At 38.2% G+C, this 284,935-nt stretch overlaps 14 protein-coding genes and 3 long non-coding RNA genes across 21 annotated transcripts; 11 read left to right on the forward strand and 6 right to left on the reverse strand.

Moving 5' to 3' along the window:
* Positions 1-3,359: 3,359 nt before the first annotated feature.
* bud13 (BUD13 homolog) lies at positions 3,360-11,832 on the reverse strand. Its single transcript, XM_079834814.1, has 11 exons — positions 11,668-11,832; positions 11,410-11,506; positions 11,152-11,233; positions 9,935-9,983; positions 9,578-9,858; positions 9,189-9,478; positions 4,694-4,802; positions 4,459-4,597; positions 4,173-4,363; positions 3,891-3,972; positions 3,360-3,795 (listed from the first exon to the last, which is right to left on the reverse strand). Exons 1-11 carry the CDS (start codon positions 11,808-11,810, stop codon positions 3,702-3,704), a joined length of 1,557 nt encoding a protein of 518 aa, XP_079690940.1. The 5' UTR covers positions 11,811-11,832; the 3' UTR covers positions 3,360-3,701.
* Positions 11,833-15,807: 3,975 nt separating this feature from the next.
* On the forward strand, positions 15,808-17,987 carry LOC307137257 (uncharacterized protein). 2 transcript variants are annotated; one of them, XM_079834816.1, is made up of 4 exons: positions 15,839-15,860; positions 16,312-16,382; positions 16,517-16,578; positions 16,737-17,987. In XM_079834816.1, the coding sequence occupies exon 4, from the start codon at positions 16,745-16,747 to the stop codon at positions 17,576-17,578; it is 834 nt and encodes a 277-aa protein (XP_079690942.1). In that variant the 5' UTR covers positions 15,839-15,860; positions 16,312-16,382; positions 16,517-16,578; positions 16,737-16,744; the 3' UTR covers positions 17,579-17,987. The 2 variants fall into 2 exon arrangements, with proteins under 2 accessions (XP_079690941.1, XP_079690942.1); XM_079834815.1 differs by lacking the exon at positions 16,312-16,382 and having other exon boundaries at positions 15,808-15,860.
* A 311-nt stretch (positions 17,988-18,298) lies between these two features.
* Positions 18,299-32,185, forward strand: LOC307137262. The gene is made up of 3 exons (XR_013817897.1): positions 18,299-18,607; positions 31,156-31,227; positions 31,393-32,185. It is a non-coding gene; the product is annotated as an uncharacterized lncRNA (long non-coding RNA).
* A 352-nt stretch (positions 32,186-32,537) lies between these two features.
* Positions 32,538-34,983, forward strand: LOC307137263. The gene is made up of 3 exons (XR_013817898.1): positions 32,538-32,787; positions 32,933-33,000; positions 33,165-34,983. It is a non-coding gene; the product is annotated as an uncharacterized lncRNA (long non-coding RNA).
* Positions 34,984-60,200: 25,217 nt separating this feature from the next.
* Positions 60,201-62,330, forward strand: LOC307137264. Its single transcript, XR_013817899.1, has 4 exons — positions 60,201-60,226; positions 60,533-60,620; positions 60,920-61,003; positions 61,138-62,330. It is a non-coding gene; the product is annotated as an uncharacterized lncRNA (long non-coding RNA).
* A 1,099-nt stretch (positions 62,331-63,429) lies between these two features.
* Positions 63,430-64,181, forward strand: LOC307137261 (uncharacterized protein). Its single transcript, XM_079834820.1, has 2 exons — positions 63,430-63,445; positions 63,526-64,181. Exon 2 carries the CDS (start codon positions 63,534-63,536, stop codon positions 63,984-63,986), a length of 453 nt encoding a protein of 150 aa, XP_079690946.1. The 5' UTR covers positions 63,430-63,445; positions 63,526-63,533; the 3' UTR covers positions 63,987-64,181.
* Positions 64,182-66,468: 2,287 nt separating this feature from the next.
* LOC307137662 (uncharacterized protein) lies at positions 66,469-67,742 on the reverse strand. Of its 2 annotated transcripts, none has more exons than XM_079835474.1 (2): positions 67,614-67,742; positions 66,469-67,290 (listed from the first exon to the last, which is right to left on the reverse strand). In XM_079835474.1, the coding sequence occupies exon 2, from the start codon at positions 67,221-67,223 to the stop codon at positions 66,588-66,590; it is 636 nt and encodes a 211-aa protein (XP_079691600.1). In that variant the 5' UTR covers positions 67,224-67,290; positions 67,614-67,742; the 3' UTR covers positions 66,469-66,587. The 2 variants fall into 2 exon arrangements, with proteins under 2 accessions (XP_079691600.1, XP_079691601.1); XM_079835475.1 differs by having other exon boundaries at positions 67,546-67,624.
* A 776-nt stretch (positions 67,743-68,518) lies between these two features.
* Positions 68,519-74,867, reverse strand: LOC307136914 (thy-1 membrane glycoprotein). Of its 2 annotated transcripts, none has more exons than XM_079834276.1 (5): positions 74,343-74,867; positions 72,225-72,306; positions 71,256-71,308; positions 69,264-69,596; positions 68,519-69,184 (listed from the first exon to the last, which is right to left on the reverse strand). In XM_079834276.1, the coding sequence occupies exons 3-5, from the start codon at positions 71,299-71,301 to the stop codon at positions 69,093-69,095; spliced, it is 471 nt and encodes a 156-aa protein (XP_079690402.1). In that variant the 5' UTR covers positions 71,302-71,308; positions 72,225-72,306; positions 74,343-74,867; the 3' UTR covers positions 68,519-69,092. The 2 variants fall into 2 exon arrangements, with proteins under 2 accessions (XP_079690402.1, XP_079690401.1); XM_079834275.1 differs by having other exon boundaries at positions 74,043-74,420.
* Positions 73,960-100,829, forward strand: nectin1a (nectin cell adhesion molecule 1a). 2 transcript variants are annotated; one of them, XM_079834273.1, is made up of 8 exons: positions 73,960-74,749; positions 88,243-88,614; positions 89,992-90,291; positions 91,577-91,694; positions 92,225-92,376; positions 99,128-99,275; positions 99,968-100,034; positions 100,504-100,829. In XM_079834273.1, exons 1-8 carry the CDS (start codon positions 74,701-74,703, stop codon positions 100,735-100,737), a joined length of 1,440 nt encoding a protein of 479 aa, XP_079690399.1. In that variant the 5' UTR covers positions 73,960-74,700; the 3' UTR covers positions 100,738-100,829. The 2 variants fall into 2 exon arrangements, with proteins under 2 accessions (XP_079690399.1, XP_079690398.1); XM_079834272.1 differs by lacking the exons at positions 99,128-99,275; positions 99,968-100,034; positions 100,504-100,829 and adding an exon at positions 94,814-97,597 and having other exon boundaries at positions 74,116-74,749.
* Positions 100,830-104,997: 4,168 nt separating this feature from the next.
* vsig10l2 (V-set and immunoglobulin domain containing 10 like 2) lies at positions 104,998-110,576 on the forward strand (the record flags this gene model as incomplete). The annotated part of the gene is made up of 12 exons (XM_079834270.1): positions 104,998-105,067; positions 105,298-105,651; positions 106,074-106,352; positions 106,465-106,740; positions 107,468-107,725; positions 107,809-108,069; positions 108,162-108,452; positions 108,618-108,926; positions 109,456-109,578; positions 109,661-109,685; positions 109,771-109,877; positions 109,984-110,576. The coding sequence occupies 12 exons, from the start codon at positions 104,998-105,000 to the stop codon at positions 110,079-110,081; spliced, it is 2,451 nt and encodes an 816-aa protein (XP_079690396.1). The 3' UTR covers positions 110,082-110,576.
* On the reverse strand, positions 110,235-115,156 carry chek1 (checkpoint kinase 1). The gene is made up of 13 exons (XM_079834274.1): positions 115,001-115,156; positions 114,675-114,747; positions 114,368-114,591; positions 114,162-114,226; positions 114,001-114,070; positions 112,592-112,780; positions 112,412-112,516; positions 112,177-112,272; positions 112,018-112,090; positions 111,722-111,884; positions 111,330-111,461; positions 111,111-111,212; positions 110,235-110,923 (listed from the first exon to the last, which is right to left on the reverse strand). The coding sequence occupies exons 2-13, from the start codon at positions 114,737-114,739 to the stop codon at positions 110,831-110,833; spliced, it is 1,377 nt and encodes a 458-aa protein (XP_079690400.1). The 5' UTR covers positions 114,740-114,747; positions 115,001-115,156; the 3' UTR covers positions 110,235-110,830.
* A 559-nt stretch (positions 115,157-115,715) lies between these two features.
* cfap53 (cilia and flagella associated protein 53) lies at positions 115,716-119,398 on the forward strand. The gene is made up of 8 exons (XM_079834271.1): positions 115,716-115,866; positions 116,371-116,600; positions 116,685-116,858; positions 116,940-117,243; positions 117,662-117,880; positions 117,973-118,189; positions 118,661-118,763; positions 118,855-119,398. The coding sequence occupies exons 1-8, from the start codon at positions 115,804-115,806 to the stop codon at positions 119,096-119,098; spliced, it is 1,554 nt and encodes a 517-aa protein (XP_079690397.1). The 5' UTR covers positions 115,716-115,803; the 3' UTR covers positions 119,099-119,398.
* Positions 119,399-121,230: 1,832 nt separating this feature from the next.
* Positions 121,231-184,962, forward strand: myo5b (myosin VB). The gene is made up of 40 exons (XM_079834269.1): positions 121,231-121,710; positions 144,786-144,896; positions 145,980-146,151; positions 148,871-149,015; positions 156,054-156,210; positions 156,874-157,017; positions 157,102-157,183; positions 158,045-158,152; positions 158,267-158,376; positions 158,702-158,967; positions 159,338-159,419; positions 160,293-160,433; positions 161,103-161,225; positions 161,660-161,743; positions 163,602-163,742; positions 163,831-163,928; positions 164,812-164,898; positions 165,084-165,195; positions 166,193-166,404; positions 166,495-166,651; positions 166,741-166,980; positions 167,067-167,303; positions 168,622-168,706; positions 171,517-171,662; positions 171,742-171,861; positions 171,956-172,090; positions 172,674-172,742; positions 174,005-174,244; positions 174,813-174,895; positions 177,432-177,630; positions 178,572-178,665; positions 178,749-178,880; positions 178,959-179,110; positions 179,382-179,471; positions 180,436-180,586; positions 180,677-180,971; positions 181,071-181,245; positions 181,342-181,422; positions 183,411-183,557; positions 184,169-184,962. Exons 1-40 carry the CDS (start codon positions 121,684-121,686, stop codon positions 184,178-184,180), a joined length of 5,442 nt encoding a protein of 1,813 aa, XP_079690395.1. The 5' UTR covers positions 121,231-121,683; the 3' UTR covers positions 184,181-184,962.
* A 14,985-nt stretch (positions 184,963-199,947) lies between these two features.
* Positions 199,948-203,291, forward strand: il7r (interleukin 7 receptor). Its single transcript, XM_079834875.1, has 8 exons — positions 199,948-200,365; positions 200,700-200,811; positions 200,986-201,131; positions 201,205-201,347; positions 201,459-201,612; positions 201,900-201,993; positions 202,082-202,154; positions 202,242-203,291. Exons 1-8 carry the CDS (start codon positions 200,296-200,298, stop codon positions 202,578-202,580), a joined length of 1,131 nt encoding a protein of 376 aa, XP_079691001.1. The 5' UTR covers positions 199,948-200,295; the 3' UTR covers positions 202,581-203,291.
* Positions 203,292-206,570: 3,279 nt separating this feature from the next.
* Positions 206,571-207,557, reverse strand: capslb (calcyphosine-like b; the record flags this gene model as incomplete). The annotated part of the gene is made up of 4 exons (XM_079834974.1): positions 206,571-206,675; positions 206,872-207,081; positions 207,172-207,349; positions 207,421-207,557. The coding sequence occupies 4 exons, from the start codon at positions 207,555-207,557 to the stop codon at positions 206,571-206,573; spliced, it is 630 nt and encodes a 209-aa protein (XP_079691100.1).
* Positions 207,558-210,645: 3,088 nt separating this feature from the next.
* Positions 210,646-222,276, reverse strand: lmbrd2b (LMBR1 domain containing 2b). Its single transcript, XM_079834681.1, has 18 exons — positions 222,186-222,276; positions 220,657-220,874; positions 220,460-220,572; positions 220,263-220,361; positions 217,131-217,298; positions 216,834-217,044; positions 216,623-216,697; positions 216,432-216,545; positions 216,177-216,360; positions 215,919-216,100; positions 213,242-213,375; positions 213,039-213,144; positions 212,834-212,931; positions 212,607-212,710; positions 211,908-211,954; positions 211,722-211,836; positions 211,479-211,605; positions 210,646-210,851 (listed from the first exon to the last, which is right to left on the reverse strand). The coding sequence occupies exons 2-18, from the start codon at positions 220,828-220,830 to the stop codon at positions 210,788-210,790; spliced, it is 2,115 nt and encodes a 704-aa protein (XP_079690807.1). The 5' UTR covers positions 220,831-220,874; positions 222,186-222,276; the 3' UTR covers positions 210,646-210,787.
* A 3,863-nt stretch (positions 222,277-226,139) lies between these two features.
* LOC307137038 (uncharacterized protein) lies at positions 226,140-233,926 on the forward strand. Its single transcript, XM_079834518.1, has 9 exons — positions 226,140-226,210; positions 226,299-226,759; positions 226,843-227,158; positions 227,664-228,429; positions 228,521-228,703; positions 229,823-230,157; positions 230,781-231,031; positions 231,141-231,341; positions 233,367-233,926. The coding sequence occupies exons 1-9, from the start codon at positions 226,166-226,168 to the stop codon at positions 233,815-233,817; spliced, it is 3,009 nt and encodes a 1,002-aa protein (XP_079690644.1). The 5' UTR covers positions 226,140-226,165; the 3' UTR covers positions 233,818-233,926.
* Positions 233,927-284,935: the final 51,009 nt, after the last annotated feature.

Raw genomic sequence — 284,935 nt, forward strand, 5'->3', positions numbered from 1 at the left:
TTCAAATGGAAAACTGTTCTTTAAAATTGTAACAGTCTTCCACTGTTTTACTGTATTTTGATCAAATACATGCAGCCTTCTTTCAAAACCTCTTAAAAAAATTATATAACAATACAAAAAACATATTTATTTATGTATGAATTTAACAAAATTTTGAGTGTCCAGAATGTTCTGAGGAATCTTAGTTCATGGTTATTTAAAAGCATTTCTAGAACTTTTTTTGATTGGATCCCAAGGAAATAATCAAATCAAACAAAAACATGAGGGGAATCATCTATCAAGCATTTGAGCAGTTTTTAAGCATAAGTATGCTGACACAGAAACCAGTTCTTTTCAATTTATTCAGGTTTGATTAAACTAAGAGTCTCATGCTGAGCACAAGCACAGCGTCACATCAGTCTACGGTATTTATTACAGAGCGCTCATTGTTCTTGAGCTGAGTCCATCACCCTTCAGGCTTTCTAAAGAATAGAGCAGCCATGGCAACAGCCGCTAACTGAACGTAACAGCACTTTCCAAACAGGCAACTGTGCTGCAAGAATATGACAAAATTCAGAAGCTACTAAACTGCTCAGAAATCAAATTTATGCAAAGAAAAAGTGTCATGCATGAGGTGAGTTTCAAATCACTACTTTTAATTGTAAGAGAACAAGGTAAAATCATTTGAAACTCTTCCAAATGTATTTAAGTCAGCCAATAACTACTTTGAATATATATATATATATAGAGAGAGAGCATATACAGTGTTTTCAAAACTGGGTGTGTAAAGTCAGATCTGTAGACTGGAAGTTTCTTACTAGAAAATATGAGTTATTTAAAGGAGTCTCTAAAAATTTTAAGTATGATTAAAATATATGAAACTAGTAATCAGCTTCATTTATTTAAAACAACAACAATATAGATTTTTTTTTTAAAAGTTATATTTTCAGTCTCAATAGTAACTCAAAGATGACCACTCATGAGAAGACAGTCAACAAGCAGCAGAGACCATCTCTTAGAATCCCGTTTGGTCGTCGGCATAGAACAGATTTATTGCTCCTCAAAAATAGTCAAATGGTGTCGAAACACCCTCAAGCCTTTCCAATGCTGGGAGAACTTCCTTCTTTGGCAGGTAACAAGTGGAACAAGAAAATTTCCATTTTATTTTATTTTTTCAGTCAGGAAATGGAACATGGCATTCACATATAGATGTTGTCACTTAGAAGAAGACAAATGCTGTCAAATCTTCCCTTCAGGCTTGCTGCTCTACCCTGATAAGCGGGAAAAGATGGTAACCACAACAGAAAGAGAATTTGGACCCAAAACTTGTCCAAAGATAGAGCCAAAGAAGATCCTACAATGCAACCTAACTCTATATGGTATGAATTGAAAATCATATAAATAATCAATTAGGCTAAGTATTGATTAAGTATTGAAACCATCAATTGTAAACTTATCCAACCGATTGTGGAGATATGAGCCAAATATTAGTTTAGATAATGTGTTTCTTGACTTATTTCACTGAACTTAAGCAGCTTTAAACAACTAATTTCCTTGGCAGAACAAATTATAGGGCTGGAAAAAATATAGAGAAGTATTATATAATAAATATTTATAAACACCATTCAAAAGTTTGGGGACAGATTAAAAAAAAAACTTTATTTATTTGTGGTTGATTCATTTAATGAATCACCCAATTTATGTTTCTAAAATAGTTCTTAATTTAATATCCCAATTAATGTTACTAACATAGTTTAAATCCTTCATTTATTGATCATATTTACATATTTCACATTTTACAAAAGATTTCTCTTCCAAATAAATGCTGTTCTTTTGACTTTTCTATTTAACAAATATCCTGAAAAAAAAACATGTATCACCGTATGTATGAACACTGTTCAACACAGATCATATTTAACTGATATTATATAATAAGATAATATTTTAAGCAGCAAATCAGCATATTAAAATTATTTCTGAAGAATTGTGACTGTAGAATTAAATGTAAATTTTAAAATATTTCAATACCCTGCGTTGCATAATCATTGAATTTCTGGAAGATATTTAATTAGCATCGATTAGAAAAGACATAAACCATCTGTTGTACACTTAAGGTTAATTCATTTCAGGCAAATTGGAACACGTTTTGCCATTGAATTAACCCCATCAAACCTATTTAGGAGCTCTATGAGCCACACATTTGTATCTCTACATAATTGCAGGGGACAGGAGCTTCAGCACAACAAACAGGGAGGATTACCCTTCTTACAACCTAGATGGCGCTCCAATTGCGTGGCAGGGAAAAGTCCCAGCAAGAGACAACAAGACCGGCCAAGCACAGAGATGCTCTCTTTACCAGAAGGACTTTCCTGCCCCAGAGAGAATCTATGTTAGGAGAAATCAGATCGTACCTCATCCTGACAACCTGGCGATCAACACTTCAATGAGGCAAGTGTACAACCACTGAACTTATATTCTGTTTTACTTGAAATATGAACGGAAAATATTGTAAAAGTAATCAAATTAAATCTCTTTTCTATAGAGCTGAATACAGAACAGTGCAGCAAGAGGCTTTCCCAGGCTGGGATGTCTCTGTTCACGCCCGTCCAGCCCCTGCCCCACTCAAAAGAACAAATGAAGGCTAGAGAAAAAAAAAAAATCATAGTGCATTTATACACTGGATGCAAAAAAACAAAAACCTTTAAATCAGGATTTTGTATTATTCAGCATAGCGTAGACTTATATATATATAGTATACACACACATATTGGAGCACATTGAATTGAATGTATTAAATTTGTCAAAAGTGACAGTAAAGAGATTTATAATGTTATAAAAGATTTTTATAAGAAATGTTTCTTGAACAGCAAATCTGCATATTAGAATGATTTCTGAAGGATCATGTGACACTGAAGACTGGAATAATGATGCTGAAAATTCAGCTTTGCCTTCAGATAAATAAATGACAATTTAAGATAATTAAGGATGATAATAAAAAAATAGAACTGTTCTTTTCAAGTCAGCTGGAAATGATGAAGTTGTAATAATCTTTGTGACGTATATCTGAGTTAAATGGCTTTGTGGACAAGAAAAGAAATGTAGGTGTGCGACGTTGTCCCATCCTCACGCCAGTAAACACTTCATCAGAGAAGAGATGTTACTGCAGGTGGGAGAATTATTTGTATTTTTTAAATTATGTGCATGGATAAATCATTTATAATAAATACTGCAATATTGCATTCCAATTTGATTTCAAAATGTAGTATTATTTTTCTGTATTTCTTATCAAATAAATGAAGCCTTGGTGAGCATTTAGAAAACCTTTAAAATAAAATCTTACTGACCCTAACCTATACACACACACACACACACACACACATAAATAAATAAAAGAACAGCATTTATTTTTATTTTTTTCAAAGGTTTGAGATATAATTAATGTGGGCTGCTTCTATAGTCTGTCTCTAAATTTGTTCTGTTCATTAACATTTTTGGCTTTAAAATGACAAAACAGATTTATTACAAAAAAGTAGCATTTAATAAGGAAAGTGGTTTCTTGTACACAGTAGGACTGATAACTGCACACAAAACATCTTGCTTTTTGATCAAAAGTCCTGGTTCATGATGGCACACAAGGAAGTTCCACTTCAAACTGTCTTAATGCCAGACAAGACAGCTTTTACATCATGAATCTCTAAACACATCCGGATCTCTGTCGATATCTACATGTCTTCCACACTCCACTTGTACGCCATCTCTTGGACAGCTTTCTTATCTGCCATCCTGGAGTACCGCTTCTGCTCAAAACCATTGGACCTAAAGGATCACAGGAAAAGTCTATTAAACCGTTGTCTTAGGTTAACGTTAAGATACTACAAACCAGCTGACATTTATCCATCTAAACCTCTTACCTGTCAACTCCATCCCAGCGATACCCTGGCATAAGGTTAAACCGATTCGGCGGTGGGGGCGGACCTTTGTAACGAGGTTTTTCTGGTGAAAACATTCAAATGTAAATTATTACGATTACAATTGTGATCTGACCGGGCTGCTTTTCAAATAAATCTCTGCAGGTTAGACTCTGCTTCTTAGAAAAATTATCAACTAAAAACAAAACAAAAACACAAAAGTAATCGTAATCATTAACAACAGGGATCACTAGCAGCAATTTGGACATTATTCCTTAGTTTTACCATTGATTCCTTTTAATTTTGCATTCTTGACTTTCTTCTTGCGAAGCATAGCCGCCATCGGGTCTCCGTCCCTTTCTTGCTCCCTCAGCATCCGATCGAGGTCTTCATCGTCAATGTGTCTCGCTAGCGGCTTCTGAGCCTCCCGCATGGCATCGGTTAAGTTCTGCTGCTGCATTTCACCCTGAGCAAGCCTGAAAAAAGACAGAGCAGATGTCAAAGCCGAAAAGAGCAAAAAGCCACACGCTGAAAAAATAGCTGCATTTGAACACCAATAAATAGACCTCACCCTTTTCCCCATTGCGCATATTTTTCATCCTTCTCTGCCTTTTCCCCAGCTTTCCTGCTAAGCTCGTCTCTCTCCAAATCCAGGTTACGTTTCTTACCCGACTTGTCTCGAAATATCGTCTCCGCATTTCTGGATGCCTCTGAGAGAGCAAAATAAATTTATGCTCATGTGACAATGAATGTTAGAAAATAAAACAACACTAATACACAACGTTATCAATGGCTTTTCATTAAACCTTCAAGAGGCTGGTTGCGTTTTTCCTTTCTGCGAATTTCTTCTTGTTCTTTCCTTAAAATGTCGACAGACACGAGCCCTGCAGCTCCTCCAGACAGCATTCGAGGGGCCTAAAAGCAAGAACAGTAAAAGTCCAAACATAAGGATCCTTAATACAACTTTAATCCAAAAGAAGAAGAAAAAACATTGTGTATATTTGCTTATTTAATCCACGAACTGAATGTTTAGCCCCGTTTCAACCGAAATTACCCGGAACAATTTGTCCCAGGAACTTTTCTCCCTCAGATCTGCAGCTGTCTGCATTTCCATAGCGGTCTAAAGTACCGTGAAGATTAGTCCGGTGACGTAGGACTGCGCACGACTTTCTAGAGCCCACTGGATTTCGTCCTCCGCAAATGCACTTAATAAAGCCTGAACCTCGTCGTCAGTCCATCAGTCATATTTTTTAAACTCCATTGTTAATTCGAATAGTAAACAACTCTTACTGCGCGCACCGCAACAGACTTTTAGGTTGAAGTCCCACCCCCGAAAGTTCCTGAACTTTGAAAAAGTACTACCTTGCGAGCAGAGCCCGGAACTTTATTTAGACCCCGGTTCCTGCGGTTGAAACACACCGAGTACCACCCCAAAGTCCCTAGTTCCTGGGGAAAGTTCCTGTGGTGGAAACGCGGCTTATCTTAAAGGCACAGCAACAGAAAAACATTACATTTAATTTAAAGGGTCAGAGACAGGGTGAAAAAGTTAAAGGAGAACTCCAGGGAATTTTTAAGTTAATCTTGATCGTTATATCTTTGTGAGTACTGTGTAAAAAAAAAAAAAATGAACCGGATTGGTGCTTGCAACACGGAGCTGTTACAGTTAATGCCCAGAGCTCCCACTCAACTAACACGGCAGTTATGGGGGCATATGCATAAAGAGTGTCTTTATGCCTCTTAACAGACACAAAATGCAATTCAAATGTCTGTCCAACATGAACAGGGCCCTTACATGACAACGAGATGCGTTTAGTAACTTAGCCATTGTTTAAATTCACCTAAATGGCGTTTTAGATGGCAAGCTGTAGTCTCGCGGGAACTCAGTTGTAGCCGGAAAAATGTAAATAGTCCAGGTGGGAGGAGCGTTGCGTGTGTGAAGAGTGATGATCGGCTCACAAGTAAAGAAGAAATGGTTCGCGTTTGTGCCGTTCCGAATTGTGGCAACAGAATGCGAAAATACAAGAATTTACATTTCTTGTAAATCAGTACTAACATTGTAACAGGATCTCAAAAGAAACAATTTAATAATTTAATGTTTTAAATTATAAAAAGGGTAATATTTTATACATTACTTGCTGAATAATCAGCATTATTTAAAGAAGTGTCCAACACAATAGTTAAAGGCCCACCATATAGGATGAATTTTTTTGCTGTAATTATGAAAAACTGCTGGTGTTTAAAGTATTTTGGTAACATAAATTGGGAAATTAATTAAATGAATAACCATTTTAGAAACATAAATTGGGTGATTAATTTAATCAACCTCAGTTAATTCTTTGATTACATTAGTTACAAGAACTGCATGTTCTTCAATAAAACATGGTTTTGAGGGGGACATTTTTAAATTCAGTTAAATAAACAAATAAACTATTTACATGAAATAAATAAATAAAATACATAATTTAATTTTAATTCATCCTGTACTAGAGGGCTGCATTGGGATTGAGTCCCGCCGGGTCCCGCGGGACCCAACGTAAATCTCGCGGGAGCGGGCGGTTTGAAATTTGCTGCGGGCGGGAATGGGCGGCTAGAAAAAATACTGCGAGAATCGGCGGGATAGGGAGGTTGCCTAACGACATGATGGAGAAGATGTCAATAGATGATGTAGAAAAGAACCTCAAACGAGGTATTTATAGCACAAAACCTAAGCAAGGAAAGTCTGACATTTGGAGAAGTTTCTCAATTGTTTTGGTAGGCAAAATCATGCGGTATAACGTTATATGTATCCACATATTGCACAGCTGGCAAATACATAGCTACTTGATCATACCTCACCAAAAACGCTCAGCACTCCCTGCAGGTCAAGTTGACTGTCTGGGGTTTTTTTTGACAAACAATACATAGAAGTTTAGTGAGTGGAGATGGATTGTTTCTAAATGTCCGTTTGCTATATTGTGTTCACATTACGTTCTGTTGAAGCATGTTTTCTCAGGTTTCCTTTCAGTCGGTCACGTTCGACGGAATTGGGATCTGTTTTTGTTTCTCAATCTGTTTTTCTGTTTTGCAAAGCAGTCTATTTTTATGTGCAAAGTTTTTGATAAAAACGAAATTATATTTGAATGTATTTGTCTTTTTTTTTTTTTTGTACATGCAGGCCAGGGAAACGAAACAAAGAACCCCATGAATCTCTTTAATAATATCAATACAAATACGTGTTCTTTTTTTTTCCTGCGGGACATGAGAAGACACAAAATCAATGCATCTCTATTATTGTGCGGGAATAAATTCTCAGAGTTTTGCGGGTGCGGGCGGGAGTGGACATACATATTGCGGGAGCGGGCGGGAGTGTAACACATACGTTGCGGGAGCGGGCGGTAATGGTCAGAAATTCGGCGGGTGCGGGCGGGAGCGGGATGAAGAAAACAGTCCCGCGCAGGGCTCTATCCTGTACCTCCTTTTAAGTAGGTTATAGCCCCCTACTAGGCCCCAGCCCCATTGCTGAGAACAAGTAATACAGGTGCAAAACTCAGTTCCTGGAGAGTTTATCTTCAAAATCAAACACACCTGATCCAGCTAATCAAGTCCTTCAGGCTTATTTTAGGGCTGGCCGAAACGGCCTAAAAAACATCCCCGCTTTTTTCACAAAAAATCAGATATACGATTTAAAATCCATCTGCAGATGACAAAGAAATTGTTCAAAACAAGTTTTAACTTTATTTTGTTTATGTAAAATATTTGCGGCTTGGTAGCATATACCCGGGGCCTGTACCATGATGGTAGTTTAACAAACTCAGCTTAGAATTAGAATTCAAATTAGATCGTGGTCATAGATATATCGATAGTAGATGCCTCATTCTACTGATCCGTGCAGGCGCTAATGAGGCATCTACGTATATATCTATGACCATGATCTAATTTGACCTCACTTTCCGGAAGTTATGGCGAGCTCAGAGACGATTGCGTTCGTCTGTTAAGAGGTAAAATAATAGCATAAATACTGCTCGGTTGTTTCGCTAGATAAGACCCTTATTCATCGTCTGGTATCGTTTAAAGCCCTGAAACTGTCATTTGGACCTTGAACCGTTTGGAAGCCATTGAAGTCCATTATATGGAGAAAAACCCTGGACTGTTTTCATCCAAAACCTTAATTTCTTTTCGACTGCAGAAAGAAAGACATGGACATCTTGGATGACATGGGGGTGAGTAAATTATCAGCAAAAGTTTATTTAAAAGTGAACTAATCCTTTAAAGAAAATCCCAAACTTCCCACTGGTATTTACGACTTCGTGGTGGCGTTCATGTAAATACGAGCTTCACGAAATGACTTGAACGCACCATTTGTGACTTCCTACTTTTCTCCATATTTTAGTGAGTGGAAATGGCTAATAAGTCAATAAGTGCTCCTCTGCTGCCATCTACTGGTTATAGTGGTAATTTCATGTCTTTTTAAACTACACATAAAAAAAAACCATTTGACTATTTCTTCCACAATACCCCTTTAAACTTTTACTTTTACAAATCATCACATTAAAAATTACATTAAAATAGGATCATATTTAGAGCTTTGAAGTGAAGCACTTTGAAGTGAACCCGGAGATGAATAATGGCAACATTAAATCATGTGGTCTTATTACAGTAAATCATGGTGAATGTTGGTGATTTGTGACTGAAACCCCTGATCTTCGCTCATGTTGTCTCAATGTTTCTCCTGGTTTCCACATCAGCGCTGTTTGATCTGATATCTGTGGTTTGAACAGAATTCTGTGCCGAATGCTTGCTTGCGATGTTATTCATTCTGTGGTGTATTTAAATGCTTTCTCACCGGATCTCCCAGCGCTGTGTAGTAACGGCACCACGTGATCAAGATCGGGCCGTGTGTGAGCTCGCGCTGTCCTCGCAGCTAAAATGAATAGCACGTTTCCGTTCAGACTTCAAACACACTTTGCAGCGGGGTATTGTTTGTTCTGCGACTGACACCGAAAAACTGAACCAATTACGAAAGACACTGTATGTTGTAAGAAGACACTGTCCTTGTTGTTTGTGTATCTCTATGGCAAACGCGCGGGGGGAGGGCTGAGCCATTACGGTAGTCCAGAGGGGAGCGTCAGTGGATGTTAAAGAAAAAAACGATTTTCATTCAAACAAGTCGACGTAAACTACACATTTGAGTTTGATCGATTTATTGCCCAGCCCTACAAAAACTACAGGTATGCATGTTGGAGCAGATAAACTATAGGGTTGTGGCCCTCAGGAACACCTGCACTAATATAAAGGATTCTGTAACATGAACCCTGAACTTACTGTAGGTGCATCAGGAGAGCGTGTCCTCCGTGGTGGAGACAGGTCCGAGTCTGATCCACGTCCTCCCTGTGGCTTTTTCCTGGGAGGAGAGAGATCTGAATCTGAACCTCTTCCACCCAGGCCTCTCTTTCTGGGTGGAGACAGACCAGAATCTGAGCCCCGTCGTCCGTGAGGACGTCTGCGAGGTGGCGACTGATCAGAGTCTGAGCCTTTGCCTGTCCGAGCTCTTCTCCTGGGCGGCGAAAGGTCACCAGAAGCAGCAGCTTTTGTCTTTTTTCTGTGCGGGGAATCTGAAGAGATTCATTTTAAGTTAAATTAAATAATAAGCTACATTTTGATGACATTCATTGTGTAAATGTTGTTTCTGATTAGTGGATGGATTTTCATACCTTTATCATGCTGCCTTTGAGTTCTGGAGGGCGAGCTTTTTTGACTCTTTCTAGGAGGTGAAGGTGACGAGGAGTCATGCCATCTGTTTTTGTTCTCTGTTCTGTCTCTCTGAGATGAAATGTCTGGCGAGTCATGACGACCTCTTCCCAGAGGTGAGAGATCCGGCGAGTCGTGCCGAATCCTCTTAGGCGAGAGGTCAGGGGAATCGTGCCGCACCCTCGGTACAGGAGAATTCTCTGGTGATTCATGTCGCACTCCACAACCTCTGTCAGTGTCCGAGCTAAACAAAGCAACACTCATTATACTCTCTATGCAGTAATGATTTTAATAAGAAGAAAAGGAGAAAGGACAGTTACCTTCTTTCTAATTTGGAGTCCTGAGTTTCTTGGAGATCTTGCTCTGTTGCTAAGACACAAATTAGAAGAATTAGGGCTGCACGATATATCAAAATAGCGCAAATGAGCTTATCACAATATGCATATCGCAACAGCATATGATATTTGATTATTCAGTTTCTGTATTGTTTCTTACTTGAAGTGTTAAATAGATCTAATATAGACCCTACCTGAAAAACTTAAAGCAATTTTTATTTTACTTTCATCTTTGTTTTATTGTATTTGTGCTATTGTTTATAGTTCTTATTTTTAATAACAAAGATACATTAAAATGAAAATAAATAAATAATTTTATTTTTGGTTTTTGGTTGAGTTTTAGGTTGATATTACTATATATTACCAAGTTGTACAAAGAGTTTTTGGTATTTAAATATTGACATGGATTTTTTGTTTTGTTTATATTGATATTAACATTACATTGCCAGATTTGTTTGTGACATTACTTTTTATGTAATGCTAAAACACTGCTGTTCACTTTCAGAAGTTGTAGTGATGCTATACACACACACACATACATACATACATACATACATACATACATACATACATACACACACATACACATACATACATATATATATATAAAACTTTCAGTTTTTAAATATAATTTAAATTGATTTTCCCCACTTAAAGTAATATCGTATCACATATTGCATTTAACAAGGCATCACATTTTTATTCAATAGCGCACAGTCCTAATATATATGTAAAGCTCTTGTAACACTTATTCTACATATCAGACACTACGTTCCGAAGTTTGGGTCAGTACGATTTTTTAAAAATAGATTAATACTTTTATTCAGCAAGGACGAATTAAATTGATCAAAAATGGCGGAAAATACATTTTTACTAAAGTTTATTATTTCAAATAAATACTGTTCTTTTGAACTATTTTTCAAAGAATCCAGAAAATAATTATCACAATTTTCTACAAAAGTATTAAGCAGCACAATTGTCGTTTCTTTCAAAGACTTCTTTCACAAACATTTAAAAAATCTTAACATCCCCAAACTTTTGAACGGTACCCCAAATAGTAAACATGCATCTGCTTTACATTGCTCTTTATACTACACCTTTGTTCCAATTAAATGGTGGTGAGCATTTCAACGGCCATTCTGTTTTCTCAGACGTATGAATCCCACACAAGCACAAAAACTCATAAAGTATGAATGTCTTACCGCCCATCACTTTCCACTTGCTGGTTTGAAATGCCTCGAGCTGCTTAATCTCATCTGGGCGTTCATCTATCATGTCTGCAATCTAAAAGGAGGATTTTGACCAAGACATTTAACACTGCTGCAAAGTCATCCATTCAATCCATGTTCCATAGTACTTTTCTGATAGTGATCACTAAAGACCAAACAACAATAAAGTGTTTAGGATGGCTATGAAGGTGTTAATAAAACTTCACATAGATAAAGCGTGCTTCTACACACCACAGGAGCCTCATCATCGTCATCTTCTTCTTTATTTTCTTCTTCGTTATTAGCAGCAAGTTGCCTCCAATCAATGTCATCATCCACAATTTTCATCCTGTAGTTTATAATGAGAATTTAGCTGCTTGAGCACTTGACAAATGATTTCCTAATCGCTGTGAATGTATCCAATTCTGTAAGCATTTGAGACTTAGCCATAATGTCATTATGTTCAGTGATTACTGTAGATACAGCGAGCTAAAATCTGATCATATTTACCCTCTCCCAGTGGGTTTCGGACGTTTCTTCTTAATCTTCTTTTCTTTAGACTTCTTACCAGCTTCATCATTTGATAAATACCGTTTAAGGTAATCTGCCTTAGTGAACGCAGCACCTTTGCTAATGCCTGTGGATGTAGCCATCTTGTTGATGTATTACGTCACTGAACGGACGCTGCTAAGGGACAAAATTGACAACGCAAAATACAAGTTTTTGGAATAAAAAATTCAGTGACAGAATGGAAAGAAGTCTGGCTTCTTCGATAAAAATCCTTCTGGCCAGCAAAGTTGTTGTTGAAGTTTCTTCAATGGTGTAGCCTATTACTTTTTATTTTAGAATTCCAAGCTCTGTAAACCCGAATAAGTTGGCAGTCGGTTACATCACATTTTTTAAGTTAAGAAATGTAAAGTTTAAGTATGCAGTACTTGCAGATTTTTATTTTGTACTCATACATTTTAATATATCTTAACTTCAAATGTTTGAGAATTCATACATTTAAATATAAAACAACTCAAAAAAATTCTAAACTAGCATAACAAAACAATAAACACTATTAAATATCCACCTTGACATTAATCTTGCATCAAAAACATTATATAACACTTAATTTTAGCATTTACTCTCCCTATTGAGTGCCATGGCAAAGCATGCTGGGAAATAGAAATCCCAGCCCAGTTTCAGATAAATTTAAGTTTGTCTAAATTAAAAGAAACTAGTTAATAAAACTCAAAACAATGAAACAATTCAGATTACTTAAAATGTGTCAGTTTTGTGAACTCAAAAGAAAACGAAAGTTCTAAATACTCATAAAAGTTAATTTGATTGAACTAATTTGTTTAATTTGAGGGGGCTCTACTCAAACAAATTAATTATTTTGAGGGTTAGGGTTTACAGTGACCCTCTTAGAATATTTTTTATTGACTTTTATTAACAGCCACACTCTGAAATTATGAATTAAAATGTTTTATTTAAGAGCAACTGTTCTCTTTATGATCATAAAGCTATTATAGTTAACTGTACAAGTGATTACAAAGTGATTTTAAAGATGTCAGTAAGATGATGACGATGAGGGGCACAAAGAAACTGTGAATTGTGAAATTCTAAACAAGATTTTGACTTCAGGTGAACATATTCTGCTGCTCTCTGGCAGCTGTTTCCGATGATAACTTTTTTCCGAAAGCAACAAAACTAAAGTTTGGGGGTTTCCAACTTGTTGAAGGTGTGGCTTCAAGATATTCTAGCAGCTTTGTGCACAGTCTGAATTTGCCATCCAAGGGGTAAGCATCATATTTCTTTAAACTTTACACCAAAAGCTATCTCTGATTTCAAAATTAAACAACAAACCTCAAAATTAAAACCTGCAACACCTCTTGCTCTTTACAACAGCGGATGAACAGTTTTGTTTGTTTTCTCTAGATTTAAACATGTGGGCAGAGAATGACTTGTGTCCAGGTGTGCCGTGTCTCGAAAGCTACACAGAGCCTGCGAATGGTAAAATATACCTCATGTATCATGGGACCTCTCGAAATGCTGCACAGCAGATCATGGGCTGCGTCTTTCTGCCATCTAAAGATGGAATGCTAGGACGTGGCGTCTACCTCAGCCGAGATCTTAACAAGGCCAGCAGATACCCGCTTAATTTGTGTGTATATGAAAGGGCTGTTATAAGAGTAAAGGTCAATGTTGGGAGAGTGAAGAAGATTGATTATCAAGGTCATCCACTGCAAAAAACCTGGCATGATAATGGATACGACACTGCCTGGTGCCCTCCAAACTGTGGCATGGTGCGAAGTGGTCTTGAAGAAGACTGTGTTTGGGATCCAAGTCGGATTCAGATCATTGATGTAATTTACCCAAAAGGGCAATGTGGTGATAACTGTTAAAAAGAATAAAACAACAACATAAAATAGATAGAAATCGCAAATGTACTGCTTCTTTTTTCATGTTTTTTAAGAATAAAATGTATTGTCAAATGAATCACTGTATTCAGAATTGCAACTTCTTATGTAGGTAGCCCTATATGTTATCTTTTTGATTATTTAGCATTTTGCATTTACATGCCAGTGTTCAAATTCAAGGCTAAAATCCAAAAATTAAGGTTGTTACTGAAGAAATGACTGGGAAATATCATTAGTTCAGTTGACGTGGTTAAAAAGGATAGGAAAAATCTGATAATTTGATTCACAAGATGCTTTTTATTCAAAGCAAGAATTGTGGTCCATAGCCAATTTCATCTCCTTATTTTGAGACACTGACACATTTCTATTCTATTTATGTCATTTTCAGAGTCCATAGTTTCACATTTATATTCTCTCACTGGGCAGTCAATAGTAAACAGTGTTTCTGAATGGTGGTATTAGTGTTGTGAACACCCTGTGTGCTTGAACTGTAAAGACATATAAAAATACATTGCATTTACTGGTCTGGAGTGAGTTTCTAACTTGTCATCACAATGTTAATCACATACATTGTTTCTTTGTTTAACTTTAAATAAAAGTGCATCAATAATTGCATGTGTTTACCTTGTCTGTTTCATTTCAGAAATTAGTCCTATTTACTGTTCATTAAACTGATTAAATGTGTGGGGATTCCAGTCCTGTAAATCAGAAATGAGAAATATAGGAAAATTGGGTAAAATCTTGGGTAAGATCTTCTTATTTTCATTGCAATATTAATTAAACATGTAATCTAAAATAAATCAATAACAAAATAAATATGAAATACTATACATTAAATGAATTCAAATCAATCAGCAGTCCCAGTATTATAGTCATGAGCACCCTATCGTGGTGCCACCTGTACCTTCCCTGAGTAAGTGCCTTTTGTTTTTTTGTTTTTTTACACCCGGCCAAGATGTGTGCCATGGAGGGGCACCATGGCACACATCTTGGCCGGGTGTAAAAAAGCACTTACTCAGGGAAGGTACAGGTGGCGCCACGATAGGGTGCTCATGACACTCGCTAACACCTTAGAGCAGGAGAGGAAAAAGAGACGCCAGCCTCTTCGGAAAACAACTTCAATCCAGTTTGTAAGGGAGGGGGAAATTCCACCAACCACAGCAACAACAAGAACCAGTCTGCTACAAAAGGCCCAATCATGGGAAATGAAGGTCGACCTGAGAGGAAGGCTGCAATTCCCCCAGTTTGTCCAGACAACCCTGAGGCCGGATGTGGTACTGTGGTCAGAAGAGGGAAAAAAGATCATCCTCATAGAACTTACAGTCCCATGGGAAGAGGGGTGTGAACAGGCCTTTGAAAGAAAGAGTACCAAATATCAAGACCTGCTGCACGACTGCAGGGGAAAAGGATGGCAGGCCTGGCTTTTCCCGGCCGAGGTCGGCTGTAGAGGATTCCCTGCTCAGTCAGTGTGGAGAATGCTCACAGCCATTGGAATAACAGGAAAGGAGAGGAAGGCAGCAGCTCGCAGGATGGGGGAGGCAGCGGAAAGAGCCTCTTGCTGGTTATGGAGCAAGAGGGAGGAGTTGAGCTGGAAGCCAGGAGGGGAAGATGGGCAGTGACTTGGCCACCACTGCCGACCCACCATCGGGAGGGTGTTGCGGATAAGGGTCAAAACACCCAATGAACGATGGGTACCGCCTGATGACATCAACCCCTCCTGGCCAAGGCTATATTCACTTAAGGTGAACGAATGGGAGAAGCATTTTCGAATGTATTTGTAATTTAAAAATTAAACATGTAATCTAAAATAAATCAATAACAAAATAAATATGAAATACTATACATTAAATGAATTCAAATCAATCAGCAGTCCCAGTTTTTTATATAAGTTAATGTTAAACTGAGATCAGTGCAGTTCCTCTTTGTTTTTAATAGAAGTTTGATAACATCATACCTAGTTTGCGTCAGAATTATCAATATATTGTATGAGAGTCTTGTGGATTTTGGATGTTGGAGAAAACAAAAAAGGCAACTTGGCAAGGGCAATAATTAGTTTCATCATTTTGTATCTTTTAATATTATAAACATAAAATAAAATAATCAATCAAATTTACAGCACTACGCTTTACAAATGTCATACATACAGTGTTGTTGCAATCCATAATAACTTAAAAATAGGAAAAAAAACCTGAAACCCAATGGAAAACTTCCCGTCATGGACACACCCTGAAAAAATTTCCATATATATGCATGCTTTCAGAAGGCAAACAATCAGCATTAGAAGCGACATCAGAGGTAAGGCCTTGGTGTTTTGGTTATTAAGCCTAAAAAAATCCCAGAATAACAAGTAAAAATGTATACTTTATACTATAAAATGTCTTCTTTTGTTTTATGAAATTAAAAATGCTTTTAAAATGCAGCAGCACTATAAATCTGCAAAATTCTTTGCCCATTTCCTTCCTGAATTTTTCTCATGCTATGTTATTTGGTCCATTTATTCCAGTTTATTCTCTTCTATTTTCTGAATTAAGATTTGTGCCTGCTAATTTGTATAATTTTGCCTGTCTCTGCAGCATTGTTTAGCCTTAGCCTTATTGGACTTGTTTGCATTCTATTGAATTTGACTTTTAATATGCATCGCCTGACTGTTCTGTCCACGCTTGAGTCATACAAACAATCTGTACCTGTACTTTGATCCTCATCTCCTATCATACAAAGACTGATAATGTTGACATACTCTTTACAGAAATGCTGTGTTGGCCGAGAAATGTTCATTTTCATTTACCCATGTGGCTCTGAGAAAGTGTGTAAATAAATGTATGGGTTTACATTTCATAGTATAAAACAATCTGCAATCTGTCAAATTAGGTGTACATATATCATCAGAGAAACAAAAAAAACAAAAATTGTACACTGTTCTCTCTTGTGATACATTTTTCCTGCCTCTCCAGTTTACTGGTTTAAGGTGTGTCCAAGACAATTGATCTCTGTTCAGACTGAATTTGTCACAGAGGTAAGTAACATACACCCTGAATGTGATTATTTAAACAAAAGTTGTAATGTAAATATACAGTGAACATGTATTCCTCCTTATCGACTTCCCTCCATCCTCTTTCTGCTGTTCTCTATCCAGACATGAAAACTGTAGATTGATTTTTTTTTTGTCTTTAGGCTTAAACATGTGGACAGAGAATGACTTGGGTCCAGGTGTGTCGTGTCTCCTAAGTAATACAGTGCCTGTGGATGATCAAATATACCGAATGTATCATGGCACTACTGAAAGAGCAGCAGAACAGATCAAAGTCTCTGGCTTTCAGCCATCTGAAGATGGAATGCTGGGACGTGGCGTCTACCTCAGCCGAGATCTTAACAAGGCCAGCAGATACCCGCTTGATAAACCAAGTGAGAGAGTTGTTATTAGAGTGAACGTCAATGTTGGGAGAGTGAAGAGGATCGACAAAAAATATCATCCACTGCAGAAAACCTGGCATGATAATGGATACAACACTGCCTGGTGCCCTCCAAATTGTGGGATGGTGACAAGTGGTCTTGAAGAAGACTGTGTTTGGAATCCTAAGCGAATCACTATTTTTGACGTGATTCCACCAAGCCTTCAAAACACTGTTAAAGCTGATCCAGTTGAGGGCAAAAACTACACAATGTTTTATGGCACATCTAAGGAGGATGCAGAAAATATCAAGGCTCATGGCGTTTGTCAGTCTAATGGCATACTTGGACGTGGAGTCTACCTCAGCCGAGATGTAGAAAAGGCCTTTAATGTCCCTGCGCATTTACCTATGCATCAGAGAAGAGTTCTGAGAGTGAAGATTAATGTTGGAAAAGTGATAAAGATTGACTATCAAGGTCATCCACTGCAGAAAACCTGGCATGATCACGGGTATGACACTGCCTGGTGCCCTCCAGAATATGGGCCGGTGCCAACTGGTCTAGAGCAAGACTGTGTTTGGGATCCAAGACAAATCAAAGTCATTGATGTAATTCGTCCAAACTAAGAAGAATGTGATGTTTGTTAGCTGAGCGATGTAAATCCTATGTATCTTATCCTAAAATATTGTTTTATAGAGAATTTGACCATTATACTCAGTGCTCTGACCATGTCTTACAACATTTATAACAAAAAATATTTTAGTTGCTTTTAAGTTTTGTGTCATATAGGCTAGATCGGGCTATAGGCCTCCCTTTTAAATTTTGACACTACCTGTTTATTCATTGCTAAAAACAAACATGTATAAGTTGAGTAATGCTTTATTTTTTGTATTTGATTTAAATAATATTGATTTTAGTAATAGTGTAGGCCTGTTATTGTAGTTATATTTCTGAAGCAATGTAAAATCAAAATGAAAAAATTTGAAAAGTATGTTAATATGCCTAGTCTAAATAAAGATATAATAAAGAAAAGGGAAAAAATTGTGTTGTTTTCTTGTTAATGATGATCCATATGTCTCTTAACCTGGAAACTATATTTAAATGCAGACTTTATGAATAATTATAAAATCTATTATAAAAAACAGAGGTTGCCTGTTCAGTTCAGAAGTCCACCAACACGACACTGAACACTTGTATTAAAGAGCAAACAAACCAAGATTGAACTGGCGCGCTATTTAATCTTCGTGGTTGTGGCCAGGTTGGCTGCAGCGGAGTGGTGACGTTGCTTGAATAGTGATGATGATTGTCGACGATTCTAGGAAAGTGAAAGTAAAAGAGAGGGGCGGGGACGCCGGGGAGAAAAAAAACACACATCAACAGCCAGAATCAGAATTTTCGCATTCATAGTACATATTTTCATTACGTTTTATATCTTAAGTTGTGTTTAAAGCCACACATATTCACGTTACGCAGTAAAGAACACTGAAAGCGCCAGCAGCATCAGTCCTTTCGCACGTGTGTATTGTTTTATAGTGTAGACGAGCTAAAACTGAAGATTTGATTGAGAAATATCCCGCCCCGCTGAAACGAAGGTTTTAAGTAGGCTAGTTCTAACCGTCTCAGTCGCTTTGGTGACCGCACCCCGTGCGTTTAAAGTGAGTTCCTTTATCCATTTCCTTTTAGAAAGTGCTAGCTAGCCTACCTTTTGAAATGTGGTAGTTTAAATAACAGCTTGGCGTATTCTTTTGTAGCTATGCTATGCCCAACGTAGGCCTACACTGATGTTGCGTAACTGCATTTATTCATGAAATAAATATAGGCTATAAGATCTAAAATAGATTATGGCAGCACTGTTTATTTTATCTCCAGTTGCTGCATGCATTACAAGTGGAAATGGGAGAAATGCCTTTGGCATAGGCCTATTGGTGGCAACAATTGAAAATGGTTTACTGGGTAATCAGTAAAAGGACACAAGAATAGTCACCCTGTTCTTAAGAACTGCTGGGAATATGAATATTCACAAGTAGCCAGTTTTGGATGGGATGCTAATAATGAGCCACAATGAATGGGAATTATGAAATTCGCCCGACAGTGGCAATATCAGCTATACCTGGTTATTCCCAATGCCATTGGTCGACCTAAGCTTGGAAAAAAATTAATGACCATCAGAGAAAGATTCCTAAATATTTGTTGGTGAAACAATATATAGATCAATAGTATAATTTGTGTACTCAAATATATACTGATGGATCATAAGATCCTGAAAAAATATTTAAAATGTGTAAAAACAACATCTAATTTCTTCTGTTTATGCATCAGAACGAATTGATATTCAGTTGACCCTTCAATGGGTGGTATATAGAGATACATTTGAGTCAAGTTGTGATTTGTTCTGATTCTTTGTCAAGCCTTACAAGTCTAAAGAATGGAAGATCTGACTCAAGACTATAGAAACTCTTCAGATACCGTTTAGAATACATCAGTCAGGAGTAAAAGTCTTCTTTTTGTGGATTCCTGCTCATGTGGGTATTTTTTGGAAATGAAATGGCAGATGAGTTGGCAAAAAAAGCTTTGAAGTATACAAGAATGAATGTCCCTCTGGGGAAAGCTGAAATGAAGGGATTAATTAAAAAGATAGTTAAAATAGATGGCAAGAGTTGTGGACACGGGAAGGAAAGGGAAGACACTTATTTGAAATAAATAAAGAAGTAGGAAATGTGTGGAAAGTTTTGTGGAAAAAGAAAGGATGATACTGTAATTTCTCGACTTCGTATTGGACACACAGCTTTGAATCGATCACTTTTTAAAATTGGTAAACATAATACAGGATTGTGCAGCAAATGTGGATTACCAGAAACAGTCGAACATGTTCTTTTAAAATGTGCTGGTTTTAATGAAGAAAGATCTCAGCTCATAGAAGATGCTAAGGTTATAGGAGAAAAAGGTTAACATTCATTAACTTGCTGAACAATAATTCAAAAGCCACCACTGCTTTATTAGAATATCTTAAAGGGATAGTTCACCCAAAAACGAAAATTTGATGTTTTTCTGCTTACCCCTAATACATCCAAGATGTGGGTGTCTTTGTTTCTTCAGTAGAACACAAATGAAGATTTTTAACTCCAACCGTTGCTGTTTGTCACTCATATAATGCTTGTCAATGGAGACTAATTCTATTAGAGTAAAAAAAACATGGACAGACAACTTCAAATTAAACCCTGCGGCTTGTGACGACACATTGATGTCTTAAGACACGAAACGATCGGTTTCTGAGAGAAACCGAACGGTATTTATGCAATTAATTTCACCTCATATCAGACGAACGCTTTAGCTCTCCAGACTGCCATCACTTCCCGTAGGTGAGGTCAAAATTCCGGCCGGGTCATAGATATATACATAGATTCATTAGTGCCTGCGTGGATCATGGCGTGGATCGCTCAAATGAGGGATCTACGTATACATATCTATGACCCGGCCGGAATTTTGACCTCACTTACGGCAAGTGATGGCAGTCTGGAGAGCTAAAGCGTTTGTCTGATATGAGGTGAAATTAGTTGCATATATACCGTTCGGTTTGTTGTGGAAATAATTCTATTCGAAAAATGAGGAGGAAGGAATACAAATTCAAACCTTTGAAAAGTCAAAGTATCAAACATGATTTTATTTCTTGCAAGAAATAGGCAGTTCACATACAGAGAATGTCTGTCATGAGAAGGGCAAAGTTAGCTCTCCTCGACATCATTATCTCACACATCCTGGGTCGGTTACACCCAATCTTTGTTTGCCTTAAAAGGAAACATCTTTATTCAAGACTCCTTGTCTGTTGTAAATTCTAACGTGTCAGCACAATATCCACTTCTGCAGAAGTTCCTGTTTTTAAGCTACATCATTTTCACACATTCTGTCTATTCCTAGTCTAATTGCAGCTACGCACATACTTGTCACACTTAAAGTACGATATGTCATCTTGACCTCTTGCACTACCCAGCTTCCTTGCAACTGAGCACTCTATCACTCAGAACAATATGTTCCCGCCAGCTAGTTTCCATTTATCACCCAGAACAATGAGTTCCTGCACTTAACGTATGTATTTCTAAAAGCTTGGTTACATTTCTTTAATAATGATTAGTACAAATACATGTTCAATGTTAATAGTTCAATGTTAACAAGTGATACACATCTAGGAATAAAAGGTTAAGGTTCACATCTAAGTAAAAACACCTCTAAGTAAAATGAACACTTCTAAGAGTTAAAACCACATCTAGATGAAATAAAAACACATCTAATAGTAAAACACATCTAAATGTAAAATTTCCTTCACAGGTTTCTCTCAGAAACCGTTCGTTTCGTGTCTTAAGACATCAATGTGTCGTCACGAGCCGCGGGGTTTAATTTGAAGTTGTCTGTCCATGTTTTTTTTACTCTAATAGAATTAGACTCCATTGACAAGCATTATATGAGTGACAAACAGCAACGGTTGGAGTTAAAAATCTTCATTTGTGTTCTACTGAAGAAACGAAGACACCTACATCTTGGATGCCTTAGGGGTAAGCAGAAAAACATCAAATTTTAGTTTTTAGGTGAACTATCCCTTTAAGAAAACACATTTGATTAGAATAATTTAATTATTATAATGTTTTTATTTTGTATTATTTTTCCTTGGCCATCAATGCTTCACACTCCACCCCAGTAGGTGGCGGAAATGCACCAACGCTGGTTTGCCAACCACTATTAAATATAGAAGAAGAAGAAACATGAAAGCTCATAGTAAAGACTACAATATTTTGTCCACTCTTTTTTTCGACAAAAATTAGATTGATAAAGTTTTTATTTTAGTCTCGTCTTTTTTTTTTATTTTTTATAAATGATATTGCATGTTCATATAGTCACGTAGTTCCCTTTTGAGTTGCAAACAAGGTCGAGAGAGATTGAGAGAAATAAATCTGGACACTCAGCGATCCACTCTGTCATGAGTCCAGCCTGTGTTTCCCTGTCTTGTGAAGACTCTTTTGTTATTTCCTGTTTTGTGCCATGTTTTGTAGTTCTTTGTAGTTTTTCATGTTGATTAGTCTCCCCCAGGTGTGACTTGTTAATTTGTTGAGCTTGTTTGCCCCTGTGTATTTAAACCCTTGTGTCTCCTATGTTCTTTGTCAGGTCTTGTCCTACATGGATGTACGTTTGGTGTGACTCATTCTGTTATCTGTTCCTTGGTTCTCTGATCGTTGTGGTTTTGTTATGTTTATTTTGTTATTAAACAATTTTGCATTTGGATTCAGCTCTCCCTCTTGGTTTTGAGTTGACCCTGCGTGACAGAGCGTTTCCCTGGTTTCATGTCTCTTGGTTTTGGATTTCTTGCCTGTTCCGTGGATTACCCGTTTGCCTGTCTCTCCTGCCTTGTTTGCCTGTTTGGACTGCTTGCCTGTGTATGACCTGTTGCCTGTTTTTGACTACGATTGTGGATTACCCCTTACAAATAAAGCTGCATTTGGATTCTCAACCTCTGTCTCGGAGCAGTACGTGACAGAAGACCTGACCCACTATGGATCCAGCAATTAATTTAATTCGGCTCTGTCACGCAGGGTCAACTCAAAACCAAGAGGGAGAGCTGAATCCAAATGCAAAATTGTTTAATAACAAAATAAACATAACAAAACCACAGCGATCAGAGAACCAAGGAACAGATAACAGAATGAGTCACACCAAACGTACATCCATGTAGGACAAGACCTGACAAAGAACATAGGAGACACAAGGGTTTAAATACACAGGGGAAAACAAGCTCAACAAATTAACAAGTCACACCTGGGGGAGACTAATCAACATGAAAAACTACAAAGAACTACAAAACATGGCACAAAACAGGAAATAACAAAAGACAGAGCGAAGGCAGATTGCAACCGAACTGTATTGTGAGTGTAACGATGGGAGATAGTTCATGGTAGCGATAACTATGGGAGGGTTTCAGATATGGAGACTAGTCAAACAAAAAAGGCAAGGAAAAAATCTTGGTCTGAAGCGAGTAGTGGAGGAGAGAGTATTCTAAGACAAGTTAACAAAAAGATTAAAGCTAAACCTAAAGGGAACAGTAGACCTAACGTAGATGATAAGTAGGAAGAGTGGAAAGTTATTATTACGCTCAGTAATGATAAAGGTCACTTTCACCCAGTTCAAGTGACCAAAGCAATTGAGAAGGATATGGGGAAAATTAAATACGCTAAACTACTGAATAATAGAAGAATTCTAATTTCAGCAGTAAATAAGAAGCAGCAGGAAATGATTTTGAAAATGAGTAATCTTGGTGGTGGAAAGATTAAAGTGCATGTACCAGGAATGGCAGCAAAACTAAGAGGAGTGATTTCAAATGTTCCTCTGGAAATGTCTATGGACGAGGTAAAGAGTGAGATCAAAGGTGGGAAAGTATTAGAGGTGAAAAGGCTCCAAAGCAATAAAAGTGGCGTTAAATCAGACAGTCTATCTGTACTGCTTGTTTTTGAAAAATCCTTACCATATGAAATTCAAATAGGATGGATCAATTACAAAGTTAGGGAGTATATTCCCCAACCGTTGAGATGCTTTAAGTGCCAGAGAATGGGACACACAGTACAACAATGTAAATGGAGACAAAGATGTGCGAAATGTGGAGGAGACCATGAATATGGTAAATGTAACAAGGATACCAAGCTAAAATGCTGCAACTGCGGAGGTGAGCATAGTGCTGCATATGCTGGATGTGTGGTTCAGAAACAAGCAAAAGAAGTACAAAGGTACAAAGTTGTGAATAAGATGTCATATGCAGAGGCTATAAAAAGCATAGGCAAATATGAAACAAAGGAAAATAGTCAAATAGAGAGTCATGACAACCTGAATGAAAGTGCAATACATGGAGTTAGCCTACCCCAGAGGTTAAACATAAAGAGATTTCAATCAGAAAAAGTAGACACAATACCCGTAACCATACAGCAACCATGTAAACATAAGTGTATAGTGGAGGAGAACACCTTGATGGTAGAAAAAAAGTGCTTTGTAGCTTTTATATGTAAAGTTGTGAACGTTGCCACACGACAAGAAAGAAAAAGTGACAGGATCAAGACGGTGGTAGAAGCTGCAGAGGAATTCTTAGGTATCAAAGATCTAAAAGCAGAAGATATACATGGCATGCTAAGCAATAATAATGATGGAGGGTCTCAGGGTATTATTTAATATTATGATGGTATTCCATATTTTACAATGGAATGCTAGGAGTCTGACTGCAAATGGACAAGAATTTAAGAAGTTTATAGTAGAGTCTGAAGTCAAACCTGATACTATTTGCATTCAAGAGACCTGGCTACGGCCCCACCTTGATTTTATTATACCTGGGTATGAGTCTGTTAGGTTTGATAGAGGTGAGAATCAGGGTGGAGGATGTGCAACATTTGTACGGAATGGGATACCATTTAGAAGAATAGAAAGTAAAACAGAAATAGACTGTGTAATTATTGAAATTTATAAATCAGATGGGCACTTAGTAGTAATCAACTTATATAACCCTTGTAAATCATTAAACCTAGAAACCTTAGAGGGAATAATAAGTAGACAAGGAAACCGGAAAGAAATATGGTGTGGAGACTTCAATGCACATAATAGTCTTTGGGGAAGTAAGAATACAGATAGCAATGGAGAAGCAGTGGAAGAACTGATGGATGTTAGGCAATTAGTTTGTTTAAATAATGGGAATGGTACAAGAATTGATATACGTTCTAATACATTTTCTTGTATTGATCTCACTCTGGTTTCTAATAATATGGCAAACTCTTGTGAATGGAAGGTTAAGGAAAGTACAAGTATTGGAAGTGATCATTTTCCAATAGTTTGCTCTATCAATATTGAAATTGATTTCCAAGAAAGGCCTAATCATAAGAAGTGGGCGTTTGAAAAAGCTGAAGAAAAATTTAAAGAAATATGTTGTATTTTAGAAGAAAAAATTACAATGCAGGGTGATATTGAGGAATGTGCATCTGAGGTTACACATTTAATAATGAATGCAGCATTAAAAAGCATACCATTTAAGTCAGTGGGGGGGAAAAGGAAAATGGTCCCGTGGTGGAATGATACATGTACAAAAGCTATTAAAGAACGAAATAGGGCAATGAGAATGCTAAGAAGTAATTTGAATCAAGATAACTTAATTGATTATCAGAGGAAAAAGGCTAAAGCACGAAGAATAATTAAGAATAGTAAACAAAATGCATGGAAAAACTATTGTTCTACTATAGGGAGGGAAGTTAAAATAGGAGAGGTGTGGTCAATGCTGAAGAAAATGAGTGGGAAAAAAGTGTATACTAAAATACCCGTATTAGAGGATGATGGAATACTGGCAATAACAGATAAAGAAAAGGCAAATGTATTGGGAAAGAAGTTTGCCAGTGTTCATAGTGGTGACCATTTAGATGATATGCATAAATTAAATAAAGAGAAGGTTCTTAAAGAAAATAGAGATGTGTTTATTAAAAAAGATAGCGAGGAATGTACTATGGATGCAGAAATAAACTTGAATGAACTAGTGATAGTATTAAATGATATTAAGAATACTGCTACAGGAGAAGATCAACTGAGTTACGTCATGTTCCAGAAATTACCTGAAACAGTATTGCAGAGAATATTACATTTATTTAATAAGATATGGGAAGAAGGTAAAATGCCAAAAAGCTGGAAGAGTGCGTTAATATTGCCATTTAATAAACCTGGGAAAGATCCTAATAATGCTGGTAATTATAGACCTATTGCCCTAACGTCACATCTCTGCAAGTGGATGGAGAAAATACTAGTCAGAAGACTTAATTACACCCTTGAACATAGAGGATTATTTGCATCATATCAAAGTGGGTTCAGGAAAGGGCGTTCCACAATGGATGCTGTTGTGAAAGTAAGCAATGAGATGGAGAAAACTCTTAAAGGGGTGGTAAACCACGATTTCACTATTCTAACTTTAGCTAGCGTGTAATGTTGCTGCTTGAGCATAAACAACATCTGCAAAGTTACAACGTTCAAAGTTTAAAGCAAAGGGAGATATTTGCTTTTAAAGAAATCAGTTTCTAAGAACTACAGCAAACGGCCAGTAGGCGACTACAGACATTCCTCCAGGGCTTGCTGACATCACCAGGCTCAATATTTACATAAACCCCTCCTCCGAGAATATTAAATAGGGGGGGGGGGGGGGGTGAGGCCATTTTGTATCGCGGCGCTGTTGTGGTTAGTAGGCTGGAGTGTTGTTGCCGCGATGCCGAGGAAACGCTGTTATATTCATCCGGATTGCAGGTCTGGGGTACTTGCTCTGTTCAGCCTTCATAGGGACGGGGGTGTGTTGCAGAGCGTTTAACATACAGCATGTTATATGCACGTGTGTTTGAGTCAGCGGGGAATCAGGCGCGCGCAGGGCTCCCTGCAGAGGAGATCTAACATCTAAGCACATCTAACAGAGGAAAACATCCACCGTCTTCGCGATTTCAATGCCAGATTTGCACAACGTCAGCTGCGTGAAAAAAACACTGCCGGTGCGTGGATGCATGACGCGCGCGCTGCACATTTCACGGAGGACAACACAAACTTCCACAAACTTCGCGAGTTCAATACAGGATATGCACAACGGCTTGTCCTGAAAGCTGGATTTACAAACAGAAGCTGTTTACGGGCCACAACCTGTAAGTCTGATTTATTTTTCATCGATGTGTTTTCCTGTAATAGGTTGTAGCAAGGAAGTAAACAGATGACAACGCTGTTCTGCAAACCAGTCTGTTAAATGCTCATTCATACTTAACGATATCCGACGAACATCTAACGTTACAAACATTAACGTTAAAATCTCAACAGCGAACCTGGCATTAGTGTAAATGATTCTTTGATTAGAGCTTTTATGTATTGTTTATCTTCAGGCATGCTAAACATGGTTCTGTGTGTGATTTGGCTAACTTACTAAAGTCAGTGCTTAGTGTTCGTTTTGGGTTAACGTTAGTTCTTGCGACAGATATTTGGCTATAATCGTTCTAAAAATGCAAAAGTTAAAGTGCCATTCAGTAGCAATCATTATAGATCCGCAGTCTTTACTCTCGAGGACTGAACAGGTTCTGCTCGATCATCTTCACTCAAATGTTCTGGGTCTGATTCGAGCTCATATGGTTTTATTGACGCCGTTGTTTCTAATACTGAACAGCCTCCGGTAAGGGGCGTGACGTTTCCGACGTGCACTGCGGTTAGCGAATCACAACACACTAGGCCAGCTAACCAATCTGAGCCCACTGCGTATTTTTGAGGGACTGGCTTCATACAACCCGGAACGCATCAGACCGTTTTACAAGGAGGGACAGAGCAGTGTAGAATAAAGGTCAAATATATGACAAATAAGGCAATTTTTTTTAAAACGAAGCATGAACACATGTTACAGTGCACCCCACAAACACAGCCAAGCCTTCAAAAGAATGTGTTTTACCACCCCTTTAAAATGAAAGAAATAATGAGTATTGTGTTCTTTGATATTGAAAAAGCTTATGATTCCATGTGGAGGGAAGGGCTGTTAATTAAAATGAACAAAATGGGAATTAGAGGTAGGTTTTATAATTGGGTATTAGACTTTCTGTCAGAAAGAAGATTTAGAGTTAGAGTGGGATCAGACGTATCTGAGGAATTTGAAATTGCAAATGGGATTCCACAAGGTAGTGTTATTAGTCCAGTTTTATTTAATGTTATGATTAATGATATTTTTATGAATCTGGACAGAAGGATTGGATCAGCTCTGTATGCAGATGATGGGGCCATCTGGGTAAGAGGACGAGATCCCATAAGGGTAAGAAATAAAATCAAGGAAGCAATAGGAAAGGTAGAACAATGGTCGTATAGCTGGGGCTTTAAGCTTTCTCCAAGTAAGTCTTGTCATATGATATTTACAAGGAAGAAAGGGATAGAAAAACAGAACTTACAGTTATATGGACACAATATGGAAACCGTAGATCATTTTAAATATCTTGGTATGTGGTTAGACCAAAAGGGAACATGGAAAATACACATTGAAAAGGTGGAATCAAAATGCAAGAAAGTCATAAATTTAATGAGAGCAGTAGTGGGGAAAGACTGGGGAGCAAATAAACAATCACTAATGTATATTTACAGGGCATTAATGAGGTCAACAATAGATTATGGATGTTATGTATATGGAGCAGCAGCTAAAACACATTTATTGAAGCTGGATAGAGTTAGTAATAAAGCATTGAGAATATGTGCGGGTGTAATGAGATCAACACCAATTAAAGCAATACAGGTTGAGTTAGGAGAAGTGCCTTCAGATCTGAGAAGAGATAAGCTTATGCTTGCATATTGGAGTCGCTTAAGGGGATGTGGATATGAAAACCATGCAAAGAGTATACTATTCAAGAATGTTGGGAGTATAGGTCTTTTAAAGGTAATGGTTTTGGCTGGGTAACAAGAACAAAATCAGAGGAATATAGAGTGAATAATATCTGGTTTAATACACCTACACCTATTAGTAATATCCCTATATGGTTATTTACTAAAATTGAGATAGACTTAAATATTTTGGAACTAAAAAATGAATGGGAAGAGAGTAGGAAAGGACACCTGGCAAGTCAATATATAAGGAACAAATACTATAGTTACTTAGAAATGTATACAGATGGATCTAAGGATGAGAAGGACAATGTAGGAATAGGAATATATATACCAGCATTGAACATAAGTATTGGGAAAAGATTACCTGATCAGGCTTCAGTGTATACGGCAGAGATGATGGCGATTATTGTAGGACTGCAGTGGGTTGAGGAAGTAAAACCAGACAGGGTGGTGTGTTGTGTTGATTCTGCAGCAGCTCTTTATAGTATTCAAAATATGAAATCAAATAGAGAAGAGTTAATGTTAGAAATCCAACAAAGTTTATTTAGATTACAGACACTACAGATAGATGTGAGATTATGTTGGGTACCTGCTCATATAGGTATAAAAGGGAATGAGGGAGCAGATAAAATAGCAAAAAAATCAACCAGGACGAATGATATTATAAATATACCCCTTGGAAAAGGAGAGGCTAAGGCAATAATTAAAAAAGGAATTATGGGAAAATGGCAGGACATGTGGGATGTGGATAAAAGTGGAAGGAAATATTATAGATTGCAAAAATCTATTAATGCACAGGGTGTGAATAGAAGTAACAGAAGAGAGGAGAGTGTGTTAACCAGGCTAAGGCTTGGTCACACAGGATTAAATAAAACATTGTTTTTAATGGGTAAAAGTCAATCAGATGAATGTATAGAATGCAGGTCCAAGGAAGATGTAGAACACGTATTATTGCATTGCAGGAAATATAGGGATGAGAGGATGAGACTAAATCAAAAGATAAATCAGGTAGGAAGAAAGTGGAATATTGAAGGTTTGTTAGGCACAACAGGAGACGGGGTAAAGGATGCACAGAAAGCAGTTGTACAATATTTGAAAAACATAGGAATATATAATAGGATATAGGTAGTTTGTATGTGTAAGTGCGTTTTTTTTATTTATTTATTTTTTTTATTTATTTTTTTTTTTTTATTTTTTTTTATTATTATTATTTTTTTTTATGATGATATAGTCATAATGATATATTCTCATGTTACATACTCCTATAAAGTAGGTGGCGGTATGCACCTTTAAAGTCATGGTTGCAATCTGCCATAAAGCGAAAAGAAGAAGAAGAAGAAATAACAAAAGAGTCTTCACAAGACAGGGAAACACAGGCTGGAATCATGACAGAAAAGTATTTGGTGTGGTCCTCGAGGGAATGGTTGCCTTGTCGGAGCCGAATTAAACTAATTGCTGGATCCATAGTGGGTCAGGTCTTCTGTCACGTACTGCTCCGAGACAGAGGTTGAGAATCCAAATGCAGCTTTATTTGTAAGGGGTAATCCACAATCGAAGTCAAAAACAGGCAACAGGTCATACACAGGCAAGCAGTCCAAACAGGCAAACAAGGCAGGAGAGACAGGCAAACGGGTAATCCACGGAACAGGCAAGAAATCCAAAACCAAGAGACATGAAACCAGGGAAACGCTCGAATGCAGTTTACAACAAAACAAGACTTCACCAGACAGGGAGACACAGGCTGGAATCATGACAGAAAACAAGCTCAACAAATTAACAAGTCACACCTGGGGGAGACTAATCAACATGAAAAACTACAAAGAACTACAAAACATGGCACAAAACAGGAAATAACAAAAGAGTCTTCACAAGACAGGGAAACACAGGCTGGAATCATGACACACTCATTGACGATCACAACGTGATTGGGTACAAGGCAGTTTGTGACGTCAGAAACACAAACGATTTCAAACTGCGTTTTTAAAGGGATAGTTCACCCAAAAATGAAAATTTGACATTTATCTGCTTACCCGGGCTTGCAAGATCTAGGTGTCTTTGTTTCTTCAGTAGAACACAAATTACGATTTTTAACTCCAACCGTTGCAGTCTCTCAGTCATAAAATGCATGTGAATGGGGTCAAATTCTATCAGAGTAAAAAAACATGCACAGACAACTTCAAATTAAACCCTGCGGCTCGTGACGACACATTGATGTCTTAAGACACGAAACGATTGGTTTGTGCGAGAAACCGAACAGTATTTATATAATTTTTTACCTCAAATACAACACTATGTCCACCAGTCTTGAACGAGCCATCACTTCCGGTGAGTGAGGTCAAATGTACAAATCAGATTCAATGATCTATGCTAAGCTATATGCTAAAAGTTCGATCATTGAACCTGATCTGATTTTGAGTGAGTTAGCGTCTCACTCAAAAAATGACCAAAGACTTGTTCCTATTTAAAACATGTCTCTTCTAGCAACTGAAAATGAAAAGTTGCGATATTCTAGGCCGATATGGCTAGGAACTATACTCTCATTAGTAATCAAGGAACTTTGCCGCCGTACCATGGGTGCAGCAGGCGCAATGATATTACGCAGCGCCTGAAAATAGTGCCCAGGACGCTCCCCGTGTAAGGAGGTTGTCACGTTGGTTATGTTGACAGAAGTTAGCCTATTTTCTATTTATAACTGTTTAACTCTAGGGGAGTTGGAAAATGAGCCTATTTAAAAAAAAAAAAAAGTGTAAATACGCATGTCATCAGAGAGAAAAAAAATACTGTACACTACTCACTTGTGATGCTTCATATTCTTTTTTTCCAGATGCCTCTCCAGCTTATTGGTTTAAGGTTTGTCCAAGACGATCTTTACTCAGACTGAATTTGTCATCATAAGGTAAGTAACATATACTCTGAATGTGATTATATACAAATGTTCTAATATCCTACAAAATATACCAAACACGAACAAGTATTCCTCTTTATTGACCTCCTTCCTTATTTCTCCTCTTCTATATCCAAACTTGTGTATGAAAACTGATTGGTTATTTTTTGTCTTTAGACTTAAACATGTGGGCTGAGAGTGACTTGTATCCCAGTGTGTTGTATCTCCAAAGCAATACAGAGCCTGTTAATGGTAAAATATACCGAATGTATCATGGCACTACTGAAAGAGCAGCAGAACAGATCAAAGTCTTTGGCTTTCAGCCATCTGAAGATGGAATGCTGGGACGTGGCGTCTACCTCAGCCGAGATTTTAAAGGTGTCAAGCTGTCAAGGTGATCCACTGCAGAAAACCTGGCATGATCATGGGTATGACACTGCCTGGTGCCCTCCACACTGTGGGATGGTACGAAGTGGTCTTGAGAAAGACTGTGTTTGGGATCCAAGACAAATTACAGTCATTGGTGTAATTCGTCCAAACTAAAGAGTATGTTATGTTTGTTAGCTGAGCGATGTAAATCCTAACCTATGTATTTTATCCTAGAAATTTTGTTTTATTGAGAATTTGATTATACTCAGTGCTCTGACCATGTCTTAAACCATTTTCTGATGCTGACGCTGGAGAAATAAAAAGAATCAAAAATATGCCTACTAGTTTTGTCATCTGCCTACATACCTTTTTTTGACACTACTTGTTCATTCATTGCTAAAAACAAACATGCCGTTTACATGCATAGTATAAATTGTGTAATGCTTAATTTTTTTGTATTTGATTTAAATAATATTTTAATAATAGTGTAGGCCTATTATTGTATTGTATATTTCTGAAGCAATGTAAAATCAAAATGCTAAATGGTTTGGGTAAAAAGTATGTTATGCCTAAATTAAGATATAATAAAGAAATAAATAGTAAAAACAATTGTGTTGTTTTCTTGTTAATGTTGATCGACATGTAGGCTATCTTACCTGAAAACTATCCTATAAATTGTGACTACGAATAGCTAATTATAAAATCTATGAATTTATATTAGAATAAAAAAACGCGGAAAGGGGAGGTTACCTGTTCTGTTCAGATGTCCACCAACACGACACTGAACCACATAGACTGTAAAAAAAAACACACAAAAAACACACCATGAGCACTGAACTTGTTTCAAAGAGCAAACAAACCTAATTTTCATCGCTTTGGCCTGATTGGCTGCAGTGGAGCGGTCACGTCGTTTGACAGTGATGATTGTCAGCGTGTATGGCTAATAGCGATTCACTAGGAAAGTGAAAGTAACGGGGGAAAAACACACATGCAACAGCCACAATCAGATTTTCTTAGTGGAATAGTAAATATTTTCATATGTTAGGCCTATAGCTTAAGTTGTGTTTAAAGCCACAAATGTTCACAAGCTGTGAATAACATTTAAAGCGCCAGCACCATCACATGTAAATATCCCCACGAAGGTTTTAATTAGCTAGTTCTGACCGTCTCAGTCGCTTGGTGACCGCACCCCGTGCGTATAAAGTGAGTTAATTTATTCATTTTTACTTTTAGAAAGTGATATACTGTCTGAAAAGTGCCGGTATTCTTGTTTATGCCCGGCTTGAACTACTGTTTGAGACTATATTGCAATGTCTATGTGCTAAACGTTTACCATTGTTCTTAAAAGAGGTCTGGTCTGGACTAGGCATTTCCCGGGAGCAAATAGTTTGTCATTAAGTTTGAATTCGAGGATTGGTAAGTGACATTTTTCTGTAGGCTAAGATAGATTATACATTACAGATAATGTTCTGTAAATTTAAGATTCTTTTCAAAATCTTTTTGTTTTAAATAAACTTTATAAATCTTATTTGTTTTGACGCATATTTTGAAGATATTGACGTTATTTATGATTTGTCCAGGTACAAACATGTGGGGTGGAAATGGTTCAATTTTCCTCCAAGGCAACACAGATCCAAGATCAGGTCAAGTCTACACAATGTATCATGGCACATCCATGGAGGCTGCAAAGAAAATTAAAAAAGAGGGATTTCGTCAGTCTGATGATGGCATGCTGGGACGTGGTGTCTACCTCAGCAGAGATCTAGAGAAGGCCTGCAGGTATCCTCTCAATCTGTGTGCATACCAGAGAGTGGTTCTGAAAGTGAAGGCCAATGTTGGGAAAGTGAAGAAGATTGACAGCCAAGGCCATCCACTACAGGATACCTGGCATGAACAGGGTTATGACACTGCCTGGTGCCCTCCAAAATGTGGCATGGTGCCAAGCGGCCTTGAAGAAGACTGTATTTGGGATCCACAGCGGATTGAGATCATAGAAATGATCTACCCATTTTTAGAAGTTGTTTTACCTTGTCTATTCTTTTTGCTGCTGATCCTAATTGACATACTAACATAAACCTTTCTGGAAGAATTTACAGGAATGTCTAGCCAAAGTGTTTTTTATTCTTCAAAGAATAATAATGCGTTATCTCTATTGTTTTTGTGTATCTTAACGCTGTATGATCAGGAGATTTGCTATTTTTTTGCTTGTTTACAGAAACGATTGTCTGCAGACATTCTTTATTTAGGGATGCATGAGAATTTAATTATTTTCTTTTCCTTAAAGAAAACTTTTTTTGAATATTCTGCAAATATCAATGAGCAGATCTGTTGTTCTTTTTTTTTTCATTGAACCAACCCATTGTTTCAGATGATGTTGACTCATAAATGGAAAAACACACAGTCTGAACATTTAACAGGTTAATCCAAATTAATTCCTTGACAAATAAGCTTTTTTCTGTAAGCAGTGTGTGATGTTTAGCATGATTGTTAAAAATGACCCTTGAGAGGTAATGTAAAAATGCTGCTACGTTATAGTCGCAATAACTGTTACTAAAAACCATCAGGTGCTTTTAACTTTTGGTTCCACTACACACATTCATATAGAACATACCTTTTTAACGGTTGCGAAGAAAGTTCAAATTCAAATGTAGTACCTACTCAGAAAGTAGGCTACACGTTTTCGTGGACTAATCACATAACAAGAAACACCTGGAGGCAATCAAACAATGAGCCAATAGCAAACCGAGCAGACAATCACATGACAAAACAAACCAATAAGAAAATAACACAATAGGCTTGTTCGACTTTAAGCGGTGCATGACTTCGAAGTAATGAGTCGTCTGCTCTCTTATCGCTCTTGTGGTACTTTGTTGTCATACACTGATCTGTGCAGTGCCGCTTCAAGTCGAACAAGCCTAACACATGAACCAAGGGAAGCACATGACGAGATCACATGAGGACAAGGGAATCACATGATAAACCAGGAAATATGACTACAAAATAAAAGGCATGAAACAAAACCAAAATTCGACATGACATGAGTGTTACGTAGTCACAAGTATTCATGTGTCTTTTGCTCTCACTGCATCCCTCATCATGAAAGATCACCCTCCTCAATGTGCTTGAAGATGAAAATAGACTTTAAAACAGGATTGGTATTTGTCTTAATTTGATTGATCAACTCAGTCAGCATCACAGTTATCATACAAGTGCTTATGCATTTATGAGAATTTTATCTGTGTAATCTCTATCTTGTTCATTATGTCACCCTTTCAGACTCCCACATTTAGGAAAACAGACTTGTAAAGTAAAAATGAAACACATTTTTCTTTTCTTCTGAATTGTTTGAATGAAACATAATATAAAACAAATAATTATTAAAATATATCATAAAATCAGTGCAGTTGTTTTGATTCCAATTCTTAAAAAGTCATTAAACCTGTAACATGCCCTGCTTGCATCATACTGCTTACTTCAGACTTGACACTATATTGGGCTTGGAGAATCATAGTATGGCTCTCTTTGCTTGTGGAGAAAACAAACAAACAACACACTTTTACAAATTGTTAAAATGCAGTCTTACCAAATCTTACTGAATTCATAACAATATATTTTACAAAATCCATATATACTACATGTAATCATTCATAAAAGAGTTTACCAAGTTAAAGAGAAACTGAAAGCTTATTCTTTTGCTTAGTATTTCCATTGTGGAAACACCCTGAATAAGCATGCGGTGTTTATAAACCTACTTTAAGAAGATCTGCATTCAGAAGCAACATCAGAGGTAAGTTATCACTTTGTTTGTGTTAAAATATACTATATAAAATATATGTACAGTTCCGGTGAAAGTTTTGGAAACATTGCTATTTTTAATATTTTTGAAAGAAGTCTCATGATATCAAGCCTGCATTTATTTGATCAAAAAGACAGGGGAAAAAAATAATTTTGTGAAATATTAATATACTTTATAATATGATTTATTTCTGTGATGCAAAGCTAAATTTTCATCAGCCATTACTCCACTCTTCAGTGTCACATGATCCTTCACAAATCATTATACTGATTTATTATCAATGTTGGAAACAGTTGTGCTGCGTAATATTATTTTATCACCAGTGATACTTTTTTCATAATTATTTGATGAATAAAAAGTAAAAAAGAAAAGAAAAGAAAGAAAGAAAGAAAGAAAGAAAGAAAGAAAGAAAGAAAGAAAGAAAGAAAGAAAGAAAGAAAGAAAGAAAGAAAGAAAGAAAGAAAGAAAGAAAGAAAAACATTTACACTACTGTTCAAAGTTTGGGGGTCAGTCTTTTTTTTAATTTTTTTTTATTTAAAGAAAATAATAATTTTATTAAGCAGGGATGTGTTAAATTGATAAAATGCTCTATTACATTTTTTTAAATATTTTATTTGATTAGGTGCAAACATGTGGGCTGAAGATGACTTGGGTCCAGCTGCTCCTCCATGTCTTGAGAGCTATACGGCTCCAGAGGAAGGCAAAGTCTTCATTATGTATCATGGCACATCAAGAGAGGCTGCTGAAAAAATCAAAGTCTATGGCTTCAAACAGTCTACTAAAGGAAAACTAATGCTTGGGCCTGGCGTCTACCTCAGCCGAGATCTAGAGAAGGCCTCCAGATACCCTCTGGAATTACCTGAGAGCCAGAGAGTTGTTCTGAGAGTTAAGGTTAATGTTGGAAAAGTGAAAAAGATTGACCGTCAATATCATCCACTGCAGAAAACCTGGCATGAACATGGGTATGACACTGCCTGGTGCCCTCCAAACTGTGGGATGGTGCCAAGTGGTCTTGAGGAAGACTGTGTTTGGGATCCAAGACGAATCACAGTCACTGGTGAAATACACCCAAAAAAGCAATGAGCGCATGGTGTTTTTTCCATGAGAATTATTGAATGTGTTTTCCCATGAAGTTTGGAATTAGCAGTTCTGAAATATTCTTTTGAAAATGATATATACAAGCTGTTGAATTTAAACAGCTCATGTGCTTTGAAATGATTATCACTGTACAATTCTCACCCTGTTGCTGGGTATGAATAAATTAAAATACAAATCTTTGAGTTAAGTTTGATTTATTATTTATTAGGCAATATATGATAACATTGACAAGAAATTCAAGCCATCATTGGCTATATTTAAAATGTTAAAAAGGCTCTGATAATTTCCCATCCCATCCTAACCTGTCAACCATGAATAACTTATGTCTGTCCTGTACAGTTATCATCTAAGTTAAATAAGTGAAAACGTTGTTGATGTATGCCAATGTCAATACCAGGATCTGCATTTGTTACAAACACCTAACAACACTACTAACAACAGAACAAGAACAAATGTCAGAAACTGTCTGTAGCTGTGTTCAGTGTTCACCGGAGTCGGACAACAGCCTAACAGAGCCAGAGAATAAATGCTGCATGGAGATAGAACGGGTATAGCTGTGTCTAATTACAGTTATAACTTATTTGTCATCTTGCTTTTATCCAGTGTTGTTAGTACAAGCCTGTTGTAGAGGACCCCGTCTGAATGATGGACAAAACTTTACTGATGAGTGTTATGAAGTTTATTGTACTTTACACAAAAATGAAACATCTGTTTTACTCCACAAAATCACTGTAAGAGCTGAATAAAAAACAGTACAGGAAGTGCGCATTAAAGTCTTGTCCATAAACACTCACTCTCCCTTGAATAATCATCAGCATACACAGCTAATTACACAAAACACTCATTACAACTAACAGTAAACAATATAGAGAGAGAACATTAGAAGAGAGGAGTTTCCGTTGGACTTCTCAAGGGTCAGAATCACAGGGCAAACAATAGCCAACAAATAAACAACAGGGCATAAAACACAGGCAGACAGGGTAATAAAAAAACAGGCACAAGAACCAAAACCATAAACACAAGAAAACCACATCAGGGGGGTATTCCAGAAAGCAGGTTATGTGACATACCCGGGTATGTTTAAGGTAGCGGATAACCTCACTTTTCGGTTCCAAAAAACGGAGGTAACTTTCAGGGTGTGTAAGTCATAGGAACTCACTCTCTGAACATAACCTGCGCCGGAGCAGGGAGGTATTCCAGAAAGCAGGTTATGTGACATACCCGGGTGTTAAAGAGTAAGTTAGCGGATAACCTCACCTTTCGGTTCCAAAAACGGAGGTAACTTTCAGGGTATGTAAGTAACCATGGCAACTCACTCTCTGAACATAACCTGCTCCATAGCAGTGTGTTTTACATAATTAATAGTTATTAATATAACCAAATTTGTTTCAGTTATATAATATACAATAGTATATATTAATTCTAAAGAATTAGAATAAAAAATAAATAAAAAATAAGTTTAAATGTAAATTTTATTTAAAAATTACAATAATTAATAAATATTTATATTATTGTCATCCATGTGTGAGCTCACACATGGATCTGCATTCAATTAATTAGCATCAAACAAACAATATATATTTTTAAAGATTACTTATTAAACGAAAAGATGATTGCACAACCACCAAATAAGTGGCGATGTGCACTAAGTAGGTTGTGTAAATCGCCATTAAACAAAAGAAGAAGAGGAAGTAGAATGGCGTGCTTTTTTTTTGTCTGTTTCCATGGTGAATCATCGATTCGTTGCTCTGTTGAGAATGTCTTGTGTGTTCACGGTTAACATACTCTGAGTCGTCTGAACTTACTCCCGGACTTGTTTTTGGAACCAGCATACCTTGAGTAAGCAAGGTTTGGGTTAATCAACCAAGAGTTCAAGGTATATGTGACAGTAAGTTAAACCTTGCTTTCTGGAATACTCCCCAGGTTATGTTCCAGGGTTAGTTTGCTTAAGAGGTATTCAGATGTGTTTTATATAATTAATATAGTTATTAATATAACCAAATCTCTTTCAGTTATATAATATACAATATTATATATTATTTCTAAAGAATTGGAATAAATAAAACATTTAAAAAAAAAGTTGAAATGTTGATTCAATTAAAACATATTTATTATTTATTTTATTGTCATCCCACATATGGATCTGCATTCAATTAATTAGCATCAAACAAACAATATAATTTTTTAAAGATAACTTATTAAACGAAAACATAGCCACCAAATAGGTGGCGATGTGCACTAAGTAGGTTAATCGCCATTAAACAAAAGAAGAAGAGGAAGTAGAATGGCGCGCTTTTTCTTATGCTGCGCCCCAATTCACCTACTTATACTACGTTCTAAAAGTATGTACTCTTTTTGTGAAGAAAAAGGACATCCTTTTGAGTGTGTAGCAGAAGAGTATGCAAGCTTTGGGACATACTACTTCGTCATCTTTAACGGACTCTGTTGCTTAGTTACGTGCGTCCCGTCACCCTTTAAACTGCCCTGTCAATCATCGTCACAGTTCAAATCCTCCACATTCAATTTAATTTCCTACCGTATCGGAGAGAAATGTAGTAGCACGTTGATCTGCCATTCGTGGGTTCATTCAGAGACTCCTCTCATGTGTTTGCAAAGTTATTGGCCAAATGTATCATTACAAAAGTTCACAATGCTGCTGCAGGTGAAATATAATGTGGCTAACATTAAATAAATATTTTTTTTGTCAGGTTAAATACTGATAATTGCTCACTCAAACCCCTTAATCTAATCCTCACTACTTAACCGTCAGACTCACGTTACCGTCATGTTTGTAGTTTTTTAACACTTTTTATCCGCGTTTGTAGTTCTAATTGAATCCTCGCATGAATCCTCGTCCATCTCGCAATGGGTTGTGGGCAATATCAGCCGTTAGAGTGTGCATCGATCTGCACTTCGAATTATGACCGGAAACAGTACACCATCCGGGAATCTTTGGAATACTCTTTTCAACATACTACGATTTGGGACATACTAATTATTTTTTCAAATACTATTTAGTACGAATAGTATGCGACATGGGACGCAGCATTAGCGTCTGTTTCCATGGTGAATCATCGATTCGTTGCTCTGTTGAGAATGTCTTGTGTGTTACCCAGGAACATACTCTGAGTTGTCTGAACTTACTTCCGGTCTCGTTTTTGGAACCAGCATACCTCGAGTAAGCAAGGTTTGGGTTAATCAACCGAGAGTTCAGGGTATATGTGACGGTAAGTTAACCTTGCTTTCTGGAATACAGCCCTGAATTGCTGTGCGACAACAAACAAGACTTTGCAAAGAATGACAAAACACACAGGGCTTATAGGCAGAGTTGACAAGGTAATAAGACACAGCTGAATGTAATCAAGCATAATGAGTCCAGGCAGTGAGTTATGGGAAATGTAGTCCATGAGAAGTGTCGGGAGGAGTCTCTCTAGTGGAGATCATGGACACTCCAGGTGGTGGATGTGACGCATACTATTAAAAACAATTTTTTAAAAATGTAATTAAATATAGACCCCTGTACAATATATGATATCTATTTTAAAAGCATTCAGGTGGTTTTGAAATCTGATTTATATATTAGGCTAATACATTTTACAGTAATATATGTCACATTGCTGTTTTCTCTTACAGTCCAGGCACGTGCAGAGGGGGGGGCTTTGGGTGCTCGAGCCCCTGCCCTTTTTCAAAAGGAATCAAAAGTGCCCCTCTCAGACAAATATCAATGATAATATCGTGGTCAATAAAACTAAATAAATGTGATTATTATAACATGAAAATGCATACAATAGTAACGGACGGCTCAAAAGTCGGACAATTTCTGTTGAGGCGTTGCCGTAACGCGTTGCTATGGGTCGCGTGCGTTTTGATTGACAGCTGATTTTCCACTGTTCGGAAACGGCTCTCGAGCCAAATATGGTCCTTTCAGAGAGTGTGTGGCCTCACGGGAAAAAAGTAAACCAATATTTTTTTTTCATCCATAATCAGAGCTAATGTGTTGATTTAATTACAAAGCTATTTATTAGCTATATATTTTAAAGTATTACACAATTCACCAATGCCCGTTTGTCATGTATAGGCTTTACACCAACCAATCGTGATCTGGCAAAGCAAGTTCAAATTCCATTGGGCGATGCGAAGCGGTAATGTCAATGGTGGAAACTGTGATACTCTTTTCAAGATTCTTTGATTAATAAAAAGTTAAAAAGAACATAATGTAATAATATTTCACAATATTAGGCTACTGTTTTTTTTCTGTATTTTTGATTAAATAAATGTAGGCTTGATGAGCATAAGGATATTTAAACATATATATATATATATATGTTATGTATAAATATTATTATATATTATATATATATAAATATTTACATATTTATATATATATTTACATATATATATATATTTACATATTGCCCCTTTTTTACATTTGAGCCCCTGCCCCTGACGAACTCTCTGCACGGCCCTGTTACAGTCTGACCCCATATGCACTTCATTTTAAAAAGCTGTCTCTTATTAGTATTACTTATTGATTAAAAAAATTAAGATAGCTTGCTTAATTCCCAAATACAATAAAATGATGACCAAAGTCTTTTGAAATGCAGAAAACTGTCCGTTATTAAATTAGGATTTTTGCGTTTTATGTTTATTGTGTAGCAATCATAACTGTACAGCTGTGTAAATCATTTCTGAGGTGGGGCGTTTACAGGAAAACAGTCCTCTACAGAAAAAATGAAACTTAGCTTTGGTTAAAATGAAAAAGAGAAGAACACACATGAATTGTTACATATGTTTTCAGGTTACTATATATCTCAATACTTTAAATTTATTATTATGTATTTATGTATTTTATAGTATTTTATCAAATTAAATAGATTAGTGCAGTTCCTTCTTGTTTTCATAAGTTTGATAAAGGTCACATCATAGCCTGCTTACTCAGAAATGCAATACATTTGTTTGTTCAATACATTCAAAACATAATAAGTTTAACAAGATGAAGTGAAGAACTTAGAAAAGAAAAGTGAAATTTATAAATCTGAACTGAACCTTTCACCATGGACACACCCAGAAATATGTGCCATATACATCCTTTCAGAAGGAAGTGATCATAGAAGCGACATAAGAGGTAAGGCACCACTTTGTCTTGGTGAAAATGTATTTGGTGCATCTTTTGGTCATTATGTTCTATTACATTTTTAAAGATTTTATTTGTTTAGGTGCAAGCATGTGGGCTGAAGATGACTTGAGTGCAGGTGCTCCACCATGTCTTGAGAGTTACATACAACCAGTTGAGGGTAAAGTCTACAGAATGTATCATGGCACATTAAGAGAGGCTGCTGAAAAAATCAAAGTCTATGGCTTCAAACAGTCTACTAAAGGAAAACTAATGCTTGGGCCTGGCGTCTACCTCAGCCGAGATCTAGAGAAGGCCTCCAGATACCCTCTGGAATTACCTGAGAGCCAGAGAGTTGTTCTGAGAGTAAGGGTCAATGTTGAGAAAGTGATAAAGATTGACCGTCAAGGTCATCGACTGCAGAAAACCTGGCATGATTATGGGTATGACACTGCCTGGTGCCTTCCAAACTGTGGGATGGTACGAAGTGGTCTTGAGGAAGACTGTGTTTGGGATCCAAGACGAATCACAGTCATTTATGAAATACACCCAAAACAGCAAGGAGCGCATAGTTTCTTCCATGAGTTTTATTAAGTGTGCTTTCCAATGAAGTTTGGAATTAGCAGTTCTGAAATAATTTAGAAATTAAAATAATAAAAAAATGTTTTATTGTACTACAAATCCTGACCCTGTTGCTGGGTGTGAATAAATTATACTTACTTGTGATGACTCACGGGCGAGTAGTACTTTATTTGTCCAGCAGGGGTCTCTGGGTAAATGTTGTGTGTGTGTTTCAGGTTGAGGGCTGTGATACAGGTGTGGAAAATTGACGGTGATTGACCATGCTGCTTATAAGAAGTTTGAGAGTTGACAAGATGGCTCTCTCTGTGTTGGGACAAGAGGCTGGGAGCGTGATCTCTGCGATCCTGGTAGCTTGGACATCCTGTTGGCTCTCTCCTCCTCTCCAGTCAAGGGCTTGATGTGTTTTGTACTTGTGTTATCTTTAATCTTTATTTGTAGTTATGTTTGTCTTTTTGATTAAATATTCAATATTTTGTAAATTGGATTCCGTGTATGGCCTCTCCATTCATGTTGCTTCTCCTCGAGTCAAGGAGTTGTAACATATGGGGGCTCGTCCGAGATTGACCTGAGTTTGGATCGGGAATTGGAGTTATATTTGGATAATTCTTTAATAGGAATTATAATTTGGGAAAATTTGTTAAGAGTATTGGTTTCAAAATTGGGTATTATTAGGAAGATAATCTTTGTCATACAAAAAGATTTTGTTTGGTTTGGACTAGTGGTCATCGACTGGAGAGGAGAGAGAAACCCGGCCGGCAGTTGCACTTAAATTGCTCAGATTGTGCGGTTTAGACTGCAATAAGCCATGAGAAACCCCGTGGTAGGCTGAAGAAACGCCTAACGTTTTTTTGTTATTTTAGTTTGTTATTTTAGTTTGTTGTTTTTGGTACGTCGAACGCGGGTAGACTGGTTAGCAGTTGAGCTGCATGTGGGCGTACTGAAGACTAGGGTTGAGGATAATTAGTTGTTTAATTATTAGTTAGGTGCGGGGTGGCTTTATAAGAGTTCTGGCAGTGGAGGTGTGACCAGTTGGTTTGGGTGAGTATAACCTTATTTGTTTAAACGTTCGGTGGATTATAGTAAAACCGGCAAAAATGGATTTGTTACAGGATTTTTTAGCTGCTCCTACGAATGAGAAATTAGGATGTTTGTCAAAAGAACAATTGTTTAAAGTAGCTGAACATTTCGATTTTGAATTAACTGTTCCAAAAAGTACAAAGGTAAAACTTCTTCGGGAGGCAGTAGAGGAAGGGTTAAAAGAGAGATTGATTTTAACTGCAGAGACCCAGTCTGAAGAGGTGATACCTGAAGGTACTTCAACCCCTCATGCGTTATTAGCACCTGTTGGATTAACATTCGAGCAACAGTTAGAACTCCTTAGTATACAAAACAAAGAACGTGAATTAGATAGACAACTCGAATTACATAAATTAAAAATGCAAGAGAGAGAACAAGAACGTAAATTTGAAACGCTTCGAATGCAAACTAAAATGGAAGAAGTGAAATTGGCACAGGATGCAGAACGTTTAAAATTAATCGGACAAGGAAAGCTCAGTAGGGATAGTGCTGGACCTTTGGACGATCAGGAACTTTCGGGGGTGAGTGGAAATCGAATGTCGGGGTTACTACAGATGATTAAACTCTTACCAAGATTCAATGATCGAGATCCAGATGTGTTCTTTTCTCTGTTCGAAAGCTTGGCAGAGGATAGAGGTTGGAATGATGCAGAGTGTACACTCCTACTACAAAGCGTTTTAGAAGGTAAAGCTCAGGAAGCATTCATCTCACTTTCCTCTGAAAATCGAAAGAATTATAAGCTCGTAAAAGAGGCGGTGTTAAGGGCATATGAACTTGTCCCTGAAGCGTATCGGCGACGGTTTAGGGGATGGAGAAAAGATGATCGAAAAACGCACGTAGAAGTGGCTAGGGAATTGACAAGTCATTTTAATAGGTGGTGTACATCACTGAGTGTTAATACTTTTGAAGGTCTTTCGAATTTGATAGTATTGGAACAGTTTAAAAACATTATCCCCGAGCGTGTCGCAATGTTTATAAATGAACATAAAGTGATGACGGCTGCGGAGGCCGCTGTTCTTGCGGACGAATATGTTTTAATTCATAAAACCGCAGGTGATTCGTTCTATAAAAAGCAAGATAGTAGCGGAAATGTTGCGAGAAATTCGAACAAATCAGAGTATGTTAGGACAGCCGATCCAGATTCGACCTGTAGGTATTGCTTGGAAAAAGGTCATTGGAAAAAGGAATGCCCTGTATTACGAAATAAGTTCAAAGCCGCTGTTCCAAAAGCTGTGGGTCTGGTGTCGACTACTGCATTGAGTTTCAAATCAGATGTAGGAGAAGAAATTGCGAGTGGAAGGGATGATCGTGATTCTTTGCAAGCAGGTTACAAACCGTTCATAACTCTAGGGACTGTGTCTTTGGATGAGTTGACGAAAGTACCGGTTAGGATATTAAGAGACACAGGGTCATCGGAATCGTTCTTATTGGATTCGAAACTGCCGTTTTCTTCGAAATCGAATACGGGTAAAAGTGTTCTAATTCAAGGAATTGGATTGGAGACATTTTCGGCTCCACTGCACCGCATTCAGTTAGATTCTGAGGTGGTGAAAGGAGAAGTCGAAATTGCATTGAGGTCAAGGTTACCTATTGACGGTGTGGATTTGATTTTGGGAAACAATTTGGCCGGGAGTAAAGTATGGGGTACGGGGGTGTTTCCCGTGGTTAATGTCACGCCGGTCTGTGGGACCGAATCGGATAAATGTGTTCAGGAACTGCCTGACGTTTTTTGTTCCTGCGCTGTAACCCGAGCGATGAGGAAGGGAAAAGGTAGGGAGGAGTATGAAGAACAAGAGGAAGTTCAGGTTGATCTTTCTAAGAATTTTTCATTGCTTTCTCCGTCGATTTCTCTGCGAGATTTGATTGTAGAACAAAAAAATGATCTGAAAATGAAACCCTTGTTTGAATCTGTTAAAACAGAATCTGAGATACAAAGTTTGGCTAGCGGATATTTTATACAGAACGGATTATTACTTCGAAAATGGACGCCGTGTGATAAAATTTTGGGCTACCCACTGTTTCAAATAGTGATACCGGAGGGATTGCGGGAGGTAGTTTTGAAAGCTGCACATGGTGACATAGCTGGTCACTTTGGAGTGAGGAAAACCTATCACAGTGTGATGCGTTATTTCTTTTGGCCTCGATTAAAGCGAGATGTGGCTGCTTTTATAAAAACTTGCCATGTCTGTCAATTGGTGGGAAAGCCAAATGAAGTGTTAGCTCCGGCTCCATTGTATCCGATTCCGGTAGTGAAAAATCCGTTTGAGCATCTCATGATTGATTGCGTGGGGCCATTACCTCCTAAGACTGGATCGACCTACATATTGACTGTGATGTGCCAAACTACTCGATATCCTGCTGCGTATCCATTGCGAAATATTACTACGAAGTCTGTCGTGAAGGCTTTGATGCAGTTTATTTCCATATTTGGAATTCCTCGTGTTATTCAGTCTGACAGGGGAACAAATTTCACGTCTCGCATGTTTGCACAAATTCTGAAACAGTTGCGTGTAGATCATCAGAAAAGTAGCGCTTATCATCCGGAGAGTCAGGGGGCCCTCGAGCGTTTCCATCAAACGCTGAAGCAGTTGTTGAGAACGTACAGTACTGAATTGATGACGGACTGGGAGGAGGGACTTCCTTGGTTGCTGCTCGCTGCTCGCGAGGTCATTCAAGAAAGTTTAGGCTTCAGTCCTAACGACTTAGTATTTGGACATAAGATCCGGGGACCGCTTGCGCTGTTGCGTGATGATCTGTTAGAAGCTGAACCACCTGTAAATCTTTTGGACTATGTAAATGGGTTCCGTTATAGGGTGTATTGTGCCGGTGCTTTGGCTCGTGAGAATCTAGGTAGGGCACAATCGAAAATGAAAACCTGGTTTGATCACAAGGCAGAAAGAAGGGAATTCCATCCGGGAGATCAGGTCTTGGTGTTACTTCCAATGACTGGTAATTCTTTCTCAGCGAGATTTTCAGGACCTTATACAGTGTTAGAGAAGTTGTCAGAACAAAACTATATGATTTCTACTCCTGATAGGAAAAAGAAGGCCCAGTTGTGCCATGTAAATTTATTGAAACCTTATGTGGTTCGTGAGGTCAGCATTAGCAGAGATGGTGAAATTAAGTCTGTTGCGACTGCTGTAGGGGGTGGAAGGGGTTCCTTGGAAGATGGGGTTGAAAAGGATATTTTGGATGACAAATTAATTCAACCTAGACTTCGGAATTCTGAGCAGTTAAATAATTGGGAGAGTATGTTTGGGCATTTATCTCCAGATAAGGGAGAGGAATTAAGACGGCTGATTACAAGTTTTCGAGTGCTTTTTTCCGACATTCCGTCCTGCACTGATATGATTCAGCATGATATCAATATCGGTGATTCAAAACCTATTCGACAACGATTTTATCGAGTGTCTCCCGAAAAACAAAATCTTTTGGAATTAGAGGTCAAGTATCTTTTGGAAAATGGACTGGCAGAACGATCTAGTTCCAGTTGGGCTTCCCCTTGTCTTTTAGTTTCGAAACCAGACGGCACATATAGGTTTTGCACTGATTATAGACGATTAAATGCAGTGACGAAGTCAGATTCTTTTCCACTTCCCCGAATTGAAGATTGCATTGATTCAGTGGGGTCAGCGAAGTTCGTTACGAAGATTGACTTACTTAAGGGATATTATCAGGTGCCCCTAACTTCTCGTGCTCAAGAAGTATGTGCTTTCACTACATCGTCAGGGTTATATACTTACAAGCGCATGAGTTTCGGTCTTCGAAACGCTCCCGCTACATTTCAGCGGTTGATGAATTCGGTAATCTCTGGGCTGGATGGATGTGCTGTTTATCTCGACGATGTGGTAGTGTACAGTCAGACATGGGAGGAACATCTTCATCAGTTATGTGCATTATTTACTCGTCTGGAAACAGCCAAATTGACGGTAAATTTAGCCAAATGTGAATTCGCCCGTGCCACTGTGGTATACTTAGGAAATGTGGTAGGACAGGGTAAAGTGTGTCCTGTTCGGGCAAAAGTCCAGGCTATCGATAAGTTCCCTGCTCCGTCCACCAAGAAAGAGTTAATGAGGTTCCTAGGAATGATAGGGTATTATCGTAAGTTCTGTGAAAATTTCTCAACAGTGGTTGCTCCTTTAACGGATTTGTTAAAGGGCAAGCAGAAATACGACTGGTCCTTACGTTGTCAAAGTGCTTTTGAAAATGCCAAATTGGTGTTGAGTTCGGCTCCCGTGTTAACTGCACCTCGTTGGGACCGACCTTTTTATTTAAAGGTGGACGCGAGTGGGTTAGGTGCAGGAGCTGCGTTATTGCAGAAGGATGACAATGGTATTGATCGACCTATTAGCTTCTTTTCTAAGAAGTTTAATTTGTGTCAAAGGAATTATTCAACTATAGAAAAGGAGTTGTTGGCATTAATTTGGGCTTTACAACATTTCGATGTGTATGTGGGGGGAGGTTTTGGACCGGTGGTAGTATTTACGGACCACAATCCTCTTACCTTCTTGCAGTCTTTGCATAGTCCAAATCAGCGACTTATTCGTTGGGCTTTATTTTTGCAGTCCTATAACTTGGACATTCGTCACATTAGAGGGGTAGATAATGTGGTGGCGGATACCTTGTCACGAGCTTTATTGCAGGAGTAATCTTATTGGTCCTTGTCTCCCGTTCTTTCGCCCCGCCTCTGTGTGTTCTCAAGGCGCCTGGGGGCATGGGTAGGTGGTGATGGAGAGGGTAAGTGAAACCAATAATGTGATTTCCAAGTCTGATTGTATCCTGTGTTTGTTTGGTGTATGATGTTAACAGAGTACCTTTTAGGGCCTCTGTCTTTTAGGAGGGAGGTGTGATGACTCACGGGCGAGTAGTACTTTATTTGTCCAGCAGGGGTCTCTGGGTAAATGTTGTGTGTGTGTTTCAGGTTGAGGGCTGTGATACAGGTGTGGAGAATTGACGGTGATTGACCATGCTGCTTATAAGAAGTTTGAGAGTTGACAAGATGGCTCTCTCTGTGTTGGGACAAGAGGCTGGGAGCGTGATCTCTGCGGTCCTGGTAGCTTGGACATCCTGTTGGCTCTCTCCTCCTCTCCAGTCAAGGGCTTGATGTGTTTTGTACTTGTGTTATCTTTAATCTTTATTTGTAGTTATGTTTGTCTTTTTGATTAAATATTAAATATTTTGTAAATTGGATTCCGTGTATGGCCTCTCCATTCATGTTGCTTCTCCTCGAGTCAAGGAGTTGTAACATTACTTCATGCACAAATCTGAGTTGTGGGGGGGGGGGGGGGGGGTTATTTTTTTTATTTTTTTTTTATAGTAAACAAATAAATATAGATAAATAAGATACTAGAAAATATAAACCGACACAGAAAAAAAGAACAAATGTCAGGAAAACCTGGCATTAATTTTCAATGTATTATTTATCCAGCAAGCAAAAGTCAGACATTTTCTTCTATTAACAAATACATACTATAAAACTTGCTTTTTAGGCAATATATGATGACATTGACACATTGAACACTGATCCTCTTCTCTTCCTCCTTTCCAAAATTGAAATCCTAAGGCTTTGATATTTTTATTCCCAGAAGAAATGCAAGCCTACATTGGCTTTATGTAAAATGGTATACCATTTCCCATCCCATCCTAACCTGTCAACCTTTAATATCTTGATCTGTACTGTACATTTTTCATCTGCAACAGAGGTGGAAGAGAAGTGTATAAATATAAGTGAAAACGTTGTTGATGAATGCCTAATGTCTATGCCAGCATCCGCATTTCTTACTTGTGTTCATATAGTAAATGGTGATGCTGGGCAGGTGCATGTTTTATACAAAAGTTATATAAACACTGTTACAAGCACAAACCAACCAGGTTACCGGGTCCCTTTTACTAAGCGGGCCACCCCCGAACCTAATTCAACCCCTGGCCATACGGGCCGAGGCCTGGCAGGCCATCCCCAGAATATCAGAATGGGTGTTGAACATGATAAAACGAGGTTACTCGCTACAGTTCGCTCGCAGACCCCCGCGCTTTCGCACCGTGGTCAAGACTTCGGTGAGAAGCAACATGAGTCACGTGCTTCGCACTGAAGTGTTGAAACTGTTAGAAAAGGGAGCGGTAGAAACTCTTCACCCAACACAAAGCGAGTCAGGGTTACAGTCGCAACTTCCTCATACCGAAAAAGGATGGCGGTCTCAGACCCATCCTAGGCCCCAGACACCTGAACAAAGCGCTCATGATGCGCTCGTTCAGGATGCTGACGATGAAACAAAACCTTGCGCACATTCCCCTGGGGGATTGGTTTTTCACAGTGGATCTGAGAGATGCTTATTTTCACATTCAGATAGCACCCCGTCACAGGCCATTCTTGAGATTCGCCTTCGAGGGGCAAGCTTATCAGTACACAGTCCTGTCTATCCCTGGCACCTGGCAACTCGCACGTTTACGAAGTGCATGGACGCAGCTCTAGCTCTAGCAGCTAAAGCGGCCACCTGGTACCAGTCAGGCAAAAGGGAAGATCTGGCATCCCCGTCCCGACTTGTGGGCCCTTCATGTATGGCCCATCAACGTATACCTGGGAACCTCCCTAAAAGGTGCTGAATACTATTTCTGAAGCTAGAGCCCCCGCAAACAGGCGGCTCTATGCGCTGAAATGGTCAGTATTTTCAAACTGGTGTACAGCACGAAACCTGGACCCACATTCGTGTGAGGTGGCAGAAGTGGCAGAGGTGCAGTCCCGCTGCTGGCTGTCGTGATGCCCTAAGCACAATAACTTTATTATGATGCCCGCGGTGGCGGCTATCATGACTTTATAGAGCTGAGCCGGGGGGTGGGAGGGGTGGTTGTGGGGGTGGTGGAGAGAGCATTTTCTTGTGGTGCCCCCCTGAGCACTTGGTGCCCTACGTGCAGTGCGTGATGCACGTGGTGGGAGCAGCGGCATTGCAGAGGTGCTCACCTTCCTTCAAGAGCTACTGGACGTGGGTCGTTCCCCCTCCACGCTCAAGGTATATGTAGCTTCACTGGGGAAAAGTGACCTCATTGTGCACTTCCTCAGAGGGGCCAGGAGGCTAAACCCGCCTCGCCCCCTCCCTCCCCCCCTCAGTTCCTATATGGGACCTTTCCACAGTCTTAGAAGCTACGAAAGGCTCCCTATTCAAACCACTTCAGTCTGTGAGCTTAAAGCACCTGTCACTCAAAGCGGCTTTTCTGCTGGAGCTAGCCTCAGTCAAGCGAGTGGGTGACCTGCATGCACTCTCTGTGAGAGCATCCTGTCTCGAGTTTGGGCCTAACGACTCCAGAGTCGTCCTCAAACCAAGACATGGTTATATACCTAAAGTGCTCTCCACTCCATTCAGAGCACAGGTCATTTCGCTATCAGCTCTGCCCTTGTCACAAAAAGAGGCAAATCTGCTTTGCCCAGTTAGGGCCCTAAGGCTTTATTTAGAGCATTCCGCAGCTTCTAGACAGTCGGAACAGCTCTTCGTTTGCTTTGGTGGCCGCATCAAAGGTAGCGCGGTCACGAAGCAGGGATTGTCACATTGGATAGTAGATGCTTTCTCGCTGGCTTATGAATCAAAAGGCCTCAACTGCCCTATAGGCATCAGAGCTCATTCCACGAGAGGCATGCCCTCATCTTGGGCTTGGTCAAGTGGCATACCACTGGAAGATACCTGTGCGGCGGTATCTCCGTCTACTTTTATCAGATTTTATAATTTAAAGGTCCCTGCTTTACAAGCTGGGATTCTTTCCATTAAATTAATGCATACTCATTTACACACCTAGGGCCAAATTCTTTCCGGTCTGGGGTTATCTCTACCCACAATAAACTATGTGTAACACAAGCATATGTTTATTATCACATAATATAAGGCCCGACTCTGTCCGGTCAAGGGTTGCATAAGATTACTCAGTCACTTTAGGCCCGATTCTATCCGACCTGACTTTATATGGGTTTTTCCCTTATATACCCTCATATGAGGCTCACTAGGGTTGGCCACCTAGGCACCCAGCAGAGATAAGTAAAGTTAACCCCAACTTTACTTATCTCTGCTGGGTGCCTAGGTTTTCACATCAGGCCTTAGTGTGTTATAGGTTTAAAGCACGCACAGCGTCTCCCCTAGCGTAGCTACGCAATACGAGTACTCTCGAAAGGGAACGACTTGGTTACTTACGTAACCTTGGTTCCCTGAGAGAGGGAACGAGTATTGCGTAACGCACCGTACTTGGCTTGCTCAGGGTGTCGCTTCAGTCGTTTTAACCTGATTCCTATGGCGAGACACTGTCTTTTATAGCTTTGCTATGCAAATTCAGACTGTCTTTTTAGGCGGGCTTTCATGTACCTACCTTATTGGTCCTACCGCTTAGCTGCCTCACCATAGGTTCCTGCAGTTGCCGCAGCACAGCCAATCAGCGCGTAGACATGCCCTGCTTGATCCGCTGTGCAGCTGCACTGCGTTTTAAATGGATAAAATTATAAGGATAAAATGTTGCTTCATATTCTCGAGGAAAGGAATATCCCCTAGCGTAGCTACGCAATACTCGTTCCCTCTCTCAGCGAACCAGTAACCGAGTCGTTATTGTTCATTAACCTGACATATTCAAACACCTTCTGTCACAGCTGTGTAAATACTTCCCGTTTAAGTAAGGGATTTCCAGCTCACTGTGAGCCATAATAAGTTAGCACAAAATAAAAACAAAAAAATTAGGCAATCAGTTACATCAAAGTAAAAAAAAAAATCTAAGTTTAAATCAGGGCTCCGAACCAGTTCAAGGAACGAAAACGAAAACCGGAAACGAACGAAATTTTAAGAGGAACAAAAACAAAAACGAAATCAAAATCAATTTGAATCGTTCTGAACAGAAAAGTTAATTTGAAATGACCATTAACCGGTTAATAACGTTATTTTATCGTTCTTTTAATATCTTAATTTGGCAGTGACCAATCATGAATATAGTAGTACAGCATGTGACGTTGACGGATCAAGCGTGAGTGAAATGCCCGCACACCATCATCTATGAATCTACCGGTACGCAAGTCAGAGCGCGCATTTTCATGCCTCAAGTACATTTCTTTCCCCGCTGAGGTCTACAATGAAAGCGCAGGTATTGGAGGACATTCTTTTCGAACGTTTAAATAAGCAGTACGGACTTTAAGCTCAAATAGACTGATTTCGGCTAGTTTATGGATTCCGTTTAAGCCTATCCAAGTAGGCTATAGCATCTATCAAACATTTTTCCTATAGTCTTTCAGATTGCCAATACAGGACAGGTCAATGTTTTCTATATAGACGGTTGATGCTTCGTATTAAATGGTATGTTATATTGCATTAAATGATCAAGCTTTATTAGCTGACTGAATTTAATTATGTGATGCAAGGACGTGTTGCGCAGTGTTTGCTTTGAAATTACCAGTTGACGGTGCATTAAAAGAGCAATGGTTATCCAGTTATTTATTCTTTATTCATGCAATTTTTAAAACAAGTCGTGTTGAAAAAAGTTATGTACAAAGAATGTTATCACTCTTCTGAAAAGAATTAGGCATAAGAGGCCACTTTCGATTGTCTAACGCTCCATTAAAACAGGTCAATATTTGTCCCGCTGTTTATGCTTTGTAATTAATGCATGTATTTCTGTTGTGGTTTTAAAAATGTTATGAAATAAATATTCAAGTTTAATTACCATGCGTTATATTATTATTGAGTGAAAATAAGTCTATTTATACATATTTGTTTAAAGTATAGGCTAAATTAAAATAACGTTATTAACCGGTATTTTTTTAAATCAAACCGTTTTCGGAACAGTAATGTTTAATGAGGAACGCAAAAACGGAAACGCTATAATATCGATTCTGCTCGGAGTGAACCGATTGATATTTTTTTCTGTTTTTAAGCCCTGGTTTAAATAAGCAGAACTGAAAATAAATAAATAAATAAAATAAATAAATAAATAAATAAATAAGCAGAACTGGCAGATTTTTATCTTGTACTCTGAATTTTAATTGTTCTTAACTTGAAATATTTGAGTGAGCTAACTCATACATTTCACTTAAAAGTATCATGTAATCTCAGTTTAAATATTTTTAAAGGTGGAAACTTTTCTAGCTTTAACTAGCTAATTCAGTAAATGCTAACTTGCTCATTGGTAACACAATGTTTTGCTAGCATTAGATTTGCATAGCAATATCTGAATGAGTAAGACAATACAGAATATTTAAAACATATCTGTTTTCAAGCTCACGCACTCATCACCATGGACCCCATATGCCATATGCCCCAGGAGCCTCTGAAAAAATTTCAGTGGGACCACCGTCCTGCCCTTGAACGTATTCAAGCAGTTCAACACTGACTGGACTCGTTCCTCTGTGAGGCGCGCAGTCCGGTTGACCGAATCCAGCTCCATGCTGAGAAAAGAGATCCTGCGTGGGACAGAGTTTGCTCTTCTCTCGGTTGACCCAAAGGCCCAACAGGCTGAGGTGACGGAGCACCAGGTCCCTGTGTTCGCACAACTGCTCTCGAGACTGGCGAGTATAAGCCAGTCGTCGAGATAGTTGAGGATGCGAACGCCGCGTTCTCAGAGTGGAACAACGGCTGCCTCCGCTACTTTCGTGAAGACGCGGGGCGACAGGGACAGCCCTAAGGGCAAGACTTTGTACTGATATGCCTTCCCCTCGAACGCAAAGCGTAGGAACGGTCTGTGTCGAGGGAGAATAGAGACATGAAAGTACGCGTCCTTCAGGTCGATCGCTGCAAACCAATCTTGGGGACGGATGCATTCGAAAATGCGTTTCTGCGTTAACATTCTGAACGGAAGCTTGTGTAGGGCCCGATTCAGAACACGCAGGTCCAAGATTGGCCGTAACCCACCGCCTTTCTTGGGTACAATGAAGTAGGGGCTGTAGAACCCCGACTTCATATCGGCTGGAGGAACCGGCTCGACCACGTCCTTCGCCAGTAGGATGCGGACACCATCTCCCTCCGAGCAGATCCTTCTGTCCCTGGGCAGCCCGTCTCAGGGCCGCTTACCCTTCCGTTTACCGGCCGTTTGCTGGGCAAAGTTCTCGATGGCGTCGCCGAAGAGGCCAGCCTGGCAGACAGGGGCGTCGAAAAACCGTACTTTGTCGGATTCGCGCATATCCACCAGGTTGAGCCACAGGTGGCGTTCCTGGACCACCAGAGTGGACATCGCCCGACCCAGGGAGCGCGCGGTGACTTTCGTCGCCCGGAGGGCGAGGTCCGTCGCCGTGCGCAGTTCCTGCACAACCCCTGGGTCGGAACTACCTTCGTGCAGATCCTTGAGCGCTTTGGCCTGGTAGACCTGCAGGAGCGCCATGGCATTCAAAGATGACGCAGCTTCTCCACAGGCTGTGTAAGCCTTGCCCGTTAGACTGGACGAGAACTTACACGCCCGGGAGGGGAGACGTGGGTTAGCCCGCCAGTCCGCAGCGGCCCTGGGACACAGTTGCATCGCCACGGACCGCTCGACTGGGGGAATCCCCATGTATCCCTTAGCCGCACCACCATCGAGGGTAGTGAGGACGAAGGAGTCACAAGATCGGTGGCGGGCGCTGTAGAGCGCTGACCACGATTTTGTAAGCTCCTGATGCACTACCGGGAAGAATGGAACCGGGGAGGGGCGCTGAGAACCAGCACGGGCCGTCCCTAGAAACCAATCATCCAACCGCGAGGGTTCGGGACTCGGTGGAGGGTCCCACTCGAGCCCGACACTCGCGGCGGCCCGGGAAAGCATAGCCGTAAGTTCTGGATCAGACTCGGGCAACGCTACCACACCCAAAGGGGGTAACGCAGCCGAATCCTCATCTCTGGAACCCATTAGTTCGTCCTCCGATGCAGCTATCGAGATCTTATCCTCAGCCGGAGCCCAAAAGGAAACGGCTGGCCCCCCATGGGAAGCGGAGGGGGGAGGGGCCCAAGTGTCTTTTTGGCCCATCGGGGAAGCCCTGACCGTCACCCTCAGATCTCCACCAAAGTAGTAGTGGGAAGTTCGGATCATTTTACTGACTCGGATCTTTGAGTCTCGTTCAACAAAATGAACTAATCTTTTTTCGAGTAATTTCGAGTAATTTCGTTCATTTCAGAAAAATATAATTAAAATGAAATGTTAAATAGCCCAACCCATCTAGTACTTATGAAAATGTTGATTACATTTGTAAAACTAAATAAAGATAAACTATAGGGTACTGCAACCAAAGCCAAATGATAAGAAACTGAAACTTTTAATTAATTGATTAGTTGTTGGGTCAGGCTATTGCAGTCTAACTCTGTTAGTTCACCTCACCTCCTGATCCGAGACATTCTTTCTTTTGCAACTTCATATTTATCACGTTTGTTCTCCGCCTCTCGTGTCTTCGAACTCCTCGAGACGTTAGTTGTCGACTCGTCTGTGTCTGACTCTGATCTGGGGCTGGGCCGGGCCATGTGACACAGGTCCGGGAACAGAATGATTAGTTCATCTTTTGAGTCTTGAGTCTCGAGTTCGGGTTTGAGTCTTTCGTTCTTCCTGTCAGTCCCATAGAGTCTATGCTGTAGCGGAAACAGAAAAGATTAGTTCTTACGAGTCTTTCGGGTTTGACGTTTGAGTCATTCGTTCTTTTGCCACGTGACTTGTCACTGTATTGAACACTAGTTCACAACCTTTTTACTAACAAGCACGTGGTTATTTTTTTTATATATATATAATTCTCAGTTAATATCAGACATAAACAAATATGGGAAATATATTGACTATTCAAGTCTAACATCACAAATTCAAGTCAATTAGACTATTACTCATTTTGAATCATATAGCACAAACACACACACACACACACACACACACACACATATATATATATATATATATATATATATATATATATATATATATATATATATATATATATATATATATATATATATATATATATATATATAGATAGATAGATATAGATATATATGTGTGTGTGTAATATGTTTTTGTATAGGTGCTATAGGCCTATAAGCTATGTTACAAAGGTTTAGGTAACATTTTTAAACTGATTTTTATTCATTAATAACACAAGGACAAAAAAATTATAATATAACTCAATAGAGAAAAATAAAATACAGTTGGTTCAAAACTGTCAGGGTTCTGTCACTTCGGTCTAGTTTATTCATGGTTTTGTGACAGAGCCCTGACACTCCTGTATTGTTTGTCTTGTCTTGTGTGAGCGCGCAGCTTTGAGCATGCTCGAGCTGCGTGCTCTTCTGTCCTTGTGTTTTGTGTGTGGGCGTGGTGTTCGGATCCCAGCACTTCGGTCTAGTTTGGGTTTCAGTTTTGTGTTGGGATTCGGACATTCATGCTCCGCGTGTTTGTTTTGTCACTCTGTCTTGTCACGTGAGCGTGTGCTCTTCTGTCTGTGTAGCACACGGTTCATGTTTACATCGGCCGTGTGCTTTCATGTTATGTTTTGTCTTATGTTGTGTAGCACGTGGTTGGTGTTTTTCACTGGCTACGTGCTACGTCATGTTGTCATGTTTTGTGTGAACATGCAGCTGATGAGTTCTCATTAGCTGCATGTTCATGTCATGTTTGGTGTGAGCTCATGTCTTGTCAAGTGTTTCTTTGTGCCATGTGCTCGTGTCTTTTGTCTAACCCCGCCCACCTTGTTTCCTGATTATTGGTTCATTTGCCCCACCTGTCTTCCCTCGTTACCCTCTTTTGTTTGTTCCCTATTTAATCTCCTTGTGTTTGCAGTCCAGTGCGGAATCGTCGTCAAATGTACCTCATGTTTTCCTGCTCCAGTCAAGTCAAGCCTAGTCAAGTCTGTTTTTCCCCCTCGGGGTAGTTTGTTTTGTCTTGTTTTTTGTTATTATCATTAAAAGCCCATTATCCTCTGCATCCTTGAGTCCTCGCTCCTTTCCCTTCACCAACCCTGACAAAAATGAGTAATAGTCTAATTGACTTGAATTTGTGATGTTAGACTTGAATAGTCAATATATTTCCCACATTTGTATATGTCTGATATTAACTGAGAATTATATATAAAAAAATAAAAATAAAAAATAAAAATAACCACGTGCTTGTTAGGGGTGCACCGATCCGATATTAGGATCGGATATCGGCCGCGATACTGACAAAATAGCTGGATCGGGGATCGGAAAAATTAACAGATCCACAAGCCGATCCAGGTGTTTTTTTCCGTCGCAGCAGAACCGACGTCATTCGTCAGCTTCACGTGTGTCGCATGCTAGAAGGGAGCGAGCCAGAGAGTCGGCTGTGTGGAGGAGATATTTCACGCTTGCCACGCCAACTAGTTCGTCGCTGTTTCGAGGGTATTACTGCAAAGTCAGGGTCTTTCCTGCATTGACATTTTTTGACGGCCAAAGCCTAATTTGATGAGTTATTGTGATTTACGAGTGATGTAGAACAGATGCTGCGCTTGTGACTGAGTGACAGAGAGACCGATCTGAGAGCTCCTCCCCCGCGCGCGCTCTCTGGGTCTTCAAAATAATCAGTGTTCGCTCTCATATTTCACATATTAATCCAAATCAAAAGCTCGGAAGACCGAAACCATGTTGCACGTGACACATTCGGACAATTTTGTCCATGAATTATCACTGGGTGTGAATTGCGCTCAAAAAACATTGACTCTTCTCTGACCAGCTGACATAAAGCATACTTTCAATAAGCGGGAGACAAATTATATCCAGTTATGAAGTGTTTTCTGTGTGTTGACATCTTTCGCGATGTTCTAACAGACGGGATTCGCACACAACGCGTCTGCTAATGTCCGATTCGTGACCTAATGACTCCTTTGAACCGAATCATTTTAACGACTGGCCAGAACAACTGATCTGTCCAACACTGAACTCATGAACTCAGTTTATTAATTTACTCAGAACGCAACTGAAATGAGAACACAAGTGTGCTTACCCAATTTAGCAAGAGTGGGTAGTAAGAATTATTTTTAATTATCAACAGTATTTCAGCTTATTTCTGTTGACAATGTGTAGTAAAATAAATAGGCCTAGCGTACAATCATTTAGACAGGAGTGAGGTGAAACCAGAACAAAGTTGTTATTAGCTAGCTGAAATTTTTTATTAAATTGCATATGGCAGAAAATTAGACTATTTGTTAATTTGTAATGCTACTTTTTAATATTGATATGATTATATACCAAAACAATTATCTGTAGTGTAAAAAATGTTTGGTAACTGTCAGATTACTATTGTATGTTTGACCAATACACTGTTTTTTGTTTCCACTGCTACATTTTATTTATTTAAAGAAGTTTGATTACATTCTATTTTAGATTTGAATGCACAATTGTTTTTTAAATAAATAAGAATTCAACACCTTACATACATCTGTTATTTTGTCTTAGTTATGTTTAGTTAGTAAAGTCTGGTGCCTTTAGTCTCTTCAAGGAAGGTATAAGGTGGAAGATATACAGTTTATTATTAATTCAACAATATATCGGATCGGTATCGGGTATCGACAGATACACAAAGCCCAGGCATCGGTATCGGTATCGGGACTGAAAAAGTCGGATCGGTGCACCCCTAGTGCTTGTTAGTAAAAAGGTTGTGAACTAGTGTTCAATACAGTGACAAGTCACGTGGCAAAAGAACAAATGACTCAAACGTCAAACCCGAAAGACTCGTAAGAACTAATCTTTTCTGTTTCCGCTACTGACAGCATAGACTCTATGGGACTGACAGGAAGAACGAAAGACTCAAACCCGAACTCGAGACTCGAAAGATGAACTAATCATTTTTGTTCTTTCCAGTACAGATTCAGCGTAATGCGCATGCGCGGTCAACACAAAATTAACGAATCACTCTCTGAGACAACTCGGTAGTCCCGAGTCATATTAAAGATTTGTTCAAAATGAACAAATCATTCATGAACGACACATCACTACACCAAAGGCATCAGCCAAAGTAGCAGCCCTCTGCTTTGCAGCGGGAGGACCACTAGATGGGGGATGCGCAATGGGACTCCACCCCGTTTGAGGTATTTGAGCCTAGATCTAAGCACTGCGATGGTCATGTTCCTGCAGTGGGAACATGAGTCATTCACGAACGCTGCCTCAGCGTGCTGAACGCCCAAACACGTGAGACAACGATCATGACCGTCAACTGGGGACACAAAACGATGGCATCCAGAAACACACGGTTTGAATGACATCTTGAAAAAGACGCAGGGTCAAACCGTGTTGCTCTTTTAGAAGAAATTTGCGCGTGTGAGCACTCAAAAGGAGGAAACACCCAGCGAACCGACACAGGATGAAGCGACCACTCGCTGAACTGCGCCGTCATGCCAGCACCAGGTAAGAGCAGCTTCTCGCAGAGACTCGTTCAGAACATTCCGTAGAAAACAGTTTCTCATAACCGTTCGGCTCCGATGTTGAAAGCAATATGCGGTATTCCACTTCCGTATTTATACCCGCGGTGCGGGGCGGTGCGTGGACCGCATGCCAATATGGATTGGCTCGTTTCTAATACACTCGAAGTAGATTGGTCTCTGAAGACAGATCCCAATTCGTCTGTCAGTTCCGACGTACGGCGAACGTGACCGACTGAAAGGGAACTTATTATTTCATATTATAATATAGGCCTATCCTAGAAATGTTTTGATTCCAATTGAATAAAAATCATTAAACCTGTAACATGGACACCACACAAATCATACTCTGTTTACTTGTCACTATATTGGGCTTGGAGAATCATAGTATGGCTCTCTTTGCTTGTGGAGAAAACAAATAACCAACACACTTTTACTAAATGGTAAAATACAGCCTTACCAAATCTTACTTAATGTATAACATTATATTTTACAAAGTCCATATATACATGTAATTATTCATAAAAGAAAAGAAAAGAAAGGTTATTCTTTTGCTTAGTATTTCCGTTGTGGAAACTCCCTGAATAAGCACGCTGTATTTATAAACCTACTTTCAGAAGATCTGCATTCAGTGTTAGAAGCAACATCAGAGGTAAGTTATCACTTTGTTTGTGTAAAAAAAAAAAAAAAAGATTTTTATAATTCAGTTTATCATTTTATCTCTCATTTTTATTTATTTACACGTGGTAATTTCCTGTTTCAACTAATATCGAAGTTATTAGTGTGTTGAAGAACAAATAAACAACACACTTTTACTAAATGGTAAAATAGGCTACAGCCTTACCAAATCTTACTGAATATATAACATTATATTTTACAAAGTCCATATATACATGTAATTATTCATAAAAGAGTTTACAAAGATAAAGAGAAACTAAAAGCTTATTCTTTTGCTTAGTATTTCCATTGTGAAAAACCCCCTGAATAAGCACGAGGTGTTTATAAACCTACTTTAAGAAGATCTGCATTCAGAAGCAACATCAGAGGTAAGTTATCACTTTGTTTGTGTAAAAATAAAAAAACAATTTATAATTCACAGTTTATAATTTTATCTCTCATTTTTATTTATTTACTCGTGGTAATTTTCTGTTTCAACTAATATCGAAGTAATTAGTGTGTTGAAGAACAAATAAACAACACACTTTTACTAAATGGTAAAATACAGCCTTACCAAATCTTACTGAATGTATAACATTATATTTTACAAAGTCCATATATACATGTAATTATTCATAAAAGAGTTTACCAAGATAAAGAGAAACTGAAAGCTTATTCTTTTGCTTAGTATTTCCGTTGTGGAAACACCCTGAATAAGCACGTGGTGTTTATAAACCTACTTTAAGAAGATCTGCATTCAGAAACATCAGAGGTAAGTTACCACTTTGTTTGTGTTTAAAAAAAATAATTCACAGTTTATCCTTTTATCTCGCATTTTTATTTATTTACTCGTGGTAATCTTCTGTTTCAACTAATATCTTATAAATACGATTATGTGGGGTTTAGGTGCAAACATGTGGGCTGAAGATGACTTGAGTCCAGCTGCTCTACCATGTCTTGAGAGCTATACGGCTCCAGAGAATGGCAACAGCTACATTATGTATCATGGCACATCCACGAAGGTTGCACAAAAAATTGCTAAGGATGGTTTCCTTCAGTCTGATAATGGCATGCTCGGACGTGGTGTCTACCTCAGCCGAGATCTACAGAAGGCCTCCAGATACCCTCTGGAATTACCTGAGAGCCAGAGAGTGGTTGTGAGAGTGAAGGTCAATGTTGGGAGAGTGAAAAAGATTGACTGTCAAGGTCATCCACTGCAGAAAACCTGGCATGATCATGGGTATGACACTGCCTGGTGCCCTCCAAAATGTGGGATGGTGCCAAGCGGTCTTGAGGAAGACTGTGTTTGGGATCCAAGACGAATCACAGTCATTGATGTAATCCGTCCAAAGGAGCAAAGTGCTTGTAAAATCCTGTTTGGTTTAATAATATTATTATTATTATTTTATGTATTTACAATGTGAGATTAGTACAAATGAATAGGCCTATTAGAAATAAAAATGGAAATATTGTAATAAAGTAAAGCCTACATGAAAAATGCACCTAGTACAGTAATGTTGTTATTGTCTACCAGTGTGCTTTAGAAATGTTTAATATTGGGCAAACCAATAGAATTGCACTTTTGTTACTGTATACGTGTTTAAGTCTTCCTAGGACTGTGATAAAAACATTTACGTTTTCTGAGACCTGTGCTTCTTCGAAAATAATTCTTTGAAGTTACTCAATCTATATACCACATGAAGCACATTTTTAGGTTAACATTTTTAACCAGCAAAAAGCAGGCTGTATAGGAATTTCCTCAGGATTAGCATCCTTTCATACAGTCCGAAGTTGTTAGTTAAGAGTTAAAAGCAGGATATTCCTATAAATGCTAAAGTCTCTGATTAAAATATTTTAATGGCCCTTTCAAAATGATGAACCAGAAAAGACATTTACGCATTTACGATTCTTATGAATATTATTTGTTGATGCTTTTTGAACATGTTTTTGTTCTGTTGTTTGGAGGATGCAAAGAACATTAGAAAAGAGGGGTTTTCTTTGGCCTTCTCAAGGGTCAGAATCACGGGGCAAACAGTACATTTAAAATATATATTTCAGTTATGAAGAATTATATTTCACATGGCATGCCTTTGTGTTTTAAGAAAAAAAAGAAGAAAAAAAAGAAAGAAAGCTGAATTATTTTCCAAATACAATACAATTATGACCAAAGCCTTTTGAAATGCAGAAAACGGTCTGTTATTAAAACTTTTAATATAGTAATATAATGATTATTGTGTAACAATCATAATACAAAACATCTAGGTTACATAAACAGTAAGTTAGCTGATATATTTTTATCTGACACATGCTGATATGAAATTAAAAAACTGTATGTCATCATCCATATTCCATATAGGCCTACTATTATAACACCATCCATCTCTTTGTTTATACCTCATGTTTATTCTATTGATATGCAATTATTCATATTCTAGGAACAAAAATGCAAATCAGTTAAATGAGAGAGTGTAAATTTATATGAAAGTTCTACAGAGTTAATTGTTAACAGTGTTAACCAGTTGTTGATCCAAAACATGTTGGATAAACTAGTTCCTTATTGTCACCCTCCACTGTGCTTGAAATATCCTGTAAAATATATTACAGGTCTGGAGAGAGTTTCTAACTTTGAAACAGTGATATTCATCTTTTTGCATTAATGTTTCTTGTTGGACAACAAATAAAAGTAAATATTTAAAAGTCATGTAAGAAAATATCTCAACCATGGGCACATCTGGAACCTACTATTTAAAATCATATGTTGATCTTATTTGAACACATCAGATCAATCGCACTTATTGTTTGTTAACCTGCGCTGTTCAGACATCTGCCACAACTGTGTAAATCATTTCTGAGGTGGGGCATTTACAGGAAGACAGTCCTCTACAGCAAAAATGAAACTAAGTTTTGTTTAAAATGAAAAAGAGAAGAACAAAAAATTTTCAAAGTTATATACAGTATGTTTTCAGTTTACACAATTAAATAGGCTAAAAAACAGTGCAGTTACTGATTGTATTGTTTGATAAAGGTCACAGCATAACCTTTTTACCCAGAAATTCAATACATAATGTATTTTTGCAATTCTTAAGTTGACCAAGATGAAGAAAAAGTGAAACTTATTTATCTGAACGTTCCGTCATGGACACACCCAGAAAAATGTGCCATTTATACATCTGCATTGAGAAGGAAGTGATCATTGTTAGAAGCGACATAAGAGGTAAGGCACCACTTTGTCTTTTTGAAAAGTTCTTTTGGTCATTATATTCTATTAAATCTTTTAAGATTTTATTTGTTTAGGTGCAAACATGTGGGCTGAAGATGACTTGGGTCCAGGTGCTCCACCATGTCTTGAGAGTTACATACAACCAGTTGAGGGTAAAGTCTACAGAATGTATCATGGCACATCAAGAGAGGCTGCTGAAAAAATCAAAGTCTCTGGCTTCAAACAGTCTACTAAAGGAAAACTAATGCTTGGGCCTGGCGTCTACCTCAGCCGAGATCTAGAGAAGGCCTCCAGATACCCTCTGAAATTACCTGAGAGCCAGAGAGTTGTTCTGAGAGTTAAGGTTAATGTTGGAAAAGTGAAAAAGATTGACTGTCAAGGTCATCCACTGCAGAAAACCTGGCATGAACATGGGTATGACACTGCCTGGTGCCCTCCAAACTGTGGGATGGTGCCAAGTGGTCTTGAGGAAGACTGTGTTTGGGATCCAAGCCGAGTCACTGTCACTGGTGAAATACGCCCAAAAAAGCAATGAGCGCATGGTGTTTTTTCCATGAGAATTATTGAATGTGCTTTCCCATGAAGTTTGGAATTAGCAGTTCTCAAAATATTCTTTTGAAAATGATATACCAGCTGTTAAATTTAAACTGCTCATGTGCTTTGAAATTATGATCACTGTACAATTCTCACCCTGTTGCTAGGTATGAATAAATTAAAATACTTCATACACAAATCTTTGAGTTAAGTTTTATTTATTATTTATCAGGCAATATATGATAACATTGACAAGAAATTCAAGCCAACATTGGCTATATTTAAAGTTTTAAAAAGGCTCTGATCATTTCCCATCCCATCCTAACCTGTCAACCATGAATAACTTCTGTCTGTCCTGTACAGTTTTAACCAAGTGAAATAAGTGAAAACGTTGTTGATGAATGCCAATGTCTATGCCAGGATTTGCATTTATTACAAACACCTAACAACACTACTAACAACAGAACAAGAACAAATGTCAGAAACTGTCTGTAGCTGTGTTCAGTGTTCACTGGAGTCAGACAACAACAAATGCTGCATGGAGATAGAACAGGTATAGCTGTGTTTAATTACAGTTATAAGCTTTGAACGTGCCCCAGTTATTTATATAGATCAGTGGTATTACTTATTAATTATGTTTGATAGCGTTGTACGCATGGTGTTGATCATGATGATTGAACATAATATTTTAAAAATGAGTATTACTAAAACATTTAAAGTAAACTTTAAACTTTAAAAATTAAGAAAGCTGACTTAATTCCCAAATACAATATATTGATGACCAAAGTCTTTTGAAATGCAGAAAACTGTCCGTTATTAAATTAGGATTTTTGTGTTTTATGTTTATTGTGTAGCAATCATAACTGTACAGCTGTGTAAAAAATTTCTGAGGTGGGGCATTTACAGGAAAACAGTCCCTTGATGTGCCATGGTACATTCTGTAGACTTCACCCTCAACTGGTTGTATGTAACTCTCAAGACATGGTGGAGCACCTGCACTCAAGTCATCTTCAGCCCACATGCTTGCACCTAAACAAATAAAATCTTAAAAAATGTAATAGAACATAATGACCAAAAGATGCACCAAATACGTTTTCACATAGACAAAGCCTTACCTCTTATGTCGCTTCTAACAATGATCACTTCCTTCTGAAAGCATGTATATAAATGGCACATCTTTCTGGGTGTGTCCATGACGAAAGGTTCCGTTCAGGGGCCAGTTGCATAAACCGTTAAGACTAGTCTTACAAGTTAGACATAAATTTTTTTATTTAACACTGTTCATAATTTTTTTTAATCAGTTACATAAAAACATAGACTGGCCTAATTTGATACGAAAAGTAAGACTGAATGCCACTTGCCTATCTGCTAGTGGCTCATACTAGATCTTAAGACACTGTCTTAACCTAATGGCTTAGTTTATGCAACTGGCCCCAGGTTTATAAGTTTCAGTTTTTCTTCATCTTTTTAAACTTGTTAAACTTATTATGTTTTGAATTTATTGAACAAACACACATATTAAATTTCTGTGCAAACAGGCTATGATGTGACCTTTATCAAACTTATAAAAACAAGAAGGAACTGCACTAATCTATCTATTATTTGATAAAATACTATACATAATGAATATAATGTATCGAGATATATGTAGTAACCTGAAAACATATGTAACAATTCATGCGTGTTCTTCTCTTTTTCATTTTAACCAAAGCTAAGTTTCATTTTTGCTGTAGAGGACTGTTTTCCTGTAAATGCCCCACCTCAGAAATGATTTACACAGCTGTACAGTTATGATTGCTACACAATAAACATAAAACACAATAATCCTAATTTAATAACGGACAGTTTTCTGCATTTCAAAAGACTTTGGTCATCATTATATTGTATTTGGGAATTAAGTCAGCTTTCTTAATTTTGAAAGTTTAAAGTTTACTTTAAATGTTTTAGTAATACTCATTTTTTAAATATTATGTTCAGTCCAACTGTTGCAATATTACCAAATATTACCAACTGTTGCAATCAAAATTGTTACAACGTTAGACCAGAATTGCAACTGCGGAACAGAAGAGAAAAATTATATATTTTAATAATGAATAGAAAGTATACCTTTATTTATTGTAATGTTTACTATTAAGTGCTCATAGATTACACCAAAATATTACAAAAGTGATACAGTGATACATTTAAACTTTCATGAGCGTGATTGTTTGGCACAATCGGTTTCAGGTGACGAGGAGTTATAATCAACTGAATTTAACAGCATTAATCTGACCACATTTCATTACATTTGTTAAATGTTAAATTTACATTTTTGGGTCACTATACAATATCAATAAAAATATATTGTTCAATATCCAATATATATATATATATATATATATATATATATATATATATATATATATATATATATATATATATATATATATATATATATATATATATAAACATTAAAATTAAACCAGTAATTTTGAATGGTCTTTGTGTAAAGTTAACCTTACTGATTGATGTACAAGTGCTTTTAACAAAGCTCAATATCACTTTACAGATTATATTTAATTAAATTAAAATCATTTAACTAAATTGGAGTACTCAGGATTGGTTACTTCCCTTTCCTTCGGCAAACATGATTCTTCATGAAGGGGCATATGGATGCTTTACAGGACCAGCATTTCTCCATTGTGTGTTTATCCTGTGTTTGCATTCCACAGCCTTTACACAGCTTCAGACCTTTCCCATTTGGGTCCTGCGATTGGTTTTTCTGTTTTATGAGACTCTCCAGAGAACTCTTAGCACTGGAGTCTGTGCAATGGGCTATTCCAATGACAGTGAGTCTCTTTGGGTCAAAAACACAGTCCTCCTCATGTCCTCCAGAAACAGAGGCAGGTAACCAGGCCGTATCATATCCATTCTGGTGCCACGAGGTCATCAGGTGCATGCTCTGACCATCAATCCTCTTCACTTTACCCACTCTTACTCGTAGCTTTAACACAACTCTGTCATTGGGAGCACATGGTGGGTAACCCATTGCTTTGTTAACGTCCCTACTACAGTAGACTCCAGGACCCAGAGTTCCCCCACCAGAGGGCCGAAACCCTGATGATATAATAGCTGGGGCATTGGTTTTGAGTGTCCCATGGTACATAGTGTAACCATGGCTCTTTTTGGGTTCTTGCCCTGGTTTAAGGTGCTTTGATTTTTCACAGTATGCCTCCCATCCACTGAATTCCACTGGCATTTTGACACTTACACAACAGTATGAGATGGCAATGATCTATGGAAGCTCCTTTTTGAGACAGCAGTTCCTACACAAAATAATAATAATAAAAAAAGGGTAAAATAACCCTGTAAAATATGTCCAGTTAGACAAGACAAGACCAATAAGTACTGTTAACATTCTGTATATTTTCATTATGTAGTTATTAAAAAGAAATATTTTGCTGACATTTCACTTGATTAACAATGTATCTCCAGCTGTTTATTTAGCAGCAACAGCAAGATTCATAATGCACAACACCTCGGAGGACGATATGGTAGCAATAAACACACCTAAGACCAACCTTTTACGAAGGCTGTGTCAGCGGATGCTACTTTATATAAAATGACGACGAAAAGGCATTTTACCAACCTTGTTTACGCTTTGCGTAGCCTTCCACAACCACTTCCTTAGATTTGCCACGTTCGTTATCTGATGCACGTACACTTTCACTTTCATTTCATGAATAGACTGCGAGTCCCTTCGTTATTGTTTTTGGATACGACCCTTTACCTGTCAATCATTTTGCGCACTCGCAGTCCATATATGGAAAGTCAGAAGCTAAGTTAAACCCGGGATAGATGAAAAAAGCGACGGGAGCGAAGAAGAAACAATAGGAAAGTAAAGCTTTTAATTTTTGCAGAGAGCTAAGAGCTTGAAACATCAAGCTGGTCGTACTAGCCTACTGCTTCACACAGGTAACATTGTAACATAAAGGAAACACTGCTAAAATTGGGTGGCAAAAATTTAGATTACCTGGAGCTTTTAGCAGCTTTTTTTCTGGACAAGAACCGCCCACTAAGAGCGGAAAAGATCGTCTGATTGACATGCAAAGTGACCAACCACAATTCCTTTAGTTTATCGAGTTCTCAGTAGTTATGATAATAAGGGATCATTCTCAAAGTCTTGAACCTGTTCTGTTATCTCCAGTTAACACTACAGGCCATTTATTAACATATTGCCATTATAGGCTAATAACCCTTACGAAAGGAAAATATATTTACCAATATATTACTTGAAATATATTATAATATATTGTTAATATATTGATGGTACATATATACAATATATGTAATATATTGCAGTATATTGCAAAATATACAAATGATTGCCGCTTTCAATATATTGCAATATATTGGAAAATATAAATATTAAATCCCATATATTGGTATATATCGCCTAATGTATTACATGATATTTTCCAATATACTGCAATATATTTTTGTTTCGTAAGGGAAAGGACAACAACTTTTATTCTATATTTGATTGTTTATTTTCACGAATGAAACGAGGGTGGTAACAGCAGTGACAGATTTACATTTTCTTAGATGGCATTGATAACATCTCAAAACAAACTGAACAAATGAAAATGATACCATACTTAAAGTAGTTTTTCTTTCACGCAAACACTACGCAATGTAAGTGAACTGAGAGGAAAATGTGCATGGGAAAACCACAATTAAGCCAAAACTTATGGGATTTATTTTTTTATCTGCACACTTATGAACTGTATATGTTGCATTATTGAATGCTTTGATAGCACTATCATTGTAACATCTACTTTTCTAAGTAGCAGTAAATTGCTTGATAACATTCAACAATGCTAATACCCCTTAATATGCAAACTTATATTGTCTTGATTTGTGTCTTGAGTTGTGCATAAAAAAGGCATAAAGTAAATAATCAGAGCTAGCAACCGGTAATTTACAGTAAAGGCAGAGCATGTAGATTGAAAATAGGTTTTTTTTTAAATACTTAAATTTGCTGAGAAATCTACAGAAATACTTTATTCCGAGTCTGAAAATACAATGCTGTTGTACACCCTGTAACTGACTGTCTTTAAAGGGCTTCCTATAGATGTATAATGCACAGAGGAACCAGGAGACTGAGCCAAGGATAACCCAGCAGAAACACGCTGATGGCAGAGCAGGGCTGGATGCTATCTAGAAGGCAAAGACAAGTTCAGATTTAGGCAAAGAAAAAAGAGTTTTACGAAGAAGAAATTTATCTCAGTTGTTGTACCTAATTCAACAAATAGAGTCTTCTGGATCTTGGTTACTTTACAAATGAAAGTTGTATTCTCAGTGATGGTGAAGCTCATAATGGTCAGCCGGAATCCGTATGGTTCAAGCTCTGTCACAAATGTGTTGTGCCTGAATTTATGTTCAGGCATGATTCCAGAGATGTTTGTGCTTATGATGGCCTCCTTTTGGCTTTTGGACATGGAGAACTCATAGTCTGTGTGGTAGTTGGGTTTGGGCTCCAGAAGGCAGTCCACTCGGAGGTCATTATCTTCCTCTTGGCATACTGTAATTACACTCTCCTCATCCTGACACAACACTGGGCTCATCAGAACTGGAGACGGGAAATCACGAGGCCCGTTATTTCGATATTTGCCATATATGCAGCATGATGCTTTGTAAAACAAATTGTAAACGAGTACATTTATTTAAATGAATAGTTCTCCCTTAGTATGCAGAATGCTCTTTTCCATTTCATGAAATTGAGTCTGTAAACCTCTTGTTTTTTTTATAATAATAATGTACAATATACACGACCAGGCATAACATTATGACTAATATTGTGTTCGTCCCCCTTTTGCTGCCAAAACAGCCTTGACCCATTGAGGCATGGACTTCACTAGACCCCTGAATGTGTGCTGTGGTATTTGGCACCAAGATGTTAGCAGCAGATCCTTTAAGTCCTGTAAGTTGTGAGGTGGGGCCTCCATGGATTGGAGTTGTTTGTTCAGCACATCCCACAGATGCTCGATTGGATTGAGATCTGGGGAATTTGTAGGTCAAGTCAACACCTCAAACTCGTTGTGCTCCTCAAACCACTTTTGCTTTGTAGCAGGGTGCATTATCCTGCTGAAAGAGACCACAGCCACCAGGGAATACCGAAAGGGTGAACATGGTCTGCAACAATGCTTAGGTAGGTGGTACGTGTCAAAGTAACATCCACATGGATGGCAGGACCCAAGGTTTCCCAGCTGAACATTGCCCAAAGCATCACACTGTCTCCACCGGCTTGCCTTCTTCCCATAGTGCATCCTGGTGCCATGTGTTCCTCAGGTAAGCGACGCATACGCACCCGGCCATCCACATAATGTAAAAGAAAACGGGATACATTAGACCAGGCCACCTTCTTCCATTGCTCCGTGGTCCAGTTCTGATGCTCACACACTCACTGTTGCTGCTTTTGGTGGTGGACAGGGGTCAGCATGGGCACCCTGACTGGTCTGCGGCTATGTAGCTCCATACGCAACAAACTGTGATGCACTGTATATTCTGACACCTTTCTATCAGAAACAGCATTAACTTCTTTAGCAATTTGAGCTACAGTAGCTCATCTGTTTGATCGGACCACACAGGCCAGCCTTCGCTCCCCACGGTTATCAATGAGGCTTGGTTCACCACTGCCCATGACCCTGTCGCCGGTTCACCACTGTTCCTTCTTTGGACCACTTTTGATAGATACTGACCTCTATCCCACCAACTAACAGGTGCCGCGATGAAGAGATAATCAGTGTTATTCACTTCACCTGTCAGTGGTCACAATGTTATGCCCGATCATTATATATATATATATATATATATATATATATAATATATATATAATATATATATATATGTGTGTGTGTGTGGTGTGTGTGTGTGTGTGTGTGTGTGTGTGTGTGTGTGTGTGTGTGTGTGTGTGTGTGTGTGTGTGTGTGTGTGTGTGTGTGTGTGTGTGTGTGTGTGTGTGTGTGTGTGTGTGTGTGTGTGTGTGTGTGTGTGTGTGTGTGTGTGTGTGTGTGTGTGTGTATATATTTATATACTTTATGTATATATATTTTGTGAAGAAAGAAAATCAAACAAGTTTGGCAAATGTTTTTGGCAAATGATTAAAATTTAGAAAGAAATTAGAGCATTTGAATATAACTTTAAAATATGAGAATAAACTGTAATATTTTAATAGTTAAATGGTTTCATATGAAAAGCAATATTAGGAAAACATCTTTAATCTTCTTACCTCCCAGAAGAAGAATCCACCCAAACATACAGTTAAATGTGTTCATTACAAAGCTTTATGTAGAAAAGAGGAGAGATGAGAGTCATAAAACAGTTACATGTTCCAGAATCAAAACATTTGAACACACACACACACACACACACACACACACACACACACACACACACACACACACACACACACACATACATATATATATATATATATATATATGTATATATATATATATATATATATATACATACACACACACTACTATCAACACTGTTGTTACATTGTTACATGTTACATAATTAGATAAATACATTCTAACGCTTGTGTTTTCCAAGAGTACATGGAGGTCTAAATAACCATCCTCTGAAAAGGGCTGATGATTAACGGTTAGCTTTGAGATGACCGTCTGTAGTGGCCATTGAATCTAGCCTGAAATCTTGAAAAAAAGGAAAGCACACTGTTAAACAAACCTGCTTTTTAAAATGTTTAGTCTTGTCAGCCACGTGGACCATCCATGAAACTGCAGAAAACAAATGTTGTGCTGTAGCTCCACCTAACTGCCTTACACAGCACTTCACCCAAAAACATGAGGCACTGCACTGCAGTGGACTGCAGCAGCCCCTCCCATCTGTGCCACACTAATGCAATGTTTTAGACCAAAAATAAAAAAAAAACGTATGAGATCTGCCTATTTCTATGATGAAATATATTCACCTACTCAAAGCAAAATACCCTGATGATAATCATTAAGTCCTTTGACAGCTTTGATGAGCCCAATGCCATTATTTAATGTAAAATATACAGTGCAAAACAGCGCAGTTTGGCATACATTGATAGGATATACCTTATCTTTCTAATCATAAAAGCTGATCTCTGTGTGATCCTCAATCACAGGACAAATATTATTAGGAAATCCAGGGACATAAATATTTTGTTGTCTGAGCAAGCATGACATCACATTTTCCAGACATTTACCTTTTAGAGACGTTATGGTTGTAATCCCAGTCTGTGATGCTTTTCCAGGTGACCCTTTCCGGTGGTTCATAAAGCTTTAGTCCTGTGGAGAGTGGAAGGAGTAGAAGGAGAGAGCTTGAGAGAGGAGAGGAGGAAAATGCTTTGTCTCCCCCTTTTGAGAGAACTAGAAAATGCTTTTTAACCAACATTTTACCAAATGTCATGCAGAGTTTCCCCCAATTTGAAATTGTTCAGTTGGACACTTGGACTTGATCTGTCAGAAAATTTCAATTATAATACAAGTAATACAATACAGGTATGTATGCATAGCAAACAAATACTGAAACATTTTGTAATAATTACACTACCATTTCAAAGTTTAATTGTTTTTAAACTAAAATTATCATAGAAACACTCCAAAATCTTGTAGGGGGGACCAACTCCACATCTATTTATTTAGAATGTTATGGCATTACAGTCCCTGTTGCTGTAACGGTCAGGTGGGAAAATGTATATAATCATATTCATCAAAATTCATATTCATTGCTTTTTTATTAAGACTTTATTTTGCATTACTAATCAAAGTAAATACACCAGATTTGTTGATCCCTGATAGCTGTCAATCATTTGGTTCTCTTGCAGTTTATTTTCAGTAAACACTGTGGGTGTGACGTTGTGTATATTTGTTTCTTGCTTTTTGCATTTAAATTAGAGGACAAATTAGCATGACAATTAGCAAATTAGCATTTCCTAAGATGAATGCAGGTATATTCGGTACTGCAAAGATTTCAGTCAATCAGAAGACTGATGCACCCCAGACAAACGCTGTTTCTAGACAGGTGAATATCACACCCGGCAGTGTTTATTGTTGCTTTACTTTCCATGGGGATGAATGATTTTTTTCAAAGAGAGTGACAGTGACACCTCCAGTGTTTCCTTAAGTGACAAGGTATGCTTTTTGAAAAGCACTGACAGCTCATTGCTGAAGTTGAGAATTAATTCCACTGCTTTATTTTGAATTGTTAATTTGCCTCGGCTGATAACAATGCTGGTGGATTGTAAGGAGGATGTTTTACATTTGAAAGGATTTCAAAATGAGCCATGACAACCTGCCCTTCACATCAAATGAGGAGATTAATTCAGCGGTACCTTACAAATGTTGCTCATTACATTTTTTTATGCTTGGAGTCCCCACAAATTAAGATGAAAATGCCTATTTAATAACCAAAATTAGACACAATAACAGAAATGAAAATAAATTTGAAGAAAAAGAAAAGGATGGACATTAGATCTATACTATTGTAAGCAATGTTTTCATGATATAACAACAAACAAATGTGTTACAAGCAAAAAAACCGTCCATTTAAGAACATTTCTATACTCAATTTTATGACTTTCTTTTAGTGTCAATACTACAATACTACAACAAGCTAGATCAGCTTCAAAATACAGCATGAATTGGCTATGCAGGGGCACACGTATTTTTGCATTAATGTAACAAATGTAATATAATCCTATATTGTAGATTTTTTGGTGTTATATTTGATTGCAGTGTTTTTGGTAATTATACACATAAAGAAAAATAGTTCTATTTTCATTGTTTGAGCATAGGACTGCAACGCAGTTCTTAAATTGCATGTTCATTAATGAGCACTAGAGGGAGGTGTAGGACCATTTACCTTTGACACGCGCCCGTACAATAAATTCCCTTTAAACATGAATCCTAAAGTACTACACAAATAAGACTTAGCACGATATCGCGTATTAAAGCTGATCAGTAATAGACCATACTGTTGAAACCGACGAACTATTCACAAGTAGCCTATAGCCTATACCTACTTCGGTTTACTTGTATGCCTGCTGCACAGTTGAACTCCGCCTGGATCCATTAATCGTATTGTCCTTAATCACCGGACGAATCAGACGAGAGGTACGAGTCGAGCGCAACTTTGAATTCTGTGCTGGTCTGCGTCATTTGACGTTTGCTAAACATACTTTAACTGGTACCAAGTTGTGCTGTTGGGTAAAGTTACGGCTAGTTTCCGCGTACGAGAGGATGCTTTTAGAGACTTTTGGCAAAGGCGCATGGATGAGGATAATCACTCCAGGACGATAGAGCAACAACTGAGCGAACAAAACCTTTTCACTGTAGTCTAGGCAGCAACTGGACGGAGACCTCAGGTTTATGTTGATACGGCCGTCCATTCTTCTTTAATCTCAGTGTAAGCTGATTTATGTTCGATCCGCTGCCCACGCGCGCAGTTCAAAGTGCGTCTTGATGCGTAATTGTTTTACAGAATCGGAGTATTGAAGGGTTCGGTTCAGCGCGTGGTGCCCAAATTCAAATTAGCAATTGGACTTCTGAACATCTTCAGTTTTCCTCTCACATCTCAATAAATGGGTAACCTGGATAATTGTTCTCTTTGGGATTGTGCTCTCTCTTAATCTCCTGCCGCATCACTTGTTTGGAATTGATTTCATCTTTAACAAGACCGTGATGTTTTTGAATTTGGTTCTTCCACTGATGTCCACCCTTTTGACAAGAGGTAAGATAGACTACCTGTCTCATGCATGACTCTTTCTTCTTGTTCTTAATGTTCTCCAATGTCTCTTTGTCACAATTTACATTGTCGATTACTTGTAGCCTATAGACATTCCACCTATACCCTACTATGACGAACTACTTAGGAAATATGCGGAGCCCCTCCCTATTATTATTATTGAAGCAATAATAGCTAAGTAATGAATTAAAACACGCATTCAATAATTAATAATAATAATAATAATAATAAAACAATAAACCATATAAACAACAACAATAATTTATAAATTCTATGTCTTTAACATTTATCTTAGGCATGTATTACAGTGGGTGCTATTCTTTAGAGACCCATTATAATGTACTTTATTATGGAACCGATATTAAAGAATCAGTATAGAACGGTGTTTTGGTTAAAAACAACATATTGTTCAAACTGATAATTGGTCAGTCTTTAATATTGTATTGTTTTTTTCTGACCAATACCAACTATTTTTTTGTGTCTGATAATCAATATCCATTTTTCATTGTTTTCTTCCTGACACAAGCTTGTGAACACCATTGTTTCCTAGAACACACAACGTGTTCTATACTGTTGTTGTTTTATATTCATGAATTGATGAAAAGTGAGCATATCAGTAAAAGCAAAATATCAGTCTGTCTCTATGTAATCTTTCATAGAGAACAGCACGAAGAGTCACAAGGTATCTCTTAAAAGTTCAGAAATATTTCACACTGTACAACTCTCTTTAAGCTTGTAGACCTGAAATGTTATTATAATTCATGTTGAGGCAAGAGTCTGGTTAAGCATGAACTGCCATAATTATAAATCCGTTCTGGCACTAAACATGCTCTGTTGTATTGAACTGGATTTACCAATGTATGTAGCAGCATCAGAATCACTGCTTGTGATGTAACAGCCAAGGTCTGCAGAGTCTGATTTTTTACAAACACAAGGGCTGATGAGATTTCCTAGATGCTACACTTAAGAAACATCTGGTCAATTGTGATTGTTTTTTTCATGTAAAAGAAGGCAATCCGATTGTGGAGGGGAAAAAATCAACAGTTCAAGCAGTCACATGTGTAGTGTGCTGGATATATATATATATATATATATATATATATATATATATATATATATATATATATATATATATATATATATATATATATATATATATATATATATATATATATATATATATATATATATATACAGTATATACAGTATATAGTGGGATTTGCAGCATTATTTTCGATGTGCTGTTTGGACACTCAGCTGTTAATGAAATGAAATATTAACCATCTCTCTCTTATTATAACATTTCTGCAAAACTAGCACATTTTTTCACGGATAACAAACTATTAAATGGTTGGTTCACCCAAAAATTCGTCATGATTTACTCACCCATCATGTCGTTCTGATCCCGTAAGACTTTTGTTCATCTTCTGAACACAAATGAAGATATTTTAATGGAATCAGAGAGATTTCTGTCCCTCCATTGAAAGTGCATGCAACTGCCACTTTGACAACATCACATCAATGCTTAAATGTGAATAAAAAATCTGTTCAACATATAAAGCAGTTGAGTCTCTTCAGACAATTTGGACTAAACCGCTCAATTCATATGGATTAGTTTTATGATCTCTTTATGAACTTTTTGAAGCGTCAAAGTGGTAGTTGCATAGACTATCAATGGAGGGACAGAAATCTCAAAGATTTCATTAAAATATCTTAATTTTTGTGCCGAAGATGAACAAAAGTCTTAGGGTTGAGTAATGAGGCGGGTGAGTATGAGTAATGAGGCCTTTAATAATTTGTTATCCGTGAGTGACCAACTATGCTAGTTTTGCAGAGATGGCATAATAGTACAAACATATGTAAAGTTGAGTGACATTTGTCATATTTGTGTATAAATCCAACAAGTTATGCATAATATTATATTGCTACACTTTGTGTAATATTGTACAACTGAGTAGTTGAGCCACAGTGTTAGTTGTGCAGGCTTAGTTGGATTGCTGATGTCTCTTTTTCCTCAAAATAGAACATCACTCAGAGTGAAACTCAAGTATGATTTCTGAACTGTTGTCATTAAGAAACACAGAAACTATTACATTTCATGTCATCCTGATAGGCTATATATAGAGGCACAGTTAAAGAAACAGCAGGATGTAAGCAGCTGGTGAACTTAATTAGCATTAACAAAAATGTCAGTTGGTTTCTATAATGATTTAAACATCAGAATTTCGTGAATGTGAATGTGGAGAGTAAAGATACTGTCGATTCAGTTTTGATTACTTGTCACTTTTCTTGTAACGCTTGAGAAATTATTCTTCTGCTTGTCAATTAACATGATGTGTGTATCATCAGGACTCACTTTCGAATGAAAAACTAAATGTAATATAAATGTGAAATGCATTGTAGAAAGTTCTGAGGAACTTTTGAATAACAAAAAGAGAAGTTACATATTTTAAATCCCTGTGAAATATGAATGCATTCCTCCATTTCCAGCTCTAATTAGAAGGAATTATTGAAGAACATTGTATATGTGTGGCCTGTCTGGTGTTAAGCGTTGTCTGGTCCTGCTGTGGCTGATTCTGACCCACTTTCCCCCCATAATATGAGCTCTTTAACTGCCACTGAGCACGCTCCCACCATCTGTTATCCCCTGGCCCGTTGCCATGGCAATACTGGGAGTCTTTTCTAAACGGGCAATGCCGTAGTCAGTGGGTAATGTAGTAAAGGGCTAAACTCTGGCAACAGGTCATTGTACTAAAACCACAGCGTTGGCATAAGCATAAGACATCTCAGTACATGTGACGCAACCCTCTGAACTTGAGTAATGATGAGCTGTGATTGAGTTGAGGGACTAATCACTAAAACGATTCAACTGTATCAACCCACCAGTCGAAAATCAGTACCATGGGGTCAAATTCATCAGAAATGCATATCAAATAAATCTGGATTTAGAGTGTTCTGTAGTGGTGGGGATTTTGATTCATCTCAGTGACTTTTGAATCCATTCACCAAAAAAGATTTGTTCAGAGTTATTCATCAGGTCATCATTCTGTTATGACAAATTAGAGTGTTTTTAATGTGTCATTGAATCATTTAGCCGTATGCCGCGTTCCAGGAAACCCGTAACCCGTGTTTTTCCAACCTTCTACCCCTGAAAGTGCACTGGAACGGCAGTCAAACCCGTGACTTCCCACCCGTGAACTCGTACTAGATCGATGTACTCCCAGTTACGAGCTCTGACGTCACATAGCCTGCGAAACAACAATGGCAGCCCCAACGGATGCGGTGAGAATATACAAATAACGTAACATAAAAGGTATAACATCTCTTGCTTTATGCGCCGTTTTTTCTCCTCCGTTTCCCTCAAATTAGCAAGGAGTAAGCACCTTTGGCGATAGAAATTATTGTAAATGAGCATAAGCCCCATACGGTCCGCCATACTTTGTTTACATCTAGCTATCACAATTCCTTGCGCTCTGGCAGTTTGGTGTGACTTTGCCTGGAACGCTACAAAGTCGTGAGTTGGGGTTTGAAGCCGTAACTTACGGGCTCAAAAACGGCATTATTCCCTGATAACAAACGGTAAAAACTAATAACACAGGCACATCTGGGTAGCTAAAGTCAGCGCTATATGCTTGCTAGGAACCTAGGAACAGGTTTTCTTCATGGAAGTTTTGCGTTTGGTGAGCTAATCAAATATTAAAACTCAAATCAATATTTTTTGTATAATTATTAAATGTTATCCAGATATCGTGGACTCGCTCTCTCTTGTTTCATATATACACAGTTGCTGCCATTTTGCAAGGACTGTTTTGTCCACTGTAATGGATTATAACAAAACAAACAGGTACGATTTTTATACAGTTTCATTTCAAATCAATATCTCTTATCCCCATAATTATTTATGTCGCGAAATGCCATGTAATAAGTGGCATATGACCGTCTAGATAGAACTTGCCGCTTGCTTGCAACTGCTTTCTTCGCAGAATCTTTACGTTGAAAGAGCTAATGAAATAAGTCAATATTTTGTGTCTAATTATTTATGTGGTAAGTAGTCGTGTAATAAGCTTCCTGATCACTCTGTCGGGGTTTATTCTGCGATAACAACTGGCTGAATGTCGTTTACTTATTGGTGTCTTTTTTCTCCTTATGCAAGTACTAAAACAACAAAAAAAACACTTGTGGGATGTTTATGCACTCCTTCTGGAGTTTCTTTGAAGCTTTATAGACACACAAATATAAATTGAGGACACCAAGACTAATGCTGCGTTCCAAGCAGGTTTTTGAGCCCATAAGTTACGACTTAAACCACGACTCACGACTTTGTAGCGTTCCATGCAAAGTCACGCCAAACTGCCAGAGCGCAAGGAATTGTGATAGCTAGTTGTAAACATAGCATGGCGGACCGTATGGGACTTATGCTCATTTAAAATCATTTCGATCGCTTACTCCTTGCTTATTTGAGGGAAAGGGAGGAGAAAAAATGGCGCATAAGGCAAGAGAAGCTGTTATAACTTTTATTTTACGTTATTTGTATATCCCCACTGCATCCGTAGGGGCTGCCATTGTTGTTTCGCAGGCTATGTGACGTCAGGGCGCGTAACTGGGAGTACATCGATCTAGTACGAGTTCACGGGTGGGAAGTCACGGGTTTGACTGCCATTCCAGTGCACTTTCACGGGTAGAAGGTTGGAAAAACACGGATTACGGGTTGCCTGGAATGCGGCATAAACATACCGCTGGATGCTATGATTGACCAATGAGAATCAAGTATTCCACAGAGCTGTGTAATAATAGCCAATAATGTGCTTATGTCATTTTAATGTGCTTATGTCATTTTAATTGTGTATGGGTTTGTGCAGACCCGCTTAGTGAATGACGGATTTGTTCAGTTGAAATTCCACCAAAAGCAGTCCTTTTTTTTTAACTGAGAGAGACTTCAGTGAGTCAAAATCATACTAAACAAGACTAGTGTTAATCTGTCACCATGTTATTTACTTGTTTTTAGCATTTCTTTTTTCCAGTTGTATTATGTTTTAATCATTATGTTCCCTTCTTCTTCTTGATTTTCGCAAGGCTAAAAAAAAAGTCTCCTCTGGCTCTCATTCTCTGTAGGTCTGAATTGACAGAGCGTGAACAAATCCAACATTTTCTCAAAACCCAGCCGAAAGAGAGATATCAAACTTAAGTGTGGTAGAGCAGTGTCATTGCATGTAATGGTAGGTCCACTGGTGAAAGTTGATAACCCTGCCTGATGGTATTATTCAAAGAGAGGGCTCTCACGGCTTACTGGCACATCATATTAAGTATGATAGCTTGCTTAAGGCAGCATACTGCTGTAGTGCTCAGCTCTGGTTAGCATCAGCCAGTACTAGTATTAAAGCTGAAGTATATAATAATTGCACCACTAAAGTCACCAAACAGAATAGCAAGAGTAATGCACAGTGTTGTCATTATATAGTCCTGCTTACAAACTCAGACCATTGGATGAGCACTGAGCCAAAGTGGGCAATCAGCCTAGCTTAACTATTGTTGTCTCAACATATCAAGCTGGATTAGAGAAATGATTTTAACATTGAATTCAAAATATGAATGCATTAAAGTATGGATGAAGCTTTGTGGATATGCTACTGTTCCTTGTTTTGTTTACTGGCATAAAGTAAATATTAAAAGATGACTTTGCTATACCTGCATGCATGACAGTATATTTTCAAACAAAAGGATGCAAGTAGCCTTTGTGTATGTAAAGAAGCATTTATCACAGAATTTCAATTGATTGCTGCTTCTGTCTCATGTTGAGTTTGAGGAGACAAAACCTTGGCTTGTCTTCAAACAGACTCGATGTTGTTTTTCTGCTATTGCAATGCCTTGTTGGTGTAATAAAGCGATTTGCAGCGCTTTTGCAGATATCGCCAGCTTTGCCTGTCTGCTTTTAGATTAACAGCCTTGTGCTTAGAGAGAGCGAGAGATAGAGAGAGAGAGAGCAAATTGTGATGAGTATCATGATGGACAGCTCTCAGGGAAAACAGCAGTGCATTGATGCTTCTGTGGTTCCGATGGTACTGTTAAAATAATAGCTGTAACAATATAGGATCGACTGGAGGCAAGTGTTGAAGAACCCAAGTGCTGTTTATTTACAAAAAAAGGACTTGACTTGAACAAACTTGACTCGAACAGACACAGAACTCACCAGGGGGGTATTCCAGAATGCAGGTTATGTGACATACCTTGGTATGTTTAAGAGTAAGTTAGCGGATAACCACAACTTTCGGTTCCAAAAACGGAGGTAACTTTCAGGGTACGTAAGTAGCCTCCGGAGCAGGTTATGTTCCAGGGTTAGTTTGCTTAAGAGGTATTCAGATTTTTTATATAATTCATATAGTTATTAATATGACCAAATCAGTTATATAATATACAATATTATATATTTATTCTAAAGAATTATAATAAAAGTATAACAAGGCAATGTTTAAATGTTAATTAAATTCAAATATATTTATTATTTATTTACTTGTTTTTTCATTTCACACATGGATCTGCATTTAAGCATTAGCATCAAATAAACAATATAATCCTTATTCTCAGTGAATAAAGATTACTTATTAAATGAAGACATTGAAAAAATGATTGCATAACCACCAAATAGGTGGCCATGTGCACTAAGTAGGTTATGTAAATCGCCATTAAACAAAAGAAGAAGAGGAAGTAGAATGGCGTGCTTTTTCTTAGCGTCTGTTTCCATGGTGAATCATCGATTCGTCGTTCTGTTGAGAATGTCTTGTGTGTTACCCGGGAACATACTCTGAGTCGTCTGAACTTACTTCCGGACTCGTTTTTGGAACCAGCATACCTCGAGTAAGCAAGTTTTGGGTTAATCAAGCGAGAGTTCAAGGTATATGTGACGGTAAGTTAACCTTGCTTTCTGGAATACCACCAAGCAGTGGTACAGGGAATACACACACACACACACACACACACACACACACACACACACAAGGACTAATGACTGAACAAGACACACCTGTGAACAATTAAACAATGAACCAATGACAAACAAAGCATAGTATCACATGACAAGACAAACCAATGAGAACACAACACATGAACCAAGGGAAGCACATCACAAGATCACATGAGGGCACAATGGAATCACATGACTAACAGGAACCATGACTGTAATAAACTTCAAAATAAAAGACATGAAGTGAAGTTCCAAACGTAATTTAGGGAGGAGCGAGCCCATCTAATATTCCAATCAACAGCCAGAGTATATAAACAGCTGCTTACCTCTCCTCAGTCCCAGATGTTCCAGAATCCCACCACCTCCCAAAACTCCACTTTTATCTTAGGTACCTTGCCCTACATAATCATTTAGCCACTATGGGGGTATATCAGAGCTTGAGTTGAAACTGCTTCATCGACCCCCTCATCAGTTGACCGCAAGCCAAATAAGCTTAACCTAAATATCTTAAGATTATATGGGCAAACAAACTCGTTAAACAAAACTAAAATACACCATGACAATGGCACACTCACAAGAAGTTAGGCAGCACAAGCTAGCTATTTTAGTCTTCATGAGCAGTTCACAGATTTGGCTTGAACTTTTTGTGTAGAAGAATGTAAAAATCCTATCAACCTATGGCTTCTCTTCCTTTATCTATGCTTGGTTTTAAGTCATTGCTTTCCATATTTCATTAGTATCAGACCTGTGAGATGATGACAATGATTCTACTGAAAGAACAGTATTAATTTCACTCTCCTAAAAACCTATGATAACTGCATCGCTAAACTTGTGAAATGTAGAAGCATGTATTATTATAATAAATCTGCTTGAACATTACTTTGGAAATAAACGGGGCTCGGCTTTAAAGATAAAAGGGGACCTGAGATATGCTCACGCATGAATCCAACCCAAGTAATGAAGCAGAACAAGGACATCTGACATCCTTGTGTAGGAGTGTTGGGCAAAAGCAATTGACTTGCACACGACCAGGCATTTTTTTAGGATTTAAGCAAATCCATCCAGAATCATAAGGGTGGAACTAGTGTAGGGGAATTTACAGTTAAAGACCCAGAACAGATACGATGAATGAAGACTCAGAGGTATAACAAATAGAAGAACATTTTGGTGAATAGTTTGCCGTTTCATCAGCAGAAGCCAGCTTCAAGTCTCACAAGGAGGTCGTAGGCCACGCTCTGCATACATACATTTTCACACCACAATTATACTCTTTTCCATGGTCTAGCTAAGTCATTACTTCAGGTTAAATGATTTTGTTTGGTTAGAGAAAATGGATAATATTAGTAAATTTCCTCACTTGGGCAGAGACATATCTCCATCGATCACACTGATGCTTGGAACCCGGGTTTAGGCACGTTGTGACCTTCCAGGTCGTGAATAGGCGCCAACTGGTCCCAAGTAGAAAGTTGTCCACCAATACTGATTAGTAACAAAGAATAATAGCGCACAGACACAGATACACAGCTTCTTCAAGGTTGGAGTCAGGCCCTGTTTGACTTTATTTTTTTAAGTGTTTCTGGTGTTGAAACTGTGGTGTCACAGACTATTCTCTCTCTCTGTATAGACAGATTGTGTAGACTCTTTGCTCATTTATTTACAAGCATGTGATGTTTATGATGAACTGTTTGGTAATTAGACATTGTGTGGACTTTTGTAGTTCAGAACGGAGTTTGTTGCAGATAGTTAAAATTGAGCAAACATTGTTCATTCCGTTCATAAAATGACTGGAAATGTTCATCAGTCTTCTGCTAGGTGTTGGATACACTGTAGCTCTCATTCCTCAAAGCTTTTAATCAGCTCAGAGACCAGAGCTCATCAGTCCACCGGCAAAGTGGGAGGAAATAAGGTCATATATATGACATTTAAGACCCTGGAGCAGTCATGTTTGATCGACAGGTATGCTTGTATAAAATATACGTTGTGCAAATATCTACTTGCATCAGAAAACATACAATTATTCAAGACTTAAAATGTCATCAGAACATAGCAGATCCATTATATCTTATCTTTACCCATTTTAAAGTTAACAATAAATGCACAATTAGTGCCTATATAGTACACTTTTATGGGTCTTTTGCATCCTTTCAAATTGCGTGGAAAACAGTGTTCATACAGGTTTGGAATGACATGAGGGTGAGGTGAACTAATCCTTTAATATTATAAGAGGAGAAGCTGTGGAACTCTGTTTGCTTTTTTATTATGCAACAAATGTCTGAGCAAATTTCTGAGCTGACAGTGCATGCTGTGTGGAAATGTCTGTGTCTTTTCCGATTGACTCACGAATGCAGTGAAGGGACTGGACAGCTGAACAGCAGTTTGGAGCAGTGTTCTTGGTCCCCTTTGTTGACGGAGGGCTTTCATTTCTTATTAGCCTTTGAGCTCAGTGTCATGACAGCTGACTTATGAGGCACAGTCCACCTCAGTGTGTCGGGTCATCATGTGCAGATGACATATCCTGTTTTAGTTTCTGTCACAGGTTTATATCCTTGTGAAAAAAAGTTGGCGAATATTCTATGAAGAACCTTAAACATCAATGGATTCTTTCCACTGCACAAAAGTCCTTTTATAGAGGAAAAAGGTTCTTTAGATTGTCGAAATGTTCTTTACACTAAGAACTTTTCACTGAAAGGTTTTCTGGAGAACCCACAATGTTTGTTCTATGGCATTGCTGTGAAAATCCACATGGAACCTTCATTTTAAGAGTGTACTTCTATATGGGCGGCAGTGGCTCAGTGGTTCATGTAGGTTGTCTTGTCTACAAACCGGAAGGTGGTTCAATCCCCGGTTCCACCTGACCAAGTGTCGAGGTGTCCATGAGCAAGACACCTAACCCCAGCTGCTCCCGACGAGCTGGATGGCGCCTTGCATGGCTGACACCGTCATCGGTGTATGAATGAGTGAGTGAATGGGTGAATGTGAGGCAATATGTAAAGCGCTTTGGATGGCCATGGGTCTGTTGAAAGCGCTATATAAGTGCAGTCCATTTACCATTTAAACTGACTTTTGTGGTTCCTTTTTGTGTATTTTTACCAAATCACCTGGTGAATATATCGTCTGATAATGTAAGTTTTAGTAAGTATTTAATATAGTTGTTGATAATTTATGTCAACTTTCTTCTGTTGAACACAAACAGAAAAATTTAGGAATGTTACAATGAGTGGAGCTTTCAGGTTAAAGTTTCATAAATCCTTAATCATATGAATAATGTGCTATATAATTCTTCTGAAGTCATTCGATAAATTTATGTTAACAACAAAGCAGTGTTATCCAAAATTTAAGTTGAATCTTTTTACTGAATCAGTTAAATCAGTTCAAAAAAATGAAATGATTTGAATGATTTGTTCACGAATCAGAGCAGAGTTCAACTCACTGATTCAGTCAGTGCTGTACTCATATCAGTAACTTGCTCAAGGGGAAGAATGTGAAAAATGACTCAGAATGTAGTATATGAATCTCAAAAACTGAACGTGCTTTAAAATAATGATTACTTACTTTGCATAGAAGGTGAAGGGTGTGGATGGCTTTAGTTGGATATGGCATCTCTTATTGTTAAAAATATAAATTTTCTTGATTTGTTATCACAACTTTTTTATCTTTATTAACTTAGATATCTTTAATTAATGTGGTTCAGATAACATAATATTTGGAGTTTTTATTTATTAAACCTCTAATCTCCTTTATTGTATTATTTTTAATTTCAATGAACTCAAAATTTTAAGGCAACCAGATAACTTACTTTTTAAAGTTAAACCAACGATAGGTATCCATAATGCAGGTTAATGCATCATCATGCATTGGGCATTGTACTGATGTCTCTATCATGTGGTTGGAAGCGACGCTGAACTTCAATATCCTGAGTGCTATAATCTGCTGCTGTCGCTAACCTCCTCTAACCTGTCGTCCAGCAGCCTCCCATTCAGCAGGGCTTTGCTGTGTTTGTGCAGGCTCTCATGAGCAGCCCTAAAGCCTGGGAATGCCAGTCTGCTCCCCCACTGTCTACTCTAATCCATGGCCGACTTTCCTCCTGCCACTGACTCGCATTTATTTTTTCATTTATTTTCGTTGTTGTTGTTGTTGTTGTAGTTGTTTTTAAAGCTTACCCTATCTATAGTGACCGAAGACTTAAGGACTGCATTTTACATTATTAAATTTGTGTCCTGGAAGGATTTTTTGAAATACATATCTGATTTTGCAAAATCATTTTATTAATGTCCCATTTGAATCAGAATTTTTTTTCATAGATGCATTTTTCTCTAGGTGCTTTGCATTGTACCATGATCATCACAGTTTAGCTGGGTTCATATAAACTGGCTATGTGCCATTCATAATTATTTTTCATTTATTTATTAAAAATTGTTCTCTCTTTTTCATTTTTAATTTGTTTTATTAGTTGTATTTAAGATGTCTTTATCATTTATGTTTCATATTATAGTGTGTATTGTTATAGGCTCCATTCTCCTCCATCTACAACAAACATTTTATTTAAACATATTGTCTATTTTGGCCTTAATTATTATGAACTTTAAAATTAACCACAAAGTAATGCATCTGTTTCAGCCAATAATAAATAGCGTGTCTTTTGAATCCTATAAACTCACTTAAAACACAAAAATACCACAACTGACATATCTGAAACACAGAAAAGACTAGAATTTTCCAAAAAAAAGGTTGTTCACGGTTATGTAAGGGACTTTGCCTCAATACGCAGCCTTATATTGGAGAGGGATTGTCTCCTTTTTTTAAGTGGTTTAACACTAGGAATCCTCTGGCTATGTGGAGGCTTGGGATTGGAGTATCACGCACATGTCCCGCAGGTAAACACAAGCTGTGGTTACAGACACCCTTAAGCCAGGGCGGGTGAAGTACCTCTCTATAGCCATGGTTCTTAAACCCTCCTATTTTTAGACAACTAGATTTAAGCCCAGTCGCAAGGAGCTGCTGCACCTTATTTACGCTCTACAGGCCCAGTGTAAAGAGACTTGCCTCCATCTTTCGGTTCTCTCAACCTTTCATTGCCCTTTGTCCTCCCCATGCTATAGTATTGATGGATAGAGAATTCTTTTTAGGTCAATAAGCTGAATGTACCCATTAGGGAAGTTATTGAGCTAATTGCCCCCGATTTGAAAGCACAGGACCCATATTTGCAGTATATCTTATGACTGAGTAAGCAATGTCTACCCTACTGGTGGTTTATACATTTTTTACAGGTTTTGATAAGCAATGTTTTAATGACTTGAAGGGTTAACTTAGTAAATTAAAAGTTAAATGTATTTTAGTGGGGTCTTGTGCAACCCAAGGCTGTATTTAATTGATCAAAAATGCAATAAAAACAGAAATATTATAACAATTTAAAATAACTTTTGTATTTTAATCAATCATTTATTTCTGTGATGGCAAAGCTGAATTTTCATTAATCATCATTAATCCAGTCTTCATTGTCACATGATCCTTCAGAAATCATTATAAATATGCTGATTTGCTGCTCAAGAAACATTCAATTCTTATTCAATTCCTGAATTTCAATTTATATTAAATTCACCGTTCAGTTGTGAATGTCACAAAACCCTTGGCATAGCCAAAAATATCCACATTTAACACGTTATAAAGTAAAATATCTTGCTTCCGGTGGACCGCCTTCCATATTTAACTTACGAAAAAGGTGTAACTGGCGCGACAATGACGTCAGGCGTAGTGTAAGTGTTTTGAACTGCGAAAGGCGTTACACTTTCTGTGTAAGTTGAATACGGAAGGCGGTCCGCCGGAAGCTTGATATTTCATTTTATAAAGTTTTAAATATGGATATTTTACATATACAAACCCATCGATTCACTTCAGAAGGAGTACTACCGTGTGGAGTACTTTTATAATGGATGGATGCACTTTCTTGGGCTTTTCAAAATTGTTTGCCATACACTGCCATTATAATGCTCAGATTAGCCAGGACATGTTTTAATATAACTGTGATTGTATTCGTCTGAAAGAAGAATGTCATATACACCTAAGAGGGTGAGTAAATTATGGGATGATTTAAATTTTTAATCTCTTTAACACACCCTGCCAACAGTCACATCGTTAATGACACGGAACAAGCTGATTGGTTTCTGTTGCATTTGTAGCCAATGAGCTTGCTGATCAACATTTAATTAGATGGTCAATGTTTGTTTAGCGCTTTCATAGTTCCTCTGAAACCCTCCATCTTCCCGAGCTCCTCCTGTAAAGATCTGCCATGGATAATTTCACATGTTATTGTGCAGCAGCAGCATGTCTTGAAGACCAAATACTAATATTGTCATGTCCATTACCATGCTGTTGTCATGTAAAAAATATGTTTATGAAAACAATTAAATAAAAATAATAATAATAATAAAATATATATATATTTGTTCTTGATTTGATCTTTACATGTTTGTCCACGAATAATGACTAATGAAACCCTGACTGTTAATCTTTCTATTCCCAGGTGTTCGTGGTCAAATGGTCCAGATGGATAGCAGTAAGTCAGGATTTGTGGGCTCACAGGTAGAGCTACGCTGTCAGTTTGTCAACAGCAACCCACCTGTAAAAATCTCCCAGGTCACCTGGCAGAAGCTGGTCAACGGCACTAAACAGAACGTGGCCATCGCCAATCCAACTCTGGGCGTGTCGGTTCTCAACCCCTTTAAAGAGCGTGTGCGCTTCAAGAACCCCGCCATCCGCCAGCGCACGCCTTCCCTGGAGGACACCACCATAGTCTTCAACAAACTAAAACTGTTGGATGAATCCACCTACATCTGCGAGTACACAACCTTCCCAGCTGGCAACAGGGAGAACATGGTTAATCTTACTGTTTATGGTATGTAATGCCGCTATCCTCTTAATACCAACTGTACAGCAATCTTTCCATACCACAAATACCACAAACGATGATTTATTTTGTGACTTTACACTGAAGAAAAAAAAAATCCATAAAAATAGGGCACAATTTACTGTATAAATATAAAGGCATTTTCTGTAGTGTTTTTTTTTACAGGTGTTTTACCTGTATTTTGAATTACGCATTGAATTAGATTGTGTTTTAAGGGTTAACGGACATTTCCTGGATAATGTCCTGGCAGAAAATTACCAATACATTTTAAATTTTTTTGTTTGTTTGTTTTTTCAGTGTCTTATGCATATAAAAATATTTGAATTTGAATTTTGAATTTATTTTATTTGATCAGGGACAATGCACAGAAAAAACATTAGTCTTAAAAAGAAGAGATGTCATGTGCCAGGTTATAGCAAAAAATGCTAATTTCCACCCGCAGTCCCTGGACAGGTAGATGTTATAGGCCCTACGTACAGAAGTTCATAAAACATATACAGAATAATACATAAAATCATTACTTCACTCACATCATAAAAACACACTCCACTTCAGGAATCTATCACTCACTCACTCACTCACTCACTCACTCACTCACTCACTCACTCAGAATATACATTATTCATATAATAGTCAATTTAGTGCGTACAAATTTGCTTCAATAATAACCACTGTTTGGTCAGGCGTGTAAATGTACTATAGTTTGTGCACGAAATAATTTCATTTGGTAGAATATTCTACCAATATTCTACCAAGTCATAATATATATGACTCCAAATGAGATTTTAAAGCCAAATAACTTGCAAGTAAAGACTGACAAATTTGTTTATGAACTATCCTATACTAAGCAAGTTTAAGGCCTTTTAGATTCAGACAGTTTAAGAGATATCTTGGTTACATAAAACCAGTTAAACCTTTAGTGATTAAGCTTTAGTGATTAATTGAAAACTCACAATCATCAGATTACTCTCAGTACCTGAGCAGTGTAAAAGCACTTACTGTTGTAGCATTTACGACTAGCCACTGTGGTGTGAATCAAGGTTGTGCTGCAGTGGATTTTGCTGGATTTTTTGTAGTGCTCACATCACATTAACTGAGATTTATTTTTTGGTTTTAAGATTAGTAAAATATTCGATTTCACAGAAGAATAATTTCTGTGCACATTGCATAATTTTCCAAGTTGATAAGACCTTTGTTTGTACAACGCTATACGTTTTCCATGAAAACTGATTAATATATAGAGCATTGTAGTTTTTGATGAAAAAACTGAAAAGCTTGCAAAACATAACGTGGGACAAAATATTCAGTAATCCAGGGGTCGTCTACAGTGTGCCTGTGTTGTAAGCCTCTGTATTTGTCCTGTAGTTCGCCCTATGATCCAGATGAGTCTGTCCACACCCTCCATAGTGGCGGGATCCAAAGATCTGAAGATGACTGTTGCCACGTGCGTTTCTGCCAACGGGAAACCGCCCAGTGTGATCACATGGGAAACTGATTTAGATGGAGAATCCAACACCCAGGAGATACGCAACCCCGATGGGACTGTCACTGTGCGCAGTGATTACTTGGTGGTTCCCAGTCGAGAAATCCACCAACAGCTGCTCACCTGCATCTCCACATATAATGACGAACAATTCACAGACAGTGTTACGCTCAACATTCAGTGTAAGAAACCATGCTATACACTACTGTTCAAAAGTTTGGGGTCAGTAAGATTTAAATTTTTTAAGTCACTGAAGATTGCATTGTTGAAAAAAAATATATTTTAAATAAATGCTGTTTTTTAACTTAATACTGCTAAAAAAATCCTGACAAAAAATTTTCACAGTTTCCACAAATAACATTAAACAGCACATTGATGACTGAAATGTTACTTCAGCACCAAATCCGTTTTCTGATTTTCCAAATCAAATCAGGATTTTTGAAGGTCATATTTTCAACAAATTATAATAGTTTGCTGGATATAATAGAATAGACTGAAGATATGTATGAATATATGAATATGTATTCAAAAATATATCATGATGTCTCAATCAGAAAAATTTAATTTAGAAAATCTCATAACACACAGTTTCTGCCATTCTCATATTATTCTTGAGTACCTATAGAGTAGTATTGCATCCTTCATATCTCTGAAGAGTCTTTAGTTTGATCATATTTATAAAAGACAGATTTACTGTACTGATTCTGTCCGAAAACAGCCAGACTCATGGAGGCGTGCATTGGGCAGAGCTAAAGAGTCACGAGAGCACACACACACACACACACACACACACACACACACACACACACACACACACACACACACACACACACACACACACACACACACACACACACACACACACACAATATATCATGGCATTATCCCTGGATAACTTTCGATTCACTATACGTTTGTGTTGTTTACATTAAATGTACAGCAATTTGATACAGTTTCACTCACCGCCAGAGGTTTCGACTCATGACCGGTCCGGGAACAAACAAACACACTTGCAGAACTGCATCCACTGTTTCCTTAACACTGGGCTATTTGGAAAGCTAAACAAAGTTATCTTTCCTTCACAACTAAAAACACACTTCTTTAATGACATTGTTGATTTCGTGATCTAAAAACAAAATGACAAATCTTTCTCGAGCAAGTAAGCCATAAGCCGAACGAAGCTCGTTGATGGCCGTACTTTTGCTCTCTCTTTATGACGTCATACAAGGCCATACTAGGAAAAAAACTTTCCAAAACTAGTTTGAATCCTGAAAGAGTGTATTTGGCACAGAAATATGTACATAAGTCATACGTCCAACTTATTTTGTATGTATTTTGGCCATGTTTAGCATGAGAATACAACACTTTAACAGTGTAAATATGTCAGAATGCATGAAATGGCATTCTGCATTAGCACCCCCCTCCCCTTTAACAACATTTATGTTTCATTTTGCTCCTTGTCTACAGATGAACCAGAGGTGTTAATAGATGGCTTCGATGGGAACTGGTATTTGAACAGAGAAAACGTTCAGCTTACCTGCTTGGCTGACGCCAACCCATCCATCTCTTTGTTTCAGTGGAGATAGTATGTAATTTTAGTAAATAGCATGCCTTCAAATTCTGTGCTTATTTATCATTCAAAGAGCTTTCAATAAAAATATATTGAATGATGGTCTCAAAATATACCAAAGTCTAAAATGACTACATTTTAATTAAAGGAATGTTCTGGGTTCAGTTTTAAAGAAATGTTTGTCGATTACCACAGAAAATAATTTAAACTCCGGTTTGCATTGCACTTACAATTGATGTCTCTAGGGCAAGGCATTCCATGTAAAATTAAGCTCATATTTTGATTCATAGTCTTGTGGCTACATTTTCTGGCTTTACTTGTGTTTTTGTACCATTTATTTTCGCACAATGCCTTGCCCCACACTGTCATTGTAAGTGCATTACTGTAAACACAATTATTAAAGGTCAAGTTGAATTTTTTTTGTCAATTGAGAGTTTTTATTAATTCCAGAACATTCCTCTAAGGTATTAAAAAAGTTGTTCTTTGCCTCTTAGCATTAGTAAAATCTCACGCACAAACTGATGAGCATCTCTCTCTCTCTCTAGCTTGAATGGAACTATGCAGAGTACAGCAGAAATTCGTGATGATGTGCTGATCTTCAAAGGTCCTGTAACCTATGACATCGCGGGCACATACATCTGTGATGCCACCAACAGCATTGGGACAGGCTCAGCATCCGTGGAGGTCATTGTCACAGGTACATTGTTTACACTTCCGTCTGGACCGTATTTTCAGCTGCTTTTGTGCATGTGAATATGCATGTGAATCTTGAATGTATATGTGAATCTTTACGACTGCCTCTGAAACATCACTTAATAAGCATTATCATGCCATTGTTGTGTCAATAAACAATGTGGACGCTCACTGCCTGAAACTGTATCTAGTTCTTTGGCCTTAAGCTGTGTTTGTTTTTATTCACTTGCTTGCTGGTGCAGCACTTTGCATGTGGCTGCAAGTTGTCTGTGTGTGGCTCCTGAATGAACCATGGTCTTTGAGGAGCTCCTGAATCACATTTTCCTTTTGGCATGCTGTTATCATAAGGTGTGGTCTATAGAAATGTTGAATAGAAACTTTTACTTGTGTGTTCATGTTTGTGTGGTTCTTCCGGCCTGCTGCATGTTTCGGTCTCTTTGGTGTAGTGACGGCACCTGGGATTGTACAACGAAAAGAAAAGTCTTCCTCATCCCTCCTCCCTTCTTCTATCCATGCTTGTTTAAAGACCTTGTGAAATCGAAATTGAGCTTTGTGGTTTTTAGTCAGTGTCCATTATGTAAGTGTACTCCTAAAAGTTTTATTTATTTTAGATTATTATTATTTTTTTTTACACTATACTGTTCAAATGTTAATTGAATAAGTGTGCATGTGATTAAAAAAAGAAGAAGAAATTAATAATTTTGTTCAGCATGGATGCATCATATTGATCAAAATTGACAAAAACATTTTTGATGTTACAAAAGATTTCTATTTCAAGTAAATGCTTTCAAATGCATTATATATATTAGACATTTTAAAACAGTTACCGTTTTCAACATAATAATAAGAAATGTTTCTTGAGCAGCAAATCTGCATATTAGAATTTATGAAGGATCATGTGACACTGAAGACTGGAGGAATAATGCTGAAAATTCAGCTTAGCCATCACATAAATACATTTTTAAACATATTCTAATAGAAAAAGTTATTTAATTTTTTTTATAAACTTTCTCAATATTACTGTTTTTGCTGTATTTTTGATCAAATAAATGCAGCCTTAGGCCCCGATTAGACGCATTAGGCGCACCGCACTGCCTTTTTTGGTTGAGGTTTTTTAACCCTTGTGCTGTCTTTACTTGGGAGTCACACTGGTGGTCTTCTTAGCGGTCAAAAGAGCGGTCTTGACCGGACCCCTGAAATGCAACTTATTTTTTCAGTAGTCATTCTAATACATTTTTGTTCAATAATATTTTTCTTTTTTATTTAGCATTTTGAGAGGGTTTTGTGGTACTAATTAATATTTATGCAATAATTAATATCCATTTTTCCCATAGAAAATATATATATATATTTTAATTATTAATAATAAAAATTAAATCATGCTGTATTTCAGGTTAAAAAAGAGTCTAGGCCTTTAAAATCCATTAGCGCCATCTGTTGAGAGTATAGAAAGAAAACATGTAATATCCTGGTGTGACCACTGGTTGCTTGTATAGCTCTCTATAAAGCAGCTTGTGAATTGCCTAGTTGTTTTTAGACATAATTACATATTTTTATTATGTGGAAGATTTAAATATATATTTAAACAATCTCAAAGACAATCTTTTTGTTCGAAATAGTGATTTGAAGTGCAAGTTTATGCATTATGATTACAGTCAAACCTGAACATTGTGTTAGAAACTTTTGTTCCCAATTTTTTTTTAATTCAGAATTTAATTTAAAAAAATGCAATTCATTCAATCACCCTGTGGTTCATAGGTGTGTGAGTGTGACAATTTTTTTTTACGCCACTTTACGAATCATTCCCTCAAATGTTTTTTGTGTTCACATTCCAACTGTCATAAAAGTGAACAAGTTTCGTACCATTCTGATGAAGCTTTGATTTTTAACAATTCAAAATTTAAAATTCTCCGGTCAGAAATGACGAAGACATCTCAAAAAGAGCAGTGAGCTGCGTTTTTTTTTATGTTGCTAGGCAACCCCCAAATCAGCTGTGCTCTCAGTCTACTCAAGGTAACGGTCACCACAATGGAAGGCCCACCTCTCCATTCATTCGATTGGACAATGGAAAAAAAATGCGAGGCGCCCAGGGCGCATAAACAATGCAAAACGTTCACTTCCGATAGAAAACCATTTAAAAAAGGTGCCCTCTCACTGCAAAAAAAAACGCGTTCTGTCTTATCGGGGGCCTTAGTGAGCACGAGAGATTTTTTTCAAAAACATAAAAAAATGTATTCAAACTTTTGAACAGTAGTGTAACTACTAAGTAAGTCTATTGGCTGTTCAAAGTAAAGGTACGAGCCCTTTGATATGTTCCTAGACTCACTTCCTGTTTCAACAGGAAATACTTCAACACGTGAAAAAAACACAAGGTCTTTAACAACCCCATATTGTTATGCTATTTGAAAGTGATCAATATGACTACCTCTTTCCTTACCCAGAATTCCCTAGCTACCCACACGAGGTGTCTCGGGAGCAGCAGCAAGCAGGTGCTGTCATTGGTGGAGCTGTTGTTTGTGGCACAGTGCTGTTGGCTGCCATTACGCTCCTGGTAGTGTTTTTCTATCGTCGGAGATGCACATTTAAAGGAAATTACAGTACGAAGAAACAAATCCTTGGAAATGGCTACAGCAAGGCTGGCAGCGTGCCGCCACACCCCTCACTACCTCACAGTCTGACCTTCTCTGAAGAATCAGGTGAAGAGAAGAAGCTGGGTCTTTACAGAGGCTCCAGTATCTTAGGAGGAAGCGCTCCGGGGTTTCACAACTGCAATGACAGCAGGATGAAAGCCTACTGCACGGGACTGATCGAGGACCATGAGAGATGCGGCTGTAATGAGCAGACTTATTTTTACGAGTATGGATCTGAGGTGGAGGTCTCAGTGGACATGGTTCCTCAGATGGACGGCTCTGTCATCTCTAAAGAAGAGTGGTATGTGTAGAGTTCAAAACGTTCTTCTTCTCAGCATGGCCCTTTTTTGCTATCTTCCTCTTCTTTGCCATCTCCTTCCTTTTGAAGAAGGCTCTGGGATCCAAACAGACGTTGGATTAGATTCACCTAGACAACATTGTTGGCATGAAAATCCAAAATGATGATGCTTGTTTGGAGATTGACCAATGATTGGCCATGTCGATGACTTTGCATTACATAATTTCTCTGTTTCAAAGCCTAGCATGTTGTTTATGGCAGCCATCATAATTATGCATAGTTATGTGCATGTTTCCCATTTGCATAATGTATAATTATGCTGGCTCTTGAAATAGCCAGTTTTATATAAATTCTAAATCTGCATCACAATCATAAACCAGGTTTCCCCCGACACCTCCAATATTATCCTCTGGTGACTCCCCATTTTGACTACGTCGGTAACCCCTGATGCCTAAGAATAGCTACTCTGACTAAATTGGGAAAACCAGATGCCTAAGAATAATATCCTTACTGCATAAGATGCCTAAGACAATTGCTATATTGACTGCATACAATGCCTAAGTATAGCTACATTTATTATTATTAAAATTATTTGGCTACAATTAATGACAGAATTTTCATTTTTGGGTGAACTAACCCTTTAACCCTGGACGCCTAAAAGCCCCACTCTGAGTCGGACGATGTCTCGCCTCCAATGAATACTATCACTTGGGAACAAGGTCATTAGTCTTCCACTAACCCTGTTGCACAGCAGTAACCAGACAGACTCCAGACAATTCCTTTGAATATGCTTCAGTCATGGCCAAGAGAATCTCAGACCAATTTCAGAGAGAATCCCTAGACAAAAAGAGTACAACTGTTTATAGAATAAGTGCATGGCAAAGGTGACATGATTCGTTACATAATTTTGTTTCTAATATGGTTGGTTCTTCATAAGTATAATTCTCTGTTACTAGGTAAAAGCAAATGTGGATTCCTTACTTCAGCTGGTTGCTCAAGTCACGAGGTTAAATATATTTTCAGACAGCTGTCTAGTTTTGTTTCCTTTTTCTTTATATTCAGACACACTTTGGCCCAACTGTTGGAGACATTTAGTATTCAAATGTTAATCCAGCAAGAGAAAGGAATGTTAGTTATGATTAATAAAAAAATTCCTTAACAATGTTTATGGATATAGAGAATTGTGCAGTTAGCTTAGCAACATGCTAATTTCAAGCTCTATTGAAATCAATTGTGAGTTGGGTTCTCCTGTGCGCAGTTGCTGACTATTTAGGTATCCCAAATTGGTCACTTTCCATGACATTTAGGATGTTAAAGCATTAGGTTTTGTAACAGCGTTGTTAGCTTAGCAACATGCTAACTTCAAACTCTATTGAAATCAGTTGTGAGTTGAGTTCTCCTGTGCGGAGTTTCTACTGAGGTAAGTGTCCTAAATCAGTTATTTTCAATGATGTTTAGGATGCTGACTCACTAGGTTTTGTAACAGAGCTAATGTCACTAACATACAATAGGCATTTGTCAGTACAAATGGATGTCAAGTTTGGATGAGAATACATATGTCCATTGTTTTGAGAAAGCAGTTTCGCATAGTGTTGACACAAGGGCAAGTAAAACTACTATAACCTATAAACTGTGAAAGTCTTGCACTGTGGATATAATTTTATGCATGATTCTTGGAAACTTTGCCTTGTTTTGTCAGATGTTGTGTTTTTGTTATTGAACAGAATAGTGACTTTCTGGCTGCTATAACCACAAGTTTCATATACGATACTTCTCTGCACTGCAGTAGTCAAATTCCACCTATTACGAATAAGAACACCTCAAATAAACTGGCTGTAGCTTTCAAGAGCCAGCGATTCATTGCGTGTAGATTGCTGCAATCTACAATATGAGGCCTGCTTATGAAGATGTAATATTCATGTTGTTATTTGAAATTATTTGAGATGATACAAAAATACATTTTACTATACTGTATAAGTGGTTTGAATCACTTTATGTAAAATTATTTCAAGGGAACAAACTGCTTGAATGTTACATTTGCTTTTGGTGTTGTTCAGCTAATGGACTTTTCCTAGGATGTGCTGTAAATTATTTAAAACATTGTGCTTTGTGCTAATTGTAAGAACTTGTGTTTTTACACACGTAATTTTCTTTATGTGTTGAAGTTTATTATGCCACCAAGACAAACATTTCCAGTTATACAGTGTTTGTTTTTGCTGTTCTTGTTATTTGTATTTATTGTTATTAAATCTTGTGAATTCTCGGTTGAAATAAATAAAAGCGTATATCAAGTCAGTTAATTTTTTTTAAAGAATTTTTTTTACATTTGAATGTCTTCTTTGTCTGATTATGAATAATATTTGGCTTCTGATATAAGATATGCTGGACGTTCTTTGCGGTTTGGGTCCCTTCTTTGAGGTTGGATATGGGTTTCAAGTGGAAACATTATGCTATTAGCATCTCTTTTACAGCCATTAGAGCAGCCCAGGACTAATCTCCTTTTTTCTAGTTGGTATTGACATCATTGTTGTTTTATATACACAATGACCTAAGTGAAAGCTTACATGAATGCCTTCCATTGCAGCCCCGTTTGTTATTATGAGTTTGCACAAAAGAAGGGCATGTAAGCTAATGTGAGCCGGATGTGTGTGGGTTTTTCTCACCAACACAAAACAATAGGACTTGAGCCGAACAAAAGAGCTATTCTCGTTAATGTTAGAGCAGAACATGTTTCAGAGGCATGTCACGTTTGAGTACTTAAGTACTATCCGATTATTAAAAAGTCAGTGACCGTGATTATGTGTTATGTAGTGTATACACCGATCAGGCATAACATTATGTCCTAATATTGTGTTGGTCCCCCTTTTGCTGCCAAAACAGCCCTGACCTGTCGAGGCATGGACTCCACCTGAAGGTGTGCTGTGGTATCTGGCACCAAGATGTTAGCAGCAGATCATTTAAGTCCTGAAAGATGTGAGGTGGGGGCATCCATGGTTAGGGCTTGTTTGTTCAGCACATCCCACAGATGCTCGATTGGATTTAGATCTGGGGAATTTGGAGGCAATATCAAGACCTCAAACTCATTGTTGTTGTGCTCCTCAAACCATTTTTGCTTTGTGGCAGGGCACATTATCCTGTGAAAGAGGCCACAGCCACCAGGAAATACCGTTTCCATGAAAGTGTGTATATAGTCTGCAACAATGCTTAGGTAGGTGGTACATGTCAAAGTAACATCCACATGGATGGCAGGACCCAAGGTTTCCCAGCAGAACATTGCCCAAAGCATCACATCACACTGCCTCCGCCGGCTTGCCTTCTTCCCATAGTCCATCCTGGTGCCATGTCTTCCCCAGGTAAGCGACGCATACGCACCCACCCAGCCATCCATGTGATGTAAAAGAAGACGTGATTCATTAGACCAGGCCACCTTCTTCCATTGCTCCGTGGTGCAGCCCCATACGCAACAAACTGCAATGTACTGAGTATCCTGTCACCCATGACCCTGTCACCAGTTCACCACTGTTCCTTCCTTGGACCACTTTTGATAGATACTGACCACTGCAGACCAGGAACACCCCACAAGAGCTGCAGTTTTGGAGATGCTCTGTCGTCTAGCCATCACACTTTGGCCTTTGTTCCTGCTTCTAACACATCAAATTTGAGGACAAAATGTTCACTTGCTGCCTAATATATCCCACCCACTAACAGGTGCCGTGATGAAGAGATAATCAGTGTTATTCACCTCACCATAATGTTATAATGTTATGCCTGATCGGTGTATATGGTTGAATTAGGAAGGAGATGGCCAATACTTATTTTTCCTGCAGAGAAACCCCAGTCACTGAGCGCTGCAGAGAGGGTGATGGGTGTCCTTGGATGGGTGATTGCACTGGGCATCATCCTCTGTATAGCTGGAATAATATATTTGGTCAACAAACAGCAGCGGCACAAACACGCAGGGTCAGACAATGATTCGTAAGTATTCAACTCAAAATGCAACATTTATAAGGATACCTGTTCCAAACTGCCAGACTTTACATTGAAGCCTTTGTAATTATTTTATTAACCCAGTTTTATATATATATATATATATATATATATATATATATATATATATATATATATATATATATATATATATATATATATATATATATATATATATATATATATATATATATATATATATATATATATATATATATATATATATATATATATAGTGTGTTAGCATATTATAAAAATTAAATAAACATATTTATTTATATATACATATATATATATATATATATATATATATATATATATATATATATATATATATATATATATATATATATATAACGATATAATGATAATGAAAAATATTAAATGTTTATATATATATATATATATATATATATATATATATATATATATATATGTGTGTGTGTGTATAATTATTATTATTATTATCATTATTATTATTATTGTTGTTATCGTTATATGTATACACACATATATTCATACACGCTCTTTCACATTATTAGAAAATGAATTATGCCTAAGCAAAACATTTTTATATTACTCATTTATAACAAATTTTATAGGTAAAGAGTAGAGCCTCTAGTTGTTTTATGGAACTGTTTTAGTTAAGACCCTCTATATCTTCCTCTCTATTATTGCAGGAATTGTTCTTCCCCTGCCCACAAAAAGCCTTCCTCGTCTAAAAAGAAGGCAGCTGATGACTTCCAGGTAAGAGAGCACTCAGTAAAGCCACAGAAACAGCAGTACTCGGTCCATTTTATCAGATGAAAAGAAGCACTAATGCACCATGGTCTGACTACCGACCTGAATAGAGGTACTGAGGCTTTAATGATAAACCTGAATTGCCTTTGGCCTCAGCCTTAGTGAGTAGAGAGCGCCTCCTACTGGAGAAGAGAACAAACATGCTGTTACTTCCTCCCTGCTGAGTCTTAATACCTCTCACAAGAGGTGTATGTTTTAGCTGTAACTCTGAATAAACTCTGTAAGAACTTTGCCACTTTTTAAACATTTATGTATTCTGATTTGGACAAAAATGGTCCAGGTTTGAGCGTGTCAGCATCAGCATGCGTAATATCAGGGTGACGGTGTCAGCCGTGTGCCTGAGCGCTCTCATTAAATATACACAGCGCTCTTTCTCTCTTTCTCTCTATCTGACCTTGTATCTTTGTTCCCACAGAGCCCCGGGAGGTTCTACGATGAGCTCCCAAACACGGCAGACTACGTGAGTTACCGTTTGGCATGTAACAAAGAGGATTATTTGGAGCAGCACTCTCCTCCCATTCAACCTCCACTGACCTTCCTGCCCCAAAACCCCTACACTCAGCACAGCAACCAGACCGCCATATTCACATACCCCACACCCCCCGGCCCCATCTCCTCATACACCTTCCCGAAAGAGCAGTACGTATGAATACATATGCGACCTCTCTCTCTCTTTCTGTCTTTATTAAGCTGTTTTGGCCATTGTGTACTTTTTTGTATTGTGTTCTTTCTGGAAACATTAAAAAAAAAAAAAAATTTTTTTTTACTTAAGCACAATTGGATTTGCATGTATATTTTCAATTTTAGTAATACTATTGCTTAGATTTAATCTACAAATAATTACAGATTAAAGCATCAGAGTAGATTCTGATTCTATGTACAGAATAAATTCTCATTGTTTTAAAGTAGGTCGGTGGTCCGTACACCCCATTTACAACAGGCCCGTATTGTTTATTGTATTCTGTGCAGTCATGCATCACTCTATTGTTTTATGTCATTTGGGATTTTCACTGTATTTGTTTAATTTCTGAACAGGTTTACCTAGTTCTACCTAGCTAAATTTTACAGTCTTTAAATATATTTATATATAAATTTTGAATAAACATTATATTTATTATTTTCAATCCTAATTATTTTTACTTATTTTATATTAAAATTGGTATTTTTGCAGCTTTCGTGATAATAAAACTAAAGTCAATCACATGATCTATGACCAATACTTTACAAAATAGTCTTTTTTTTTGTTTGTGCATCTTTAAACATTATATGCTGTATGTCTGTATGTGTATGTATGTATGTATGTGTATATATATATATACACACTGCCCGCCAAAAAAAAAAGTTGCTTGGATTTAAATAGGCAAATCCTTAAGAGTCAATGATTGGATCATTATTGCAGTGATTTTTATGTTTCTAGCATGTTATATGTTTGGCAACAGTTCTTCAATGTCAAGATTGTCAATCTCAAACTGTGAAAGAATAGTTGGGAGGGTGCATTTTCACATGAATTGGCACCTCCGAGTCCAGACCTTAACCTCTTAAGCTCTGGGACCATTTTTGGGATTTCCGCCTGGATTTGGCCTACCTAAATTGAAAAGCTTCCCATACCCACATACAGTGGTCTAAATTCAAAATTTTGAATTTTGAAAATTACATAAAAAATGTCATATTCCTCCATTCAGATTCATTTGAATAAATCTTGCATTTCCAGTATTTTCTGGTATTTAGTGGAAACAGCCAAAACTGTCTGCAGGGTGCTAGAACACACAGGGCCTGAGATATACACTTTCAAATTTGAATTTATAGCATCTTTTTTTTTTTTGGGGGGGGGGGGGGGGGGGGGTATTACAGCTCAGACAACATATACTTACATGTTTATCACTTTTAGCAGTGTTTTATGTAACTTCAAAGGGTTTCCTGTAAAATGACACCAACATTTTTAATTTAGACCACTGTATGTGTGCATGGGAAGCTTTTCAATTTGGAGAGGCCAAATCCCGGCGGAAATGGTACCAGAGTAATTTAGTGTAAATAAGTTACTTGTGTAAAACAAATGCCAAAGTGATGCATATCTTTTGAAAGTAGAGACTCTAAGCTTTCAAATGGTACCACATATGATCCACAGGCATTTAAAATTGAAAGTATATACATGATGATGTCATTCCGGACCGGGGACTGGTCTGTAGAGTTTAAGTGGTTTTAAATTTATTGAAAGTCTTTGGGATGTGCTGGAGGAGACTTGACAGAGTGCTTGACTCTTGCATTGCCAATACATGATATTGACCAAAAATGAATGCACCTCTTGATGAAAATAAATGCTGTGATGTTATTTCCATCATGCCAATTCATGTGTGAAAATGATACTTCATGCTCCCTCCCAACCATTCTTTCACAGTTTGAGCCTGATGAACCTTGACATTGTCATCCTGGAATATGCCCATAATGTGTCTTCCTACATGGTTGTTTAAGAAATGAAAAGCTACACCCTCCATCAGTTAGGGTAAGAAATAAATGTTGCCAAACATAAAACATGCTAGAAACATTACAATAACTGCAATAATGATCCAATCATTGCTCTTAAGGATTTGTATATAAAAAACACGAGGTGTGTGTGTGTGTGTGTGTGTGTGTGTGTGTTGTGTGTGTTGTGTGTGTGTGTGTGTGTGTGTGTGTGTGTGTGTGTGTGTGTGTGTGTGTGTGTGTGTGTGTGTGTGTGTGTGTGTGTGTGTGTGTGTGTGTGTGTGTGTGTGTGTGTGTGTGTGTGTGTGTGTGTGTGTGTGTGTGTGTGTGTGTGTGTGTGTGTGTGTGTGTGTGTGTGTGTGTGTGTGTGTTGTTTTTTGCACACCAGCATATTCCAGGAAGTATTTATGTTGAACTGTGAATCTCTTTGGTCATTTGTCCTTTATTATTGTTTACATTACACTTTGTGACATTCATGCACAATGGTACATGAAAAGCTATTTCATCCACTGCAATTTTAATACCTGCATAAAGAGTATTTATATAGTGTATGGGTATGACGCAGTGTGCAGAAATGTGATGCATTATGTATTTGTGTGTTGTTATAGTGACCGGCTGGTATTGAATAAGTTAAGGACGTTAATGATGTAAATATATGTTTTAACCACTTGTGATTTTTTTTCTCTTTTCTACTAATAAATAAACAAACATTGGATTCAATTTAAATGTTGTTTGGTTTTAGTATGGCTGATTATATCTGATAATTTTTAATATTTTCTTGATATGATGATGCAATGCAATGAGTGATGAGTAAGTGATTGTGATTACACAAGATTTATAATAAAAATAATAATCTGATTAAACCTACTTACAGATTGCATTAAATATATATACATGACATACTGTTTGCCATCTGGCGTGAACATGACAGATCACAGCTGGTTCTGTCTGGTTACAGAACTGATTTGCACTAATCACATAACTCAGATTAGGAACAATTTGCATGTGTCAGGATTGGAGCAGCTGTAAACCAACTGTCTCTCTTGTGTTCTTCAGACCAATACTACTTGTATCAGAACCTCAGTGGTTACAAAAAAGTATGAGACACTTTTGAGTTTTTGAATGTATTGTATAACGAAATATAATTATTCACAATGGTTATGCAATATCTATATATCACCATTTTCATTGGCATCTGTGTATTTGGGTTGTGCTCTCTGTCCCGGTGTGTTTGTCCACTTTACATGGAAGTGTAACATGAGAAACTCATGAATGAATGTAGGGAGGCACGCAAAGTTTCCTTTGCTTGGCTGAGCTGTCATGGATGGAAACACACACACACACACACACACGTTGGTGCAACTACATTATGAGAACATTTCATAGGCGTAATGGTTTTTATACTGTACAAACTGTACATTATATCCCTCTACACTACCCCTACCCCTAAACCTACCCATCACAGAAAACATTCTGCATTTTTAAATTTTTTATAAAACATTTAGTATGTTTTTAAAGCTATTTTAACTATGAAGACATATGAAATGTCCTCATAATAAACCCTGTTTACGTTGTAATAACTGTTAATACCCATGTCATTATACAAATTCGTGTCCTCATAAATCACATAAACAAGCACACACACACACACACACACACACACACACACACACACACACACACACACACACACACACACACAGTCAGTCAGTGTATAATTCTGACCTCAAACCCAGGGAGGGGATGAGCTCATAAGAGCAGGGACCTGTGATTAAAGTGCATCTCCTCAGGCTGTGAACCTGGCAACTAACCCTAGAATCCAAATATATACATAAAAAAATGAATTGTGCATTAGACACGGCCTACCTTTATATGCAGCTTGCATTAAAACACTTCTGTAGTTAGGCATGGACTGCATGGATGGGTAAAAAATCCAAACTAATGGTAAATATGTATTTTGGTGAAAATGTATTCATAATCTAAAATTGTATCAATTAACTAATGCTGTCAGGCATATTTAATATTAGCAGATTTTTTATTATTATTATTTATATAAGAAAATAAATCATTGTGTTGGAACTCAGCATGTATCAGAGGTTTTTTCTTTCTCACTGTGGGTGATGGAATGCAAGAACGGCCATCCATCCCGCCACCCTTAATAATAGATGAGACACAGCTATCATTGTGTCATCCTAAACCTTTCTACTCTAGTCTGCTGTATTCTTGTACATGGAGGGGAAGGTCTGTGAATTATTCAAGCCAAATCAGTTTAGAGAGACTCAGTTGCCTCTTTCTCTCATTGAGCTTGTGGACTTCGGCTGTAATCATAAGCTCGGAGAGGACACATCATATATTCATTGGATATTTCTCTTTTTTTTTCTTTTTTTGGAGACAGCGGTTGTGCTTTTTTACATATTAGTCAAGGCATTGGGCATGAGATCATGGCACCATGGTTCAAAGAGTTTTAGGGGTGCCTTTTATCTGTCTGACTGTTTTATTTGTACCCCTCCTCCTTCAAGGTAAGAAAATCAACAACCATTTTCAATATTTTTTAATATTCGGTGCCAACGCCAGTGTCAACTAATACTTTGAATCATACATTTGTCAGCTGCTCCATTTGATTAGAAGTATTTGTTTTCTTGTTCAGACTCTGATTTGTATGTATGTGTTTGTACCCTTAGTAACTTTATCAATGCTAATCATATTTTGGATCACTACAACCTTTAAAATGTTTTGTGTGCTCTCTTAGGCGTAGAGATCTTGGACCCGGGGCAAGTGGTATACCATGAGACCAAGACCGATGGCGTGGTGGGACGTGGAGTGATCTTGGAGTGTGGCCCCACCTTACCCGATGTCTACATCTGGGGCTTCACCGAACCGGGCACAGACACCATCCGTGCTGTGGTGTACAACTTTGGGAAGGGTCCAAAAGTACAGAAATTAGCCAGTGACTTGGGTAATCTGACAGTAATAAGCAACAGCGCCTCTCTGTCCATTGAGAAGCTTCTTCTGGCTGCGGAAGGAGTGTATACCTGCCAGGCACTGTATGATACCCCGGACGGAGCCAGGCTGTATTACTACTATGTATTTCTGCATGTTCTAGGTCAGTGGTAATCAATGGTTGTCTAAGTACTGATCTGAACAATGGCTGACCAAGTTCAAGGTTTATTTAGATTGCTCTTGGAAGTTACCATCATATGTTACTGGTATGCCCAAAAGTCTTCTAGTGTAGACATAAATTGTTGTTATATTGTTAATACCAAGGAATTTTGACTAAAGAAGTCTTGTGATTAACTAGTATTTAAGCTAGTTAAGTAAACTTTGACTATTAATATGGATGGTTTGTTACTATGTACTAAAGTAATAAATTAATACATTAATATATGTAATTTCCAACAGAAAAAAAGGAAACAAAGAAAAGCTTACTTGTTTATTCTCTAGGTTGTGCTAGTAATGTTATTATTTTACAGCCACTCTTTCATGATCTATCAGTAATGAGGTTCCATTTTGTAATGACTTTAACAGTGCCAGTTACCAACCCTTACATTGTGATGAGCGATTCTTCGCCAGTGGAGGGCACGTTAATGACCATGCGCTGTGGGCTGGAGAATGGCACTGGGCCTATTAATTACATATGGGAGCAGGAGAGCCGGGAAGGCCAGTTCACAACTATGGCCAAGATCCATGACAACAACCGATTCAATGTCACCGAGGTCAACCGCAATCACACTGGATGGTACCGGTGTATTGCCAGCAACCAGGTCAACCAGCAGCGCAGTGACCGAGTCTGGCTTGACATCATTTGTAAGAGACTCCCAAGCACTCTTTGAAATAAACTAGACGGTTTGGTGCATCATATAATTTAAGTGTGTGATACGAAGAGAATTTTAAAAAGAATCTGCTGTCTCTTTTCCAGTTGGTCCAGACCAACCTCAGATCGATGTCACCCCCTACTCAGTGACAGAGCGAGGTTATTCCGCCCTGGAAAAAGAGACGGTTTCCCTCCTGTGTCAAGCTTCTTCTAATCCCCCCAGTCAGTATGTCTGGTTCTACAACAACACCCAGATGTACACGGGTCCGCAGTACACCATCACCAAGGTCCTACGCATGCACACGGGCCACTATGCATGCCTGGCTCAGAACACTTACCTCAACACCCGCTCCAGGAAAACCATCACCCTCACCGTCTACTGTGAGTGCTCCCACACACCCCTGCCTGGATTCTGGTGGCCATCTTTGCTGTTTCTTCCACCTGTCCTGATAGAGTTCTACAGCTTCTTCAAGTTTGCTTCTGAGATTTCTTACCTCTGCTTCCTCTTACATCTTCTCCATTACACAAACATGCTCACACGAACATACAGACAGTTACGTAAACAAAGGTGTCAGGATTCCAGAGTGGCTGATTGTGGACGTGCATCTGGCGGAGGTGAAGGACATTTCTGAGAGCTGAAGGTATACAGCAGGTGTGATTGTTTCTGTGCTATGACAAGACGAGAAAGGCCAAAAAGCCTTGTTTTGTTTTGTCATAACACCTCAATCCCCCCTTCATGCCTTGAATGTACATCTGTTCTTGACTTACCAGGGTGCTAACAACCACACAGATACTGTATACTAACACAGCAACACCTTCTCATGATATGTCTTAAAGTTTGGCTCAGTTGAAACAGGAATGATAAAAGCAAATCCTAATCGGTGATGTTTTTATGCAGATACCAATCCAATATTTCGTTACTCTTGAACCTTCTAGAAGTTGACTACCCCTTACTTCTATCTAGATAAATAATGGACATCTAATCCGACTTCTTCATTCGGCTCGAATTCAGGAGCACTTCTCTGCCTCTATCAGTTTCCAAAATTGGCCCAAATTACCCCGGATCCATTTCACTGCCCTGTGTTACACAATGGTTTTGTTCCCACAGATCCTCCAGATGGCGCTCCAACATGCTCGATCCTACCAGTAAACAATTACACTGACCTGGCCCTCCGCTGTACCTGGGAGGGTGGTATCCCTGCAGCCACTTTGAGATGGAGCCCCTATGTGTTTGGAGAACAGAGCGAGGGGCTCACAAACATCACCAAGATTCAGAAAGGTGTAGGGACTGCAAACAACACGGTGTTCATCTGTCAAGGCACACACATCGCATCAAACGAAATCAAGAGCTGCAATGCCAGAACTTGTAAGTGTAAAACTAACAGCACCTAGACCACGTTGAGATGAACGAAAGGTCAGTAAATCATTTGTACATACTCTTGATCCCAGGGATGCCCTCCGGGGAGCCAAAGTGTTCTGCGTATGCAACTCGAAACAACGAATACCTAATGCTGTCCTGCTCCTGGGAGGGTGGGTTCCCTCGAGCCCTGGTGTGGTGGGCCTCCAGCTCAGGGGACATGCAAGGCACGTCTGAGGAGAATGCCAATATCCTGGTTCTGCGGTCAAGTGCTATGTACAGTGGCAAGGCCTTTATATGCCATGCAAAACATCCATTGACTATGGGGACCAAACAGTGTACTTTAAAGCTGGGTAAGAAAGAGTCAATCATTATTTTCAGCACTCTTTTAAAACAGTAAAATAATTTAATTCCATTTAAAACTGTCCTTTCTTACTGTTTTCAGAGGCACCAGTCCTAGTGACCCAGCGCAGTATGATGACCGTCTATGAGGGTAGTGATGTCCAGCTCACCTGTATCTTGAGTAGAAACTACCCTGTTACCGAGATCACCTGGTACAACAACCTGAAACAGCATGTGAATGAGATTCCTAAGAAGTACGTCCTGGAGCGGGCTGCTGCCTGGACCAACTTGACCGTGCGGGAAACGGACAGCTATACAGACAGCGGCGAGTACTGGTGTTCGGCTACCAATGCCGTTGGAGGGGCAGAGATTCCCATTATGCTGATGGTGAAGAGTAAGCAAGTCTTTAAATATTGTACTGACTTTATACTTGATATACATTACTTACAATACTCTGATACACTACTAAGTACATATGCACATGGAAGGAGACTACTGTATCAATCTCAACTCCAGTAGCTCATTAACTGGTTGTTATACTTTTTTTTTCCCATTTCAGGGTATCCAATGCCCCCAAATATAAGCATCAGTAGGATCATTTACAACAGTCGTCAACTGACAGATGTTGACCTGGAGTGGCAGCTCCAGACTGATGGTGACCTCACCGGTTTCTTTATAGAACGCCAGAGGCTCCCTGAACCTGTGAAGAAAAGAAACGGTGATCTTCCCTGGCAGAAATTGGTAGATCTCGAGCCTGATTCCCGAAGCTACCAAGTCAACAATCTGGATCCCACAGGAATCTATGCATTTCGTATTACTGCCATCAACCATCGCACCATCGGAAACCCTTCAGAGATAAAGATCCCAGGTGAGAACACTTACAAGGTACATTGAAAATATGATCATCAATGCACATATAAACATGAATTCCATCAAAATGTTGGCGGGTTTTTTTTTGCAAAAGCGTTTTTGTTGGGATTTTTGAAAATGTTATCACTACTGAAAATCTAATGCCGTTGTTTTTTGTTTTGTTGTCCATTCAGGTGAAATGCACACTTGACCACTTCCATACCCACACATCTCCACCCTTCTATCCCTTTCCTCTTACATGATCTGCCTGTTAACTTACCCTTTGACCTTTCCTGACATTACTTTTGTCTATTCACCTCATTGTCTGATAACTTACCTCTAAAAAAAAGTGTATGATCATATATGCTAATGATGCTAAAACAACTAGTTAACCCAAGTGAATGTTTAAGCTTATTCCCAAAAACCAGTAACATACATTACAAGTGATATTATGGTGTAAGAGCTCTTATAATCCTCGGATTGCCACGGTACACTATGCAATTGTGACACTGATATTGTGAAGCTGATATAGGTATGCTGTCTTCCAGCCGAACCTCCCTTCAATGCCTACCCAGCTGTGATTGGGGCAGCCATCGGGGGCATGATCATAGCCACAATAATCACTGTACTGCTCTTCTTGTATGTGGTACGGAACCGCAACAATAACCCACGTGAGTTACACATCCTTAATGTTTAAAGAAATCCGATAACACTAGCATGGCTGTATGCTAATACCATTTTTACACTTTACAGGGCTTCATGACTTGATATTTGGAAGGTATGTTTTAATAATTGACATTCTACAGTTATGTGATTGCTCTTTACCATTTATTTACTACTTTACTACTATTTGCGTGTTTCAGGCAGAATAGCCAGTCTAGAGAGAACATTAACTTCCCTGAGGATGAGGTTCCTGGAACAGCAGAGAAGGAGAGAGATACAGAACAACCAAGCCCATCAACTAGTACAGGTACCTCACGCCTTTGACACATTCAACTCGTACAAAAAAACTAAATAAAAGACAATTACAACCATTTATGTTCACTTCAGTAATGAAAAATAAATGTCTCTTACAGCATCAATGGCACTGCCAAGGCCAACCGCAACACCTACAAACCTTCCCCCTGACGAGGAGCCAGTCAACGTAACTATTACGGTCATGGCCTCAAGCTGAAGACAAGGCTGATCATAACCATGTTTCTTACCATAAATTTACTACTAATTTTATAAGATCAACTTGCAAATGTCTCCAATTTAGATAACATCTATAACCGATATTAGCAAGCTAAATGGTTTTGGTATGACTTAAACACAAGCAAATTTTGTTAATTAACAGCAGGATTGTTATATTTTTATTCTGCATGTACCACTTGTTTCTGAATGTAATACAAAGCACTTTTTCAGCAATCCTAGACCAGTACAGACTGAATGCATTCACCTTTCATGTGTCTATTTACAATGAATGAACTAAACTGATTTGAACTGCTTCTGAATCACATGAGGTGTGAGGTAAACCAATTATTTAGGCAAACAACAATGTGATATTTTTGAATGAATTGTCTTTGTAAGCAAAATGCACTTATTTCTGAACTCAGCATTTAATAAAATGAAGGCTGAACATGACTGGAATTGAATTTGTTTCTTACAGACAATAAACTGTCTAAACAGGTTTCACCATGGTCATGTTCTTTACACGTTCAGTTTCAGAAATCAAACCCTCTTCTTCACAGTAACGGAACACAAACTAACAGATTAACTAAACTTGACAGTTTCTCCTCACTGCTTTACTCACTGACAAGAGAAAAATACATATACAACTACAAACATACAAATCCAAACACGTTCAACAATCATAAAACAACTTAGTGCGTGTGTGTACGCATGTGTGAATGCAGACTTTGCTTGTTAAAATGTGGACACACATCAATTCAAAGGCAAAACCTTTTGGTTACTAATAATGTCAGACAGCTTCAGTTTCAGTTTCAGGAATATTCTCTTGAATTCCAAACCGTCACCCTAGAATACAAGAGAACAGTTTTGAGAAGACTTTTTACTTTACTATTCCAAAAAATTGTTTTTTAAAGATTCTTGATATTAGTTTTAGTTGACAAACCAGTTAATTTAATAGAATCATCATAGTGAGGTTCATGAAATTAATAAGCCATAAATGACAACATAAAAGTAATTCACTGATTTTGCTTACCTTTGACAGACGGAAATCTACTAAAATGCGTTCCTCCATTTCCAGGAAGTGAACTATGAAGATCAGCTTATTATTGCGGCGATCCATTGTGGACACTGTCGCCTATAAATAGAAAGAGAGAAAAACAAGAAGATCAGTGCATTATATTGTTCAAGATTTAGTGCTAAATATTTTTTTTTAAAAACTCTAATGTAACAACTGATTGTTTTGTCTGGTGACCTGATTAGTGCAGCTCTGTTTCCATGTGTGACCCATAGCAATGCAGGCATCACGGAGAGCATTGCAAGACGGCTCTGCCTTCACCGTAGTAAAGAACCTGGTCATCCTTCTCACTAACCGCTGCCATGGGTTCTGCAAAAAATAAAATAAATATTTTTAAAATATATATATAATATCATTTAATTTAATTAGTATTTATAAATGGGTAAAAAACAAATGTGAAATTATCCATGTCATAAATCAGGCAATATATTACAACAATACGAGTGACATAAAATTGAAGCACTACTATAGAATAAGAACAAACATTTTTGACAGAAATAACAGACTACATGCGCAAAAACAGTAAGTCAGCATCCTATCATTTTTATTAATTTTATAGAATAGGTTACCTGGCTGGCACCTGGTGTACCAAGCAGTTGGGTGCCCAGCAACATGTGGTCAGGACAGGTCGGCTGTGAAAAGCTGACACTGACATCAGTGTGTACTGTAACTTCCTTCTCCCACAATCCCTGCGGCTCAGGCTGAGAGCTGGAGATCTGTGCTCTGTCATCACTGAGGAAACACATAGGTAGTGATGGATGTGCCCCTTAGAATGTAATATACTATAGCATATACTAGTGAACACAATTTCTCTTCATACTAACCTGTCATTCAGCAGCCATTTGTATTAATTTGTCATACTAACCTGTTTTTTCGCCTCAGCTCTGAGTCAGTCCGATGCATCTTGGTTACTGGCATGTCACTCTGTCGTTTTACTGCTGTGATTAAAAATACAGATCCAAAAGAATCATAAAAATTCTTGAAAGACTCAAAGAGTTACTGAGCTGATGCTTGAAAGCAGTACCTGATTTGAAACTTCTGCTAAACCAGCGATGTTTTTTAATTTCAGGAATGGTTAACCTGTCCTCTGGATTATGCAGTAATATCTTGGATAGCAGACCTGACAAAGAAAATAAAACACAGATGTTAGCATTTTTAGGTGTTCTGAGGGGTTGCTTTCTGGCCCAAGTCAAAGAACACACAATTCTATGATATTCTGGTCTAAATAATACTGGATTAAATAATGCTAAGATGCTTACTCAGTGGCACAGCATCAATTTTCTTCCACGGTGTGAGGTAGATCTTCTTCTCCAACCAATCTAAATACTCCTGACAATTTTCACTCGGCTGGTCCCATGGTAACTCTAAGGAAAAATGCAGTTTATGCTAAAATCTTGACATTAAGATGCTCTCTCACACACAGAATACTGTTGTCCTACCTCCAGCTAACATTGCCGTGAGCACAATGCCACAAGCCCAAGTGTCCGCAGGTTGAGCGTGGAACGCCGAGCGTGACATCAGCTCGGGGGCAACATAGGGAAGAGTGCCACACAAACGGGCCAGTGGCCGCTCTCGGCCACGGTGGCGGAACATGGTAGCCAGTCCGAAATCAGAGATCTTCAGATTATCTGAGTGAAAATATAGATTTTAATAAAATGTTGAATAATATAAATTGTGTGCATGTATACACACGTATACAGAAAGGTGTGTAATGGATTACAATCAACCAATCAGCTGTTAAATTTAAGTACACAATTAGATAATACCAATTTAGGTCAACCAATTACCAAGCAATGCTTACTTTTGTTCAGTCTGTGGTGTAAAAGGTTGCATTAGCAATTAAAGAAAAACACTTAAGCAAAACATGGTCAGGTCAAAGTGTCTGAATAATTTTGGTCCCAAATTTGTATCAATTTTACTGGTCCACTGTATGAAGAATTATTGGGTATAATATGTCACAGTTTACTTTATTTTGCTATCCTCACTTACATAAATTAACTATAGTGTCCTGCACCCACTTTGTATTTGGTGTCTGAATAATTTTTGGTTTTACTGTATATTATATATATATATATATATATATATATATATATATTGCAGTTAACATTAACGCATGCGATTAATTCAAAATCCTTAATGCGTCATTAATGCAATTTACGTCACATAGTTAGATGATCTTAGAAGTCGGGAGTTTATCACACTGAGCATCTACAATAGTGCCAATGTAAAGAAAACCCGGCTGATTACATCAGAGATGGCAGAGAGAATAGATCCACCCTTTGCATTTTCAGTGCATTATTCATTCCAAAAACACAAGCTGTCATAGTTTTGGGATTGTTTCTGAAGAGCACGAGCCCTCACACATAGCACTGTGTGAAATACAGACTAAACGGAACGTCAAATCCCTTCGCTGTACGGCCAGGTGACACGCAAACTACATTTCTCGGCTGGATAAAGCAAACCAGCGTCTCACCAGTAAAGTTTTGATGGATGAGTATTGAATCAAGGTAAAGACAATTTCGATGACATACAGAAGTCCTACATTAGGCACGTGTGAATATGTTATATGATAGACTGATAGACTCTTGATAAACTGTATTTTGCTGTATGCACATGTATTTATGCACAGACAAATTTCAGTACATTCACACTGTTTCCACACACATTTAGGATAATAATTTTGCTTTGTCATGTGTATTTTGCTGTTTAGTAATTCTGATATTGTTTAATTTTTTTTAGGCTTTTTGTCACAGCTACTACCACTGTTATGTATATTAGAGTGACTGGAACATTGTATTACCAGAATCTGTTTTATAATGAGATTTAACACAAGACCATTTAGATGTACCTTTATCATCAAGAAGAATATTCTCAGGCTTTATGTCACGGTGTGTAATCCCAATGCTATGAAGATATTCCTGTAAATGAGAGAGATCTAGTTTCACTACAAGGCGGCTATGGAGTGAAAACTACTCACAAAACAAAGTTTTAAAATAATACAAAACTTACCACACCAGCTATTAACTGCTGAAAGAACCTGTGTGCATCCTTTTCTGGCATCCCAACATCAGGTTCTATGAGAAGGGGAGTCAAATGACATTAAGTAGAATCTTCAGTGTTCCCTCATCACAAACATTCAGACCCCACCAGATCTACATTACAGGACAAAGAAACTGATCCAGCAAAAACCAAAACATTGAATGTCCAAATCTCACCAATTCGGTCAAAGAGCTCTCCTCCGCTACAGTACTCCAAGAAGATGTACTGTGTCGTCCCCTCACTCCTGTGCCCAAAGAAGCGTACAATGTTGGGGTGTGAGAGCATCTTGCATATGCAAACCTCCTTCTTCACATTCTCTATACAATCCTTGGCTTTTGCCATGTCCACAACTTTCACTGCCACAGCCTCTTCTGTCTTTTTGTTCACCAGCAGTCGCACCCTACAATAATTTGAAGTAGTTTAATACATTTAAAAACTTCAACTGATCAGGATGGCACTAATAAAAATACACTGGTCACTTACTCTCCATACGCCCCCTCTCCAAGGGTTTGTACCACATCCCAGTCTTTAACAAAAGGCACAGACATGATCTGATCTGTGGACACAAGGCAGGATATTCTTGAGAACTAAAAGCAAAACCAGTTTTTCTCTACATAGTCAGTAATAAGCAGCCCTTGGGGGAAAATAGTTAAAAGGACACAAATTATATTCGTTTTAGGTAAATAAAAATAGTGACATACATGCTACATATGACTAGGCAAGCAACTGTAAACAACAGTAAAACGTCAACTCCGATAATCATGGGCTGTCCGATGTCAATTTTATGTTACTTTGTCAAATAAACATACCTTGTGAGTCACGTACATCAGCGTTAAAGCTGTCCCGTGTGAAGCAGGCTGTTTTCTGTTCTGTTGTTATATTTACACAGATAAGTTATCAGTCTCAACACTGCGCGTCTGTCCAAACTTTGGCGCGTTCTGGAGACGTGACATCACCGGAAGTGCTCGGAGGGGAGACATTTCAAACTAAAAGCTTAGAGCGGCTAAATTCAGGAGGGACCTTTTCATATTAACTGGATTATTTTATGATACCCTCTCGTGCTGGTGTCATTTGAATTGTATTCTAAAAAAGTTATTCTGTTCTGTTATGTAACTGCCACCATTAAAAACCTAATATACTAGAAGTAGCAGATACAAACTAAATATGAATGCGAGTAATGTTATTTTATGTGCACGTATATAGGCAAATATTATTTAAATAATATTTATCTTAAAGAATAGTGGTTTATATTAGATGTGATATTTGTAGTTTATGTGGTTGCTTTTTTTGTAAAATCTTTTAAACGCTTGAAAACTATACAAAATAAAAGCTCGCCTATCATGGTGATTTAAAAAAATTTCAGTCATAAGTTTATTGAAGTTTTTGTAATAGGACATTTAATTTTAGCTTTTAAAGGTATTTTAGGATAATTGCAAGTTGCCAATCATCATCGAATCAGCATCAAAGTAACTCAACTGTATTTGAAAGGAGGCTGGTGTCGCTTGCTGTTGTTATGGCAACATCAGTTCAGTTCCGTAAACACAACTAGACAGTTGGAGGGTCATTTCTCAAGCCAGCTAAGTCTAAGAAAAAAATTAGTTAAAAAATTACCATGTTGACAACTCACCGACGCAGGACACGGGAAATAACTGGACCTGCACATTCCGTGGCATTGGTGAGTTGTTATGTTGGCTTGACAAAATCTACACACGTGCACGCGCACGCACGCACACGCACGCACACACACACACACACACACACACAGAGATCTACTATTTATGGTGGTGATGATTATGAGACCACATTTTCCAACATTAATGGGGCCTGGTCCAATGTTGTTGTTGTTTTTTCATGGGGGATAAAAATCCCATAGACTTACATCTGGAAAGTTCAAATGTGCCAAGAGTTTTCAAACTCCTATCTTATCACTCCTATCTAATCAAGCCAACAGCGTCTTTCAAACTTTTCACTCTAGTTTCCTATTATCTTTCATAATATTTTGATCCACATTAATGAAAGATTGAAGCTAAACATGTTCTACTGTGTTAATGTACAGATTATATGTACAATATGTTTTTTTTAGACAGTCTCTTTCTCTTTTGGAAGTTTGCAGATTTGATGTACATATTATTACATTTTTTGTTAGTGTTAATGTTCAACTCAAATATGTACATTTCAGAGAGCAAGAAATCCTTTATCCAAAGACATAGACGGCCTCTTTCTGAGGAGAAGGAAACAGGAGGCGACACAGAATGAGGTGCTGGAGTTTACCAAGGATCAAGGCTCCTGTGATGTGAGAATGCGATGGGAAAGAAACACGCAGCGCAGGATAGTGTCATCCACTATTAGTAGACATCTACAGGAAGCAAGACAACAGTATCAGATAGGCATTGATGAAAAGAGGGAAAGGTTTGTTTGCAATAACCTTATAAATTATTAAGAAATAGGCTTTCACTGTAATGTAATTACTTTTTGTCTGGCTGTTTTCGACAGGCTTCGTGAGCTGCTGGAGTCAGAAGAGCAGGAACTCTTCAGGGAGATGGAGGAAAAAAAGGAGACAGTGTTGGAAAGGCAGGCTAAGATGCATGAAAGAGCCACGACTCTACGAGAGAGAAGGGAGAGCGAGAGACAGAGGCTTGTTGCTGATAAACTCGATCAACTCTTTAGGTAGAGGCTATATCATTAGTAGTTGGACCATCTTGAACTTTGATCCAAAGCTACAAGATGTTCAATCTTCCTGTGTTTTAGAGAGCAGAGTGAGGAGCTGCGCACCGTGCAAATGAAGCGCAGACAGGATGAGGTCTGCACTGAACGTGAATCTCAGATCCGTACTAAGGAGGAAGTGCGACAGATGCAACAAGAAGAAGACAGACTGTTCGCTCAGATGTGGGAGAGCGACAGGCTGGCTAAAGAGGAGCGTCATAACCAGGAGGTTCAACGCCAGAAAGAGAACAACCTCCAGCAGAAGACATTCCTGCAGACACAGATGGAAACAGCTGAGCAGCAGAGAATTCGGGCCAAGCAACTGAAGCAAGAGGAGGCCCAGTTACTGGTACTGATCATTCGATTCAATGAATCAATCAAATCAAGTTGGAATTATTATTAGGGATGCACAATATGTCTGCATGTTATTGGCCAATATTACAGATTTTTTAATTGATCTATATCTGTCGATATTAAATATTTATTTGTGTATGCTCATTTCCTCTGTTTTTACATTTAGATGACCTTAAAGGGATAGTTCACCCAAAATGTTTTATTTAATAATGCATTAAAATACTAAACCAACAAAAAATGATAGAAAACATTAATTTAAAGCAACCAAGTGAGCATTAAAACAATGAAAATTCTGTCATCATTTACTCACCCTCATTTATTTTGACAAAATTGCATTGAATTTTTAAATCTGGCATAACAATTGTACAGGGAAAAACTGCGTCATTGACTCTTGTGACAACTGTGTTCCTCAGAGAGACCAGAGGGAGATGCTTCGTCTGGAGGCAGAGAGAGGACACAGACAGAAGCTCCAAGACCAGGAGAAACGACGTAAGCAGCTGGACCTTTCACTTCGGCTGAAGATGAAGCGCCTGACACGAGATCGGCAGGATGAGCTGGCTCTGGATATGAGCATCCTGGAGCAGCTTCTGAGTGAAGAGAGAGACGAAAAGCAGGATGAGGTCCTCAAAAAGGTTAGACTTCAGCTCACAGTGTTGCCAACAAAGGTTTTGATCTTCACTTAAAGGAGTAGTTCACCCAAATATGAAATGTTCTTCACGAATAGTTGGAGCGTAAAGAGGAGCAGCACAGGTACCGGGAGTATCTAGCAGAGCAGCTGAAAGAGCAGAAACGACAAGAAGATGAGACGGAGCAACTGTTTGAATCAGAGCTCCAGCAGGCCTGGGCCCGCAGGGAGGCACAGTGGCGTCTGGAAAAGGCAGCGAGAGACCGACTCATGAAGGATGTCATGGACACTCGCCAGTTGCAGATCCAGGAGAAGTGTAAGGAAAATGCTTTAAGATCAGGCATTTTAAATAGATATATATCACTACCAGTCAAAAGTTTGGAATCAGTAAGGACACATTACAATTTATAATGTTACAAAAGATTTCAATTTCAAATAAATTAGGTTTTTGAACTTTCTCTCCATCAAAGAATCCTGAAAAAATGTATAATGGTTTCCACAAAAATGTTAAGCAGCACTGTTTTCAACATTAATGATAAAAATAAAACAATTATTACAAATCAGCATAAAATACAAAAGTAAAAAAATAAAACAGTTATTTAGAACTGTAATAATATTTCACAATATTACCATTTTTACTGTATTTCTGATCACATAAATGCAGCCTTGGTGTGCTTTTCCAAGACTATTAAAAAAAAATGTTTTTAAATTGTTAAAAAATCTATTTATATGTAATTTATTATACATAAATGTAATAATACATTTTTTTTTTAATTATTCTCTTTAGTGAACGAGAACCTGCGGAAACAGGCAGAGACTTTCAAAGAGAGAGAGGAGCTTGACCGAATCATTCAAGAGAACAAACTGCTGGATGAGGAAGAAAAGACTCAGTAGGTTCCTTTTTTTAAAAGTTGTTTAACTTAATCATACCCATACCAAAACATACAAAAATGAATAATATTTTGTTTCACAAATGTCCAGTTTAAGGGAGGCCACTCAGGAGTATCAGGCTGATTTACTGGCTCAGATGCTTCACCGCCAGCGCATTCGTGAAGCAGAACAAGCCGAGAAAGAACACGAGTTCCAGAAGGGTCTAATGTACAAGGAGCAGTACAATAAGAAGATTCAGGACATTCTTTCAAGGCCCATATCCGGCACCACAGCAGTTCATCCCTTCAGGAGACGAGAGCGCAGCAGCTCCAGCTTTGGTGGACAGGTGGCATAAATTAGAATATGATATTCTAAAAACAGTATAAGAAGAAAATGGATTAAAAAAGGAACTTTCAGTGAAGACTGAAAGTTACACGCTCGTTTCTGAATAACTTTATGCTGTGTGTGATCAGATTGTGACATTATCCCGTGTCAAAGTTTGTATTCAGACATAAATACAAGTCTGACTGGATTAGCTTGTTTTGAGGTAGATATTTGCACGTTAAAAGATTATTTCAAGATTTCAAGAAAGCAAATCATTTCAATGAATAGAATGTGAAGTGTCCTCTTTTTGCAAATTAAAGAATTACACTAGAAGACTTCCTTATACACTGCCTCTAACAGCAACCATCTAATTAAAAACAATGAGACACTGTCCACAGTTGCTATGAAACATGCACAGTACACAATACCGGGAGAGGTCAAAAGGTTAAGGTTTAAAAAGACAGTTAACACTCCAGAGTATTTCCATAATGATTTGGCAACAAGGTTTTAGACCAATAAGCTGCTGGGCTAAGTGATTAGTAGGTGAGTGGATGGGTGGTTAACTTTTGACACGGCAGATTCCACGACAGCTTGTGTATGGTAAAGAAGTTTGTCAACGCCCAATACCTTACATAGGAGTGCTATGGGTGTGGAGCAATTGGTCTGATGTCATTTCTGTCTGCTTTTTTTTCTTTCTCACTTGGCTGTTCAGACAGGTTTAACTTTTACCCAAGCCGGTTTCGAACTTTACAAAATTCTCAGAATTCTACGCAAACTACACTTTAAAGCATGACATGAGGAATATACAATATCGGAATAATTCAGAGCTCTGATGATCATTGTGTCTGTGGATATTGGCACAATTTTTAAGAGAAGAAGATGCGTGAACATGAGCTTTATGTCAAGGTAAGTCAGGCACAGCTACTCAATCATTTTAGATTTCCTTATCACATTAATAATACAGCATGAGGTTCACTGAGATTTACAGGTTACAGCTTTATATATAAATACATTTATGGACCATAGGAACCATAGCTAAACACTTTTTCTCCCCCCAAAAAATCTCTGTTTGTATATTAAGTAGTAGTATCTATTTTAGTGTTATGTGTTTCAAGGTCTATCTGGAGTCAAAAATGTATTTAAATTAACAATAATTTCAGGGAGTTGGCATTTATTCAAGCTAAAACACTCGTGGTGACTATCAAAAACACTGAATTTAGTTACGTATGCGGGACAATGATGTGATTTTATTTGGTCTGGATCAAGCAAGTTGTTCAGAAAAAGGCTTGAATACACATTTTCTAGGATGAACATGTTTCTGAATTAAAATTCATTTTGAAAGCAAAAACATAGGTGGTGTAACTGTCCAAGAAAAGTCTTAAAACTCGTAAAAATAGAAATGTTGGCATAATCTTTATTATTATGATTATTGATTATTTTATAAAACACAAATAAACAGTGAAGCTATTTTACATTTAAATTTACATGTAGTCAATGATGTTTTTATCCAAAGTGACTTACAAATGAGAACCAACACAAGTAGGATAATGTATCATAAGACCCAAGTTCAGCTAATAAACTTCCCTGTAAATAAAGCTAGGTTTTTAGTGTAAGCTTGTGGTACACAAGTTCGAGAAGTGCAATGCAGAAAAGCATATTTTACATAGGATTTATTATAGAAAGTGCCTTTGTTTATGGCTTTGGTTTGTTTTAAAATAATGAATTATAAAACATCAATACGAAAGCTATTTTGTTGCCATGTGACAAGAAAAATACCCCGTGTGTCAGTAAGCTTTTCTATTTTTTTTCCCCATTCACCATTATTATTATTTGCTACTTATTTGCCATTCACACATACGTATATTTACATCTAATTTACAGCCATGAGGCAAGTGCTTTGCATTTCTCCTCATTTAGTGTTCAGAACTTATTTAAATGTAAACGGGACTTATACAAAGGTAAACGCTTATATCTTGACAAAATGTTCTCGTAATATTTCCGAATTGGTGACAGACTTTGAGTCTATACACGTACAATCCTGATGTTTACAAGCTAGCATTTTTATTTCCGTCAACGTGATTTTTAGTGCAGTTCTTTATATGGCCAGGAGGTGTCGCTGTAGACCCGCTGAATTGTGCCATTGATCCATGATCCACTGCGGTCATGTCAGTCAGCCTGGCTGATCGAGAGTCCATGGAGATGGAAAGAAGGGAGGGCAGCAACTTCACTCCTGCATTTTTGCCAATTACATATTTTTCTCTCATTTGACCGATACATTTTAGCCATTATTAGAAGTCTGTGATAAGTCTTAGTCATCGCTTATTTTAACTATACATTTTTTTAACGCGGAGGATGAAAGGCGCTTTTCTAACTCAACTTCAATTATGGGGACAGACAGACACCTGCCGTGATCAGGCGCGGCTAACGCGCTAACATTAGCCGTCAGAGTTGAGTTCAAAAGTACAAACCAGCACAACATGGAGTGGTGACAGGACGCAAGAAGGCTGGATTGTAAAACTTGATGGGAATATCATCATATTCAAACGGAAATATTACATCTTGCGCGTGCTGATGTGACTAGTTTAACGTTAGGTGGGAGCTGCTGTATTTGGGATCATGTCTGTGACTGAACTCTACTCTAAGGTGAGTTGTTGGAATAGTTTTTAAGTTTGATTCCATAATTAAATAGATAAATAAGTAGTTAAATGTAATATGTCACAGATGGACAATAATATAATGGAATGTACAGTGTGAGATAGTAAACGACGCCAAACGCCTTCATCAGTCTTTGGATAGAGACTTAAATCTTCGTTTCATGTAGCATGACTAGCTTGAATCTTTTACATAAAACAAAAAAACATCATAAAACCCCACAAAAGGTAATGTTCAACTATCTGACGCCATGTAGTTCTGCATAACTGCTTTTAACTTCCTATAAAATACAGGGAAGTATCGTGGACAGGTGTGTTCCTGGTGGTTTCGGTCTAAGTAGTTTCGGCATTGGCGGAGTGGCCAAACCTACTGAGCTGCCTATCTAGACAGCACCTTTGTGCTCGTCCTAATGCGGCTTTGACGTCAAACAATGCTGTCTGCGAAGGGAGCTCATTAGGTTTTGAGACACAGCCTTGTATTCATGTCGAGCTCTTCCTCTTTTTCTTTATTGTTTCATATTACCTTATATTATTAGTCATTTACGTGTATCTGTCAATACCAGCATAATCAATACGGGGGAAATCAGTAACTGCTGTTTATTGGATATTGCTCTTTGAGACAGGATCCTTGAAATTAATTATTTTGTATTGTAGATTATGTAATGAACTATTTGAGAATAATAAGTGCCATTTGTTTGGAGAAGGTGTTCCATTGAGTTCCTCATTTGGTTTATTCAAATCTGTTATTTATTGTGCTTACATGAATGTTAATATGGTTGGATGTTAATATGATGATTGTAGATTTATTTTCAGGGTTACTATAATTATGGAAATATTAGGGACATTTTATTATGGAAATATGTACAGTTTTAGTAGTAAATCATATTTTCTAAGATGTGCCTGGCTGTAAAATATTTAATCAGATAGAAATTGGACTTTGTTTTGATTATTAATAATTCTTTATCTAACTCTGGAAATCAGCAGAAATTCATGTCTTGTAATTCCACAAATATAACAAATTGATATTTGTTTATTTTTATTATTTTATGTCAACCTCTGGTAGAATTATTTAACTGAATGAGTGCTGGCTGTAAATATGATATTACAAATTAGGAAAGACCTTGGTGTATATATTTATCATCACATATTAATGCAACAGGTGACTCAGTCTTTCCAAGTTGTTTGGGCTTGTATGCAAAATGAATATTGTTTCTTTTCCTCCTGTCCTCTGGCTTGGGTGAACCGTTCAGTTCATCCCAATTCTCATTATGTCATCCCCAAAAGGGTGGATACATATTACACCTTATTTTGACCTTTGTGTATTTACCCTAAGAATATTTCATAGTTTTCCGGTAGCTTATGTGCTGTTATCTTAATGACCATACAAATGACCAAACTAGTGATGTCATCCACCCTGCCCATGTGTATCATTGGTTACACTTGCATGAATATACAGGCATTTTAAAGTGTACATAACACACAGTTTCTGCCAATCTCATATTAATCTTGAGTACCTATAGAGTAGCATTGCATCCTTCATGTTTCTGAAGAAAATGTTTATAAAAAGACAGATACACTGTACAAGCTGCATCCACTGTCTCCTTAACACTGGGTTATTTTGGAAGCTGAACAAAGTTATCTTTCCCTCACAACCAAAAACACACTTCTTTAGTGACATTGTTGTTTTTTTTGGTCTAAAAACAAAATGACAGTGCTGCCGACAGCTTCTGTAACACGGACGAAGCACGTTGATGGGAGTGCTCTTGCTCTCGCTCTGGTTGATGTGCGCATGTGCTCTTCTGGGGCTACGTCTACATTAATCCGGATAGATTTGAAAACTGAGTTTTTGTTTCAAAACGCTCTCCGTCCACACTAACGTTTTCGAAAAGTTTCTCATCCACACTGAAACGTCAGCTTACTTGCGCATGCGTAAAACCTCATAAAAGCTCACTGAGATGATATACAGACATCATAAAGTTATCACACACTTCTTATGGCAGGATCATTTTATTTAGCAACAGTGTTGGGGGTAACGCATTACAAGTAACTTGAGTTACGTAATAATATTACTTTTTCAAGTAACTAGTAAAGTAACGCATTACTTTTCAAATTTACAACAAAATATCTGAGTTACTTTTTCAAAAAAGTAACGCAAGTTACTTTTTCACATTTATTTGACCGACAGCTCTCCTGCCCCCATGTTGTGAAAAATAAGTGGAAAGGCGTTGTGTGTAAACATGATGGTTATTGTAGTTCTAGACTAACTCGCACAATAAAGATTCTGTACTCCTCAAAATGAATAAAATCAGTCAAATGCAAAATCAGAGTACTCAAACCTCAAATATATAAATGTTAAATAGAACAAATATTTTTATGCATTTAATCTACCTTTATTGACCAATGTCGTGCTGCTGACCTTTGATGATTCAGTTTAGCCATGAGCAAAAATTACTAGATTTTTTGTTTTTATTGGTAAAACGTTTTTCTCCTGCGTCCTATTCTTCCATTATCCAGAATGGCAGCACATTTATACCTCAGCCTGAGGCCGATTATTTCAATTTTGGTATGAAGAGGTCTTTACATTAGCACAAAAAAGGACTTTTTTTGCTATTAAAAAACAAAACTAAAAAGCAAGCCCAGCCCAGGTGAGAAAAAGTAACGCAAAAGTAACGTAACGCATTACTTTTCTTAAAAAGTAACTAAGTAACTCAATTAGTTACTTTTTAAGGGAGTAACGCAATATTGTAATGCATTACTTTTCAAAGTAACTTTCCCCAACACTATATAGCAAAATATCTCAACATTCACTGATGCGTACAGGTCGCACTCGGTCAACCATTATTATGTTTAGTTTGGTCTAAATCGCAACTCCACTCATGTTTTGCCCCAGGACAATAAATGCGAGTAAGTTTTCTGTCATCCTTGCAGGACTGTGATATGAAGTGTGCAAAGTAACATATTTTAGCAACTCTGTGAAAGCGAATTGCACATAACTGGCACAATAGTGGTAAAAGCATACATATCTATTGGTACAATATGCGTCACATGACTAAACATGTGTCATCGTTTTCAAACACCTTTGAAAACCAATACCTCGGAAACTTTCCGAAACTTGTTTGAATCCTGAAGGAGTGGCACAGAAATACTCCGTCATACCTCCAACTAATTTTTTTAAATTTTGGCCATGTTTAGCATGAGAATCCAACTCTTTAACAGTGTAAATAAGTCAGAATGCATGAAATAGCATTAGACCCCCACCCCACCCCCTCAAGATGGAGCCCCTTCATCCGTATTAAATTTAATAATCTACTTTTTTTATAATCTGTATGCAAGGCCAGAGAGAAAATCGACCATCTGTTGTTTTTTTTTCTTAGACCAACTTGCTAGTTTTAAAGAGGCTGTGTATACAAAGTTATCATACATCTAACATATCAGATCTTATGGTGTTGAATATATCATGAAATAAGAAGTTGTATTTCTTTTAGTCAACTGTTTAAATACTAGTGTACTCCTAAAAGTCTACAAAATTAACTTTTTGCAGATAGATACGCACATTTAAATTCTGCATGAAACAGAAATGATCTTTCGTTCCCTTTTGTGATGTATATCAGAGTGAAATGGTTTCTTGAGTTTTGATTTCATGGCGGCTTTAAATGTGTTTCTCTGCTGGGAAAATGGACCAAATATATTGATGACTACTGGCTAATAAAAAAAAGTACAATCCCTGATGTTTCCCAGTAAAAATACCTTACAAAATCTCAAACACTTGATGCTCCCTGCTTTGAAAGATACTATGTAGTCTTTTGTTGGAGCTTTGTGTCTTTGTTTGATTATTGTCTCAGAAAGAGGATTAGTTTGGGGCACAATGCACCCCAGCCGAAGTTTCGACCCCCCTCCTCAGTGGGAGGTTTTGTTGAATTGAGCCCCAACACAACCTAGATTTGATGGGGCTAATGTCTCTTTTTGTCCATCCCAAATAGACTCTCTTGTGAGTCTTTTCTTCTGCCGTGCCATTTCAACAAAAACATCCCTTTTCTTTTTTGTTGTCTGTTCTTTTTTGGTGTAATTCATGGTCATCCCTGCATCTCCTTGATTAAACCATGTGCTACAGTACGTCACTGTTGAGGTCTCTCAGTGCCTTTGGGCAGGTAAACAAGTCATGTGCAGGTCCAGGGGGAATGTACCGTTGGGCTGGATGTGCAATCACACTCCCTCCACTCGTGGCTCGGCTAATGCCACCGCTAAGGTAACTGATGCAGAAACGAGAGTCTCTATGATGACTGGGGAGAGAAATCTGAGAGAAGCACTTAAGATGTTTTATTGTAATGTTCATGCACACTTTTATTTAAGAAAACAATGTGAGTCCCACTCCCTGCATAACTTGTAATCTGAATTATGGCAGGTTTGAAAGATGTGGCTTATGACCGATTCTTCTTTAACATCCCTTTAATAGCTCCATCAGCACAGCTCAAAGTAATATGATTAACCCAGAGATTATGGGTATAGGCTACAAACAAGGCTGGGTGATTGCTTAAAGGGATAGTTCACCCAAAAATAAAAAATATGTCATTATTTACTCACCCTTATGTCGTTCCAATCCATAAGACTTTCGTTCATCTTCGGAACACAAATTAAGGTATTTTTGATTAAATCTGAGAGCTTTCTGTCCCTCCATTGGCAGATAAACAACTACCACTTTGACGCTTCAAAAAGTTAATAAAGAGATCATAAAACTAATCAATGTGAATCAGGCCGTTTAGTCCAAATTTTCTGAAGAGACTCGATCGCTTTATATGATGAACCGATTTCATTTAGGCTTTTATTCACATATACACAAAAAATGCTGGGTTGTTTCAACACTTGTTTAGGTCAAATATGGACAAACCCAACCCAAACATGGGTTGAAACTAGGGCTGTAATCTCCCAGTCAATTAGTCGATAGGTTCTGGCTCGACCAAAATTCTGATTGGTCGATTTTTTGCCGCGTGCATTTCATTAGTTTTGCTGCGTTCATTTAATCAGTTTTGCCGTGACGCGTTCATTTAATCAGGTGGAAAGCACTAATTGCTAATGGGGGTGTTTTCAGAGCACCCCTGTTTCACAGGTAACAGATTCAGATGTTCCGATTCGATTCGATTTAGATTCGCAAGCTCTCAAATCGATTTGATTTTCGATTCTCGATTCAACTCAATGAATATAGATTTAATTCAAATAGCCTACTATATTTATAAAAAAAGAACAGTGAACATGAGTTTACAAGTGGGTAATTAAAAAGAAATTAAGAGCCACAAACCTGTATATTAAACTCTTTTTATTTTAGGTACACTTGGGTAGGCCTACATTAAAACAGAACCCATCTCTATATTTCAAATGCATACAATGATGTTAAAAACAATACAATTTTGTTTTTATGGATATTTTGATACACTTATTCTAAAACATAAAAATGATATTGGATGATTTTCAGCAATTTTCAGTAAAGGACAAACATTTCTTGCGATTTAGCCGACCGTCATTCAGACTCTGTCCGTTTTTATGGAGGCTTTTTCCTCCAGGGGCGTCTGAGCTTTGATTCGTGCCCCTGATGATGCATTATATTTCGTTACTATCTCTGTTATTTGCATGCCTTCCTTAGATGCGATTGCCATTCGATTTTATCTTAATGACAAGCATATCTGCGATACCGGGCAGGAACTACTGGAAACCCCCGGGGGGGGGAAAAATCGATTCTTGGCCTTGAGAATCGATTTTGAATCGACCACACTTAAAAAAACGATGAATCGAAAAATCTATATATTTTTTTGTAAATATATAGATTTACAAAATAGTTTTCACTTCTTTTTGATTAGCCCAACCAACTGGTGAAGAGAAGTCTCTCGCTGGTCCTTTGTTTTTCATTCCCCGCTGGCTCAAACGCACGCCCATAGCGGTAAACTTGAGGAACGCCCATCAACATACACATGAGGAGAAGCGTCACAACACCGTGCTAAGTGGATCTGTACTGTCAGTTTTGCCGCGTTCATTTCATCAGGTGGAAAGCACTAATTGCTAATGGGGGCGTTTTCAGAGCACCCCTGTTTCACAGGTAACAGACTGTCTTCAGAACACCCCCATTGTTTACACTTCTTTTGGATTAGCCCAACCCACTGGAGAGACAGTTTGAAGAAGGCTAGTTTTCTGTATATTATTTATTTAATTGTGAGCGTTTTTTATGCTCTTGATCTGGCTTGTTTAATAAATATTCCTTTTTTATTAAAGTGGACATGCCTTTTGTGTTTAAGAGTAAAAGCTTTAAGTTAATAGTCTATTCTTGTCACAGCCGCGAAGCTGAGCTCAGCTGAGGTCCTATGTTCGAGCGGCTGAAATTATACTGTCTGTCAGTTATTATAATACATGTGACAAAAACAATTGTCTAAATTATGTTGCATATTCTTCAAAAGTTCTTGTGATGATATCTTGTTGACAACATAGTACTATATTTTTGGAAATCATAGGCTATGATATTGCGCAGGTGCACGTGATGCAACGCTGTCAGAGCCGACAGACTCGTGTGTCAGACTCATTTCAGTGCAAAATAATCAGCTCAAAAACTATTTAATATACTGCAAATAGCCTACTAGTTTATGTTTATTTATAATTCATTTAGGCAGACAACAAGGCTACCAAGTACTGCACACGTCATTTTTAGTCGATTTTTAGTCGAAAATTTCAGGATTTCAGTCGACCAAGATTTTCTTTTGTTGATTACAGCCCTAGTTGAAACAACCCAGCATTTTTTAGAGTGTATAAACATTGATCAGCGAAGATAAACAGAGGCTCAGCCGTACTTGCTTGATGTGCGAGAAAAAACCTAATTGGTTCTTGCAGAAAGCTCAAACGTGCGTAACACGCAAATTAACCTCAATGGTTTCCCACACATCAAGCAAGCATGCTTGAGCGTCCGTTTACCATAACTGATGTGTGTGCTGATGAATGTTTATGGCTACGTTCACACTGTCAATTTTTGGGATTGACAACTGCATTTACTTACAGGTGTGAGTCTCGAAATGTCCTGTTCACACAGCAACTTACAGTAGGATCTCGAATACTGTCTGTATGAATGTGCAACAGGAGTCAAGCCTGTATTCTGTTACCAGTAACCATAGCGACAGTGACCGAAGTAATATCAAGATGGTGATGTCCATAAAACTGAAAAGTCTTATCACTTATGACACACGAAAAGAGTCCAATTGAGCCGCAAGTTTATCCGTCAAATCTTAATTAACTGACAGAAGCTTCAAAACACGCTAGCCGGACTCTTTAAACTTTGCACTCAGTCGTCGCTCGTGTATTAATCATAGCTCATATCTCCATCCCTGAAATCTGTTCATCATATAAAGCGATCGACGTGTCTATTCATTTGTGTTCCGAAAACGAACAAAAGTCTTATGGTTTTGGAACAACATGAAGGTGTTGACCTTTAAATATTGCTGCTTAAATAAAAATGTATATGTATTTAGTTTTTGTTTGGGGCTTTTTACAGTATGCAATATTTTTTTTTTATAGGATTAATAATTTTTTTGGAATAAGCTATTATTTTAATCAATAAGACATTGTTGCAAACTAAAACATTTTTAAGTAAATAGTAAAATTTTAAAATAAAGTAAACAATTCACTAAATGATCGGAAGAACATTAAATCATTTTATTTAAATGCACATTTATAACAATACATAGTAGATAGTAATTTTTATAATTAAATATAAATGTGAACATTATTAATATTATTTTGTTGTAAATTGACAAATTCTATTAAATGTATTGTAAATGTGCATTATCTCTCAAATATAATGCAATCATTGTATTCAGTATTGGGAAAAGAGACTTTTTTCAGTGCTCCTGCTCTCCTCCTCCTGTCACTTTTCATTGAAAGCCTCCCAGGGCAGCTCACCTGTTAACCGCTGCTACCAATCCTCACTCTTTGTACGTCACACTCAGGTAGCGGTGTCAGATTTCACAGTGATTCAGGCAACCGGCCAGTCATTCCTGGACAGTGGTCAGGACAAAGATCACAGGTGGAAAAGAAAAAAACAAAGTGTAACGTGTCCCCCAGGAAACACCTGATCTTTCCCTCTAGGACTTTTGTGAGTGTGCTGCTGATAGTGATCAGGGTGTGGCTACTGGCTAGCAGAGACTCAGAGCTTTGTACTAAGCGTTTACCCTGTAGCCTAAAGGGAAAGTGTGCTGAATCTAGTGAAACCTGAGACTTCCTGACATTGGTCATTGCCCTGCAGAAATATACTAGGGGTGTAAGAATAGTTTGTTTATTTATATAATAATTACAGCTGTTATTCATATTTGTGAATAAGTGTTATTAGATTACGGTAGCTTCCCTTCAAGTAGTCTGCATGTCTACAAGTCAACATGACATCACAAATAGACCATATTTAAAGGGATAGTTCACCCAAAAATTGAATTTCTGTCATGAATTACTCTCCCTCATGACGTTCCAAACCCGTAAGACCTTTGTTAGTTGTTAGAAACACAAATTAAGATCTTTTTTATGAAATTTGAGAGCTTTCTGACTCCACATAGACAGCAACACAATTAACACTTTCAAGGCCCAGAAAGATAGAAATGAGATCATTAAAATAGTCCATGTGACTACAGTGGTTCAACCTTATTGTTGGGAAGCGACAAGAATACTTTTCGTGTGCAAAAAAAAACAAAAAAACAACTGTATTCAACAATGTCTTCTCTTCCCTGTCACTCTCTTACGCTATTCACAAAGGCGTCTATTGGCCGGCTCACTATTGGCAGTCGTTATGAAGTCGTTATTGTTGTTTGTGCACAAAAAGGTATTCTCGTCGCTTCATTACATTAAGGTCGAACTTAATGTCAACTACTTAATGTCAAAATCCAACCGTTAGAGTTGCCGCAAACACTCACAGCTCAGTTAAACAGGTGACGCGGATGCAGGTTTTTTTGTTATGCTGCTCAGAGAAGCTATGAAAAACCAGTCGTGCCGGTCTCAACCCTGTTTCTCACCAGCTCCCTCCCACCACAGCAGCTTTTCCACTCTTTATCTCTTTCCACGGCTTTATCATTACTGTGTCCTTCAAGCCCAACAGATCAGGCGCTCGTCTTGTAAATAACCCTGACAAACTTGTAGCTGATTGTATCGACTCGGTGTCCCGACTGTTTACTGAGAAGTTCCATCTCATTAAAGTTGCTGGAAATGCATTGGAACAATAAGCAGAGCAGTCAGGCTCACACAATGACTGGATATTGCTCAGATGTGGAATGACATGCATGCTAAATGTTGGGATTTTCTGGTTAATCGTTTCCCTTCTTGGCCTTTGTTAAAGATTCCGTCACTGCTTCTTCATGCAGTATCAGCTGTTTATGGTTCAAAGATCATACCTGTTTTAACTGATAGATTTTCAGTTTAAGCTTAGTCATGCATGCGACTTGAACTTGCCAAAGAATTGTCTCTTTATTAGATATACAAAATGCCACTGCTCGTTTCTTTTCTCGGTTGTTAAGGCTTCTTCGAGATGTGGCATCTAATGCTCTGTCTTTCATCAGACATGCCATTCATGGTTTTTAAAGGGATTGTTCACCTAAAAATTTAAATTTGAAATTAAATCAGTGTTTCCCAAACAGGCGTTCGTGGGTGAACTGCAGGGGGTTTGTGAGTGAATAGTTAATAATAGCTAATAGTTATATGAAATGTAAAATTAAAATAAATAATTGGGGCTGCACGAGAATTGCGATATAGTGTGATTAACAAATCAAAGCACAATTTAATTAAAGGTGTCATGAACTGCATTGTTTTTGCCTATTGTTTTATAATTTTTCCTGTGGTGCATTTATAATGTTAGTATGATTTTCGATGCATTCATTTTCCAAGCCAGTTTTTCTGGACTCACAGGAAATAGTTAAGCGAGATGCTCAGTCAATTGGTGTAGATTTAAAGGATTAGTTCACTTTAAAATAAAAATTTCCTGATAATTTACTTGCCCCCATCTCATCCAAGATGTTCATGTCTTTATTTCTTCAGTCGAAAAGAAATGTAAGTTTTTTGAGGAAAACATTCCAGGATTTTTCTTCACATAGCGGACTTCAATGTCAACCAACGGGTTGAAGGTCCAAATAATAATATACTTTTTAACCATAAATGCGCAATCTTCACAATGTATGAAGTCATCACGTAGGAAAGGTCACGCTTTTGACGTACGTGGAAGTAACAACCCTGTGTTAAAACAAATATGAAAAGACTAATTTAAAGATAAAGGAGAACATGAGTTGGAGTTTTGCAGAACTGGGTTGGTACTTCCAAACAGGTGGTTGTCTATTTTGCACTCTTGATATTTTAGAGTGTCACCCCTACATTGCTGTGCACTTTTTTTCTGCATCATGGCTGATTTGTGGTTTGTATTTCCAAAAGATTCCCTGTGTTTTTGTATTTTTGCCTATACCCCATTCATTCCTATGTCGGTCATTTTTGACCGTGAAGGAGCCAAGTGTGACTATTTTTTTCCGAGCCTTTAACATAACCTAATCATCTCCATGATTTTTTTTTGTGTTCACATAGCTAATGCGACAAAAGTCACCAAGTGTCATTCCATTCTGATGAAGCAAAAAAAATTAAAATGTTTTGGTCATTTTTGGCCGAGTCCCAGAAAATCTGTCATGAACTCTCCCATAAATTTGGTTTCTTAAGCGTTAAAGGGATAGTTCACCCAAAAATGAAAATTCTGTCATAATTTACTCACCGTTGAGTTGTTCTAAACCTGTATGATTTTTTTTTGTTCTGCTGAACACAAAGGAAGATATTTGGAAGTTTGTAACCAAGCAGATCTCGGCCCCATTGACTACCATAGTATTTTTATTTCCTAGTATGGTAGTCAATGGGGGCTGAGATCTGCTTTTTTTTTTAGGCTAGACCAGCCAATCCAGCGCATGTGCAGAGCACGAGTCTTTTAATATTGCGCCTTGCAGTTTCTCCCATTCATAAGTAATAGGAGTGAACCGTCTTTCTATGACTATAGTCTTTCATTATATGGCGGTATGTAATGGAACAGCTTTCTTTTGTGCCAAAAATGGGCCATGTTCAGCACTGGGGCACAAAGTGACATTAATTAGTCAAAATTAATTAATAGAGGATGAAAGGGTACACTGTTACACCCCACCCAAAAATAGAGGTGGGACCAAATAGACTCTCGTTTAGCTGGATCGCTCATGATCCTATAGTGCAGTTGTTTATGTTGTCATTTATTAATGAAGTATTTGATCATTCACCAAATTCATGAATGTAGAATTAGGCCTCAGTTTATTCCAGTTACACTTCATTTTAAAGGTCCCATGGTGTGTATTTTTTAAATTATTTTATAATGTTTTCTGAGGTGTATTTATATTGTTAATATGATTTTTACATCATAAAATGACATAATTTAGAAATAAAAGGCATATATCTTTTCTATACTGTTATTACCCCTCTGGCTGAATGCCCTGTTTCAAGGGGCGTGTCTGCTGTGAGAGTTCAGTGAAAACGCCCACTGTTGTGATTGGCTGACATCTTTGCATTTGAAATGAGCATTAGATTATGTGGCGGTGGAGGCGAGTTGTTGAGAGCGCAAGTTTATTTTGTTTGTATCTGAGAGTTCTGAGTCCCAATCACAAGTTTTTTTACCATTACAGCTGTCGAGATGAACGAATCGTGAAAGTGTTGATTATAGCATTATTTTGAGATCTTTTCCCATCACATGAAGAGCTGCAGTGATGACCATTGAGTACACATGCAGTCTGTTGATCGAGTGAATGCAGTGATCACGCCATTGCAGTGCTATTTCTCTCACAAAATGCTTTCACCACAACTAACAGCAAACATGACATCGACATGAAAACAGTAAGAGCTTCGTTGTGCAGCATAACAGCGTCATTCATTATAACGGCAAGTGTGCAGATATACTCGCAACGTGTAATTTGACAGCTCCGAACATTATAAAGAGAGTGTTCTTTGGTCGCTAAGCTAGCGTCTAATCAAAATGTAAATAACAGATTTGTTTCATGCTACAAACAGAAACGATGTGAAGTTGATCGTTTAGTCACTGGCTTGATTCACGGATACATAAACAGTATTAAACTATTTAGAAAGAAAGTCTGTGTGAACTTGAGTAATTAGCTACACACCAGAAATCACTGATCACAGATCAGGAATTAATGAACACACTTACTCACTGTTCGAATCCAAATCGTAAAAGTCTGTTTGTAAAGCCTGTGCTGACATTGCTACTAAAATAAACTGATACTAAAATAATTATACATTTGAGTACTGAGTAATATTAAAGGTCCCATATTGTACACCTTTCTGGAGTTTTATTTTAGGTTTTGATGTCCTCAAGAGTATATATTTGAGGTATAAGTACCAAAAATATTTGCAATATATTTTTTACAGCTCCTTTCTCAGGAGCTCTGATAAGAACAGGTTGTTTTTGACCTGTCTAATTAATATTCATGAGCTTCGCTTCTAATTGGCCTGTTGTTTTCGGAAACTATGGTAATGCAGGGCTGTCAGTCAGCGGCCGTGGGCGGGACATGAGGAATGTTACATCACATTCCTCAGAGAATCAAAACGGCTTGTCTAATAATGAGACTGCTTTGGTTTAATAAGGACTAAAAAATAAGGAGTGGGTGGATTTTTATAATTGTAGGGTGGTTGTGTTCACACACTGTCAACACACATTTATATCCAAACATCTTGTAAAAGTGGATTTTGCATAATAGGTCACCTTTTATTAATTACGTGCACTTAAGGGTTAGGATTTGGTTTAAGGTTAGTTGCATGTAATTATGCATAATTTACTGTTATTAATGTAGTAAGTACATGTAACATGTAACAAGGACACTGTAAAATAAAGTGTTACCGTTTATTTCATGTGATTGTACCACATTATACCATGGGCTTTTGTTTTTCTAGCATTGCTAACAGCAATCAATTTATCATCTGAAACCACAAAGTAGTGAGAGTAGGGATGGCTCGATACCGAAATATTGTCTTCGGTATGGTACCACAATCTAATACCAAAGTACCGATATTAAATCGATACCATACAGGGTCTGAATTTTGGCGCGGGTATTGCGCATCATTTTACTCACTCTCACAGGTTTGAGGTTTATAAAGCGGTTTACAAATGTTTATTATTAAATGAATCAACAAAGATTATCAAATCAGTCATTTGGAAACTTTCTTGTGCAAAGTAATTTCAGCAATACATCCTTCTCTAGCTCTCAAAATGAGCAAATTGCTACTAGCTTCAAAAGACATCACACATGCACTATTAAAGCAGTCTGCGCGCTCCGATTCAAAACTTAAGCTTTCGTTTCGGGAGCTGACGGAAATCACTTGCCCACGCCTTTTTAAACCTTGCCAATTTGAACATGCGAGCGATTTTATAGCATTTCGTAATACATGGGATGGGAGCTAAGAGAGAGTTTTCTTTGCGCTCATACCAACAACAAACACACACGCCTAAAGAGCGTTGCGCATTCTAAATTAAGTTGTTTTTCCTTAGTCAAATACACATAAACTTATGTCAAAAATGTCCATCTTTAGTGAGTAGTCACATAAACATGGTTATGTCTTACGCGAATAAAGTGCAATAGTATGTGTGCAAATATTATGAAATCTAAATGTCATTGGTTGAAACGAACGCTGGAGATTTCGTGATATTTAAACGATACGATCTTATGTATGTGCGTTGATCAGTGTTAAAAGAAAATAAATGTCTAAATTAGATCGTTTGATTTATGCACTCACCTGTCAATCTCTTAATGTCTTGTACACGTCAGGATGGGCAAGTGGCAGATGCTTGGCAAGGTTTGATGGTTCTTCAGCAGTTTTATAAGCAAAGTAATTCCAAATTTCACTTCTACTTCTCTCTTTATTAACTCCTTTTGCGCGCGTTTCAACTGCTGTATTCATTTTGTTCTATGTTGCCACATTTGCCGGTTTCGCGTCAGTTTGGGGTAGCGCACTGCCACCTAGCGGTGAACTTCGAACAGCGGCATATACCAATTTGAGCAAAATCTTGATATCGTACCGTTTGAAATAAAATACATACCGGTATTTTCCCAGTACCGGTATACCGCGCATCCCTAAGTGAGAGTCAATATTTTTCACAGGTTTAGATTAGGTATGCAACTATATATATAGGCCTATATAGTATTATATTATAAATGTAATTCTACATCCTGCCCAATGTTTGTTGTATGCACAAATTGAAGGCTTTGAAAACATAGTGAATGTATCTGTGCAAAAAAGGAATTGTACATTCTTAAACATAAAACAAAAGTTTGACAATAATTTTGCTTAGTCTACACTTTACACTAAGTGTAACTCTGTAACTGTTGTTACTTGACGACATAGAAAAACACCCAGTCCTCCTGTTATGATGCTCCACTGAGGCTCCCAAGTTTTGTCATCAGTGAATGATTTACAAACCAAATAGGCGGATGGTCTCGCGCAGCAGTATTTGCATGTGGCCTACTCTACTGAAACACTTCTATATTAGGGCAACTATGGCCCTATTTGAGGTCAAAGCATCATATTTCAGTTCATTCATTTCGCTTTCTGTACACACACCCATCTGTGAAGTTCCTCTACTGTGTGTACCTAAAGCTTTTAAAAGGCTAGTTCACTCAGAAATGAATCTTTTATTTAGTCCTCATTTTGTTACAAACCTGTATGATGTCCAAGCTACTCTCTTTATGTTTTTTGTTTTTTAATAGAATGAAAGTGAATGGTGCCTGACCATGGCTGTCAAGGCAAGATTTTCAGTGAATACCACAACCAGTATCAACTAAGCGCTGGATTTTCAAAAGTATGTGAAGTTCGCGGCTCCATTGTTGCAGTAAACTTGACAACGTTCTTGAATTAATCATTTATAGACGCACACCGGTCTGTTATTGCAGAGACATAGACTTTACATTTTCACGCCCCTAAACATGACGCACAACAAAACAAACTTTGATTGGTTGCATTACATGTCAGTCAAACGTGGGCGGTCCTTGACCAATGAAAGCTGCAATGGAGTCCAGACCTTCTGGCGTCAGTCAGATTTATGCGAGACTAGCCTATAGTTAACAATCACTTGTTTACAAAGTGAAATGGGAAGTCAGACTATCTTTACTTTAATTTTTCTTATACTGAGCATGTCCTGTCATCTTTTGGAATATATTAAAGCCAAGTTTTTCCTAATATCTGTCATTATTAGCAGAATTTTACACATGGGGAAAATAATTTGTTTAGTCAATAATTTGAAGTTATTTCTAACGTGTACTTGGCTAAGTTATTTTAGTTGTTTAACTATAGCATGTGTTACAATATACTTATAATTACAGACAAGACCACTGATGGCTCCTCATTACCATGGTAAGGCCAATGTTAACCTTTTTTTTAAAATGTATCTATAGCATTTGCTATTAAAAATAGCAGCCTACACATAGAAACTATAGCTATAACATGCCACAGTTGTTATATAAATCTTTAGTGAAAAATCTATTCCCTTAACAGATTATCTATTATAAATACTAGTGCTGGGCGGTATGACCAAAAATTTATATCAGGGTATTTTTAAAAATTATATCGGTTTTGCGGAATATGACGGTATTTTTCCCCCCTATGCATGACTGGGTGTTAACCACATTTTCTACTAATTGAGGGAAAAAAATGATGCATCATAAAATGATGCTATTCGGAGACGACCAATAAAACACAGACCTGCGACAAACTCATTACACACACATGCATATTAAAATATGACCATGGAGAGTTGAGGGCCCCTTAAGCATTTTAAAAATCTAACACTATATATCAACAAACTGACAAAACGAGGGAGAAACGCGGAAGAACATTTAAACTGTCTAAGGATATTTTCAGTACATGTAAGAGCACTACAGTCTCTGAACAAACGACACACGTCAGTTTAACACAGAAAGAATAAAGCAGTTACTTTTTTGCCCATTGTTCTTTGAATTGTCAGTCTATTTATTAACTTACATCGTCTTCTGTGTTGCAGAATAATCCATCGTGTCATCACGGTCGTGATCAGACGTACAGTTCAGTGTTCTTTGCATAACGTTATGGCTACATTTCATTTGAAGAAGACGTGATGAAATATGTGCGCATACACGCTGCCGGTTCATGTTTAGAGCACTACAGTATATGAAATGTGTCCATAAAAAACTCTAACACTCTCGCTCCAGTCTATATGTGCTGTAATATGATCCATGTGCAGAATGTTAATCTCACCGCTCTCTCTCGCGCGCCGCGTGTAGTTTGAATTCTCCGCTGTAATCAATGGCTGAATCCGAAATCTCCCCCTTTAACCTCAAATAGGGCATTATTTGAGAGGACAGCCATTTGTAGTGGTGTCCGAAACCACAGTGGACGTTATTGAGCGCACTCATTCTATCCCGCATTGCACCGCAATAACGAGTGTACAGCCGATGTAATACACATAACGGCTGTCCGACTTCACTCACTCGTTTTCATTCACTCTTTCAAGTGAACAATATAAGTGGATAACGTAGGGAATAATAGTGAATGAGGCTTTAGGGGGTGATTTCGGACTTACCATAGGCTGTGATGCGATCTCAGCTGTGCTCTCACTACAGTGCAACAGTGAAACGTGACCCCTCGAACAGTGATGCTGCACCGCTTTCCGAACGTTTGAACACGACACAAACCGGTATTGCGCTATCATATCATAACAAAAATAAATACCGGTATACGGTATGAACCGGTATACCGCCCAGCACTAAAAAATACTACAAGTAAATTCTAGTAAAGGTGGTCATGATAGTTAAAAAGCTTTCTAATTTATGTTGCTGCAGGATGTTGTTTTCCCCTCTTTTCATCAGTCTTTTTAGTTGGTGTTTTTAGATCATGTTCGACTTTCTCCGTAGCATTTTACTAAATCCTCAATAGAATTCAGATGAGTTGCTCGTTTTATCATCAGTGTCACGATAAAAACCGGCTTATCACACTTTTGGAACGCGCCTATGGTGATTCGCGCGCTACTCAGAACGCGCAATGTATACAATTAATTCATAGTCTGATTCTGTGTTTCGGTGTGGGCAGTCAGAGTTCCGGCAACATGTGAGAAGTGCTGGTATGCAAGAAAAAGTGTAGGTATGCTATACAGATCAAAATATAAAATTGCCGGTACTCCATACACCGGTGTGTACTGGCCCACTTCGAGCACTGATCCTATGGCTTCATATACTATTTGTTATATAGCATACAAGACACATGTACAACTTTTTTTCTTTTTTTTTTGGAGCTATGGCCGCTATTCACTTAAATTGTATTAAAGAAATGGCATAAAAAGTTGTTTCATGGAAGAGAAACACTATATGAGTTTGGAATGACATAAGAGAGAATTTTTAGGTGAACTGAGACTTAAAATATTTGAAGTCTGTTAAATCAGGAAAGATTCCCAAATGAGTTTCCTTCAGCTTGCCTTGTAGCTTCAATAATCAACAGAGGTGATGCAAAACTTAATGGAATGGGTGCATTTGCTTATCACACCTGCCCCAGATTCCTTGTTCTTACTTATGCAGAGTTCCTGAATGTCATCGGTGTGTGTGCTTTTGAGTATTCTTGAATAGACAGGTTTCTAGGCTTCATATGACAGTTAAAACAGGTTTGTTTTATCTGTATGAGCAATTATAGATTGCTCATTTAACAAACCCAGTTTTAAAATGTTCTTCTAAATTTTATGGGTAGTTTCCAGGCTTTAGATTAAGTCCAATTACAAATCACAATCCTAAACTACAGACCATTCTTCATTATTAAGATCCTGTTCAGTTTTGTAGAGTTTATATTTTTATGAAGACTGCTAGACCTGTACTGTACTTTAGCCTCAGTGACAGTTTTTGATAAGATTAAAAACCATATTTCAGTGTATTCGTGGCACTTTTGTGCATACTCATCTGTGGCAGAGGGCACACATGAAACCGTCATTGCTAAAACAAACTTTTGTTTTGATTTTAAAAGAGCAGGCCTTTGCAACATACCGTCAACATAGTTGCAACATAGAATATTTTAATTTTCTTTTTTATCTTTGAAATGTATTTTTTTATTATACACTACTGTTCAAGTTTGGAGTTGGTAATATATTTTAAAAAAAATCTAAATTGGTCTTATAATTACCAATGTATTTATTTGGTCAAAATACAGTTAAAAAAACAGTAAAAATGCTAAATATTATTACAATTTAAAATAGATGTTTTCTATTTTAATATATTTTAAAATATAATTTATTACTGTGATTTTCAGCCTCCAGTCTTCAGAATCACACTATCCTTCAGAAATCATTCTAATATGCTGATTTGGTGCTCAAGAAACATTTATTATTATTACCAATGTACAAAATTGCATTTCTGTATTGTGCTGCATAATAATTTTTGTAGAAAATGTAATCCATTTTTGAATTAAGTTCAAAAGAACAGCATTTATTTAAAAAAATTAAATAAAAAAATTGTATTTTGATCAATACAAAATTATTTTATCCTTGCTGACTTTTTTTTTTCTTTCCAATAATTAAAAAAAGTCATGCAGACTCCTTACTTTTGAACAGTAATGTATTTTGGTCAAATGCTTGTTTGAAAAAGTGCTTGTGCTAATGCTACTCCATGTTATAAATGCCTCTTGTTTTGAAAAAATGCTACTTGTTTTACTAAATAAATGCCACTTTTTTAAAATTATGTAATGACATTAACAAAATGATCTTACACTCACTGCATTTACATATTTTGTCCTATAAATTGCTCTCTAAATTATAAAAATACCACTGTCTAGCAATAGCAGTTAGCAATTGTGACTTGTTGGTTGCTAGCATTGGACCTTTGAGTCCTGTCTTGCTTGTTTTCCACTTCATGAAAATGATGCAGAGGGCTCCATTAAAAAGTTTCAAATGAGTCGGTGCTATCAGCTCTTGCTATCATCCTAACTTCTTGCGTCTCTTGAGCTTTTGTGCTGTAGCTGTGAACAGTCGGAAACCTACACCAAAACATTAAAAGACAGTGTGATGTAACAGACTGCAAAGCCAGACAGGACCCCTGCTGTTCGATCGAAATATCTCTGTATCGCTGTGTCTTGGTGAATCTCATTCTTTGCTCTTAGTTTTTCTTTTTGATTCTACCTGAGGCGCAGCACAGACTGTCTGAGTTCAGTATGTCCCGTCATTTCACTTAGGTTTCGCTTGGTTAAAGTATGCCCTCATTGTGTCAGATCAGATCAGATGAGCCCAAACTCTAAAGCTGGGTATAGCTGTGAAATTGTTTTAATACTTTTTGATGTTGGATTATGCGATCTGATCCCAGTGAGATCTTCCATTTATTTTTGTTTGGTTTTTTTGTAGATAAACTGGCATTCGATCAGGCTGCGGTGTGACCTGTAGAAGTTTAGCCTTTGTAGTTATCTTATCACATCTTTGTTTAAAGCAGGTGTGACATGTAAACTGTTCAAGAAGAACAAAAATCATCTCATCACCTCCTTTCCCCACATTCAATATTGACATTCAATTCCTTGTTGCGCATGCTCCATGTGAAATATGAGTCATACGAGTAATATCAGAAACCGCACGCGCAAAGGCAGCAACCAATCCATTCATATCTCTAAATCACTCTTTACCTTTAACTAGGATTGAAAACGCTGTTGTCAGCTGGGAATGCTCTGATATGGAGAAGACTGTGCAAAGTTCACCCTTTGAGTTAAGAGGTGTACCCGGACAGAGGTGTCCCTTCACAGTACTGTATGCAAATCCATTGTTTCTCGTTTTTACCAGGTTTGTGCTAATGTAGTAAGTCAGTTATATTAAAAGGCCAAATTCAATTTCCATATATTATTGATGATGCATACTATTCACAATCAAGCAGATGAACCCCTGAAAAGAAACACAACACGCAGTTTCTCATTCAGCATTTTTCCATAGAGAACCAACGCATTGTGTTCATAGTTCATATTGTGGGCTCATCTGCTCTCCTATATATAGCATGCATCATCAATAAGGTGTACACTGAATTTCATCTTTTAATATCACCGTTAGTACATTTAAGGCACTTCAAGTGTGTTTTTTTTGTTAAACATTTTAGAATAGGCTATCCCTTTGTTTTTAGTGATTGAAATACTGCAGCAGGTGCTGTATATGGAGGACAAGTGCACAAAACTTGCATGCTTTTCAAATATTTTATCTTTTGAGATGGAAAACTGACAGGACTCTGCTGCAGTTCTATAGATGTTTTACCCTCCTGGAATCCACACCAGTCATGTTACTGAAAACTTTGAATTGAGGGCAGCTTCTGTTTGTGTGACTATTTTTTATTATTTATATATATTTTTGTGGGTATTTTACGTTTAAGTGAATGCTACGTAGTATAAGTGACATTCACACCACTGTACGGGCGAATAGCCATGCCAAAAGTTATTAATTTTGAATGTTTGGTATTTTTTAAGAAGTTCTGGCAACGTTTAATAAACCAATCGTTTAATAGATCCCTAATATATTTGTACCATATAGTTTATATGACACCTTTTTAAAAAGATCTGTATCAGTTGATATTGAATATTTATTTATCCATGCTTATTTTAAACCTTCACTTAAAGTTAAACTTTAAAAACAGTTAATAATTTAATAACACAGATGAATGTAATTATCTAATCTCAAAATGAACATATATTTTTTTCATGCTGTACATTATCATTTTTGATGAATATTATTGAATGTTGTTAGTAACTACAATTCTGGTCACTCACCACTAACAAAAAAAACTAAACAAAATAAAAAAAACTCAACATTTCTTATATTCCATAGAAGTAAGAAAGTCATACAAGTTTTGGAACAACTCAAGGATTAGTAAATGGTGAGAGAATTTTCATTTTTTAGGGTGAACTATCCCTGATATTAATTATCCCGGGCCCAGCTTGAACACTGAGAACTTTACAGCAGTGTTTGACTGGTGCTGCTTAATTTGAGAGCGTGATTTATTAGTTAGGAATCTGTTAAGGCTGATCATGCAGAATTGTGGTGGATTTATCAAATGAATGTGCTTCTAATAAACTTGCGGCTCTTTAAGCGGCTTATACCCACTGAGTTTCTTTTGTGGATTTTTTTTGAAGGTCGAGAGCCTTGTTCTTTACACACAAACGCACAATAATTGCCAACGGAAGCTGACTTCTAACTGACTTCAGGGCAGTTAAAAGATAACAGCTCTCTCATTTTCATATTCCAAGCCTTCAACTTGTGTTCAGTTTATCACCAAACCAAACATTGAGACATTGTGCATCACTAGGAGCAGAAGAGTGGTATCTTATTTTTCTTTGATTCATGAATCTGTTTCTTTCTTTCTTTCTTTCAAGGTAGTGTAGGCACTTAAACACCTTTCGTTGTACTGGTTGAAACTCACACATCCTGATAGCAATCAATAATAGAAGTAGTGGTCTAAATATTAAAACATGTAGGCACGGTCCGACCATGTTCTATCCTACCTGAAACATATTTATTCCCATACCTCCAACTCTTTCGAGACCTTGCAGACATCACACGTCATCAGTGCAGAACGTTCTGTAAGTCTATGCAAAGTTGTAGACAGACAGTCACCGAGTGCCACACAGCAGCTGCCTTTTACAGTTCATTTCAAGATGGCAACCCATGACGTTCTACAAAGAGCCGTTTATGTCCTCAGACTCGGATTTATGCATTTCTATGTCAACACTATCCACGTCAAAATGAATCTGCAGCAGTCAGGTGGTACAACTAGAGTTTGTTAAGTTGGTTACGTTAATTGTTGTAATGTTATGTGCTTTGAGACATGAGGTAATTTAACGCTGTTTCATGGTGCTTTGCAGACGCTGCTGTGTGCGTTCATGTCTTTTGAACGAGGTGTGGCTTTGGAGATGCGCTGAAGGGAGGGTGGGATCTTATACCTTATGAAATTGCCTACACTACCTTTATTATCTCGGTTAACCTCAAGGCTACTGAATGAGAATCCATCTCTATTAGTCCTCTGCTGGGTACTGCAGAGCTCTCTCTGGGTCATGGATCACGTTGAACAAATAGTTGTCCAGCAGCTAGTAATCTACTAACTCTAAGGCTATGTGATAGAATACTAATACATCTAGTAGATGTTTCAAACATCAGGTTTTTCACACTATTTTTAACTCTAGGTTATCGTTGTTCTAAAAATAAAAAAAAGCCCTGCTCCAGAGCTTTAGAGGCTTTAACCCAGCATTTGCGGTGCCAATATTGTGCAGTGTGAAACGATGCTGCTGTGTTAAAATGTTACGGTTAGAAGCTTAGCAACAGACACCCAATTGTGTAACTTGTATTAACGTGCTTTGGATAGACACGGAAACAATGCACATGTGAAGATTAATATGAAGATGCGCTATGCTAGACCCTTTATGTAAACCTATTGTGTGCGCCATTCGTCCAATCAATGACACTGACACTGCAAATATGCAAATAGGGATGTTAACCCCGGGTATAGGAATGTACAGTTTGAAACGTCAGCTTATGAATGCCCAGGATTAATTGATAACCCTGGGTAAATTATGAGCAGTGCGAAACGTGAAGCAAGATGACAACCCAGGGTTAACTATTTAGTCTGATTTTTCAGGGTAGAAAAACTTAAACACACACTTTCCATTTGAGTAATCTTCCTCTCTAAATAACGTGGTGCTGCATTTTATTTGAAGGATATGGCAAATTCTACAAACACAGTCTGCATACACCCCACTGCGGTTCAATTTATCTCTGAACTCTTCAGCCTGTACTGCTGATGCTCCAATTATATACAGAATCTGCTGATAAAAGCACTGGAGCTCTTCTGTATTCAGCTTTATTCAGTTTTGTCTGTTCCTCGATGAGAAGATGAATGACCGTTTGTGTCGTTGTCCTCATGGATAAGTGAAACAATGATTGTGGTGTATATTATGTTTAATATGTTATGTTTTGTTTGATATGTGTTGATTGAACTTATGGTTTCTTTTATTTAAACATGGTTTTTATCTGTGTTTCAGTACACCCGGGTTTGGATCCCCGACCCAGATGAGGTCTGGAGGTCGGCTGAAATCGTCAAGGATTATAAGGAGGGGGACTCGGTGCTTCACCTCAAATTGGAAGATGAATCGGTGAGCCTTCTTTCCCCTAAATCGATATTTATACTGTAATGTGATTTTTATTAAAGAGTTTAGGGTTCACACTGCACATAATTCTGATTTGCTTACCAAAGCCGATATTCACGACTTAATGTACAGATCTGTTATTAGACTCAGACTTCCTTTATTGATCCCAGAGGGGAAATTAAGGTGTTACAGCAGCAAACAGAATAAACAAGACACAAAACAAAATTAAACAATATAATCCAGTCACAATAACTCAAAAATATTTATCATTACGGAGTGCCATGCAATGACCTTTTTTAGCATAGTAAACTCACCACACATTCTTATGTTGCGTCATCCCTAACCGTCAAACTCATATTAAAGCAGCATAAGGTATAAAATTTGATAAGTATAAAAGTCTGAGTATGGGGCCAAAACTAAAAATATATATATACATAAAAGGAATTTGACCTTCATATTACAATTAGAAAAAGGCACCAATAGTTGATGAAATTGGTGGAAAAAAATCATGGTTTGTAAAAATATTTGACTACAAACAAAACAAAAACTCATTGAGTCACACCTTTTAAAAAAAAAATCATATATATGCTGCCTATATGGACAAAGCCTAAGAGTGTAATTCAATAAAAACTAAATTGGACTGAGTAGTGATTTTAAGCAGGCTGAACCATGCTGGGTTTAAAATCTCTGTCGTGACACAGCAGTTGGGAACTAAGCCAGATCTTATTCTAGATCTTAATGTTTCCTGCATTAGTTTTAGTTTCACTGCACTGAGGAAAGTGTGTCGTATGAATCATTGATCATGTTTTGGTGTGTAAGAAATGCAGGCCCTTAGAGGGGAGGTTGTGCGCCATATTCTCGAGTGTATTATCAAAAAACAATGTTGGGGAAACCTGAATAAACCAGTAGATGAAATAAAGATCAGCATGACTTATTGAAGCTCTTGTGCCTGCAATGCATTACAAACACACTCTCAGTCTGCCAAAAGATACTTTTTGATTCTTAAAGCCTTCAAAGTTATTTCACATTGTGGTTTGAATCCAATCAATTACTGTTTCTGCTTAATGGCATTGCTGTCTCTACTCCTAGGCGTTAGAATATTCAATTGGTCCCAAAAACAATCCTCTTCCATTTCTTCGGAATCCTGATATTCTGGTAGGAGAGAATGACCTCACTGCTCTCAGCTACCTCCACGAGCCTGCTGTGCTCCACAACCTCAAGGTCCGCTTCCTTGAGTCCAATCACATCTACACTTACTGTGGTAAGTCGTGTTTGCATGTGTTTTGAAGAGAATGTTTCTGATGAGCGGACGGATGGATGGATGGATGGATGATAGCAGAAGTTGGATGGATGGATGGATGGATGGATAGATAGCAGAAGTTGTTGGATGGATGGATAGATGGATGGCAGAATTTATAAGATGGAAGGATAGCAGAAGTTATTAGATGGATGATGGATGGACAGCAGAAGTTGTTGGATGGATGGATGGATGGATGGATGGATGGATGGATGGATGGATGGATGGATGGCAGAAGTTATAAGATGGATGGATAGCAGAGGTTATTAGATGGATGATGGATGGACAGCAGAAGTTCTTGGATGGATGGATAGATAGCAGAAGTTGATGGATGGATGGATGGATGGATAGATAGCAGAAGTTGATGGATGGATGGATGGATGGATGGATGGATGGATGGATGGATGGATGGATGGATGGATGGATGAATGGATGGATGGATAGCAGAAGTTGTTGGATGATGGATGGATGGATGGATGGCAGAAGTTAAAAATGGATGGATAGCAGAAGTTATTAGATGGATGGATGGATGGATGAATGGACAGCAGAATTTGATGGATGGATGGATGGATGGATGGATGGATGGATGGATAGCAGAAGTTATTAGAAGATGGATGAATGGATGGATAGCAGAAGTTATTAGATAGATAGACAGACAGACAAACAGATAGATAGATAGATAGATAGATAGATAGATATAGATATAGAAGTATATATAAGACCGCATTGTGTTTGTAATAATTTATATATATATATATATATATATATATATATATATATATATATATATATATATATATATATATATATATATATATAAACAATTTCAAACACAATGGTAATTGAGAAAGAGAAAAGAACAATAAAGAAAAGTCAATAATTCACATAAATTAGAATTAATAAATAAAATTAATACATTGAATTAAATGAAATATACATTTTAATATAAATACATGCAAACCAATAAAGACAGAATAAAACAAAGAAAAGAAAACTTGTCTCATTTAATCATATAACTTAAGATATTTCCTAGCGTTTTTGTAAATGTGATATTGACCATAAGCCATCCTTTTCTCTATATATTGACATCCCTCATTTTTAAATTATCATTAAAATAATTACATTATTAAGAAGATAATAACCTTTAAGTGACTTCAAATTACAGGTATTCCCACATATTTTGAATGTTGAATGTAGGACGGTACAGATTTTTACCTCAATTTTGATTGTAGGGGAGCTTTAAATGTTGTAATTTGGTATCCAAGGTCAACAGGCTTTGCTGGAGAGTAACAAAGACAGCGTCTGTGTTTAGTCTACATTCTATTAGTTACTCTGTCCCTATGACAACATGCCCATGTTAATAGGTTGTGGAATTTTGGGGTTGCATTTTATTTGTGGGTGTGTTTATTTCTACTGAAATGTTGTTCTGGAAAATAACACATTACATAATACATGTTTGTATCCAAACTCTGGATGACGTGTCCTGTCAGACAATCAAGAAGAGCCTATCTGCTGTTTTACCTACAGATTTTTGTGGTCTAGTCTAAAGACCGCCCAGCTCTTGTTTGTCCTGTTTTATTGCTGGTTCCGTCTGTTGTGCTTTGTAATGAATGAATGATTCCCATTATCGTCTCTGTCAGGTCACAACAATGCCCATTGACTCACAATTGTTCTTTGATGTTTTAGGTCTTTTCTCTTCCTTTTCACGTTCACAGACGTGTGTCTGTTTTGTGTTCTCTCTTTTAGACTGACACATCATGCATTAACGTCATTTTGCTTGCTGCGACATCATTCGATTATTGATGTCACCTGATATTTATAGTCATGAATAAATATTTAAACATTTATCTGTATCATCATGATTTTGTCTGATTTAAATTCTGCGATTCTGCGTATATTAAAGGGTAACTTCAGTGATTTAGCATTAAGCTTTGTATTTAAACTGGGTCATTTATGCAGTAGAAATGTGAAATTATTTTTGAATTTGGTGCCTTCTAGACTGAGAAAAAACAGAAAATGTATTTTTGTCTCATGTGGATGAAAGACAACAACTCCCAGAATGCACTTGCTTCGCTGCCCTACGAGGCCACTCCGTACACTGTCGTTTTGATCTTCATAGTAATACAGTCATTTCGTTCAGTTAGAGAATAAACACTACAATTAAAAACTGAACGTGTCTTTTCAATAAAGTGTGAGTGAGCCGAACGAAAGTCACGTCACAGACGCAGCAGTGTCAGATTTCCTTCCTCACGAAGAGCTGAGGTAACGTTGAGGTAACGATCGCATATGGAAGCTAAACTATCACAGGAATTCATTGAAAAGTTGAAACACTCACTTTTCTGCATCGCGCTCCGTTATTATGGTTGTCCGAATGTCCGTGCGTACATGCTGTGCGTGAGATCTATCCCCTGTGGGCGGGTTGATAACACGCGGAACAGCTCCATCTAGTGGCTGTAGTTTTAGCCTCTGGCCAAAAAATCCTCCGATGACGCATCGGAGGAATTTTTCCAGAAATAAAATGCATTATTCTCTCATCTCAGGGGGATATGAGGGAGGAAAGTACCATAATTTGAATATACTACCGGGTTTCTAATGATACAAAGCCTAATGCTAAATCACTGAAGTGACCCTTTAACTGTGCTGCACAGTTGTAGGTGTAAACCTGGTGTAAATCTCTTCTCAGGGATTGTTCTGGTGGCCATTAACCCGTACGAGCAACTACAGATCTATGGAGAAGAAGTCATCAATGCGTACAGCGGCCAGAACATGGGGGACATGGACCCTCATATATTTGCGGTGGCAGAGGAAGCGTACAAACAGATGGCCAGGTTTGTGCTTGTTTTTCAGTCTTATAAGATGACAAACTAATTTTAAAAAAGTTTATTTGTTCAAGGTGCTATAAAGTGGTTTCAGTCATTTAGCTTAATTTCATTTTTATAAATGTAACCCCTCTCCAAAAACCCACCCTCATGAGATGTCAACAAACTCAAAAATGTTATAGAATTTTTTTTAAAATAATTTTTAATATAATACACAGTATGGTTGAAAGGTTTGTGGCCAGTAAAGTTTTTTTTAAAGAAATTAATACTTTTATTCTACAAGGATGCAGTAAATTAATCCAAAGCGATAGTAAAGACATTTATAATGTTACAAAAGATTTTTGTTCCAATAAATGCTGTTCTTTTGAACATTCTATTCATCAAAGAATCCTGAAAAAATGTATCATGGGTTATGCAATGATATTAAGCAGCACAACTGTTTTCAACATTGAAAAGAATAAAAAATGTTCCTTGAGCACAAAATCAGCATATTAGAATGATTCTGAAGGATCATGTGACACTGAAGACTGGAGTCATGATGCTGAAAATTCAGCTTTGCCATTACATTCACATCACAAATTACATTTTAATATATATATATATATATAAATATATAAATAAATGTATAAATAAATAAATAAATAGAAAACCAGTTATTTTAAATTGTAATACTATTTCATAATATTGCTGTTTTTACTGTCTTTTTATCAAATAAATGCAGCCTTGGTGAGCAGAATATCAAAAAAACATTTTAAAAAATCATAAAGATTCAACACTTTAGAACATTAGTCTATTACATTCTAAATAGTATTATACATATAATATGTACTGTTTTAGTAGGTATTCTTTTATTTGTAATACTTTCTTTTCTTGGAGAACTCTTTTTAGTCAGCCATCACTGTAATTTCATCATAAATGATATTGTCATCCCAAACTGTCATCTTATAAATGGTTTTAATGACTATGACTATTGGTGGTTAAAGTCCCTGTAAAGTCAAAATGAAACATGTGTTCTAAGTTTGTCACACCACAGACAAATGTGTTATTAACCACCCAGCGAAATCTGAATAATAAAAAAATTATTGCTCTCCATTGACTTTGCGTTGCGTGAGGCTGCCTCCTTGTCATTTCGGACTTATAACAAAAACAGAACAATGTCTAAAAGCTGATATGTGACAATGTGAAAACAAGCTAAACAAAACCCAGAACCAAAAACCTAAAAGTTTTATAAGCTGTTGACCCAAAAAACAAGCGTTTAAAGGGTTAGTTCACCCAAAAATGAAAATTCTGTCATTAATTACTCACCCTCATGTCGTTGGACACCCGTAAGACCTCCGTTCATCTTCGGAACACAAATGAAGATATTTTTGTTGAAAGCTGATGGCTGAGAAAGGCTTCAGATAGGCCTCCATTGGCATTCAGTACATTGACACTTCCAAGATCCATGAAAGGCACTTAAAACGTCGTTACAAAGTCTATCTCACCACAGTGGCTCTACAATAACTTTACGATGCGACGACAATAGTTTTTGTGCGCAAAAAAAAATCAAAATAACACCTTTAACCAACTTGTTCTCGACTTCCGTGTGTGCCGTCATATTCTCGCACATGCGTCGTGGAGGCATACACGGAAGTCGAGAACAAGTTGGTTAAAGGTGTTATTTTGATTTTTTCTTTGCGCACAAAAACTATTGTCGTCGCATCGTAAAGTTATTGTAGAGCCACTGTGGTGTGAGAGACTTTGTAACGACGTTTTAAGTGCCTTTCATGGATCTTGGAAGTGTCAATGTACTGAATGCCAATGGAGGCCTGTCTGAAGCCTTTCTCAGCCATCAGCTTTCAACTAAAATATCTTCATTTGTGTTCCGAAGATGAACGGAGGTCTTACGGGTGTCGAACGACATAAGGGTGAGTAATTAATGACAGAATTTTCATTTTTGGGTGAACTAACCCTTTAAGGACACAAAAGTGGATCCAGGCAATTGAGACAGAGCATGACACGGAGAACTACACCCACTAAAGGGGAACATAATCAGTGACAGGAAATATAATATATTAAACTGACATTTGGATATTTGACTTAACAGTGACTAAATGTTTACTGCACACAGGCATACTGAGGCATACTGAGTGTCAGGATTCCAAAATTTACCCATTCTTCCTGCTGATGCTTTACGTCTTATTGCCTGTATCTACTTTTGTCTCCTTAAACACTCGTTGTTTTGGGTTGACAACTTATAAAAACGTATTTCTGTGTTGTTTAGCTTGTTTGCTGTTCACCTCGTCACATACAGTGGGGAGAACAAGTATTTGATACACTGCCGATTTTGCAGGTTACAAAGCATGTAGAAGTCTGTAATTTTTATCATAAGTACTCTTCAACTGTGAGAGACGGAATCTAAAACAAAAATCCAAAAAAAGTAATTAATTTGCATTTTATTGCATGACATAAGTATTTGATACATCAGAAAAGCAGAACTTAATATTTGGTGCAGAAACCTTTGTTTGCAATTACAGAGATCATACGTTTCCTGTAGTTCTTGACCAGGTTTGCACACACTTGCAGCAGGGATTTTGGCCCACTCCTCCATACAGACCTTCTCCAGATCCTTCAGGTTTCCGGGCTGTCGCTGGGCAATACAGACTTTCAGCTCCCTCCAAAGATTTTCTATTGGGTTCATGTCTGGAGACTGGCTGGGCCACTCCTTAGTTGCCCTGGCTGTGTGTCATGGGTCGTTGTCATGTTGGAAGACTCGACCCATCTTCAATGCTCTAACTGAGGGAAGGAGGTTGTTGGCCAAGATCTTGCGATACATGGCCCCATCCATCCTCCCCTCATTACGTTACAGTCGTCCTGTCCCCTTTGCAGAAAAGCATCCCCAAAGAATGATGTTTCCACCTCCATGCTTCACGGTTGGGATGGTGTTCTTGGGGTTGTACTCATTCTTCTTCCTCTAAACATGGCGAGTGGAGTTTAGACCAAAAAGCTCTATTTTTGTCTCATCAGACCACATGACCTTCTCCCATTCCTCCTCTGGAACATCCAGATGGTCATTGGAAAACTTCAGACGGGCCTGGACATGTGCTGGCTTGAGCAGGGGGACCTTGCGTGCGCTGCAGGATTTTAATCCATGACGGCGTAGTGTGTTTCTAATGGTTTTCTTTGAGACTGTGGTCCCAGCTCTCTTCAGGTCATTGACCAGGTCCTGCTGTGTAGTTATGGGCGGATCCCTCACCTTCATGATCATTGATGCCCCACGAGGTGAGATCTTGCCTGGTGCCCCAGACCGAGGGAGATTGACCGTCATCTTGAACTTCTTCCATTTTCTAATAATTACGCCAACAGTTGTTGCCTTCTCACCAAGCTGCTTAACTATTGTCCTGTAGCCCATCCCAACCTTGTGCAGGTCTACAATTTTATCCCTGATGTCCTTTCACAGCTCTCTGGTCTTGGCCATTGTGGAGAGGTTGGAGTCTGTTTGTTTGATTGAGTGTGTGGACAGGTGTCTTTTATACAGGTAACAAGTTAAAACAGGTGCAGTTAATACAGGTAATGAGTGCAGAACAGGAGGGCTTCTTAAAGAAAAACTAACAGTTCCGTGAGAGCCGGAATTCTTACTCAGGGTACCCGCGGGATCTTAAAAAGTCTTAAATGTCTTTAAATTTCAAAATCAAAATTTTAGGCCTTAAAAAGTCTTAAATGCGCTGAAGTATTGAGTTCTAGGTCTTAAATAATTTTAAACGGGTCTTAATTTTCCTACGTCCATGTAACGCTAGCTCTTGCTCATTGAAATGCTCCGGCAGCGCTTTAGTGTGTGTGTGTGTGTGTGTGTCTATGTGTGTTGTAGTTCGTTCTTTCGCTAGTCCAACTATAGTTCGCTGTTTTACAACTACAAATGAGACCAGCATGCATCTTATATTGCAGCCAATCAGCTTTCATGTTATTGGCGCGAGGCTTTTGGATTGTACCACAGACACATCAAACTGATTTTATTCTTCAGCTTCAGTTCTCCAGTTCTTCCAGTTCACGCGATCCTGAAAGCGAAGGCGAATCTTTCTTACCTGCCATCTCGCATAATGACCAAATAAGAGTATGATATTCCTGATAGCACTAAAAAAAGCGATGTAAACCCCGAACTGATTCGCTACTGCCACACGGACAGATGTCAGACTGGCTGCGGATTCTGTGCACGCGTTTGCCGCCTGTCAGCGCTCACGCGAGTGAACCGAATGTGTTCTATTTCTAGGCGCATTACTGTAGGTCTTAAAGTGAAAGTAACCCAATATAGCTTAGCCTATACCCACTCCTGTCTGTGTAGTTCATATTAATCAAACAACAACAACAGGGAAAAACAAACAGTAGCCTACCTAAAGTAAAGCATGTAAAGTTTGTATCTGTATATTTAAGTTAAGTACTTTATACTTATTTAAGTACTTATTTGTCCTATTGTCAAACAAGATTCATGCATTTTGTTTGTTTTATTGCCATGTGTGACTATTGTGCAACTGACATAATAATATGGTAAATGTGGCATCCTAATTATGAAAAAAAACATGCACATTTCTGAAAATGACCGCCACCCGAAAATCAGTAATTTTGATCTCACGAAATTTGTTTTATATATATATATATAATACGCATGCATGCATGCAGACACACTCACACTCACACTCACACTCTACCGGTCAAAAGTTTGAGAATGGTATTTAAAGAAGTCTCTTCTGCTCACCAAGGCTGCATTTATTTGATCCAAAATACAGCAAAAACACTATTATTGTGAATTTTTTTTTTTTTTTTTTTTTTTTACAATTTAAAATAACTTTTTTTATATTTGAATATGCAGTTTATTTCTGTGATTCAAAGCTGAATTTTCAGCATCATTACTCCAGACTTTAGAGTCACATAATCCTTCAAAAACCTTTTTTTTACTTTCTATTTCAGATAAATGCTGTTCTTTAGAACTTTCTATTCATCAAATAATCCTAAAAAAAATGTTTTACACAACTGTTTTCAACACTGATAATAATCATGAATGTTTGTTGATCATCAGATCCTCATATGAGAATGATTAGTGAAGGATCATGTAACACTGAAGACTGGAGTAATGATGATAAATTCAGCTTAGATCACAGGAATAAATCACACTTTACTATATATTCACATAGAAATCAGTTCACAACAGAACTGTCACAATATTACAGATTGTTTGTATTTTTAATAACATAAATGCAGCATTGGTGAGCAGAAGAGACTTCTGTAAAAACATTAAAAAATCTTACCGTTCTGAAACTTTTGACCGGTAGTGTGTGTGTATATTAACCCTGGTGGGATTGAGCTATGAGGAAGTGCAAGTTTACTAATACTTTGTTCAATTTGAATAAAGTAATTTGCTTTGCAAGTCATTTTGTGATTCTGCATTTCCTATTGTACGTTTTTTTTATTGCGTTATATAGGTCTTAAATTTAATTCATAATTGTCTTAAAAAGGTCTTAAAAAGTCTTAAATTTGACTTGGTGAAACCTGCAGATACCCTGTTACTGGTTGGTAGGTGATCAAATACTTATGTCATGCAATAAAATGCTAATTAATTATTTAAAAATCATACAATGTGATTTTCTGGATTTTCGATTCCGTTTCTCACAGTTGAAGTGTACCTATGATAAAAAATTACAGACCTCTACATGCTTTGTAAGTAGGAAAACCTGCAAAATCGGCAGTGTATCAAATACTTGTTTTCCTCACTGTATCAGCTTTTGTTTTTTGTTATAAGACAGAAATGACAAGGAGGCCGCACAGCAATGGTGAAAAACTGTTTAACGGTCTAACTTCACTATTCAGTACTATACAGTTCACAGTCTTTGTAACGTGTTTCAGCAATACATGTCTAACATTTATAATGCGTTTAGAAACAAATCTCATAATTGCCTTTAAAGGGACTTTTCAGCTCTATTGTTTTGTAATAAAGAGCTAAGGTTTCAGAGCAGTGATTTTCCACTGGCCGTAAACAGGAAATGACAGCATGTACTTTGAAAGCTGTGAGTAATCTGAAAGTTACACTTGACTTAATAATGGATAGAGTGGGCAGATAATCACAGTACACATAGCATCATTCTTCGAACCTTTGTATTTACATGTGGTTTTTCTGTTGCTTAAAACAAAAGACAAAGCCATTTGCACATCAGGTTTAAGCTTGAGCTAAACATCCCACGCTGAGACATCATGACTTCTTAATGACTTGTGTAATGCCGAAGTCCCAAAATAAGCTCAGGCGAAGGAGGGAAACCAGGTCTACTGCATATAGACTTTGTTAGAGCGACTGGTGGGGTTTTGATTGGAGATGTCAGAGTAAGAGGAAATCATGACAAAATGTCATGACAAAATGTGACCGTAAAGCATACACTTTCCTTTATGTTAAAAACACAATAAATCCTCACAACCAGCGTCCTCTTGTTTTAGTCATTGGGTACAAAGGCCACCCTGTGGTTTGTACACACTTTTTTTTTTTCTTCTATGCACTGTAAAATGTCGCTGATCCATGCAGTTTGAGGTAACTTTATATAATGTTTAATCATTTAAATATATATAATTTGATTAAATTGTAAAATATATATTTTGGGTATATTTATATATTAATATATAAATATACTCAAAATATATGTTTTACACTTATATATTATATTTTGTAGTGTAATGTTTTTTAATATCAAAAGTATTTGCATATGATGACAAATTAAGCTACATCATTTAAAATGTTTTCATTTTAAAACTTTCATACATTTTTACTTAAAATTGTGTTGTGCTGTCAAAATAAATGTTATATATTATTCTGATTATCTCATATTTTGGGACCAGAAAAAAAATCACAATATCCAGGGCCTATTGTACCCTTCATTTTCACTTTCTTTTATAAGAGCGTCAAATTGCATCATTAGTTTAATAGACCTCCCTATTCTGTAAGCACCATTTGATTATTTATCGTACATATCATCATCTCAGGTATTCATATGGATGCTCTTTCAATATGTAAACCTGAACTTTTTCCTGCAGAGATGAGAAGAACCAGTCGATAATCGTGAGTGGCGAGTCTGGAGCCGGCAAAACAGTTTCTGCAAAGTATGCCATGCGCTTTTTTGCCACAGTGGGAGGTTCAGCAAATGACACCAGCATCGAAGAGAAAGTACTGGCCTCCAGCCCCATCATGGAGGTATGCTTTGACACTCCTGTATTAGAAAAAACGACCCAGATCACTACATGATGTCAATTAACCACTTAATTCACAGATACATTACTAGAATAATTAGTGTTCAATCTAATAAATTTATGCCACCAAGTACTTCCGAAGTGTACAGTGGCTGTAAAGGTGCCCTCGTTTCTCTCATCACTCAATCTCATCGTGGCACTGACACACTTGAGCTGCGAAATTAAGCTCAAGAATCGGCAGGCCTGTTTGAACAGATAAGAGCAGAGCTGGTTTATGTGCCCTTCAGGAAGATAATTTGTGTCCAAAGAGAGTGGCCAAATCTCAGAGTCTATTTAAAGATATCATTACAGTGGAAATGAGCACTGGTGATAGAAGGATCTCCTAGGATGCAAACCTAGAGATACTAATACTACAGGTGACTCATAACATCCCAGCGCAAACAAATAATCTGAGAATCCCAGTAATTACTCATTCTAAATGATGCTGCAAACAGGGTTTTAGGTTTCGCCTCATCAAACATGTAACACCCTCTGTAATGAAACTCTCTCCACCCTTATTATGTTCTATTATGGATCAATCATAGTTTGATAACCTCCTGTTTCAGATTATACCAACCAACGAGTGAGTCAACCATAATTAACACTCTTTTTTCACCCTTCTGTGCAGGCCATTGGGAATGCAAAAACCACCCGCAATGACAACAGCAGCCGCTTTGGGAAATACATAGAGATTGGCTTTGATAAGAGATATCACATCATTGGTGCCAACATGCGAACGTATCTGCTTGAGAAGTCCAGAGTAGTGTTTCAGGTGCGTCTCACACAGAAAGGAGGCTTTAAGATTTAAATGCAGCCCCTTGTGCTTTTCCATGTGCTGAACGTCATGTTTTTGCAGGCTGAGGAAGAGAGGAACTACCACATTTTCTACCAGCTCTGTGCTTCATCCTCTCTGGCAGAGTTTAAAGATCTTGCCTTGAGTAAGTGGCCCAGTGAACTGGTTTGGTTACTTCCTGTGTGATGGTATATACTGTTTGATGGCAGAAATCTCACAAATATGTCTTAAAAATGTGGACCTCGTGGCACGAGATGATTAAAAAAAAAACTTTCTGTGAGACATGATGCAACTTTTGATTATTGGAATTACTTAAATTATCTTAATTTGATGGTTTTCTCATTAAATATTCAAATGCGAATCTGATTTAATTATAATTTAATTTAATTTGATATATCTAAGGTAATATAATATAAAACATTATTAGGTTGAATTTCTGTCAATAATACCTATATTTTGATACCATTGCTAGGAAATGAAATTACTCCTACCATCATAAAACACTATTCAAAAGTTTGAGGTCTGTATGATTTTTTTTTATGTCTTGTGCTCAAAAGTACAATTAAAAACAGTAATATTGTAAAATGTTACATTACAATATAAAAAACTGTTTTCAATTTGAATATATTTTAAAATGTAACTTATTCCTGTGATGGCAAAGCTGAATTTTCAGTGTTGCATGATTCTTCAGAAATTATTCTAATATGATGATTTGCTCAAAAAACATATCTTATTGTTATCAGTGTTGAAAAAAAAAACGTGATATATTTGTGGACACTATGATAATTTTATTTTCAGGATTCTTTGATAAATACAAAAAGTTCAAAAGAACAGGATTTATTAATACTATAAATGTCTATTCGGTCAATTTAATGCATCCTCACTAAATATGAATTCATTAAAAAAATCTTACTGACCCCAAACTTTTGAATGGTATGATTTTTGATCCTAAAGCCCAAAGCTACCACCTGCTCATTCAAATTGTCCATTCACCCTCATTTTTTAGCCAGCGCAGAAGAATTTACCTTCACATCTCTCGGTGAGAACATTTTCATTGAGGGCGTGAATGACGCCGAGGACCTTGTGAAGACAAGAGAAGCTCTTACAATGCTTGGTGAGGACTACAGCAATAAACATGGCTATAACCAAGGATTTGCAACATAACACCAAAGCCATACTGTGTGTCGATCGTAAATGTATATTTATGGTGGCATCGTGTGTTGTGCAGGTGTGAAAGATATCCATCAAATGAGCATCTTTAAGGTAATCGCCTCCATCTTGCACCTGGGGAACGTGGGGATTGTGTCGGAGAGAGATGGAGAATCCTGCCATATCAACGTAAGTGCGCGACAAATACTGTGTCTTACTTTGTTAGTTTAGTGTCCAATTCTCACTATTAGCTAGTTGTTTATTAGCATGAATGTTACTAGGATATTGGCTGTTTATTAGTACTTATAAAGCACATATTAATGTCTTATTCTGCATGACCATATTCTACATCCCCTACCCAATACCTAAACTTAACAACTACCTTACTAGTTATTAATAAGCAGTAATTATGAATTTACTGAGGCAAAAGCATATTTTTTTAGCATATAAGCATTAAACGGATGACTATTCTTCACTTGCCTTAACAATCACAATCTCTTCTTTTCACCTGCAGAAGAATGACGATAATCTGCATCATTTCTGTCGGCTGCTCGGTATAGAACAGGAGCAGATGGAGCACTGGCTGTGCCGCAGGAAGCTGGTGACCACTGCCGAGACCTACGTGAAGAACATGCCGCACGCCCAGGCGGCCAATGCCCGAGACGCCCTGGCCAAGCACATTTACGCCCATCTCTTTGACTGGATTGTGGAGCACGTCAATAAGGCCTTGCATACATCCACTAAACAGCACTCCTTCATTGGTGTGCTGGATATTTACGGGTAATGCTTGCTGATTATGAGAGGCCATTCTTTTTAAAGATTTGGAAACTTAGCTCCCTGGGTTCTTATATACAGTATGGTAGAGTAATATGTCTTTGTGGCCAACGGAAGCTGTCTTTCATGTTTTGACCTTCCCTTAGCAGAAAATTCATTGAGTTTTTAGAGTCAGCATTTACTTATAAGCCTTTCTGGCCATGGGACTAATTACTTCCTTAAAGTAGGGAACTTATTGATCAGCACAAGAGTAAATAAGCAGAGACGTGCCACGCTATAGGATGCAGAGAGAAGTACAGAAGGTGTTCAGTTTGTTTTCAGGGAAAACTGGATGGTTTTAAACAGTCACTGTTAACATGTCTTCATCTCTCAACAGATTTGAAACATTCGAGATCAACAGCTTTGAGCAGTTCTGTATTAACTATGCCAATGAGAAACTACAGCAACAGTTTAACTCGGTCAGTAGTAGAGATCCATGTTTAGTGCCATTTGAGAAAATTCTGTTATGCTATACGTATTTAGATATATGATATCTTATATCTCTTAATATATTGGATAAATATATAATAATAATAAAATATATTCTCATATTATTTCAAATAATGTATTATTTGTTAAATAATAATAAAACATATATTTTTTTAAATATAAAACAATAAATTAAAGAGTTTATATATTATGTTAATTATATTATTAAATATAGAATAATATTATAATGATTTCTTTTCATAATGCTTTCAATATCACTTTCTATCCTATTAGTCTTTTGTATTTTCAAACTGAATTTAGAAATTGCATTTAGAATTATATAGATCATACAGTATATAAAGGCTTCATTCAGTAACAACAAAAGCATATTCATTTTTAAAATATTAAACAATAAATTAAAGAGTTTCACTTCAAATTCCTGAACAAATCGTATTAGTTTTAAACACCTCTGTTGCTACAATGTATTTAGACATATACTATCTTGTAAGTCTTCATATATTAGATGGAATATTAAAAAATAATTATATTAATTATATTATTAAATATATAATAATATTATAATGGTTTCTTTTCAAAATGCTTTCAATATCAATTTCTATCATTTTAGTCTTTTGTATTTTCAAATAGAATTTAGAAATTGCATTTAGAATTTATATAGATCATACAGTATATAAATGCTTCATTCAGTAACAACAAAAGCATATTCATTTCAAATTCAAAATGTAATGCATAACAGGAATGATCCATGTTTTTGTGACTCTTGGCTGTATTTAGTTTAAATACAAATCATTTCCATGTATTTGATGCATTTTTCTAATACATATACATCATATATCACACAGCATGTGTTTAAACTGGAGCAAGAAGAGTATATGAAGGAGCAGATCCCCTGGACGCTTATTGATTTCTATGATAACCAGCCGTGCATTGACCTCATTGAAGCCAAGCTTGGTATCCTGGACCTTCTTGATGAGGAGTGTAAGGTGAGCCCGAGCAGAGGGAAAACAGTTGATAAAAAGAATTTGAGAGGCGTGTTGTCTAAACCGGTTTCCTAACAAAGTAGAGGTCTGCAGTCCCGCGGCACCCGATGCAACAGAGTGCAGCGTCACCAGTGTGGGACAAGTTTTGAATTGCTAAGTGCGGATGCAGGAGGGAAGATACTGATATGTGCACAGGAAGGGGAGAAAGAAACGAGTCTTGTGGCCTCCCGCAAAATATAATGATCTAATAATAACATTACGCATAAGTCTGGAGATCTGAAGTGTTGTGTGTGAAAATTGGGGAAAAAATAGCCTATGGACACCAGACAGAATCAAACCTGACTGGAATTTAAAAATTAGCGTAGACCTCTTCCAATTGCAGGAACAGGACAAAACGTGACCATTTCGAGCAGGATAAAATCTAACCTATTTTTGGCGAAAACAGGTGGGAGCGTTAGATAATCTTGCAAGAGGAGATGGAAAACTCCATCCCGCACAGATCTCTGGAACAGAACATCTCATTTAGTTTTAAACATCCCAGCTCTTTGAAGTTCTTGAGTATGAATCAGAGCAGCTTCAAAGGGGTGAACATGCTATTTCTGCTACAGGTAACCCAAATAATGTTTTCAGTTCGCTACAGTTCAAAGTATTTTTCTTTTCTGCGTCTGACAGGTTCCCAAAGGAACAGATCAAAACTGGGCGCAGAAGCTGTACAGCAAGCATTCAAGTAGCGGGCATTTCGAAAAGCCTAGGATGTCCAACAGGTCTTTCATTGTAGTCCACTTTGCAGATAAGGTGGGTTCAGCTTATATTATGGAGTTAAGTGTTATAGGGCCCGGGATGCTACTCCGATATTATGACATCACCAACCCATCATCATTAACTTCTTGAAACTCTTAGAAATAAACCAGGCTTTCATGCTTTAAATTGTAAACCCAGTTGATTTTTACCCTTTAACCGAACATTTTGATGACAGATCAGAAATTGAACTTGACTTGACATGCATACTTTTTGTGGAAATTAGCAATTTGTTTGTTGCACGGCTGGGTTTTTAGGGCAAATCTGCTCACTGAAACCCCAAATCATTGTGTTAATAATGCATGATGAATGCAACAAAAATGGCTGATTCTTCTCCATGCCAGATTTGGGTCACAAAAATGATGTAGCAAGTTATTTTCAGTGTGGTTCTGATGTATGAGTTAAACTTGTGACATTGTCACCACTGGCAGGTTGAATATCAGTGTGACGGCTTCCTGGAGAAGAACAGAGACACTGTTTATGAGGAGCAGATAAACATCCTCAAGGCCAGTAAGGTGAGCAATGGGTATTTTTGGTAAGATTTCTTTTCTTTTTTTTTATTGCAAAACGATAGAAGAAGGAAAAATAATAACTTCAACTAATATAGTTCATTTATAATAACAAATAATTTCCATGAACTAAATATAATATACTGTTTTACATCACAGAATAATTTTTTATTTTATTTGGCAATTTATTATTAATTCAAGGCAATACCCTCGGTATATTTAGCTCTGCTCAGTTATGTTATTCTTCCCTGTCCAGCCAAGCTTCTGTTTATACTTCACGCTTCCTCAAGTCTGCATGATTGAAATCACACCTTAGCTCATGTTTTGCTCTCTGACCTGTTTAAGCAGGTAATTGACTTAAAGTTTTCAGGCAAACAGGCCTGACCTTGTCCACACCTACCACTGTTTGACTCGAACAGCCAGATCCATCTTAACTGAGATTTAATAGGATATCCAATGTCTTTGTCGATAGTGATCTCTCTCTCTCTCTCTCGTAATGTTTTGTCTTGAGGTTTCTTGGCAACAGAATTCTCTGGAATCTGTGTTAAGTTCATTTGCAGACAGCAGCACATCAGCATCTACAAGTTAGAGATCTTCCCTGCAGGACTGTGTTGAAATGCTGTCGTGTGTAATATGAAACTTTCACTAGGACGTTTTTAAACGAGGTGTCCCTGTGAAAGAAGCGCAGTTTAAACATCAGTTAGTCTCAAGTGATAACAGTTTTCAAAACTGCTGTCTGAAGTTTCCCAAGTTTGCAAGTGATGTTCTCTTCAGGATATCAGCCATGTTCAGCGAGGCATTTCATTCACAGACATGCAGGGTCCCCAACTGTGATTTTAAAAAGTCATGGGGTTTCGCAGATGAAATAGTGAAGCTCATGCATATTAATCGAGTTGTACACAAATAATTAATCACGATCTTTTACTGTTTTAATAAATAGTCTTTGTGATGTCAATAACTTAATTCATACATCTATCACTGTTTAGCCAAGTATGAATCGTTGGTCTAGTGGTAATGGTTTCATGTTGAATTTTGAGGGGTTTTTTCTAATTTAATAATAAAGTGCATTTTTACTTTACTTGACTAATGTTAAAACTTAATATTTGTACTTTTACTCAGTCAAAAAAAATATTTTAAGGATATATTTCTCTGGTGACATGTCCTTATTAAAAATATAAACTATAGTTGTTGATTTAAAGCCATGAATGAAATCCATTTCAGTGTAAAATTGTGATGGATAGCCTATTAAAGTCAGGATATTGAGACACATTTTTACTTTAACTTATAACATGATTTAATGTTATTTTCCATTACTTTTTACAACTCTGTTACTTATATAAGTAGCCAGGATGCAACCTTGGGATACCATTGCCATGCGCACCTTTAATTTGTATTTACTCTCTGGTCTAGCGTCTCTGTTTATCAATGTTATCCTAGAGTGTCAGACTTACAGTGATGGCAGTTTAATGCTATCATCTGTATTCTGTCTTAGAGTGCTGAAACTTGGCAAGATCATGGCATTAGTGATGCATTGAAACACACTGTGTACCTGCCTTAGGGTGGATGCTCTGGGAGTGGATTTTAAAGGGTTTCTAAAAGTGCTTTGAAGTGTTGCTGGAGTTGAATACAAATTTTAAACTAGTCTAGCTAGAATAAAAAAATGATTCCTTATTCCTCACTCTTACGCAAGATGTGATGTATCTGTGATGTCACTGGAAATGTATTTTACAGTTTAACAGTCAAGATTTCTTCATGTGACACTTACATAATCAAATATATCCAAATGTATTAATATTCTTATCTTATTGTATTGTGTCTCTACAAAATATATTTTCTTTACCTAAAATCGTTTTGTTTTGTACAGTTCCAGCTGGTTGCAGATCTCTTCACAGATGGTAAAGACGTTGCCCCTCCCTCAGGCAAAACCTCCAGGATCAACGTCCGGGCCGCCAAACCTGCTCTAAAAGGCCACAACCGTGAGCACAGGAAAAGCGTGGGCACCCAGGTAAGGCCAGTTTTTGATCCATATTTGTGCTCTATGGTGGATCCACTGAAGCTCTGTTTATTATGATAAACAATTCTTTCCCTTACAGTTCAGGAACTCTCTACATCTTCTGATGGAAACGCTGAACGCTACCACCCCTCATTATGTGCGCTGCATTAAGCCCAATGATTTTAAGGAAGCCTTTGTGTAAGTTTGGTCTCTTTGTCTCAGTGTTATTCATCTATTAGAACTTATCTAGTTTATCTTGGCTATAAATAGAGAGGTATAGCAAATTCATTTAAGCTGCCAGAGAACATTAGAGTCATGCTGGTACGGAGACATTTGATTGACCTCAATTGCACTGTAAGTTTCTTCCAACAATCAGACATCAAAGCTCCTCTGAGAATTAGCCGATCAGGTTATATAAAATATAATTAGACCTAATTTTCTCAGATCGAAATCAGTGGAAGTGCCTTCCCATTTGCAAAATCCTTGCTGATTTAACACTTATTTTTCCTTGAAGTGTTTACCATGAATGAAAACCTGACAGCATTGACCAGTCTGTTCCAAATACTATGATAAAAACGAATGTTTCGCCCAAATTTAGATCTTGCAAAATAAGAATAATACAATATTAACATCATAAGATACGTTTTACTATATACATCTACGAGCTATCATATTCAATGTATTTATTTCCTTACTTTTCTTGTAAAATTCGCAATTCTCAGAAAGGGTAGGGTCTTGTTTGGCACTGTTTGTGTCCTCTGCAAATTCTTGAGCACAAAGGATGCCCTTCAAGGATGCTAAATTGAGAGGGTTTTGTCAGTCACATGCTCATAAGGTTGTGAACACAGTCACAGAGTTCTGAGTCAGACAGCCTCAAGTCCCCGAGTGGACTGCAGCCTCCCAATGCCTCTCTCACGGGAGATGTGCTCTATGCTCAAGAGAAAGATCCGGTAGGTCTAGATAACGCCCCAAATCTCCTGTGGTGTGACACGTTTTATAACCAGAAAAAAAGTCTAGATCATCTTGTTTTGGTTTTCGTAAAAATCCCTCACTCCTTTGGCTGATTTCTTGCTTTCTCTAGATTTGATTCTAGTAGAGCTGTTCAGCAACTGCGGGCATGTGGAGTTCTCGAGACCATCCGCATCAGTGCCGCTGGCTATCCATCCAGGTAACGGATCCACAGATTCTTTTATAGTGCTTCAGGGCCCCTTTCTTCGGCTTCTAAGTTCTTCTATTTATGAACCTCATGTTCTCCCTAAAATAGTTGAATAATGATTTTATTAATGATTATGGAAATCAAACTGAATATGTATTTAGTGTCATTTCTTCATCACATCTGATGTCGTTTTTTAGGTGGACCTATCCAGATTTCTTCAGCAGATATCGGGTGCTCATGACAAAGAAGGACCTGACCATTGGGGATAAGAAGCAAGTCTGTAAGAACCTGCTGGAGACTTTGATCAAGGTAAGACTAACATAGCTAGAAACTCAAATGTAAATTGTATGCATAATGCTTGCTCTCATCCTGGTATTGTGGTAATACACAATAAATGTTTGTCAGGACAATTACCACAGTTTTTTAAAGCTCATTAATACCATTGCATTGGCTTCTAATACCATTCCTATATCATGTTATTACCTTGTTACCATTTAAGAAAGCAGATAAACTCAGAACATATTCCTATATAAGGAATGAATCTTTTTTTTATAAATGCATTCTAACAAAAGTTTGGGGTCTTTAAGATTTTTTTTGTTTTTTTTAATGAAAAAACATAATTTTATTCAGCAAGGAAGCATTAAATTGATCAAAGGTGACCATAAAGTTTTGTAATATTAAATAATATACTAAAATATTAAAATAAATGTTGTTATTTTGAAGTTTCTATTCATCAAAGAATTATCAATTATGAAAAAAATGCATCATTATGGTTTCCACAAAAATATTAAGCCGTGTTTGCAATGTTTTCAACATTGATAATAAATAAGAAATGTTTCTTGAGCATCAAATCGGAATGATTTCTGAACTGAAGACCGGAGTAATGGCTGCAGGAAATTCAACCTTGCCATAGCAAGAATAAATTAAATTTTTAAATTATATTAAAAATAGAAAATAGTTATTTTAAATTGTAATAATATTTCACAATATTATTGTTTTTACTGCATCATAAATGCAGTCTCTGTGAGCATAAGAGACTTTCAAAAACATTTAAAAAAAAATCTCACCAACCCCAATCTTTTTTTTATTTATTTATTAAATGAATGAATGCAGATTTTGCTAAAAAAAAATCTTTTTTTTAACAACTTGACATTTTAACACCTTCTGCTTGTACAAAATAGCATTTTGTGCACATGGAGAGTCGTCTTTAACATGACTAATATTTTATTAGTGCTTATTCAAGGGTATTTATCCTTAATAAACATATTAATTGTGACTCTTCCTTTTTATTTAATTCCTCCTTCAGGATCCCGATAAGTTCCAATTTGGAAAGACAAAGATTTTCTTCAGGGCAGGGCAGGTGGCCTATCTGGAGAAGCTGAGAGCAGATAAGTTCCGCTATGCCTGCATTAAGATCCAGAAGACCGTGCGAGGATGGCTGCAGAGAATTCGGTACCGCAAGATCCGCAAATCTGCCATCACTCTGCAGAGATACGGCCGAGGTTACTTGGCACGCAGGTGAGTGTTTAAGTAAATGGCTCTTAGCTTAAACTTCACTGGCACGTTTTTCACATTGCAATCAACTCCTGTTCTTTCACTGTCTCTCAGACATGCAGAGATGCTTCGCCTGACCCGAGCAACACTTATTTGTCAGAAGCAGTACCGCATGGTACAAGTTAGACGGGAGTATCTGAGGACCCGTCGGGCTGTGATCACCATTCAAGCGTTTGCCCGGGGCATGTTCGTACGCAGGTTATATCAGGAGGTACTGCACTGCACTTTATCTTATGCTTCACTCTCTCCATGTTGTCTCTTTAAAGCACAGTTTTAAGTTGCATTTTCTATCTTTTGCAGTTCCTGCTTCATCACAAAGCCATGATCATACAGAAGACCGTCCGTGGTTGGCTTGTGAGGAAGAAGTATCTCCATGCCCGATATGCTGCCATTGTCATCCAGTGTTTCTACCGTCGCGTACGTGCCAAGCGTCAGCTCAATCAGCTCAAGATAGAGGCCCGCTCGGCCGAACACTTTAAAAACCTCAATGTCGGAATGGAGAACAAGATTGTGCAGCTCCAGAAGAAGATGGATAACCAGGTACCGGAAGATAATAGGATGCATACATGATTACCGAGTCACCAAAACAAACTGACATGATGTTAAGCATCTCCTTTTCTTTACAGTCAGTAGAGTATAAAACTCAAAAAGAGCAGCTGGCTGTTGCTAACACTGTTCTGGGATCAGAGGTCAATAAGCTCCAGAAAGAGCTGGAGACCCTTCGCAGTCGGCAGGCTGCTGGCACTCCGGTGGCATCACTGCAGGAAGAGCTTGAGAAGTTGAGGGCGGAGCTCCAGGAAGCCCACGCCCAGAGGAAGCAGATAGAGGAGGAGTTCGGAAACGAGAAGCAAGGGCTCGAACAGGTGAGAAAGGATGCACAGATACCTAGTCGAAGCTTACTGCCATTTTTAGTTTTGGGTATACTTTTGTCTCAAGTATTTTCTCATATTTCTTTAGGTTTCTTTTAAGTTGTCTGGGGGTAAATGGTTGAATGTTACAAAAACAGATTTCAGCATTTAAATTTTCACACAAAAATGACACTGGCTTTCATAACAGGGCAGCTATTACATAACTAATGTCTGTCATCCACAAGCAAATTTAATAATGCATGGAAATTGTTTAAAAGCTGTGACCTAGCTCATAAAAAGGTCTTTTGAAATGAAATAATTAGCTAGTATGTGTTTAATGTGACGTAATGTGATCATCTCCCTCTTGTTTTGATAAACAGAGTAAATTAAAATAGGATAGGACATTTTTTTTAAATTACAGTGATTATAATATAAATAACAGTAATTAAAAATAATATAAATTATAGTAATTAGACTTAAAGATTTAAAATATCTTTTTTAAATCATATATATATATACACACACACACACGTGTGTATGTAGTCTCTTAATCTCACCAAGGCTGCATTTATTTGATTAAAAATACAGAAAAAACTGTATTATTGTGAAATATTTTTACAATTTTAAATTACTTTTTTCTATTTGAATATATTTTAAAATGCAATTTATTTCTGTGATTCAAAGCTGAATTTTCAGCATCATTACTCCAGTTTTTAGAGTCACATGATCCTTCACAAATCATTCTAATATGCTGATTTGCTGCTCAAGAAACATTTATTATTATTATCAATGTAGAAAACAGTTGTGTACAATTTTTTTCAGGATTATTTAATGAATAGAAAGTTCAAAAGAACAGTATTTATCTGAAATGGAAAGCTTTTGTAACATTGTACTACCGTTCAAAAGTTTTGGGTCGGTAAGATTTTTTTGAGGGAGGAACTTAAAGAAATTAATACATTTATTCAGCAAGCATGCATTGAATTGATCACGTAACAGTATAGACATTTATAATGTTGCAAAAGCTTTATATTTAAAAAATATAAATAAAAAATATATAAATTAAATTATAAATGTCTTTATTGTTACGTTTGATCTTTGCTGAATAAAAGTATTTATTTCTTTTAAAAAATACTGACCACAAACTTTTGAACGAAATATATATAGGCCCAAAAGGGGACATATCAAATTAGTAAGACATTCTGAAATAATGATTTATTTTATTTTTCATCCCCCCTGTATTTCGTTCAAATTGGCTTTCTTATGGTTAAACTTGCTTGTTTATCTGATGGTTTGAAATGAAAGGGTGGTGTGTCTTTTCTCTCTTTTTTTGTAGAGGGTAGAGGAGTTGGAGAAAGAGAACACTCTTTTAAAGAAGGAGAAAGAAGAGATGAACCGCAAAATCCAGTCATCCACTCAGGGTAAGTTTCACGCTTCACAGAGTCACACACACTCAAAGCATCTGGAGGAAGGAGTATGAGAGGATGTGTGACTTGCCTGGAGGGCTGGGCTGGTTTTGTTTGACGCACAAGAGGGTCTGTGTGCAGAAGTGGGACGAGAGAGACAGAAAATGCATTGGATTTCAGGGGAGGAATGTGACACTGCTTCTTTACCTGCACAACTAAAAGCTGACCATTGTATAAGCGGTTCACATGCGAGAATGCTATTTGAAACCCGAGGTTTGGTCTCAATGCGCTTTTTATTTGTTAAATGTCCCTTTACCGGGTTTGTTCCTTAGTGCTGTGCTGCTATCCATGCTGTTTACGTTGTTCAGAGTGCTGTTATGAATGTACTTATTGTTTTGCAGACTTTTATCAGTTTATTTTGTTAGTATTTTATTTCAGAACTTTCACTTCTGGTTTGTCTTATTGTGTCTCTTTGGCCTGTCTAAAAAGGCTGTTGTTCCATTGACGTTAAAGGTGACTGCTATTTACTCACCCTCATGTCATTCCAAATTACTTTGTTTCTTCTACCAAACACAAAAAAAAAATTTAAGGAATGTTTCCAACATATTGTCCTCACAATGTCTATGGAGTCCAGTCAGTTTAGTTTTGGATTAACATTAACATTCACTGTATTGACAAAAACAATTGAAACATTCTTCAAAACAATGTATTTTGTGTTCCATAGAAGAAATAAAGACAGGTTTGGAACGACATAAGGGTGAGTAAACTAACTTTGTGTGTGTGTGAACTATCCCTAGGATAAGTTCAAGTGAATAGAACAGTTAAAGCTGGAGGCACAATCATGCTTTTATGTGGTAAATAAGATGAAATTAGATAACAGTCTATACCAGTTAAATAAAACCAAAGGAAATTGGGAGAACATTTAAACATTTTTGAGAGTATAGAAGGAGTCTTCGATGTTGGACCTTCTTTATCTAGTCTAGTATGTCTGATATGGAGCTTCAAATAATAGGGTCAAAGGATACAATGTCACAAATGTATTATACCACTTATCTCCTTAAATTGAAATGGCCTGTTTAATGGATGCCTGCTTCATCAAACCACTGTCGCCTGATACGTCTGATAGCTCTCTCAGAATCTATCTTCAAAGGATGTGATTAGAGGCTTTCATTCTGTATACACAATTTTTGAGTGCAGTTGAGTAGAATCTGATGCAAGTCTGCAGTGCTGTTTCGGGTTATAATATTAATTATACGAGAGTACGAGAGGAGGTGCTTGTTTTATTTCTATTGAGATTACAGAATAAAGAACATATTGTAACCCACACATAGACGCTCAAAGGTCTTCTATCAGAGTAATAAAGATCTTTTATTGATCAATCAAACCGAAGATCAATAAAAGGTTTATCATCATCATCAATATATTGCATAATTTTCAGGTGAAATGGGTTACAAAACCTGTAGAGTGAATGTAAAATTTTGGGCCCTATCATACACCCGACGCAATGCAGTTTTTTGCTGGTTTCAGCCCGACGCTACAGTTATCATTTTCACGTCCTCCGCCACGTTGTTTAAATAGCAAATGCATTTGTGCGCCCATGGGCGTTCTGGACTGAAAACGAGGTGTGTTCAGCCGCATTGTTGGCGCGTTGCTATTTTGAGGCAACTGGAATAGACTGCACCATTGACCAACAAAAACCTGGTCTATAAAAGTCAATAGTGCAGTATTTTTTGTGTCATTTAAAGAGCGCGTTAGTAATATGCGCATATAGGCGGTGCACAGCGCGCGTACACTCTGCTTATTACATACACACAAACATCAATATTACAAATAAAAGTATTAAAATGTAAAAGATTATATATAAAAAATGCTTACATGTCATAATGGATAGTCATTGCATGTATCAGAATCTACTTGCAGTAATGATGCGCAAACAGGCGTCATTGGACGAGCAGATCCGTTTCCTCGCTAGAGAAGAGTTCCGTTTTTTCGCTTGCAAATTCCGCCATGTAAAAAGTGAATCCGCCATGGTGCAAGCACAACTGGCTTTTAAATGGAATGGGAGATGAGACTCTGATTGGTTTATTGCACCTTACGCCCAAAACACACCCATGACTCATTAAGAGAATAGGGGCAACCTTTTTAGACCATGCGGCAGGCGCACCGACCATTTTTCCCATTGTTAAACTAGTAAAAGTCGATTCAGACATGCCCTAAGTGCACCTGCGCCATGCGCTTTAGACCATGCGCTTAGATTGTTAAAATAGGGATCCAGACACCTCACGTCTAAACATTTTTTCATACCCTGAGATACTGTAGCCTGGCTCCGCCCTCCTACGTACTTCTGCTCAATTTTCATTTTCCTTCAGTACTGCGTCTGGGACTGCGGTATATTCTTAGGTTTTCTCCGAACAAATTTTTACCGGTCCAATCAGCAAACAGAGGGAGTGGCTGAGAACGATGACGTTGATGTCGTACGTGACATACGTCACGACCAAATGTTAGCGATTGGGTATGGCAGATCCAGAGTGGCTCTGGGCAGATCCAATAGTTTTAAACTTCAGCAGAGTACCCGCCTTCAAGGAAGTAAACGCTTGTCAATGTAGAGTAGTCAGACTCCCTGTACAAATGAAAGCTACGAGAGTCTGGTAAGACCAGGCTAGAGATACTGTATAGAGACCTAGATTATGAGAAAGATATGTTGTTCATACATAATACAAAAATGCTCAAGCTCGTGAAAGTTGATACACGAGTGAATGGGAACAGTATGTCGTCTGGCTCATTGTTTAATTCCTGTGTGTGTATGCCTGTGTTGTGTCTCTCAGGTCAGGGAGGTGATGTGTCTCAGAAAGAGAGCCGCCTGCAGGTGGAACTGGACGATGAGAGGCAACGATATCAGAACCTGGTGAAAGAATATTCCAGACTGGAGCAGAGATACGAAAACCTGCAGGAGGACATGTCCTCCATGAAGGTAATTTTTGGACACAAAGTCTAAACTTCTGGAACTTTGTTTTTGTTGTTGTTTTTAACATGGGTTTTACACACTCTAGTTCCATCCCGGCCACCGGAGGATCCCCTCTAACCAGAGCAGTCTGGGCTCGGACTCCAACTACCCCTCCATCAGTATGTCAGAGGCAGGAGACACTGATGACACCATCCAGCAGGTGGAGGTAAAGCTATTTGTCTGAATCAGACAACAGCAGGCTTTAAAAAGGGTGTAAAGGTACTTCAGGATGAGCATTAATATGATTTGTCTTCCTGCAGGAGATGGGCATAGAGAAGGCCGCCATGGACCTCAGTGTTTTCATGAAATTACAGAAGCGTGTACGAGAGCTGGAGCAGGAAAGAAAGAGGTTGCAGACTAATCTAGAAAAAGTTGAGGAACTGAGTCAACGCAAGGCATGTTTGTTTTTCATGTCCACTTTGCTTTCATTCGTATCTCACAGTTGCCAATGAAAGAAAACAAAACAGAAAATAAAACCGAACAAAAAAAAACTGAATTTTATTTTAAATAAAAGGTCAAATTAAAAAATAATAATTACTCTTTCTTAGCTATATATTTTAAGACATTTAAAAAAAGTATAGTCTCAAGCTGTGACTTAAACGAAAGTCTATTGGCTTTAACTGTAAATATGTCAACATAGGAACGAAAACTGTCTAATCAATTGATTGGGTCTTTAAGTAGTGAATGTAAACATTAATCAAAAATAATCTTGAATAACCAAGATTTGCTGATTGTTATTGTATTCATACTTTTCTCTTCATGCTCTCATGATGTTTGTAGCTACAGATCTGTTGTTAAGCAGTCATTCAGGTTAACATTTCCCACTTTTTGGTCATGGGTTACGACATAGCCGGCCGGTCATAAACTCTACTTATCTTTTCTGATGGTCCCGGATCTGTACTTACAACAGCATGGTCCTCTGCTTTATCAGTCAGCTTGTGTTTACATCTTTTTTTTTTCCTTTCTATTATCTTACAGGGTAGTGAGCCTAGGAGCTCCACGTCAGAGGAGGATATAAATGCAGACCTGGCCTACAACAGTCTGAAGGTAATAGTCAGTCCCGCTCAGTGTAATGGTCATGTGGCTCTGCCTCCAGTCAAATGTCTGTCTTAGTACTATTCATTGATTTGTTCTGCACTGGGGCCACTCTGCTGCTGCTGCTGCTGGTCACGCTGCCTGTTAAACTGTGGGTGAGTGGGACGATACAGAATGTTAAGACTAGGATGTTTTTAGAGAGCTGAATTATTCCAGGATGGGAAATGGGATTATGTTTTACGTTCATAAAGCAACTCCGTTCTTCATTTTGTTTATTAAATATTTCAAAGTGCCTTTGTATAAACATTGAATTTGATGCAAATGAAAACAAGGTTGTGTGAAATAGACAGGATATTCAGAATCATATACTGTCTGTTAGATACAGTTTATTTCTACTAGATCACTCTTTTGATCTGATATTGAGAAGTCATTCAACACTTTGTTTGGTTAACTCTTTTAACAGCCATGAGACAAAGGCAGGAAAGCGATCAACATGACTTTTTCAATGCTCTAACTTTGTCTGGCCAGAAATATTATAATAAGCAAGAATTAAATAATATATTAAGCAAACGCAATGAAAAATTTCACATTTTTAGGTTTGTCTTGTGACCTTAAAGATTTTGAATCAAGTTCTTATCTCCAAGTTAAGTGATAGCAAAACAGTGATTGCATATATATATATGAATACCTCACAAGCCCTTAACACTTTTATATCAGCCATCAGTTCAATTTATCGGAGCACAAGGGCGTGTTGAAACCCCAACAGCAGGCTCAGTTTAACAGCTTTAACTCTGACCAGAGAACAAAGTACATGAATGAATGAAGACAGCAGAGCCAAACGCCGATCTGGTGGCTGTGCAGCTGAGCTCAAGTGGAACTCGAGGCGGTAGAATTATGTAACGGATTTGTTTGTTTTCTTAAAGCGCCCCAATATTGCACTGTGAGCTTATATAATAATTGCTGATGGTTCTTGTTCTGCAGGGCTCAAACACTCTTTGCGTCTGATCAAAGCTTTAGCTACAGGCGTTCGATTAACTTGGATAGAATTACTGCAGTCAGCAATGCTTGATTTTTGTATTTTTTGTGAGTCTGTCTCTTTCTGTTTCAAAGTTTCTTTCTCTTACACAAACACACATACGTTCTGGCTTATTTACAACTTTTTACCTCAGGCCACTTTTGATAGATTTTCATAAAAATCAATGCTTTAAGTGGTTCAAAATACAGACCTTTCACCCTCTTTCAGACTCTATTCATAAAATGTGTTCTGCTTACAGCGGCAAGAGCTCGAAACGGAGAATAAGAAGCTGAAGAATGATCTGAACGAGTTGAGGAAAGCGGTGGCCGACAGGGCCTCAGAGAACAACTCGTCCAATGAGCTTCAAGAGGGCTACAACCTGCTGCTCAATCAGCTCAAAGCGGCCAACGAGGAGCTGGATGTGCGCAAGGAGGAGGTCCTTATGCTTAAGACCCAAATTGTGAACTCCGTAAAACAGTCAGAGAACATAAACCATATTGTGAGTCTGAAAACATTACCCGCACATCAGTCAGCATACGCATTTTAAAAATTTGACCTTTGAGGGCTTCTAATCCATTTTTTAACAGCTTTTGTCGTCAAAATCTCAAAATTAAGCTATTTTAGTCCATCATTGTCATATAAGACTTTCTAATCCATTAGCATCCCATCAGTGGAGGTACCTTGAATGGAAAACTTCTTTATCTTCTATAAAAGCAATCAGACGTGGAGACATTGAATGGGATAAGATGGCATATAATGGTCTTTGATGGAGCTCAGAGTAAATTAAATTCAACGGATGTTGAGTGTAATAGTGATTTGTTCGAGTGAGTGAGTTTCTCTGAGCTTTACAAAGCCTGCACTGCTAGTGAAAGTGGCTTTATATCCACCTGCCTGTGTGAATCTGCTGAGGTGGGCAAATCAGAGTCAGTATTGATTACTCTTGGAAAGAAAGCTCTTTTTCTTGCTCTCGCTGTTATATTTGTCCCACAAGATTGAGTTGCTGAAATGTAGCAACTACAAACATTCACTTGTTGTTCCCTAGTGACATCTTTGTTTCATCCAAACAGAATTCTAATGATGTATCAGAATGGACCAACAACAAGAAGCCCGTGGACGCGGAGGACATTGTGGATGTGCCTGGTTCAAAGAAGTAAGGCAGTCCCATCTGCATAGTGAAAAGCTTTTAAAGTGACACCAGCTCTTCTCCACATGTCTTTTTTTAATGAAGATGGAATTCAGTGATCATTCACAAGATCTCTGATTCAGCTCTTAATGCTGTCTACTCTCATTTTCAGCAGTACACATTAGTTTACTGGGGTGCCAATCACATGAGTTAGCATAGTCTGTCACAAACTCAAACAAGCACTGACCGTCTTAAAGCTAAAAATGTAAAAGTTACCTGCAATATTTTTGTCAAATTTATAGACCACCATTGGCTCATGTTGAGTTGATGGAGATAACTTACCGGACATGCATATTTTTGTGCCGCAAAACTTTATCTAGCAAAATAGTTGTGAATTGTATTCAAAAAATTTTATATTTTGTTGTACTACAGCACCATGCCTCATGATCTAACAAATTCAGGTGAGCCTTAAAGATAACCAAGCATTTATTTAGTGACTACAACAATTATTTCTTGGTAGAAATTGAGTTATACAGTAGTGTGCAAAAGTGATGTCCAGAAAGGATACTTGTTTTTAATGACCCTACAATTAATTAAACCATCAAAATATATATTTTTTATATTTTAAGAAGGACATAACAAAACAAACTTGATTATCTTGTGTCAAAATGATTTGGCAAAATGCTAAAACTACAGCTACAGGTTTTATTTTACTATGCAAAAAATGCATAGAACAACCAAAAGCTCACAGGAAAATGAATTCATTGACTATAACATAATCAGTTGTTAATATTTAGTTGGTTCTCTCTTTTTGCATTTTATCAATAACTCCAAGCACAACTACGCAATATGCTTACAAAATCTGTAAAAAAAAAAAAAAGAATAATAATAATAATTGTAATGTAATGAATAAATGATGAAAATGTCAATCTTCCTAGGCTGGACCTCACTTTTGGCCATTACTGTAAGTTGGGAAAAAAAAGGACACCATTTTTATCCTTTCCACCAACGTTTGAACCGCACACATAGAACTGATGGATATTATAGGCAGACAGCAAATGATACCTACTATGCTGCCTTCAAACAAATCCTGTTTAAGACAGGATACGACTCAGACGTTGAATCTGAATTCAGCCATGTATTTTAAAGAATTTTATTTTTAAAGAAATTAGCCTTTATTAAACAAAATGCATTAAATTGCTCATAAGTGCCAGTAAAGACATTTTATAATGTTAAAAAAGACAAATGCTGTTCATCAAAGAATCCTAAAAAAAATTATCAGTTTCCACAAAAATATTAAGCAGCGCAACTGTTTTTAACATTGATAATAAAAAATGTTTTTAGCATCCAATTAGCATATACGAATGATTTCTGAAGGATCATTTGACACTGAAGACTGGAGTAATGATGCTGAATATTCACCTTTGCAATCACAGGGATAATTTACATTTTAAAATTTATTCAAATAGAAAACAGTTAATAAAACAGGTAATCATTTTCATTGAATAAATGCAGCCTTGTTCAAAAACGGTAGATCAGCGAGGCTCACTATTAGTCACAGTTAAACTAAATGTAATGTTGTAAGTCTTTAAGTTACTGGCCAGCTGATTTCTCTCCCATTTGGCACTTACTGTGGGTTTATTTTGGACTTTATGTAGGAGTGTTCAAAAAAGGTGCCTTAGTACAGCCTATTTAAATTTTAATCTCTGGCTTTTTTATCTTTTTGTCTCTGGCCAGTGCACCCTTAAACCTGAATTCTGTCCGGTATTCATCCAAGCTGCTCTGAATTCATGACCTCTTTTTAAAGTGGTCCTTTTGAAACAATATGAGTCAGAGAGTGACACATGTGGGATGTGGTTCTGATTACCTGTGAAAGAATGATTTCGTCGTTTGTGGTCTCAGGACTGGGCACTTTTAAACACCATCTGATTTCTCATTCATGAATTTTTCCTACCTTTCTCTATTTCTAATTTCCTGAGATTGCCACATCTCCTTATAAATATTGCTTGGGCAGGCAGCTCACCTAAAAAGCTGAAACATTATGCCCGAGAAATAACCCAAGTCATAAAGCTACATGACCGCTTTACTTGCAGATAATTCTGATGTGCCCTCATGCTTGACGTCTTCACAGACTAATCTAACCTGCCATGCCTTGCTTTGCCAAACTAACTGGCCCTGCCATCTTGTCATTCTTCTCTTTTGCTTTTCTCTCCTCTCTGTCTGCTGCCGCTTCTCTGTCTCTTTGGCTCTCCGTTACTCGAATGCCAGTAAAGCACAAGACTGGGGTTATTTGAATGAAGATGGGGAGCTTGGTCTGGCATACCAGGGTCTAAAGCAAGTTGCCAGGTTGTGCTTTAATTTTCTTTGATTTCCCTCCAGGTTTAACTGGCTTTCTGTTTCAAGGCCTCTATATGTGTCAATGTTTTTCAATCAGTAAAGGACCGTTGGCATATATTGATTTTGGTCACTTTTGAGAAATGTTTTGAGGGCTAACTGTTATAGAGTGAAGTATGTACACAGTTACACCCACTTACCATGGTGTGGCTTGTTTGTATGTGTTCAGGCTGCTGGAGGCCCAGCTGCAGACACAGTCTCGACAGCACAAGGATGAGCTAGAGGCTCTCCACACGCAGATCGAACTGCTGAAGGACAATCTGGAGAAGAAGCAGGACGTGCTGAACCACTTCTCCACGCTTTCTCCTGAAGCTCTGGTGGAGTTCAGCGTGCAGCAGGAGATAACACGCCTCACCAACGAAAATCTGGTGAGGGTTCATTTAAAAAAAACAGTGAAAATTATTTTTGTAATCAGTATTAATGTAATGTCGTATTTTATCACTAAAATTATCTTGGTATCCTTAAAACAAATCCTTAAAGTTATATACATTGTTTTCAGAGAATATATTTTGACATGAAATGTATTTTTCATACCTTATTGGCCAATTGATGGTGTCGGTTTAGGCATAAACCTCTAAGTTATGTTAGATTTATGCTAAGAACAAATATAAAAAAAATTGAAAATGAGGTGAGAATTTTTTTTATTAATTATATATTATTAAAGTATATAAAAAAGTTTATATAAAATTAATAAAACAAGTTGAATTTAATAAATCATCTTTTGGATAAATTGAGCATTTTTCAGAAGCAAAATTCATTGTGTAAATGGATTATTATTTTATATATATATATAAACTTTATATATTATATATTTATATATATGTGTGTGTGTGTGTGTGTGTGTGTGTGTGTGTGTGTGTGTGTGTGTGTGTGTGTGTGTGTGTGTGTGTGTGTGTGTGTGTGTGTGTGTGTGTGTGTGTGTGTGTGTGTGTGTGTGTGTGTGTGTGTGTGTGTGTGTGTGTGTGTGTGTGTGTGTGTGTGTGTGTGTGTGTGTGTGTGTGTGTGTGTGTGTGTGTGTGTGTGTGTGTGTGTGTGTGTGTGTGTGTGTGTGTGTGTGTGTGTGTGTGTGTGTGTGTGTGTGTGTGTGTGTGTGTGTGTGTGTGTGTGTGTGTGTGTGTGTGTGTGTGTGTGTGTGTGTGTGTGTGTGTGTGTGTGTGTGTGTGTGTGTGTGTGTGTGTGTGTGACAAGACAATTATTTTTCAATGAGCCCTCAAACTGTTAGCCACTAGTTCTAAAAGGGCTGTAAATTATCACTGCATCCAACACAATATTGACTCACTCAAGATGACGTTGATCATTTGTCCTCTAGGATCTAAAAGAACTTACTGAGAAGTTGGAGAAGAACGAGAAGAAGTTGAAGAAGCAGTTGAGGATCTATATGAAGAAAGTGCAAGAGCTGGAAGGTTAAATGTTTATCTTTTGTCTGTGTGTTTAACATTTTCTTTCAGTAGAGCCTTGTGCTGATGTGCTGTGATTATTTGTATAGTTTCTCAGGCCACTAGGAGCAGACCAGAGCTGACTCGTCAGGTCACCGTACAAAGGAGAGAAAAGGACTTTGAAGGCATGCTGGAGTTCTACAAAGAAGATGAGGCCTTGCTGGTCAAGACTTTAATTACAGGTTTGTGTGGTTGCAATGCAGGCATGTTTTAATGTAAAGGTTCTATGGTTGTAATTAATACACCGGTCTTGTCTTTAGACATGAAGCCCAGTGCCGTGTCGGCCACTGTCCCCTGCCTCCCCGCCTACATCCTTTTCATGTGCATCCGTCATGCCGACTACATCAACGACGACCAGAAAGTTCATTCGCTCCTTACTGCATCCATCAATGCCATTAAAAAGGTCCTGAAGGTATGTGTATTGTATATAAATCACATCAACACACTCCCACTACCGTCCAAAAGTTTGGGGTCAGTAAGACTTTTTTAAAGAGATTAATATTTTAAATAAAGAAAGGGTGCATTAAATTGATCAAAATATTTCAATTTTTACTATGTTTTTGATCAAATAAATGCAGTCTTAGTGAGCATAAGAGAATATTGCCTACCCCAAACTTTTAAATGGTAGTCAATGGCCCATAATGATAGGTTGTCCATCATCCCTGTTTTTATTAATTCTCCAGAAAAACAGCGAAGACTTTGAGATGACCTCCTTCTGGCTGGCAAATACCAGTCGACTCCTGCACTGTCTGAAGCAGTACAGCGGGGATGAGGTGAGATGTCACAGTTTTTATACATTCAGGGGGTTTTATCGTTGGATATTTTTAGGGATGCACCAAAACTTTGGCGGCCAAAAATAGCATTTTCAGTTTTTGGCCGAAAGAGAAAAACTTCCAAAAATATATGCCTTATGCCACCCCGCTCCTGAGTGTTCAGCCCTCAGGTTTCACTCTCGCTCTAGCCGTTATCATGTGATGCTCCGCTCAATATATTACTCTATATGCATGTGCGCTTTGCTCAGTTGCTCACGGCCCATGCGAATGCTCCACTCATGTACCGCTCGTGCTTATTGGAAAAGCAAAGTCCGCTCAAATAATGCGGCGACATGACATTTCTATGCATTAGTATGCTTGTTTCTGTTTGCAATAGCCCTACTGTGCTGTAACACCAACGGTGTTTAACACCTTCTCGTTTCCTGAACTGCTCCCGGCTGCACTCTGCTCACATGCTCTGAAAACAATAGATTTTTTAGGACTATACATTTATTTGGATAATTGGTCAAAAATAAATCTGTTTAATTTGATCATGTTGCACAGCATAGAACTGAATAAAGAATAGTTAATAATAATATTAATATATTTTCTGTCCAATTTTAGTGTATTACTTTCAATAAAAGTGTGGTTATTTTATTGGCTTGTATTTTTTGACATTCAATATAATTTAAAATGACTGAATTTAATAATAAAAAACTCTAATATTACTACAATTATGCATCAAAAAAGCTAATATAAAATAATAAATAAAAAAAAAGAATTTTCGGTTTCGGCCCAGAATTTTCATTAAGGTTCATCCCTAGATATTTTGTCTCGTTCGATGAAGATTTCAGCTGCAAATAAGAGAGCTAGCTCCATTTACCACATTTTAACATGCATATCATGCATCAAAAGTCTGGTTTTAAAGACCCAGGTGACCCCGTCTAGATCTCTGGTATGATTTTGCTGTTGCTTCCTGTCATAGGCGTTTATGACACAGAACACTACCAAGCAGAACGAGCACTGCCTGAAGAACTTTGACCTTGCTGAGTATCGGCAGGTTCTCAGCGACCTTTCCATCCAGATCTATCAGCAGCTCATCAGAGTGGCGGAGGGCATCATGCAACCCATGATTGGTGGGTACATAGAGACACCTTAAAAATTTAAATGATTTGCAGATTCTGATAATCCTAACGAGTGCATGTTTTTGTGTTTGGTTTTGATAGTATCTGCCATGCTTGAGAGCGAGAGCATCCCCAGCCTGGCCGGAGTGAAGCCCATGGGCTACAGGAACCGCTCCTCTAGTTTGGACTGTGAGAGTGGAGGTCCGGCGGGCTACACACTGCAGGCTCTGATCAGGCAGCTGGGACAGTTTCACACCACCATGGCGGACCATGGCCTGGACCCTGAGATCGGCCAGCAGGTGGTTCGCCAACTCTTCTACTCCATCAATGCAGTGACCCTCAACAACCTGCTGCTGCGCAAAGATGTCTGCTCCTGGAGTACCGGCATGCAGCTCAGGTACACATTTGATGCTTTCAGGCCAATCCGTGGCCTAGTGATATCTTCAGGAACATCTAATGAGTGTAACGGCCATCTCCGCCATTGGTATCATTTCAGGTACAACATCAGTCAGTTGGAGGAATGGGTGAGAGGTAAGAATCTGCACCATGGTGGAACTATAGCCACCATGGAACCTGTTATCCAGGCCGCCCAGCTGTTGCAGGTGAAGAAGAAGACCTCCCAAGACGCAGAGGCCATTTGTTCTCTCTGTAATTCCCTAAGCTTACAGCAGGTAGATATTTAACATTCATTTAACATTTTATTAATTGGATTTTGTCTACTGACATTGATCTGACATTGTCTAAATCTTGCATTTACTTCTCCTCAGATTGTGAAGATTCTGAACTTGTACACGCCACTCAATGAGTTTGAGGAACGAGTCACTGTGTCCTTCATAAGAGACATACAGGTAAAACTATGTACACACACTATAGACGTACACTTGCTAGGGTGTACTGAAATTTCAGTAGTTCATACCAAAATCAGAGAAATTCCTAATGCTAACTTTAAAACTACAGCAAAAATATGCTACTTAAAAAGTTTAATATTAACAAATTGACTGTATAATTGATAGTAAGGTATATTTATATTTCATTTATATAATATATAAATTAAAGAAATATTATTAGAGTTTAAAAAAACTATTTAAATGTTCTGTTTTAAGATATTTTAAAATGTCATGTGATGGTAAAGCTGAATTTTCAGCAGCCATTACTCCAGTCTTCAGTGTCACATGATGCTGCAGTGCTTAAGAAACATTTCTTATCATTATTAATGTTGAAAACAATTTGCTGCTTATTATTTTTGTGGAAACCATAATACTGTGGTATCAGGATTCTTTGATGAATTGAAAGTTCAAAAAGCAGCATTTATTTGAAATAGAAATACTTTGTAACAAAATGCATGTCTTTACTCTCATTTTTGATAAACTTAATGCATCCTTGCTGAATAAAATCATTTCTTTAAAAAAAATCTTACTGACTCCAAACTATGGAACATGGCAGTGTGTAAATAACGTTTTTTAGAAGGAGGTTATTCATGGAATAATTTAAGGGCAGTTTTCTTTTTTTATTTTAGTTTAATTCATTTTAAACTCATTTTTAGCACTGCTGTTAGTTCTATTTATGCTACAAGGTCTAATGTAGAGATCATATATATTAGCATATATTTCATTAAAGCTGCAGTCCGTAGCGTTTAATAAACAGAACTGCACGCGTCTTGCGGAAGAACACTGCAGCCGGAGCTACTTCTCTCTGTTTATGTCTATGGCGAGTCACGCAGGGACTGTGCTCCTCCGCAGCGGTTCCTACCAGACCGGTCTGAAATAGTCCCAATATAAACGCTTATTATAAGTGTACCATAATGATTCAGGGTAAGAAAAAAACACGGTTTGGAAAATGGATTCATGTTGTACATTCTCATTATATCATTTTTGTAAATCTTGAACTGAAAAAAAGGTTACGGTTTATTTCCTGCAGCCTGTTTACATTAATACTTCTCCAAGACGGGAATTTGATCATTCATCAGCATCTTTTTTTTTTTTCGCATACAAGCATTCAAAAGCTTTAAAAATGTATTATTGTTTTATAATTTATTATTGAATTCTTAGGCCCCGATCACACAGAACGCGTTTTTCAGGTTTGAAAACACGAGGCACACTGCACTGCCTTTTATTGGTCGACGTTTTTCAATTTAGAAAATAGCAGTGCGCTGCGGGTTTTTTTATGTTGCTGAGGGCGTTTTCACACCTACCTTATTTGGTCCGGACTTTGGGACTTTTCAGTTTGGTCCAAATCAAAATTACAGGTGTGAAACCTCCCCCGTACCACGGTCCGGACCGAACAGACGAAATTTGGTCCGACGAAAAGAGGTAGTCTCAGTCCGGATCAAACTGAACAAAGGTTCAGTTCGTTTCTAGTGTGAAAGCATTTTCTGTATGGTTCGTACTTTCAGACCATTTACAGGAAGTTCCTGTTTATGTTTAAATATTATAATGTTATTTTTAAATTCAATCTAGGCTACATTGATTATGAAAAGGGAAAAGATGCGCAATATGTCAGAAGACAGAAGGTCCAAAATGATTTTGAACGAAATTTTGTATGATTTTGCTTAGAAAGCCTTTCTTTAATGTGAATTTCGTTTTGTATAAATTGTATCTTAATTTTAATCAACGTTTAATCAGATAATAGCCTGGATTTAATTAAGCAAATAGTCTATAGCAGATTATAATCGCGGGAGCACATGCTTTACACATGAACTGCGCATAAGCAGCGCGCATAACGCTCTCTGCCAACAGAAATCTATTCAAAAAAAGGCACCTCTCGCTGCAAAAACGCGTTTTGTGCGATCGGGGCCTTAATGAGAATGTCTAATAAATATTCTTATTTCCCTCTGCAGAATCGCCTCCAAGATCGGATAGAAAACAACCAACTGCTGGTGGACACAAAGTACACCTTCCCTGTACTCTTCCCCTACACTCCTTCAGCGCTCACTCTGGAAGCCATACACATCCCTGCCTCCCTCAGCCTGGACTTCCTCACACGGGTCTGACATCTCAATCTCTCCGTCTCACTCCGAGCTCGATTCAGACCTGCGGCCTGCAGAAACGAGAGTGGGCCACGTCGCAGATCTGCGAACCCACAAACTAACAACCAAACATGTGGGATTAACAGTATCGGCACTTAACAAGACTTACAGTCTCCCTGACCGACTAACTGTGGTGTTGAGATGCGGCTTCAGTGAGCTGAATGATCAGTGGTGTAAATAAGCTGTCTGCCTTTTGACTTTCCTTCTATAACATTCAACCAGTTTTTTTTTTTTTTTTTTTCTGGGCTCCCGATTAATACAAGCAAAGTCTATTGTTTGAAGAAAGATAAAACACTATATTTGGATTGGGATGTGTTTGTCTTTGACTAATCCTTATGATTAATTCATTTTAATCTAAATGAAAGTAAGAGGGTTTTGGGCTACTGACATGAAACACTAATGCAAGATGTGTGTCTGCACTCATGTATCTGTATTAGTATGCACTGGTTTCTTTGTGTTTGTAATGGAAAAGTGTCTTATTTCCCTTGCGTGTGCTGGAGCACGGTCTCATCTTAGAAACATGGGCTCCCACTGAAGAAACACCACCGTCTCATTTTTTTTCTTTCTAGGAGAACTTTTAAAATCAGCTGCCAAGATTCATCCCCACAACCTCTTGCAGAAAGAAGCAGGAAATCTCTGCATTGCAGTGGCTGTTGCCAGTGACCAATCTGGATCACTCTCTCTGAACAGGGTCTTTTAAAGCTTCGCCCCATGTGTTGAAGAATCGGTTGCAGAGACTTGGAGCCCTGAATCGGTCACCGGGCCAACGGACAGGGCTGATCATGAAAGTGACGTTGACAAGTTGAAGTATGTGGAGCAGAGAGGACGAGGACAATGAGAGGAATTTGAGCTGGGATGTTTAATATTCTATCGAAATAAATATTTGTGATTGTTGTTTGTTGGTGGGATCTAGAATGTGCTGGAGGGCATTTGCAAGTATGATGAAGAAACATCTCAAGGGCGTCTTATAAACTGGGATGAGTTTATATGAGAAAACTAGCAGGTTACTTCATGAAAGCAATTATCACAATTTACTTGATACATTTGCACAGCTCTGTAAATGATAATGTGCAATCAAATAGCAATAACCATTCACTGTTTACTTAAAAAAAATTAAGAAAAAAATATTTTATACATTATCTTACAATTTTGCCAACAGAGTGGGCTGTTCTGTAAGAATAGTGCATCATGTCAATGCAGGATACTGTACTTTGTTTCAAAGTGATCATCTTTTAGCTTTAGGTTTCAACATTTATACAAAACAGTCAAATTGTCATGTATTATCATGTATCACTTTCTGGATGTAATTTTCTGGATTGAAATAGTTCTTTCAATGCCAATAAAGTAAGGACTACATTTTCGTATTTGTATTCTTGTATTATTTTGTAAATATATTGGCTATTATTTTCTGACCATAAATTTCACATTGACCATCATTACTTTTCATGGTACAGTCCTTTTGTTTTTTTAAGGTCGTCTATTTTTTACTGCCCTCTACCGACAATACTTGTAACTTTTCTGGAGCACAAGTTGAGTCAGAATAGAGCTCTGCAAAATGACATGTCTTTATCATAATTCCTGTAAATTTAAACTGATACATTTGAGTTAGCAATGATGTAGTACATACATTTAGATATCATTTCTCTTTTTTTCAGCGACACTCCTAAAGTAAGTACAACAATGTTTCTCAATTTCACACTATACTATGCATGCTATTTTCTTGCACGGAACTCACACATTAAATATCACGCCACTGCTGTCGCATTAACCACAGTTTTTTCAGGCTTAATGTGTATGCTTCAGAACATCACACTCCTTGATTTAATTTTAACTTTAATATAACACGCGCATGAACACATTCAGTTTAGATCATCAGACATCAGTTATAACTAATATGACTTCTACACAGATCAAAATCTTGTGAATATAGTCACGGGACTAAATGGCTAAAATAAGTTGTTGGGCTTCTGACTCTCATGCATTCAGCGTGTTATCACGCGAGGTTCTCTGTTCGCAGGAATAAGGAATAAAGGAGCAGATATGTGCATAAATACATGGAAATGTATTTAAAATACAAAATACTGTGTGGAAAAACTTATTTAAATATAAATACAGTATTTTGTATTTTGAAAATACACAAAATACATGTGAAGGCTAGCTCAAACAGTAGAGCATGGCGCTAGCAACGTCAAGGTCATTGGTTCGATCCCCAGGGAAAGCAAGAACTGACTAAAATATAAAATGTGTACCTTGAATGCAATGTAAGTCGCTTTGGATAAAAGCGTCTGCCAGATGCATACATGTAAATGTAAATTGCCGACCAATTTACAGCCTACGTCACACTGACACGCAGGTTCAACTGCGCATGTCAGTTGCAAAAGAAGATCTAGATAGAAAGTGTTATAATGTATGAAATGGTTTAAATCTAATATAGGTCTAGCTATATACATATAACAACAGTTGAATGATTTCAGCAAATAAGCAGTTACATTTTATTAAATTTTTGATTAAATAGCTGACACTGAATGAAAATAATGAAAATTTGAAAGAAATCTGAGAAAGTTTAAGATTAAGTTTAAGATATTTTTATTTTAAAAATGTAGGCTATATAGCCTACATTTTCCGTCAGTGAAACAATACTACAGCCTGTAAAACATTTGAATAAATATCAGTAAATAATGGTAATATAAATTATATAAGAAAGAAAGGGATGTAGCCTACACTAGCAGGAAAGAGAGCATCGTTTTTCTAATATCTTCATGTTTTCTCCTAGCCTAGAAATCTAGACGCACCCTAGCGGCAGCAAATCTAATCTGCCGCGAGTGTAGTCTAGCAACTCTCGGTAGACCTGCAAGCTGGAAAAACCAAACTCTGGTCAGGCCAATCACATCGTGTATAGAGTCGGTGGGCGGGCTTAACATAATGAGGGCACGTCACGGCAGAGTTGCGGAGGCTCTACTTGCTACTTGTAAACAAAGAAGCTGGCGAACAGTCGTCGTTCGAATCAGCTTTGGCTGCGACTCTGGAAGACTTGGAGTTAAGCTTTTCTTTGAGAAAAGGACAAAGAACGGCACTGAAGTCATTCTTAAGAAAAGAAGATGTGTTCGGAGTTTTGCCGACCGGATTCTAAGTTTAATAGTTTAATCCAGGGGTCTCCAAACTCGGTCCTGGAGGGCCGCTGTCCTGCAGAGTTTAGCTCCGACCGCAAATAAACACACCTGAACCATCTAATCAAGGTCTTACATGGTCCTAGTAAGTAACTGATTAGCTGGTTAAGGTGTGTTTAATTGGGGTTGGAGCTAAACTCTGCAGGACAGTGGCCCTCGAGGACCGGGTTTGGAGACCCCTGGTTTAATCTATGAACTAACGTTAGCTCCGCTTCACCTTCTTCTTTGTTCTGGTTGGTTGTGCCTCTCATGGCGCTATCCAATGGCGTGCAGAGGGAATTTGAAAGACAACCGTTTATCCCGCCCATCGGATTGAGCACTGCTCAGGCCCGGTTCTACTGCTATAAGCACCCTCAAACGCAAGCAAAAGCACCCTTAGTTGATACTGTAATAATATAGGCAAAACAGATTTGGCAGATTTGCACATTTATGTCCGAGCTCTGGAGAGCGTCAAATGCATCGATTTACAGCGTGTTTTTGCAGCGGTGAGTAATGTAGCCAATCACAGATATAATCTTTGAGCTCTCGAACTGCTCAAAACGCCAGAGTTTTTATTCAGTGCTGAGTTAATGCAGGCTTGCGAAACCTCTCTAACAATCAAAGTCAAGACACGATGTAAGTAAGAGATTTACTGTTGACAAGACGACTTCATTTTTATAAAGGAACTCAATGAACTGACAAAGCAACAGCATTTTAGTGATCGTGGCGATCTTGGCTCACTTTCGAGGCTACAGTCATTCATTGAATAAACTATTATACTTTATAAATATAAATGCCACTCTGCACAAGACAAAAATATATCCTCCTGAGACCCAGATTAGAGGTTTTGCCTCTGTAGAGGACATTATTTAACGAATTTCTCTGACAACATACACAGTTTTAAGTCTGGATATTCTTATGAAATACAAGACCTTCTTATGAAAATATTATTACATGTCTTTTTACATTACAACTCATTAATATGCAAATTAGATACAGTGTATAGATACATTGCCTATAGAATGGGAATGGCATTTAAGGCCATGTTTAAACACATATTGCATAAAGTAAAATGGTATATCAAATGATTCTGTATCTTTCATAACATTGAGAATCATCTTTATACAAAAAAAAAAGATTAAAAAAAAATAAAAATACTAGTAACGCATTAAAGAAATGTAAAGGCAGACTGGTAGATTAATAGACAATTTGTAGTAAAATATTTTTGAAATTCCAATTATTGGTAAATTACTTGTAAATAAATAATCATACATTTTTCAATGTACACTGCTATGGTGGAGCCTTTGCTTAGCCTATCTGTTTCAGAAGCAATTTCAGAAGCACCTTCAGTGATTTGATTCTGGAACCGGGCCTGGCCCTGCTAATGGTGAGTTTCCAGACCCAACATCTTGATGTGGGTCTGGCTTGTCAGGCTAGTTTTCTCCTGATGTACCAAAACTAATAATTGTAGTAAAAGGTGTGAACAGCGAAATTATCTTCTGCAGGGTCAAGAAAAGGCTTTGTTTGATAATCTGAAAAGCCAAGCTAAAAATATCCGGCATGTACGAAATGCGCTATACACATAAACTTGACGCACCTTAAATTTAATAACAAGCACAAACTGTGTTAATTAGTTTGAAGTAAAATGTATCTGTCCTACATGTATTGTCATATGATATCACCCATCCCTAACATGCAGTAACGTTAATGCTTCAAACACATTTCACTAGCTACTTTAATCAACAAGTAGAATTGATGACATCCTTATTCCAGAAGTTGTGCATGAATGTTGGGGTTGGGGGGAGGGGCGTGTCTGGTCTGAACTAGTTGATGCATGAAAACAGCACCCTGAAAAAGAGGTTGACTGGCTCAAAGTATTTTGAAAATACAAAAATACTCATCTTAAATATATTTAAATACAAATTACATTTGATTTTTTTCAAAGGCTTTAAAATTCAGAATAGTATTTTGTATTTCAAATACGTATTTTAAATACATGTATGTGAAATACTGCCCATCCCTGCCAAGGAGGACACTGATATCCACAGACAGAGTAGGTTTTTTGGTATGAAAGTTAGTCTCAGCTTAGAAATTCTGTACATTTTGTTACGAAATTCAATTAATAAATATACCGTTTTGGCACACTGTCATGTGAAAGATCGCTGTAGCCTCAGTTCAAGCGGCACGTGAAACCGATCCTCTCTTCCTCTTTTATGGAGGAACCTGCAAAAACAATAAATGAATACCCAAATAAATAAACCAACAAAATTTTACATACAACCCCAAATCAGAAAAAGTTGGGACAGTATGGAAAACACAAATAAAACAAAAAAGAAGTGATTTCTAAATTTAAATTTACTTTGACTTGTATTTCATTGCAGACAATATGAACACAAAATATTTCATGTTTTGTCTGGTCAACTTCATGTCATTTGTAAATATGCATCCTTTCCTGTCATTTAGACCTGCAACACATTTTAAAAAAAGTTGGGACAGTAAAGCATTTACCACTTTGTAATGTTGCCATTCCTTTTCACAACACTTAAAAGACGTTTAGGGACTGAAGACACCAAGTGATGAAGTGTTTCAGGTGTAATTTTGTCCCATTCTTCCTGCAAACAAGTCTTAAGGTGGGCAACAGTACGGGGTCTTCGTTGTCGCATTTTGCGCTTCAAAATGCGCCACACATTCTCTATTGGAGACAGGTCGGGACTGCAGGCAGGCCAGTCAAGTCCCCGTACCCTCTTCCTCCGCAGCCAGGACTTTGTAATGTGTGCAGAATGTGGTTTTGCATTGTCTTGTTGAAATATGCATGGACGTCCCTGGAAAAGATGTCTTCTTGAAGGCAGCATATTATGCTCCAAAATCTCTATGTACTTTTCAGCATTAATGGTGCCTTCACAGAAGTGCAAGTTACCTTTGCCAAGGGCACTGACACAACCCCATACCATGACAGACCCTGGCTTGTGGACTTGTTGCTGGTAACAGTCTGGATGATCCTTTTCTTCTTTGGTCCGGAGCACACGGCGTCCATTCCTCACAAAAAATACCTGAAATACTGATTCATCTGACCACAGTACACGTTTCCACTGTGTGATGGTCCATCCCAGATGCCTCCGAGCCCAGAGAAGTCGACGGCGCTTCACTGTTAACATAGGGCTTCCTTTTGGCACAGTACAGTTTTAACTGGCATTTGTGGATGTAACTACGTATTGTGGTACTTGACAAAGGTTTGCCAAAGTAGTCCTGAGCCCATGTGGTGATATCGCTTATAGATGAATGACGATTCTTGATGCAGTGCCGCCTGAGGGATCGGAGATCACGGTTGTTCAGCTTAGGCTTGCGTCCTTGTCCTTTACGCACTGAAATTCCTCCAGATTCCTTGAATCTTTTAATTATGTTATGCACTGTTGAATGTGAAATATCCAAATCTCTTCCTATCTTTCTTTGAGGAACATTGTTTTTAAACATTTTAATAATTTTCTCACGTATTTGTTGGCAAACTGGCGATCATCAGCCCATCTTTGCTCCTAAAGGATTAGACCTTTCTTGGATGCTGCTTTTGTACCAAATCATAATTACAATCACCTGTTGACATCACCTGTTTCAAATCACATCATTATTTAACCATTTAACCTCATTACTAGCCCTAAATTGCTCCTGTCCCAACTTTTTTTGAAATGTGTTGCAGGTCTGAATGACAGGAAAGGATGCATATTTACAAATTACATGAAGGTGACCAGACAAAACATGAAATATTTTGTGTTCATATAGTCTGCAATGAAATACAAGTCAAAGTAAATTTAGAAATCACTTCTATTTTCTTTTTTTTTGCGTTTTCCATACTGTCCCAACTTTTTCTGATTTGGGGTTGTAAAAAAAAATGTTATAAAAAAAAAAAATATATATATATATATATATATATATATATATATATATATATATATATATATATATATATATATATATATATATATATATATATATATATATATATTTTTTTTTTTTTTTTTTTTTATAAAAAAAATTTTTACAACCCCAAATCAGAAAAAGTTGATACAGTATGGAAAACGCAAAAAAAAAAAAGAAGTGATATATATATATTTATGTGTGTTTATGTGTGTGTGTGTGTGTGTGTGTGTGTGTGTGTGTGTGTGTGTGTGTGTGTGTGTGTGTGTGTGTGTGTGTGTGTGTGTGTGTGTGTGTGTGTGTGTGTGTGTGTGTGTGTGTGTGTGTGTGTGTGTGTGTGTGTGTGTGTGTGTGTGTAAAATTTTGTTGGTTTATTTATTTATATAAATGTGCAAATAAATGTATAATTAATTAAATGTGCAAGAAGATAAATAATTGAATAAATGACACGATTGTTGGTGAAATAAAAAAAAAATGAAACATTTAAAGGAAATGCTAAACTGAAGGTTGACTTTGTTTCCTTTTAATTTTTAATAAAATTGTTAATAAAAAAAATTTTTTTTGAATGTAGCTTTTTTGAAAAATGTGTTTATTTTTCCTTGGCGCAACATGCTAATGAAGAGGGTGTCAACAGTCATCAGACCGCCTTCTGATGTGTGATTGAAATAAATGCACTTTATTATTACATAATATAAAATTCTTTTTAGTTACCAAATGTTTTGACAATTACAATACAATTTACAATCAATACAATAAGCGGAGTTCTCACTGCAGCAGACACACACAACTCATTCCATAACAGTAGCAACAAAATAAGTAGGTATATTGATCCTTAGAAGTTGTTATACGCGTACATTATATACATTTTACGCATATAGATTATAAACGTCATACATTGGGTCAGAGGTTACTTTTATGATGGATGGATGCGCTTTCTGGAGCTTCAAAATCTCTGGCTCTATTCAATGCTATTGCAAAGCTGGGAAGAGCCAGGATATTTTTTAATATAACTCTGATTGTGTTTGGCTGAAAGAAGAAAGTCATATAAACCTATAGATGGCATAAGGGTGAGTAAATTATGGGACTCATTTTCATTTTTGGGTGAACTATTCCTTTAAGTTGCGAATATCTGAAGGAAAAAATTTAGGGCAGGACTTGATTTTTTTCATCAGGAATTGATTTGATAGTTGAGGGAGGGGAAGTAATTTTGATTAAAGATTATGAGGGCAATATTCCATAAACAAACCATGAATTGTCCATTTTACATGAACAAATTGAACTGTTGTACAAATGTGATATAATTCTGGGACAGCTCAAACGCTGTATTCAGTGTTTTATAATGTCCAATAATGTATTTAATATGCCAAATGCATACTATTTAACATTCTAAATGTTAGAACAAGTGTCAGGATTATGAATAAAAAAGAAGTCAATATTTTGTCAGTGTTGATCACTTTTGAATGTGATTCAGATCAATTCTTTAAATCTTTTGATCTGTTTATCTCTTTTTTCAGTCTCTCGTGCCGCTTTCAACTTCCTCGATGGGGTCTTGTGAACGTGGCTGTGCACTTTTTCCCAGACATATGAGCCTTGTGGTAACGGTTGTAGGATGGCAAGACACGCCAGTTTGATCATTTGACTTGCCTGCTCAACCTCTGTTTGTGGTAATGTTTTCACAGGAAGTCATCACATTTTGGCAATGCAAGCTCCTGATGGTATTTCGAATGGAAACAAAACTACTTTTTTTTGTTTAAATATATATATATATATATATATATATATATATATATATATATATATATATATATATATATATATATATATATATATATATATATATATATATATATATATATATATATATATATATATATATATATATATATATATATATATATATAAATAAAAAGCTAATTTGGTGCCTACCACAACCAACAGCTAAAACATATTGCAATAATACAGATTTTCTAAAAAAATAAATAAAAAAACGGCAGTTTTTTGCAGTTGTAAAAACTGTATCACAGTGACTTTCTCCTACAGAAAGCTCATCTCCTCCCTCTGTACCACCTGCTTGCATCATAGGGGTGTGTAGAAGCTCAAAGATCCCGACCTCGACCAAAGATGAGGGAGAAGAGTACAGAGACATTAAAAAAATAGCACCCTATGGTAAATAAGCCTTGAGCGTAGAGTACAGACAACAACTGTATGCACTAGAAACCACCGAGGCTGTTGTTGTGAGATGTTTTTGTGCGATAGGGGCCTACAGCGATAGAGTGTGGTTTCAGAGGGGAGGGGGAAGGGGCTCTCACAATGCAACTCAAAGTGCTCGTCGCATCTCAGAGCACCACGTTATGCTGCTCCAATGATGCCCTTCAGCCACATGGTGACTTACAAAGCTCTCTGGTTTTTGGCACCGACCGAAGGAAAAGATGTCTCACTGTTTCTGCGAAAAACACAAATGACTGAGCTAAAACGCGCATGCTTTCTCCTCTTTTCCCCACCTCGTTTTCTTGTTCTCACATGATCATCGCTGAGCTACGGCATGTCAACCGCAGTAGTCGCCCACGGACGCATTCGAGACTACTTAGCACTAGCAACCCTGAAACCCTCCTCCTCCCACTGATGCATCCTACTCTGTGTGCCTCAAAATCTTTTCACAACTTGGGACTTTTCTGTCTTGCACACCTTTTTGCCATCTATCTAACTTCTGATTTAGAGACCGGAGATAGTTAGGACTAAATGTCAGTTACATTAAGGTCAAAAGTTTGGTTCATTACTCAGTTCTACACAGTTCAGTTTTCTGTTGCAGTGCTTTTTGTGTTGGTTTCAAAATTAGAATGTTATTAGATATGAAATGTATACAAGTTCAACAGCGTTATGTCAGTATTATATGATCACTAACGAAGAATCATTGAAGTGAACTAGCAACAAATGACCTCTGTTATTGATTGGGCGAGGAGATCTGATTACCCAAGAAAGCACACGTTTTCTGCTAGATTCAAGACAGCATGCTGATTTCTTTTAGGATAATCAAGGTTGCCACACCACATCCATTTATGCGGTTACTCGACGGGTCAAAAGCCAAATTATCAGCTATGATCGGTTGTAAAGCCCTTTCTTTGTTTATTGCCAGAGTGTTTGCCAGATAGAAACGCATGTAGAGTCATACCGTGAAGATCTCTGATTTTTGCATAGGTTTGCACACTTCTAAACTTTGGCAATTCCTTGAATCAAATCTGTTTTCGTTTTTACATTAAAAGTCTTATTGTATCACAACAAAATGAATTAACGTACTCTGTAGATACAGGAAATATGCAGATATACAGCTGAGTAACCACCATCTCTCCACAACACAATCACACTTATATAGACAACACTATAGGAAAGGACTAAATATTGGACTTTTAATTCATGTCATGCAAATGTCAGTACCCTCTCTAAATGGTCTTAATGTTTCTAAAATACAGTCAAATCTACAGTAGTTTTATGGCATGATTCATTTAAACGACCTTTAATTTTGAAAGTCTGTGCTATTTTCGTATTGGACATTAATCCAGTCTTGTCTGTGACTTGTTCGCTTTGTTTACAGGACAGGTAGCAGCTCAGATTTATGATGTGCTGGCCTCATTTTGGAGGCAACAGGAAGTGGGTTGTAATAGGTTACCACTTGTTTTTGTTTTTTAGATTGATGGTACATGCTGAGAGTGAAGTTTTTAATTTCATATTTAGCTGCACTTCTTGCAAACAGTCTTTGTTGTATATATAATATATATATATATATATATATATATATATATATATATATATATATATATATATATATATATATATATATTTTTTTTATATATATATATATATATATATATATATATATATATATATATATATATATATATATATATATGTATATATATATATATATATATATATATATATATATATATATATATATATATATATATATATATATATATATATATATATATATATATGTATATATGTATATATATATATATGTATATGTATATGTATATATATATATGTATATGTATATGTATATATATATATATATATGTATATGTATATATATATATATATATATGTATATATATATATATATATATATGTATATATATATATATATATATATATATATATATATATATATATATATATATATATATATATATATATATATATATATATATGTATATATATATATATATATATATATATATATATATATATATATATATATATATATATATATATATATACAGTGAGGAAAATAAGTATTTGAACACCCTGCTATTTTACAAGTTCTCCCACTTAGAAATCATGGAGGGGTCTGAAATTGTCATCGTAGGTGCATGTCCACTGTGAGAGACATAATCTAAAAAGAAAAAATCCAGAAATCACAATGTATGATTTTTTAACTATTTATTTGTATGATACAGCTGCAAATAAGTATTTGAACACCTGAGAAAATCAATGTTAATATTTGGTACAGTAGCCTTTGTTTGCAATTACAGAGGTCAAACGTTTCCTGTAGTTTTTCACCAGGTTTGCACACACTGCAGGAGGGATTTTGGCCCACTCCTCCACACAGATCTTCTCTAGATCAGTCAGGTTTCTGGCCTGTCGCTGAGAAACACAGAGTTTGAGCTCCCTCCAAAGATTCTCTATTGGGTTTAGGTCTGGAGACTGGCTAGGCCATGCCAGAACCTTAATATGCTTCTTACAGAGCCACTCCTTGGTTATCCTGGCTGTGTGCTTCGGGTCATTGTCATGTTGGAAGACCCAGCCTCGACCCATTTTCAATGCTCTAACTGAGGGAAGGAGGTTGTTCCCCAAAATCTCGCAATACATGGCCCCGGTCATCCTCTCCTTAATACAGTGCAGTCGCCCTGTCCCATGTGCATAAAAACACCCCCAAAGCATGATGTTACCACCCCCATGCTTCACAGTAAGGATGGTGTTCTTGGGATGGTACTCATCATTCTTCTTCCTCCAAACACGTTTAGTGCAATTATGACCAAAAAGTTATATTTTGGTCTCATCTGACCACATGACTTTCTCCCATGACTCTTCTGGATCATCCAAATGGTCATTGGCAAACTTAAGACGGGCCTGGACATGTGCTGGTTTAAGCAGGGGAACCTTCTGTGCCATGCATGATTTCAAACCATGACGTCTTAGTGTATTACCAACAGTAACCTTGGAAACGGTGGTCCCAGCTCTTTTCAGGTCATTGACCAGCTCCTCTCATGTAGTTCTGGGCTGATTTCTCACCTTTCTTAGGATCATTGAGACCCCACGAAGTGAGATCTTGCATGGAGCCCCAGTCCGAGGGAGATTGACAGTCATGTTTAGCTTCTTCCATTTTCTAATGATTGCTCTAACAGTGGACCTTTTTTCACCAAGCTGCTTGGCAATTTCTCCGTAGCCCTTTCCAGCCTTGTGGAGGTGTACAATTTTGTCTCTAGTGTCTTTGGACAGCGCTTTGGTCTTAGCCATGTTAGTAGTTGGATTCTTACTGATTGTATGGGGTGGACAGGTGTCTTTATGCAGCTAACGACCTCAAACAGGTGCATCTAATTTAGAATAATAAATGGAGTGGAGGTGGACATTTTAAAGGCAGACTAACAGGTCTTTGAGGGTCAGAATTATAGCTGATAGACAGGTGTTCAAATACTTATTTGCAGTTGTATCATACAAATAAATAGTAAAAAAATCATACATTGTGATTTCTGGATTTTTTTTTTTAGATTATGTCTCTCACAGAGGACATGCACCTACAATGACAATTTCAGACCCCTCCATGATTTCTAAGTGGGAGAACTTGCAAAATAGCAGGGTGTTCAAATACTTATTTTCCTCACTGTATATATATATATATATATCTTGATTTTTTTGTACAATTACTTAAAAGATGCAAAATAACGATAATTCATTCATAAACTAAATCAAATTTAATGTCTGATATCTGCTAGTACTATAAATAAATATTACAGTGTTTTGTTGTTCCACTCTTCTTTGCATGACTTTTTGTAACAAGTAAGCAGATATTTACTATATCTCCTTTTTTTCAGGCATCGGTTTCATTCCAACTACCAAAATGTTTGCAACAGTTTTGTTTCAGTCAAAACCACAACCTGCTGCTTTGGTCTGCCATGGTCTGACCTAAATAAAGTGCTGACTGTTCTCCTGCAAGACACAAAACTTGATGTAACTGCTACTACATAACAGCTGTTACGTATATTACGGTGTTGGTCCTCAACTCGTGGGTGGCAATCCAAAAATGTGTCGCAAGTTTGTTCAGATATGTTTGCGGTAAGCAGCAAGAAAACCATTTAATTATACATAGGACACCATAACACTGTCTTTGGTTGATGACGTCAAAGACCATGTTTCTAAGCAAGCAGCATTTTTACGGAAATTACCTCTCACTTGGTAATTTGGCTAGTACACCCTTGCTGATTATGCTGTTTCAAAATTGTTAATTTCATATAGTCATGTTAAAGCTACACTATGTAACTTTTTTTCTTCAAAATAAGTCCAAAACTGATTTATGGTAAGCCTATTTTAAAGGTCCATTCACACCAAGAATGATAACTATAAAGATACCTATAAGGCCATGTGTCCACCAAAGCATTTTTTCATGCGGCTGGTGTATTTTTCCAATTGTTTTCAATTTGCCAAACTGAATTGTGGGTTCCGTTGCGTCGTGTCACTGGCATTCCTCGCGGCAGAAGCCAATTGTGTTCATGCAACAACGGAAAAGTAATATGATTGGCTGTTCTCACTATGATGGTAGCGTCAGCACCAAGCGGCAAACTCCCCCAAGCTGAGTCCGAAATCAAATACTTCTCAACTATATAGTATGCGAAAAACTATAACAAACCAACAGAGTAGTATGTCCAAATTCATAGGTCCTGTCCCAAATGGCACCCTAAACCCTCACGATCTTCCTCTGAGTCCGCACTTCCACGACGTAATGCCGTTTTGACATCCGGGAAGAAGTCCGCTGCGTAACCCGCGGGCTCGGCAGATGTGGTGCGGGCGCATATCAACCTCAAAGGGGGCGCTTGCGAGCACCCTTCTGAGATCTAAAATGACAAATGGGACACCCTGCGGTCTCGTGGACTTAACGGACACACGCACGCAGCGGCCATTGTAAGTTCACAAGACCGAAAGTGCACATGAAGTGTGCTATTTGGGACAGGTCCAAAGTATTCTAAACAGTAGGCGAAAAGTACCCGGATGACCTACTACTTCTGGCAAGATTATGAAGTGCGCATACGATGGACACTTTACTATCCCATGAGGCCACGGGAGACGATTTATGAATGGAGGTGATAGGACGCAACTGACGCTGGTAGGTCACATGATTATGACAACATGGCGGATGTAGTACGTCCGGATTACATTCATACTACATTCATTCATACTATATAGAACATACTTTTTTAATGGTCGCGAAGTTCGTTCAAATTCAAATGTAGTATGCAGCCCCAGTTTCTCTTGAAGCCAATACGGAAGTGACTTAAACTGCAATTCAGCCACTGGCCACTAGGGACATGCTCCAGAAGGGAGCAGAATCTCATTGAGCCCTAGTTAAAATGCCCAACTTTACAGCAGAATAAAACATGTTTACAGCCTGGTACAAATTGTGGTTTTGGGGGGTATTCCAGAAAGCAGGTTATGTGACATACCTGGGTATGTTTAAGAGTAAGTTAGCGGATAACCTCAACCTAACTTTCGGTTCCAAAAACGAAGGTAACTTTCAGGGTATGTAAGTAACCATGGCAACTCACTCTCTGATCATAACCTGCTCCAGAGCAGGTTTTGTTCCAGGGTTAGTTTGCTTAAGAGGTATTCAGATGTGTTTTATATAATTAGTATAGTTATTAATGTAACCAAATTTGTTTTAGTTATATAATATACAATCGTATAAATTAATTCGAAATAATTAAAAATAAGTAAATTAAAAATAAGTTTAAATGTTAATTCAATTAAAATATATTTATTATTTATTTTATTGTCATCCATGTGTGAGCTCACACATGGATCTGCATTCCATTAATTAGCATGCAACAAACAATATATATATTTTTAAGATTACTTATTAAACGAAAAGATGATTGCACAACCACCAAATAGGTGGCGATGTGCACTAAGTAGGTTATGTAAATCGCCATTAAACAAAAGAAGAAGAGGAAGTAGAATGGCGTGCTTTTTCTTAGCGTCTGTTTCCATGGTGAATCATCGATTCGTCGCTCTGTTGAGAATGTCTTGTGTGTTACCCGGGAACATACTCTGAGTTGGCCGAACTTACCCCCGGACTCGTATTTGGAACCAGCATACCTTGAGTAAGCAAGGTTTGGGTTAATCAACCAAGAGTTCAAGGTATATGTGACGGTAAGTTAACCTTGCTTTCTGGAATACTCCCCTGGTCTATACGGCTAATTTTGCCCTTCATGAGGGGGGTGAATTTTTTTATAACTCATTCGTTTACATTATATAAAACCTTAAAGTTCTGCATAATTAAGGGCGTGGCCACTTTGAGTGACAGGTGGATTGTCGTTTGTCCGCTGTCTGTTGGTCATCACGTCACCTCAGCTCCAGCCACGTCCTCCCTCTTTGCCCATTTTCTGTTATCCGGCAGTGACGTGCGGTGATTTTCACAAAAACCATGCAGACAGATAGTTATGGAAATTCTTCGAGAAAACCATTCTCAAATAACTTGCAAACAAATTCAACAAAGTGCCCGCCAAAATTAACGCGGGGCTATATCTCTGCAACCTTTTGGCATATTCTGACCAAACTTGGTGTGTGTTTTGATAACCATGACCTGAGGATACCTACAGCGTTTGGACACAGTGTTACCTAGTGGTCCAGAGATACAAAAAATGGCTATTTTTGCTCATAAGTTCTTAGCGCTTTGGCCAAAAATCATAAATCAGTGGTCTCTTTAGATTCGGTGCAGCATACCGAGTCAAACGATACCCAATTTTCTCATATTGGCCATTTGGATGTCGGCCCTTTTGAATTTTGTCAAATACTGCTATATTTTAAAATTAATTTCCAAAAATGCTGATAACTGGTCTTATTAGATTCCTTGGGTCATGCCGAGAACATAGATTGGGTGATTTCAGGGTGATTGGGACACTTTTTGCCATTGAGATGACTTGGGAAAACTGTCCTAATCACTCTGAATTCTCCCTACCACTTTTGCCATATTTGGTCAAACTTCCTGTCCGCCATTAATTAGCATAATTGCTCATTGTTTCAGTTGCTCTGGTGCTCAGCCATGCTTGCATGACTTATTGTGGCTTCTTTGTGCTTGGCCCCTTAACTGCTGCTTGCAACTATATTTTTCTGTTCATTTTCAGTATAGTTAAACTCTCAGCACATGTAATGCTCTCTTACATGTCTCTTTCAGTCACATGTGAGAGATATCCTGTTCTCCCACACTATCTCTCACTCTCTGTCTCTCTACCACTCTGTCTCTCTCTCTTCCTCTCTCCTCTGAAAGTACCACTGAGAGTTGAACTGTGAGCTGTCACTTGTCAGTAAATGTGTGTGAGTAATGAAGACGCGTCTCTTGAGTGATCTATGCCTGTACTGCTGGATGAGAGATGGCTCGTGTTTTACGAATGCTCTTTGTTGTTTTCTGTCCTTTGGTTCTGTCTGAGAGCGGAGATGATGGTAAGTGATTCGAGATTTGAGACTGTATAAACTGAGAATGTATAAACTGAGAATTCAGAGATTATTATTACTTTCACTTTTTATGTCCTGAATTGGAGTGATTATTATAAGCTGTTTAGTCTTCAGTCAAATCACCGGCTATACTGCATTATGACTGTAAATGTAGCTAGATTGTGTGCAATGATTTATGATATGATCAAAAAGAGATGCCTCTGGGGGGAAATTCATATGTGAAAAGATCATTTAAGGTAGTTCTCATTAAAACACATTAACAAGGACTTAAGGTGACCAGAAAAACATTGGTTTATGTTTTTCTTCTCTCGATTCATTTTAGATTGGTCTGAGAAAGAAGTGACCTGCACATCCACTTTGACCCTCAAACAGAATAACCTCACCTGTTCTCTAAATGATGAACCCAATGAGGAGGTCAAATTCGCAACACTCTGGTATTTTATTAGACATATTTACCATAAATGAGTGTGGAATATGTCAGTAAATTAATATTTATAAAAAATAACATAAAACCTTTTGTCTCTTAAGTTTGAATGTAATGTGAATCAATGTTTGCTCTAAGCACTGGTGTTTGAACTGGAAATTACAGTTTTTTCTTTCTTGTTTAGCAAAACAGGTCCCAAAACCTGTACAAATGCTACTCTAGGGCCACAAGACTTTACTTTTGAGAATTTGGAGATTTTGCTGAAATACAAGCTCCAAGTACGCATAGGAGAAGAGGATATTAAAAAAGATATTAACCTGGCAAAAATTGGCAAGTCTATCTATCCATCCATCCATCCATCCATCCATCCATCCATCCATCTAATCTGTCTTTGTTCTTGCAGTCAAAATCCCAGCTCCTGAAATAAAGCTTGCCACTTACATGGGAGACATAGAAGAAGCTCTCATATGGTTTGAATACAGTCATGAATATGTTGTGGAACCAAGCTTTCAAGTGGAAATCTGGGGGGACAAACTTACAAACAAGGTGTTTTTCCCAGCAATTTGTTTGTTAGACTTAACTTCCTTAAAAATTAAGGTGGAATCATTTCGAGTTCATTTAACAAATAATCAATACACACGTTTTCTTTCTTTACAGCTCAATATCTCTATTAAATATAAGAACTTAAGTATAAGCAAGGGCAGACTTGGTGAAGACGGTGTTTACTATACACGTGTTAAAGCAAAACCTAAAGGTTATTTTGATGGTGACTGGAGTGAGTGGAGTTCAACTGCCAGTTTCACTATAACAAGTGAGTGGATAATTGATTAAATGTCAGTTACATGAGAAATAATAGTGATATGTGTTATGAGTAGGCTAAATGTTGTATACTGTTTAGTATGACAAACACCTAGGAGGATGTAATATGAAGGAGCAAAGAACCCTTGTTGGGCTTTTTATGCACATTATTGGGTAGGCGAAGAATCATAGCTTTGGGATTGAGAAAATGTGGAAAATAATTAAATAAAAATGATTCATCATGTCTGATTAATTGTGATGATGCAAATTATGACACAAGTTCTACATTTACTATCAAAGCAAACAGTACACTATCATCATTTTACATCATCATCGGCTTCTCTGTCTTTCTGATGCTCACCATCAGTTTGGGGGTCTTGCTATGGAGAACGCAGTGAGTTTTTTGTTTTGTTTTTCTTTGAAATCTCATTTTCTCATCTTTTTTTTTTTTTAACAAATGCACCAATTGTTTTCTCACACAGTATAAAAGGCTGCATTACACCAAACATCCCACACCCGAAGGCAACTCTCGCACAAATGCACAGGGCAAGAGAGGTAATTAAATTGGTCTTTGACGTGCTGCAAGATTAAACAAGCAGGAAGTGCTTAATGTCCTCATGCAGACTATTTTTGCATTTTCAGGGTCTTCCTTTCACTTTCAGTCCTGAGATATTCAGCGATGTCTTCATACACCGTGTGGATTACGTTGATGAAAAACCGTCTGCACTGGAGCTTGAGGACGGCCTGGATGAATGCTGCTATAGTCAAACCAGTTCCTCAAATGCTTCATTGAGTGAAATGGACATGAATGCAGACGAACAGCCTCCCAAGGAGCAGTCCCACCTGAAAATTAGATTGTTAGATGAACCAGATTTGTCAAAAGGAAGAGAAAACAGTGGCTGTCAGGGCGTAACGCCCCCTCAACTGGAATGTAAAGACGAAGCCTATGTCACTATGTCTAGCCTCTTCAAAACACAATGAGGACAATTCTAGTTTATTGGCGATTTTACAGACCATTGGTAGAGGAAGTTATTCTGCGTACATGATCAAAGGTTAACTAACATTGTATGTGATGCATTTCATATACCCATAATAACCCAAGAAGCCTGTTATGTATAACAAGAAGCTTTTACACGTCACTAGTCTAGACATGTCCGGTGTGTAGCTCTGATGCTAACCATGTTTGTACATATCATAGCAGTTATCCACAGGTTTTATTTTCAACCAAGCATCACGCACAGCTGTGGTCTCCATTTTGGTAGCCAATTTCCTTCTTAAACACAGGCATTAAGTGTGAATCATAGATAAATCTATATTTCTGAACTCATCACACGTACACTCAGACCTCATGTAACTGCTGCTAGCCTCAGTGTCCTCTTTATCCATGGATATTTCTATACCCGAGTAAAGCTGAGAGATTTTTATGCTGTTAACCTCACGCACATCTTTAAAAAAAAAAAGTAATAGCCTACAAGTTGCAAGTTCAAGTAGCACTTTTTCAATGATCAGATTATTTATTTATAATGATCAGAAGAAATATTTTCTGTGTATATAAATGCAAATTTTGCTCGTAATGCAAATTTTGTTATCCGTTTATCATTATATATAGCTATGTATACCCTATACAGTCTTAAAAAGATGTGTAATAAAGGAATGTATATAAAAAAAATGAAATATTCCATTGATATGTCCAAAATTGCTACATTTGTCTTTAATTCAAGTTGTTCATTTTAGTTCTGATTGAAAAATGTTTAAGCAACTTAACACACCATCAGTCCACATAACCATAGAATATATTTTCACATTTCATGTAAATCATCTCAAGGGACTTTTCTTTTTAAAACCATTATAAAACATTTATTTAAATTTGCCATTACATGCATACACAAGACTTCCATTTATCACCATATACCACACTGGTTTTAGTTATGATACAACAAGGTGTTTTACCCTAAATATCGGTTAACTTACCAGTAACAAAGCTCACAAATTTTACACATAATTCAAGCATCTACAGTTCTTCCATTATTTCATTTTCCAGATTCATTGTTAATATCCTCACAAATTTCAGTTGTGTTAGGTTTATTAACCCTAACTTTGATTTCACAGGTATTATCAATTAGTTGGCAAGCATAACCCTTCATAACTTCCATGCGCTCTTCATCATTAAAATAAAATACACATCACTATCGATAGAAGCGCTGACTCCACTGTAATAGTTCCAGAATTCATCTTTTGTCACCTGTAGATGGAAAAGAAGAAATAATGTTATCAAACAAACTGGTGTAGCCCTTACATAGACCCAAACCACACCCAGAAGGAAAAATCCCAACCTGGAAAGATAGCGAGAAGTTTCCAAGTGAATTAATAACAGACTTAATTTGTATTCGAGTTTTCGAGTGTTTCTCACATAGGGATCCAAGCAGGTGCAAAGCCAGCTTTCATTAGCCAAATAAAGAGGATGCACACAATCACAAGACACAAAGTCTTGCAACAATACCACACCACCTGCATTTGCATTTAGATGGTGTGTGGCTGATTCTAGAATAAAACAATACATGCATTAGCGCAGCTGCTTGTCTGCAGTGAGAAACACTGTGTGCGATTAGTCATTGGTTGATTTTCCTTTTTTTTTTTTTATTGTGTGAGGTAGATTCCCAAAACCCCAAAGTTATTAGTTGTTAGACACCAGAGGTAAACGTGCCACCTTATTTTAGACTCGACCCTGTCAAGACTGTGCCTGTTGCTTTTAACCTCTGGTACAATATATATATATATATATATACACTCACCTAAAAGATTATTAGGAACACCATACTAATACTGTGTTTGACCCCCTTTCGCCTTCAGAACTGCCTTAATTCTACATGGCATTGATTCAACAAGGTGCTGAAAAAATTCTTTAGAAATGTTGGCCCATATTGATAGGATAGCATCTTGTCTTCTGCTGTTGTAGCCCATCCGCCTCAAGGTTGTGCGTGTTGTGGCTTCACAAATGCTTTGCTGCAGACCTCGGTTGTAGCGAGTGGTTATATCAGTCAAAGTTGCTCTATCAGCTTGAATCAGTCGGCCCATTCTCCTCTGACCTCTAGCATCAACAAGGCATTTTCGGCCACAGGACTGCCGCATACTGGATGTTTTTCCCTTTTCACACCATTCTTTGTAAACCCTAGAAATGGTTGTGTGTGAAAATCCCAGTAACTGAGCAGATTGTGAAATACTCAGACCAGCCCGTCTGGCACCAACAACCATGCCACGCTCAAAATTGCTTAAATCACCTTTCTTTCCCATTCTGACATTCAGTTTGGAGTTCAGGAGATTGTCTTGACCAGGACCACACCCCTAAATGCCTTTAAGCAACTGCCATGTGATTGGTTGATTAGATAATTGCATTAATGAGAAATTGAACAGGTGTTCCTAATAATCCTTCAGGTGAGTGTATATATATATATATATAACACTATATAATAACTACACGCTATGAAGCATTAGTTAAGCAGTAGTAAATAGTTAATTCATAATTTAAAGCATTAATAGACATGCAGTTTATAAATACAGCTATAAATGCTTTATTCTCGGTTTATAAGCATAGCTATAATGTGTTTAATAATTGTATTTTCATACTTTATAAATGATCAATTTATAATTTCTAAATTAAGAATTACATTATTTACAAACCAGTTATTTAGGAGTTGTCAGTGATTCATCAGATCATTTAGAAAGTGTAGGTAAAGGATTAATAAACTATATTTAAATGTACATACATTTTAATTATTTTAGACATATAGTTATAGCTACTCAGTGTGTTAATAAATGCTTTATTAGCATGTATTCCTACTGTAATTCATGATTACTTCAGGTTGTTATAAAACATTTAGTAGTTATCAGTTAACTATTTCTGTGAGCTCATCTAAAGTGGGGACTGTTGATGCCTCGTAAAGTTTTTACAAAGGAGATTTAAAAGTCATCTAGTCATACTCAGTTCTCTTCTGAACAGAAAAAAGGAAACAAATACAACACAGGAGGAATATAGCACATAGAAATATTTATTTCAAAATGCAAAAATGGAGACTGTCCAACTAGTAACTTAATCTAAAATTAAACCTCTTTAATGTCATAGAAAATAATATTCCTGTAGACCGCACGAAACCATTAACTGCAGTCAAATGAAACTAAGCCTCTGCAATCTGATATAAAAATACATTTATGTAAAGTGTAAACATTGCTGAATAAAAATGTACCAGTGGATTACACTGGATTACAGGCGTGCCAAAATACAACAAATAAAATTTAGATAAAACAATAATAATATAATAAAATATTTTGCAGTGTCAAAACAGTACTAACTTTAAAACATTAGAGAACGGCAGTGCAGAAGAGAACACAGCCTTTAAATCTCCTTTGTAAAAGCTTAACGAGGCATAAATAGTCCTCACTTTAGATGAGCTCACAGAAATAGTTACTGACAACTACCAAATGTTTTATAACAACCTGAATTAATCATGAATTACAGTGGAAATGCATGTTTATTAACACACTGAGTAACTATTACTATATTTCTAAATAATATGTATAAATGTACATTTAAATAGTTTATTAATCCTTTACTTACACTTTCTAAATGATCATATGAACCACTGACAACTCCTAAATAACTGGTTTGTAAATAATGTAATACTTAATTTAGAAATTATAAATTGATCAAAGTATGAAAATACAATTATTAAACACATTATAGATATCCTTATAAACCAAGAATAAAGCATTTACAGCTGTATTTATAAACGGCCTATTAATGATTTATAAATGATGAATTAACTATTTACTAATGCTTAAGTAATGCTTCATAGCGTGTAGTTATTATAAAGTGTTACCCTGAGATTAGCATGTTTGACAGGGTCAACTCAAGGCATGATTTTGCTTAAGGTTGACCATCTTTGTCCTTTACCCTAAAATAGATGCTTCAGAAGTTTAGTCAAGCTTCCATGCATTTTTCATCATTACTATAAAGTAGATATCTGTGTCAATGGATGCGCTCACGCCGGAGTAGTAGTTCAAAAACTCCTCTTTTGTGACCTGATGTATGGAAACATATAGCATGATCAAAGAAAACACAGCAGAAATGACTTCTCATTGTGCCACCGATGGAACTGGGTAGTACTTAAAACCAAAGACATGGCTTAATCTTATTCTAAAGATGGTCATTAATACATTATTATGCTTGATACTGTAAGTTTTAGATGAGAAAACGGTATTTTCAGCATCTTCATACCTTCCCATCCTTGTCATCCGGAGAGTCAAAACTGTCCAGGAATTTGCGGAATACTTGGTCTTCGGTCCACTCACCGTTTTGATATTTGGGGTGATGTTTGACATTGTATACTCCTCTCAGATCCTCAATTGTAATCACACCATCTGCGGTCTTATCCAACTTTTTGAATGCCTGTAACACCACCTCCTTTCTGGCGTTAGACATGGGTGGCTGCAATCACATGAATGAAAATAATAACATAAGCACAAATGGCATTGCACTGATCAACTAAAAAAACACATCATTGTTCAATGCGTTTACCCTCAGGGTCATAAGAAACTCATCAAAGTCAATACATCCACTGCCGTCCCGGTCAAACTGCTGAAAAAGTTTTATAGCGTCTTCTTTCTCGATGAGCACACCGTAGTCACTCAGGCCTTTCAGGAACTCCTTCATGTCCAGTGTGCGACTATTGTCATCATCCATGATCCTAAAAGTCCTGAGAACAAACTGTAGTCAGATGTCTGCACTTCAGTCTATATGAGGAAACACACCTCATGCACCCTGTACCTGCCCAGTCCCTTGATGCCTGCAGACCCTCGTGCCAAACACTGCAGCCTCAGTCGCTCAATGGGGTCTGAACAATCTGTCAGCTGCTTCTTGGCATTGATTGCCATCTCTCGGTCGTGCCGCGATGTACCAGCCATCCTACACCTATATGATCTGATGGTCGCAAGAGTGATTTTTAGGCTTATTTATGTGGGTGCACTCTTAAAAATGAAGGTTCTTCTATTGCAGAGCTGTGAAAACTTTGGAACCTTTATTTGTAAGAGTGTAGTTGATGCATGGACTATAATGTGACCCTGTACCACAAAATAAGTTGCACAGGTATATTTGTGGCAATAGCCAACGATACATTGTATGGGTCAAAATTATTGATTTTTCTTTTATGCCAAAAATCATTAGGATATAAAGTAAAGATCATGTTAAATGAAGATATTTTGTAAATTTCCTACCATAAATATATCAACAATGTATTATTAGTAGTAATATGCATTTGCTAAGGATTTCGTTTGGGACTTCATCTAAATATTTTCTTTTTTGCACCCTCAGATTCCAGATTTTTTAAATAGTTGTATCTCAGCAAAATTCTGTCCTATCCTAACCATACATCAATGGAAAGCTTATTTATTCAGCTTTCACATGATGTATAAATCTCAATTTTAAAAAATTGATGTGACAGGTTTTGTGGTCCAGGGTCACATACAGTCCTCGTCTGTGGAATGCTCTCCCTGACCATTTGCGGATCCCACAGACTGTTGATGTTTTTAAATGTGGTTTTAAAACCCACCTTTTTAGCAGAGCTTTTGATTAATTTGTTACTTTATTTTTCAGTTTTATTTATTCTTATTTATTTTATTTTTTGTTTTAAATCTGTAGCACTTTGAGATTTTGTTTAATGTAAAGTGTGTTACAAATAAAATATTATTATTATTATTATTATTATTATTATTATTATTATTATTATATAGGAAAGTGCATATCTTAGATCCTGTAAGTGGTTAACATTACTTTTAAGTTTTCACCCTTTCCCCAAAACTACAAATATTCCCTACAGCATCTGAATATGAGCTCATAAAAATGGAATGCATTGTAATTATAATAATTTACAATTATAATACAATAAATGCAGCTTTAATACACAGTTTAGTCTATGGGTAGTACTAACTGTTGACTATACTGACTATTGTATATGTTAACGCAGTAAGGAAACAATATGCTCTTAATCTACTGTAATCCAGCCGACAGTACATCATGACTTTATCCTTAATACTCTATTCGCCGCATACTTACATAGAGAAGTGAAACAAAACGATGATTAATGTGCTAAAACCACCTGGATTTCCGTAGCGCTGCTTTGGTCTTTCCTGTTTTAGCGTTCACCGTTTCCATAGAGACGAGTTCTTGCATGTGATTGGTCAGTCTTGCTACAGCTGTTTGGCAAGTTCAGTCCTAGAGAGCCGCTGTCCTGCAGAGTTTAGCTCCAACCCTAGTCAAACCCACCTGAACAAGCTCATCAGTGTCTTCAGGATTAATAAAGCTAATAGGCAGGTGAGGGTTTTTCAGGGTTGGAGTCAAACTCTGCAGGACAGCGGCTCTCTAGGACCGAACTTGCGATACAACGCAATGTTTGACCTTCCGCTGTTGTTCATGTTTGCTTGTTGTTGTTTTAACATCCAAACGCAACGCGAAACATAAGATTGGATATGAAATAACTACGGATATGATGACTACTGTAGATAACGCAATAAGCCGAAGTCTTAAGAGTTATAAAATGACTTTTGTGCAAGTACCTTCACGTTTGGAGACAACAGATATCGTTACAGAAAGTTAATGAGAACATAAACATATTGGCATAGACGCAAATATGATTTAATCAATCATTTAATAATAACTGCAAGATTACATTAACTATGTGTCCATTTGGAATGTACCACAATTCACTTACACCAAATATACAAATCATCAGATTCCAGTTGGCCTTCATCAACACACTCCTCAGGACTGACCATATCAAGATTACACCTCATTGGCAACATAATAATATCTTCATAAATACACAGTAGACGTGAATACATGTATCAGTAACCAAAAGGTATGAATGAAGGGGAAAAAAAACAATGCCCTTTTTATTTATTTAAACCTGAAGGGCTACTAAGAAAATACATTAATCTCAGATTAAGCCACGATGTTTAACATTTGTGGAGAGAATAGACCAATGTTTACAGTGAACTATAACACTAGTTAGAGCTGCTACTGCATTTCCTGTGAGAAACAAGAATAAGACTCCTCAGCATATTCAGTAGAATATCATATCATGCATACATTTATATCGGATATGCGTGACGACCCTTTGCACAAGGAGAATTTCATGTATTAAAAAAAATTTGATTCCCTCACATCTTGCCATGCACTCACTAGTCTTGTTTGATAAGCTTATGTTGCTAACCAAATTCTTTCAACACATTTGTATACTGAAAGTCTGTTTTCTATAAGAAAATTGTCTGCACTTGTGATAAAGAGATGCTTAAAAGTCTGGAAAACAAGCACATAAGTACATGTTGTAATCCAATCTGACCCCATTTTTTAAACAATCAGATAGCGTCCTTTAAGTCATTTCAACAGTTTTGCCTATTCTGAATAAGTGACAAATGACAGTGCAAATAAAAAAAAACAGACATTCATTCACAAGACTACTGCTAAATATAAGGTAACTTCATTATAAATAAGATGTGCAAGTTCTAAAGAATAAAAGTCATGTGAAACAAGCAAAGCTGCAGGTTATGTGTCTACAATCAAAAGACATAAATAATACAGCTTTACAAACCATAAATATAAAATAATAGAAATAATGGAAAAATACTAAATTACTGTTTAGATACAGTAATATATATATATATATATATATATATATATATATATATATATATATATATATATATATATATATATATATATATATATATATATATATATATATATATATATATATATATGAGATGAGAAACAGTAGTGTGTCAGGCTAAATTCTGTCTGTCTGTAGTACCTTACATGGCTCAGTGTTCCGACTATTCAACTTTACATTAATTTCTAGAAATGGAGTAAAGAAACCGAGCAACAACAAGAACATAAAAATCCCATTTGTCACATGCAGCAATCTGAATGCCTGGCACTTCAAAATGAGTGTGTGCATTTCTCTATGTGGCTTGTGAGTTTATCAGGACGCATGCAGATGACTACACAGCATTACAGGATACAGGAAGTTGAAGATGTTTAAAATGAGAGGGACAGACCACACCTGTAGAGATGAGTGTTTTTAGAGGTCAAATGCATCATATTTTTTCACGTAGATGGTGTTTTTGACCAAAAAGAAACATTAAACATCATCAAAGATTCGGCTTTGAGAAGAAGACATTGAGAGGTACCTTCCACCGGCATGTCTGTGGGGGAAAGAAACAGACGAGTGAGCGCATGCAGTGCAGAAGAGCACAAATAAACCTCATGACAATAGAGTGCTGCAGGTTCCATCGTCCCAAAGTCAATGGGTTTTTGGTTAAACACCTGAAAAAGTGTCTGTGGTTAACACAAGCTCAAGATAGTTTTACTCTACAAAAAAAAAAACCCATGAGTAATAATGACTTTAAAAAAAAAAAGAAAAAAAAGCTCTTACTTGCTAACAAGCAGCTAAATGGGACTGCAGGGGGGCACTGAACGTCATCACACCCAACAGGAAAACTCATCTACTCACTTGTGTACTTTTACAGCCTTGTGTGTTTATAATCACACTCTTGCAAACCATTCTAACTCAAACATTCAGGGAAAATGTTTAAATAAAGAGTTGTCAGAAGCTTAGTGATGACAGTGGTGTAGTTTATAGCCTATGTTGAGCTTGTTTACATCTGCCGATTGTATTTAGGCTTTAAAATTTGTGAAGATTTATCATGATGAACAAAGTGTGTACGAATCAAACTTTTTTTGGTCACAGAAAATGGGGAACCAGGGTGAACTTGTGGGTTGGCCTATAAAATTTTGTCATGACTGCAGCCCTCAATAAAACTCGATCTAACCTGCCAGGGTCAGATTGCAAAGGATCATCAGTGAGTGTTTCAGCATTGAAGTCCAAAGGCTCAGCGTCTTGCAACAACTCAATGCTGTCTCTCCCTGATTGGTTGCTGCTACGCGTGTACTTGGCCTCTGTGGACAATAAACATAAAAAGGGATGACATTCAAATGCCTGCTTCTTTTTGGAATTCACTTAATAACCGATAAGAATACTACAGGGCACGCGTCTTATTGGGCATTAAACATACGTCGGTTTGTGTTTGAATTTAGGGTTTCGCCGTAGTTGGTTTCCTTCATTTCAGACATGGAGGTTCGGTTTCTAGCAGCAGTCTCATCTCGCTGAACATAACGCTCTCTCCATTCCTGACACAGGAAAACATATATTTACACACTGGAATAATCATATGCAGTATGAATTATATAAATAATCTTACTCTTCGTCTGTTCTCCCCATCTTCTATCCTTTGCCTTTTTCTTCTTTCTGTGCAAAAGACATCAAAATAAGTCACATACATTTCCTTGGTAACCACCCCTCTGACGCACTGAGGTTTTCACCACTGCAGATAATTAGAGCTGTAGCAATGAGCAAAAGTGATTTCTGTCTGAATCACCATTTATTTCTGTTTACATCTAACCATAGCAACCACAGGAGACCGTCTGACCTTATTTTTATACTACCGGAACATGTAGAACATGTAGATACGCTGCAAATTACATCTCTCACATATTTACAACTGTTGTTTTTTCATTTTCAAGATACGAATACTTTTTTCCAATAAAGACATTTATGCTTCTTTATAATGTGTCTTTATAATTATAATGTTATAAAGAAATGTTTCTTGAGCATCAATAATAATCAGCAAATCAGCATTTTAGAATGATTTCTAACATGAAGGATCACGTGACATTGACGACTGGAGTAATGATGCTGAAAATTCAGCTTTGCGATCACAGGAATAATGACATTTTAAAATATATTCAAATAGAGAACAATTATTTTAAAGTGTACCATTTCATAATATTGCTGTGTTTACTTTCATCAAATAAATGCAGCCTTGGTGAGCAGAAGAGACTTCAAAAACAAAAACTCAAACCAAACTTGCATTTATATTCACTGTGTATATACTAGTCACCTCTGCGCAGGAGTTCTCTGCCTTCATCTATGAGGTCAGAAGTCAATTCGTTCTCTCCCATGAACTGCTGGAAACCCAGGAGGTTCAGACAACGTGTGCCAAGACTGGACAGGAAGAGAAAAAAAAATCTTTTTCAAATAGTCAGAAACTACAACATAACATCTGACACGTAATACCCATCAAACATGAAACTCTGTCAGATGATTCATAGATAATATTACACACACCTGAAGTAAGTAGCAATACAGAGAATGACGATCAGCATGGGGTAATATATGTAGAAGCCGTTGGCAATGAAGGACAGGACCCGCATGGAACCCATGATCTACAACATTAGAGAAGGTTCATTTAATGCTTAAGTAAATTCAAAAAGGGCATTCTGGGCCATTGACGCCTTGTTCTCCAAATTTCATATAATGGTAATAGACTTACAGAGGTGTATGCAGTCTGCTCCTTCGCTTGGTGGGATATGGCAGAATCCATATGAATCAGTCCCAGGAAGTTTAGACAAAGTGGGGGAGTCAAGCGGCAAAAAAGCCTAATAAACAACACACAGGCTTTATGCTTGATCAGAGAAAGACTAAAACAATTACAAATGCAATACAATTAAGTTTACTGCTATCTGTGAAACGTACATGCCGCTGAACTGCAAGCTGTAGGCATCGGTTTGGTGATGTGAGGCCAGGTAGTAGTAGTTGAAGACTCGGATGCGAAACACAGTGGAGTAGACGCAGGTGCAGAGGAAAAAGATGGTAATGAAGCACGCCATCTACAGGCCAAAATTACAATATTGGGTTATGTTTCAGCTAACCTCATGGGCAGAAACCAAGTCAGACTGTGTCAGTATAAAATAAGCTGAATAAAATAAGTTAAAAATAGATCAAATAAAATTAAAATGAATTTATTTGACTTACAACTTAAGAAGAAAAGATAAGTTCAAACGGATATCTTTACATGTACTTTCTAATATAAAGAGAAAGTATAATATTGTATACATTACAAAAATGTATACATGCATTTAAAGCAATTATAAAATTAAAGTCTTGGAAAGAAATTAATACTTTTATTCAGCAGGGATGCATTCAATTGATCAAAAGCGACAGTAAAGACTTTTATTATGTTACATAAGATTTCTATTTCAAATAAATGCTGAAAAATAAAGAATACTGAACAAAAACATATGACCTTTTCAACAAAAATATTAGGCTGCACAGCTGTTTTCAACATTGATAATAAGAAATGTTTCTTGATCAGCAAATCACCATATTATCATGCGAGACTGAAGACTAGAGTAATGATGCTGAAAATTCAGTTTTTCCTTCACATGAATAAATTACATTTTAAAATAAATTCAAATAAAAAAAACTATTTTAAATAGTAATTTTACTGTATTGTTGCTCAAATAAATACAGCCTTGATGAACATAAGAGACTTTTATAAAAATATAAAATCTTACCAACCTCCAACTTTTTAATGGTAATGTACTTAATTAAGTTTATTGACATTACCGGCTCTCCCATCCATATTTTCCACATAGACAGCAATTTATTTACCCTTTTCAAGGCCTAGAAAGGTAAAATAGTCTACCTAAAGTGTGGCTAAAGTGGTTCAACCATTAATGTTATGAAGCGACAAGAATACGCAACAAAAAAAGTATTCCTTGTAAGTGGTAATTAAATTGCTGTCTATGGAGGGTAATAGAGCACTCGGATTTCATAAAAAATATCTCAATTTGTGTTCCGAAGATGAACGTCTTATGGGTTTGAAACGACATGAGGGTGAGTAATTAAAGGGTTAGTTCACCCAAAAATGTAAATTATGTCATTAATTACTTATCATGTCGTTCGACACCCGTAAGACCTCCGTTCATCTTCGGAACACAAATGAAGATATTTTAGTTGAAATCCGATCGCTCAGAAAGGCCTCCATTGGCACAATGCACTGTTCACTCTCAAGACCCATAAAAGGTACTAAAGACGTCGTTACAAAGTCCATCTCATTACAGTGGTTCTACAATAACTTTATAAATTGACGAGAATAGTTTATGTGCGCAAAAAACCCCTAAATAACGACTTATATAATGATGACCGATTTCAAAACAAGGCATCATGAAGCTTCGAAGCGTTATGAATCAGTGAGTCGATTCAGCGGTTTGAATCGCCAAAGTCACGTGATTTCAGCAGTTTGGCGGTTTGACACGCGATCCGAATCATGATTCGACTCGCTGATTCATAACGCTTTGAAGCTTCATGATGCATTATTTTGAAATCGGTCATCACTATATAAGTTGTTATTTAGGTTTTTTTTGTGTACAAAAACTATTCTCGTCGCTTCATAAAGTTATTGTAGAACCACTGTAGTGAGATGGACTTTGTAACGACGTCTTTAGTACCTTTTATGGGTCTTGAGAGTGTAAAGTGCATTGTGCCAATGGAGGCCTTTCTGAGCGATCGGATTTCAACTAAAATATCTTCCTTTGTGTTCCGAAGATGAACAGAGGTCTTACGGGTGTCGAACGACATGAGGGTAAGTAATTAATGACAGAATTTTCATTTTTGGGTGAACTAACCCTTTAATGACAGAATTTTCATTTTTGCGTGAACTAACCCTTAAAGGATTAGTTCACCCCAAAATGAAAATGTCCTGATAATTTACTCACTGCAATGCCATCCAAGATGTTCATGTCTTTATTTCTTCAGTCGAAAAGAAATTAAGTTTTTTGAAGAAAACATTCCAGGATTGTTCATCATATCATGCTTTTCAATTGCCACCAAAATGCTGAAGGTCCAAATCAATGCAGTTTCAAAGCGCTTCGATGGGCTTCAGACGCGTGATCCCAGATGAGGAATATGGTCTTATCTAGCGAAATGATCGGTCATTAAAAAAATAAAAAAAAATAATGAATATGTACTTTTAACCTAAATTGTTCATCTTGCGCAGCTCTGCGAGGTGCTAAGGATGATGTAATCAAGTCGGAGAGGTCACGCTAGACGTAGGCAAAAGTATCGCCCCCGTGTTTACAAAGCACTCGTGTGAAGACTAATACAAACGCCCTTTATCCAAAAAAAGGGTAAAACAACGATATCGGACGATTTTGAAGTTGAAAATTGAGTGTTTTTGGAAAAGGGCGCTTGTATTATCTTGGATGAGATGGGGGTGAGTGAATTATCAGGAAATTTTCATTTTGGGGTGAACTAATCCTTTAAAGGCATGAAGATATAAAAATATAATAAACATTAACATCTTGATTTTCTCTAAAGCTGCTATACAAATAAATTTGTCTTGACTATTCACTTTTCTTAGATAACTCACCTCAATGTACAGGTAGTTATAATCTCTCTCAGCAAGCTGGATAAACACTGCAAAGAGTGACAGAACAGGACGAGTACTGAAGAAAGTGCACTCTGACCAAACCACAGCCACCGAAAAGAGCGACAGAACCACAGCCAGTATACGGTAAAACCACTGCTTCAGCAAACACTCCCAGTACCACTCTGATGAAGAAACAAAAGACAGTGAAGGCAGGGTCAAAAGTGACACTTGTTTTTCTAGATCTATTAGAGCACCTACCTACTGTGGGAGTATAAATGTAGCGTCTGAACCAGCCTACAGGTTCTGGAGGGGCAAAGCTGTGAACGAACTGCCGAGAGGTGCTGGTTTCGTTCTTGGCAACGTCCTCAAGATGGAGAGCCTGTTCCAGCAATATCTGCCACTGAACTCGTGTGCGATTGTGCCGCTGGACTGCGTAGATCACCTGAGAAACCAGCTGTCAGTATTATTCTCCAGCAAAATTCAGAAAAGACAGAGGAAACACCTGAGTGGTACCTGCTTGTGTAGTTTTGAAAGGCTTCTTTCACTGGGATATGCGTTTTGTTTATCATCAAAATCCTCATAGTCATCCATGTTCCTGCCCATTTTCTCCTGATATTCAACTGGACACTAAAAATCAAAAGCAGATTTCAACTAAAGAGTGGCATGATTACTTCAATCACGTCAATACATAAAAATGCACTCACCTTTCGGAGAATGGTGTCCACGTTCTTCCTTAACGGATGATTATATTTGATGGATTCATTGATTTTTCTCACTTCCTATGATAAAAATACAAGACACAATATTGGTTGAATGAACTCAGATCTTACATAACCTTTCAAAGACCAGCTCATCTGGACTCATATATTGTAAACATATGTTTATTTACAGCGTATAAACACACATGGCTTTCACCTCCATGACATCTTCTAGGTTCTCCTCTGAATCTGCCTTCTCTGTCATGAGCTTGGCTGCTTTGAAGTAAGTCTTGATGACGAGGTGACCCTGGCGTGAGGCCTCCCAATATGATCGGGGGATCTCAACTAGGCCGTAGCCCAGCAGCAACACTAGAAGAAACAGACCCCAAGTGTTGGCCGCAGTGATGCCAATGGTTTGCAGCTCATACCTGGTGAAGTGATACAGAAAAGAAGAGTCAGTACGAACAGAACATAGTGATGACAACTGAAGAATATTCTGGATTGGTTTACAGACCAGGAGAGGTGCCACTGAGGATGCACAGCCACATAGATGAGAAGAGAGCCGAAGATGAAAAGGTAAGTGCCATAATAGATGGCATTCTCAATCAGGGCCGTCTTGATCTTTCCAGTAATGGAGAATCCTCCAGAGCGAGCATATGACTGCATGAATGGCAGAAGGAGCCTTGGAAGAGAAAACACCATTATTAATCCCTATTCTTACAGGTATCACATTCATAAGCAGATATAATACAGTGGTTATTTATGCATTGTTTAAACCAGTGTTTCCCAACCAGGGTGGTCTGACGAGAGCAGGGGTGCCGTGTAAAAGTCCTTCAAATATATATATATATATATATATATATATATATATATATATATATATATATATATATATATATATATATATATATATATATATATATATATATATATATATATATATATATACATATACATACTTTTTTTTCACATTTTTTTTTTCTTCACATTTTTCAAATACTTTGTTTTTTTATTTTGACTCGGCGCGTTAAAAACTGGCCGACCAATGAGATCAGCGCTTTTGTTCACGTGCCTGGAGCTGCTGAAGTGACAGTAAAACACGACTTGGTGGCGCTCAAGCACAAAACGGTCTTGCCGAGCACACATTGATACGTAGAAGAAGTAGTAAGTAGACAAAGAAGAAGATGAGCTGCTAATGCTGCTTGCCAGTTAGCAAAAAGTGTGTGTGAATGGTTTTGGCCATAGACATCATAGACATAATATGTCTATGGTTTTGGCAAGCACGTAAAGTGCCGCAGCACCACAATGTGTACTGGGAGCGCCATCTACTGAATGTGCACGTTCACTCGGCGCCAGTGGAAATCGCTTGGGTGTGAACACTCAAGACGCGCCGAAAAACGTCACGAAAAACGCTGGCGATAAGCGCACGCGATATTCGTCCCAGTGTGTACAGGCCTGCATAAAAATTCTGTCATTAATTACTCACCCTCATGTCGTTCAACACCCGTAAGACCTCTTCGGCAGAGGTTCATCTTCGGAACACAAATGAAGATATTTTTGTTGAAAGCTGATGGCTGAGAAAGGCTTCAGACAGGCCTCCATTGGCATTCAGTACATTTACACTCCCAAGAACCATAAAAGGCACTTAAAACGTTGTTACAAAGTCCATCTCACCACAGTGGCTCTACAATAATTTTACGAAGCGACGACAATAGTTTTTGTGCGCAAAAAAAAAATCTAAATAACGACTTTATTCAACCTCTTCTTGTCTTCCGTGTGTGCCTCCACGACGCATGCGTGAGAATATGACGTAGCGCCGGCATTCGGGAATCCATGGAATGCACACTTTAGCCCCATTTTACGCCGGATCTGCATAATATTCTCGAGCATGCGTCGTGGAGGCCTACACGGAAGACAAGAACAAGTTGGATAAAGGCGTTATTTCGATTTTTTTTTTGCGCACAAAAACTATTGGCGTCGCATCGTAAAATTATTGTAGAGCCACTGTGGTGAGATGGACTTTGTAACGACGTTTTAAGTGCCTTTTATGGGTCTTGTGAGTGTAAATGTACTGAATGCCAATGGAGGCCTATCTGAAGCCTTTCTCAGCCATCAGCTTTCAACAAAAATATCTTCATTTGTGTTCCGAAGATGAACGGAGGTCTTACGGGTGTCGAATGACATGAGGGTGAGTAATTAATGACATAATTTTCATTTTTGGGTGAACTAACCCTTTAATGTTAATCAAACAACAAAAGAAAATAGAAAATCACCCCATGCTTGACTTTAATATATTTATTAAGAATCAGTGTATAGTTAATTTATAGAGTGAAGACACTTGAAGTGAAGACTTAAATATCTATATTGTAATTATAAAATTATAAAATTACATTTAAAAAATATTAAACTACTCATATCATGAAATAAGATTTTATTCATCCCAACCTGTTCAGAATAGTGAAAGGTTAGTGTTAACATGATTGATAATAATGAACATCTCTGTAAGGATGTTCACTGGCATGTAATTATTATTATTATATTATTATTTTTAAAGCTACACTGTGTGATATTATCTAGCGGTGAAAAGGTATAAGACCATCCAGTGAATATTAGTTTCTGTTCCTCTCAATTCCGATTTCGTTTTAACTCCTACGGTGGCCGATTTAGTCCAAGATTAACATGGCTTCCAGTTCGACCTTGTCCACATTCGACACGGTGCCATCGAGTGTTAAAACGCGAAAGGCGAAGCTTGAATTTACGGTTATGTCCCTCTTTGGCTAATGTACTTTCAAGATGGAGGGGCAACATGGCGACCGGCATTCGAACCCCTCACCCGTATGTATTTTCATTGGCATATTATAAACTTACGAGAATACTTTATTACTTGAAAGAAGGAAATATACATTAATGAGCACATATATTTTTGAAAGAACTAAGTGTTTTTAGCTAAGAATAAACAAAAAAAGTTACACAGTGTAGCTTTAAATAAAGAGGAGGGAATGGTCAAAAAGCAGAGCAGGAACATGCTGGCCAAGTGATTTTTTAGTTTTAAAAAAAATAAATAAATGTATAAATCAATTAATAGGAAGTTGTCATATTATTAAATTACTTTTAATGTTTGTTGCCGTGGTATCAATTCAGTATCGTTCTTAGTCTGGTATTGTATCGAAGTTATAATTTTGGTATCGTGAAAACACCAGCGTGTTAGTTTGTTGGCTGTATGAGACTAGTAGTAAGCTACATCAACATTAGAACATCATATTGATGATATTCTAATATTTCATCATATTGAGCTACATAACATTGATTCGTTTTATGTACATTTTCTCACCTGTCTAATAAATACTATGAGTTCACGTGGAGCAGCATTTACTGCAAAGCGAGCCACTGTGAGACACTGAAAAAGGTGGATCATGAGCTGATCGTGTGTAAATTAACACAGTGACGCTACACTCTGAAACATGCAGCGCATATATTTATTTAATAAAGCCTTTGTAATCTAATAATAGCACTTCACCATTATGGTTTTATTTCAATTATTTCTGCAGCACTACAATAGACTGACTTGAGTAGTAACAGTGACAAATAATTATCAGGATGATTTAAGATGCCATTATCAAGTTTAAAAAGGGCAAAGCTTTCTCACCAAGTAAGACATTGTGAGGTCCAATAAACAACCCTCCAGAACACTGGCATGATGCCATCTGGAATGTAGCTCCATGGTTTATAGCACACATGTTCAGTGCTTTGGGAAAAGGGACAAAATATATGTTCACAGACATGCAATATAACAGTACAATCAGAATAGGCCTAACTGAATACTTGGATTGTTGTTGAATTTACCTTTTACTGGGTGAGACAGAGGTATTTGGAGTCGTCTGGTTTGAAAGGACAGGGCTCACAGAGGGCGTCTGGGCATGTGCTTCGTGATCAATTAAACACTGCTTGTAGATTGTCTGAAAATCAATTGCACAAGTTGTCGGAGTTGCATCAGGATTTAACAGTACTGGACAATTTTATAGAGCAGGAGCCACACTAACCGTGCTGACATCCAGGGGAAGAATGAAGACGATGAGAAAGCACAAATACCAAGCCAGCAGTGTGCCAAAAAGAACCATGCGCTGCTGCTTTTTAAAGTCGCCATAGCGATGTAGGAGAAAGAGAGCCAGGAAAAAGACAACCACAATCTCTATTCCCAGCGCTGCCCCGCTCATAGTGCAGGCCGCACTCCACTCACTCTTCCTGGGACTGAGAGCAACTGCAAACAGAGAGAGAGACAAAACCAAATGACACGAGACAAGAAAAAGTTAAAAACCACATAAAATGGAAGTTTGGGAGATTTCAAAGAGCTCCTCTCTTTTATTTTTAATAGACAATAGCCTTTATTTTAAGTATTTAAGTTTTTTTTTTTTTTTTAGACACAAAAAAAATTAAAACACTAACCATGGGGGGGGAAATTACCCACCACAACTCCAAAAACTCAAAAGTCTGCTGACAGAAGACAGTAGGCCTACAGATCTACATAATCTAATGGCTAGCCAATTATGAAAACTGTATTCTAGCAGATTGTTTAAGGTATTGTATCTTACATTATTTCAAAGTATTTTATATTTGATGTTAACGTGATTGAATGGGTAAAAAATCATTTCAGTTGATTGATTGTGTCAACTGAAGTGTTTCATATGATTACAAAACAAACGTGCACTCATCAAGATAAAAATGCTTCTTACAAAACGTATTTATGCGACTGAGGTATTCAAGCTGTTCATGACAGTTGACAATATGCATCTCAGAGACCCTTTTGTTTGTCCTCATTTGAGCGTAAATGGTAATTATCTGTAATTTCTTGAATCATTCACGCCTGACTTATCTCACTATGCAGACAATCAAGTTAGTTTAATGGGCGTTATGGGGAAGAACTGGTGATGGCAAATTCGACTTATTTCCGCGATTCAGTTCTTTTCGGAAAGAATCGGTTCTTTTGGATTCTGATAATCAAGTCGTAAACATTGCTACTAATACTGGTTCAAAGAATCATTTAAATGCCTCAGACTCATTCGGTTCGATTCGTGAACAACTCTCTCAAGGGCTGCATTTCCCAAAAAGCAAGCTTTGGGATGCTTATGATACTTTTAGAAATCTGGAATCGGTTAATCATCATCACACTTTATGCAAGTCTTCGGGTCCAGCCAGATTAAAAAAAACAAGACAATGCATAAATGAACGTGTTACAAACGATTCAACCAATTCATCAAAAAGATCCGATTTAAAGAATGATTGATTCACGAATCGGACATCGCTAGAATAAAAACATACGCCTGGTTAACACAAGCCTGCTACATTACTTGCAATTCATTCCTATACACACTTGTTTCACGTCGAAGCGTGCTTTGATCGCAACCGATCTGTCAAGCACAATCTCCAGCTGATCTTTTGGGCAGTGCCCGTGTTTTGCTCTGAATCATGGGATCAAATTAGTTCGCCTTACCTCAGATCTGCTTCAGAGAAATATGTGATGCAATAAGCTTATATCCTATTTCATAGACACGTCTGTAAATGATAAAATTACCTTGACAAAATCCACATTTCACAGATTTCCAGAAAATCACAAACGTCACGCCTCTGACGCATCTAATGGGCGGCGGCTTATTTTCTTCTAGTTTTACAGGCAAGACGCCATAGATGAATATCGCCAACTACTGTGCATAAGAGCAACTAACACTAAAATGAATGATAAAATAGAATGATAAAAAATCTGAAGTTGATAAATTAATCCCGTGGAAACGGTATCAGTCCCAGTAACAAGAAGAAGAAAAATAAACTCTCTATTTTAGATGTTCAGCCTTTCTGGGTCACTTGAAAAAAATATGCCTTCAGTGACCTAGCTGTAAATTGTCATTTGAAAAAATAAAAGTGAATTATTGTAAAATTATTCTTTAATTTTCATAACATAGGCCTGTGAATTAGATGTTTGTAGACAGGTGTTTATTATTCGAATGAGAAAAGTTGCACAACATACTTTAGAATTAATATCAAAAAAATATATTAAAACACACAAGTATGCACAAAAGTAGGATATATTTCAGAGAGAGATGTAGCTTTCTGAGTCATTCCTGGGATTCTGTAATATTTCACCTTGGAATTTTTTTTTAATTAATTTTCTAAATACCCCACATATCAAATCTCCAACAAATCATATTTCCCCACCTCAGACATTAAATACCTTTTATTAATTTTTATTTTTTTATTTTATTTATTCTCAACAGACAAAATGGAATTGGTTGAAAAGGATTTCAACGTGTTATAAAACAAACATCTACCTGCTCATGTGTCCCTCATAACAATTTAATAACTACAAATGTAACATTTATGACAATTTTCATATTTTTACAGGATTTAAGTTAAAAATAGACATATCGTGTGTCTGTGGTCTCTTTATTTTTATTAAAAAAAATTTTTTTAAAAAGATTGAAAGATTGAAAGATGTTTCACTAACCACAATTTTATTGTGTTAGTCCTTAACATGTTAGGTGGTAATATGTAATAAATTCCTTAATTTTAATAATTGACGGGGTTGAGGACTGTAAAAGGTTTGAAGGGAAACATTGCCTTTTAATTTTGTCTCTCTCATATTGTAGGCCTACCTTTCTTTCTACGTCAACATATCTGTACGCACAACACTGTCTTTTTTCTGCTGATGTGGGTTGTTTGAATTATTAAAATAAACATTGCCTTTTAATTTTGTCTCTCTCTCTCATATTGTACACTTCTTTCTATGTCAACATATCTGTGCGCACAATACTGTCTTTTTTCTGCTGATGTGGGTTGTATGGATTATTATAATACAATTTTGAAAATAATAATTTTCCATCTTAATTTTATGTGATGGGGTTGAATTGTTAAGCTTGGCAGTACCCTCCCAGACTAAAATATGAATAAAAAGTATGTTACTAACCATCTTCTGCACCACTGAATTATGTCATTTCTGGTAAATGATGTCACATATGGGTGGTCTAAATTATTATATAGTCGAAGAATGGTTGGCGTGACGGAGTTGAGTTCAGACGGAGCGACATAACTTTATAGTCTAACCTTTTTTTAGAAAAACATTTTCACAAGAAAGTAACACAAATAAATACTTACAATATTGCCAACAATTAAAGACACTGGACATTTTGTTAAATATTTTTCTAATTACAAATTCAGTGAAGTGCCTCAGGGACATGACAAAATACTGGGTGTACGATACAAATTATTTTATGATATTGTTTAATATAATTTTTATTCATTGTAATGGACATACCAAAGTATAGTGAAAAGCTTTTAACATTTCATTTTGGTAATAAACCATTACTTTAAAAAGTCTGGGGGACTGAAATATTACCTAATCCCTGACCTTCTACAAATGAAATGAAATGAATCAGAACAGCTGCTGTGTGTGTGTGTGTGTGTGGGGGGGGGGGGGATACTTGATTCTGCGAACCCAAAGTCAGTCTTATGGTTGTCAGGATATGATACAGTCTTGTAGGAGGAGCCCTATAGCTTAAAAAATGCGTATCCTCTCCTGACAGGAAGACAAGAGGCCGTTTCGCTTGAACAGAAGTGAATCGAAGCTTGCTTTTAGCTTTAAGTCAACAATGATGACTTAAAAGACGTACAAGTACAGCTCCCATAATCTGTACTATAATCAAGCTCTATAATCAAGAATATGATCTGACTGCAACAAAGGTGCATTTCCAGCTGGTTTAATGCGCATGCGCAGTAAAGAGTAAACAAACTAGCGAGCCACTGTGAAAATAGCGATTGGCTCTTTTAACTGGAAGGCGGGACTTTCAATCCTTCATCAAAAATGCGATTGGCACTTTAAGATGCAGGGCGGGACTAAATGTGGAGCTTTACGATTTTCCTCACTCACTCTCCCATAGGAGTAGAAAGTCCCCACCTCTTGCAATGTCTCTGATTGTGGTTACGCTGCTCGTGACGCGAGGTCCACAACCACGATGCTCGCGATACGGGACACAAAACAGCAGCACACGAGAAAACAAAATTAACAGTTCTTGGCGTGAACTGTTTAGTGTTTACTGATATATCTTAGTTTTCTCTATATGAATTAGGCGTCCTCAAGGTAAGACTTGTAAGACTACTATGCCCCGTTTCATGTGAGTTTGAAACATGTTGTGTAAGTAAACGTGCTAAACGTTGTAAACGTTGATAGATGCCTATGCGAATTATCAAGACGATTTAATCATTAACGGTTTCACCTATGGGGTCCACAATTTTGTCTCTTTACAATCATGACCCATTTATGAATGAATTAGCATTAACGTTACACAATATGCTAACTGTGTCGTTCGTAAGCTTTACTCTTAACTAACGGTATTGTATTGTTTTTAGTCGCATGTACTTTTAAATTATACTAACAATAATAGCACGTGTCTATTGTTGCTCTTATATGCATTCGTGAGAATGACTAAAATGTATGTGGACACCCCATGTCAGGTTTGGCCATTCCAGTAACTCCAGTGAAAACAAATCTCAGTGGTACACCATACAATGACATTCCAGAGAATTCTTTGCTTCCAACTTTAGTGGCAAAAGTTTAGGGAGGGTCTTTTTTTGTTCTAGCATGTCAATGTCCTTGTCATTGCACAAAGCGAGGCCCATATAGAACGTATTTACAGAGTGTGGTATTGAAGCCCAGACCTGAAGCCTTCTGAACACCTTTGAAAATAATTGTAACACCACCAACATTGGGCCCCTTTGACTTTCATTTTAAGCATATAAAAAAAAAAAAACATTTTTCAAATATATTGTTTTGTTTTCCCCTGAAGAAAGAAAGCCATTCAGGTGACCGGAGCTCAAAATAAATTTGAAAGCACAGAATTCTCTAGAACGTAATAATAGGGTGTTGCATTAACATTTGTTTTCATCGGAATAGTGTGCATTAGTAAAGTAACATTGAAGTTGTTTTTCATTTTCATAGTTTCATAGAACACAGTAATGTTATTTGCAATACTACAAAAACAAAAAAATATAAGTGTATAGTTCTTTTTCATAGGGCCTCATCTTTTTTTAGTGACTCATCAAAATATTGGTAGCTGAAATTGTTTGGCTGAAACACAAAATTCAGCCAAAAAATAGGGAAAATAAATAGTTTTGGAGAGACTAAATCATTGACTGAAACTATGACATTTAATTAGTGCCTCTCTGATGATGCATTGCATTGTCATTGCCTCTGACGCACATCACCATGACCAAAAATGATGCTAGAGTAGCAATATGGCAAGTCTGTTGGGCTGAAATATTGAGGGGCGGCCTGTTAATGAAGAACTTTACTATGATTGAGATCATGCTACCCTGAACCCCATAAAGAGATCAAGTCCCCAAATTGAATTACAAAACTTTATTTTAGTTTTCAAATCTAAATGAAAACTTTGTTTATGGTTTCTGTGTTTTCAGTGCATCTCTAATATATATATATATATATTTTCTTTAAGACCAGCTTGTGTGAGCTGATCCTCCTGGCGGTGTACACACCTACCATCACAAATGGCTCAACAAGCATTTGAAAAGCTTCCTGATCCTCCTGAAGAAGTAAGTCAAATGGTTGATGTGGCCCTCATTTTGCAGAATAATGAAAACATTTGCATGTTCAACTTCTTTATCTCTGTTTCTCTAACAGCTTTTACTACCAGAGGGTTGGAAGCATACGCTGCCGAAAGAGCAACATCTCTGGGTCAGTAAGGCTCTCTTCACCAAAGATGAGTCTGGGAAGTTGACGCTGACTGAACCTCTGCAGCTGTGGTGGTCACCTCCTGGACCCCAGTTGTTGTATTCACAGCCTCCTCCTTTTCCTGACCCATTCTTTCATAGCAGGCTGTTCCTTTGGATGCCCTATCGCATGTGGGCATACAGGCTAGTGTGCACGAAGCCCAACTGTCGTCGTCTCGGCAATCATTTGAGGCCTTGTGGACTGTACAACACCGTCCGGAGGGTTTTGGACATGAGCGGGTGGTATTTCATTGTCACAGAGTACCTGGAGTGCTGTTCTTGCAAGAAGAAGATGACAGGCTGGTCGCAAGACATTCTGGATCAATTGGATCTTATCCATCGTGAGAAATTCCCAGCAGTACTGACGGACCGGTAGGGCTGAGATGTTTGACTATCAAAACCTGGTTTTGTGTTAAATGTTCATGGTTTGATTTCTGTGTGGCTTTTGTTCAAAGGCTGTCTTGCGATAAAGAGCTTGTTAGACTGATGCAGTGTCGGACACCAGGGAAGAGTGCAACTGAGATGTACCGGCACCTTTGTACCCGGCATAAGGAGCAGTGGATGGCTCAGGCTGCAGAGTACCTCTCTGTATTGAAAAAGTTTCAAAATCTCAGAGCTGTTACTGTCAGGGTGCCACAGATGCTGCCAGTGCCTTCCCCGTCGTTGCTGTTGGCGGTATATGCAAAGGATGCACTGACACGGCTCGGGGAGATGAAGGCCAGGGTCACTTCCATCTACGGCTCCATCTTGAATATGGCCTTCACCAAGAAGGTGAGAAGAAACAACTATATTTGAATGCATTTATTGTAGTATTTGTGTCAATGTCATATACTAACGTTCAAAAGTTGAAAAAGTCTCTTATGCTCACCAAGGCTGCATTTATTTGATCAAATATACAGTAAAAACAGTAATATTATGAAATATTATCATTTCAAATAACTGTTTTCTATTTTAATATATTTTAAAAATGTTATTTATTCCTGTGATGGCAAAGCTGAATTGTCAGCATCATAACTCCAGTCTTCAGTGTCACATGATCCTTCAGAAATAATTCTTATAATGCCTATTTGCTGCTCAAGAAACATTTCCATTTTATAAAAGCGTCAAATTATCTGATATTTAATTTAAAATTTATTCAAGTCTGTATTTATGAAATGATTTTATTGAATTTTTTTTATTATTAAATTAATAGATCCACACAAAAAAAGAGCATCATTGACGCATATAACTGAGATTCATCTTATAGCATTTACCAATACTTTTCATCCATCTTTAGGTCACTAAGAAACACGATTCAGCTGTGTGGGCCACAAACATAGGAAATGAGAATGGGCAGGTCCTAATGTGTGTCCTGACCCAAACAGAGGGAGAGGGCCTGCTTCCCATGTGCTCCGGCCTGATGGAACGTTACAAACAAGCCAGAGAACCACCTCCGCAGGTTCTGTACGTGGGCCAGGACTGTTGTTCCACTACGGGCAAGAGCAAAATGGAAGCCATGTTCCACGAGTGGGACCGGCTGGTTGTCAGGCTGGACGCATGGCAGTTTATGCAGCGTTTCGCAGCAGGCGTCACTTCAGAAAGCCACTCGCTGTACAGCCCCTTCATGGGAAGGCTCTTCTCCTGTATATTTGAGTGGGATGCTGGAGATTTAAAAACACTGCAAGAAGCCAAGCAACATGAGCTGCGACAATCTAAAGATGCCAAAGCAATCGAGAAGCTTACTGCCAAAGAGTTACTAAGGCACTGCCGCCACCAGACACGTGAGGCTCAGGTGACCAAGCAGCTCATTGAACAGCTGTTGAAAGACTTCATAGGCGCTACAGACTTCATGGGCAACAAACTGGTGGACCAGGAGAGGATGGAAGAGATCTGGCGAGTCCAACAATGCCATCTTCTGTGTATCCAGGACCCTCCAGGCGTACAACTTTACAAGAAGTTTGGAGAGGTGACCAGAGGAGGGCTCATTCTGCCTCTCTACCACTGTGCACGTGGCATAGGATCACTTGAATCATTCCATCAGCATCTGAACCACTTCATTCCAGGTTTGCATAACCCATAAATAAAATAATGATTTCTGTTAATTGCCTCAACTTGGATTCAAATGTTTTTTTAACTGTTCTTTTTTTTTTTTAGGTACATGTACAAATGATTTGTACTTCCATGTTTATCTGCTAGAAGGGGTAGTACAGTGGAACGACGCCCGATCTATTGCTGTCGATGAAGGCAGTCCGCTGCTGCAATATGCAAACTGTCTGAGCCAGAACTTTCTAGGCTGTAAACTGGTTGAGGATCACAGTCGCCCAGGAGAATACACTGGTAATGCATTGCATGTTTATGTGCATATAAAAAAGTGTGAAAATAGTATTTTATTGTGTATATTTGAGATGCATAAAAAGCTAGCTGTCAATTTAGTCAGCCTTTCATTTCCATTCCAAATAATTTCCAACAGCACAATACATCATTTGAGATGTGCTGGAAATGTGTATACACTACCATTCAAAGGTTTGGGGGCATTAAGGTTTTTATAATCAGCATATTAGAATGATTTCTAAAGGATCATGTTACACTGAAGATTGAAGTAATGGCTGCTTAAAATTCTGCATTGCCATCACAGGAATAAATTACATTTTAAAATATATTAAAATGAAAACACTTAATGTAATAATATTTCACAGTATTAGTGTTCAGTACAGTATTCAAATAAATGCAGCATAAGAGGCTTCTTTTAGAAACATTAAAGGGTTTGTTCACCCAAAAATTGAAATTCTGTCATTAATTACTTACCCTCATGTCATTCCAAACCCGTAAGGCCTTTGTTCATCTTCGGAAAAACAAAACCAATTAAGATATTTTTGATGAAATCTGAGATCTCTCAGGCCAACTCCAGTGGTTCAACCTTAATTTAATGAAGCGATGAGAATACTTATTGTGTGCAAAAACAAACAAAAATAATGACTTTATTCAACCATTTCGTTCTGGGCTGTGCCAGTCTCCTACGCTATTTATCTTGTATCCCACACATGCGACGTAGTGCTCACATTAACATCATCGGCTGCTTAATAAAACTAAGGTTGAACCACTGGAGTCACATGGACTATTTTTACAATGTTTTTAATAACTTTCTGGACCTTGAAAGTGTTAATTAAATTGCTGTCTATGGAGGGGCCTGAGAGCTCTCGGATTTCATCAAAAATATCTTAATTTGTGTTCCAAAGATGAACGAAGAGAAGGTCTTACGGGTTTGGAATGACATGAGGGTGAGGAATTAATGACAGAATTTTCATTTTTGGGTGAACTATCCCTTTCAAAAATCTCACCAGCCCCAAACTTGTGAACACTAGTGTATGTTTGTCTGTATTAGCATTTAGTCCATTTTTTATTTTATTTTTTATTACTTAAATAATGAACCACACTGGTGACATACTGTTTGCACAGGTGAACTCATAGGGGTGGAGTATCTGTACTCTCAAACCAACAGAGTGTTGGAGGTGGATGACATTATAGATCCTGATGCACCTGATGGACGTGATGAGCAGCTGGAGGGTGACCTGGAATATGAGGATTCGGGCTTTGATGACCTTAAATCTCCAGAGTTCTTGGAGTTCAGCCTTAAACCACTTCAGTATCAGGCAGTGCAACTGCAATCACTTTCCTCCAGCCTCTCAACATCCCAGCCAGATCCAGTAGTGTCTTCCACCTCTGGGCCCATAAAGGATGAGCCTTACACTGCAGACCAGTTCACACAAGCCATCTCACAGGACTATGATAATGTAAGTGCTGTTCACTGTAAAACAAAAAAATTGCCCTGCACTCTTGAATCACAGGTACTAGGAAAATGACTGTTATCTTTTTGTAACCATTGCTAATTTTCTATATATCCAAATAATGTGTTAACATGTATTCATTACTTCTTTAAGCTCATTGTTCCTGCCTTTGTATTAAATTTAAACAATGTATTAATGTATTGTTAGCTAACTGCATACATTTTTGAAATGCATAATTTGGACAAAGTCAAAGCGCTATACAAATAAATGTGAATAGAATTGAATCTCAACTAGCTAGTTGAAAGGATTTGCATGTGCACTACTTAAAAAAAAAAAAATTATTGATTGATTGAACGAACAATGTTATTTGTTTTTTTTTTGTACCTGTATTTATTTATTCACAATCACATTTTCTTAACAATGTTCTCAACACCGGAAACAATTCACTTGCCACTGGCTGATTGGCAAAAAAGTTATTCAGCACCCTGCACACAGCAAATGTCTGTCCTCTTAACCCAAGTTTGCCAGTTATATCGCCTTGATATTTAAAATGTCTTTTCTACCCTTTGTATGTGCTCTTTTACGTTTATTATACACTTAAAAAAAGAAGGAAATTCTCTTTTACGCAGGAAAAATGCATGGGACCTGATGGTGTTCCTGGGTATGACCGTGTTATTAACCTGGCCAACAGTCTGGTTGAGCTTAGAAATCATGGAATTGTCACACAGCGAAAGGTGGACGAGATTGTCACTCTATGGAATAAGCTGTCAGAGCATGACAAGGATGGTGTTGTCCACCAGGCACAGCCCGAAAACAAACTGTGCTTTAACAACAGCCATACCGATACCTTTGTGACTCCGTGCATAGATGGTCTGAATAGGTATGTGTGCCAGACAATTAAAATATCATGCATTTTTTAAAATCTTTATTGAAATTCCTTAAAAATACCTTTTTGTTCCTTCTGTTCCACAAATCTGCTTCAATTTAAGCCGCCTTGTTGCTGCCATTTGCCTTGCTCTCATCCACATTCACCCTGCCGATCAGACCATCGCTGGTGTCAGGGTGAACAGGTGGGCTGCCATCCTCCGGGACTACAACATGATTAGGGCCATTATTCGGGACAGCACTGCCATCTCGACCCAGACACGGATACAGCTGCTTGAGATAAACCAGCTGACATTATGCCAGTGGTGAGTCAACAATTGATTATTAGGCTACACTTTATTTTGATTGTCCCCTTTAGACATTCTGTTGACTATAAGTAACGTTGAACATACATGTCAATTAACTCTTAGTAGAGTATTAGTAGACTGTTAGGGTTAGAAGAATAAGTTGACATGTACTTGCAAAGTTACTTATACTCCGTAGTATATCTAGCCGTTTTCCACTGTCGGGCCAAACCATTCTCGTTGCTTGACCACTCCATTCCATGGTGATCCAGCCCAGCCGGTACGGATATGGTTACATGTTCCACTGTGAGAAATGCATCAGTTGTTGCCTTGGCAACACAAGATTTTACAGAAGAATGAGATGTACTTGAACTTGTTTACTTAGCTCAAATAGCATGCTTAGCCAGCTACAGAGAAACTGGTAGCCGGGCAACAGACAAGTGACCAATCCTGAGTGGCGACATCATCACATGCATTCTACGAGCACAGTTCTAGCCAAGGGCCAAGAACGGTTTGTAATCCTTTCGGCCCGATGATGGAAAAGCGGCTTCTGATGGAAAAGCGGCTTCTGATGGAAGACCATCAAAGTAAAGTGTTAGCAGATATTAAGCAGATGTCTACTAATACTCTACTGAGAGTTAGTTGACATGTAGGTGCCAAGTTACTTATAGTCAACAATGTCTAAAGGGGACCATCAGAACAAAGTGTTGCAGATTATTAATATGCAGCTGTATATTAACTGTATTTACATACAGGTGAATTAATAATAATAATAATACATTTATTTTATACAGCGCCTTTTACAAGTTGCTTTACAAGCAAACATAAAAGAGAAAACAACACACCTAAATACAAAAAATAAACAAATAAAATGAATAATCAAGTAAAAGCAATCCTAAAATAGAATGTCTTGAGAAGGGATTTAAAAGTCACTAAGGTATTTGCTTCCCTGAGGTCAGCCGGGAGGGAATTCCAAAGCTTAGGAGCATAAGAAGAAAATGCTCTATCACCCCTAGAACGAAGCGGTGTCTTAGGGAACGCAGATTACAACATGGTGTGTAAGGCATTAATAGATCAGTCAACTGAGGAGCCAGACTATGCAAAGCCTTATATGCTAACAAGGATTTTAAAATCAATACGATACCTGACAGTGCAAAGACTCCAAGACAGCGGTAATATGATCACCAGCCCTGGCATCATGACAGCGTGGCATCAATTATGATTTTCTAATTTGCTTTGAAACTCCAAGGCAACACCATCAACAGACAAAGTAAGAGACCCAGCATTTTGCAATTGATGAGGAGAGCCGAGGAGCATAACTTTAGTTTTAGAGCCATTTAAAGACAGAAAATTATTAGACATCCAAATCTTGATCTCAGTGATACAATGCGAAAGATGCACAGCATCCACATGTTGACCTTGTCTTGAAAGGATATAAATCATTTATTTAATTTATTGGTCAACAAGCAAAATTCAATTTGCAATCATTTTACACAGGAAAGCATGAGACATACAGGTGCATACATACAATTATGTATATACAAGCACCCATACATAACCATAAAAAAAACAAAAAAAAACAAAAGCAAATCTGCATATCATCGGCATAAAAGTGATAGTTAAGGTCAAGAGATCTTAGTAGTTGACCAAGTGGGTAAATGTACATACTAAAAAGTAAGGGACCCAATACTGACCCCTGTGGGACACCAGTATGTACAGAACCAACCTTGGACCTATAGCCACCCATAAAAACAAATTGACTGCGGTCAGTAAAATAAGACCTAAACCAGCCAAGAACTGTCTCTGACAAACCAAATACAGTTTCAAGATGATTAAGTAACAACGCGTGGTCAGTAGTATCAAAGGCTGAACTAAGATCCAAAAGACAGGGAGCCGGAAGCTATTAGCAAGTCATTAGTGACTTTAACCAACGCAGTTTCAGTGCTGTGCAATTTCCAAAACCCAGATTAATGGGGCTCAAATAAATTATTTTCAATTAAGTTTTTGTTCAATTGGGAATTACTGTATGATCTTTTCTGTACATAGGTACAGTGCCAGGAAACAGAGGCAAGAGCAGTTGGTTTTGCACCAGTGCATTGACCACATGAAGGATTCTGAGCCCCTGCTTCCTGTGCCATACAACGTTCCAGAGCCCCTTCAACATGGACATGTAGGAGATGTAATTAAAGTAGTGATTGGAGGTCCCATGCCTCCTGAAGCCCCACCATTCCGACTAGACCCAGAGCAAAGAACTGTTGCCACCAGACTCTCTAGTCCAAATGTGCCTCGGACCACCGCTTGGCGGCGGAGGAAGGCAGAGGGCAGAGGGTTACCCCTGAAGCGGCTTTGCGAGCAGTATTTGTGTCAAAAGTGTGGCAAACCAAAGACGAAAGAGTTTGGTCACAGCCAGTTCCGCGGAGTCCACTTTTGTGCCAAAGCCTCCGGAAAGACTGTACAGCAGTGGATGGAGGAGATGAGGAGTGCAAAGCCAACATAAGCATTTTCAAATATACATATTTGCATTATTTGTAAATTCCATTGTTTTATATATATATATATTGTTTTTTTATATATATATATATATATTTTGATAGTGATCTAGGTAATAGCCAAAGAAATGTTTGTTTTTCACTTATCACAATGTAATTTGCGAAATGGCAATAAAGGCCTTTTCATTCTCATCTCAGTGTATATTTGTTTCCACAGAATAACACATTTAACATTGAGGTTTATTTACAATTTCATAATTTGCTGTAATTGTGTGTACAATAGCTATGTATGGTGTCTTTTCCTTTTTATTTGACTCTCATGTTACATGGGCTGATTTGTATTTGTCAAACCTTGGTGTACACATGAAAAGTGCATACACAATACACCCCTACGCTGTGTTATGCTGCTTTAATCACCAAAACTGAGAACACATACCAACCCTTTTGACTGATATTTACCCGTATGACATTCAGTGGGCATGACAGATTATACAATATAATATTATAAAGTTAAATAATTTGAATAAACACACTGTTGAGCTGCCCTTTTTAGGGGGGCTTCAGCCCCCTCCCACCCCCCTAAACTTCTGCCCAGCCCCCCTAAAAATGGTGTGATTAACCTTTATAAAATGAAACTGGCGGCAGGCTTCTTCCGTCTTTTAATCAGCGTGTTCTTCAATCCGCAGCGGCGTCGAGCAGAGCGCATGTCAGAAGCAGAGGTGTGTGCGTTGATCTGAGCCTCATTGGTCTGTCACCGCTCGTCAATGTCAAAATATTTGAGAAAATCAATCAAATCAGAGTAGGTGGGCTTTATGCTCACACAGAAGCTGCTGAGGCTGAGCGCGAATTTTAGCAGCATGACTCGACGTCAAGTGCGAGATATGTAAGTAGCTAAACTAAACATTTCATATTTGACAGCTGCTTCTGTAAGTCAGAAATGTTAGACAAATGACAAAAATATTCAGGCAAATTAATAAACTTGTCTAATTTCGCCATTTTGAATTGAAACAAGAAAGCTGTTTTCTTCAGATTATGAAATTTGCGAAAGCGGGGGAGGGGCGCAACAGTACCATAGAGACAGAGCGTATTTAGGCCACGCCCACACCGGGAGGGAAAACAATCCAACGCTCTCCATTGACTTTGCATTGCGGGAGGCTGCCTCATTGTCATTTCGGACTTATAACACAAAACAGAACAATGTCTAAAAGCTGATATGTGACAAGGTGTACAGCAAACAAGCTAAAAAAAACACAGAAATAAGTTTTTATAAGCTGTCGACCAAAAAAAACGAGCGTTTAAGAAGATAAAAGTGGATACAGGCAATACGAAGTGACGCTTCAGCAGGATGAATGGGTAAATTTTGGGATCCTGACACTCAGTATGTCTCAGTATGTGTATGTGTGCAGTAAACATTTTGTCACTGTTAAGTCAGATATCCAAAATGTCCGTTTTATATATGATATTTCCTGTCGTTGATTACATTCCCCTCTAGTGGGTGTACTTCTCAGTGTAATATGACCTGTAGCGCTCTGTCTCAATGGCCTGAATCCACTTTTTTGTCCTTAAACGCTCGTTTTTTGGGTCAACAGCTTATAAAAACGTCTGGGTTTTTGCCTCTGGGTTTTGTTTAGCTTGTTTGCAGTTCACTTTGTCACATATCAGCTTTTATACATTGTTCAGTTTTTTGTAATAAGTCCGAAATGACAAGGAGGCAGCCTCCCGCAATTGTCCCCCCCCCCCCCAGTGGGCGTGGTCTTCAGATTATGACGCGTGTCGCTCTGTCTCTATGCAGTGCTGTGACGATTTGACAGACAGACCATGACAGCCATACTCCTTCACACCCTTCACACCAATAAGGGATTTTCGTTTTTTTGTCGTCGAGACTGTCATCTTTTAATTCACAGAGGTAAGGGCAAACACCTGTTTGCATCTTTTTTTGTTTGTTGTATAAGTTACGCACTTACTGTCATGGTTGAAATATGATCATGAATATTAATATGAAGCAATTGTTTTGTTGTGTTAATTTATTTTCTTGAGCTATAGTTACTGTTAAAAAACAAGGGTTGATTTCCCGCAAGGTTGTGTGGTTTTGTAAGATTTTATGTACCTCAAATTAATACTTTTTAAAAATAAATGCCATAACTTTGATTGGTTACTGTACTGTTGAGGTACCGTTTAATTTCAATATATAAGTTAGTTACTTTAGTAAATCTATGGTCAATATTTGCATGGTTGTGTCAATGTACCTCTAATAATACTATTTTTTATCATATTAATATTGCTGTTATTTTATTATTATTTGCATTCATGTAAAGTATTCAATTCACATGTATTCGTATAGTGCTTTTCACAATACATCATTTCAAAGAAGCTTTACAGAAAATGCAAGTTTCTAGATTACAATTTGATCTGATCTGTTATCAGTGGCGACTGTCATAATAATGTCCATTTCAAAAATGTACAGTTCTAGGGTAATACAAATCATGCAGTTAGCTAACATGTATTTATTTAGACAGAAGCAATGAGGTTGTTAAAGAAATTGTTACGGAATGTGATCATAATGATTAAATTACAATATAAAGAAAATGTGGCAGTTATGTATGTTTATTCAGATTTATTCGTATAGTGCTTTTCACAATACATATAATTTCAAAGAAGCTTTACAGAAAATGCAAGTTTCTAGATATGGGCATACAGGCTGCTGTGCACAAATCCCACTTGTCGTGTTTTTTATTTGATTGTCTATTTTTTGTTTGTGTGTCTTGTAGAACATGGTTTTTAGTCCGAAGTTTAGAAGGGAGCCCACTGGTGCGCGCACACTGAAGCCCTTTCCTGAGGCAGCGGCCCTCGCTGTTGCCTACAGGAGAAATCCCACTCCAGGACGTTCATGGCCTGCTATAAGGGTGAAGGAGGAGGCCATCGCTCGTGTGGCAGCAGCAGCAGGTGACACTTCCAATCATTGTGTCTTGAGTGAGAACGCTCTGCAGTTCGACCAGTACCGGGGTAAACCCTTTAAATGGTTACTTTCTAGCGATATTGGGTATGCATCAATGGTGCTCGCCGTCCATCAGCGGGAGCATGAGGGAGGCGATCCCACCCAGTCTGCAGTCACGGGAAACAAGGATGCCTTGCTCCGGTATGCTGCCCTGTTCCCTGACGTGATGGCTGCCATCAGCGAGCGCTGGGTTTGAGAGGGCACCGGCACACCAGCCCAGGAAGACCAGGTGCTCGTTGGCTTTGGCAACATGTCCTTCAAGGGCCTACTTGAGGCAAAGGATCTGCCATAACCAATCGCTAACGTTTGGTCGTGACGTATGTCATGCGTTTTTCGCCTTTATTTCTCACATGGAAATCTGTAAAAATAAATGTGCAGCCACCTCAGTGATAAAACCTTGTGCATTCGGATTGTGATTTATTCACGGTGGAGGGGAGAGTTTTGTGATCGGGAATGCGCTGCTCACGTGGTCCATAACATGATTGTATGCTGTAAATAAAATATGCTTGGTATGATAAGAATAAATGCTGCTGTAAATAACGGCCCAATTCAAATGTTTACGTGCTTTTCTTCCTTTTATTTTTTGAGCGGTGATGAAATATATTGCTCTTGAAAATACTTGCCAGCATTTAAAGAAATACAAGTCTAGAAATGCATCCAAATTACAGCGAAGCGCAGCCGTACGGTGCTCTGCAGTGGTCAAAAAGGATATAAACAGTGAATTTTGAAGTGATATATTCTTGAAAACTCATAGATGTGGATTCGGACAGCAATTAAATTACCACACGACCTTGGTGTTTGTCTAAAACAGTAGGTAATTCGGCCGGGGATTTTTACACGAGTGGTGGGAGACGGACGGCAATAAAATCACTGACTTGCCCCTGTAAATGATGACAATACCTTCCGACCCCACGAGAAACAATTACCGTCCGAATAGGGCTTCAGCCAACTCCTTCACCACTAATGGAGCGAGCTGGAAAATCAAACTTTTCCCGGGACACAACATCATGGCCACCAACAAAACTCAGCAAAGATTGTTCTTGCTTGTTCACCGGAAATAGTATGTCAAATGCTCAAATGGTTAGTCAAAAGCAGCAGCGGAAGAAAAAGACCCACATAATTTTTCTTCCTATCTCTCTCTCCCTCGCACAGCTGCTGCTGCCTGAAGGCTGGAGGCAGACTCTACCAATGGAGCAGCATTTATGGGTCAGCAAGGCTCTTTTCACCAGAGACTCATCTGGGAGTTAGGCGCTGATCAAGAATCTGCGTCTCTGGTGGTCTCCTCCTGGTCCACGTCCCCTGTACACTCAGCCTCCTTCCTCCCCTGATGCCTTCTTTCACGCCAGGCTGTTCCTGTGGGTCCCTTACCGCATGTGGACATACAGGCTGCTGTGCACAAAGCCCACCTGTCATCGTCTTGGTGTCCAGTTGACAGCTTGCGGGATGTACAAGACCGTCAGGCAGGTTTTGGGTGACAGTGGCTGGTATTTCATGGGTACAGAGTACCTTGAATGCCGGTCCTGCAAAAAAAAAGCTGGGAGCCTGGTCCCAGGATATCCTTGACCAACTTGATCCTGTCCACCGTGAGAAGTTTCCTGAAGTTTTAACCTACAGGTTAGCAGAACATTTTTTGTTTAAGGTTTGGTCATGAGAAAATGATTTAACATGCTCAATAGTTTTTATATTATGCTGTGTTTTTATTTCTTTATCTTGCAGGCTGTCCTGTGATAAGGAGGTCGTCAGCAAGATGCAGGGACGCACACTGGGGAATAGTGCCACTGCCTTGTACAGGCAACTGCGTCAGGCACAGAGAGTATTGGGTTGCCCAGTCAGCCGAATACCTCTCTGTGCTTGGTAAGTTCATGACCCACGCCACAGACCCCAGCTGTCTTGCTGCCCAGATACCACAGATGGTTCCTGTGCCTTGTCCGGCATGGCTGCTTTCAGTATATGCGAAAGATGTACAGACACGTCTCCCGGAACTGAAGGCCAGGGTGACCTCCATCTATGGCTCCATCCTAAAGATGGACTCAACAAAAAAGGTAAGAGGACACAAACTCACAACTTCAATATTAGTAGAGATATGCCACACAGACACAGGATATGCAGGCTTTCCAAATTAAAGCTTTTTAAAAATCCTATTTCAGGTTACTAAGAAGCTGGCTGGTGAGGCGGTTGGAACAGCTGCATGGGTCACAGACGTGGGCAATGAATTTGGGCAGGTCCTCATGTGTGTCCTTACGGAGGCAGAGGGTGACGGCTTGTTTCCCATGTGTTCTGGACTAGTGCTATTGCAGAGCTGGAGAAGCTCCTCCGCAAGTCCTCTATGTGGACCGGGACTGCTGCTCCTCCACCAGGAGACCAGGTGGACCAGGAGAGGATGCAGGAGATCTGGCATACCTCAGCAGCGCCACATAGCGATCCTCTAGGTGTACAGCTGTACAGGAAGGTAGGAGAGGTGACCAAGGGAGGGGTCATTCTGCCCTTGTACCGCTGTGCACGTGGCACAACGTCCCTGGAATCATTCCACCTGCACCTAAATCGCTTCGTGCCAGGTTTGCATTACACAAAAATAGTGTGTATTGTTTGTGTGCACACTCAGTTTTTTTCTTGGTAATCATTCCTGTCTTTGTTTTTAGGTACAAGTGCATTGCACTTTCAGGTGTACCTGCTGGAAGGGCTGGTGCAGTGGAATGAGGCACGTGGAGTCGCTGCTGTGGAAGGTGCAAGCAGGAAGGACATCAGCAGTACCTGAACTTCCTGAGCAAGCAGCTCCTGGGCTTCAGGTTGGTGCAGGACTACACCAGCCTGGGCAAATACTCCGGTATTATGGTCATGCACACGCTACTTATTGGTAGCAGCTGTATTCCCATGTGTTGTTAAGTAATCTGCCTTGCGGTGAGCTCATTGTTGTGGAATATTTGTATTCCAAGTCCAATCGAGCATTTGAGGAAGACTCTGCTGATCCCGACACCCCGGATGGGCTTTGGGATGAAGACCAGGAGGGTGATCTGGAGGGGGATGAGGGGTTTGAGGACTTGAGCTTTGATGGGCCCCTTGTGGGATTTATGGAGCTCACCTGCACCCCCCTGCAGCTCATTCACCAGCAAATGGTGGCCCTACAACCTCCTGGTCTGTCATCATCCCAGACAGATCCCGCACAGTCTTCCTTGCCTGGGACAGCCACTCAGAGCCAGGTAAATAAATACCTATTTTATGAGTTCACACTTGCATATAATTAAATAGAGTAACGGTTATGAGTATTTGGTGTGCTGTCCGAGGGGAGGGCTCCGAGCTCAGAACTTGGCCCAAACCCAGAGTACTCCCCATTCTATAGCAATAGTTATAAGTGAGGAGATGAGATATAAGTGGAGGGATGCTGAAAAACTGTCATGGAACAGAGGTAAGCCTGCTGTATACAGTATATACCTCTTATCTCTTGAGTTGATTATCTGAACGTGCTCCTCCCTAACTTTGTTAATAAAACATATAGCAAATCAACAATGAGGTTTTATGGGGAGATCATTCTGATATTTTATTTAGGGGGGCAGGCATTTTTCATTAATGAATATTTTAGCATATTTCACAGCTACATACCAAATAAATAATCTTACTTTGATATTGGACAATGATATGAAAATATAGATGTATATTCGTTTTTTAAATAAAATATTCAAATTTATTTGTAAGGTTGCCAGAATAATAATCATATACTGTTTGTTAATTGGCCAGAGAACTGGCACCCCGACTGAGCCTCGTTTCTCCCAAGGTTTATTTTTCTCCATTATGCCACCTGATGGAGTTTTGGTTCCTTGTCACTGTCGCCTTTGGCTTGGCTTGCTCAGTTGGGGATACTACATTTTCAACTAAATATCCAAATCAATTTAATTACTAAACTAAATGAACTACATCAATTAAATTACTGATCTGCCCACATTGTCACTGTATGATAATTGAAATGAGCTGATGACATCACTCTCCAGAGCGGCTGTACAGCCGAATCAAATTCTGTTGCATTATTTTCCTGTTTAACACTGTGAAGCTGCTTTGAAACAATCAGCATTGTAAAAAGCGCTCTATAAATAAAGTGGACTTGACTATTAGTTTCTTTTGATGCCCAGGTGGAGTGTGGGACCAGATGGCCAAGCTGAGTCGCAGAGTGTCTGACTTTGAACCTGCCCTTCAGCATTCTGTGTGACCCCTGGCATTGAAAGTCGGAAGCGGTACATTTCCAAATTATCCTATTATTTTGGAGCATTCATATGTTTCAAGACAGTATCGCATGGAATAGTTTTCTTAAATTCTGTCTCTTCTTTGCACTTTAATTTACTTAGCTCCAATTTTTTCTTGACTTTATTTTTTGTCAGTCTATTTCTGTGAGAGAGATAGATTCTTAGTTGATTCTCAAAAAGGTTATTTGTATCTCAGAACATTACAGTGTTATTCAGTTGTTTGTCCCATATTCTTCAAATAATCTGATTAATACTGCTTTCTTCCTTTCTCGCTTCGCAACTGCTTCCTTGATCAAGGCAGTGGACCAGCTCAGCATTTACCCTGCTGGTCAGACCATCACCAGAGTCGCCAGTGGGCTGCCATATTCCAGGATTATCGGATGTTCAGGAATGTAGTCCTGGACAGCCCAGGAAACAAGGCCCGGACAAAATTAAAGCTTTTTGAGCTAAACCAGCTCACACTCTCCCATTGGTAGGTTTAGGAATTAATTGTTCATTTTTGTCTATTTGCACAATCCAACCTTCTCTACCTACATATGCTAATTGCTGTTTTTACTGTATGTAGGCATAATGCCCAAAAGAGGCAGTTTTGCAGCAAAATGTTCAGCCCTTTTCTTCTCCCTGGCCTCTGAACTCCTACCACCCATGCTGCCAAAACTTCCTCAACCAGTCCAGCATGGGCACCCAGTCTTTGAGTTTCCCATCCACGAGAATGCATCTGGACTGGCAAGACATTGTCTTCGAGGCCAGCCTCCTCCTGAGGGCTAAATGGCAGCAGCTGCTGTACCCACACACACACCTGCTCCAGTACATGCACATGCTATGCACCATCAGGGCTTTGTTACTCAGGAGAAAGTAGATGAGATGTCACTCTGTGGGACAACCTGTCAGAGCATGACAAGGACCCCCTCATTTTGGATGTCAGCGGCTGGTACCGAGTAGCTTGAGTGCTGGTCCTGCAAAAAGAAGCTGGCATCCTGGTCACGGGATATCCTGAACCAAATAGATCCCATCCACCATGTGAAGTTTCCAGTGGTTTTAGCCTCCGTTGGTGGCCTCTGAACTCCTCCCACCAGTGCTGTCAAAACTTCTGGAACCGATTAATGCATCAGTTAATTTAATGCTTATTGGAGTTCAGTAAAGTGATGATCCATGTTTTGATGGTCCTGAAGTAGCTGTCACAGGGCAGCATGTGGTGTACTGGATGAGAATTTTAGTTTATTTTAGTTAATGTATGCCTTATTTATGTACCTGATTATAATTACTACTATTATTATTATTAATAATAACTATTGATTATTATTATTATTACTACCACTACTAATTGTTTTTGTAAATATATTAAAAAAATATAAAAGGGGTTTGGATGTTTCTGTGGTTTTATTTCTTCTTCATCTTCTTCCTCTTATCATCATTATTATTATTGTTTACCTAAATTGCTACAACAATTAAAATTAAAATTATATACACCTTTTAATTTCTATGCATGACAGAATGTGTGTAGATAAATAGCATTAATCCTCATATTTGTCATATTCTTTACATAACTTTGCCTCTGGATTATAAATGACGTCTACTTAACATTTTTAGGTTATTTTAGTTGTTACCATATTCACTGGTTTACATGATCATAATTTGGGGTCGAGTGGGATTCGATTCGATGTTCTCCGGGTATATGTCACCAGTATGTCATGCAGTTTTGGGAAGTAGGGCTCGCTGCAGCCTGCGGTGGACGTCCAACCCGGCCCACATCCAAGTGTGACGTCAAGCCACGCCTATCGCCACATCCAAGTGTGACGTCAGAATCCAGGCATATCTCCAATACACCACCTTCCGTGACTTAAAGGTCCTGTTTTTCCTGTGTTTTTGAAGCTTTGATTGTGTTTACAGTGTGCAATATAACATGTGTTCATGTATCGCGTGTAAAAAAACACAGTATTTTTCACACAATTTACTTATCTGTTTACCGCTGTTTTCACTGTCCTAAAAACGGCCTGATGATTTCCTTGTTCTATGAAGTCCCTCCTTCAGAAATACGTAACGAGTTCTGATTGTGCCAGCGGTTCCCGTGTTGTGATTCGACAGCAGCTTAGCGCACGTTGCCCGGAAAGGTCACGCCTCTTACCATGACGGGGAGATGCATCTCAATGTTATTGTAAACATGTCTATATTACCGTATCAATTTGAGCCGGAATCAGACCCGGGATGAAAATAACAGCGTCTCGACGACATGGCGACAAACCCACTCTACAAATGCAACACTTCCTCTTCTCCACGTGGGAGAGCAACAAGACCACGCCCCCTTTTTTGCGTATTCTTCTGGACGGAGGTTCGTCAACAAACTGTTCAATTGACGTCATTAAAGCAGGAAGTGCAGGGATGTAGTACAAACCGACCGTTCGTTGTAGGCTTTGAAAGGGAACTTCTGTTAAATAAAATATCTCGCTTGGCATTGAACTTTGAGCTTTATAATTTTACAGGTATTATTTATGCTCTAACAGCAACATTACACACTAACTAAAGTTTGAAAAATGGGATCACGAAGAACAGGACCTTTAAAACAACTGTGCAAAAACTGTTGTACTTCCTGTCGGAAGTATGTAGAAGTTAATGGGATCATTCGTAACTAATCTTTAGATAACTAATACATGTTTTCTTGTTTTTGTAATGGATGTCTAGGCTAAATGAAACAAATTAAAAATGACACCACCACCATCAATTCGGTAAAGAATCTCTAAATAAACGGTATACGGAGATATTTCCCCATTAAAACAGCCGGTAAAACGCTTTCATTGTTTGATTAAAGTTAGGTTTCTTGTTAATAAAAATCTTTATACATTACTTTATTAATATATGTAATGAGATAAATCCACATTTATGATGATCGATTTTGACCAACCTATCATAAGTACATTTTGGAAATCACACTCAACATATTTTTATTAACTTAAAGTTTTCATTTCATTTCTAAAGATATGTTCCATATCATGTAAAGAATAAACAAGAGTGTGTAAACATTTAAAAGACAGGATCTACATAGGCTAAATAGAGATATTGCTTGCTTTGATAGATTATACAAGTTAGGTAACATGGTATTGACATTGTTCATCAACACAACTTGATATAAAATGTGTCCAGGTCCTCCATATACTTAAAGATGAATAAAAAGACATCCTTTTGCTTCATTTGATATTTTTACTATTTAACAAAAATGGTTCATTGTATAATTTTATAAAAGGTAAAAGTGGCACGCCCACTTTTCCTGTATCCTAATTGGCCCATTGTCTGGCTCGCCATTGGTCAGAGCTGTGTTCCACTTAGGGAGCTTCTCTGTATATGGTCATTGCTAGTAGTTGCCGTTGGTCCTTCGCAGAAGTTCCACTAAGCACGCACTCCGATTGGCCAGTGGGAGGGATCACTCTGTGAGTTGGAGGCGCGGGCGACGTCATCACTCTCAGGTGCTTTTTGACAGGGAGCAAGCGATCATGATCATCATCATTTACTGATATTTCTTCACCTGTTGGATTTGAAGAGGTAAGAGCGCACGGATTTACTACGATGTGCTTAATTTTCATGTGGTTCGCCGCACCTGTACCTGTACCTGTAGGGAGCCTGTGAAGTGACTTAAACTGATTTACCGTGTTTTTACCACATCTATCATGTTTAAAATACTAACGCCGTAGTAAAGCGTCGGTAGTTTCGTGGCTATTGTTTTATTAAACGCGTTGTCGTAGTTACATAGTTGTAGAACTGTAGTAGTTCCTGTAGTAAAACCAGGGTTTTTATATTTCCCAAGAGTGAGTCAGGTAAAAGCAAGGTGTGAAAACGACCCCCAACCATAGCAACCTGTGTCCTGTGGCTGGGGGATGGGGGACACTGGTGTCTGTGGTGATTTGATCTTTTGCTCTCTTTGAGTAGATAAAGGAGATTTTGATTTGATTGTAGATCCCCCAAAAACCCAGTGTCTATACTTAAATGTATTTATTTATTTAAAAAAAAGAAGAAGTGTTAATTCAGATGTTATGGATTTATACTCGTCCAATAGTTATAACAGATACTGTAGTGGTGTAATATGTTGAATAAGATGTAACGTTACTGTATGTGTTCACCCGAGATTTAATCTAGTAATCGGTTTAAATAATTATTAAATATTCATGTTGGTAAGGTTATGTTTTGCATTAACTATGAGGTTAAAAATTAAATGTTAAAGAGCACCTATCATGGAATTTTGAAATGTACTTTTCATGTAGTGTGTAACATAGATCTAAGTGAACAAAAACATCCTGCAAAGTTTGAAATATGACAGTGCACCGTATATATAGTTATTTTCTTTCAAAAGTAAGAGTCGACTCCGAGTCATTTTTAAGAATGTTAGAAGACCGAAGCTTTTTCTCTGACTAGATGACGTCAACTTGTCAAGTTATTTGAATACAATATGCCCACTTATTGCGCTCCAAGACGCCAGTGAAAACTAGAAAACATCATGGCCACGAGACGCTGTGTTCTGAATTGCGACTCAAAAGCAAACTTTTTTCATCTGCCCAAGGATGAGCATTTGAAGACTAAGTGGCTTGAAGACAAACCATACATCGTCGCGATTGTGTGTTTATTAATCTTCAAATGTCTCTATTTGCATGTTTCGCGATCTCAGGAAGCTTTTATTATGGACTTCTATTATTGCACATGGTATCTTCTTCGTCTGTCTGTACTACATGTGCACAGAGCGCCCTCCGGCTGCCAGTATGAATTGAAAACAACACATAGAGACCCCTATGATAGAGACTCAATCGCTCATGATTAGGTGAGGAAGTATTGAATAAAAAATACTCCTCTGTTTAGAAATTTGACACAGACATATGAGAATCTATCAATATGTCTCCTCATCTGCACACTTTTGAACTAAAAGCCCTGATGGATGTTGATTTGTCGCGTTTTTTTAATTAATGAGATCAGCTGAGGCTCATATTACAATCAAACGGTACCGACGCGGTTTTCATATTCATAACTCCTGACACATATTAACAAATTACTGTCACTATAAGACTTTGATGGGCGTTCCGTTTCCGAAAATATCAGCTGCACAGACTATACCAATCACAACTGACTGGGTCATCGGACCAATCACCGCAGATTAGCGTTGCGTAAAGGCGGGGTTTTGCAAAGTGAATCACTAAAGGAATCATTTGAGAATCGCTGTCAAAACAGGTAAAAAATAAATGCATATTATAAGAAAACTAAAGTCTTTTTTTGTCATTGCATGCATGCAAAACTGTTGTTGGGGACTTCTAAAACAATATTTGGAACATTTTAAATGCCATAATAGGGCTCGGGCGCTGCGTTGCATTCTGGGACGTGGCGGCCATGTTGATGGCCTCGCGAATGTAAACATACAGCAAATCGAACGAGGAGAAGCAGAGTTGGGAGAAAGAAAAACTATGTTAAAATCCCGAAAAGGATGTGGAATTTACCGGGATACGTTAAATAGGGAAGCCAGGGACCGGTATATGGACAAAATTGGAACTATTAACGGTTTGGATTTATATGAAATTTGCAGTTCACAAATGGATGGGTTCAGGAGCTGCAGATCATAAAGCCTATGTAACGTTAACCTTTTACCTTGAAGCATTCTGCACCGTTCTGTGTTCTCGGGTTGCACTACTTGCAAATAAACACTGAAAAATATCTGATTGTGTGACACTTCTTGCTTTTGCACATGATACGGTTATTGCGATTGTGTGACACTTCTTGCTTTTGCACATTATATTGATTTAAGTATATTTATTTTGAAGATTGTGGGTATGGATGCAACAGACACTTTTGGCTGTATTTAATGCACATTTATTTTATTTCAACGCTAGGGCTCATGTTTGTCAGAGCACAACATACATACACAATCTTATAGAGGAATGTCATGTCTTCGTCCTTGCTTGGCAACACCATGTGAATCGGTACTTTATCTGACAAAATAGTGTACTTGTTGCAGACGGTTACAATCACCCTTTCCACGTGAATTCGGAGGTGGGCATTTTTTTCTTGTGCTCCCCACATCTCTTGCATCAGCTGACAGCGTTCTTTTGTGAAAGCAGGGATCTTTACCTCGGCACACATAAGTCCCACACACTGTCCTTTATGTCAAAGCCGCGATCAGCCAACACCATATCCCCAGGTAACAGTTTGTCTTACAGCCGCGATCCAAGCGAGCCGACGACTCTTTGTTACCTCGGATACTTGGTCTCCGTAGTTGCGTCTCCAAGCAGGAAAGAGGTGAAAAGTTAATCCATTTTCGAACTTTTTCCCATGGCGATTATGTGATCTAGTGTTACACCCCACAATGCAGCAACGGTTTACCATGGTTTCCAATAATAACGGCAAATTAAGACACACGACTGAGAGGGAGCACGTCTATAAACAGTGCGCATTAAAGGCCCATTTGCTTCCTTGGTTGACACTAAAGAAAGAGAGGAGATGGTGTGTCCTGCTCCTCTGCCTCATCCCCAAATCCCTCATCTTCTGCATCTCCCAAGTCCTCTGGGATTCCATCTGGGAGATCTGGGTTCCGCCCACATAGATGTTTTAATAACACATGGGTGAAAAACCGCCTAAGTAAAATGTCTGCATGAACACAATACCTGTGTATTCACCGGGGCTGGTGTAATCCTGTGCCAGTTTCAGACCCAGAAGCTGCTGGCTCAGTGCATTGCAGTACTGGAGCAGCGGGCCGCCATAGCAGATGTCCTGCCTACTGGCACCTTCAACTGCAGCAACGCCACGTGCCTCGTTCCACTGCACCAGTGCTTCCAACAGGTACATTTGAAAATGCAAAGAATTTGCACTTGTACCTAAAAACAAATTCAGAAGAAAAAACCCCCCACTGCAAACACGCACAAAAAAACAACAAGCTGTATTTTTGAGTAATGCAAACCTGCATCCTTAGGGCGGAAGTTGTTTAAAACAGACGGATCAAGCAAAGGCTTCTTGAGTAACGGAGAAACAGAGAACGAAGCGATTCAAGTGCAGGTGGAACGACTCCAGGGATGTTGAGCCACATGCACAGCGGTACAAAGGTAGAAGGACCCCTTCCTTGGTCACCTGTCCTGTCTTCCTGTACAGAAGAGCTAAAGGATAGTGGTATGGCGGAGCTATTGATTATTCATGAGAAAAAAAGCGAACTCACAGTGACCACTGCTGCCAGTCAGAAAAAACGGTGGAGCTGGAGCGCATGGAAAGAGAAATGAACACGGCCCAGAGATCAGTGAGAGTTAGGCCACTGCAAAGGACCCAAGCCCTGCCCCAGCACACACCTGTAAAATAAAATAGTGGATTATAAAGCATAAAAAAAAATAGTAATTTATATTTTTATAGCTCAGTGTGAAAACGTTTAACTTGACGCTTCAGACTCTGTGCAACAAACCCCTCTTTTCACAGGGCAACCAGACTGTCGGTCAGCCTGACGACTTGGTCATAACCAGCTTGGCCATCTGGTCCCACACTCTCCATCTGTACATGAAAAAAGAAAGAGAGAAAGAATATACTCGATTATAAATGTAACCCCCCCCCCCCCCCCAAAAAAAAAAATTAAAGGATTTTTTTTCATGACTGTATATCCACTCATATAGCTGTGAGAATCTATAGTCAGCCATTCATTTGTACAAAATAGCAACAACCTCACACAGCATAAAATCTCAGTGTATACAGTGTGTTTATGGGTATTAATTTACCTGGCTCTGAGTGGACTAGGCAGGAGAGGAAGACTCCGCTGCAGACAGACCTGCAGGTTGTTCCTGAAGGGGCTGCAGGAAATTGCCCTCGAGCTCCATAAATTCAATGGGCTCATCAAGGCATATGTCCTCAAACCCCTCATCCCCTTCCAAATTACCCTGCAGGTCTTCATCCTGAATCCCATCCGGAATGTCAGGATCAGCACCTAAGTCCTCTTGCAAAGCTCTGCTGGTTTGGGAATACAGGTATTCCACACCAATGAGCTCTCCTGTAGAAATAGTAGAAATAAAGAGAGTATCACATACATGTTTTTAATAACACACGGGTGAAAAATAGCTAAAGTAAAATGTCTGCATGAACACAATACCTGTGTATTCACCAGGGCTGGTGTAATCCTGAGCCAGTTTCAGACCCAGAAGCTGCTGGCTCAGTACGTTACAGTACTGCAGCAGCGGGCCGCCATAGCAGATGTCCTGCCTACTGGCACCTTCAACTGCAGCGACCCCACATGCCTCGTTCCACTGCACCAGTCCTTCCAACAGGTACATTTGAAAATGCAAAGAATTTGCACTTGTACCTAAAAACAAATTCAGAAAAAAAAGCCCCACTGCAAACACAAAAAAAACCACAAACTGTATTTTTGAGTACTGCAAACCTGGAACAAAGCGATTCAAGTGCAGGTGGAACGACTCCAGGGATGTTGAGCCACATGCTCAGCGGTACAAAGGTAGAAGGACCCCTTCCTTGGTCACCTGTCCTGTCTTCCTGTACAGAAGAGCAAGAGGATAGTGGAATGGCGGAGCTATTGAGTGTTCAGTATGAGAGGGTGACGGTGAATCCCGAGGCAAGCGTATAGCTTCCTTGGTGGACACTAAAGAAAGAGAGGAGATGGTGTGTCCTGCTCCTCTGCCTCATCCCCAAATCCCTCATCTTCTGCATCTCCCAAGTCCTCTGGGATTCTGTCTGATCTGGGTTCCGCCCAAAGTTCTCTCTGAACTCCCAGGACTGCTGCGAGCACAGGTACTCCACCCCGATGAGCTCGCCTGACAAAAGAAAATTGAACAGAAAACAAGGTTGTAAATCAGAAGTCTGTGCATTACAAAAAAACAACAAATCATGGCATTATAGACACACACCTGTGTACGGTCCTGGCTTGGAGTAGTCTTGTACAAGGCCATGGATGCCTTTCTCCAACAAGGATGCCTTTCTCCAACAAGCCAGAGGCAGAGAGAGGGCATGTTACCTGGCTGTGAGGGTGACTGTTTGGTGGACTTTGGGGTCCACAGGAAGAGCACCTATTAGGAGCTCTATGAAAACAAGGACAGGGAGAAGAAAAGGTAATATACGCTTCTGCTTGCTTGTTAATTGTATGCTATTTTGTATTTATTTTACTGTTATCATGTATATTATTGTTTCTAGCTATGTGGAGTTCAGGAACCAGCGCACCAGTGCAGGCAGCAAGATGGATGCCTTGAAGTACATCCTGCAGAGGGACGATCAGAAAATTAGGGCTGAGAGGGGAAAAAAATCCCTGTATCTTTGGCATCCCAGCTTGCTGCCCCGCACACTGCATGTCCGGCTGCTTCTCCCCCCCCCCAAAGCTCCCATTCCCAGCCAGCCACAGCACAGGGTGAGTATTTAGATCTGTACGTGGCGTAATTCAATGCACGCTCTAATGGAATTATGAATAACATTGTCAATTTTCTGCCCTCAGATGAAGATCTTCTGGCTTCAGCCTTGGAGGTGGAGCCACAGGGTGAGTGTTTTGTTTTCTTTTGTGTGTAAAACAAAAATCATGCTCACCTGAACACGTGATCATTAACATCATATACTATTGTTATGTAACCATAAATGCCTTCAAGCTGAAAATGATTAAATCATAAGTACTAATTACAAAATTAAATTTGTGTTCTTCACAGTACTTCCACCTTCAACGTCGCTCCGCTCACCTCGCTTAAGCCCTGTTCACACTGCCAGCGACATGCAGTGACAGCGTCACGATCCCATTCATTTCAATGGAGCGCTGGCAACACGCATGACAGTGACCGTTGGCGACAGAATGTGGGCGTGTCAAGCGACGCGAGAAACGCAACAAAAGTTCAGAAATGTTAACTTTATGCAAATGAGAAGCGATTTTCGCGAGCGACAACCAATAGCAGTGAAGTCAGTGGAGTGCACGTGATCCGTCTGCGGTACTGCTACTGCGGTGTCATGTCAAGATGGAGAAGTTGATTTTAGCTGTTAGCAATTTCCCTGTTCTTTACAATATGTCTCTGCGTACATACAGACACATTTAAAAAAAAATGCATGGAAGGAGGAGGGTGATCTGCTAATGATGTTAATAGGCAACCCGTAGTTGGAACGCCCACTAGCGACATGCAGCGACAATATCGCTGGCGGTGTGGACGGGGCTTTAGAGCAAAGAGCCGCTCAGACTGGTGCCAGCGGCTTCTGGGTACAGTTTTCAGTTTGCTTATATTTTTTATATAATCTGCTTGTTGCTGTTGTTGTTAATTTACTAATTTGTTATTATTCATATATAACATATTTTCGTATGTATAGGTTGTTCTCCCTGAGGCCTGGAAGTGCTCCCTTCCTCAAGAATAACAGTGGATCGGCCGCTCCCTCTTCCGACGTCAGGGTGGAAGGGCAGTGCTGACAGAACCTGCAGATGTGGTGGTTTCCTCCCCAGGTGGATCCTGCCGTATCACCAGCCTCCAGCGTCGCCGGACGAGTTCTTCACCTGGCCGCTGTGTTTGTGGATGCCCTACAGGATGTGGTCCTACAAGCTGATCTGCAGCTCGCCAAACTGCAGACTGTCCGGTCAGCGACTCACATCATCTGGGCTCTAAAAGACAGTGTGGCGGGTGGTGAATTTACACGGCTGGTACTTTCTGGCAACAGTACCACAATGCTGCATCACAACTATGCGAACAGCTTAGTGAGGACTGGATGGAGAGGACCCTGCTGTACCTGTTTGCATGTAATCGGTTCCAGGGCACCATCACACGGCCCATAACGCCTGCACCTCCGATGCCACCCGTACCGACTGCCAAGTGGCTCCTCTCTGTCCACGCCGAGGATGTCCGGTCCCGGTATAGTGAGCTGAAAGCCAGGGTCACCTCTGTCTTTACGTCCATCCTGAAAATGGACTCCACAAAAAGGTAACGTATTAATCACAGATTATTTTAAATACTTCTGTATATAGATTTGATCCTTTTTACATGCAAGGCGTTTTTGGCGCTCATTGAATTTTGTTTTCCGACAACAGGTGACCAAAATAATGGCGGGAGCTGCAGCTGGGACCACGGTCAGCAATGTGGGCAATGAGCACGGACAGGTCCTCATGTCTGTGCCTACCTCACACGAGGGTCAGGGACTGCTGCCCATGACCACGGGCCTGGTGAGGAGGTATGAGGAAGTTGGAGTCGCTCCCCCTACACTCCTTTATGTGGACAGAGACTGCTGTGGGCACATCCAGAGCAGCTGCCATGTTCAGCGGCTGGAGTGATCTGGTGGTTTGTCTCGATGTGTGGCACTTCATGCGGCGCTTCGCTGCAGGTCTGCACACTGACAGCCACCCGCTCTACGGCCTGTTCATGGCAAAGCTCTCTGCCTGCATTTTCGTCTGGGACGAGGGAGATGTGGCCCTGCTGAAGGAGGCGAAAAGGAGGGAGCTGGAACAACAGCAGGACATCAAAGGCCTCCGTGATGATCAGCTGACCGGCAGACTCACCTCCAGACAGCTGGCGCAGCACTGCCGCCGCTGCACACGTGGCGTGGAGGAGACTGAGCAGCTGATCGGAGCGATTTTGGAGGCCTTCAAGGACACCAGGGAAACCATGGGCATCCCCTTGGTGGACCAGGAGAGGATGGACGTCATCTGGGCCACTCAAAGGCGCCATCTTCCCTGCATCCAGAACCCTCTTGGAGTGCAGCTGTACATCCAGACAGGAAGTGTTACAAAAGGAGGGCTCACACTTCCTGTCTACCGCTGCGCTCTGGGGTCCACTTCCCTGGAGTCCTTCCACATCCACCTCGAAGTGAGTTTTTGTGATAGTCTGTCATGTCCTTTGTAATTATAAATTAGTGTAAATGTTTCCTCTTTTTTTTATCAGGAACAAGTGCTACCTTGGAAAATTTCCAGGCTTATCTGCTCGAGGGTTTGGAGCGGTGTAACGAGGACCGTGCTGCTGCCGCCGTCACACACGGTGCTCCATTGACGCCTCGCTGCTACTGTGGCTCATTCCAGCACAGCCTTAATGAGCTCAGCCAGCGTCTTCTTGGCTGTAGTCTTGTACAAGACTACTCCAAGCCAGGACCGTACACAGGTATGTGTCTATAATGCCATGCTTTGTTGTTTTCTTTGTAATGCACTGACTTCTGATTTACAATCTTGTTTTTACAATCTTACAATCTTGTTTTCTGTTCAATTTTCTTTTGTCAGGCGAGCTCATCTGGGTGGAGTACCTGTGCTCGCAGCAGTCCTGGGAGTTCAGAGAGAACTTTGGGCAGAACCCAGATCAGACCGAATCCCAGAGGACTTGGGAGATGCAGAAGATGAGGGATTTGGGGATGCAGAAGATGAGGGATTTGGGGATGAGGCAGAGGAGCTGGACCACACCATCTCCCCTATATCTTTAGCGTCAACCAAGGAAGCTATACGCTTGCCTCTGGATTCACCGTCACCCTCTCAGTCCTCCCAGGAGCTGGCACCTGAGCCTCAAGAAGATGTATGTATGCATGCATGCCATCACTTGGAGAACTTTTTCATTCATACTAGCTGATCTTTCATCTTGTTAGGTTTGCAGAGGACCAGACGGGACTCCGGGGTATGATAGAGTGGTGGAGCTGGACAGATTCCTTGTTGGGATCAGGGATAAGCCTTGCGTCTCAGACAGGGAAGCCGCTGACATTGTTCGGCTGTGGGACAGACAGGGCGTTTCCTATCCGGCGAGACTTGTGCAAGGCAGGGTCAAGGCCACCCACTCTAAAAACCTCCACCTGCCAAGGAAAAGAGAGCCTGAAGCGGTAAGTTAAACGTTTTCACACTGAGCTATAATTAAATAAATGACTATGCTTTATAATCCACTATTTTATTTTACAGGTGTGTGCTAGGGCAGGGCTCGGGTCCTTTGCAGTGGCCTTACATCAGTAGAATTGTAGAGGCAGTATGTCTGGAGCTCTGCTCCACTCATCCAGCGGGGAAGGTGAGGTGGGGTGTTTCACTGAACCGCTGAGCTGCCATTTCTGCAGGACTACCAGGTCATAAGAAGGCTGGTGGGGAACTGCCCATCACTGAGGGGACGGACTAGAATGCTTTCTGTCTTGTAAGTAGTTTCTTTGAAAGCCAGCTATAAATGTAATTTTATAATTCTCAGATCATGTTCATCCTATTAATTGTGTCATTTCAAATGGGTACAACGACTACAGGAAGAAGCTGGAAGCTGATGTGCTGGCTCTGAGTGTGCCGTTACCTCCAATTAGAATGGGTACTCACTCCCAGCTTCCTGAAGCCAGGCAGACGACGTCAATGCCAGCACTTCAACCGTTCCCCTATTTTGACAACCCTGATATGTCAGGTCAGGGCACATGACGTGGACAGTGACCACCTCCCCCTTCATCAGCACCCGCTGCTCCACCACCAGTTACTGCCCTCTCTGCTCCTCGCCCGGCTGCCCTCTCTGCTCCTCGCCCTGCTGACCTCTCTGCTCCTCGCCCTGCTGCCCTCTCTGCTCCTCGCCCTGCTGCCCTCTCTGCTCCTCGCCCTGCTGCCCTCTCTGCTCCTCGCCCTGCTGCCCTCTCTGCTCCTCGCCCGGCTGCCCTCTCTGCTCCTCGCCCGGCTGCCCTCTCTGCTCCTCGCCCGGCTGCCCTCTCTGCTCCTCGCCCGGCTGCCCTCTCTGCTCCTCGCCCGGCTGCCCTCTCTGCTCCTCGCCCTGCTGACCTCTCTGCTCCTCGCCCTGCTGCCCTCTCTGCTCCTCGCCCTGCTGACCTCTCTGCTCCTCGCCCTGCTGACCTCTCTGCTCCTCGCCCGGCTGCCCTCTCTGCTCCTCGCCCGGCTGCCCTCTCTGCTCCTCGCCCGGCTGCCCTCTCTGCTCCTCGCCCGGCTGCCCTCTCTGCTCCTCGCCCGGCTGCCCTCTCTGCTCCTCGCCCGGCTGCCCTCTCTGCTCCTCGCCCGGCTGCCCTCTCTGCTCCTCGCCCTGCTGCCCTCTCTGCTCCTCGCCCTGCTGACCTCTCTGCTCCTCGCCCTGCTGCCCTCTCTGCTCCTCGCCCTGCTGCCCTCTCTGCTCCACGCCCGGTTGACCTCTCTGCTCCTCGCCCTGCTGCCCTCTCTGCTCCACCGCCAGTGAAGAAATGAGGGAACGATGATCCTTTCTGAGAGAAGAAATGATCCTTCTCTGTAAATAGTTTTAATTGTAATGATTCATTAGCATTCTAGCATCCTATTTTTTTGGGGAAAAAAATAGCTACATACATTTAAAAAAAAAAAAAAACATTTGGATATAAAGGTATGAGAATTTATTTAAAAAAAATTATTTTTTATTTTTTAAATAGTTCACACTAGAAACAAAAATTTAAAAATATATAATTGTAAACAAATGAATAACAAATATATAGCTATAAATAAAATGGGGGGGGGATAACAGCAGAAACGGTACAACAAAATGAAAGATAATAAAAGATTTATTAAATATTTTTCACACTTGGGGAAAAAAATGTAAACAGCAGACAGTATAACAAAATTAACAAAGATAACAGATTTATTAAATAGTTCACACAATATATAATAAATAAATCTAAACAAGACTAAATGCAAATATTTTAAAACACTTATTTGCCTTCATAAAGGTCATGGTCATTGTCTTACCCATTTCTTTATCTGTATAGCTTTTTTTTTTAATTATGCATTAGCATTCTAATCTTCCTATTTTTAAATAAATTGTTATATACATTTTTGAAAATAAACTTGATTATAAATGTATGAACTTAATAGCAATTCTAACCCTTAATACTCAGTCAAACAGTCAGATTTTTTTATTAAATAGTTCACACACAAAAATTAACAGCAGAAAAAGTACAACAAAATTAACAAAGATAATAAAAGATTTATTAAATATTTCACATTAGGAAACAAATAAATAAGGGATAAATATATAAATGTAAACAAAATGCTCAATGCAAATATTAATGCAAAAAAAGTACAACAAAATTAACAAAGATAAAAGATTTATCAAATAGTTCACATTAGAAAAAAAATGCTTAGTGCAAATATTAAAGCAAAATTAACAGCAGAAAAAGTACAACACAATTAACAATAATAATAAATGAGTTATGAGTTAATGCACTTTAGGAAAAATATATAAAAATAATAAAATGTATAAATGTAAACAAAATTCACATCAGAAGCATCATAACAAAATTAACAAACAAAACAAAAGATAAAGGTTAATTAAAGATAAAACCTTAAAGAGCTTCATTCAGGAGGAGCAAGGTTGCTCTGCTAACCAAAGTTCAACAGTCTTTCCTTCATGTGAGCTGCAGAAAGCTTTAACACCATACCTCAAGTGACCATATTCTTTCGTTTTAGGTTGCAAGGTCAAGTTTTTCTTGGTTTTGTATTTGCCTTTTTCTGACAAAGGAGCTTTAGCTAGTGCTCCTTCTGCCTTCTTCCTCCTCCACGCAGTTGTCCGGGTAACATCTCGGACGTTATCAGCAGCCGCTAACCTCTTTTGCTCTGACAGCCACTCTGAGACAGTCCTTCCCTCTGCTGTGGCACAGAAATGCTGTCCTCTAAAAAAACTATGGCCAAACTCAAGCCTTTTGGGCTGTCCGCACCTTGTACATGGATACCCCCTTGGATCCCTCAGACGTGCAGTTGTTGTGCCTAGTTTTAGGGCCTTTCTATCTGCTTTGGCCCTCTTTTTTCTTCTCCATGCCGTGGCCCTTGGCACTCTTTGGAGGGCTGCATTAGCCACAGCTGGAGGAGGAGGGAGCACCGATAAAGATACACATGGAGGAAATGTAAAGACAAAAAAAAGTTATTTTAGACATGCTATCATATGAGTTCATTCCTTTACATTGATTTTTTTTTATTTTTAAAGATCTTACCTGATACTTTCACAGTTTAAAGTTTAGGAGGCCACTGCTGGCTTGTTGATGGGGCAGCATCAGCAGAACACCTCTCCAGGCTCTTCCTGAACTTTCTCCTCCTCTCCTTTTCCTCCTCAGAAATTACTGGTGGCCAGTGTGGTTTAGAAAATTGAGTCTTTTGACGCTCCTGCTTTGAAGACACGTAAAATAAAGCTTCTCCCTCCGTTCCTGGTCTCTTTTTGGAAGGACTGGTGGTCACTTCTGCTTTCTTTCCATTTTCAGTGTTGAAGCTGCTCTCTGAATTCAAACTGGTCAATATTTCACACTGTGGGGCCACAACAGGTCAATGGGCGGGGCGCAGGGGAGCCACTTACGTGAATGGGCGGGGCTCAGGTGCGCATGGTTGCCGCAGAGGGCCCAACAGAAGATTGGGCCGAAACTTTTGCGCCTCCTGCGAGCCGATCTTTGGTCCAATTTGGTTCCGATTTTCCTATTTGTGTGCACGCTGGTTGGCGCAAAATGTAGATCGTGATTGGTCAGTAGGGCATTTCAATTGACGTGCACCCTAATTGGTTCCTGATGCGAAGCTCGCCATTTGTCCGTTTGGGGTTCCGATTTTTTTATTAATGCTGATTGGCTGATCTGTCAGCACGTTTTTCAAACGGGAGGAGATCGTCAGAACTGAACAGTGCTTCGGTGTGTGTGCAGAACTGAACAGTGCTTCCATCACTTGAAGGATTATGTAATTACCTTTATTACATTCATTTCTATGCAGCACGTAAGGCCGATCTAATATTTGCATATTTTTCGGTGGACTTTGTTAACTGTAAATACTGTTAGGGATGAATGCAGTTCAAAGCAGCTAAGGGTGATTTAATATTTAAATTCTTGTCGATTCAAGATTTAAAAAAAAATTGTACTTTTGTAGTAACTTAGTTGAAGTGTCACTTTTATGTTAGGCATTATAAATAGTTTTTGTTAAATACAGTAGTTCTATGATGAATGCATCCTCTATGACAAGTAAAAAGTGGTGCATTAATGTGTTCAAGTTTTAGTTTATAAATATTATAAACATCACCATGGTTTTGCTGCCAATGATTGACATGATTGAAATATGGTTACTTTAATAAAACAATGAGAAGTGACTGGTTTTGGCATTACTAAAAATAAATTGGTGGCCCTTTGCTTTACTGTAGTAAACCATTAATTATTTTTATTTGTGGCTCAGGTGTTGTTTTAAATTACAAATTGCATATTGTAATTTGGGTAACACTTTAGAATAATGGTCATTAGTTAACATTGTTAACTGCATTAGTTAACATTAACTAATAATGAACTGCACTTATAAAGGGTTTATTAATCTTTGTTAATGTTAATTTCAACATTTACTAATGCATTATTAAAATCTTGTTAACATTAGTTAATGCACTGTGAACTAACATGAACAAACCATGAACAGCTGTATTTATATTAACTAATGTTAACAAAGATGAACAAATACAGTAACAAATGTACTGCTCAGGTTAGTTAATACATTAACTAATGTTAACTAATGACCATTATTCTAAAGTGTTACCGTAATTTGCATTAACGTACAGTAAATTTGAACAGTTTCAGTGTTTTTGTACAGTGCCAAGTGAACTAGTTCTGTCATTCTTTGTGTTGACAATACAGTTTACTCTATGAAATTCAAAATTAATTTTATGATGAAGTTCAAGGTACAGTTTACTGTATGCAAAAAACAACCCCCCTGCAGTGCTGTGCTCCCTGGGAAAAACATGAAAGATCAGATGTCTGATGATCTTGCCTATTTGTTTAGTTTGTACTTTATGTAGTGGGAAATAGACCAAAGAGTTGATTTTACACACTTTTATGTCTTCCTCTTATCATTGCAGTGCTTGATGTATTAAATAGCTAGATTCGACTAGTGTATTTGTGTGCTTTAACATTGCTGTGTCATATGTTTCTCTGTGCCTTACAGAACATGGATTTCAAGTTGCGGAGAGAGACCTCTGGTGAGCTGACACTAATGCCATCACCTGAGGCAGCGGCCCTGGCCACTGCCTACCGAAAAAATCCCACCCCTGGACGGTCCTGGCCTGTTGCCAGGGTCAAGGAGGAGGCCATGGCTCGTGTTGCCACTGCTGGAGGTAACACGGGGAATCGCCAGCTAGTGTTGAGCGAGAGCGCCTTGCAGTTTGGCCAGTACCGTGGCAAAACCTTTAAATGGTTGCTATCCAATGATGTTGGCTATGCAGCCATGGTACTGGCCTCTCATCAACAAGAGCGGGAGTGTGGTGACACCTCAACAAATGCTGTAATGGGCAACAAAGATGCCTTGTTGCAGTATGCTAGCATTTTTACTGACATGTGGCAGTCATCCAAGAGCGGCGGGTTCGAGAGGGTTCTGGGACACCGGCCCAGGAGGACAAGCTGCTCGTCGGGTTTGGCAATTTTGCCACCTTGACTTTTAAGGATTTGTACAATGCAAATGACAAAGACAGAAAGAGGTGAGGAGATGTTGGTCTAATAGAAGATGCTGGCCGCAAGAATGTGTGGTGTATGGGCTTAAGTTGGTAAAAAAAAAAAATTCTCATTTCAGCTTCATTAGGTGGGTGAGGCAAAAAAAGGACACCCGACCTGGCACTATGATGGAAGCACTGAAAAATTATATAAGGCGTAGAGACGCTGAGAAGTTGCGCCCAAACATTCCTGGAACAGCACCTCCAGGTACAAGGCTTAATTTCTTTTTTGCTTGCTATTGCATTTTATTGTTGTTTTTATATCTTGTAATTATTAATCCTGTTCATTCTAATATTAACAGCAGTCACCTCTCTACCTTGGTGTTTAAAGAAGAGCCATCAGATGCTGATTTGCTTGCTGCAGCTGCACATCTAGATGTTATGGGTGAGTGTGACATTTACATGATTGGGTTTACATTTGTGGTTTCATTTTCAGCAATACTGTTGTGCATTGTTTAAAGGGTTAGTTCACCCAAAAATGAAATTTCTTCCATTAATGACTCACCCCAATGTTGTTCCACACCCGTAAGACTTCCGTTCATCCTCGGAACACAGTTTAAGATATTTTAGATTTAGTCCAAGGGCTTTCAGTCCTTTGAATGTAAGTGTATGCACACTTTGCTGTCCACGTCCAGAAAGGTAATGAAAACATCATCAAAGTAGTCCATATGTGACATCATTTGGTTAGTTAGACACTTTTGAAGCGTCGACAATACATTTTGGTCCAAAAATAACAAAAACTAAGACTTTATTAAGCATCGTCTTCTCTTCCGGTTTTGTTTGAATCCGCGTTCACGACGCCACAGTGACGCTGCTGACGTAAGACGCTGTGACGTGTTATCTGGTATCTGCTATCGCACCAGATAACGTCACAGCGTCTTACGTCAGCAGCGTCACTGTGGCGTCGTGAACGCGGATTTTAACTAACCTAATGATGTCACAAATGGACTACTTTTGATGTTTTCATTACCTTTCTGGGCGTGGACAGCAAAGTGTGCATACACTTACATTCAAAGGACTGAAATCCCTCGGACTAAATCTAAAATATCTTGTGTTCCGAGGATGAACGGAGGTCTTACGGGTGTGGAACAACATTGGGGTGAGTCATTAATGGAAGAAATTTCATTTTTGGGTGAACTAACCCTTTAACATGTTGTGCGATTCTGTATTATCAGTCTTCAGATGATAGTTTTGGAATCAATAAGGTAGGAGGTGTATTACACCTTCTGATCATGCCAGCCCGATAACCTGGCTTTTTTACCTCTTTTCTGCCTTTTTTATAAATTGATTTGCTTTTTAAATTCCATTGCAACTCCATTTATACTTTTTTCTACCACCACAATTTCAACTTTGGGCTTCTAACTTTTTTTAACTCAATGCTACCACAAGCAATTGTGTGTTTGTCACAATCTTATTATTGACACCTTTTTCGCACATCTTTTCATCAATCTCATCATCAAGCACATCTTACACAATTGGTGCAGTTCCAATCATTGATCCTAAAATACTGCTGTTTAACATTAGTACTCGCATCTGGCTGTAGTAAATAACTGTATTAATCTCATACAGTAGTGGTTAACCGTAGTATATGTAGCAATTAGTATAATGTTGCCTTTTCTATGGGTCTCATTCACATTTCTGTTATGCCATACAGCTGATGCAAGCCAGTCAGATAGTCAGCCAGAAGCCCTGCCCTCCTCAGAGAACTGCACCCATCAAACAGCCGGTGCCCACTGTCGAAGTAAGATAAATGTTCAAATGGTGAATTAAATAAAGCCATCAGAGATAAGATACACACTATTTTTCTCTTTTTCTCCCACAGCTGCCTGAAGGTTTGAAGCAGACGCTTCCAAAAGAGCAGTACTTGTGGGTCAGCAAGGCGCTCTTTAGCAGGGACAAGTCTGGGAGGTTGATGCTGACGAAAAGTCTGCGCCTATGGTGGTCTCCCCCTGGACCCTGCCCGCTCTACACTCAGCCTCCTTCCAAACCTGATGGCTTCTTCCACAGCAGGCTGTTCCTCTGGGTTCCGTACCGCATGTGGGCGTACAGGCTGCTGTGCTCCCAGCCCAACTGCCGTCACCTTGGCATCCAGCTCACGGCTTGTGGCCTGTACAAGACCGTCCGAAGGGTCTTGGACATAAATGGCTGGTACTTTATGGGAACCAAGTACCTGGAGTGTCGGTCCTGTAAGAAGAAGCTAGCAGCCTGGTCACAATACATCCTGGCCCAGTTGGATTCCAGCCACCGCGATCAATTTCCTGCGGTCCTAACAGTTTCTTTTAAATCTCTCAACATAATACACACTTGCACACAATATAGTCTGACAATGTGCTTTGGTCCTTTTTACTTCATATAGGTTGTGAAGCAGGGGCGCATGCTGGGGAACAGTGCCACAGCTCTTTACAAACACCTGTGCGCCAGGCATAAGGAGCATTGGCTGGGCCAGTGTACAATGTACCTCTCCGTACGGAGGAAGTTTGTCACCCAGGACACTGATCCCAACCGTCTCTTTGCCCCACTGCCACAGATTGTGTCTGTGCCTAGTCCAGGTTGGCTGTTGTCAGTGCTGTCAAAACTTCTGGAACCAATCCGGCACGGCCACTCAACTTTAGGGAGCCCACTGGTTTGATGGGCAACTCTTGCTATCGTTTAGGGCTTGAATCCTGTCCTGTTCAAATATACAGACCACCAGTCAAAACTACTCCTGCATCCAGACAGACAGTCCAGTGTGTTCAAGGCAAACCTCCTCCAGTAGGCTCGAACGCAGCAGCTGTTGCCCAACCTGCTCCTCAAGAGACAACAGCTTTTGTCGCTATTCATTTCTAGAACTGTTTGTAGACCAAAACCTGGAAGAGAAGTAGCATTTCTAAGCAATAGTTTTCAATCTAGGAGTAAAAATAAAGTCTGTGATTAACATTCATTGAAGAGACTTTCAAGGCGTATTTTACAACAAATAAAACAATCATTCACACTCAAACATGATAGTAGCTGATGTGTTTTTGTTTTTAAAGGTAGGATAAGAAGTGGGCGAGTAAAATGCTAAAAGGATGCAAGTAGTCCTTATAACAACTTTTTACAAACTTTCAGAGAAAGATGTGTAAATGCATTATCCACGTACTTTACCACACTAGAGTACTCCTTAGAGTTTCTGGCTTGGAGACTGGGTCTGCAGGTTTGCATGTGACATTTGTAAAGGCTTTGTTTGTTCTACTGCACCAGTCCTTCCTGCAGATAAAGCAGAAAATTAGTAAACATTCATGAGAAGGGTCTTATTGCCCTTTTTGTAGTGGCTGTACACATGATGATTATCTGCTTTGGTCCAAACACACATTTGATTCTCTAGAATTTGCCACATATATAATATAAACAAGAGATTGATGATGATTTTACTTTTTAATAAAAGTATATATTGAAATGCAGAGGTGTAAACTGCCGTCCAAAGGCAAAGTGCAGTAATTACACATTTGGTCAACATTGAGTTAAGACTTGAAATGGGCTTTGTGACATCTGTTCTGTCTTGTGACAAAGTTTGCTGGTTCAATTTTGTCCAGTTTTAGAGAAAGGAGCGTGTCAAAATTGCAGTAACTACAAAATCCAAGCCAATACCAAGGCAAACCGCAGTAAGTGATGTTACTGCGTTCTAGCTTTGTTTCCCCGTTTTTGACACCGCAGATACTGCGGTTTCATCCTCGTCACGATCGGGATTGTATGCGGTTTGCCCCGATCGTAACACACAGAAACAATCCTGCAGCCATATGATGGTTTAACTCGCGTTAAAACGCAAATATTCAGTTACTGGTAAGGAAGATAGCAAAATAATAACTCATAGTAAGGCAACTGACAGCTTTATAATCAGTTAACATTGACTAGCCAGCCGCTAGCAAATTTTGACGTACCTGTGCTGCTCTATTAAAGGCAATATCCTCTGACAACGTAATGATAATCCGATTTAATCACGTTGGTGTTTGTTGATTTGAACATCTCTCCGTTTCAAGCAGCTAATCCAATTGTATTGACAGGGGTTACTCCTTCAAAAGTTAGCTGGGTTGGGTAAAGTTATCTTGTTAGACAAAGATACTGTAAAAGTTAGCGGTGCCAGTCAGCAGGTGACAACCGGACGAGCGCAGCCGGCCGACAGCAAGCACACTAGGTGAAAAAGTACACTTGCATAATGTACTGAAAGTACTCCATTTTCATGCACTAATTTCGTAGGCTACTTAATATACAAAAAAAAAAAAAAATGCCTATCAGTTTTTTGGATTTCACAGATAGGCTAGCTAAGAATACATAATAATTATATTTTAATTATTAATTATAGCTTTAAGGGTGTAGATATCATAAATAGGAAATGTACATGTTTGAGAATAGCTTAGAAGTTAGGCTAAAGGGAGAAGAAATACGTAAGTTAACTTACTCTCTAACCTCTAATTCCAGGAAATGATGTACTATGGCCATATTAAAGGGATAAAAAAAGTTCCCTAAAAAAAAGTTGGGTGAACACATTTAGTTTGTAGGTTCTGCTCTTTGCCTTTGCAATAGTGTTTTAGTTGTTTAAGGTCATCCAAAGGCAGAGTGCAGTATCTGCATTTTGGGGGTCAAAGATCACATCGGTGGTCATGGTTTTTATCTATAAAAAATTTCTTCCTAAGAAGGCAAAACATGAATGCATTACCAATAATCTATCTACAACATGTTTGACTGGCTGGTGTAAAAACTTTAAAGCCATTTTTCTCAGTTTCAGTGTTTGCGTAGTTACTGCACTTAGCCTTTGTAGGGCAGTAAAGTACTTGAGTAATTTGACTTGATTACTGTACTTAAGTATTATTTTTGTGGATTTTTACTTTACTTGAGTACGATTTTTACTTTACTTGAGTACAATTAAAAATCAATACTTTTACTTAATTAAATTTTTTAAGAAAATAAATTACTTTTTACTCCTTACAATTTTATTTACGTACTTTTTTTTGGAGATCACTTCATTCTATTTTCCCTTGCTATTACCAAACCAATTGAATTGCGCTGATCCCCAGTTTAATTTAAATTTATTTATTCTGCCAATGAGATTCATTTTTACATTCCATGAAATTGGTCAGACATGTTAATTGGTCCTTTGGAAGTGACGTCATGTCGCATCAATTACCACAATGCAGCACCTTGACCTGGACTGCGTTTCCCAAAACCATTGTAATCCTAAGTTGATCGTAGAGACCATAGAGACCATTGGTGGCAATTGTTCTACGATCAACTTAAGTAGGGATGCACCGCAATGAAAATTCTTGGCCGAAACCGAAAAAAGAGGAAACCAAGGCCGAAAACCGAAACACCGAAAGAAATTATGCCAATTATTAGTACCATTGCATTTATGGCTATGACTGTGAACTAACTTTACTAAAATCAAGGCATTGCAATTGCATAAATTAATATTAAAGTTTCAAAGAATACATCAATTACAAATTATGCCAATATTTATTTAGCACATTGCAATGCAAAGTATAAAATAAAATTCAAAACTAAAATGTTTAACTTGACCCCACTCATTTGTACATTAAATAATAATGTACAGGCCTACAGAAAGGTATTAAAATTAAATGTTCTCTCATAAAAACAAAGTGCATTTAGGTCTAGTGCATTTTAAATTTTTCTCTGTAGGACTACTACAAGAAAGTGCATTCAGAACAAGTGCAACTGCTTAAAGGAAAACTCTAGTGAAAAATGAACCTAGGGGTAATGAACACATGATTACCGAGTAGATCGTTCTCTGGGATGCATTTTCATGAAAATCGAATGTAAAGAGTTTTATCTCTAAAAACAGATTAGCTTATAACGCGAGTAAACGGGGCACAGAGTAGGTACAATTAAATCGCTAGTTAATACCACTAACAAGGCTCAAAATAGAGTGCCGAAGTTATGACGTCACTTTGTAGGCCAACCCGGAAGTTAGCGGCGCATGGGTTCCCTCGATCGAAAAGCCATGCATTTTCCCCATAGACTTTTGGAAAATCGCAAAAAATAAGATCTGACCTTAATAAGAATAAAACCTTACATGTTTTGTCTATCAAGATAATCTTTACAAATTAATCCAAAATGTATACATTTTGAAGCCTAAATAAAGCCGTCAGATATAAAATGCTAACGGTAGGCTATAAACGGACTACAGCACACCATGGTCGCGGATCAACGTCATCATCAAGCTTCCTCAAACTTTATTTAAAAAACATGCTCGCTCATTATGATCTGCGCTGTGTATGAACACTTATCCACTTTTTCATGAGAAATACTGGCCATTCGTTTTTTCCAAAAATGTTAGAAACTAATTTTGTTTATGCGTGCCTCTCTGAGATTTTTTATCTTTTGTTAATGTTTTTTCAGACAATATGATTATCACTGTGATAACATTAAATGACATGAAACACAACCCAGTCTCTTTTTGTTAAATGCAAGTTTATGTATGATATAAACTTGTACAAAAGTATAAGTAAAAGGTATAATAAGCTATACAGTAAATAAAGCAAACAATTCAGTCAAACATTCAAAGTCAGTGCTAGTCGGCTACAACGGTAACGTACAGTTATAGCCTAAAAATAAACAAGTAATGAAACTTCACTTTGCCCTCAGCCTAAACGATTTGCCAGGGAACAAATTATAGGTCCATGAGAGCAAATATGGGCCGTTAAATCTCCACAAGACGAATTATAGCTGGAGACGCCACAGAGACATCAGAGCCAGCGGCAGACGTCAGAAGGACTAGCCGAGGAAAGTCTACTCTCGCCGGGGAAACAAGCGCGGAGTGCCGCTGACCCACTGGAGCTCACAACTCCGAAAACACCAGATAAAATTTTAAAATAGGCACTCTTCTTATAAATAAACCACAGATTTGAGCTTTAAACAACTACATTATCGACTGAAAAAGTCTTAAAACTACATTTTGTCACACATTAACAGTAGATTTTAACACAAAAAGACGTGTAAACACAGCCCATGTCAGTCATTTCTCAACGAGACGAGCCGCTGGCAGAAGCTCCTCCTATGAGGCGAACTTGCGTCTGTTGTGCAGTGAATGTCCCACGCGAATGAAGCGAGTAAACTCAAATGTTCAAGCATCCAACTTCGCACGAATAGCGTGATTTATTCACGCAACATAAGTTCTTCATAAGTGAGGATGAAACGCGGGCTAGTGAGAGATTTCCTGTTTGTCACGATGACGTCTAAAGTCCCCGCCAAAGGATGTAGTCCCTTTTAGCAACTTGTTAGCAACCACCGTTTTTAAGACACAATTAAGTTTTAAAAAAATCACAAGCATGTTTTAACTAATGTGTTTTATGTCATAGATCAAAACGTGAAAATATTTAGAGGCTTTGTTAACCACAGACCTTATTTCAGGCGATTTAGCAAAAACCCATAGACTTTAGGGCGAGGGAACCGGAAGTGCTAAAATGCTAACTCACTTCCGCGTTTTGGCCTACAAAGTGACGTCATAACTTCGGCACTCTATAGCCTCACACTAACACGGTAGCATAATGAGGGTCCCTACATGCAAACCGTATACAGACAAGGAGTCATCTTGGAAAACAGTCTCGTCAAGTCGAGCCACGAACGCTGTGCTAAGCTGCGATAATTCCTATCGACCAGCTCACTTAGCACAACGTTCGTGGCTCGACTCGTCGAGACTGTTTTCCAAGATGGCTCCTTGTCTGTATATGCGTTATGTTCTGTCTTTATAAAGTATCTTCTTATTAAACTGTTTGTACACTTACAAAGTTCTCAATGCTTTGGTTTGCATGTAGGGACCCTCATTATGCTACCGTGTTAACGTGAGGCTATTTTGAGCCTTGTTAGTGGTATAAACTAGCGATTTAATTTTACCTACTCTGTGCCCCGTTTACTCGCCTTATAAGCTAATCTGTTTTTAGAGATAAAACTCTTTACATTCGATTTTCATGAACACGCATCCTAGAGAACGATCTACTCAGTAACCATGTGTTAATTACCCCTAGGTTCATTTTTCACCGGAGTTGTCCTTTAAAGATACAACTATTTTCTCTGTAGGCCTTCAACATAATAGTGCATCAAAACAAAGACTGCCATAGCCCATATGTTAACTGTAGAATAGGGGTGTAACAGTACACAAAACTGACGGTTCAGTATGGGATCGGTACAGCAGTTTTACAGAATGGCTTTTTATTTATTTTTATTGGTTTACTGAAGAAAAAAAAAGTATCTGTCCTTAAATGAATTAAATTATAACAAAGTTTATTGAAGATATTGCTGTAAACTATATAGGGAGCCCTTACTTGCACAGTAACATTAAAGGTTAACAACAGAGCCCAAACTATTAGCCTAAATTCAGTTGCTATTTATTTTTAGGTCTAATAATCAACACTCAAATAACATAGTACGCAAACATGTAAACTTCACATAAGGCAGTTTTTGCAATAACTTCTAAATCTAATTATAAAATAGTTTTTTATCCAATTCGTTGTTGAAATATAATCATTTATACACAGTGTCTGTCATTTTCATGACAGGTTTATTTAAACACATGAAATAATCAAGATATCATTAACAGGTTAAGTAGAATATAATGAATAAAACGGTTAATAAAGGTCATATATTTAGTGAAAGAGTTGATTTACTCTAGTAAATAAAATTCTGTGAACACTGAATGACTGCCTGAGGTAAATGTGATGCTAAAGTTACATGACATTGTTTAGTTTACAAGCAGTTATATTGACGTCTTTTCGCCGTTGAAACACTGATTGAGCGATTACACCACATATGATACGTGACAGTAAGTTGTAATGTATCCTCAACACACCTTAGATGTTCATTCATGTTTATTCTTAAGGAAGAGATGATCGATCGCGTTCACAGATGATCGTGTTCACGCGTGCGCGCCGCCGCTTAAACTGTGATGTGATCAGTGATGCCACATTAAAGAGCGTCAAAACGGCATTTATCGTTTGAATTTCATGATACATGTTGATCGATGTTGGTGTGGGAACTCGGATTGAAGTGTGTTCCGCGCTTAAAACAATCCCACTGTTAAAGATTGCATTCGGAAACCGTTTGGTTTCACAGTGAAGTCTGGTCCTCTTCTCATCGAGAACATGAGCTGCTGCACTGAACAGCTCTCGGTGTCAGTGCTTGTGCATGGAGCAGACGTGGGTGTTTCTCAAGATATACTGAAATGCGTACACACCGCAGATATGTTGCTTCAGACAAGCATGTGCAGGTTGCGGTATCTGTTTGCATCATCACAACATCTCGGTCATGTTGTTTCGGTGATAAAAGTCTTTCGGACAAATATTTTCGGTGGCCGAATATTCGGTGCATCCCTAAACTTAAAGGGGTGGTAAAACACATTCTTTTGAAGGCTTGATTGTGTTTGTGGGGTGCACTGTAACATGTGTTCATGCTTCGTTTTAAAAAAAAAATTGACCTTTATTCTACACTGCTCTGCCCCTCCTTGTAAAACGGTCTGATGCTTTCCGGGTTGTATGAAGCCAGTCCCTCAAAAATAAGCAGTGGGCTCAGATTGGTTTGCTGGCCCAGTGTGTTGTGATTCGCTAACCGCAGTGCACATTTATCGGAAACGTCACGCCCCTTTCCTGGAGGCTGTGCTTTGGTCAGTATTAGAAACAATGGCGTCAATAAAAACATACTAATCTGAGCCCGAATCAGACCCAGAACATTTTAGTGAAGATGATCGAGCAGAACCTGTTCATTCCTCAAGAGTAAAGACTGCGGATCTATAGTGATCGCTACTGAATGGCACTTTTGTATTTTTAGAACGATTAAAGCCAAATATCTGTCACAAGAACTATTAACCCAAAACGAACACTAAACACTGGCTTTACTAGTAAGTTAGCCAAATCACACACAGAACCATGTTTAACATGCCTGTAGATAAATAATACATAAAAGCTCTAATCAAAGAATCATTTACACTAATGCCAATTTCGCTGTTGAGATTTTAACGTTAGGTGTTCGTCGGATAACGTTAAGTATGAATGAGCATTTAACAGACTGGTTTGCAGAATAGCGTTGTCATCTGTTTACTTCCTTGCTACAACCTATTACAGGAAAACACATCGATGAAAAATAAATCAGACTTACAGGTTGTGGCCCGTGAACAGCTTCTGTTTGTAAATCCAGCTTTCAGGACAAGCCGTTGTGCATATCCTGCGTTGAACTCGCGAACATTGTGGAAGTTTTCCTCCGTGAAATGTGCTGCGGGAGGGAGCCCCGCGCGCGTCGTGCATTCACACACTGGCCGTGTTTGTCTCACGCAGCTGACGTTGTGCAAATCTGGCATTGAACTCGCGAAGATTGTGGAAGTTTTCCTCCGTGAGATGTGCTGCGGGAGCCCCGCACGCGCCTGTTCCCTTCTGTCTCATACACGTGCATATAACATGTTGTATGTTAAACGCTCTGCAAGGCACCCGTCCCAAGGAACGCTGAACAAAGCAAGTACCCCAGACCTGCAATCCGGATGAAAATAACAGCGTTATCGCGGCAACAACACTCCAGCCTAACTATACCACAACAGCGCCGTGATACAAAATGGCCTCATCCCCCCTTATTTAATATTCTCGGAGGAGGGGTTTATGTAAATTGAGCCTGGTGATGTCACCAACCCTGGAGGAATGTCTGTAGTCGCCTACTGGCCGTTTGCTGTAGTTCTTAGAAATTGATTTCTTTAAAAGCAAATATCTCCCTTTGCTTTAAACTTTGAACGTTGTAACTTTGCAGATGTTGTTTATGCTCAAGCAGCAACATTACACGCTAGCTAAAGTTAGAATAGTGAAATCGTGGTTTACCACCCCTTTAAGCTTACGATGGTTTTGGGAAACGCAGCCCTGGATATTAGCGTGAGAGGCTTTTCAGCACTGCAAGATAGCTTTTCAGCCCCATAAGACGCTTGATACTCACAATTTTGAAAATCAGCTTCAGCTTAAAGGGATAGTTCACCCAAAAATGAAAATGTGATGTTTATCTGCTTACATGTAGGTGTCTTTGTTTCTTCAGTAGAACACAAATGAAGATTTTTAACTCCAACCGTTGCAGTCTATCAGTCGTATAATGCATGTGAATGGTACATGACAACTAGCCTCATCAATGAGAATAAAAAAACCTGCACAGACAAATCCATATCAAACTCCGCAGCTCGTGACAACCCATTGATGTCCTAAGACATGAAACGATCGGTTTGTGCGAGAAACCAAACAGTGTTTATATAATATTTTTACCTCAAAAACAATCTATGTCCGACACCCGTTCAGCGCGCCATCACTTCCGGTAAGTGTGGTCAATGTACATAATAATAATAATTTGTTACATTTATGTAGCGCTTTTTTGGGTACTCAAATCGCTTTACATATAGAAGGGGGAAATCTCCTCAACCAACATCAATGTGCAGCATCCACCTGGATGATGCGACAGCAGCCATATTGCGCCAGAACGCCCACCACACACCAGCTTATGGCCAGGATGCCGGGGTTACACCCATACTCTTTTTCCGAAGGACATCCTAGGATTATTTTTAAGACCACAGAGAGTTAACTCGGGTTAACGTCTCATCTGAAGGACGGTGCTCTTTGGCTGCGTTCACACTGCAGGCTGAAACGACCCAATTCCAATTTTTTTGCCTTTATGCGACCTGTATCTGATCTTTTCATGACAGTCTGAACGACACAGATCCAATCTTTTCAAATGCGACCCAGGCCACTTGGGTATGTGGTCCAAATCCGATACATATCCGATCTTTTGAAATGCGTCTTCAGTCTGAACTGCCAGGTCACATGTATCCGACCCGCACGTCGTTGATACGCGACAAACGTCATCATTGTACGTTGAAGTAGGCGGGAATGAGAAGATAAACAACTATAAATAAAAGAAGTACGCACCTGTTGCTAGCCAATACACTCCAACGCGTTTCTGCACTGTTATGGGCCGCCGCAGACGTGTCTCTTCCCGTGACAAAGTTAGTTGAAGGCGCTCACAAACATAATTGAAGGTGGATCTGGTCATTCTGAAGTTACTGACGAATTCGGTATCAGTAAAGCCACTCACATCAGTATCCCACCACTCCTGGCTGCGACTCCGCACCCACACGTTTCTCTGTACCGACGTTGCTACCACTGCTCCACAAAACGCCATGGCCAAAAACCTTGCTCTCCTCCTCTTTTTTAATTTTCTTCTTAACATGAGAAGGTTGTAATGTAGTGCTGGCTCCGTTGCGAAAATAACTTTAATAAAGCTAAACGAACTCCAATGCTGACACCCATATTTGGCTACTTCCGTAAACAACAAGTGACGTCGTTGACCGTTGAGTACTCTTCTGCGCATGCGGGTCACTTCTGGGTCATTTCACGTTCACACAGGAGATCACAAAAGGTCGCATTTAATTGGAAATGTGAACGGCCTTGCAAAAAAATCGCATTTTTTCGAAAAATCGGAATTGAGCATTAAGCCCTGCAGTGTGAACGCAGCCTTTGACAGTATAGTGTCCCCTACTGGGGCGTTAGGACCCATGCAGACCACATGGTGAGCACCCCCTGCTGGCCTCACTAACACATCTACCAGCAGACACCTGGTTTTCCCAGGAGGTCTCTCATCCGGGTACTGACCATGCTCAGCCCTGCTTAGCAAATGATCAGACAGAGTGCCGGAAGTGATTTCTCGCACGTATCTCTACCCCAGATTGTGTACATTAACCTCACTTACCGGAAGTGATGGCACGCTGAACGGGTGTCAGACATAGAACGTATTAGAGGTAGGGATGGGCAGTTTTGTCAATTTCTCATTTCGATCATCGATAGGTCTCAAAAACGAGTACTCGGGGGCGGGGCATGTGCAGGGGGCGGGGCATGTCCGTCATTGAGATAATGAAAACTGTTATGAAAATGGTTGTTGACAAATACAAACGTGACATGAAAACAGGTATATGAAAACATGAACATATAAAACAAAAAATAACTGCTAGATTATGATGCATAAATGTCTTTGAAAAAGAAACATCTTTATAAAATGACGTCTCAAATAACCAAGTCAGTAATATCGAGCATTGCCTTTGAGCTGAAACTGTGAAATAACACCACCCTGCAGAGCTTGCTAGCTGGTTAATAAACTCAACCAAACGCACCCTATATCAATATTAATATGAAGATTATTATGAACCTATGACATAAATCAACACAAAAGGACGTGAATGCGCATGTGAACTTCAGCGTGCTAGATTTTACAGGCGAAGGGTTTGAAACGGAACATTTTGAATGCGCTCTTCCCTTAACAACGCTGATACACGGAAAGCACACAGAAACAACATTTTATTACAATCCTGTTCTCGTTATAATGCTTTGGCAGATTGACTCTGCACATCATGCACTTAATTTTATTATTCATGATCGAAGTGTTTACAGACATCACTGCGCGTTTTCGAACTCATAACGAAAAACAACTTTAAATAAACTAGGTCTACTGTTAAAAAACACGAGAACAGTATAGCACTGCTGCATTACTAATATCAATGATTCTGAGAAAGCAATAGCCTATCTAAAAAGAATATGACTGTCTCTAAACCATCATGTCGAGCATTAAATGTGTGTTTGAGCTGAAACTGAAGAGAATGAACAGCCGGTATAACGGCAGCGCTTTGCTAGCTTATTAAGCTCAACCAAACGCTTCTTATATTAGATTAATCAGATATAGACAACATAAAAGTAATCTTACAACGTGCATCTGCAGAAAAGGACGCGAATGCGCACATGAACTTCACGCGCTAGTCTGAGTGTTCTCTCTAGTTTTTCTGTGGATTTCCTTTAACAACTGATACACTGTATAACGCTAACCAATCAGACCTCAGGTACCGCTCAAAACGACGCAATAACCACTAAAAAAAGAGACAAATATTTTTTTTCAGGGCGATCATTGTTCTCATGATCGATGATCGCTGTCACGTTCGAGTACTCGATTACTCGACCACTGTTGCCCATCCCTAATTAGAGGTAAAACATTTTTACAAATACTGTAATGCCCTGGAGATAAGCAGATACACATCAAATTTCCATTTTTGGGTAAACTATCCCTTTAAGTTAAATCTGGGGTTCTGCAACTTTGAGTGGCATGTTGCATACTGGCATTAAGTAGTAGTCTTATAGTTTGATAATTAAATACCATTAAATTCAAACAGTTCTAAAGCAGGGTAAAACCTTGTATGTGGTTCATTCACTTCATGTTTTTAGAGATTAAAAGCTTAAAGAAGAATCTCTAGTTTTCATTCTTGCTGCTACTTTTACGCTACTTTTACTTTTTTAATACTCAAGTACAATTTTAATGTGGTACTTTTTTACTTTTACTCAAGTATGATTCTGGCCAGATACTTTTACTTTTAATTGAGTAAAAATTTAATTCAGTATTGTACTTTAACTTGAGTAACATTTTTGAGTACTTTTTACACCTCTGTTAAAATGAATAATTGTTCATTAATATTAAAATTGATCCAATAGAAAAAAGCAGTGAAAACTATTTAGATGAGGCAATTTATTTATTTTTTAACAGTCTCAGAAATGTTAACTTGTATGTGTTTTGCTTTCACTCACAGTACTCTCTAAAAATAGCAGAAAATTGTTATGAATGTTTGAAACTGATATCAGTTTCAAACATTGATAACAATTTTCTGCTATTTGTCAAGCAAAATACGCAGAGGTGGACAAAGTACACAACTCCATTACTTGAGTAAAAGTACTACTGGTCAAATATTGCTGCGTTACAAGTGAAAGTTGTAAAAACAGATTTTTACTTAAAGGGTAACTTCAGTGATTTAGCATTAAGCTTTGTATGTAAACTGGGTCATTTATGCAGTAGAAATGTGAAATTATTTTTTAATTTGGTGCCTTCTAGACTGAGAAAAGACAGAAAATGTATTTGTCTCATGTGGATGAAAGACAACAATGCCCAGAATGCACTTGATTCGCTGCCCTACGAGGCCACTCCGTACGCCGTAGTTTTGATCTTCATAGTAATACAATCATTTGGTTTAGTTAGAGAATAAACACTACATTGAAAAGACACGTTCAGTTTTTAATAAAACTGAACGTGTCTTTTCAATAAAGTGTGAGTGAGCTGAACGAGAGTCACGGCACAGATGCAGCAGTGTCAGATTTCATCCGAGCTGAGCAGAGCTGAGGTAATAGTTAACGTTAAGCGCCAGTCTGGCACGTTTTCAGATCGCATATGGAAGCTAAACTATACCAGGAATTCATTGAAAAGTTGAAACACTCACTTTACTCTGCACCGCGCTCCGTTATTATGTTTGTCTGTGCGGTTGTCATTCTGTGCGTGAGATCTCTCCCCTATGGGCGGGTTGATAACATGCGGAACAGCTCCATCTAGTGGCTGTAGTTTTAGCCTCTGGCCAAAAAATCCTCTGATGACGCAAAATGACGATATTTGCGTCATCGGAGGAATTTTTCCAGAAATAAAATGCATAATTCTCTCGTCTCTGGGGGGATTTGAGGGGGGAAAGTACCAGGGCCGTGCACAGACATTTTGCGGGGCAGAGGCCCAAACCAAAAAAAGGGGCGGTGGGGTGGCATTGGGGGCGAGGATTGGGTGCTTTTAAATACAAATTATCCAGCTTACTCTTACTAGTCAGTCAAAACAGTTTTGATCTAATTTTGTGTCTATCGGAAATAGTGATATATGACATTGTATTATGTTGAATATCAAAGTTTTGTGTATTTGTTAATGAGGGATTTGTGGACCCAATGTTTTTGGCTTTGTGGAGTAAATGTTATAGCTGTTATTTTGAAGTAAAAATATAAAATTAGGCTCTTGGGGTAAGATGACCCAGCCATATTTGGCACAGAAGGCCCCAAGTGGCATGTTGTTACTGGTGTTATTGTTATTAAATGTAATACTTATTGTAGTTAATGGGGCTATTATTTAATATTTTCATGAATTAGATGTTAATTTCAGGCATCTTCACTTTCATTAAAACATATAGGTAAATTTAGTAAATTCTACTATGACAATTTATTATGTTTTATTTTTATTTATTTTTTTATTATGACATATCTTCAATTAAAATATGGCCAATTAAATAAATATTGATATTGTACATAAGTCATAAAAAATTTACCTTTCAGATGATTATCTTTTAATGGGATTAATTATTCAATAATTCTACTAAACTGTCAAAATAAAATTAAGTAGAATATTTTCAGTATTTTACATTAATGACACTTTAAAAGATATATAAATTGTAGTAAGAATTATAATATAAAAAGTAATTTATACATTCTGTAAAAGTTTATGGGTTATTATTTGAAATTAGGCATATATATATATATATATATATATATATATATATATATATATATATATATATATATATATATATATATATATATATATATATATATATATATATATATATATATATATATATATATATATATATATATATATATATATATATTCTACAAATTGTGCAATTAACAGCAAAGCTGATGTTATTTATATTAGTTTAGATCGGGTACAAAAATTTGGTTAGACAAGAATTATAATTCTCTTCCAAGAACATGTATTGTACAAGTTAACACTATTAGAAGGTCAGGAGCAAAATAATACCGCCAGAAATACAAAAACAAACTACTAAATTATTAATTCCGCGGATATTTCCGTGCACAGACTCTGAGTGACGCCGGGGAGCATGTGGGAAAACACGGGAGCGGATTTGCGGAATTGGTGGATCTTTTGCGGAGGGAAAACAGAACACTTTTAGCTGGGATGGGTAGCGACCATAGACTGCGAGAGGGGCACCTCAGCTGATGAGGGCAGAGGGGCAGTGGCTCTAGCCACCGGGCCACCCTTCTGTGCACTGCCCTGGAAAGTACCATAATTTGAATATACTACCGGGTTTCTACTGATACAAAGCCTAATGCTAAATCACTGAAGTGACCCTTTAAGTACTTTAAAAACAAGTACTTCTGTACTTTTACTTAATTATAAAAAGCTAATTTCCTTTTTTATGTCAATGCATCATTTTATTATTGTTGCATTGTTGTATGAATGCACACGGTGCCATCATGGTGGTTTAAGCCAGTTAGTGATGCTCCATCCAACATATGTCTAGCATATGACTACCTGAACTCATTTCAATACTTGTCGAAAAGTTACAAAGCTCTTTTCAAAGCTACGGTCACTTTAAAGGTCCCATGACATGAAGATTTCACTTTAAGAGTTTTTTTTTTTTTTAACATTAATAGGAGTTCCCCTAGCCTGTATATGGTCCCCCAGTGGCTAGAAATGGAGATAGGTGTAAACCAAGCCCTGGGTCTCCTGCTCTGCCTTTGAGAAAATGAAAGCTCAGACGAGCCGATCTGGAATCTTCCCTGTATGTCGTCAAACAAGGAAAGGTTACCTCCCCTTTCTCTGCCCAGAGAATTTGGATTCAGTTTATTTTAGTCGCAATGTCAGCACAGACTTTACAAACAGCATTTGAGCTTTTCACTTTGCTTGCTACTCAAACAATTCAATAGGTATTTTATGCTTATAAAATCATCACACGACTGAACATGTAAGTAAATGTATGTAAACCATACACGTTTAACATTTGAGTTACTGATTTTGATAATCAGATCTGCCACCATGTTACTTAAAAGCTGCTGTCCGTAACTTTTTTGGGTTAAAAATTATCCAAAATATATTTGAGCAAGTCCATAACCAGCCAGTGTTCAATACTGTCTGCTTACCTTAGCTCGATTTACAACGGTAAGCTTGTAATAATGTTTTAAATTCCAGTGGTACTGGTGAATTTCCACGGGAAATTCAAGCATGTCTTTGCGTCATTACGTCACATCTGTACACATAAAGAAGGTGTCCCGCTAGTAGGCAATATTGCTATTCTCACAGCACTTGATATAATTAAATGTATCAATTTGATGGCGGATCCAGAAAGGTTCAAACGACAATCAGTAGTGACAACTGGAGATTCACCCGTTGTAAAATGTAAAAGACTTCGGCCATGTTAAAATGCCCAACTTTACAGCAGAAAAAAACATGTTTACAGCCTGGTACAAATTGTGGTTTTGGTCTATACGGCTAATTTTGCCCTTCATGACAACTGTGAGCGGGGGGGACTTATTTTATAACTCAATAGTTTACATTATATAAAGCCTTAAAGTTCTGCATAATTAAGGGCGTGGCCACTTTGAGTGACAGGTGGATTGACAGCTGTCGGTTATGCTGCGTTCACACCAAACGCGAGAGAGTGTCTGGCGCGAGTGATTTCAATGTTAAGTCAATGGAAAGGCACGTTGACACGTGTCTGGAGGTCCCGCAGCGAGGAAGGTGCGTTTCGCGCGGCGCGAAGGACGCGAATCCGCCTCGTTCGCGCGAATTAAGCGTCTTGCACGATACGCGCGTTACACACAAATGGTGCTTTTGTGCATTCACGCGTTTGAAGCGAATTCGCATCTGATGCCTGAGTTGAAAAATTTGCCGTCAATTCCCGCCGCGTTAACCAATCAGGAGCCTGCTCGCTGCGGTCACGTGGTAAAGTGACGTGATGAGAAACCCTGCATAATTTAAAAATACTACTATTGTGTCACAAAATGTAGTTTTAAGCCTTTTTCAGGTGAGAATGTAGTTGTTTAAAGCTCAAATCTGTGGTTTATTTATAAAGAGAGCGCCTATTTAAAAAAAATAATCTTGTGTTTTTGGAGCTGTGAGTTCCATGCGATCACCGGGCAATCACCGCTCATAACCCCGGCGAGGGCAGCCCTTCCTCGGCTAGTCCTTCTGACGTTTGCCGCTGGCTCTGATGTCCTGTAGTGGTGCATCTTGTGTAGATCTAATGGGCGATCTTTGGTGTCATGAATATATAATTTGTTGTCTGCCAAATCGTTTTGACTGAGGGCAAAGAGAAGTTTCATAACTTTATTTTTTAAGGATATTTAAATACACATGCAGTAAAGATAATGAAGGAGTTGCCTGGACCACATTTGTGTGGCTATTAATGCTTAATATAGCCTATATTTTTAATGAAAATGAAAAGAGAGTGGTGTTTTATGACATATTTCTCCTGGAGCGCCTTGAACAATTCACCGCGGACGCGTGAATGCATTCATGTTCGCGCGTGAAACTAGACGCGGTAGAAGCGATTTTGACGCTCTATTCGCGTTTGGTGTGAACGCAGCATAAGTCATCACGTCACCTCAGCTCCGCCCACATCCCGCCTCTTTGCCCATTTCCTGTTATCAGGGAGTGACGCGCTGGCAAGATGGCACCGGCCAGCTCGACCCTAAATTACCAAGGGGGTAGCCCAGCCATTTTACTGTGTATGTAAATTACGCTTCAAAACTGTTCTTCAGAAAACTATGGGTGACATCACGGACACAACGTCCATATTTATTTTTACAGTCTATGGTTTGCACTGAAATGTCTACTTAACCCTTTCATGCATGAATTATGGAAAACATCACATTATAATATTTTTTAAGATTCTTTTTATTTCTTAAATATGATGCTAAAATTGAAATCCATTTTAATTTTTACAAAATTCAGTTTTGTTTAAAAATTATTTAACTGTCCACGGATGTGGACACCATGCAACAAAGGCGTAAAATGGGACAAAAAGGCACAGATGACGATATGGAATATTGTGCTTTTATTATGTCCTTTTATGCTATGCATAACAGCTCAGATATTTAAAACATTAATATTACAATATAACAACGATAAAACACATAGTGTAGGAACTATAATGCTAGTTACATATATGAGGAAACCTAATAGCAATATGGGCTGGGCTTTGCTGGCACACACTCCTCATCAGTGCGGTCACTGTCACACACACTGTCCTCTAGGATATTCTCTGTTATTCTTGACTGAGTGCTTGACCTGTGTTGTCCCTGTTTGGTAGGCAAAATGCAAATTTGTCTCGAGTATGTATGGGTAAAGTTGCCATTTAATGCCATATGTCATTTTTAATGGTTCTTTATGTTGATATATTTGTTAAATGTCTGTTTTATTACAATATAAGACAATTCAAAACATATTTGCAAAAATAGAACAGATATACTAGCAGGGTACAGAAATCAGACTTTATGCAATCTGACTCCACTGTTGCATGACGTCCACATACGTGGACAGTTCGTTTTTGGTGTATAAAAATGACATTTTACTTTAAATTTTAGTTTTTAAAATACTAACATATTCATCATACTTTACTGTACATAATTTTTTTAGCTCAATTGACCTCCTTATGTAAACGTTTTTCACAGATATGCCTGGGGCATTTGACACATGGCTATCGCTGTCAGCCATCTTGGATTAATGATTTCAAGGGTTAGTTCACCCAAAAATGAAAATTATGTCATTAATTACTCACCCTCATGTCGTTCGACACCCGTAAGACCTCCGTTCATATTCAGAACACAAATGAAGATATTTTTGTTGAAAGCTCTACAATAATTTTACGATGCGACGAAAATAGTTTTTGTGCGCAAAAAAAAAAATCAAAATAACACCTTTATCCAACTTGTTCTTGTCTTCCGTGTGTGCCTCTACGACGCATGCGCGAGAATATGACGCAGATCCGGCGTTCGGACACAAGACCCAGAAGAGATTTGTTTACAAGCAGAGGAAGACGCGCGTATCTAAGCTGTTGAATTCTACATTGATTGTGCTTTAGGTCTCGGCGTAGTTCTCAAAATGGGATTAAAGTATGCATTTCATGGATTCCCGAACGCCGGCGCTACGTCATATTCTCGCGCATGCGTCGTGGAGGCACACACGGAAGACAAGAACAAATTGGATAAAGGTGTTATTTTGATTTTTTTTTGCACACAAAAACTATTATTGTCGCATCGTAAAATTATTGTAGAGCCACTGTGGTGAGATGGACTTTGTAACGACATTTTAAGTGCCTTTCATGGGTCTTGGGAGTGTACATGTACTGAATGCCAATGGAGGCCTATCTGAAGCCTTTCTCAGCCATCAGCTTTCAACAAAAATATCTTCATTTGTGTTCCGAATATGAACTGAGGTCTTACGGGTGTCGAACGACATGAGGGTGAGTAATTAATGACAGAATTTTAATTTTTGGGTGAACTAACCCTTTCATCAAGCAATGAATATTTGTGATGCAAGACAGTGGCCACTGTTAAAATATTGCTGTCAATCTACTGACACTGCCCTCAAGAGGTTTGGAGAGAATTACCCAGATAAATTAACCCCAAATGTGGACACCATGCATGAAAGGGCTAAAACATTTATAACTGTAGAAGTGCATTGACATTTGTGTCACACATGATCTCTATCAAACACAAATATAATATGAATAAACAAATAATGAACATAATAACCTGGTAACTGGAGCCTGTAAATTAAATGCATGTCACGACACGAGCACATGTGAGCATTTCACATCATCCACAAAATGGCGGATGAGCTACGCATTTTCAATATATTCACACATCAGAAAATGTATAAACAATATTATGTGCAACATAAACATAGTAATCAAATAACTCGTTTGCATATAGTTTTGTTGATATGAAAGTCATACCTGTGAAAAGAGGAAAATAAATGAGGAGACGGGAGCGAATGCGTGAGTGGCACAACGCTCCTCTGTACGAGTCCTCCGTTCACTTTCAAAATAAAAGTCCCGATCTCAATCAGCAAAAAGTTAGCCTCATGGCATAATTGCCCTGATCATATTTGGCCAAAACATGACTTAGGAAATTATGCTATGAGGCTGACGAAAAGACAATGATTTATACTTGACATTTTATATATAAAATATAAGCAAAAATTAAAAATAGTATATGGAAAATAAACTTTTCCTTCCAAAATCACAATACCCAAAATGTGTACATACTTTAGGGTGTCACATCGTCAATCACACATTGTGTATCTGCTACACAGACACTTGCCCAAACTGCCGTTATAAATGACACTGTTATGTTACACAACGAAGCTCTTACTGTATTCATATCGATATTTGCTGTTAGTTGTGGTGAAAGCATTTTGTGAGAAACAACGCGTTGCAATGACGAGATCACTGCATTCACAGACGGTCTGTCTACTCAATGCTCTTACTGCAGCCTTTCATGTGATGGAAAAAGATGGAAAAAATAATGCTATAATCAACACTTTAACGATTCGTTAATCTCGACAGCTGTAATAAAAAAATAAAAAAAACGTAGTAAAAGTATTCGAGAGGAAGACAGGGTCGCCGTGAGTCGTGTTTATTCAGAATTCTCAGACTCAGATACTGTAAACAGAATAAACTCGTGCTCTCAACAAGGCAGCTCATGAAACTAATTTCGGACAGACTTATTAGGCAGTGTAACCATTTAATGATCTACAGCTAAATAGAGAGCTGTGGTGAGAACTAAACAAATATTTAATTACTACATTAGTCATTTCTCGCTAGAAATGACATCAGAAGTGGAAAATGTTGGTAAAAAACGTACATTTACACACAAACTGACCAGCAAACGCAACTCTCGGACTGCAAGAATCCATAATCGGTACAACGTTCCATCTGTGTCATGCTGCATTATAGTCATGAGCAAATAGTAGTTGATCACTAGCCTGGATGCCAGCCGAACTTAGCCCCGCCCACAACATTTTTACTCGGGCAGTTCGGTCTGGACTTTCTCCGTAGAGAAGTAATTATGCCCGAACAGAAACTGTTCGGACCAATGAAATTGTCAGGGCGGGCTTTAGACGATGATGGACAGATGATCAACAGTAATGTAATCATCCACGTCACCAAAGAGCGCTTGGGTTCAATTTGTTCTAATCCTAAACGGAGAACTTGTTGTATATGCATTCACCTTTACTATTTCTCTCAGAAATGATGATCGTGTTGGTAAGTACTCTGTGTATCCTTAAATAATTTTTTTACAACACCGGCAAAGATCGTTTACACTCACCTTTTTCTTCTAACGTAACTTATGCTGCCTTCACGTGCTATCGGAATTATCGTAAATACGAGTTTCCGAGGTAAAAATTGCACATGAACTCCCCCACATTCTGAAACTTGAATGCAATGAGCTCGTAATCACGACTTCAGAAGTCGGAATTATCAAATTTCCGATAGCACGTGAAGGCAGCATTATTCCAGCGTGCGTGCAGACAGGGTTGCCAAGTTTTTACAACAAAACCGCCCAATTGCTAACGTTCCTCAAAACTAGCCAAAAACAAGCCCAATAGCTTTCCAGGGGTGTTCTCCGGGAAAAAAAGGCATTTGGGGGGGAAAATATGTGTTATTTTGGCAGGGCTGGCAGCTAAAAATAGCATTCCTGGGTCTGTATATCACATAATTAGGGTCGCTTCAACCCGCGGACATGGCAACACAGTGCAGTTGAGTTCTGTTGACATTTGACAACTAACGTTGTGCGTCGCTCCGTTGCTCTGATTGGTTGTAGGTCTATCCAATTGAGGTCTTTCCTGGTTCGGTTGAAACACGCCCCATAATCACAGCCCAACGGAGCTAGCCTGACGTCGTCATACTCAATTCTAGTCAGAATATGAGTCTGATTCTGCTCCGTTGGGCTGTGATTATGGGGCGTGTTTCAACCGAACCAGGAAAGACCTCAATTGGATTGACCTACAACCAATCAGAGCAACGGAGCGACCGAGCGACGCATAACGTTACTAGTCAAATGTCAACAGAACTCAACTGCACAGTGTTGCCAAGTCCACGGGTTGAAGCGACCCCAATTATGTGATATACAAACCCAGGAATGCGAATTTTAGCAGGCAGTCCTTCCAAAATAACACATATTTTACCCCCCAAATGCCTTTTATTCCCGGAGAACCCCCCCTGGAAAGCTTTTGGGCTTGTTTTTGGCTAGTTTTGAGGAACGTTAGCAATTGGGCGGGTTTTGTTGTAAAACTTGGCAACCCTGTCTGCACGCACGCTGGAATAAGTAGCCTAACGTTAGAAGAAAAAGATGAGTGTAAACGAACTTTGCCGGTGTTGTAAAAAAAGAATTTAAGGAGACACAGAGTACTTACCAACACGATCATCATTTCTGAGAGAAATAGTAAAGGTGAATGCATATATTCTCCGTTTAGGATTAGAACAAATTCAACCCAGGCGCTCTTTGATGACGTGGATGATTACGTTACTGTTTCTCATCTGTCCATCATCGTCTAAAGCCCGCCCTGACAATTTCATTGGTCCGAACAGCTTCTGTTCGGGCATAATTACTTCTCTATTGAGCAAGTCCAGACCGAACTGCCCGAGTAAAAATGTTGTGGGCGGGGCTAAGTTCGGCTGGCATCCAGGCTACAACGGAGCAGTATCAGACTCATTTTCTGACTAGAATTGAGTATGACGACGTCAGGCTAGTTGATCACACCGTCTTTGTAGTATTGCTTAAAGGTTTAATAATATTGGTTGTTTTATGTTTTCCCAGGTTCAGCAGGCATTGTAAGTCACAGGAACAGGAGATTTTGAAGCAGGGTCCAAGCCCCAGATGAACCCATGGCAGGACCTTCCAAAAGTTTCCTGCAGCTATGCAGATAGGACCAACTCTCTATTCAGGCAATTTGGCTGAGCCTCACCTTTTTATCCTGCCACCAACCACTGCTGGGGAGGCAAACCTCAGACCATCTCCCAGACTCCACCATCCCATCAAGGACTTCCTGTCATTGCACCAGCACCACCCGTCTCTCTCCCTTTCATGGCATTTTAGTGGCAAGATTTTACTTGGTGCCCCTTGTATCAAGGTTTAGCACTACATGTTATCAGTCTAAATTGTGGAATTACTACTGTTTTATTTTTGTAATGCATTGATGTTTTTTATTTTATTTATTTTTTATTGTTGTTGTTTTATACAATGTCAAGTCCATTCTACATCGTCATTATGATATTATTATTTTTTTTAAAGGCTGATGATAGTTAAACTACAAAAATAGCACATAGGCCACATTACAGCCTAAACACAAATAGCAAAAGTGCATCTAGCATTCATGCACAAACTATTCATTGAGAACTAGCGTGTCTAAGTGTTTGTTTTCCAGTAGATGGCAGCAATCCTCCACTAAACTATGCACATTCACCATGTTTTCACCATGAATTAAACTGAGAAATTTTATATGAATTTTACATAAAATGTTACTATTTTAAATAAACCTGTATATAAATATCATTACTAATTTCGGCAAATACATTTTAAAATGTCCATATGTCCCCTTAAAACTGCACAACTGTAGAGTAAAAACATTAGGCTATTAAAAAAGTGATATTATATGGGTTTAAAAAAACGGATATGATTTTTTTCTTTTACAAAATCACACTGGCTGTTGCCTCTGGAGAACCCAGAACAGCTGCTTGCATATAGTTTAAGGTAAAACTGGAATTAATTAACGAACATTAGTATTTTACTACTATAGATAAACTGTTCATTCATTAGCCTACATCACTTTACCTCTGTCTTTACACTGCAAAAAAAAAAAATGTTTTTCTTATTTGGTATTTCTTGTTTCCAGTCCAAATATATACAGATTCTTAAATCAAGATGTATTTACTAGTAAAATGACA

Source organism: Gobio gobio (genome assembly GCF_949357685.1).
Source record: "Gobio gobio genome assembly, chromosome: 14".
Classification (NCBI taxonomy): domain Eukaryota; kingdom Metazoa; phylum Chordata; class Actinopteri; order Cypriniformes; family Gobionidae; genus Gobio; species Gobio gobio.

Bases quoted from the DNA above. Each gene is read 5' to 3' on its own strand.
- bud13 (XM_079834814.1), bottom strand. From the start codon at position 11,810: ATGGCTACATCCACAGGCATTAGCAAAGGTGCTGCGTTCACTAAGGCA. The intron at 9,984-11,151 runs GTAAGACATTCA...TTTGTGTCTTAG, and splicing joins CAAGTGGAAAGTGATGGGCG to CAACAGAGCAAGATCTCCAA. The intron at 3,796-3,890 runs GTAAGAGGTTTA...GTGATCCTTTAG, and splicing joins CGCTGGGATGGAGTTGACAG to GTCCAATGGTTTTGAGCAGA.
- LOC307137257 (XM_079834815.1), top strand. From the start codon at position 16,745: ATGTGGACAGAGAATGACTTGGGTCCAGGTGTGTCGTGTCTCCTAAGT.
- LOC307137261 (XM_079834820.1), top strand. From the start codon at position 63,534: ATGTGGGCTGAAGATGACTTGGGTCCAGGTGCTCCACCATGTCTTGAG.
- LOC307137662 (XM_079835474.1), bottom strand. From the start codon at position 67,223: ATGCCAGTGGAATTCAGTGGATGGGAGGCATACTGTGAAAAATCAAAG.
- LOC307136914 (XM_079834276.1), bottom strand. From the start codon at position 71,301: ATGAACACATTTAACTGTATGTTTGGGTGGATTCTTCTTCTGGGAG. The intron at 69,597-71,255 runs GTAAGAAGATTA...TCCCGTCTCCAG, and splicing joins GTGGATTCTTCTTCTGGGAG to TTCTGATGAGCCCAGTGTTG. The intron at 69,185-69,263 runs GTACAACAACTG...TTTGCCTTCTAG, and splicing joins GACTCTATTTGTTGAATTAG to ATAGCATCCAGCCCTGCTCT.
- nectin1a (XM_079834272.1), top strand. From the start codon at position 74,701: ATGTTTTTGAATTTGGTTCTTCCACTGATGTCCACCCTTTTGACAAGA. The intron at 88,615-89,991 runs GTATGTAATGCC...TTTGTCCTGTAG, and splicing joins GGTTAATCTTACTGTTTATG to TTCGCCCTATGATCCAGATG. The intron at 90,292-91,576 runs GTAAGAAACCAT...CCTTGTCTACAG, and splicing joins TGTTACGCTCAACATTCAGT to ATGAACCAGAGGTGTTAATA.
- chek1 (XM_079834274.1), bottom strand. From the start codon at position 114,739: ATGTCTGTGCCTTTTGTTAAAGACTGGGATGTGGTACAAACCCTTGGA. The intron at 114,071-114,161 runs GTAAGTTTTGTA...TCTCATTTACAG, and splicing joins AGCAGTTAATAGCTGGTGTG to GAATATCTTCATAGCATTGG. The intron at 112,091-112,176 runs GTACTGCTTTCA...TTTTAATCACAG, and splicing joins TAGCAGAAGTTTCAAATCAG to CAGTAAAACGACAGAGTGAC.
- cfap53 (XM_079834271.1), top strand. From the start codon at position 115,804: ATGTTGACAACTCACCGACGCAGGACACGGGAAATAACTGGACCTGCA. The intron at 117,244-117,661 runs GTACTGATCATT...TGTGTTCCTCAG, and splicing joins AAGAGGAGGCCCAGTTACTG to AGAGACCAGAGGGAGATGCT. The intron at 118,190-118,660 runs GTAAGGAAAATG...TATTCTCTTTAG, and splicing joins GTTGCAGATCCAGGAGAAGT to TGAACGAGAACCTGCGGAAA.
- myo5b (XM_079834269.1), top strand. From the start codon at position 121,684: ATGTCTGTGACTGAACTCTACTCTAAG. The intron at 121,711-144,785 runs GTGAGTTGTTGG...TCTGTGTTTCAG, and splicing joins TGACTGAACTCTACTCTAAG to TACACCCGGGTTTGGATCCC. The intron at 177,631-178,571 runs GTGAGGGTTCAT...TTTGTCCTCTAG, and splicing joins GCCTCACCAACGAAAATCTG to GATCTAAAAGAACTTACTGA.
- il7r (XM_079834875.1), top strand. From the start codon at position 200,296: ATGGCTCGTGTTTTACGAATGCTCTTTGTTGTTTTCTGTCCTTTGGTT. The intron at 201,348-201,458 runs GTGTTTTTCCCA...CTTTCTTTACAG, and splicing joins GGGACAAACTTACAAACAAG to CTCAATATCTCTATTAAATA. The intron at 201,994-202,081 runs GTGAGTTTTTTG...TTTCTCACACAG, and splicing joins GTCTTGCTATGGAGAACGCA to TATAAAAGGCTGCATTACAC.
- lmbrd2b (XM_079834681.1), bottom strand. From the start codon at position 220,830: ATGAGCGGGGCAGCGCTGGGAATAGAGATTGTGGTTGTCTTTTTCCTG. The intron at 213,376-215,918 runs GTGAGTTATCTA...TTTGGCCTGTAG, and splicing joins ATAACTACCTGTACATTGAG to ATGGCGTGCTTCATTACCAT. The intron at 212,711-212,833 runs GTGTGTGTAATA...CTTCCTGTCCAG, and splicing joins TGTATTGCTACTTACTTCAG to TCTTGGCACACGTTGTCTGA.
- LOC307137038 (XM_079834518.1), top strand. From the start codon at position 226,166: ATGGCTCAACAAGCATTTGAAAAGCTTCCTGATCCTCCTGAAGAA. The intron at 226,211-226,298 runs GTAAGTCAAATG...TTTCTCTAACAG, and splicing joins TTCCTGATCCTCCTGAAGAA to CTTTTACTACCAGAGGGTTG. The intron at 231,342-233,366 runs GTGAGTCAACAA...TTCTGTACATAG, and splicing joins CAGCTGACATTATGCCAGTG to GTACAGTGCCAGGAAACAGA.